General features: G+C 44.9%; 1 protein-coding gene across 2 annotated transcripts; it reads right to left on the minus strand.

Annotated features, from left to right (window-relative positions):
* Window positions 1–89,584: 89,584 nt before the first annotated feature.
* Window positions 89,585–219,336, minus strand: LOC142311447 (rho GTPase-activating protein 39-like). Of its 2 annotated transcripts, XM_075349893.1 has the most exons (10): window positions 219,179–219,335; window positions 177,858–178,286; window positions 137,278–138,523; window positions 124,537–125,089; window positions 116,948–117,040; window positions 106,429–106,502; window positions 100,422–100,621; window positions 100,111–100,202; window positions 96,878–97,047; window positions 89,585–92,372 (listed from the first exon to the last, which is right to left on the minus strand). In XM_075349893.1, the coding sequence occupies exons 1-10, from the start codon at window positions 219,187–219,189 to the stop codon at window positions 92,178–92,180; spliced, it is 3,063 nt and encodes a 1,020-aa protein (XP_075206008.1). In that variant the 5' UTR covers window positions 219,190–219,335; the 3' UTR covers window positions 89,585–92,177. The 2 variants fall into 2 exon arrangements, with proteins under 2 accessions (XP_075206008.1, XP_075206009.1); XM_075349894.1 differs by lacking the exon at window positions 116,948–117,040 and having other exon boundaries at window positions 219,179–219,336.
* Between the last annotated feature and the right edge of the window lie 69,022 nt (window positions 219,337–288,358).

Raw genomic sequence — 288,358 nt, forward strand, 5'->3', positions numbered from 1 at the left:
TCTTTTTCCCTCTCTCTCTTTTTCTCTCTTTTTCCCTCTCTCTCTTTTTCTCTCTCATTCTCTCTCTCTCTCTCTTTCACTCTTTTTCTCTCTCTCTCTTTTTCCCTCTCTCTACTCTTTGTAGCTGAATAATCCACTTCTGTATTCTCTACTGCAATACAGAGGTCAAGATTACCAAATCTTCCTATGCTTTTCATTAGAGACAGTGGCTCAATGGGTAGAGCTACTACCTGAGGAGAATTAGTTCACGAGTTCGAGTCCCGGCCATCCCGGTAAAGAATTTAATTTAATTTATTTTTAATTTTAAATTATAATTATTATTTATTTATAAGTATAATTTAATTTATTTTTTAATAATTAAATTAATACACTGAGGGGAGGAGCCGGACATCAGCTGTGAGCCGCGGGCCACACCTCTAAAATCAGAGCAGTTCACAGAATGAGGCTGCATTGCTCTCTCCTCTCTCTCCTCTCTCTCCTCTCTCTTCTCTCTCCTCTCTCCTCTTCTCTCTCTCTTCTCTCTCTCTCTCTTCTCTCTCTCCCTCTCTCTCTTTTCTCTCTCTCTTTTCTCTCTCTCTTTTCTCTCTCTTTTCTCTCTCTCAGACCTGGCAATGATCAGCTGATGCGGTCACCTGACGGAATCAGCTGACACTATAAGTTGAGCGGTGAGGCCGGCTTTTTACCGCCCGGCTAAACTATCAGCTGCTGCTGTCGAACATGGGTTTGCACAGAAGTGTGTAGTTTTTTTTTTTTTGCAAACCGATCAGATGATATAGGATCTGGATTGGATGGCGCGGGACCCTTGACCCAGGATTACTGCAGAGGGGGTTCTTTATTTCAATAAAGATGGAGTCACTAATTGTGTTGTGTTTTATTTCTAATAAAAATATTTTTTCTGTGTGTTGTGTTTTTTTATCTGTACTAGAAATTCATGGTGGCCATGTCTAATATTGGCATGACACCATCAATTTCGGGCTTAGGGACAGTTTATAATATACAGCTAACCCTATTATTACCCAGCGAGCCATCCGTCACCAGGGCAGCTGGAAGAGTTGGATACAGCTCCAGAAGATGGCGCTTCTATGATAGCGCCATTTTCGGGGGCGGCTGCAGACTGCAATTCGCAGCAGGGGTGCCCAGAAAGCTTGGGCACCCTGCGCTGCGGATTCCAATCCCCTGCTGCCTAGTTGTACCTGGCTGGACACAAAAATTGGGCAAAGCCCACGTCATTTTTTTTTAATTATTTCATGAAATTCATTAAATAATTTTAAAAAAAAAAGGGCTTCCCTATATTTTTGGTTCGCAGCCGGGTACAAATAGGCAGCTGGGGGTTGGGGGCAGCCCGTAGCTGCCTGCTGTACCTGGCTAGCATACAAAAACATGGCAAAGCCCATGTAATTTTTGGGGGGCAAAAAACTCCTGCATACAGTCCTGGATGGAGTATGCTGAGCCTTGTAGTTCTGCAGCTGCTGTCTGTCTGTATGGAGGAGAGCAGACAGCAGCTGCAGAACTACAAGGCTCATCATCCTCCATCCAGGACTGTATGCTGGAGGGAGAGGCAGGGGGAGCAGAACTACAAGGCTCAGCATGCTCCATTCACTAGTGTATGCAGGAGAGCAGACAGCAGCTGCAGAACTACAAGGCTCAGCATGCTCCTTTCACTAGTGTATGCAGGAAAGCAGACAGCATCTGCAGAACTACAAGGCTCAGCATACGCCATCAAGGACTGTATGCAGGAGTTTTTTGCCCACCAAAAAATTAACGTGGGCTTCACCATATTTTTGTATGCTAGCCAGGTACAGCAGGCAGGTACGACTGCGCCCAACACCCAGCTGCCTATTGGGAACTAAAAATGTAGGAAAGCACTTTTTTTAATTATTTCATGAATTTCATGAAATAATTGAAAAAAAAAAAAAAAAACACGACATGGGCTTCGCCCCATTTTTGTGTCCAGCCAGGTACAACTAGGCATCTGGGGATTGGAATCCGCAGAACAGGTTGGCCCGAGTTTTCTGGGCCCCTCTTCTGCGAATTACAATCCGCAGCCGCCCCAGAAAATGGCGCTTTCATACAAGCGCCATCAGCTGGGCAGTATCCAACTTTTCCAGCTGCCCTGGTGATGGGTGGCTCGCTGGGTAATAATGGGTTAATACTAGCTTTGTTTTACTAGCTAGTATTAAGCCAGAGATTCCTAATGTCAGGCAAGTTTGACACGGCCATTAAGAATCTCCAATAAAGGGTTAAAAATAAGACACTACACAGAGAAAAAATACTTTAATAGAAATAAATACACAGACACACTTAGAGACTCCATGTTTATTACTCCCTGTCACCCCTCCTGGTTTTCTGTCTTCTTTCTCCTTCAACCCATGCAGCTCTGCTACATCAGACAGCACTGCATGGGAAGAAGACACTACTCCCGTGCAGTCTAATCACTCAGTGAGTGAGCAGAAGCTGTGGGTTGTAAGCGGTGACATCACCGCTGCCAACGTTGCTATAGTAATCTGACAGGTAGGTTACTATAGCAATGGTGATCTCCGATCACCTGATTCCCGGTGCCGCTATTCACCGGCTGTGGCATCCAGTCCCTGCATGTGGGCTGACTCTGTAAAGAGCGCTGACATGCAGGAACGAGGAGCCAAGCATGTGCCCAAGCATCTCGCCAGTACACGGAGATGCTCAAACGAGCACCGCTTACTGGAGAAATGCACTGACAGGACCTAGCATGACGTCCAGCCATGTGACCAGTCTGTAGCCAATGAGATAATAAACACGTGACTGGTCACATGCTATGATGACGTCACGGAAGGTCCTATCATCAGTACTGGTTACTGGGAGGGCGCAGCGATGATCGGAAGAAAAAGCGGCAAGAGACAGAGTACAGGATGCATCGCGGGACCCTGTAAGTATAATGGCAATGTTTATTAACTGTATGTGTATAAGTATAATGTGTTTGTATGTGTTTGTGTTTGCCTGCCATTGTTTTCAATGGGGTTTGAAGGTGTTCGTCGAAAGTTCGCCGAACTAACCCGCCATTCGACGAACCGAACCGAACTCTAACACTAGGGGGGGTGGCTCAACACTAGTGGTGACCTGGCTGTCAGTCAACATGCTAGGGGAACGATAACAGTTGTATAGTAAGCAGATACTGTTACGGTTGCCTGTGTCATCCAATTGACTGGAAGCAAGAGGCTGAAGGGAGAATATAACTACATTTTCTCTCTACAGTTCCGGCATAAATCTTTTCCTCAGCACCCAGCTATCCTATGCTCTGCTACACATCTTTCCCTCAGCACCCAGCTTTCTCATGCTCTGTTATACAACTTTTGCTCAGCACCAAGCTTCCTCATGCTCTGCTATACATCTTTTCCTCAGCAGACAAATTTCCCATGTTTTGGTATACATTTTTCCCTCAGCACCTGGCTTTCCCATGCTCTGCTATATATCTTTCACTCAGCACTGAGTTTTCCCATGCTCTGCTATACATCTTTCCCTCAGCACCCTGCTTTCCCATTCTCTGCTAAATGTTTTTCCCTCAGCACCCATCTTCCCCATGTTCTGCTAGACATCTTTCCCTCAGCACCCAGCATTCCAATGGACTGCTATACATCTTTCCCTCAGCACTTAGCTTTCCCATGCTCTGCTATACATCTTTACCTGAGCAACCAGCTTTCCCATGCTCTACTATACATCATACCTTCCTTACCCTGCTTTCTCATGCTCTACTATACATCCTTCCCTCAGCACCCAGATCCCCCATGCTCACCTATGCATCTGTCACTCAGCACCCAGCTTTTCCATGCTGTGCTATACATATTTCCCTCAGTTCCCAGCTTTCCCATGCTCCTCTGTACATCTTTCTCTCAGCACCCAGCTTCCCCATGATCTTCTATACATCTTTCAATCAGTACCAAGTTTTCCCATGCTCTGCTATATATTTTTCATCAGCACCAAGCTTTACCATGATATTAGAGTATGAGAAAGCTGGGTGCTTAGAGAAAAGCTGTATAGCAGAGCAAGGGAAATTTGGGTGATGAGGGAAAAAGCTGCTTTCCCTCAGCAACCAGCTTTCCCATCCTATGAATATATCTTTGTCACCCATCCTCATATATATGTCCCCATCCTGATATATGGCCCCATCCTGGTATTAAATGGCCCCCCATCCTGGTATTACATGGCCATCATCCTGCTATTACATGGCCACCATCCTGGTATTACATGGCCACCATCATGGTATTATATGGCCCATCCTCGTATTACTTGGCCCCATCCTGGTACTTCATGGCCCCATCCTGGTATTTCATGACCCATCCTGGTATTTCATGGCCCCATCTTGGTACTACATGGCCCCACTCTGGTATTATATGGCCCCATCCTGGTACATATGATCCCAATCACACCACACACAGTAATGAATGAACGATTTTACTCAACTTCCTTCAGCTCCCCTGGTATTCTCCTCTGAAGCTGACATGCTGGCAACTGACTTCTACAAGTATGCCGTGCAGCGCATGTGTCAGCTGTCAGCATATTCGCTTCCAATGCCTAAGATTATGAGTGTGGAGAGCAGTGAAATCGTTCCCTTTAATAGCAGCATATGATTGCCCAGCAGCTGCAGGATGCTGGCGGCTGGGTGATCACGTATGCTGCTATTGTTCTCCACACAGGGGCGTAACGATCGCGGTCGCAGAGGTCGCCACTGCGACCGGGCCCGCAGGGTTATAGAGGCCCGGCAGCCGCTCTGCAGAGCCGGCTGCCGGGCCCCTATGTGTAGTGCCGCTGTGTAGTGGCCGACTGCGCGACCGTTAGGGGGCCGGCCTGTGAGTCAGGGGGGCCCAGTGTCTGCAGGGGGCAGAGGGGCCCCTGACCTGGAGAGGCCACCAGGCGTTCCTGACCTGCTGCAGAGGAGATGTGCTCCTGCACGGCAGACGGAAACCATCCCTACCAGGACCTGCGATGACGTCACGCCCATGTGACTGTGTGGGAGGAGACACAGGAGGCCGGGGAGAAAGCAGGAGAAGATACTTCGAACACATGAGTGGTAATGAGAAAAGAGGGGACATGAGGGGAGGGGCTGCAGGGTGAGGGGGATATGAGGGCTGCAGACTGTGACAGAAGCATGTGAAGGGTGCAGAGTGTTTGAGATGGGTAAGTTGGGGTACAGGCAGGGTGAGATATGTGGGCAGGGTGTGTGTGTGATATGGGGGTGCAGGCTGTATAGGGAGCAGGGTGTGTGACATATGGGGGCAGGGGCATAACTACCGCAGTCGCAGGGGTCAGAAGGAGCTGAGAGGTACTTGTTTTTTTATTTTGCTGGCTGCATGACACATATAGGCCCGGGGAAGCTGCCTGCATGATACATGGAGGCCCTGGTGGGGCTGGCTGGCAGGCTGCATTACACATAGAAGCCCTGGGGGCTGGCTGCATGACACATGGAGGCCCTGGGGGGGGCTGGCTGCATGACACATGGAGGCCCTGGGGGGGCTGGCTGCATGACACATGGAGGCCCTGGGGGGGCTGGCTGCATGACACCTGGGGGGGGGCTGGCTGCATGACACATGGAGGCCCTGGGGGGGGCTGGCTGCATGACACATGGAGGCCCTGGGGGGGCTGGCTGCATGACACATGGAGGCCCTGGGGGGGCTGGCTGCATGACACATGGAGGCCCTGGGGGGGCTGGCTGCATGACACATGGAGGCCCTGGGGGGGCTGGCTGCATGACACATGGAGGCCCTGGGGGTGCCAGCTGCATGACACATGGAGGTCCTGGGGAAGCTGGCTGCATGACACATGGAGGCCCTGGGGGGGCTGGCTGCATGACACATGGAGACCCTGGAGGGGCTGGCTGCATGACGCATAGAGGCCCTGGGGGGGCTGGCTGCATGACGCATAGAGGCCCTGGGGGGGGCTGGCTGCATGACGCATAGAGGCCCTGGGGGGGGCTGGCTGCATGACGCATAGAGGCCCTGGGGGGGCTGTCTGCATGACGCATAGAGGCCCTGGGGGGGCTGGCTGCATGACACATATAGGCCCGGGGGAAGCTGGCTGCATTACACATGGAGGCCCTGGTGGGGCTGGCTGCATGACACCTGGTGGGGCTGGCTGCATGACACATGGAGGCCCTGGTGGGACTGGCTGCATAATACATGGAGGCCTGGGGGTGTGGCTGCATGATACATGGAGGTCTATGGGACTGCATAATAAACATGAAGGACACCTTATACATAGACTATAGCAGCGCATTATACATGGAGGTCTATGGGGCTGCATTATAATACATATAGGACTATGGGGGCTACATTATAATATATGGAGGACTATGGAGGCTACCTTACACATGGTCTGTGGGGGTGCATTATAAAGCATGGGGGACAGTGGTGCAGTATAAAATATGGAGAACTATGGGAAATGCATTATAATACATGGAGGACTATGGGGGTGCATTCTAATATATAAAGGGTTATGTGGGACCCTTTATACTATATGGAAGGCTATGTGGGGGCCATTATAGTATTTGGAGAACTATATATGAGGGAGGAAAAAGATACAAGTATGGGATGGGAATGTTTTGTGCTGAGGGAAAAGGGCTCTTTCCCATGCTCTGCTATACATCTCTCAGCACCCAGCTTTCCCATGCTCTGCTATACATCTCTCAGCACCCAGCTTTCCCATGCTCTGCTATACATCTCTCAGCACCCAGCTTTCCCATGCTCTGCTATACATCTCTCAGCACCCAGCTTTCCCATGCTCTGCTATACATCTCTCAGCACCCAGCTTTCCCATGATCTGCTATACATCTCTCAGCACCCAGCTTTCCCATGATCTGCTATACATCTCTCAGCACCCAGCTTTCCCATGATCTGATATGGGAAAGCTGGGTGCTGAGGGAAAGATGTATGACAGAGCATGGGAAAGCAGGGTGCTGATAGAGGGATTTTAGATCATGGGAAACCTGGGTGCTGTGGGTAAAAGCCAAGTGTCAGCATCATTATCCCGTACCCTAAGTGTTGTGTACATGGAGGGGGGCCCCGGTCCAAAGTTTGCACCAGGGCCCATCAAACTCTAGTTACGCCACTGTCTCCACACCATAATCCCACCCACCTCTCAGCACCAGCTTCTGTGCAAAGAGGTGGGCGGGATTATGGGCGTGGAGAGCAATGAATATGCACTTCCTTAAGTAGGGGGCACACGTGTTCAGCTCAGAGCAAGCTGCTGCCTCCTGTGACCTCACACAATTTGCAGTGCAGGGACACGACAGTGCAGTGCATTTCAGCTGGATGTGTGCCCTCAGAAGCACATCCAGCTGAAGCAGGCACTGAGGTCGGCGAGCCCCATGTAGCCCCAGACCCGGTGCACTTACGACTCCTGCAACTGCAATCATTCTGCACCTGGTCCTGTCTCTCCAAATGTGTTTGTGTATATATTTTTTCTTTGTTGTAGTACATATTGGGGGGTAGCCCACTCCAGGACTCAATTTCTTTATCCATCATCTTTCCCACACAAGGTTTTAAGTGTGAGTAGTGATGGGCAAACCCAGACTGTAAAAGTCCAGCTCCGTGAGGATACCCTAGTATCTGTACACTGATCCCGGGCCCAGAGTTCTCTGGGAATTCTGGGTAATTATCTGGATTTGGCCACCTAGGTAATTAAAAAAAATAAAAGGAAAAATAAATAAAATAGAGAGAGAGCAGGAGTGTTATACTTCCCAGTCTCTGCGCGGCTGTAATACTACTTCCGCGACCGCTCATTAGTCTCATGCATATGCAATACTTCCTCTGTCCACCGGCAGTCCCGTTGTCTGTGATTGGTTGCAGTCAGACCACGCTCCCACCTTGTGTGACAGCGTGTCTGACTGCAACCAATCACAGACTGTGTGTGTCCCTATCGTGGTACAAAAATAAATAAAAAAATTGGCGTAATTCCCCCCATATTATGATACCCAGCACAGATAAAGCATACGGCTACAGGCTGCATCCTCCTGCCATGTTTTATCTTGGCTGTGTATCTAAATAGGAGGGATCCCATGCAGTTTTTTTTTTTTTTTAAATGATTTAAATAAATAATAAAAAAAAAATGGCATCTGGCCTCCCTCAATTTTGATACCTAGCCATGGTAAACCTGACAGCTGAGGGCTGGAATACTCTGGCTGGGAAGGCCCATGGTTATTGGTAACCTAAAAATAGCAGCCTGCAGCCGCCCAGAATGTTGCATCCATTAGATAATACAATCCCGGAACTTTATCCAACTCATTCCGATTGCCCTGGTGCAGTGGCAGTCAGGTTAATAAGGGGTTAATGACAGCTCACACCTGCCACTAAGGCCTAGATTAGTATTGGAAGGCATCTATAAGACCCCCCCATTTCTAATCTGTAAGAAAGGGAAATAAACATAAAAACCGAAAAGATCCTTTGTTTGACATAAAATACAAAAAAAACCCTTCTTTCACCCCTTTGTTAATCCCAAACACCCAGTTCCAACATAATCCACACAAGCAGAGGCATAATGATTGCGACCGCAGAGATTGCGACCAGGCCCGGCAGGGTTAGGGGCATGGCGCCCGCCCTGAAGGGAAGCTGCCGGCTCCTCTCAGTGAGAGAGGAGCTGCTCTGTTTAGTGGCATACCGCCAATAGCGGCAGACCACGCAGCCACTATGTAGCCCATGAGTCAGGAGGGCCTGGTGCCAGCAGCGGCGCCGGGCCCCCTATTCCATTATCGCATAAAGCATTAATGAGATAGGGAGCGGAGCGCTCTGCTCCATCTTTCATCATTCTTCCCCCGTGGCTGCGCTTGATATCTCAGAGCAGCAGAGCGTGTTGACATTACTGCTGCGTGCCGCTGTGCTGAAACATGCATGACGCTCTGAGTGAAGCAGCAGGGGAGCGAGGAGAGGTGAGTACTTGTTTATTTATTATTTATTTATTATTTATTTTTAAATCAGTGAGTACATGAAGACCAGAAACCCATGGGGGTGCATTAATTGGTATGTGGGCTGCATATTACTATATGAAAGACTATGGGGGGTACCTTATACATGGACTATGGGTGTGCATTGCATGGGGAAAGAGCCAAGTGTCACCGTCGTTATCCCATACCCCGAGTGTCAGCATCATTATACCGTACACAAAGTGTCGGCATTATTATTTGTACCCCGAGTGTTGGTGCACAGTGGTAGGGCCTAGATCCAAACTTTGCACCAGGGCCTATTAAACTCTAGTTACTCCACTGCACACAAGGTTATATACTGTATAACAGTAAAAAATATATATTACCTTTATTTGCGGTGGGGGTCCCAGTTGAAATTTTCACTATGGGGCCCTGTGATTTTTTTTTAACGTAGTCCAATGAGCTTGTTGATGGTTATAGGAAGTCATTGATTGCAGCTAATTATTCCAAAGAGTGTGCAACCAAATATTAAGCTGACGATACCAACAATTTTTTGTCCGGACAACTTATGGAGTTTTGTGTGAATTTATATCCAATTTTTCAGTTTTTGTGTGCTGTTCCAATGCACTCTTAGGAAATAAATATGTGTTTAACAAAATATGTGTACTTGCAATCATATTCTGAGGGAAATAATTAATTTTATAGGACAATTTTAATGGTGCCACTACTTTCAGACATGACTGTATATATACAGTAAATAATTTTGTGTTGCCATATTCTGAGAACCATACAATTATAATTCTGTCTAGCTGTTTGAGTTATTTTTGCGGGATAATTTCACACTTTTATTGGTACCATTTTGAGTTATACATGACTTTATAGATGCTTTTTATTATGTTTTTTTCAGAGGCGGGATGACCAAAAACCTCAATTTTTCCTTTTTTCTGTGACTGGAGGTTTTTACAGTGTTTAACTTAAAGTATATAAAGAAAATGCTAACTTTATTCTTTGATTCAGTAAAATTACAAGGATATCATATCTATATAGATTAGTTGTTTCTTTTACAGTTTTTAAAGAATAAAAATACATTTTTATTAAAAAAAAAATCTAATTCTTTCAATCCATAATTTTTGTTTACTTTATAGCTGGAATAGCAGTTTGAATATTTTCTTTTATTATTATTAGGGAAAAACCATGACAAAAAAACATGTTAAATAACATGATGGTATTATTGCAAGTTTAGGGGTGGAGTAATAATTATGTGTACTATTACTGAGTTCTGAGTTACATTTTACACATTAGGGCATTATTGTTTTCCATACAAGGCTGTGAAGCTAGTCCACTTATGGACAAGCCATGAGGCAGGCTAGTGAAACATTCTAGGGTCAGATACCAAGAGAGGATGTGGAGGACTAAGGGGATAAACAAAGATGTAGTCAGATAAAGGTCTGAGGTCAGAATGCCAGGAGGACAATGGATCAAAGCAAAGGACCAAGGCAAATGGATGGTCAGAGGATGTCCAAGGTCTGGCAGCAATAGATCAAAACACAGAGCACAGAAAAATCGGAAAAATATGAACAAAATTCTATGACTGGCAGTGATTTAGGACTGACTGCTCAGCTACATAGTTGGACAATCAATAAGAACATGGAACATCTCAAAAAGCCCAGCACTTCCCAGTCTCAGATTAGATATCACACATACACACTTCCTAGCTTGTGGCGTGGGGTGACCTGCAAGGGTTCATTTATTTCCTCTCACTCACTCCAGCTCTCAACCTCTGTTATAGGCTATAAAGTGAGCATAAATCACACCCCTCCACAGTCCATACAACCCACCTACACAACATATGCTGGCACCACTCATCAAATACACGGAGTGATGAGTCCCTGAGATATACTACTGTCATATCAACAGGGACACAAACTCTCTTTAAGGCTATTGATTCTTTAGTGTATACAAGGATCAAACCTATTAACGTTTTAAGCTTTAATATAAAAAATACAGTGTTTACAATAAAAAAGTATAAAGGATAAAAATAAAGCAATGTACAAATATGCAAAATAAAAAGGGAGAAATAACAGAAATACCTAAACATTCCAGTCTAAAGTTATCTTCTGTTTCCTTGAGGGAAGGATAAATGAAATATGGATCATAGCTGCATAGTGCAATCCCTACATATGAACATCTTCCTATTGTGTTACCCATCTTTTTTATGCTTGGTCCGGGGATCATGTTTCCAGGACAGCCTAGATTATAATATTTTAAAGGGACTCTGTCAGCAGGTTTTTGGTATATAATCTGAAGACAGCATACTATAAAAGCTAAAACAGAGCATTCAGCCCTGTGTCTCTTATCACAAAGTGTGCTTATGTTTACCTGCAATGTTATCTTAAGCTGCTTAGATGTATCATTAGTCGGACCTAGCTGTCTGTGAGCTCAGGTCCGACTCTGCCCCCCTCTGTGATTAGCAGCTTCTGTCTATGGAAATGTACACTAAAAACCTGGTGTAGCCAGGGGCAGCGGTATGGGCTCTGCTACATGCAAAATATAAAATCTTTGATTGTGTCAGAACAGCTGCACCCAGTAATCTAAGTGATACTTTGTTGGATTCAGAATCTCCTTGCCTACATCATGCTGTTCTCAGATGAGGTAGCAAAAACCTGTTAAGAGATTCCCTTTAATCTCAGGTCTGTGACTGGACCGTGGGCTAAGTTAGTGGTGAGTACATTGCATATTAAATGCCCTGTTTCTTCAAACATCTCCTTTCCTGTAGTGAATAGAAAATGTCAAGCTTGGCTACAAGGAACCAACTGTTCAGACTTTGAAGCTCAAATTCCCCAGACTGAGGTATCTCAAATGACACCCACTGTATTCTAATGGAAACAATCCCTTGGCTCTGAGTTCCTGTAATCAAAATACCTTAAGATTATGCTCTTTGTGTAGAGACAGTCACAGGGATGGCAAACTTAAAGGGAAGGTATTGTCAAAAAAATAAAATAGTAATAACTGAAAAAATGTAAAGTAATAATGTTTAAATGTTTTGTTTAAATATTATTTTTTTTTTTTAATTGTGCAAAATATAAAAAAAAAATTAAAAAACTTTGATATTTTCCACTGTTAAACACTAGGGGGAGCAGCTTCTGAAATCCTACTGAATTTCCACTGTATAAAAAGCTCAGATTACAGCCTGCCCTAAAGTGGGCAGAGTCTGCTCTCCTGTGTGTGATGTCGCCTCCCCCCTCCTAATCTGAGTGTTTACAAAAGATAACAGAAAATGACATGTAAGGACACAGTGCACAGCCATTTTCATGGTGACCAGAAATGCCTAAAGTGTCACCAAGGACAGCAGGAGTATCACACAGGATAGGATTAGATACACGGCTCAGCAGACAGCATCACCCAGGACAGGATTAGATACACGGCTCAGCAGACAGTATCACAGAGGATAGGATTAGATACACAGCTCAGCAGACAGTATCACACAGGAGAGGATTAGATACACGGCTCAGCAGACAGCATCACCCAGGACAGGATTAGATACACGGCTCAGCAGACAGTATCACACAGGATAGGATTAGATACAAGGTTCAGCAGACAGTATCACACAGGAGAGGATTAGATACACAGCTCAGCAGACAGTATCACACAGGAGAGGATTAGATACACGGCTCAGCAGACAGCATCACCCAGGACAGGATTAGATACACGGCTCAGCAGACAGTATCATACAGGATAGGATTAGATACACAGCTCAGCAGACAGTATCACACAGGAGAGGATTAGATACACAGCTCAGCAGACAGTATCACACAGGAGAGGATTAGATACACGGCTCAGCAGACAGCATCACCCAGGACAGGATTAGATACACGGCTCAGCAGACAGTATCACACAGGATAGGAATAGATACACAGCTCAGCAGACAGTATCACACAGGAGAGGATTAGATACACAGCTCAGCAGACAGTATCACACAGGAGAGGATTAGATACACGGCTCAGCAGACAGCATCACCCAGGACAGGATTAGATACACGGCTCAGCAGACAGTATCACACAGGAGAGGATTAGATACATGGCTCAGCAGACAGTATCACACAGGAGAGGATTAGATACACGGCTCAGCAGACAGCATCACCCAGGACAGGATTAGATACACGGCTCAGCAGACAGTATCACACAGGATAGGATTAGATACACAGCTCAGCAGACAGTATCACACAGGAGAGGATTAGATACACAGCTCAGCAGACAGTATCACACAGGAGAGGATTAGATACACAGCTCAGCAGACAGTATCACACAGGATAGGATTAGATACACAGCTCAGCAGACAGAATCACAAAGGATAGGATTAGATACACAGCCCTGCAGATAGTATCACACAGGATAGGATTAGATACACAACCCTGCAGACAGTATCACCGGTACACACACAGGTACTCACATGCAGTGGCGTGAGCGTGCACACACACACACACTCACCCCTGATGGGGACCTTGTGCCACACACATACAGTCACCCCTGATGGGGACCTTGTGCCACACACACACACACACACACACACACACACACACCTTTCACATCATTCCTCCCTGTGACCTCCGGTGGGCGCTCCAAGCAGCTGTGCTGCATGCCATCCTCCCCTGCGTCCGGCCGACATTTCACACATCCGATCGCATACACTCACACATCCGATCGCATACACTCACACATCCAATCGCATACACTCACACACACTCACGATATCGCACATACCTGTACAATCGCGCGCGCACGCACACACACACACACAGCAGCGGCGGCGGGCAGAGCCAGGGGAGCTGCGGCAGCGGGCAGAGCAGGGACTTGGGAGAACGGAGGGAGGGGGGTGTCATTGGAGACGGTAACGGCGGCGGCAGTAGCTGGGGCAGAGCAGGGGCTGGGGAGAACGGAAGGATGGGATGTCATAGGAGACAGTAAGGAGGGGAGGGGAGGCGGCCCGTACTCACACATCCCGGCGGGTGACGGGTAAAGTGGAGCAAACAGCACACGCTGTGAGCTCCACAATAATGGCGCTGAACTCCTCCCTCTTGTGTTCTGGACAGCCCAGGGGGCGCGTCCACGTCACAGCAGACGCCCAGTGTAACGTATGGCAAGGGGTCGGAGCCCGACTATCAGAGTCTATGCACAGGGGCTGCCATAAAGGAAGGAGTTACTGTCGTTACACACAAGGCAAATCCAGCATGGCAGCCCCCAGTGCCTCCAGTAAAATAAGAATTACATAAAAATTAAATAAGCTGCGATTTTCATTTTGTATTAGAAATACTTGATTTCATAATCACTATTTTTAATACAAAAATAAAAAACCGCGATACCTTCCCTTTAAATCAATTTTTCTTTACTGCTGTTGTCACATATTTACCCTACAGTCAGGGCCGTATTTGGCATTCATGCTGCCCTAGCCACTTTAAGTTGTAACGGCCCCTACTTTGTTAGTCGTGTCAGTAAGGGCTCTCGTTATGACAGAAAAATTCCTAATAAACTTCCAGTAATAATTAGCAAGCCCTAAAAAACATTGCAGAGCTTTAAGGTTCTCAGAACTGTTTCATTTCAAAATAGCCTGTAATTTAGAGGTATCCATCCGAAAACCTGCACCAGAAACAATTTATCCCAAAACGGAAGTTCCTGATTGGCGAACACTCATTTTTGCAGTTTAATGTATAATTTATTCTCTCCATATGAGAATATCATCAATAAAAATAACTACACGTTTCCTTAACAGATGAGAAAACACTTAATAAACAAAATTCTGGAAAACCGCAGGCGCATTGGTTAGCCCAAATTCCATCACCCAATTTTCCAAGTGCCGCTCCGGCGTATTGAACGCCGTCTTCCACTCATCCCGTCTGACCCAGATCAGATTATTAGCCCCCCTAAGGTCAAGTTTTGAGAACCATTTAGCACTGGCAATCTGATTAAATAGGTCTGGAATGAGTGGCATGGTAAATCTCTTAAATCTCATGGAAGTCCAGGCACGGTCGTAGTCCATCATCCTTCTTTTTAACAAATAAAAAACCCAGAGCCACAGGAGATGAGGATGGCCTAATGTATCCATTAGCCATACCCTCTGTTATATACTCTTTGAGAGCTAGTCTCTCAGGACCCGACAAGTTATACAGATGGCACTTGGGCAATTTTGCCCCTGGCTTCAATCTTATAGTGCAGTCATAGGGTCTATGTGATGGCAACTCCTGACAAACCTTTTCAGAGATCAGATCACAAAATCTGAGAGAGGATCCAGAAGACTAGTGGTTATTGCCAAAATACAGGTTCCTAGCCAGTATTTCATACTATAAGAGCTCCATTTATTATGTCTTGGGTTTTCCAGTGAACAATGGGGTTATGTCATGAAAACCAAGGAAAGCCAAATATGATTTGTGCAGGGAGGTCTTTAAACACATAACATAATATGAGCTCCGAATGGAGTACCCCTATGCAGAATTCCAATCCCTTTAAACAGTCAATAAAACCCTCTTGAGAAAGAGGTGATGAGTCAATGGCAAAAATCTGTACCAGACTAGATAACTCCTTCACCTCTAACACAGAAAACCAAGCAAACTGTTAATAAATTATGTTTGCCCCTGAACCACAATCCAGAAAAACCATAATAGGGACATCTAGGCCCCCGACCTTAACCGTTGCGGGTTTAATACATTGAAACACCATGGTGGAGGAAATATGTAGACCCAGGTTGGAATTCCCAAACCCACCTGGGTCTAAAACTTTCCCGACTGCAGTTTTCCCTTGGGTACAGAGGGACAGGTATTAATAACGTTTCCCTTTTTTGCCACAGTAGAAACAAACTCCTCCCCTTTTAGCAGTAGTGACATTTTTCTTCTCAAGCAACCTCCCTCCAAGCTGCATAGGTTTGGGTGAGGCCTCCGGAGGTAATGTTGGTACAGATACTTCTTCCCAGAGAGTATTGGTATCATGAGATTTCTGTTGAAAACGGCAATCGATATGAATTACAAGCGACATGGCACACTCAAGAGAAGGGGGAATTTCATACATCATCAATGCCTCCTTTACCCTCTCGGACAGACCCTGAAAAATCTGGTTCTTGAGCGCAGGGTCGTTTTACAGAGTATCTACGGACCAACACCAGAATTCGATGCAGTAATCCTCTGCCAGCCGATTCCCCTGGTGCAGTGAATGGATTTTAGGCTCGGCTAAAGACACTTTTTCTGGATCACCAAAAATGAGTCCCAGTGCTGAAAAAAACCTGACCACTGACAAAAAACACAGTGAATTAGGGGGTTCGGTAAAAGCCCATGCTGATTAATCCATACTCAGGAGTGGTCTTAGTCCATACTCAGGATTGAGACCACAAATCCCACCTGCTGTGCCTCATTAACAGAGGAGTGAGGATGTAGATGGAAGTACAGTCTACATGCTTCTCTTAAGGTTATAAACAGGTTGCGCTTCTCAGAAAATCTTTCTGGGAGGGGTAGTTTGGATTGAGATGATCTGGGAACCATCACGGATTGCGTTGGTGTGGCAGACTGTGCTTGTTATTGTACTGCCCCTTTTAATTCAGCCACCTGGAGAGACTGGGCCTGCAGCAGAGAAAACATTGATTTTATCAAAATGACAGCAAACAGCTCACTATGCTGCTCTCAGATGGGGTAGCAAAAAACCTGATGACAGATTCCCTTTAACTTTTGCTAGCCTGGCTGTGACTGAGCACACAGCAGGTCGACACCTGAGTCTGCCTGTGTTGATCAGAGACACCAGAGAAATCATTGGGCAGAGCATCAGAATCTGCAATGTGAACAGAGCCAGATGCCGCTATGACAGTCAGCGAAGTTTGTGCAAACTCAGTGTGACACCAGCACGTGACATGGGGTGCGTCTGCAAAGGTTAATTTATCTCCTCTCACTCAGTCCAGTGTGACGCCCCTGGACAAGTCAGGTCGTCACAGGGTATTGCACGCTCTTTATCCTTAGTGCAGGACTCAACCCCTCTTGGTTCTGGGTTCCTACCTTACAGTACTGCCTCCATCAGCATCCAAAAATCCCAATCACACCTCACACCACACCCTGTCAGACACACCAGTGGGCTACTGAGCTGGAATAGGGTCGCCAACCTAGAGGTCAGGCAGACTAGTGGGAAGTGACAGTGGAGTTGGCTCCAGGGGAGCAAAGGGAGAGGAGGAAACCAAAGGAGAAGCCCTCGAGCAGTGAGGAGCTAGGGGAGCGTGTGGCTCCCGGGGACTAAAGAGGTTGGGTTGCAGACAGTGGTCTGGGCCAGGAGGAGTTGGAGACCCGGTCGCGGGATATTGGGATTGGGTGCCTGGACCTAGTCTTGTAAGACAGTCAGCAGCTCGAGTACAATAGCCGGTCCGGGACCGAAAGCACAGCAGGGTACTGGACCCTAGGTCGGGGAGTAGCTTCAAGCAACCCGGCAATTAACCTGCAGAGGATAGTGACTTTGTGGACTGTCCCCACGAAGCTCAGAGATCAGGGGCACTAGCGCAACGAGGGGGATAGGGCTTTCAAATTCAAGCAGCCCACAGAAATCCCAAGCATGAGCCCTTGAGAGCAAGCTCCTCTACTAACAATAGGGAGCAGGGCCCGGACAGCTTTATGCTTACGGGCCACTTGGACACTTCTAAAATTGTGCACGGAGGCAGGCTCCGGACCATCAGGCAGTGCTATAGGGGACGGATACCCAGACGGGCTCCCCCAGGAGGGCAGCGGCACCCAGAGACTTGGTTTACCTTGTTGTCAGAGTCTGCTTTCATCACCGACGCTGTCTGAGTGAGTACCTGGTCATCCCCTGTGTCTAGCAAGTCTGCGCTCCCCTGCACTCCACCATTCACAGTCCTGGGGCCTTCCCTACCCATGGAGGGAAACATCATCTGGCTGCCCCCCTTCCATCATACCCCCGGGCATTCCCATCGGCAGCGCCAGTAGTCCCCGTTACTGCACACCACGGGTGGCGTCACGAACTGTATTTATATCTCCCCTGTAAATAGTCTCCCCTCTCACATTTGAGAGTGGCCTCTAGCCCCCTGGGTCTGGAGACCCTAAAGCCACGAGTAGCTACCCCCGGATCCGAGCGGTTCGACCACTGCAGGCGGCACACAACCTGTTATAGGCTATTGAGATGAGCAAACCTGAGGTTCGGTGTTCAGTCTCTGTACCGAACACAAACTTTATAAGAAATAAACAGAGTTCGGGTGCTTAATGTAGGCAAACCATTCGCATGAGCATTGCTGTGCTCGGGTACGCGCACTGCTCAGCCCAATGCAAGCTGCTTGCAGTGTGTGATCGGCTTACACTGGGGGTAACAACAGCATAATCGGATGTAGTGTGCACCCCCTGGAAAAAAAATGGAAAAACCTCACCCATACGCCCCCGGAAGTGATCTATTTATGTCTGTCTGCATGTTGGCGGAAATCCGAACTGCCTAGTTAGTGACTTCCATTGTGGTTGAGATCAAGTTTGGGTTCCAAATCGAACTTTATCTACAATCTGGATGAAACTGCCGAACTGAACTTTCAAGGGTTCACTCATCTCTAATAGGGTAAAAGGGTATGTGCGCACGTTGTGTTTTGGCGTGACAAATAAAACACAGCGTTTTGTCACTGCATGTGCGTTTCAAAACGCATGCAAAATGCTGCGTTTTGGATGCATTTTGAATGCAGAATGGATGCAGAATGGATGTGTTCTGGATGCTTGCTCTCCCACAGACAAAGGGTGAAACACATCCAGATGGACACAAAATAAGTGACATGTTGCTTTCTAGAATGCATCAATTTTGTCAAAAATTTTGCATCCAAAACGCTGCGTTTTAAAACGCAACGTGCGCATGGAATTTGCTTAATTGTCAAAGACTTGGGAGCGCAGAACGCATGAAAAAACGCAACATGCGCAAAAACCCTAAAGTGAGCATAACTCACACCCAGCTATAGTTGCACCCCGACTACACAACATGTGTTGCCACCACTCATTAAACACATATCCTCACGCACCAGTACTAGATTGGACAACTGAGCTGTCACTCCTAAACTGACAGCTGAGCATAGCCTTGATTCCACAGGGCAGCAAAACAGTTAGGGTACCGTCACACTTTAGCGACGCACCAGCGATCCCACCAGCGATCTGACCTGGTCAGGATCGCTGGTGCGTCGCTACATGGTCGCTGGTGAGCTGTCAAACAGGCAGATCTCACCAGTGACCAGTGACCAGCCCCCACCCAGCAGCGACGTGGAAGCGATGCTGCGCTTGCAGGGAGCCGGCGTCTGGAAGCTGCGGACACTGGTAACCACGGTAAACATCGGGTATGGTTATCCAATATTTACCTTGGTTACCAGTGCACACCTCTTAGTGCTGGCTCCCTGCACTCGTAGCCACAGTACACATCGGGTTAATAAGCAAACCTTTGCTTAATTACCCGATGTGTAATCCGGCTACGTGTGCAGGGAGCCGGCACTGGCAGCGTGAGAGCTGCGGACGCTAGTAACTAAAGTAAATATCGGGTAACCACCTTGGTTACCCGATGTTTACCTTGGTTACAGCTTACCGCAGGCTGCCAGACGCCGGCTCCCTGCTCCCTGCACATTCAGATTGTTGCTCTCTCGCTGTCACACACAGCGATGTGTGCTTAACAGCGGGAGAGCAACAATAAAAAAATTAACCAGCAGTGTGTGCATCGAGCAGCGATCTCACAGCAGGGGCCAGATCGCTGCTCAGTGTCACACACAGCGAGATCGCTAATGAGGTCACTGCTGCGTCACAAAAAACGTGATTCAGCAGCGATCTCGCTAGCGATCTCGCTATGTGAGAAGTACCCCTTACTGAGCAGAGGAATCATGATAAGGGCACATCAGATTGCCATTGTTAGGTATCTATATGCCGTGGCAACATTTAGTACCCTGTGGTTGGATGATGGAGATAGCCCCTTCCCTCTATAAACTACATAGATAAATGTAGTGGCTATTAGCCATAGCACCAAAGGAATCAATGCCATGGAGTTGACTAATTTGGTCGATAACATGATATTAGGCTGTTGTAATGAAGAATCCTTGGGACCAAGATGAGTTAAATGGGTTCTAATTTTACAGTGCGTTTAAACGTCGGACTAGTGTCTTTTTCAAATGAAAATTGGCAGTTTATCCTGGAGGAGATCATCCCCCAGACATGAGGCAGCAGCTGATATTTTCAGACATTCTTAGAGGTTGTATGTGCACACAACCCACTCAGATGAGCCCTATCCTTTTACTTTCCATATACCCGGATGGGTGGTCTTGTGCGCTTGTGTCTCCTTACCGTTTTTCTACCAAGGATAAGAGTTATCAACAATCCTGGTTAGTACAGTGGGAGCCTGTCAGTAACAGCCAGACTCCACACAATCACCTTAGTATATGTACAGCACTTTGTGAGAAGTACCTCTTGCTTATGACGTACATATAAATCAAATATTGAGAATGGATATGACCATGCATATTGACCATACCTGACAATGTCAGTAGCAGCCAGTTCCTCAGGGAAACAAAGGATCAAACATACTAAAGTCGAACATGCCTGAACTTTTGTGGGGCTGCTCCTAAAGTCAGAAGATTGGCAGATTAAGCCAGCTTTTATCTAATGTCTATAACTACTTTAAAACATCCAAGGCAGTTGCCCTTTGCAGGACAGTTTCTTTAGTGTTATTATTTTTGATAGATAATCTTGACAATTTTCTTTCCTTTCATTTAACTTAATTCTAGTAGAATAATGTACACAAAATTAAGTAGGGTTTCTGTGGCTCTGCTCTTCGGAGATTATTTTTTTGTGCTTAGTGGATAATTTCTGCAAAATAGGGCCAGAAGCAATACTTCTGTCTATAACTCAGGATACTGATTGAACACATTACCGGTGGGTACTGTGAACTATATGCTTAAAACAATTAGACTAATGTGAACAAGTTCTTCTAGCTTCAAAAAGAATCATGGGTCATTTTCTTTTTTATGGACCTGAAAAAGTGTCCCTATTTTATAGACATTCTAGGAATCTGCAACAGTGTACAGAAATATAAAACTGGTTAGTATTACGTATGGTAGTTAATGAGTTAATTAATGTGTAGCTGCAATACAAATGTGTGTGTGTATGAATAAAAATAGTATGTGTGTGTGTAATTGTCGTGGAATAAAAAAAAACATAATCGAGAGACATAGTAATGAAATGCAAATGATGGAGAAATCGAAATTAAAATGTTTAAAACATCTCAATTTATTCAGTATCGGGTATGAACGGCAATCAAATATACAGTCATATGAAAAATTTTGGGCACCCCTATTAATGTTAACCTTTTTTCTTTATAACAATTTGGGTTTTTGCAACAGCTATTTCAGTTTCATATATCTAATAACTGATGGACTGAGTAATATTTCTGGATTGAAATGAGGTTTATTGTACTAACAGAAAATGTGCAATCCGCATTTAAACAAAATATGACCGGTGCAAAAGTATGGCACCCTATCAATTTCTTGATTTGAACACTCCTAACTACTTTTTACTGACTTACTGAAGCACTTAATTGGTTTTGTAACCTCATTGAGCTTTGAACTTTATATACAGGTGTATCCAATCATGAGAAAAGGTATTTAAGGTGGCCACTTGCAAGTTGTTCTCCTATTTGAATCTCCTATGAAGAGTGGCATCATGGGCTCCTCAAAACAACTCTCAAATGATCTGAAAACAAAGATTATTCAACATAGTTGTTCAGGGGAAGGATACAAAAAGTTGTCTCAGAGATTTAAACTATCAGTTTCCACTGTGAGGAACATAGTAAGGAAATGGAAGAACACAGGTACAGTTCTTGTTAAGCCCAGAAGTGACAGGCCAAGAAAAATATCAGAAAGGCAGAGAAGATGAATGGTGAAAACAGTCAAGGATAATCCACAGACCACCTCCAAAGACCTGCAGCTTCATCTTGCTGCAGATGGTGTCAATGTGCATCGGTCAACAATACAGCGCACGTTGCACAAGGAGAGGCTGTATGGGAGAGTGATGCGCAAGAAGTCGTTTCTGCAAGCACGCCACAAACAGAGTCGTCTGAGGTATGCAAAAGCACATTTGGACAAGCCAGTTACATTTTGGAAGAAGGTCCTGTGGACTGATGAAACAAAGATTGAGTTGTTTGGTCATTCAAAAAGGCGTTATGCATGGAGACAAAAAAACACGGCATTCCAAGAAAAGCACTTGCTACCCACAGTAAAATTTGGTGGAGGTTCCATCATGCTTTGAGGCTGTGTGGCCAATGCCAGTCCCGGGAATCTTGTTAAAGTTGAGGGTCGCATGGATTCAACTCAGTATCAGCAGATTTTTGACAATAATGTGCAAGAATCAGTGACGAAGTTGAAGTTACGCAGGTCATGGATATTTCAGCAAGACAATGATCCAAAACACCGCTCCAAATCTACTCAGGCATTCATGCAGAGGAACAATTACAATGTTCTCGAATGGCCATCCCAGTCCCCAGACCTGAATATCATTGAAAATCTGTGGGATGATTTGAAGCGTGCTGTCCATGCTCGGCGACCATCAAACTTAAGTGAACTGGAATTGTTTTGTAAACAGGAATGGTCAAATATACCTTCATCCAGGATCCAGGAACTAATTAAAAGCTATAGGAAGCAACTAGAGGCTGTTATTTTTGCAAAAGGAGGATCTACAAAATATTAATGTCACTTTTATGTTGAGGTGCCCATACTTTTGCACCGGTCAAATTTTGTTTAAATGCGGATTGCACATTTTCTGTTAGTACAATAAACCTCATTTCAATCCAGAAATATTATTCAGTCCATCATTTATTAGATATATGAAACTGAAATAGCTGTTGCAAAACCCAAATTGTTATACACAAAAAAGGTTAACATTAATAGGGGTGCCCAAACTTATTCATATGACTGTAAGTGGGTTGTAAACCGAAATCCGTTAATATCTCAAAGTACTTGAGTACAGCTGTGGCTCAGTTGTTAAATATAAAAGTCCAGGATGGTAAAAGGGAGGAAGAGTTGGCGCCAACACTTGAGAAGATGTAATAGAAACTTCGGCACTCCAAAATTTTTTTTGAATTTACAAGATTTATTTTTCAAAAAAACAGTCCATTTAACAAAAACAAAAACGTTTCGGCATAAGCCTTCTTCAGTGCCATTGATATACATAAAGAGATAATATAACATACAATTAGTACCATTGTACACAAAAGAAATTATTTTGTTATTCGAGAAACACTAATAAATGGTATATTATATACACGTACATTACATCATGTCTAAAATAAAGTTAATTTGTCGTATGCAAAGTAAAATCTGGAAAAACACATGTCATAAACAATGCATGCAAACATTGAATCATTCTAGACCAAAGGAAAAGGTTCAATTACCTAATAGGACAAAAAAGATGTATCTGGACACACCACTAGAGAGCTTTTGTATATCGACAAGGAAAAACCTGAGGTGAAGAAACAGTACAATATAAATGAAAAGACAATTTGTAAAATGTTATCCATAAGGTTCAGTGTATACCTAATCAGGTACTGGTTTTGAGATGACACAATATATAAGGAAGAGATAATAAAAAGAAAAGCTGAAAAAAGGAGTTTACCAGGATCAAAGAGTGTGCGGACGGAAAGAGATACATAGGTTATATTATAATACCTCTTAAGGTAAATGTGTCTTGTCAGTTGTGTAAGATAGGTATTCCTATTCTATTGCGGTATATGAAATCCTATAGGAGAATAATAATATATACATGTATGGCGCCCTTGAGGCTTCAGGTGCCACAGGGTACTGCACCCCCATTAGGGTGTAGTACTTATCCTGGGTCCAGGGAAGGTCGGTGCCAGTTTTCACTTACACAAACATACAGTAACACTGGGTTATCCTCCCCAATGTGGACCGGGCCAGGGTCAGATCACAGTAGGGGGTCACTAGAGCGGTGGGTTTACAGGACGCTACCGCACCAGGGGCTCCCCAGATCCACTGGACTGGGGACTCAGGGTCAGGGAGAAGCAGCCACAAGGGGGAGTCAGGAGCATACAGTGGGTAGAGCAGGTGGACCTAGAGAGAGTAGTTAACCAGCCGGTGGCAGCGACTGGGGGCAATGTGACGCCCTGGACCCCAGGGGTCACAGGTAATAACATCTACCACATACACACACACCCCCATCCCCAGTGAGGTTAAACACGTCACCCGAAAGGGAGACCTGATGCCTCCCTCAGGGCAAGTAGAGGACAAAAGGTGGGCGGAGTCAGGTGGAAAGGCACGCCCACCGAGGAGACTACTGTCCTGGGGCAGGAAGTTCAAACAGACAAAGTTTGGAGTTGACAGTGAGTGGTAGATGAGCAGCTGTCAGAGACCCGGGTAGGAGCCTGGGCCCCTTAGAGAACGTCAGGCAGGCAGATGGTGGTGGCCGTCTGCAGGAGTACTGGTACAGCAACCGGCGGAACCGTACGGACCGGGCCTGGGTTGGAGCCCGCCGGTCCCGAATCGGGGAGTCAACCGTGTACCGGAGCACCAACAGGAGGGTACTCAGACCCCGACCTAGCTTAGAAGCCACTGAGTATAGGCAAATTGACTGATTGCTGGCCGGACCTCATGGGTTCATCCACATCCAAAGTCCCGAAAGAAGGCAAAAGCCCACCGAGACCGGGTGAGCGCCACCGCCAAGGGCCAAACACCCGACGGGCCAGCGCCTGCGGGCAACTGAGGGCTCCTCCAGCAGCTCAATGCCACCACCACTGAGCGGGCCACCACTGCTTAGGCAGGGGGGACCGAAACACAAACATCTAGAGGTGCATGGGAAAAGGGGCCACCATCAACCCCACAGGGGACATCAGCAGCCGGCCGCGGGGACCGATCACTACCGAACTTTGGTTTACCAGTGACTTTGAGTGTGAATCAATCGTGAGTACACCAGTGCCATCCGGGCACGACGCTACACCGCGGCACGGCGCCCTGCACCCCGACGATGACATCACCCCCTTCCAGTCCTGCACCGGGGGCCCCAGGACACACCGCCCCTACCCACGGAGGGGCTAACATCTCAGCTGCGGCCGCAACAACGATCCCGGACGAGCCCGCCATCACTCCAGCCACAGCGGTGGTGCATCCCCCGTCACCACGACCCGTGGGTGGCGTCACGACCCGTTACACGACCATCCAAACCCCACACAGCCTCCCCTTAACCAGAGCGACGTGGCCCCCAGTCCGGAGGCGCTCGTGCCACCGACAACCCGAGCCCGGACCTCGAGCGGCTCGGCCCGAGCAAGCGGAGGAAGCGGCGGGCCCCTCTCAGGACGGTACAGCAACAGCTCAGAATACACAACACAGCTAAAGGAGGGAGAACAGCTTCAGACACAGAGCGGAGCGAACGTGCCGCGAGCGGCTCTGTGGGCCAACGCATTCAACACAGTCGCTGGGGAGAAGCAGGGAAGCTGCTTCCATAGGACTGGTGCTGTTGGCATACAGAATCCTAGGCAGGCATACTTTACGTTGTCTACCAACTCTGCAACGGTCGAGGGGAACGGCTAGAACAGTCACCGGACAAATCCCATGAGTCTGCAGCAAATATCATATAGGATCCGGGGTTGAGGACCGGCCCCATAATGGAACCGTGCCATCAGCATACAGAACGGGACACTTTACTGATACTGGGACCCTCAAGTGCTTCACACCACGGGGGTCCGATAGCGCATCAAAGGAGGAAAGGGCTCACAGGCTGACACACACACCGGACTTGACCTTTCACGGATCCGGGATCAGCTGGAGCCCATCGCAGCAGAGAATGGTAACCTGGGCAGCGCTTGAAAGATTTGTGAGTAAAAAGACCTTGAACTGCAGCCCGTCTCTGCCTCTCCTTTACCAGCGCCGTCACCCAGCGCTGCGGTTACAACGGGGACTACCACTACCTCCATCATCCTCCCTGGGGTAATCCTGCTCCACCTGTAGGGAGCGACCCCATCCCGGCTGCACCCATCATCTGCCCCGGTGAGAGACCCTGTAGCGGCGGCCCCATTCCTGGCCGCATACCACAGGTGGCATCATGATCCCCTTATAGGACTTTCCCAACCTCCATCCTCCCTGCCACCCTCCAATCCTCCTTCCTGTATGCCTCGGGGTAATTGAACTGGGTCAGGCCACCCCGTGACAATGCAGAGGATCTGCACCCCCGACCCGGCAACGAGTAGGTAAAAACACCTGCCCCTTGGGACGCTACACATGCATCTTATATATGCATGTATAAAAAAATTAAAAACAACTTTGAAGAAATCATATAATGACTAAAAAAAATCTGAATTACATACCAATAATGAATAACAGGATGTCATAATATTATGGTGAAATATAAAGAACAAGATGAATCCAAGTGTGGACAATGCGCAGTATCCAGGCCCCAATTTTATGAATCATTAATCCAATGAAACTCAGTTAAGTGTAGAATACCAATTATGGTTCACGACTACTTTTGGTAAAAAAATATATATAGAAAGGTCACTACATCTTCACAGACTAACACCCATAGATATGGTAAACTACAAGACTGACCTAGGAAAGGACAATTGGTTCTACTGCAGGTAATTTAGGGAGGCTTGTTCTGTAGAGAGAAGTGTACAGGTAAATAAGGGGTTAAAAAACAGAAATGAAAAAGAGATCAATCACTGACATAATTACTATCAGTAATAAGGTATGTTCTTCATACCAAAAAAGCAAAAGTATGCATCAGAAGACGTAAATACCTTAGGTGCTGTCATGGTTCGCCTCCCTATCCACATGGCTAGGGGGCGGAGCCTTCTCTCGAGCCTCACTTCCAGACCCTGGATGCCTTAAAAGCTGGCATTTCCAGTGAACCAGTGTCGGCTATAAGCTTAGTACTGCTTTGCCTGTGATTGCTGGTCCTGTGAGTGATATCCTGATCTGTCTGTTCCTGTGCCCCCGTGCCCTTGTCTGTGTTCCATCCCCTGGTCATCCCTCCTGTCCTCTGTCCCGTCTCCTATTTCCCCACTCGGTTGCTTCCTCTGGTACTGACCTTGGCCTGACTTTGACTCCGCTTTTCCTCGTTCCTCCGGTCCTGCTTCTGCCCGTATGGTGTTTGACCCAGCCTGCCTGACTATCCCTTGCATGCTCTGCAGCTCTGCTTCTCAGCTGTGCTTTGAGGTAATGCATGAGAACGCTGTGAATTCACTTCCTGGTTCTCATTGCTCTGTGTAGTGTATTATTCTACAGAGCTCTGGCTCCCCCTGGTGGCAGCATTCCAGTATAGCCGGCCTCTATAGGCTTTATCTCCCATAGGTAAAAAAAAAAAAAGACATTTATTTCTTGGTAGTGGGATCCAACTTTACAGCATAAAAGACTGTAATGGATCCACTCAGTACCTTGTGCGAGCAAGTAGCCAACCTTACGCAGCTGGTGCAGGATTTGGCTGCAGAGCATCGCACCCTGGTAGCTTCACACAATATGCTGCAGAGTGAGGTCTCCGCTTCTGCGAGGGCCACGTCAGTGGCAGCTACCTCACAAATCGTAGGACAGCATAGTCCCACGGATGTCCAACTGACCTCCCCCGAACCCACGGTGATGCTACCCGATAAATTCTCGGGGGAGAAAAACCTATTTCGGACATTTAGGGAGAGTTGCAGGCTCCTTTTCACTCTCCGGCCTCGGTCCTCGGGGAATGAGACCCAGCGGGTGGGGATCATCATGTCGTTACTTAGAGGGGGTCCCCAGACCTGGGCGTTTTCCCTACCCCCTTCGGCCCCAGAATGGCATTCGGTTGACCTCTTCTTTGACTCCCTCGGGGTGATATACGACGAACCAGACCGTGTACGAGTGGCTGAGGACAGGATCATGTGTCTCACTCAGGGAAATCACACTGCTGAGCTATATTGTTCTGAGTTTCGGCAGTGGTCCACTGAGGTACGGTGGAATGATTCTGCAGTTAGGTGCCAATTCCGGAGAGGTCTTTCGAACTCACTGAAAGACGCTTTGGCTCTGCACCCACCTCCCAGCACCTTGGATGATGCGATGACGGAGGCAGTTCGTATGGACCGCAGATTACGGGAAAGAAGGGGCACCATGCGTGAGATTCTGCCCCCTCTACCCAGGGCACCTTCTTTGCCGGCTACGGAACACATGGAAGTTGGAGCCATCAGTCCGGATGAGAAGGAGAGGAGAAGACGCTGGGATCTCAAGCTGTGCTTCTATTGTGGACACCATGGACACTGGAGGAAAGACTGCCCGGCTTGCCCCTCCGCTAAATAGTCGTCGGGAAACTTCTAAGTCTGGGTAACGGTCGAGGAGGTTGCCCAGACTATCAGGTACCTTTCCTCTCCTCCAATAAGATACTTCTGAATGTTGACCTCCGGGTCAAGGAGTCGGTCTGGTTTGCTACTGCCTTTGTTGACTGTGGGTCCGCTATGAACTTCATTGACTCTGAGTTGGTCCAAAGATTAGAGTTAGGGACAGTGAGGTTAGAAGGACCCATTCAACTCCTGGCAATTGATAAAATACCGCTGCCTCAAAACCTCATTCGGTTTGCTACTGAAAAATTTACTCTTGTGATCGGGTCTCTGCATTCTGAAACTATTTCTTGTTTTGTAATGGCCAATCTCCCTGCTGGATTAGTGTTGGGGTATCCATGGTTGATGTTACATAATCCCATTATTGATTTGGAGTGTTGTTGTTACGGTTGCTGTGGCTCTGGAGACTATGTCCGGATTTCTTGCTACTGCACATGTGCAAGCGCTGGAGACCAAGTCCTATCTTGGAGCCATTGCACATGTGCGGGTGACATCATCGCTGACACGAGGTCACATGTCTCTGACACCTTCTAAGCTGATTGGCCACTGGTCATGTGCTTGTGACACGTGGTCACATGTCTCTGACACCTTCTATGCCGATTGGTCGCTGGTCATGTGCTTGTGACGCTTTGCTCGGTGATAGGCCAGCGTGACGTCATTGCTGTCATTCTGGCAGCGGATTGGCTCTGGTGTCCTCCATCTTGGATGAGGCACAGAGTCTATATAAGACCCTGACGCATGCCGGCCGGCGCTCAGTCCTCTTGGTTCATGCATGAGGGTAGACGCCCTGTGCACGTCCCTCTAGGCATCTCTCTGTCTATGTTAGGTGAGCGCTACCGACAGGGTAGCCTTCTTATACCTTACAGCTTCGGCTGCAGTCCGTATCCTTACCTCTTAGTGGAGTGGACATAGGCAGGTGCCTGAGGCACATGGTCCGGCTGGGCCTTGTGATTCTACTCGTAGGTGGACGTTGCCGCTAGGGTAACGTTCCTTATACTGCGTCTGGCAGTTGTTCGTATCCTCGCATACTAGGGGAGCGAACAGAGGTAGGAGCTTTGTGCGGCTTATGCTGCTGTCCGTCTCTTTTGCACCACTAGAAGAGCGGACCTAGACAGGTGCCATATCTAGTGGTTCGTGTCCTCCCACACTAGTGGAGCGAACGCAGGTAGGAGCTTTGTGCGGCTTACGCTGCTGTCCATCTCTTTTGCACCACTAGAAGAGCGGACCTAGGCAGGTGCCATATCTAGTGGTTCGTGTCCTCGCACACTAGTGGAGCGAACGCAGGTAGGAGCTTTGTGCGGCTTACGCTGCTGTCCGTCTCTTTTGCACCACTAGAAGAGCGGACCTAGGCAGGTGCCATTTCACACTCACTGCTTTTGTCTCTGTGATCTTTAACAGAGACCATTCCACACGCCCTCCAAGTAAGGGAGGAATTGCTTTATTTTCTAATTATATTCCTCTGTGAGTTTAACAGAGGTATTGCACTCTGCACTTGTGCTATTATTTTTTACAGTGGTACACTTATATACCCCTTATCCTCTGCCATAGTCTGCAGCAGAGTCTTTGCACGGTGGACCCTGACTGTCTGACATTCCTTTAGGTTTTATTATCAGACAGCCCCCCTTAACAGTCGTACCATAGTCAAATGGAGTCCTGCTTGTCATAAAAGATGTTTACAATCGGTACCTGTGTTCTCCTTAAGTCCTGAGGGTCTTCCGGAATACCTGAGGGACTACGGAGATGTATTCTCGGAAACAGAGGCCGAGGTTTTGCCGCCTCATCACCCATATGACTGTGCCATCGATTTGCTTCCCAATACCAAATTACCCAAGGCCCGTTTATATCACCTCTCGGGTCCAGAAAGGGCTGCTATGAAATCGTACATATCTGAGAGTATACGTAAAGGGCATATCCGTCCTTCTTCTTCCCCTGTGGCCGCTGGATTCTTTTTTGTAAAGAAGAAGGACGGAGGATTAAGGCCATGTCTCAATTTCCGAGAATTGAACAAAATTACTGTGAAAAACACGTATCCGCTTCCACTCATCCCTGATCTCTACAACCAACTCTCTGAAGCCCGGTGGTTTACTAAACTAGATCTCAGGGGGGCCTATAATCTTATCCGTATTAGAGAAGGGGATGAGTGGAAAATGGCCTTTCTGACGTCAGAGGGGTTATTCGAGAAATTGGTGATGCCTTTTGGTCTAACAAATGCCCCTGCGGTGTTTCAAAATTTCATCAATGATATCTTCTTTGATTTTCTTGGTCGTTTTGTGGTCATCTATCTCGATGACATTTTGACTTATTCTGCCAATAAGGATACGCATATTATGCATGTTCGCTCAGTATTACAGAGATTACGTGATAACCATCTGTTTGCTAAACTTCAAAAATGTGTTTTCTCTGTTCAGGAAATAGCCTTTCTTGGGTTACTCCTTTCTCGTGATGGGTTTAAAATGGACCCAGGAAAGGTGCAGGCTATCGTGGATTGGGTGCAACCGAGGGATAGCAAGGCGCTACAACGCTTTTTGGGTTTCGCAAATTATCGATGGTTCATTAAGGGGTTTTCTCAAATTGCCAAGCCATTGACTGACCTTACACGGAAAGGGGCGGATCTGCAGAACTGGTCGCAAATGGCTGTCCAGGCCTTTCTTGACCTAAAGGACCGGTTCATGTCCGCCCCGGTCCTGGTACAGCCTGACCTCGAGGCGCCGTTTATTATGGAGGTGGACGCCTCAGAGGTGGGGGTGGGAGCTGTTCTCTCTCAGGGCCATGCTACTCTGACTAATCTGCGACCATGTGCGTTCTTCTCCAAGAAAGTCACTCCGGCTGAGAGGAATTATGATGTGGGTAACCGTGAATTATTGGCAGTAAAATTGGCATTTGAAGAATGGAGGCATTTTTTGGAGGGTGCTGTTCACCGTATTACTGTCATCACCGATCATAAAAACCTCGCGTATATCGAGGGTCTAAAAACGTGAGGGCAGATGCACTGTCCCATAGTTTGGACCCGGTGTCACCTCCAGAGCCTCCTTCCTCCATTCTTCCGCGAGGGGTGGTGGTCGCTGCCTTGTCATCCGAGTTGGAGGCTGAGGTCAGGAAGGCCCAGTCCTCAGCGCCATCTTCCGCTCCAGATACTTAACTGTTTGTCCCTTTGCACCTCCGGTTACGGGTACTTCAAGAGTTCCATAAGTCCGTACTCAGCGGCCATCCTGGAATTACAGCCACTCGCAGGGCTGTTGCTCGACTGTTTTGGTGGCCATCTCTTCACTCAGATTTTGCTCGGTTTGTGTCTGCCTGTGCTACATGTGCCCGTGCTAAGGTATGTCGTAACCGGCCGGCCGGGGAACTGGTTCCATTACCTGTTCCTGAAAGACCATGGACCCACTTGTCCATGGATTTCATTACGGACCTCCCTGTCTCAAATGGTATGACTGTGATCTCGGTGGTGGTGGATCGTTTTAGTAAAGAGGCACATTTTGTTCCCCTCTCCGGTCTACTTAATACTGCGGCCCTTGCCAACCACTTTATTGACCAGGTGGTTCGGTTACATGGGTTGCCCCTGAATATTGTATGTGACAGGGGGGTACAATTCATTTCTCGGTTTTGGAGGGCCTTGTGCAGGCGGTTGGGAATTGAGTTGTCCTTCTCGTCCGCCTATCATCCCGAGTCCAATGGGCAGACGGAAAGGACGAATCAGACCCTTGAGCAAATCCTGCGGTGCTTGGTTTCTGCTCAGCAGGAGGATTGGTGTATGTTTTTGCCCCTTGCGGAGTTTGCATTCAATAGCAGAGTCCATCAGTCTACGGGAACTTCTCCCTTCTTCTGTAATTACGGGTTTCACCCTCACTTCGAGACCTTCTCTAGAGTGGATTCGGGGTGTCCAGAGGCCGAGTCCGTCGTTCAGCATCTGGGGAAGGTGTGGAAGGAGGTACAACGGTGCATCGAGACGGCTCAACAGTCCCAGAAACGCCAAGCGGACAAACGCCGTTCTCTGGGACCCCCCTTTCGGGTGGGGGACAAAGTGTGGCTGTCCACTCGGAATATTAGGCTTAGGGTTCCATCTGCTAAGTTGGGTCCTAAGTTTATAGGTCCCTATGAGATCATCGAAGTGATCAACCCGGTGGCCTTTCGGTTGCAACTGCCCCAGACCTTGCGTATTCCTAACGTATTTCATACCTCCTTGCATAAGCCATTTGTTCAATCGGTGGTGAATTCTCAGACCCCTCCGGCTCCGATATTGGTGGATGGTGTACGAGATCCAGCGTATTATCGATTCTCGTTGGGTTCGTCGTTCCCTCCAGTATCTGATCCATTGGAAGGGTTACGGTCCGGAGGACAGGTCATGGGTGCCGGCTAGATCCGTTTGGGCCGATCGGTTAATTGCGGCTTTCCACCGGAAGTATCCTGGGAAGCCTGGGGGTCCGGTGGCCCCCCCTTGAGGAGGGGGTACTGTCATGGTTCGCCTCCCTGTCCACATGGCTAGGGGGCGGAGCCTTCTCTCGAGCCTCACTTCCAGACCCTGGATGCCTTTAAAGCTGGCATTTCCAGTGAACCAGTGCCGGCTATAAGCTTAGCACTGCTTTGCCTGTGATTGCTGGTCCTGTGAGTGATATCCTGATCTGTCTGTTCCTGTGCCCCCGTCTGTGTTCCATCCCCTGGTCGTCCCTCCTGTCCTCTGTCCCCTCTGCTATCTCCCCACTCGGTTGCTTCCTCTGGTACTGACCTTGGCCTGACTTTGACTCCTCTTTTGCTCGTTCCTCCGGTCCTGCTTCTGCCCATACGGTGTTTGACCCAGCCTGCCTGACTATTCCTTGCATGCTCTGCAGCTCTGCTTCTCAGCTGTGCTTTGAGGTAATGCATGAGAACGCTGTGAATTCACTTCCTGATTCTCATTGCTCTGTGTAGTGTATTATGCTACAGAGCTCTGGCTCCCCCTGGTGGTAGCATTACAGGTGCAAGATCAAAAGTGATTCAGCGTTACCTGTGTGCCAGTGGTCAGGAGGAAAATGTGTAAATGTATGTCCACGTCAACATTTAGAGTGTTCAGGCCCCGTTACACGCTACGATTTATCTGACAATATGTTGTCGAGGTCACGGTTTTCCTGACGCACTGCCGTCGTCGTTAGTGACGTCGTTGCGTGTGATACCTACGAGCGCCTCCGAACGATCTTAAAAATAGCGAAAATCCTTGATCGTTGACATATCGTTCAGTTTCAAAATATTGTTCGTCGTTTTGAACGCAGCAGACATATTGCTACGTTTGACACCCTGCCAACAATGAACAATATAGTGCGTCGGTCATCAGCGACGCGGGCGTTTCATTACGAGCAATGATCCACGCCTCCTCTGCTCTTATTGGTGGTACCAACTGCGTTCTGATTTGGCAGGCATGGTTGATAAGGCGTACACAAAGTTTCATTGACGTCCTTTGTTCCTGCCCTGGACCTCTGGGAATCTTCAACCTTATTCATCTCTTTTTTAAATAATGTGCGGAGGGCTTGTATTTTTTTTTTTTAACAACACATTCGTCAGCAGGTTCTGATGGGTAATGCTTTTTAAATACAGCAACAAGCTGCAAAGATGCTTTTTTTTTTTTTTTTCTTTTTTGCTGTATTAGGCTGATTTTATCCTCCACAAACAAGATAGTGTCCAGTACTTTTCGATAAACTCCCTTACGAATGAATCATTTTGGGGCCTAGACATCTGTAAAAGGTTAAATAAAAAAACGAAAAAAAAAACCCATACTTTGGAGAAGACAGAAAGGCGTAAAGTATGCCACACACACACAAAACAGATAACGTGAGCGGCACCGGTGGTTGCGTCACACGGGGCAGCCGCAAATTCGGCCTTTTATTTCACAGACAAACAATCCCGTAACAGAAGACCGGAGGAGATTCTGACAGTATGGAAGTTGAGGCGTGGAGAGGGTGAGGCAATCACACGCCAGGGTGTATGCTATGGACAATTATACGCCTCTGTCGTTGCAGGAATCGTCGGGAGGAATGCTGTGTGACGGTCTCCACACAACCGCCTTGGTCAAACAATATATCGCTGAACGATGTAGCGTCGTTTGTGAGATGGGTACGTGTGACCGCTACAAAACGACCTATGAGCGATCTCGGCAAATCGTAGCAACGATCTGGGCAAGTCACATCGCTAACGAGATCGCTAGCGATATCGTTGTGTTTAAAGTGGCCTTTAGTCTGTGAAAATGTAGTGACCTTTTCTATATATATTTTTTTACTAGGAGTAGTCCTGAACCATAATTGGTATCCTACACTTAATTGAGTTTCATTGGATTAATGATTCATACAATTAGGACCTGGATACTGCGCATTGTCCACACTTGGATTCAGCATTTGTTTATATTTCAAAGCAAGGATTAAAATTTAACCTTTAATACTCATGTCTAAAACCAGACAATACAATACATAAAGTGCAGTGCAAACCATGTGAATAGTAAATAATAAAATTGGTAGATCTCACCCGATCTTTCTCTCTGAGTAGATCACATGCCACCACATATGTAGGCGAAAGAGAGCCGATGATGGGGTCCAATGTCACTTAAACATTAGCCTCTGTTGTGCCCATGTAAAAGCTTCCGCCCTTACAAGGGCAGCACCAAAGTCAGGTAGGTTACCCCAGTAAACAATAGACCTGCCTACATATCCGGTCGTATGTGATCTACTCAGGGAGAAAGATCGGGTGAGATCTACCAATTTTATTATTTACTATTCACATGGTTTTGCACTGCACTTTATGTATTGTATTGTCTGTTTTAGACATTAGTATTAAAGGTTAAATTTTAATCCTTGCTTTATAGTTATATTAATCAGGATTTGGGCTATATATTTGTCTGTGTAGCAAGAATTGCTTTTTGATTCTTTATATTTTACCATAATATTATGACATCCTGTTATTCATTGTTGGTATGCAATCTAGATTTTTTTAGTCATTATATGATTTCCTCAAAGTCATTTCTAATTTTTTTTTATACATGCATATATAAGATGCATGTATATATTTTTACTCTCCTATAGGATTTCATATACCGCAATAGAATAAGGATACACATCTTACACAACTGACAAGACACATTTACCTTAAGAGGTATTATAATATAACCTATGTGTCTCTTTCTGTCCGCACACTCTTTGATCCTGGTAAACTCATTTTTTCAGCTTTTCTTTTTATTATCTCTTCCTTATACAGTATATTGTGTCATCTCAAAACCAGTACCTGATTAGGTATACACTGAACCTTATGGATAACATTTTACAAATTGTCTTTTCATTTATATTGTACTGTTTCTTCACCTCAGGTTTTTCCTTGTCGATATACAAAAGCCCTCTAGTGGTGTGTCCAGGGATACATCTTTTTTGTCCTATTAGGTAATTTAACCTTTTCCTTTGGTCTAGAATGATTCAATGTTTGCATACATTGTTTATGACGTGTTTTTCCAGATTTTACTTTGTATATGACAAATCAACTTTATTTTATGATTAATCCGTTTTTATTCAGTTTTCACAAAACAAAAATAAACAACATTGTAAGAGAGAATAAGAAAGTACGAGTGGGGACTGAGAAGAAAGTAGAGGGAAAAGATCTCAAGTATAGGCCCTCACCAGGTCCAACGATCAGATAATATCAATTATATACATTGGCTTAAATGCAAATCAAAATCTTATCATTTACTCTACAGTAACAACAGCTCCCCATATGACTATTTCCAGAAAACCTTTGATTCCAAGTCATTTTACTTTCGGGTGCGGATCAGATAATAAAAATCTGTTTTCTGTTCTCTGACCCCTTATTTTGTCTTATGGTGAAATTATTTATACTGAGTTGTTGCATATCAAGTTACATATATACGGTGAAGGAATGGTTAGGAAAAGCAGTTGGAAAAAGAAGGGGGAAGAAAGAATCTACAAACTTTGGACCACTCTTGGTCCGGGGTTCAAGTATAATCAATTATAATAATCTTACACAGCGTTACTAATCCATATCTTATCTTTATCTATAAAACTAACAACAGCACCCATTTTAGAAACTAAAACACTCTTCCCAAAGCCCTTTGTTCGTATGACCTTTTACTGTCGGGCGCATATCCATTACTGTTATTCTATCTTCCAATTTTTCGGTCTGGGGAGGATCCTGAGTGCAGTGCCTCCATTGACATAAAGCCCTATACCTGGCTAGGTCAAAGATTAGGGAGAAAAGTAGTAAGTATGTAAGTAAGAAGCAAGTGTTGAGACCGGGGGGTAGAATAAAGAAATCCCAAAGGGAATTGGGATACGCAAGATGATTAAGGTGTGAAAAGGAAATAAGAATATGCACTAGTGAGAGAGAGAGAGAGAGAGAGATAGAGAACAAAAAAATAAATAAAATTTTAGGTTTGGGGAGGGAAGGGCAATGGGAGGAGGGAAGATGGGAGGAGGTGGTGAGGAAGATGGGGGGGGGGAGGAAGGGGATGATAAGGTTGAGGAAAGATGGGACACGACGGATCCCCTGGACCCCCCTTTACTGTACCAATATCCTCGAGAAATCCTGGGTTTCTTTGAACAGAATCCAAGATTGCCAAGTCCGGGTGTGGATGTCACTGGTATCGTTAGCTGTCGCAGAGAGCTCCTCCATGAGGGCTATATGTGAGAATTCCTTAAACCAATCCTCAACAGGTGGCGTCTCCGTCCTTCGCCAGTATCTGGGAATTACTGATCTAGCTGCAATCAGGCAAAACCTGAAAAGATCTATTTTTTTGCACCCTAATGGAGCCCGGCAACATGGATAGGATCGCCACCTGGGGGGTGGGCCGAACCTGGGTTCCTGTAATCTTCGTATATGCCCTGAATACTGTATCCTAGAAGGGTTTGATTTTGTCACATTCTCACCAGATGTGGGACATTGTCCCCTTTTCAATACCGCAACGCCAGCACCTGTCCGGTACCGTGGGGAATAATTTATGAATTTTAGTTGGGCACAGGTACCATCGAGCCAGAATCTTGTAATTTTTCTCCTGAGCGTATCTTGCCACTGACAATTTGTGAGTAAAGAGGAAGGCTTTTTGTTTGTCCCTCTTTGAGAAATTAGTTTCCAACTCCTTTTCCCATGCCTGGACATAGTCCGGGCCCGGGAGGTTAGGTTGTCAATTAAGGTGGTTAAAGATCATTGATGTCAAGTGGGGGGGGCGGTGATCCCCGGAGAAACAAACCCTCAAATGGTGTAGGCGACACCGGAAAAGAGCGCTGACCCCCCCACCTTCCATCTCTCCAAAAAGGACCACAACTGACCATACTGCAACCATGAAAGTCTCATGGGGGGTCCATTGCCTCCAACTGCTAGTGCGTAGGGATATGTGTGCCCTGTAATAAATGTACTACTCGAAGGTCAGAGTTTTGATGCCAACGAAGAAACCTCTCCGTCATGTTCGCCGGAGGAAACTCCGGATTGTTGAATATGGGGGTAAGTGGGCTAAAAGGTGTAGTCAACCAGCTTTTTGCTCTCAATCTATCCTACAGCGTCAATGTTGCCTTCACCCATATCCCTGCAGACTCAATATGTATCTTTTCCCATTTTCCAATCCATGGAAGGTTCCTAAGAGGTATTGGAGTGTAGTTTTGCTCCAGGCCCACCCACTGTTTTGTGTCAGCCTGAAAGTGCCAGTCAAACAATCTGACCATCACTGAAGCTTGGTGGTAGAGTCGTAGGTTAGGCAACCCCGCCCCCCCTCTTGTTTGTGTCTAGTAAGAGTTAAAAATTTAATTCTGGCCTGGCCCCGCCCCCCCCACGGATTGGCCGCTCGCCTCGGCCTGGCCCCGCCCCCCGCATGGATTGGCCGCTTGCCCCGGCCCTCCGCACGCATCGCCCGCTCCAGCGTACACCGGCTCCTGGTACACACGTGCAGGGAGCCGGCATACACTGACGCCTCGCCCGCTCGCCCCCGTCACACGTTGGCACACTCTGCCTCGCCCCCGGCGGACATAACCTTGCGATGCTGGGATCGTGACGGAACCAGTGTACGCTGGTAACTATGATAAACATCGCGTAACTATAGGAAGCGCTTCCCTTAGTTACCCGATGTGTATCATGGTCACGTCCCTGTACAAATCCTACCTGAGCTGAATGTATTATACCTGGAATTAGTGGTGTCAATCTATTGGCTAACAGTTTAGCAAATATTTTGATGTCTACATTAATCAACGATATTGGGCGATAGTTCGAGACCACCGATGGTTCTTTCTTCGGTTTGGGTATCACAACTATGTGGGCCTCCAGTGATTATGGGGAAAACCCATTGGTATATGTGACCGAATTAAACACCTTTGTGATGAAGGGCGTAAGTTTGTCCTTAAAAGTTTTATAAAATAATGGGGAAAACCCATCTGGGACAGGACTTTTTCCACTAGGTGTGTTATTAATGGTCTCCTCTACCTCCGCCTCAGTGAAGTGTTCCTCAAGCTGTGCCGTTATGTCATCATCCAGTACCGGGAGAACTGTGTCCTCGATGTATTTACAGTCATATGAAAAAGTTTGGGCACCCCTATTAATGTTAACCTTTTTTTCTTTATAACAATTTAGGTTTTTGCTACAGCTATTTCAGTTTCATATATCTAATAACTGATGGACTCAGGAACATTTCTGGATTGAAATGAGATTTAGTGTACTAACAGAAAATGTGCAATCCGCATTTAAACAAAATTTGACCGGTGCAAAAGTATGGGCACCTCAACATAAAAGTGACATTAATATTTTGTAGATCCTCCTTTTGCAAAAATAACAGCCTCTAGTCGCTTCCTGTAGCTTTTAATGAGTTCCTGGATCCTGGATGAAGGTATATTTGACCATTCCTGTTTACAAAACAATTCCAGTTCAGTTAAGTTTGATGGTCGCCGAGCATGGACAGCACGCTTCAAATCATCCCACAGATGTTCAATGATATTCAGGTCTGGGGACTGGGATGGCCATTCCAGAACATTGTAATTGTTCCTCTGCATGAATGCCTGAGTAGATTTGGAGCGGTGTTTTGGATCATTGTCTTGCTGAAATATCCATCCCCTGCGTAACTTCAACTTCGTCACTGATTCTTGCACATTATTGTCAAGAATCTGCTAATACTGAGTTGAATCCATGCGTCCCTCAACTTTAACAAGATTCCCGGTGCCGGCATTGGCCACACAGCCCCAAAGCATGATGGAACCTCCACCAAATTTTTTTGTAGGTAGTAAGTGCTTTTCTTGGAATGCCGTGTTTTTTTGCCTCCATGCATAACGCCTTTTTCTATGACCAAACAACTCAATCTTTGTTTCATCAGTCCACAGGACCTTCTTCCAAAATGTAACTGGCTTGTCCAAATGTGCTTTTGCATACCTCAGGAGACTCTGTTTGTGGCGTGCTTGCAGAAACGGCTTCTTTTGCATCACTCTCCCATTCAGCTTCTCTTTGTGCAAAGTGCGCTGTATTGTTGACCGATGCATATTGACACCATCTGCAGCAAGATGATGCTGCAGGTCTTTGGAGGTGGTCTGTGGATTGTCCTTGACTGTTCTCACCATTCTTCTCCTATTTTCTGATATTTTTCTTGGCCTGCCACTTCTGGGCTTAACAAGAACTGCACCTGTGTTCTTCCATTTCCTTACTATGTTCCTCACAGTGGAAACTGACAGTTTAAATCTCTGAGACAACTTTTTGTATCCTTCCCCTGAACAACTATGTTGAATAATCTTTGTTTTCAGATCATTTGAGTGTTGTTTTGAGGAGCCCATGATGCCACTCTTCATAGGAGATTCAAATAGGAGAACAACTTGCAAGTGGCCACCTTAAATACCTTTTCTCATGATTGGATACACCTGCCTATGAAGTTCACAGCTCAATGAGGTTACAAAACCAATTTAGTGCTTTAGTAAGTCAGTAAAAAGTAGTTAGGAGTGTTTAAATCAAGAAATTGATAAGGGTGCCCATACTTTTGCACCGGTCAAATTTTGTTTAAATGTGGATTGCATATTTTCTGTTAGTACAATAAACCTCATTTCAATTGAGAAATGTTACTGAGGCCATCAGTTATTAGATATATGAAACTGAAATAGCTGTAGCAAAAAACCCCAAATTGTTATAAAGAAAAAAGGTTAACATTAATAGGGGTGCCCAAACTTTTTCATATGACTGTATCTACCCAACTTTGAAATTCCTGAGGGTCAAGGTCTGAAAATTTCCCCTTAATGTTGTATAGGTTGGAGTAGAATGTTTTCATGATGTCTAAGATTTCTGTAGGGTTGTGTGCCTCTGTCCCATTTGGTTGCCGTAGTCGGGTGATGAAATGAGTTTGTGTGCGGGGATGAAGGAGGCGTGACAATGGACAACCACATTTATCCGAGTAATTGTACAAGATCCTCTTGAATTGATTTTTGTACCGAAGAAAACTGAGATTTAAAATGGATTTTAGGTCATCTCTGCATTTAGTGAGTTCTATCAGTGTTTATGAGGATGGAATGCTCTTGTGTTGAGTTTCTAGTGATTATGTTGAGTTTCTAGTGATTTTATTTGGGCCAAGAGTTCTGTCACCCTAGCTGCTTTAGCTTTTTTGATGCATGAACCCTGTTTTATAAAAGTGCCCCTCAGAACACACTTCAGGGCCTCCCACTTAATGGGGTAAGGTGTGCTGTCTGAAGCATGTACTGAGAGGAATGAGTCTACGGATTCCCGAATGTCCTCCACACACGAGGGGTCCCGAAGCAAAATATCATTAAGTCTCCATCTCCAGGTCTGCTCAGGCCTGTCCGGAGGGGACAATTTAAGAAAAATTGGTGCGTGGTCTGACCACACAAAGTTGCCAATGGAGTGGCTGGGTTGCCACGTGAGAGCGTAGTGACATATTAGAAAAAAATCAATTCTACTGTAGGAGTTGTGAGGATTTGAAAAAAAGTGTAATCCTTTTCCTGGGGATTCATTATCCTCCAAATATCTACTAGCTGCAATCCATGCAGTTCTCTTTTCAGAGCCCGTAAGGATCCCTCCGGGACAGCGCTCCTCTCCGATGTGGTGTCCAACGTCGGGTTCAATGTCAGATTGCAATCACCTCCCACCACCACCACCCCCTCAGCAAACCCGGATAAGGTCTTCAGGAAGGAACAGCATGCTTTTGCTTGGTTCTGGCTTGGCGAGTACCATCCTGCTATCGTGTAAAGAGTAGAGCTAATTCTAATTTTCAGAATAATAAATCTGCCATTGGTATCTGTTACTGAGTCCATCACCGAGTGTCCCAAGTTTTTATGGATCGCTATGGAAACCCCCCTTGAACGTGATTCCGAATTGGAGCTGCGAAACCATTCAGTAAAGTACCTATCTTTAATATTAGGAATGTGGCTCGTTTTGAAGTGTGTTTCCTCTAGGATCAGTACCTGGATCTTTTGTTTATGCATGCCGTAAAGTACCTGTGTTCGTTTCTGCGGGGTGTTGAAGCCTCGAATGTTAATGGATCCCAAGTTTAGAGAAGTCATATTCTCCCGCCGCTGTCAGATTCTATAGTAATCAGGGCCTGTGTGTCCTCTAGTGTACGTTGGGAACAAGGGAAGGAGAGGAAGGATGAAAAAAAAAAGAGGGGGAGGAGAGGAAGAAATGAAAAGAGAGCAAAGAAAGAGAGCTCAGAGAGTATTTAAGGAAGCAAGGTAGAACTGAGTTTTGAGATAGAGAATGATAGGGCACACTACAAGGGGGAGCCCCCCTAGAGTCAAAGGGTACGGGGAAAGTAGTTTGCCTACTATACCACGTCCAGCGAGGTATTACTCCCCTTGTGGGTAGTGAGCTTTCCACCAAGGAGATCTCCCAGCAGACAGACAGATCCACAACCTGAAACTCAAAACATATCAACCAGTATCTTGTAAGCACTAAATTGAATAATAGTGTAGCATATAAATATTTTAAAATGTAAAAATGAGCACCTGCATGGAGAAATGATAATCACCCATATTCCCCCTCCTCCCCGCCCCTCTCCCGCCTTTTCAAGTTGACATCTATCCGACTTCATAAGGCCGGACTTGACTGTCCCTGTAGAGGTCTTTGTGTCTTCTATCATACGATTGACACCCCATCTTTGACCTTCTCCTCTGGTAGGGGAGTCTCACCAGTTGCTCCGGGGGGGATATGAGGAGTGTCCCTGTACCGATAGCTTGCGGGTATATGGGCAATGTCAATGTCTCTGAGCATATCACTATGATCACTGACCATCCTCCCTCCTTCTGGGACCTCGCCGCCTCTGGGGAAGCAGAGGGGCAGGGTGTGGGGGCCGCTCCCCAATGCCTGAGGGCAGCTGAGGCCAATCCTTGACCTTTACCGGCGGTAAACGAAGAGCAACAGTGAAGGCATTGATTCCTCTAGGATGGCTGAGGGTATAGAATCTTCCTTCTTGACGGACCCTTAAACGGAATGGGAAACCCCATGTGTATGGAATGTTATGCCGCCGAAGAACTTCCAAAAGAGGTCTCAGTGCCTTTCTTTTTTGCAAAGTCCATCTTGACAGGTCTGGGAGTATCTCAAGTTGTTTATCTTGGTGGCGTATGATTCCAGAAGCACGAGCCCATCACATTATGGCATCTTTTAACTGAGAGCGATGGACTCTGCAGATCACATCTCTAGGGTAAGCCGGATCCGTTGGTTTGGAACCTAAGGCCCTATGAACGCGGTCTATCTCAAGGTTGGTATCCAGAGGGACCTTTAAAATTGAATTGAATAAATGGCGTGTTGTTTTATCTAACTCCCCCGGTTCAATAGACTCTGGAAGGCCTCGTATCCTTATGTTATTGCACCGACCTCTATTTTCAGCATCATCCATTTGATCAGCCAGATACTGCAGTTGGTAAGAATGGATTGACAGGTCAGAGGAGTGGGTGTTCATCGTCTGTGACAGAGATGCTTGTAAAAACATTAAAATTAATACATCTAGTTATCAAACATTTTATAGTAGGACATATTAAATATGTTTACAGTTCTGTCTATATTGGAGGGCATAGCTTATTGATAACAGCTCTACATTATTAATATCAAGGTATCTGTATCGAATCTGGGTAAATGCTGACATGGTATGATATATATATATACCATTCTATCTGGAAACTTCTAGTGATTACATCATATGTGACATGTGTCTAGCAGCAGTTCCCTATATGGTTTGGACAGTTGTCATATAACATGACACGATGGAGGGGGCCACTCTCTCCTGCACGTCGCCAACTGACCCAGAATCCTTCCAGCCTGCAAGATGAACACATGCTGAAAAGCCTACAGTATATCACCCCTGCCTTACCATTCAGGATCCAAGGAGAGATGGATGAAGATTTTCTATTGATCAGTATGGACTAGTTGAACTCTTTTACGTAAGCTAATGCAGTATATATTTTTTTTTCCTTTTCTGTAACTGAACTGCAACTTTATAATTAGCCAACCATTTTTATCAGATATAAAATACAGTTTTTTTTATATATATTCTGAAGTCCATTATTCATGCGTCTTATCACGTATTTGAAGAAAAATATATTTAAGAGTATATTTTTAACAATGCTGCAGTTGCCTCCACGGTGGTCACTCTCTCCCCTCAATGCTGTACATCATCTCTCAGAGCCACCAGTTCTGCTTTATATGCATTTTCTAACCGGGAGACATAATGCTCCATATCCTCCCTTGTAGGCACGTTTTTGCTTCTGTTGCTTAAGTCCCGGAGATCTGTCAAGGCTGCCTCTCTCAGAGACCGGAGGCCATCATTCCCCTGCTGCATCACATGACCCAAGACTCTCTGTGAGGAATCAGCATCTCCCTGGGGAGAACCAGTAAGGTGATACTGGGTTCCACTCCCCTGTTCAGGGCTCTCTGACCTCTGAGTCAGGATTTTTTGTTGTATATCAGAGGCTGCATCTTGTAATGGTGGGTAAGCTGCCTGGGAGTCCTCCATCTGCTCTGCCACGGGGGGTGCCGTCTGCTCATGCCTTTCAGAGCCATTTTGTTCCTGTGGGTCCTGCCAGAGCTCACCAGCCTGCTTTTTTGTATTGGTGGCTGTTGTCACATTCCCTAGTGGCCCTATCTGCTGCAGACCCTGGGTGCCGCTCATTCCTCCACTCCGCTCCTGAGATCCTCCCTCCGTCTCCCCCTGTGCTGCATGTTCTGGCGTCTCTTCTTCCCCCACCGCGGCACCATCTTGGCCTCGCAGTGAAGATCCCGATCCACCCCGTCCTCCCCTGATCTGTGTCTGGATCATTGTCTGCTCGCATCCACAGGGTTCTGCTGCTCTTCCGCTGACGCCAGTAAGGTGTATCTGACGGCTGGTCCCTCTCCTCCGTCCTGCTATCTGTCTGCGACGCCATTACAGGTCCGGGTCCACGCTGGTCTGCGGGGCCCGCTCCTGACATAAAGCGGGAGATGTCCTGGGATAGGGGCTCCACGGTGCCCGTTGTGTTTGCAGATGCTCCCTTCTTCTTTCTTGCTCCCATGTAGATGTTTCTGGGTGCTGTGGTTCTCTGAAATACTGTGTTTCTGTCAGCCTGGGCTGGGAGCTAGTTTGACATGCGTCTCTACTCCTCCATAGCCAGGCCATGCCCCCCATCAACTTTATTTTAGACATGATGTAATGTCTGTGTATATAATATACCATTTATTAGTGTTTCTTGAATGACAAAATCATTTCTTTTGTGTACAATGGTACTAATTGTATGTCATATTATCTCTTTATTAGTGATGAGCGAGTATGCTTGTCACTACTCGGTACTCGCACGAGTATCACTGTACTCGGGCTACTCGGCGGGTACCGAGTAATTTCGCGATACTCGTGCTGTACTCGTGGTCTTCATCCCTGCATGTTGGAGCTCTTTTGAGAGCCAGCCCTCATGCAGGGATTGGCTGGCAGACCACTGCAATGCCACAGCCCTGTTAGTTGTGGAATTGCAGTGATTGGCCGGCCCGCACAGCGTGACCGAGCCTTTATACCGGCGGGCGCGCTGTGCTCTGCACACAGCCATCTCATATTCCCTGCTTTCCCCACCCACAGGCGCCTATGATTGGTTGCAGTGAGACACGCCCCCACGCTGAGTGACAGGTGTCTCACTGCACCCAATCACAGCAGCCGGTGGGCGTGTCTATACTGTGCAGCAAAATAAATAAATAAATAATTTTAAAAAACCGGCGTGCAGTCCCCCCAATTTTAATACCAGCCAGATAAAGCCACACGGCTGAAGGCTGGTATTCTCGGGATGGGGAGTTCCACGTTATGGGGAGCCCCCCAGCCTAACAATATCAGTCAGCAGCCGCCCAGAATTGCCGCATACATTATATGCGACAGTTCTGGGACTGTACCCGGCTCTTCCCGATTTACCCTAGTGCGTTGGCAAATCGGGGTAATAAGGAGTTAATGGCAGCCCATAGCTGCCAATAAGTCTTAGATTAATCATGTCAGGCGTCTCCCCGAGAAACCTTCCATGATTAATCTGTAAATTACAGTTAAAAAACACACACACCCGAAAAATCCTTTATTAGAAATAAAAAACAATAACAAAGTCCCTCATCACCAATTTATTAACCCCGACAAAGCCCTCCATGTCCGGCGTAATCCACGGACCTCCAGCGTTGCGTCCAGCTCTGCTGCATGCAGGTGACAGGAGCTGCAGAATACACCACCGCTCCTGTCAGCTTCACGCAGCAACTGAGGTGAGTAGCGCGATCAGCTGCTGTCAGTCAGGTAACTCACGGCCACCGCTGGATCCAGCAGTGGCCGCGATTAACCTCAGTGACAGCTCAGCTGATCGCTATACTCACCTCAGTTGCTGTGTGGAGCTGACCGGTGCGGCGGTGAGTAGCGCGATCAGCTGAGTTGTCACTGAGGTTACCCGCGGCCACCGCTGCATCCACCGCTGGATACAGGTAACCTCAGTGACAGCTCAGCTGATCGCGCGGCTGTCTTCAGTTGCTGTGTGAAGCTGACAGGAGCGGCGGTGTATTCTACAGCTCCTGTCACCTTCATGCAGCACAGCTGGATGCGACGCTGGAGGACTGTGGATTACGCCGGACATGGAGGGTTTGTCGGGGTTAATAAATTGGTGATGAGGGACTTTGTTAGTGTTTTTTATTTCTAATAAAGGATTTTTTGGGTGTGTGTGTTTTTTAACTGTAATTTACAGATTAATCATGGAAGGAATCTCGGGGAGACGCCTCACATGATTAATCTAGGACTTATTGGCCGCTATGGGCTGCCATTAACTCCTTATTACCCCGATTTGCCAACGCACTAGGGTAAATCGGGAAGAGCCGGGTACTGTCCCAGAACTGTCGCATCTAATGTATGCGGCAATTCTGGGCGGCTGCTGACTGATATTGTTAGGCTGGGGGGCTCCCCATAACGTGGAGCTCCCCATCCTGAGAATACCAGCCTTCAGCCGTATGGCTTTATCTGGCTGGTATTAAAATTGGGGGGACCGCACGCCGTTTTTTTTTTATTATTTAATTATATATTTCACTGCACAGTATAGACACGCCCACTGGCTGCTGTGATTGGGTGCAGTGAGACACCTGTCACTCAGCGTGGGGGCGTGTCTCACTGCAACCAATCATAGGCGCTGAAAAGCAGGAAAGCAGGGAATACGAGATTGTTTAATGAGCGGCCGGCTTTTTCAAAAGAGGAAAAGCCACCGGAGTTTAGTGAACAGCTGTGCAGCGCCGCGGCAGTGATCGGGGAACGGTAAGTAAGAGAGAGGGGGAGAATAACCGACAGACTGTGAGAGGGGGACAGACAAGACAGAGAGAGACCGACAGAGCGAGACCGACCGACGGGAGATAGAATGAAAAAAAAAATGACCGACATCGCTAGTAAAAAGCACAAAACGTGCGTTTTGGACATCGGAGTGCCACACAATGTTTTTACGTAAAATCTTTTATGTAATAATCTCAAAAAGTAACATACACCAGCTTTATCTCACTATTGGGTATGTGCCCTTAACATTTCCGCCATGAAAATTCATTTTGGTGTCATTTTGGAAGGTTTTCTGGTGAGTCCGTAAAAATGGCGTAAAACTCGGACAAAATTGTTCACAGCTGTGACTTTTGAGTGATAAATGCTTCAAGGGGTCTTCCCCATGCTGTTTCCATGTAATTTGAGCACTCTTCTGAGACTTTTGTGACATTTTTAGGGTTTCTACATGCTGCCGGGGGTCATTTCAGAAAAATACTCGGGTCTCCCATAGGATAACATTGGGCTCGGTGCTCGGGCCGAGTACACGAGTATCTTGGGATGCTCGGCCCGAGCCTCGAGCACCCGAGCTTTTTGGTACTCGCTCATCACTACTCTTTATGTATATCAACAGTCACTGAAGAAGGCTTATGCCGAAACATTTTTGTTTTTGTTAAATGGACTGTTTTTTTGAAAAATAAATGTTGAAAAATAAATCTTGTAAATTCCAAAAAAAATTTTGAGTGCCGAAATTTCTATTACATCTTCTCAAGTGTTGGCGCCAAATCTTCCTCTCTTTCACCATCCTGGCCTTTTATATTTAACCTGACCTAGTGTCCCCTTCAAACTCTTCCCTTGAGAAAACACGCTCTCTGTTCTTCAGTTCCTGCCTGCACAATCCAAACATCAGATGGCGGTATTTACTTGCAAGTACTGTGAGATATTAACGGATATCAACAGTCACTGAAGAAGGCTTATGCTGAAATGTTTTTGTTTGTTTTTTTAAATAGCCTGGTTTTTTTTGAAAAATAAATTTTGAAAACTAAATCTTGTAAATTGAAAAAAAAATTTTGAGTGCCGAAGTGTCTATTACATTGATTATTTTTTTCTTCTGAGTACCAGTTACAAAAAAACGGTGAGCTGAGTCATACACTTGCAAACACTTGAGAAGAAGCAGATGTATGAGCAGCGGAGCGGGCTTGTGGCCATTAGTATAGTAGAAATACCTGAGAGTGATCTGATCCAAGTGAACACCAGACTTTGCAAGTCAAGCACCAAAGACTACATCGAGAACCAGACTTCTCAGAACTTCACGAGACCCGGCGATGCTCTCGAGTGGTGACTTCAGTAACATTACTGCTCTTCAGATGTTGTGCATGACTCTGCGACACTGTTGAGCGGTAATGTTACTGATGTCACAGCTCTTCAGCGCTGTTCCCTAAAATGCCAAGTACTGTGACATTGCTGTGTTGATGGCTCATTACTGCAGAGCTGAGGCAACTACCGTATTTTTCGGATTATAAGACGCACTGGACCATAAGATGCACCCTTGTTTTAGAGGAGGAAAATTAAATTTTAAGCAAAAAAATGTGGTCATGACACACTGTTATGGTGCGAGGATCTGCTGCTGACACTGTTATAGGAGTAATGTCCCCAAATTCTCTACTAAGGTACCCCATCCTGGTAATGATCCTTCTGCCTTGATTATGATCCCCATCCTTGTGTATATATATGTCCCTCATCCTGTTATATACCCCCATCCTTATTAATACCCCCATCCTGATAAATACCCTCATCCTGGTATAGCCCCCATCCTGATAAATATCCCCATCCTGATAAATACCCTCATCCTGGTATAGCCCCCCATCCTGATAAATACCCCCATCCTGCTATATACCCCCATCACGATAAATACCCCCATCCTGGTATGTGCTCCTATCCTGCTATCCTGGTATATGGCCCGCATCCTGTGGCACACAAAAAACATAAACGTTTATACTCACCTTTCCTCGCTCCACGCAGCATTGCTTGTCTTCCTGTCTGTGCCAGCAGCAGCGCCGCTGACCTGTGTGGAGCCGTGCGCACAGCGATAACGTCATCGCTGTGCGCACCGCTCTCCACACACATCAGCGGGCAGTCAGACAGGTGGACATCGCGATACTGCAGGGATCAGTGGCCGGTGAGTTTACTTATTCATTGCCCTCCGCGCTGATAATGATATGCAGGGGGAAGTGAATATAGCCACACATGATCACTTGAGGCTGCAGTTGCCAGGAATGATCACGCGGGTGGCTGTCAATTATGCGCGCATTCCCCACCCATCATTCTGCCCACCTGTCAGCGCCGGCTTCAGCACTGAGAGACGATGAGCGGGAGGATGCAGTGCATATCAAATGAGCGGGCCCACGTGGTCACGGTAGGCGCTGCTACAACCTGCTCATACCGCCGATGACCCGCTCCACCGCAGCACCCTCACTCTCCGCATACGGACTAAGAGCCCTACATTCCGACTATAAGATGCACCCATGGCCAGCTTTACCTATGTGCGAGTGGTGCGTTCGCATAGGGCGCCGGCAGACAGTAGAGGGGGGCGGCCAGGGAGCAACAACTCACTTTCACGTTGCTGCTCCTTCGGTGCACAGGCTCCAGCAGGGGGTGCCCTCCCCTCCTCTTGGCTCTGCGTACTGTCTGCTCCTGCTCTGCAAAGCCTCCAGCAGTCGGCATCCTACCCTCCTCTGGGGTCTTTGTCTGGTCTCCTCCCGCTCTGCACAGTGTACAGCAGGGGGCGCCCTCCCCTCCTCTGGGCTCAGTGTCCTCTCTTCTCCCGTCTTTACCAGAGGGGGGAGGGCACTGCCAGAGATGCTGCGAAAGCCCCACTGAAATCCTGGAGCCCAGGAAGTAACTGTATGTGAGTATAATGTGCTGTGTCCTATCTGTAATGTACTATGTGCTGTCTGTATGTGTGTTATGTATAACATGTGTGTGTCCTGTATACTGTGCAATATCTAGCTGTCTGTCTATGCATCCATTCTGTCTGTCTGTCTATACATCCATTCTGGCTTTCTATCTGTCTATGTATATCTATCTATTATCTATCTACCTATTATCTCTCTATCCCTCTATCTACCTATTATCTATCTGTCTGTCTAGCTATCTCTCTATTATCTATCTATCTATCTATCTCTACTATATATCTATCTATTATCTATCTGTCTTATCTATCTATTTCTCAATTATATATCTGTCTATCCATCTATTGCTGGGGTCACACTAAACGACAGCGACAACGACGTCGCTGTTACGTCACCATTTTCTGTGACGTAGCAGCGACCTTGTAAGTCGCTGTTATGATCGCTGCTTAGCTGTCAAACACAGCAGCCGAAGCAGCGATCATAACGACACGCGTCGCTGTGCTGCAACATGTGCAGAGCAGGGAGCCGCGCACACTGAGCGCTGGCTCCCTGCTCTCCTAGCTACAGTACACATCGGGTTAATTACACGATGTGTACTGTAGCTACATGTGCACAGAGCAGGAGCCGGCACTAGCAGCAAGAGTGGCGGAGGCTGGTAACTAAGGTAAATATCGGGTAACCACCTTGGTTACCCGATGTTTACCTTGGTTACAGCTTACCGCAGCTGCCAGATGCCAGATGCCGGCTCCTGCTTCCTGCTCGCTTCATTTCGTTGCTCTCTCGCTGTCACACACAGCGATCTGTGCGTCACAGCGGGAGAGCGACGACCAAAAAATGAAGCTGGACATTCAGCAACGAGCGGCGACCTCACAGCAGGGGCCAGCTCGTTGCTGGATGTCACAGACAGCAACAGCGACGGGACATTGCTGCAACGTCACAGAAAATGGTGACGTAGCAGCGACGTCGTTGTTGCTGTGTGTGACACCACCTTAAGTCTCTACTATGGCATATATCTGTCTTTCTATCTGTCTATCTAGCTATTATATATTTTTCTATCTATCTTTCTATTATTTATCTGTCCATCTATTTTTCTGTCTCTCCGTCTGTCTATTATCTATCTATCTATCTATCTATCTATCTATCACTCTATTATCGATCTGTCTGTCTGATATGTATTTGTCTATCTATCATCTATCCATTGTCGGTCTGACACACTGAGACACTGGTGAATGCCCCGATGGGCTCTCCAACTTGACATAGAGGGGACCCACCGGCAGGAGCACCGCTGGCATCAAAGATTTGGGGCTCCAGCCCAGAACTTCTTGCCCAAAGCCTGGAATCTTCTGCAACCATCGTACTAAACTGTGTCGGCGTCACGTTGCCCTGGTACAGTTCAAACCTGTGACAGAGCACGGAGCAAGAGCTCCATGCTCTATAACTGCCAGTTTCCTAAGCCTCAGATTGTTACAGGCCTGTGGCTTAGGGGACCGTTTGCCCAGGAGGGCAGTGCAGTGACATCATTGCATCGCGCTGCCTCTGGAAGCCGCCATAGAAGAGGAGATGGAGGCTGCGATGCTGGGAATCAGGATTAGGTGAGTATAATATTTTTTTTTAATCTCCATATGGGATCTGTGGGGACTCCTGTTATGTGTAAGAGGCTATCTGAGGGCTCCTGCTGTATATAGGAGGCAATGTGGGGGGCCCTGCTGCATATAGAAGGCACTGTGGAGGCCACTGCCTTTTTTATGACTATATGGGATCTGTGGGGGGTCCTGCTGTATATATGTCGTGGGCGGGGGAGAGAACACAACAGGGGGGGCGCTTGAGGCGCTTGGATCCGGGATTGTGGCTGTGGCTCGAGTGGCAGGGATCAGGGGCTCGCGCAGCCGTCCGTCGCCCACGAGTGAAAAGGGGTTATTTACAGGGGATAGAGTTTTTGTCAGTGACGCCACCCGTGGGTTTCGGTGATGCATGGTGACACCGCTGCTAGCTAGATATGGGGGTGCCCGGGGCTGATGGAGCAGGACAGCAAGGTGGGATCCTGTGTGGGATGTTGGCAGAATTTCAAGGAGAAGGTGATTCCTGCACCCTGGAGGGGTACCGTCATCTGTGACACCCTAATTTTGTCAGGGCGTCACACTCCCCCTTGGTAAAACACAGTCCGTCCTCGGGCTGTCCGGCACCGGTGTATATTTTTTTTTTCTGCATTTGAAAAAAAGGTAAAAGATAAATAACATTTCAACAGTAAAACCTTTGAACATTTCATCCCTGTGCAGGGTGGCACTTTTCTTAAACGTTGCGGAGTCCCACACCCTGCAACCCACCACCCAAAAAGATCCTGGACCCACCCAGAAACTTCCAGGAGGCAGATTACCGGTCCCTTTGGTGACCAGGTCTGGGCCATCTGTATCCCAGATCTTTCCTCCAATCTTCCTCTCCTGAGGATGGTGGTAAGTAGTCCAGCAGATGGTGTGATACTCAAAAAGTACCTTTGGTGCAACTATTTACACTGCGAGAGTTCGGGTCATTTCCAGTCCGATGACCAGTGGTCCATAAACAATAAAGTGCAACTTGTAAATCAGGTGAGGTACAACGGTTAATTGGCATTTACAATTTGTATATATACATACTTTACTATATACAAGCATATACAGGTTTTACTTACTCCCTGTATCTGAGTGGTGGCTGATCTAGGTTCGGACGTGTAGACCTTCTCAACCCTAAGTTCTCTCCTAGGCCCTGTGATGTTGCACTATCTACGGGTTCCTCACTCTCCGTGATGGGTGCTGTAGGTGGTAGCCTACGGGTGCGTGGCATGGGTACAGGTGTGACTCTAGGTGTGTGTACTGGTGCAATGTCAGTAGGCCTCTCTGGTTCTGGCTCTTCCACGAGTTGTGGGAATGTTAGAATGGGAACAATCACTGCTCCGTTTTGCATAGGCCAATCTACTGCGAAGTCACCTAGCATGGTGTGGATCACCTTCTTCTCTTTCTCAACACCTGGAGATGGAATGGGAACTTCTTCTCGGATTTTCAGAGGTTCCAGGCACCTTTTCAAGTGGTCTCTGGAGACTATAGCCGTAGTTCTCCCCTGGTCTTTACTAATTAGACAGGTCTTGCGGTTATCAAATTCAGAGGGTTGTATGACATAGGGAATCTTTTCCCATTTGGTTGTCCAATTTGTGCAACTTCCTTTTTCGCTTTAGCACAACTTGTCCTGGTGCAAAGGGGGCGGCTTTTGCTTGTTTGTTGAAGTGTTGCTCCTGCTTCTCTCGGCTTTGGTTCAGGTTTCTTTCCACATACTCCTGAATCTGCCTGTACTGCCTCTGCCGCTTGGAAACCCAATCTGCGGTTGGGGAGATGGCTTCAGGTACCTCAACATCCATGTCCAAGTCCACCGGCAACCTTCCAGGCCTCGCCCTCATGAGGTAAGCAGGCGTACACTTCTTGGAATTGATGGGAATGTTGTTATACATGTCCACAATGTCAGACAATCTCTCAGGCCACTGGTTCCGTTCCTCAAGGGGTAGAGTTTTGAGCAGGTTGATAACCAAATGGTTCATCTTCTCACACAGCCCGTTGGTTTGGGCATGGTAGGGTGTTGTGCGTATCTTCCTGCATCCATACAGACTGCAGAATTCTTTGAAGATTTCTGCTTCAAAGGCAGGGCCTTGATCTGTGAGGACTCTTTCTGGGTAGCCATGAGGTCTGCAGAAGTACGCTTGAAAGACCTTCGCTGCAGTACGGACCGTTAGATCTTTGACGGGTACCACAACCATAAACCTTGAGTAGTGGTCTACCATTGTGAGTGCGTACGTGTATCCGCTCCTGCTTGGTGTGAGTTTCACATGATCTAGAGCAACGAGTTCCAACGGCTGGCTGGTGATTATTGGCTGTAGTGGGGCCTTCTGACTGATGCCATCCTTTCTTCTTAGTTCACAGGAACCCCAATCTCGGCACCATGCTTCAATGGACTCATTCCAGCCCAATAAAGATATAATGGTAAACAGGAGAAAAACGGGTATATGCCGCGCTTAAAAACCACTGAGTTGGAAGTAATATAATATTTCTCTTTTATTTACAGCATTCCTACGCGTTTCAGAGACAACAGACCGTCTCCTTCTTCAGGGAAAAAAGAAATCATACAGACAATCAAAGGATGGTATCTTATAAAGGATCCATACTGCCACGTTAGCAGCTATGACGTCAATCGCCCCTCAGGATTGCAGGGTGATGATTCAACAACACGTGGAGACAATGGACACATTGAAGGGAAAAGGAAAAAAAAGAAAAAAAGGGGAGGGGAAAAGAAAAAAAAGGAGTTTTTATATATATATATATATATATATATATATATATATATATATATATATATATATAAAATTTCCATATCATTACTCATTCATGGTTTGGGAATAAAAATGCAAATAAATTTGGATTTTTTTGTGGTTATTTCTTGTGTAAGAAAAAATTATATAAATTTGTGGTCTTGTAATGAGAAGAAAAATGGTGCGAACCTATGGATCATATACTGGAGAAAAAGGGGGGGGTGAAAGCCCATACCATTGCTCTAGAGCAACAAACAATCAATCAAACAATCCAAATTAACCAAGGGCTGATGTGTGATCAGAAGGGAAGACAAAGCCGTGATTAGTGGAGTGATTCCGATTTATAGTGTAATCAGTTTTATCCTATTTGCATTTAATCATTTAATGATTAACAGGATTAGAGGGTGTGAAATTTTCACAGTAAAAAAGTTCCTGAGAAAATGTGGGTATTCCCCTGACTGAGAGAAAAAGGAAAAGGATTATCTCCGAACTGATGGGACCATTATTAAGAGAAAAGGGAAAAAAGGATTATCTCCACTGATGGGACCAATGTTTAAAGACAGCAGACAAACCAATTTGGCTGCCGGCTGATGTGTGGTTAGAAGGGCAATAAAAACTTAGGTGGTGAAATGATCCAAATTTTACAGTTGAAAAAAACCTATTTGTGTGCTATTTTGGGCTTGATCATTTATTAATTGGAAGGAATAGTGAAGTGTGGAGATTTACGGTGAAGTAATGTTAAAGGTATGTGACCATAGCTAGAGAAAAAAAGGAAGGATGATTACATCCACAGAAATGGAATAGTTTCAATTGTCCGGGTGAATGAAGTTCAACTGAAAGTGGAAGAAGACGCATGCGTGAGGGGATTGAGCGGGTGCTGGACTGTCGGGGTGAGAAGAGTTCAAACCGTGGGAAAAAACCTTAGTGCGCAGTCGCATGAAGCAAAAATGGCTCGGCAAAGGTAACCTTGGGTCAGAACTAGAGATATAACGTCTACTGCGGTATAGAGTGGTGAGGAGAGGACAGACAAGAATTATCCAAAAAAGACAAGGCTACAATTCAGAGAAATGATCGGATGAAACACCACTGATATTGTCAATAGATAAACAAAAAAAAGAAGGGGGGGGGGGTGGCAATCACTATTCAAATGAAAAATAGACGAAGGGAAAAAAAAAAAAGTGAATTAAACATGATTAAAAAGGGGAACTTGCAAATAAATTTTGCAAGCAATCGCTAGGTCAATTGTAATGATATGGAGATTTGAAACAAATGAATCTAAAATATGAAATATATTTTTGGGAATACAAGATGTACATGCAGAATGGAAAAACACATATAAAAACACATATAAAAATGTCCTAATACTTTATAAAAAAGCACAATAACTTCTGGTTAAAATATGGTAAAAACATAAAAACATATTGGTCTTATCAAACATGGAATCATCAGGAAAAAACAAAATGGTCACCAAAGCAAAGGATTAAATCCATAAAACAATATAAAAACAAAATTTATACTTTTGATGATCTTGTCAAATATGGGTTCATCAAAAACATATAATAGTCACTGAGGACTTGCTAAAAGGGACCCGACATTAAAATGAAGTAACAGGATCTGAAGATAAAAATATGCAAAGATGGATACAGATATTAGTGATTTAACAAGGTTGGAGCCTAATAAAAAAGATCTGATACCTCATTTAAGCCAAAAGGTTTTAAGGTGTTTAATTTGTGTATCCAGAATGACTCTTTCCTACTTAAGGCTTCGGTCCTATTGTGCTCAATAGGGTCAATCTGCTCAACGGGGGTGATCTTGAATTCTAGTCTTTTCTCATGTACAAGAGTACAGTGTTTTGAGAGCCCATGCAGGAGAAAACCAGTTTTAATATTATGGCGATGCGAATTCAACCTGTTATGGAGAGCCTGGCTTGTTCTGCCCACATATTGTTTGCCGCATATGCAGTCAACCAAATAGACAACAAAATCAGACTGGCATGTTAGGTGTTTTCTGATCTTGAAAGATTCATTGCCATTTGATGAACAGAATGTGGTTCTACCATGATAGATGCTCTTACAACATAGACAGTTTTTTGATCCACATCTGAAGGCACCCGTTTTAGTCCCAAGTATATTTTTATTTTTAAAAGATCTATTTCTTAGCTTGCTGGGTGCTACAATATTTTTGATGGTGGGAGCCCGCCTGAAAGTAATACCCGGGGTGAGGGGTAAAATAGGAGTGAGGATGGGATCACTTTTCAGGATCAGGATATCCCAATGCTTGGATAAAATGTGTTTAATGGCCATATTGTCACTACTATAGGTAGTGATGAGATTCAAGCCAAAATCTCGACCCCCATTTATATCACCATTGATATTTTTGTTTATATTTTTATTTGTATTTGTATCATTGGCGTTCAGATTCCAGTCCCCTCTTCCTCTGTGTTCTGAAGGGACCGAACCCCTACGTGTTTTGGCAAGGTCAACCTGTCTGAGTTTGGAGGATTCCTTATAAGCTTTCTGTAGTAGGGGCTTAGGGTACCCCTTGTCCTCAAACCTTTGTCTCAAAACCCCTACCTGTTCATTGAAATCAGTGTCCTGGGTGCAATTTTTCCTGATTCTCTTATATTGGTTGAGCGGAATATTCTTTAACCATTTCTTATAATGCTCACTGTTATAGTGAATATAACTGTTGGCATCTACTTTTTTGAAATGGGTTTTTGTGAGGATTTTGTGCTCTTGGTGGAACACAACTAGATCCAGAAATTGTATACTGTCAGCACAAACCGAGGCAGTGAATTTCAAACCCCAGTTGTTGCCGTTCAAATCATCAAGGAAAGACTGGACATCTGAGCAATTGCTGTCCCAAATGATGAACAGATCATCTATGAATCTCTTATAAAATACTACACCCTCTTTGTATTTGCTGTTTTGGACATAAATCATCTCAAAGATTCCCATAAAGAGGTTAGCATATGAACATGCAGCCTTGGACCCCATCGCTGTCCCGAGTCGCTGATGGTATAGTGTATTATCAAAAGTGAAATAATTATTACAGAGTATGAAATTCATACTTTCCAGTATGAAGTCCCTTTGAATGGGTGGAATCTGGCTGTCATTTTCCAGAAATAGGGAAATACAAAAAAGACCTAAATGGTGTTGTATGTTAGAGTACAGTGAAGCTACATCAATAGTTACAAAAAGAAAGGTGTCCTTCCATACAATTCCACTCACATTTTCTATGAGATGGGCAGAATCTCTGATGTGACTGTCCAGTTTGAACACATATGGTTGTAACAGTAAATCGACATAATTTGCTAAATTCGAAGTCAAGGAGTCAATTCCTGCTATGATTGGTCTGCCGGGGGGGTTACATACATCCTTATGGATTTTTGGCAGGTGATAAAAAAACGCCATTACTGGGTTTTTTACCTGTAAAAATCTTTTCTCAGTAGGATTTAAAATGCTTTTTTCTGAAGCTTTCAGGATGAGAGTTTTATATTCAGAAATGGCCCTATTGTATTCCATTTGGTTGGCAGTTTCATAGTAAATAGGATCTGACAGGATCCTGTGCGCCTCTTTGAGATAGTCCGTTCTATTTTGTATTACAACCCCCCCCCCCCTTTGTCGGCTGCTCTGATAACTATATTACAGTTATTCTTTAGGGTTGTCAAAGCCTCTCTTTCGGAGTATGTTAAATTATATTTGGATTTCCTTTTTTGACCAATGGTTTTTTTGAGGTCTTCCAGGACTAAATCACAATAAGTTTTCAAGAAATGCCCTTTACTTTGCGTGGGGTAAAATTTGGACTTGGGCTTCACTGCAGCATGGCAGTAAAGACTTGCTTCAGGAGGAGTGATGGTGGGATTATCCTTTTTTAGAAGAAAGTGTCTTTTTAACGTGAGTCTCCTGATATAATTTTGCACATCCAGGAACACGTCAAAATCCTTAGATCTGTATGAAGGGCAAAATGACAGACCCTTGTTTAGGACTCTTGACTCTCCCTCACTAAGCACATAATCGGAGAGGTTGAAAATATTATTTATGTTTTTAGTATTATTAATGTTTATTTGTCCGGATTTCTGGGGTATTGCCTGAGGTGAGATATCAGTAGTACTATTTCTAGCTGCAGTGCCTAGACAATCCTTTTCTCTCTTTTGTTTGAACTTGAGTCCTGCTCTTGTTCCTCTACGGTGTTTTTTCTCTTTTTTGTGGAGGATTTTGGGACTAAAAAATCCGTAATGAGATTGGGTTTCAAGGGTCTGGCTGATGGCAAAAAAGGAACAAGTGGTGAGGCCCTATTTGTATTATCTAGGATAAACTTTTCTGTGCCCATATTGATATTTGGCATCATGGTGGAATTCTGTGAGGAGGGAGTCGGGTCTTCATGGACAGTTAAATTTAAAAGGTCTATAAAATCCTCATCCTGGCTTCTATTTCTATGTATGGAGGGATCATTTAGATCTAAAAGGGCTCTTTCCTTCCTAATTCTGTCAATCTGCAGCCTTATTTTAGCTAAGTGAGCTCGTGTCTCATTCTCTTCTTTTTTTTCCTTTTCCCTTCAATGTGTCCATTGTCTCCACGTGTTGTTGAGTCATCACCCTGCAATCCTGAGGGGCGATTGACGTCATAGCTGCTAACGTGGCAGTATGGATCCTTTATAAGATACCATCCTTTGATTGTCTGTATGATTTCTTTTTTCCCTGAAGAAGGAGACGGTCTGTTGTCTCTGAAACGCGTAGGAATGCTGTAAATAAAAGAGAAATATTATATTACTTCCAACTCAGTGGTTTTTAAGCGCGGCATATACCCGTTTTTAGATCTAAATGATCCCTCCATACCTAGAAATAGAAGCCAGGATGAGGATTTTATAGACCTTTTAAATTTAACTGTCCATGAAGACCCGACTCCCTCCTCACAGAATTCCACCATGATGCCAAATATCAATATGGGCACAGAAAAGTTTATCCTAGATAATACAAATAGGGCCTCACCACTTGTTCCTTTTTTGCCATCAGCCAGACCCTTGAAACCCAATCTCATTACGGATTTTTTAGTCCCAAAATCCTCCACAAAAAAGAGAAAAAACACCGTAGAGGAACAAGAGCAGGACTCAAGTTCAAACAAAAGAGAGAAAAGGATTGTCTAGGCACTGCAGCTAGAAATAGTACTACTGATATCTCACCTCAGGCAATACCCCAGAAATCCGGACAAATAAACATTAATAATACTAAAAACATAAATAATATTTTCAACCTCTCCGATTATGTGCTTAGTGAGGGAGAGTCAAGAGTTCTAAACAAGGGTCTGTCATTTTGCCCTTCATACAGATCTAAGGATTTTGACGTGTTCCTGGATGTGCAAAATTATATCAGGAGACTCACGTTAAAAAGACACTTTCTTCTAAAAAAGGATAATCCCACCATCACTCCTCCTGAAGCAAGTCTTTACTGCCATGCTGCAGTGAAGCCCAAGTCCAAATTTTACCCCACGCAAAGTAAAGGGCATTTCTTGAAAACTTATTGTGATTTAGTCCTGGAAGACCTCAAAAAAACCATTGGTCAAAAAAGGAAATCCAAATATAATTTAACATACTCCGAAAGAGAGGCTTTGACAACCCTAAAGAATAACTGTAATATAGTTATCAGAGCAGCCGACAAAGGGGGGGGGGGTTGTAATACAAAATAGAACGGACTATCTCAAAGAGGCGCACAGGATCCTGTCAGATCCTATTTACTATGAAACTGCCAACCAAATGGAATACAATAGGGCCATTTCTGAATATAAAACTCTCATCCTGAAAGCTTCAGAAAAAAGCATTTTAAATCCTACTGAGAAAAGATTTTTACAGGTAAAAAACCCAGTAATGGCGTTTTTTTATCACCTGCCAAAAATCCATAAGGATGTATGTAACCCCCCCGGCAGACCAATCATAGCAGGAATTGACTCCTTGACTTCGAATTTAGCAAATTATGTCGATTTACTGTTACAACCATATGTGTTCAAACTGGACAGTCACATCAGAGATTCTGCCCATCTCATAGAAAATGTGAGTGGAATTGTATGGAAGGACACCTTTCTTTTTGTAACTATTGATGTAGCTTCACTGTACTCTAACATACAACACCATTTAGGTCTTTTTTGTATTTCCCTATTTCTGGAAAATGACAGCCAGATTCCACCCATTCAAAGGGACTTCATACTGGAAAGTATGAATTTCATACTCTGTAATAATTATTTCACTTTTGATAATACACTATACCATCAGCGACTCGGGACAGCGATGGGGTCCAAGGCTGCATGTTCATATGCTAACCTCTTTATGGGAATCTTTGAGATGATTTATGTCCAAAACAGCAAATACAAAGAGGGTGTAGTATTTTATAAGAGATTCATAGATGATCTGTTCATCATTTGGGACAGCAATTGCTCAGATGTCCAGTCTTTCCTTGATGATTTGAACGGCAACAACTGGGGTTTGAAATTCACTGCCTCGGTTTGTGCTGACAGTATACAATTTCTGGATCTAGTTGTGTTCCACCAAGAGCACAAAATCCTCACAAAAACCCATTTCAAAAAAGTAGATGCCAACAGTTATATTCACTATAACAGTGAGCATTATAAGAAATGGTTAAAGAATATTCCGCTCAACCAATATAAGAGAATCAGGAAAAATTGCACCCAGGACACTGATTTCAATGAACAGGTAGGGGTTTTGAGACAAAGGTTTGAGGACAAGGGGTACCCTAAGCCCCTACTACAGAAAGCTTATAAGGAATCCTCCAAACTCAGACAGGTTGACCTTGCCAAAACACGTAGGGGTTCGGTCCCTTCAGAACACAGAGGAAGAGGGGACTGGAATCTGAACGCCAATGATACAAATACAAATAAAAATATAAACAAAAATATCAATGGTGATATAAATGGGGGTCGAGATTTTGGCTTGAATCTCATCACTACCTATAGTAGTGACAATATGGCCATTAAACACATTTTATCCAAGCATTGGGATATCCTGATCCTGAAAAGTGATCCCATCCTCACTCCTATTTTACCCCTCACCCCGGGTATTACTTTCAGGCGGGCTCCCACCATCAAAAATATTGTAGCACCCAGCAAGCTAAGAAATAGATCTTTTAAAAATAAAAATATACTTGGGACTAAAACGGGTGCCTTCAGATGTGGATCAAAAAACTGTCTATGTTGTAAGAGCATCTATCATGGTAGAACCACATTCTGTTCATCAAATGGCAATGAATCTTTCAAGATCAGAAAACACCTAACATGCCAGTCTGATTTTGTTGTCTATTTGGTTGACTGCATATGCGGCAAACAATATGTGGGCAGAACAAGCCAGGCTCTCCATAACAGGTTGAATTCGCATCGCCATAATATTAAAACTGGTTTTCTCCTGCATGGGCTCTCAAAACACTGTACTCTTGTACATGAGAAAAGACTAGAATTCAAGATCACCCCCATTGAGCAGATTGACCCTATTGAGCACAATAGGACCGAAGCCTTAAGTAGGAAAGAGTCATTCTGGATACACAAATTAAACACCTTAAAACCTTTTGGCTTAAATGAGGTATCAGATCTTTTTTATTAGGCTCCAACCTTGTTAAATCACTAATATCTGTATCCATCTTTGCATATTTTTATCTTCAGATCCTGTTACTTCATTTTAATGTCGGGTCCCTTTTAGCAAGTCCTCAGTGACTATTATATGTTTTTGATGAACCCATATTTGACAAGATCATCAAAAGTATAAATTTTGTTTTTATATTGTTTTATGGATTTAATCCTTTGCTTTGGTGACCATTTTGTTTTTTCCTGATGATTCCATGTTTGATAAGACCAATATGTTTTTATGTTTTTACCATATTTTAACCAGAAGTTATTGTGCTTTTTTATAAAGTATTAGGACATTTTTATATGTGTTTTTATATGTGTTTTTCCATTCTGCATGTACATCTTGTATTCCCAAAAATATATTTCATATTTTAGATTCATTTGTTTCAAATCTCCATATCATTACAATTGACCTAGCGATTGCTTGCAAAATTTATTTGCAAGTTCCCCTTTTTAATCATGTTTAATTCACTTTTTTTTTTTTTTTCCCTTCGTCTATTTTTCATTTGAATAGTGATTGCCACCCCCCCCCTTCTTTTTTTTGTTTATCTATTGACAATATCAGTGGTGTTTCATCCGATCATTTCTCTGAATTGTAGCCTTGTCTTTTTTGGATAATTCTTGTCTGTCCTCTCCTCACCACTCTATACCGCAGTAGACGTTATATCTCTAGTTCTGACCCAAGGTTACCTTTGCCGAGCCATTTTTGCTTCATGCGACTGCGCACTAAGGTTTTTTCCCACGGTTTGAACTCTTCTCACCCCGACAGTCCAGCACCCGCTCAATCCCCTCACGCATGCGTCTTCTTCCACTTTCAGTTGAACTTCATTCACCCGGACAATTGAAACTATTCCATTTCTGTGGATGTAATCATCCTTCCTTTTTTTCTCTAGCTATGGTCACATACCTTTAACATTACTTCACCGTAAATCTCCACACTTCACTATTCCTTCCAATTAATAAATGATCAAGCCCAAAATAGCACACAAATAGGTTTTTTTCAACTGTAAAATTTGGATCATTTCACCACCTAAGTTTTTATTGCCCTTCTAACCACACATCAGCCGGCAGCCAAATTGGTTTGTCTGCTGTCTTTAAACATTGGCCCATCAGTGGAGATAATCCTTTTTTTCCCTTTTCTCTTAATAATGGTCCCATCAGTTCGGAGATAATCCTTTTCCTTTTTCTCTCAGTCACGGGAATACGCACATTTTCTCGGGAACTTTTTTACTGTGAAAATTTCACACCCTCTAATCCTGTTAATCATTAAATGATTAAATGCAAATAGGATAAAACTGATTACACTATAAATCGGAATCACTCCACTAATCACGGCTTTGTCTTCCCTTCTGATCACACATCAGCCCTTGGTTAATTTGGATTGTTTGATTGATTGTTTGTTGCTCTAGAGCAATGGTATGGGCTTTCACCCCCCCCTTTTTCTCCAGTATATGATCCATAGGTTCGCACCATTTTTCTTCTCATTACAAGACCACAAATTTATATAATTTTTTCTTACACAAGAAATAACCACAAAAAAAATCCAAATTTATTTGCATTTTTATTCCCAAGCCATGAATGAGTAATGATATGGAAATTTTATATATATATATATATATATATAAACTCCTTTTTTTTCTTTTCCCCTCCCCTTTTTTTCTTTTTTTTCCTTTTCCCTTCAATGTGTCCATTGTCTCCACGTGTTGTTGAGTCATCACCCTGCAATCCTGAGGGGCGATTGACGTCATAGCTGCTAACGTGGCAGTATGGATCCTTTATAAGATACCATCCTTTGATTGTCTGTATGATTTCTTTTTTCCCTGAAGAAGGAGACGGTCTGTTGTCTCTGAAACGCGTAGGAATGCTGTAAATAAAAGAGAAATATTATATTACTTCCAACTCAGTGGTTTTTAAGCGCGGCATATACCCGTTTTTCTCCTGTTTACCATTATATATATATCGTGCTTACGGGGCCGCTGCTTGAACCACGCGGACACTCACATGCCTTTGAAGGAGTTGTGACTGGTACAACCCCACCAGGTGAGTGTTACTGTACCTTCTCTAACATCATATGTTATATCGGGTAAGACCCTATTGCGCCCTTTTGTCTCCCCATTTTAGTTTCATCCAGCCCAATAAAAGCGCTCTCTCAGCAGCGTTTCCAGCTTTTTCCAGCCGAAGTGTCCAGCTCCATCATAATAGGCTTCTAGGACCACTGGCACGTACGCTTGGGGTATAACTATTTGGCAGATCCTCTCATGCGTCTTGGGATTGATCAGTCCTCTGCACAACTTGCCTCTCTGCAGATACAACCGACTTCTCTCTTTCCACAGCCTTTGTGGTCAGTGGGCTCTAACCTGGAACCAGCTTGGGAAATCAGCATCTTGATCATTCTGACTGCAAGGTCTCTATCTTGTGCTTCCTGCCATATGTGATGAGGTAATGGATTGAATGCTCCCTCCTGCTGACTGTTGTAATGATTGGTGTTCGCCAAACTGTCAGGTTGATGGAACACGGGTAGTTCAATCTCTTCCAACTCGTCCTCATCTACTCCACCATCAGGCATGTGTGGCATTGTCGACAGCGCATCAGCATTGGTGTTTTTCCGACCGGCTCTGTACTTTATGGTGAAGTTATAATTCACCAGTCGGGCTACCCAGCGTTGTTCTCGGGCTCCAAGCTTCGCTGTGTCTAAGTGGGTTAAAGGATTGTTGTCCGTATATGCAGTGAACTTTGCAGAAGCCAGGTAATGCTTAAATCTCTCTGTCACAGCCCAGACGAGCGCTAGGAACTCCAACTTGAAAGCTTAATAGCCCATCAGGCCCAGGAACTGCCACACCTCCATGATGGTAGTGGGTCTTGGCCAGTTCTGTATTGCTGTTATCTTCTCCGGATCCCGGGCCACACCTTCCGCACTAACTACATGTCCGAGGTATTGGACTTTAGGCTTCAGCAAATGGCATATGGAGGGCTTCAACTTCATCGCGTACTTGGAGAGGGCTTCAAAGACTTCTGCAAGATGTTCCAGATGATCTTCATATGTCTTGGAATAAACGATGACGTCATCTAAGTACAGCAGTACTGTTTCGAAGTTGCGGTGCCCTAAACAGCATTCCATCAACCTCTGGAAGGTTCCTGGCGCGTTGCACAGCCCAAAGGGCATGCTGTTGAACTCGCAGAGACCCATCAGGGTGGTGAAGGCGGTCTTCTCCCGGTGCTCCTCAACAACAGACACCTGCCAGTAGCCACTAGTGAGATCAAGGGTAGAAAAGTAATTTGCAGTTCTTAATACAGCTAACGATTCCTCAATACGGGGGAGTGGATACGCATCCTTGTGGGTAATCTGATTAATCTTCCGGTAATCCTCACACATTCTCTTGGTGCCATCCTTTTTCTTTACCAGGACCAACGGAGCTGCCCAGGGGCTACAACTGTCACGGATAACCCCAGCCTCCTTCATGCTCCTCAACATGTCCTTGGCACGCTGATAATGTGCAGGTGGTATTGGCCTATACCTCTCTTTGATGGGTGGGTGTGCACATGTGGGGATGTAGTGTTGGACCCCTTTTATCCTCCCAAAGTCTAGCGGGTGTTACTGAAGACCTGCTCGTAGTCTTGCACTACCCTGTAGACCCCCTCCTTGTGGTGGGAAGGTGTGGAGTCAGTGCCTACGTGTAATTCCTGACACCACTCCTCTGACTGACCTGGTGAGGTGTCACTGACTGATTGGGATGCAGGGATGGTGGATGCTGCTGCTTGGATGGCATGTATATCTACTGTGAAGAGCTTGGCAATTGTGGCATATCTGGGTAGCTTAACCTCTTCCTATCCGCAGTTCAACACTCTCACGGGCACTCTTCCCTTCCAGACGTCAATCACTCCTCTGGCCGTCAAGACTGTGGGCCAGTGCTCTGAAGGCAAGGGCTCTGCCATTACCTGTTAATCTTGTCCATAGGAACCTACTGCTGCCCTTCCCCAAATCATCATTTCACTTCGCGGAGGCACCACAAGGGGAGCTACATGCATCACTCGCACGCCACCAATCTCTCCACCAGACAGATTCACCTGTTGCCGCTGCAGGAAGGCTCTAATCTCACACTGCAGGACTCTCTGTCGGCCCGCCCATGCAGTTGCAGACAACTGTTGAAGTAAATACAATACTTCCCTCATGCAATTTTCAATAACCTTGGTTCCTAGGACCATTTTCGGGTTACGATCACTAGGGTCATTCTGCACCACTATAAGTCCTTGACGTTTTAACTCCACTCGCCCCACCTTAAGAGTCACCTCTTTAAACCCCACCTGGGTCATCGGGAGTCCATTAGCCGCAATAATGGTAAGGCCAGAGTCTGGCGAGGTTAGGTCGTCATCAGACCAGTAACGCTTATACAGTACATAGGGTATAGTCGTTACCTTTGAGCCGGTGTCCAGCAGTGCCGACGTTGGAATACCATCTATGGCAAGAGAGATGATGGGGCGGCCTCCAACATACCGCTCATGCCAATCAGCTGGGCCTTGTTGGTTTACTCCTGAGGATTTGGCCCTTGGCCCCAGGGGTTGCCTGTTTAAAGGACATCGACGGGCGTGGTGGCCGGTCTTGTTGCACCTGTAACAAACGGATTGTCTATACCGGTATACTGGTTGATGCTCCTTTTCTGCATCCAGGGGACATCCTCAGGGCTGTCGGCGAGCTGGATCTTCTCCGCCGGCTTGGTCTTTGGCTAGAGCTGCATGGCCTCAAGGATCCTGGCGACGTCCTTGCTCAGTTGTTGAACCTGGGATGACAGGTCACCGGGAACTCCAGGGGGTGCTGCTGGCACTGCAGGTGCTGGTAATGCTAATTGGGGAGGCTTCAAGAGAAGGTGAGAGGTGTCAGCTAGCCAAGAGGCTGGTATAGAGTCATTAGCCTCAGAGGTCTGTAGAGCCTTTATGGCCCGGTCCTTTAGGACTGCAAAGTTTAAGTCCGGGTGTCCCAGGGCCCACAGCTGCAGCTGCTTGCGATCCTCTGCTGACCCCAGCCTCTGCAGGAACTGTTCCACCAGCCTTTTATTGCTCTCTTGTTCATTGATAGAGTCTACTAGTTTCAGGGTGCGCATTGCAGTTTGTAATTTCAGGGCATAGTCTCTAATGCTGTCCTAGGGACGCTGCCTGCAGTTGTAAAATTGCATCCTTAGCTCCGCCTCCGTGCGGGTTTCAAAAGCTACTTGCAGTTTTTCAAATAGGGCGGGTACCGAGGCCCGATCCTCATCAGTCCCTGTCTCTACCTCCTGCTCCGCTGCGCCTGTCAGCTGTCCAAGCACCACAGATGCTCGCTGCCGGCCAGTCATTGCATACATATCGAGCAAAGTACATATGTTTTTCTTAAATACCTGCAAGGCATCAAGGTCGGCCATCATACTGGGGCAGCCAGGCGGCACCGGGCACGTAAGGTAGAGTGATCGGCATAACCTGCGTGACCGCCGGGACCCCAGGCACCGCCGTTCCTGCGACTGGAGCAGGGCCTGCTGCTTCTCCATCATCCTGCACCGCCGGGGGAGCCGTGGCTCTGCGTTCACCAACAGGTGCTGACATCCTTCCGGTCTTTTCCCCCCTTGGTTTTTCAATAGCAGTCTCACGGGACCCACAATCCTTTGCGACTTCCGGGTTCTGCCCGCGTTCTTAGGGGCGGGGCTTAGAACTCGCGCTATTTTTGGGGAAGATGATGAGGTTATCCTTTTTGGAGCCAAAATGGCGGGCAAGATGGCGGCAGTCCAAAAATTCCAAAGTTCACGGATCAACAGTTCAGGAACAAGGCGCACTTCATCCAGGTCACGGATGGGGTAAGAATCCTGTTCATGACGCCAATTTTTTCGTGGGCGGGGGACAGACCACAACAGGGATGCCGCTCGAGGCGCTCGGATCCGGGATCGTGGCTGTGGCTCGAGTGGCAGGGATCAGGGGCTCGCGCAGCCGTCCGTCGCCCACGAGTGAAAAGGGGTTATTTACAGGGGATAGAGTTTTTGTCAGTGACGCCACCCGTGGGTTGCGGTGATGCATGGTGACACCGCCGCTGCCTAGATATGGGGGTGCCCGGGGCCGATGGAGCAGGACAGCAAGGTGGGATCCCCTCCACAGGTAGGGGAGGTGTAGTCCCGGGGCCCAGGGTATTGTGAGGGGTTGCAGGGAGCAGTGTTTAGGAGGCAGGAAATAGGGAACTTACAGTTGGTAGTCGTGGTGCTAGATGAGGCTGTGCTGATGTGGAGGGTCAGTAAACACAGAGTCTTTTTGTAAACCAAGGCCAGAAGCCGGTGGCCTCTGGAGGAGTGTGCTGGGTCCCACACACGGGCTGACATGGTAGGTGCCCTTCCTCCTGCACTTTTGGGTTGTTTCTTTGTGTATCGACTAGTCCTGCATAAAATGGGAAAAGTCCACTCCCGGTATCTTTGCTGTGGGAGCTGTGGCCCACGAGAACTAACCCTTGAGATCTCTGTAGGCACATGCAGACGCCATATCTTCCGTGTTGGGCTGCTGTCTCACTCTATCCGGGCTGCTAATGGGACAAGATCTGGAATCTTGTCCCCTGCTGGTGAATTAGGAAGGTGCTTAAAGCTGTCCTTGCTCCGGGGTTCAGGTACCCCGACTGTGCACGACCTCCGGACCAGATTTCTGTTGTCGGCACCGGCGGGCTACAACCCTGCTCTGGTCTACTTAGGGTCTCCCGCGACCAGATCTCCGTCGTCTGTGGCCCTGCTCTGCCGTCTGCTACCTAGTCACCTTAGGTAGTCCGGGAGCTCCAACCCCCGACCACCACTACACTCCTCTCACTTCCTCTCTCCAGACTTGACTGTTCCTCTGTCTGACTCAGACTGACTTGTTCCCTCCCCTGACACCTCAGAAGCCCTAGGTGGGCATCACCATCTGCCTGGACCCGCCCACTGGTGTGTCCCTATTGTCCCGGGGGGTGACTAGGCTTTTGTGGCTGGTCTTTGTACCTGTGTGTGGGATGTTGGTAGAATTCCAAGGAGAAGGTGATTCCTGCACCCTGGAGGGGTACAGTCATCTGTGACACACTGATTTTGTCAGGGCGTCACATATAGGAGGCTATGTGGAGGCCGCTGCTATGTATTGGAGCCTGTGTGAGGGCTGCTGCTGTGTATAAGAGGCTTTGTGGGGGCTTCTGCTGTGCATAGGTGGCTGTGTGGGGTTGCCTGCTGTGCATAGGAGGCTGTGTGGGGTTACCTGCTGTGCATGGGAGGCTATGTGGGGGCTCCTGCTGTGCATAGGTTGTTGTGTGGGTGCTCCTCCTGTGCATAGGTGGCTGTGGGGGGGGTCCTGCTGTGTATAGGATGCTGTGTGTGGGCTCCTGCTGTCCATAGGAGGCTGTGTGTGGGCTCCTACTGTGCATAGGAGGCTGTGTGTGGGCTCCTACTGTGCATAGGAGGCTGTGTGGGGGCTCCTACTGTGCATAGCAGGCTGTGTGGGGGCTCCTGCTGTGCATAGGATGCTGTGTGGGGGCTCCTGCTGTGTATAGGATGCTGTGTCGGGCTCCTGCTGTGCATAGGAGGCTGTGTGGGAGCTCCTGCTGTGCATAGGAGGCTGTGTGGAGGCTCATGCTGTGCATAGGAGGCTGTGTGGGGGCTCCTGCAGGTATTTACATATAGTTGCTGTGTGGCCTCTAGATTTAACTCCTGTAGACCCCAGACACCCCAGTCCGACCCTGCATCCATTTATCTTTTATATAGTATCTATGTGTGTGTCATATGTATGGTGTAATTTATGCAGTGGCAAAACGACTGGGCCTCAGAGTGATGGTGGCCATTGCTATTTTCTTGGATGCATGGTTGAACACCATTGAGGAGTGGATGGCCACTGGCTCCCTGTTTCGCCCTTGCTCTGCAGCTGTGGGTCCCAAATAGTTGTAATGATATCAGGCAGAGCCTGTGACATGATGCCAATGTGTCCTGCAGGTGCGGTCAGAGTGGATGCAGAGCATGTGTAGATACATATATATTTATTATACACCCTACATATGCCCTGTACCTGTCACATATAGTGTGTAATGTAATGTAATTCTGAATATTGACCTGCCATATCCTAAAGGTGTGTAATATGCACTCTGTTAGTATTTCACTTGCCGATTTGGGTTGTTGTCATCTAATCGCTAACATGCGATTTGCAATGTGTGGTCATCTGCTGTATGACGTCTCCTCCTGTTTCTCTCAAATTGAAAATTATAACAATGAGAGAAGCAGGAGGAGACATCATTCTGCAGATAACCCCGAGTCTGCAAATCACTTGTGAGCGATCACACGACCACTCAGATTGGCAAATGAAATCCTGACAGTGTATATTACACACTTTGGAGATCTGGCCTGTCAATGTGCAGAATGTCAAACCCAGGGGAGATACTGGTCAGTCTAGGGCAGCAGAACAGGGAGAAGCAGAATATTCTGCAGAATATCACCTAATTCGGCGTGAATTTATCTTACAAATTTTCCAACAAAATTATTTGGATCATTGCCAGCTGGTGTGAGCCCAGACTGATTATTAAAAGGGATTACAGTATATATGCCATAGTTATTCCATACACAGTATCCCTCACTCATGGTGTGTATGTGGTACTGCAGCTTAGTCTTTTCAGGTCATTGGAGCTGACAAGCAGCGACACATACACAGTGCCCCCCGTCCTTATGGTGTGTATGTGGTACTGCACCTCAGTTTGTTCAGGTCATTGGAGCTGAGAGGCAGCTACACATACACAGCACCCCCCCTTCCTTATGGTGTGTATGTGGTACTGCACCTCAGTGTGTTCAGGTCAGTGGAGCTGAGAGGAAGCAACACATATAACTTGATGACTTTTTATTATGTAAAAAGCAGAGATTTTTTTCTAATTTCTTACATTCCCCTTTAACATCTGTATTTTGAACTTTTTGGTCCGGAGTACATGCAGCATCGGCCGCCGGCTACATGGTGCCCTGTCTGGTATGATCTGGTACAGTAGATGCTGATCCCACCTATGGAGCCACGACATGCGCCTCTCTCAGTCCAGAGATGTGTGTCGCCCACCTGTAGCAGCCACCTCAGGGACGCCACAGGGTCTTCACTTGGTTATTTCTGGCAACAAGTATGTCGGCTTTATATATATAGGAGTCGTGACGCCACTCATGGTTTTCAGTCAGGGTTATGGGTGACCGCCACTGCAGGTTTAACGAGCGTCTGGGGCTGATGTAGTCTGCAGTCGGATGATGTGGCCTCCCGTGAGTGAGGCTGGCCCCAGGGGCTCGGGTGTGTAGAGCAACAGGTCCCAGAATAACTCAGTCTTAGTCCAGAAAGTCTTTCAACTTGTTTTTACTCACTTTTAAATGTTTTGTGAGGTACCCGGGTGATGCGGAGATTAAACCAGGAGAAACCAGGTATCCTTTAGGCCGGTATAAGGGTAACTGTTAACTCGCCTTCCTAGCACTTCTTGTTTCGGATAACCCTTGACTTGAAGTACCGTGGGATTCATCCAGGGAAGTCGCTACTGCCTTTTCTCTCCTTTTTGGCCCGTTTGCCGGCAGCGTGGACCAAGGAAGATGGCTCCAGGCTCAATCCTCCTTATGAGCCCCCTCATTGCTGCTGAGGCTCAGACTCTAGATGGTTGGTGAGGGACTTATAGTTTAGCAGATCAATAAATGGACGTCTACTCTAGGGACCTGTTCCCCGTGCTTGCCTAGTCACTAGGTATCCCCGTACTCGACCGACTGACTCCCTCAGCGTCTTTCTGACTGACTTGCTGGTAACCGTTCTCCCCTGCTAACAGCAACTTCACGTGCAGCGTCTGGCTAGCGTGTGCGTGCGACTGTGTCTCCTAGCAACCACGCTCACTGCTATCAGACTGGCTCTCCTCCTACTTTCCTGACAGCCGCTGCAACTTTAGCTCTCAGCCCCTCCACTACACCCCTTGAGATGTGGAGGCAAGCCCCCTCTTGGGTCTGCCCAAGGGTCCCCTCTCAAGGTGTGGGAGACCTGGTTGCTATGTGTCTGTGCGTACACACCCTATTTCGGCCTTTGGAATTACCTGGAAGCACTGCCCCAGTATGGGTGCAGTACTCAGTTGTGCCTGATCAGGTTAGGGGCGCCACAGATGCAGAACTCCCATCCAAGTGTACAGGGATTTATAACATCTCTCCACAATGAGCGGCAGATACATGTGGCCCCATTGGTGACATCTGCATGTACCATCCATGATGTAATATCCAGGGATATGGCATAAATGGTTGAAATCAGAAGACCCCTATAAGAACGAGGTCAGATGTGGTGACATTAATGTGGATTTTGAGATGCAGATTCTCCAGCATCTGGAGGAGTTTATTGTACATTTGAAGAGATTAATTTTCTTAGGATATAAAAAAATGGCCTCCTGTTCTCATTTGTTTCCTGGGAAACTGGGGAAAAAAATTAGTAGGGTGGGGGCACCAAAGGGAAGTTTTGCACAGGGCACTATTCATGCTAAGGCCGGCCCTGGACGCACCTCCCACTTTCCCCCAACATTTGGGGGGAACAAAAGTGCGTCTTATAGTCTGAAAAATATGGTATACATTTCTTTGTCGCTCCTTATTGGGAGACCCAGACAATTGGGTGTATAGCTTATGCCTCCGGAGGCCACACAAAGTATTACACTAAAAGTGTAAAGCCCCTCCCCTTCAGCCTATACACCCCCCGTACTGCTACGGGCTCATCAGTTTTTATGCTTTGTGCGAAGGAGGTCAGACATGCACGCATAGCTCCACAGCTTAGTCAGCAGCAGCTGCTGACTATGTCGGATGGAAGAAAAGAGGGCCCATAACAGGGCCCCCAGCATGCTCCCTTCTCACCCCACTCTTGTCGGCGGTGTTGTTAAGGTTGAGGTATTCATTGCGGGTACGGAGGCTGGAGCCCACATGCTGCTTTCCTTCCCCATCCCTCAATTAGGGCTCTGGGTGAAGTGGGATCCTTTCGGTCTCCAGGCACAGGAGACCGTGCTCCATCCACAGCTCCTGAGGACCATGCTGGATAGGAGCCGAGTATCGTTCAGGGACATGGCCCTGCTACTTTGAGGTACTCTGTGTCCCCGTGGGGACCGCGCACAGCAACACTCCAGCATTGCTGGGTGTGCTAGTGCACCGGGGACAGCAGCGCTGACTGCGTTTGTGCCATTACACACTTCAGCGTCGCTGAGTGTGTTCGTGTAGGGGGACTGCCGCGCTGACCGCCGCTGCCATGGTTATCACTGCGGCGCGGCTGGGACTGTTAGTGCGCCGGGGACTTCCGCGCCGACCGCGCTTATACGGCGGCCGCGCTTATAACTCGAGTCCCCGGCTTTTGCGGCCTAGTCTCGTTTTCTTCCCGCCCCCAGCCCTGCCAGTCAGGGGAAGGGCGGGACGCTGTACAGGACGGCAGCACTGAGGGCTGGAGCATGCTTTGCATACTCCACCCCCCTCACTCTGCACAGTGGGGCACCAGTTCCCGCACTTTTCTGGGTCACACCCACGGCTCCCTCCTCTCCTCAGGACGCCGGCAGCCATTCCTCTCAGCTCTGCTAACGCTGGAGAGGAGAGACAAGCTCAGGGAGACCCAGGCAGGATTTCTGGTGCCCACACAACCGCTTTGCGAAGGCGGTAAGCAGCACCTGTGGTGCTGGCCCCACTAGTGCAGAAGTGTACTTATAGATTATATGATTATAGACTATACTTTACACTGTATGGTGCACTGTTGATTTTTGTCTATATACCCTCCTGTATTGCTCAGAGGAGACAACAGCATGTCGTCCACAAGTAGCAAGGGTGCCAAAGCACAGACTTACTATGCTGCCTGTGCAGCATGTACGGCTATACTGCCGGCAGGTTCCACTGACCCTCATTGTGTGCAATGCTCGGCCCCTGTGGCACTTTCTCAGCCGGAGCCTCTGCTAAGGGTAGCCCAGGGAGAACCACCTGTTAACACTGTCCAGGTGACAGGGACGGAGTTTGCAGTTTTTACTGAAAGACTTTCTGAGACTATGGCTAAGATATTAGAAGCCTTGCAGTCCAGGCCGGCATCTCAAACCAGGGGCACTGTGGAATCATTGCCCCCTGGTCCCCCTCAGTTGGAACAGCAATGTCCTCCCGGGGTGTCTCATGGATCCCAGGGTGAGGTCTCTGACACGGACCGCAGCCCCAGACCGATTAAGCGAGCTCGCTATGATATCCCCTCGACATCATCACAATGTTCAGGGTCTCAGCGAGAGGACTCTCTGTATGATGAAGCGGAGGTAGCTGATCAGGATTCTGATCCTGAAGCCGCTCTCAACCTTGATACTCCTGATGGTGACGCCATAGTGAATGATCTTATTGCGTCCATCAATGAAATGTTGGATATTTCTCCCTCAGCTCCTCCAGTGGAGGAGTCAGCTTCTCAGCAGGAGAAATTCCGTTTCAGGTTTCCCAAGCGTACAAAGAGTATGTTTCTGGACCACTCTGACTTCAGAGAGGCAGTCCAGAAACACCGAGCTTGTCCAGATAAGCGTTTTTCCAAGCGCCTTAAGGATACACGTTACCCTTTCCCCCCTGACGTGGTCAAGGGCTGGACTCAGTGTCCCAAGGTGGATCCTCCAATCTCCAGACTTGCGGCTAGATCCATAGTTGCAGTGGAAGATGGAGCTTCACTCAAGGATGCCACTGACAGACAGATGGAGCTCTGGTTGAAATCCATCTATGAAGCTATCGGCGCGTCTTTTGCTCCAGCATTCGCAGCCGTATGGGCACTCCAAGCTATCTCAGCTGGTCAGGCGCAAATTGACGCACTCACACGTACGTCTGTGCCGCAGGTGGCGTCTATAACCTCTCAAACGTCGGCATTTGCGTCCTACGCTATTAATGCTGTCCTGGACTCTGCGAGCCGTACGGCGGTTGCAGCCGACAATTCGGTGGCAATACGCAGGGCCTTGTGGCTGCGGGAATGGAAGGCAGATTCGGCTTCCAAAAAGTGCTTAACTGGATTGCCATTTTCTGGCGACCGTTTGTTTGGTGAGAGATTGGATGAAATCATCAAACAATCCAAGGGAAAGGAAACATCCTTACCCCAGGCCAAACCAAAAACACCCCAACAGAGGAGGGGACAGTCGAGGTTTCGGTCCTTTCGGGGTGCGGGCAGGTCCCAATTCTCCTCGTCCAAAAGGCCTCAGAAGGATCAGAGGAACTCCGACGCATGGCGGTCTAAATCACGCCCTAAAAAGACCGCCGGAGGTGCCGCTACTAAGGCGGCTTCCTCATGACTTACGGCCTCCTCACACCGCATCCTCGGTCGGTGGCAGGCTCTCCCGCTTTTGCGACACCTGGCTTCCACAAGTAAAAGACCGTTGGGTGAGAGACATTTTGTCTCACGGTTACAGGATAGAGTTCAGCTCTCGTCCTCCGACTCGATTCTTCAGAACATCTCCGCCTCCCGAGCGAGCCGAGGCTCTTCTGCAGGCGGTGGGCATTCTGAAGGCAGAAGGAGTGGTGGTCCCGGTTCCTCTTCAGCAACAGGGCCACGGTTTCTACTCCAACCTGTTTGTGGTTCCAAAGAAGGACGGGTCCTTCCGTCCTGTTTTGGACCTAAAACTGCTCAACAAACACGTAAGGACCAGGCGGTTCCGGATGGAATCCCTCCGCTCCGTCATCGCCTCAATGTCCCAAGGAGATTTCCTAGCATCGATCGATATCAAGGATGCTTATCTCCACGTACCAATTGCTCCAGAGCATCAGCGCTTCTTGCGCTTCGCCATAGGAGACGAACACCTTCAGTTCGCGGCACTGCCGTTCGGCCTGGTGACAGCCCCAAGGGTTTTCACCAAGGTCATGGCTACAGTAGTTGCGGTCCTCCACTCTCAGGGTCACTCAGTGATACCTTACTTAGACGATCTGCTGGTCAAGGCACCCTCTCAAGAGGCATGCCAACACAGCCTCAACGTTACTCTGGAGATTCTCCAGAGTTTCGGGTGGATCATCAATTTTCCAAAGTCAAATCTGACACCGGTCCAATCGCTGACATATCTTGGCATGGAGTTTCATACTCTTCCAGCGATAGTGAAGCTTCCGCTGGACAAACAGCGTTCACTACAGACAGGGGTGCAATCTCTCCTTCAAGGTCGGTCACACCCCTTGAGGCGCCTCATGCACTTCCTGGGGAAGATGGTGGCAGCAATGGAAGCAGTCCCTTTCGCGCAGTTTCACCTGCGTCCACTTCAATGGGACATCCTATGCAAGTGGGACAGGATGCCGACGTCCCTAGACAGGAACGTTTCCCTCTCTCAGGCAACCAAAGCTTCCCTTCGGTGGTGGCTTCTTCCCACTTCATTATCGAAGGGGAAATCCTTCCTACCCCCATCCTGGGCGGTGGTCACGACGGACGCGAGTCTGTCAGGGTGGGGAGCAGTTTTTCTCCACCACAGGGCTCAGGGTACGTGGACTCAGCAAGAGTCCTCACTTCAGATCAATGTTCTGGAGATCAGGGCAGTGTATCTTGCCCTAAAAGCGTTCCAGCAGTGGCTGGAAGGCAAGCAGATCCGAATTCAGTCGGACAACTCCACAGCGGTGGCTTACATCAACCACCAAGGTGGGACACGCAGTCGGCAAGCCTTCCAGGAAGTCCGGCGGATTCTGCTGTGGGTGGAAGCCACAGCATCCACCATATCCGCAGTTCACATCCCGGGCGTAGAAAACTGGGAAGCAGACTTTCTCAGTCGCCAGGGCATGGACGCAGGGGAATGGTCCCTTCACCCGGACGTGTTTCAGGAGATCTGTTGCCGCTGGGGGATGCCGGACGTCGACCTAATGGCGTCACGGCACAACAACAAGGTCCCAACATTCATGGCTCGATCTCAAGATCACAGAGCTCTGGCGGCAGACGCCTTAGTTCAGGATTGGTTGCAGTTTCGGCTTCCTTATGTGTTTCCTCCTCTGGCACTGTTGCCCAGAGTGTTACGCAAGATCAGGGCCGACTGCCGCCGCGTCATCCTCGTCGCTCCAGACTGGCCGAGGAGGTCGTGGTACCCGGATCTGTGGCATCTCACGGTCGGCCAACCGTGGGCACTGCCAGACCGACCAGATTTGCTGTCTCAAGGGCCGTTTTTCCATCTGAATTCTGCGGCCCTCAACCTGACTGTGTGGCCATTGAGTCCTGGATCCTAGCGTCTTCAGGATTATCTCAAGAGGTCATTGCCACTATGAGACAGGCTAGGAAACCTACGTCCGCCAAGATCTACATTTCTCGAACGGCGCCCCTGCGCCGCTCGGATGCACTCTTTGTCCTTGTCGCTGGTCAGCGTAAAGGGACACAAGCTTCCAAGTCAACCCTGGCTCGGTGGATCAAGGAACCAATTCTCGAAGCTTACCGTTCCTCGGGGCTTCCGGTTCCCTCAGGACTGAAGGCCCATTCTACCAGGGCCGTGGGAGCGTCCTGGGCCTTGCGACACCAGGCTACGGCTCAGCAGGTGTGTCAGGCAGCTACCTGGTCGAGCCTGCACACTTTCACGAAGCACTATCAGGTGCATACCTATGCTTCGGCTGATGCCAGCCTAGGTAGGCGAGTCCTTCAGGCGGCAGTTGCCCACCTGTAGGACGGAGCCGTTACGGCTCTATTATGAGGTATTATTTACCCACCCAAGGACTGCTTTTGGACGTCCCAATTGTCTGGGTCTCCCAATAAGGAGCGACAAAGAAGAAGGGAATTTTGTTTACTTACCGTAAATTCCTTTTCTTCTAGCTCCAATTGGGAGACCCAGCACCCGCCCCTGTTTTTGTATAACACATGTTGTTCATGTTAAATGGTTTCAGTTCTCCGATATTCCTTCGGATTGAATTTACTTTAAACCAGTTTATAATTTTTTCCTCCTTCGGGCTTTTGCACCAAAACTGATGAGCCCGTAGCAGTACGGGGGGTGTATAGGCTGAAGGGGAGGGGCTTTACACTTTTAGTGTAATACTTTGTGTGGCCTCCGGAGGCATAAGCTATACACCCAATTGTCTGGGTCTCCCAATTGGAGCTAGAAGAAAAGGAATTTACGGTAAGTAAACAAAATTCCCTTCTTTTTTTATCCATTTATTTCTCTGTCTCGCTCCATATATGTGATTGTGCAATTTTTATCAGCATATGCTTTTAAATTGTTTGTGTGTGTGTTTGTGTGGGGGGGGGGGGGGTTACCCTTTTTATTTTATTTTCATTTGAAGTAAATAAATTTCACTATATTTGCATTATACTTTGTCTTTCCTATTTTATATATTATATAAAATCAGCTGTGTTCAAGTTTCACCACAGTTCCCAATAAAGTTTTCAGTCAGCCGTCTGTATCCGGAAGGTATTTTACAGATACAGTACAATTCATGACAGCACAAAAAAAAAATGCGTTGCAGGAAACTGAGCAGAATGCAATCCAGTATAGAAAACCGTGCTGATCGTTATTCCTTTATTACAGTCAAATAGGTAATAGGAGATGAAGGCAGAGGAGGCAGAAAGCTCATAGATCTTTGGAAGATGGAGACCAGCTGCAGAGAAAAAATATTTCACGTAATCTAGTTTGCATCAGAAGTAGATACATTTTCCAGTGTTGTATATTGTTAAAACTGATAGTGTGGCGCCCCTGAGGCTTCCGTCGCCACAGAGGTACTGCACCTCAGCCAGAGGTGTGGTATCTCATCCTGGGTAAGAAAGGGGTCATCTGCCGGCTCACAGACAAAACCTGCACACACCAATTGTTAGGTCACACACCGGGTCAGGGTTTAAGGCAGGTACTCCATTAATGCTGAAAAGCAGCGACCAGTATACCTGGTTATGGAGCCTTAAGTCCCATTCACTGTCCTGGAGAGGTGGAGCCTGGCAGAGGGTCTGCTTGTGTTTTGATCTTGGTATTCTGACCCTGGACTGTTATTGGACTTCTCTCTGCCCGCTCCCTATTCATGTTGTGTTCTCCTGTCTTTGACCCCAGACCGATACATGACAATGTCCCTGCTTGTCCCTTTACTACGTGCTCTCCTAGTATTTTGACCTTCGGCTTGTGACCTGACTACGTTCCGGTTTACCCCTTATAATTATACGTGACCTCCTGTTACCAGACCCCGGTACTGACTAACGTTACATCGAGTATAATGGAAGTCAATGGGGAACTCAAGCATTTTTCTAAAAGAGTTCCCTATTGACTTCCATTATACTTGGGTACTCAGGTTTCATCCATACAAGCATCCAACTTCTCGTTACGAGTACCGAGTAGCCGAACATGCTAGTGCTCGCTCATCCCTAACCGTTATGAGTACCAAGTACCCGAGCATGGGAGTACTCACTCATCACTTGCTCAGAACCATTCTGAACTTTTATTGCCAAGGATAAAGGTCATCATTCTAGGTATGCAATGCAAATGCAAGCAGTCCAACTAATTTTACCAAATTCAGATATCAAATGCTTGCCAAATAAAATGTTATCACCTTATATAGTTTGATTAATTAGTAATAACACCAAAACTAAATTACAATGTAAAATATTTTTATTTGCTGATGCAAAATACAAAAGCAGAAAATGTTGCAGATTAATGCATGTACATGTTACAGCCAAAGAACAGTTCCAGTGTAGATTAAATTCTAGAACAGAAACACAACTGCAATTGCATACTCAAATCGAAAGATACAAATATTTTTAGAAACCCAACCATATTAATGCACCATGAAAAGAGACCAAATGGCACAGTAGTAAACAAAAAGAATGACATATCGTGGCAGTCCAGCTATGACAAACCAAATAAAATAAAGCATTTTACCATTTTATACATAGTAATTTATACACCTCCAAGAAGAAATCAAAACTTAGCTAAGTAATTTGTGAGGGCTCCACTTCTGACAAATGTGTTTTTACATTAGAAGTTTCTCCAGATATTACGTGTTTATAATAGAAACCAGTTTAAAGGATGAAACAGTTCTGTGGTTTTATATTCGAATGTGTGCAAAATTTCACAGGAAAGGGTAGATAATGAATTCTTCAATTTGTAACACCATATATTCAAATAGCACAGGTATTGTTGAGGGTAACAGGTAACTTAGGGGTGGGAAAATGTAAAATTAGGATGAAGTAGAGACATGATGGGAGCCTAGGTGGGGTTATATATATTGACAGCTGAAATATGATATGGTGGCATTTCTCCTAAAAAATTTAACTGTTTTTTTCTTTCTTTCTTTTTAAAGGGTTGTCTCAAAACTACAACATATCACCTATCTTGTGGATAGGTTATACATGTCTGATCACTGGGATTCATGGGAGCACACTGCAGAGAATTTATTGTCTATGGAATTGACAGAGGTAACTGTGCTTCATTATCTTTAATAGTCCCATAGACAATGAATGAAGCAGTAGCGCCCCTGCGCCACAGCTGCCCTATTCTCATGATTAGTCAAAGTCTTATCTGTATGACCCACGGGGATCAAATACCAATTATGGTGTGGATGGGTAAAAAGTTGTAATTTGTTGAACTACCCCTTTAATGCTATGGAAATCAGGAAGACTATTGCCAGACATATGAGTGAAGGGGTTGTCTCATTATGTGTTTTCAGGATTGAGCCACTTCTCAGCCTCCCAGCTTCCTGCCGATCGGGGGCTTCTCTTGATTGACAGTGCAGACCAGTAGAATGTTTGCGCCACTGGTCTTAACTCTGCACTCTCCCATATCTTTGCTTATGCAGCATTAGAAGAGTACAAAGGCACTAAAACTGGCCAAATTCATAGATCCGATCAATTTTAGAGCAGCACCTGAAAGCTTTTTTCTATACAGCTTGCAATTGCTGCACTCTGTTTTGGAGACTGTCCACCACTGATAGGCTACTGCTCGTTGCCTCCTAGATTACTGGCCACTGCTGCAAACTGGAGCATTTTAAAATCCCTCTGTTCTTGAGAAGAGGTAACTTACAAAGTTCCTTCTTTTTACAATCACTTAGCAATTTACTCATTTTAGAAGCTAAGATAACCTTTCTAATTTACGGTACTTCAATGTCATTTTTTTCAAAATCAATTTAAAGTTTACATACTGAATGAATTACCAAACAAAGCTGAACATTTTTAATGCATTGTGTTGAAATCAGAGCAGGAATGAGTGTTTCTAAAATTGTCTCAAATTCTGCACAAATTTTTTGCTAATGATCAAAAGCACCCCCACCACCCTCATACATATTAGAGAAAATATGGCTGATTTTGGAGGGATCAAACATGTGTACAAGGGTCGTCTATTATTAGAAAGAAGAAGGATCAGGCAAGTTTATAATCATTTCCAGCAGGGTTGGATGATATCATCATGTATATTTGATTTGGGACAGAGGAATTGGACATGTTTGGTTCCACCATGGCCAATCCTTTATTGGGCATGTTTGGTTCCAGCATGGCCAATACTTTATTGGGCATGTTTGGTTCCAGCATGGCCAATACTTTATTGGGCATGTTTGGTTCCAGCATGGCCAATCCTTTATTGGGCATGTTTGGTTCCAGCATGGCCAATACTTTATTGGGCATGTTTGGTTCCAGCATGGCCAATCCTTTATTGGGTATGTTTGGTTCCAGCATGGTCAATCCTTTATTGGGCATGTTTGGTTCTACCATAGCCAATCCTTTATTGGACATGTTTGGTTCTACCATGGCCAATCCTTTATTGGGCATGTTTGGTTCCAGCATGGCCAATCCTTTATTGGGCATGTTTGGTTTCAGCATGGCCAATTCTTTATTAGGTATGTTTGGTTCTACCATAGCCAATCCTTTATTGGGCATGTTTGGTTACAGCATGGCCAATCCTTTATTGGGCATGTTTGGTTTCAGCATGGCCAATTCTTTATTGGGCATGTTTGGTTCTACCATAGCCAATCCTTTATTGGGCATGTTTGGTTCCAGCATGGCCATACTTTATTTAGCATGTTTGGTTCCACCATGGTCAATATTTTATTGCGCATGTTTGGTTCCAGCATGGCCAATCCTTTATGGGGCATGTTTGGTTGCAGCATGGTCAATCCTTTATTCCTGCGGGAGATAAGCCCCTGCCATATGTGTCTGACAGCTACTTTTTCCACTCGGGCCATTAGCTAAACCAACTACGCATGTTCATAATGGCGATAAGAGAATTAGCTGTCAGTTCTAATTTGTATGGGCGGCTAAAGACAACTTTCTTACTCCTATATGTTTCAAACCTGAGATTTGACAAGCATTAACATCCAAGTATTCTGCATCTTCCTAAGGCTGCGTTTACATGCATTTTTTTTTATCTCTCTTGGCAGTAATAATGCTGCTTACAAAATGCGTGGTTTTTTGGGTGCGAATTACTGTCAGGGCCAGGTGTACGGGCAGGCCCAGGAGGTGGATCCACTGGACCGAACTCCTAGATGGTAGCAAAGAGTCCGGCAGCTGGAGCACTAGAAACAGCAGAGCAGTCCTTGCACACAGGTATAGCGGAGAAGTCCCTGGGACTACGGAGTTACGGGTGGTAGTCCGGGTGACGCAGCTCAGGTTCGGAAGCCGAGATGATGTCAGGCGGGGTCCGGAACCTTGGGAGCAAGAAGACGGGTCACCGCAGGGATCCGAGGTGGTGCGGACTGTCAGGATGGCAGATGGACAGCGTTCGGGTTTCAGGATACGGCAGACTGGGTGGCGAAGCAGGCACGGCTCTACAAAGAGAGATAGGTGAGTACGAGCACAGTAACACCAGGAGACCTGACTCCTAGCTCAGGGAACACGAAGATCAGGCCCCGCCCCCTTGGACAAGAACCCCCTTTATACCCCGTACCTGTCTAACCTCATTTCCTGTTAATGGGCGCTGGCCCTTTAAGAAAGGGTCAGTGACCGCGCGCGCGCCCTAATGCGCGTGCGCGCGGCCCGGGTGCCAGAAGCCAGGGAAGGAGGCTGAGAGGAGGACGCAGGGGAGCCGAGCAGGGCCTGGGAGGCCGTCGGGCGCCGGGATCGGCGGCCAGGAAGCCCAGGAAGGACGGGCACAAGGGACTGGGACGCGGGGAGCGTGGCAGGTGAGCCGGGGAGCGGGGCAGGGGACCCGGGAAGGGGAGCCGAGGACCCGGGGAGCGTGACAGTACCCCCCCCCCCACGCCCCCCTCCCCGCAACCGAGACATGAAGGCACGGATCAGAGGAGTGCCCACATTCTCCCTGGGTTCCCAGGATCTATCCTCAGGACCATACCCCTCCCAGTCCACCAGGAAGAACTGCCGGCCACGAACAGTCTTCATGGCCACGATATCTCTTACCGCGTAGATGTCGTCCTCAGCAATAGGAGGAGGAGCCGGGCTGGCAGCAGCGGAGAAGGGACCAAGGAACACCGGCTTGAGGAGAGAGACGTGGAAGGAGTTGGGTATTCTCATCGTGGCCGGAAGCTTCAGTTTGTAGGAGACCTCATTGATCTTGCTGAGGACCTTAAACGGCCCGATGTAGCGAGGACCCAGCTTGTAGGAAGGAATCTTCAGTCGGATGTACTGGGAAGCAAGCCAGACCAGGTCACCAGGAGAGAAACACGGAGGGTCTAGACGCCTTTTGTCAGCGTGTTTCTTCATCCGCTGGGAAGCGCGCCCAAGGGACGCCTTGACAGAGTCCCAAATGGTAGCGAAGTCACGGGCTACAGTATCAGCAGCAGGGACATCCGAAGAAGGGGATATAGGCAACGGGACGGAAGGCTGTAGTCCGTAAACGACATGGAAGGGAGATTTGGAGGACGACTCACTGACGTGGTGGTTATGGGAGAACTCAGCCCAAGGCAGAAGCGTGGACCAGTCGTCGTGATGGACGTTGACATAGTGACGTAAGAAGGATGTCAAGATTTGATTGACCCTCTCCACTTGGCCATTAGACTGAGGATGGTAAGCGGAAGAAAAGTCCAGAGTCACTCCCAGATGTTTGCAGAGAGCCCTCCAGAAGCGGGAGGTGAACTGAGTTCCTCTGTCGGACACGATGTGGGAAGGAAAGCCATGTAAGCGAAAGATGTGTTGTATATAGGCTTCCGCGAGTTCCTGAGCAGAGGGCAGTCCGGGCATAGGGACGAAGTGAGCCATTTTGGAGAACCGATCCACCACGACCCATATGACTGTGTGTCCGGAGGATACTGGCAAGTCCGTAATAAAGTCCATCGCTATGTGTTGCCATGGAACTGAGGGTATCGGCAGAGGCAGAAGACGGCCATAGGGCAGGTGTTTGGGCGTCTTGTTCCTGGCACAAGAGGGGCAGGCAGAGACAAAGGCGGCAACGTCCGTGCGAAGGGATGGCCACCAGTAATGGCGTACAATCGCACCCCATGTTCTCTTCTGGCCTGCATGGCCGGCTGTTTTCGAGGCATGACCCCAGTGTAACACTTTTTCCCTGTCAGTCTCAGAGACATAGGTCTTCCCGGGTGGTATCTGGGCCAGAGTGACAGGAGCCACCGGAACAATCTTGTTAGGAGAGATGATAGGTTGGATAGTCTCTTCCTCCTGCTCCAGGGGCATGAGAGACCTAGACAAGGCATCAGCGCGTATATTCTTGTCCGCGGGTCGGAAATGAAGCTGGAAGTCAAACCTGGCAAAGAATAAGGACCACCTGGCTTGCCGTGGGTTCAGTCGCTGAGCGGACCGCAGGTATTCCAGGTTCTTGTGGTCCGTGTAGATAATCACGGGGTACACTGCTCCTTCCAGGAGGTAGCGCCACTCCTCCAGAGCCAGTTTGACCGCTAATAGCTCTCGGTCACCGATGGTGTAATTACGTTCAGGTGCTGAGAAGCTTTTAGAGAAGAAACCGCAAGTCACCATCTTCCCGGAGGAGGATTTTTGCATGAGCACTGCTCCGGCTCCTGAGGAGGAAGCATCCACCTCTAAGGTGAACTGGCGGTTTAACTCTGGTCGGTGGAGTACAGGAGAGGAGGCGAATGCTCGCTTCAGGGAGCAAAATGCGGCGTCGGCCGCAGGTGACCAGTCCTTTGGATTAGCCTCCTTTTTGGTCAGAGCGGAGAGAGGAGCAGTCAGGGCGGAGAAGTGAGGAATAAACTGGCGGTAGTAGTTGGCAAATCCCAGGAACCGTTGGATTGCCTTCAGTCCAGAAGGGGGAGGCCAGTTGAGAATGGCGGAGACCTTCTTGGGATCCATCTGCAGCCCAGTCCCCGAGATGATGTATCCCAGGAAAGGAAGAGAAGACTGCTCAAAGACGCACTTCTCATATTTGGCGTAGAGACGATTCTCTCTCAGTCTTTGTAGAACCAGCTTTACGTTCTCTCTGTGGGTCTGGAGGTCCGGAGAGAAAACAAGAATGTCATCCAGATAAACTACTACACATACGTAGAGGAGGTCCCGGAAAATGTCGTTCACCAGTTCTTGGAATACGGCAGGAGCGTTACACAGACCGAAGGGCATCACACAGTATTCATAGTGCCCATCGCGAGTATTAAACGCGGTCTTCCATTCGTCCCCAGAGCGGATACGAACTAGGTTGTAGGCACCCCGAAGATCCAGTTTGGTGAACACACGGGCTCCTCTGAGCCGATCGAACAGTTCGGGGATGAGCGGTAGGGGGTACTTGTTTTTTATAGTAATCTGATTCAAGCCCCGGTAGTCAATGCATGGGCGAAGGTCACCCTCTTTCTTCTTAACGAAGAAGAAGCCTGCTCCCGCAGGAGAGGAGGATCTCCGGATGAATCCCTTTGCCAGGCTTTCCATGATGTAGGTGGACATGGCCCTGGTTTCGGCTGGAGACAACGGATATATCCGTCCTCGAGGTGGTGTTGTTCCTGGGAGCAGGTCGATGGCGCAATCGTAGGGACAGTGTGGCGGAAGTACCTCAGACTCCTTCTTGTCAAAAACGTCCGTGAAGGACCAATAGGCCGAGGGCAGACCCGGTAGGTTCTCAGGAACCGGAGGTCGTCGGACTGGTTGTATAGACTTTAGACATCTCTCATGACAGGCAGAGCCCCAACGGGTGATTTCGCCAGTACCCCAGTTGACTGAGGGTTCGTGTGTTCGCAACCAAGGAAGTCCCAGCAGGACTTGGTGGGACATGTGTGGAAGGACGTAGAGAGCGATGTTCTCGGTGTGCAGAGCACCGATACGCAGTTCCACCGGCTTCGTGATCCAGGAGATGGTATCAGAGAGGGGTCTCCCATCCACCGAGGCAATCAGTAGGGGCTTCTCGAGTAGAGTAACAGGCAGCTGGTATTTGTCCACCGTGGCCTGCTGGATAAAATTGCCTGCTGCTCCGGAGTCGAGGTATGCCTCAGCCGTGAAGCGCGTCTCTCCTGTTGATACTTGTACCGTCCACATAACTGGGTCGGAGAGAGTCCCAGCACCTAGGGTGGCCTCTCCTACCAACCCTAGGCTTTGGAGTTTCCCGGCCTTTCCGGACAGGAGCGTAGGAGATGTGTGTCCCCTCCGCAGTAAAAGCAGAGGCCCTTGGCGAGCCGCTCTGCTCGACGTTGGTCAGACTGTCGTACTCGATCAACCTGCATGGGTTCGTGGACAGGAATCCCAGCTGTAGATGACTGTGGCACAGAGGACTTCTGTGGCGGAGAGGAGTGCCGTACCGCACGTCGCTCACGAACCAGCTCTTTGGAGCGCTCCTGAAAACGAATGTCCACTCGCGTGGCTAGGGCAATCAGGGCATCTAGGGCGGAGGGCATGTCACGACCCGCCAACTCATCTTTGATGCGACTTGACAGTCCTTCCCAGAAGGCGGCTGTCAGGGCCTCATTATTCCACCCGAGTTCAGAAGCCAAAGTGCGGAAACGGATGGCGTATTGGCCCACCGTCAGTGTTCCTTGACGTAGGCGGAGAAGTGATGAAGCAGACGCAGAGGCGCGTCCCGGCTCGTCAAAGGTACTGCGAAAGGCCTGCAGGAACTCTTGAAGATCCTTGGTCATGGGGTCCTCCTTCTCCCACAAGGGGTTCATCCACGCCAGTGCCTCGCCCTCCAGGTGAGACATTATAAAGGCGACCTTGGCTTGGTCGGAGGCGAACAGATGGGGCAGCTGCGTGAAGTGAAGGGAGCATTGGTTTATGAAGCCCCTGCAGGTCTTGGGATCTCCAGCATAACGAGGAGGTGACGCCAAACGGAGTCGGGAAGCATCCGACGCGGCTGCCACTGGTGCGGGAGCCGTGGATTGCCTAGTGGGAGACCTGGGTGCTGCAGGCGTCATTGATGCTTGTAATGTGTACAGGCGAGTGTCCACGGAGGTCATAAATTGCAGCATGCGGGTCTGGACTTCACGCTGGCGTTGGAGTTCCTCTTGCAGGGCCAATAGTGCTGCAGCGGGATCCATGGCCTGATCTTACTGTCAGGGCCAGGTGTACGGGCAGGCCCAGGAGGTGGATCCACTGGACCGAACTCCTAGATGGTAGCAAAGAGTCCGGCAGCTGGAGCACTAGAAACAGCAGAGCAGTCCTTGCACACAGGTATAGCGGAGAAGTCCCTGGGACTACGGAGTTACGGGTGGTAGTCCGGGTGACGCAGCTCAGGTTCGGAAGCCGAGATGATGTCAGGCGGGGTCCGGAACCTTGGGAGCAAGAAGACGGGTCACCGCAGGGATCCGAGGTGGTGCGGACTGTCAGGATGGCAGATGGACAGCGTTCGGGTTTCAGGATACGGCAGACTGGGTGGCGAAGCAGGCACGGCTCTACAAAGAGAGATAGGTGAGTACGAGCACAGTAACACCAGGAGACCTGACTCCTAGCTCAGGGAACACGAAGATCAGGCCCCGCCCCCTTGGACAAGAACCCCCTTTATACCCCGTACCTGTCTAACCTCATTTCCTGTTAATGGGCGCTGGCCCTTTAAGAAAGGGTCAGTGACCGCGCGCGCGCCCTAATGCGCGTGCGCGCGGCCCGGGTGCCAGAAGCCAGGGAAGGAGGCTGAGAGGAGGACGCAGGGGAGCCGAGCAGGGCCTGGGAGGCCGTCGGGCGCCGGGATCGGCGGCCAGGAAGCCCAGGAAGGACGGGCACAAGGGACTGGGACGCGGGGAGCGTGGCAGGTGAGCCGGGGAGCGGGGCAGGGGACCCGGGAAGGGGAGCCGAGGACCCGGGGAGCGTGACAATTACATGTACATTATCTACCGTAGTTGTTTAATAAAGTTAAAGTTATTCAATAAAATCGCTGCAAAAATATTTTTGCAGCATTTTTTTACTTTCTTATATGGGTTCTCAAATTTAATGATTTAAAAAAAAAATCAAAAATAAAAAAGGGTGTGCATGAGATTTTTGAAACTTCAATTTCTGCTGGTACTGTAAAAATAGCTTATGTGAACCTAGTCTAAAGTATACTGTAAGTATTTGTAACAAAGCAGACAAAAACAAGAAAATGAATGTAAAACAGTGATCTGGATTTGTGTCAGTGAAATTCAACAATCACAGTAAGAAAATTCAGTTTTGGATAAAATAGTTTCCATTTACTAGATAACCTAGAATACTATTGTATCCCTTAGAAACTGGTAATGATATTTTATCTTTCATATTTCTAGGGCAGGTCAGAAAACAGACATCTGATGGACAACTCATTAGAAAATGTGCACAAAACCTGTTACATTATCGCAATGTATTGCTCAGTGCGGTATAACAGTTGTGTTATCACATATTTATACATATTTTGGTATTGAATGTTTACTATTCGGATGGGTATTCGCATTATTCTGCATTCCAGTGAATTGTGAAAACTGATGTTTGTTAGCACGGGTAATTACAGATTTCACACTTCAGTAACAAAGATGCAGTCCCAGGTCAAAACATTGAAAAAAATCACAGTACATTGTAAACACGATCTGCTGCCAGAACAAGCTCTGTGCCTTATCTGTAGGACTTAAAAGATATTGGCCCGGGCAGTTTTTGCAACAGTTTTTGGAGCTAGTCTCCTGTTTGTGAAATTATTAGATTGCCAGTTGTATAGGTGGAGCACCCATGTGTTACAGTACAAATAAAGTGATGCAAAGAGATCGGGATTTTTGCTGTCTGTATATTTGGTGACAACATTTAAAATTGAGCCTGACAGCTGATACATGCGGCCCAATCTGTGGGCATCATGTATCAGGCACCAAAAGTATTATCCCAACCAAGTATGTTTGACTCTGAAACGCTGCAATGTTTTAGAAAAAAATATACTTTAATAGCCGGCTGGGGACCGAGACCGTGCTGTAGACTAGTCAGGTAGGTGGGTCCCCAGCAGGTGCCTATACACACACGTAGGCAAAGACCTGTCAATCCAGCGGAGCCTGCGTGGAGAAACCTCTGGGGACCTGCCATTCTGACTAGTCTACAGCATGGTCTTGGTCTTCGGTGGCTACTAAAGTATATTTTTCTCTGAAATGCCACAGTATTTTTGATTGAAACATACCATGCTGCACACGAATTGGGCAGCATGTATCAGCTGTCAGGTTCCTTTTAAAAGGAATCTGTCAGCAGGGTTTTGCTATGTAAGCTGAATCTTGTCAAGGTTTGATCTGTTGTTTATTTGCTGTTTGTTGAAGCATCAGGACTTCTCAATGCTGGGACTACAATGTCACTTGCACAGTAGTCCGGTATGCCCTCTCCTCTGATTGTACATTGACATCGAGGCATCAATCTCTATAGAGAGCCTGATGTAAGTGGGACTACATGACAATCTAAAAATTCTGATTGTGTCAGAACAGCTGCACCCAGTAATCTAAGTGATACATCGTTGGATTCAGGATCTCTTTGCCTACATCATGGTGCTCTCAGATGAAGCAGCAAAAACCTGCTGACAGATTCCCTTTAATGGAAACCAACCAGCAGAATTTTCATATATAAAGTAAAGCCAGTGCTATACTGACACTAGGATGCTGAATCTAAGCATAACTTTTGTTCTGAGATTGGATGTTTTATTTGAGAAGTATGTGCAAGTAAAGTTCCATTAATGCACTGCTATTTGATTGACAGGTGCAACAGGAAGGGAATATGTGGGTCGGGTCTTCCTATCTATTCCAACCCGTCTGTCTGCCTGCACCGGAATTAATGTCTATGACGGCAACAGAGGAAGGAAGGCCAGGATGACAGACAGGGGCAGGAATAGATAACAAGACCCCCCATATTCCCTTCCTGTTGCACCTGTCATCAAATAGCAGTTCATAGCTGGAAATTTACTTGCACATATTTCTGAAATAAAACATCCAATCTCAGAGCAGTAGGTATGCTTCCATTCAGCCTCCAAGAGCCAGTATAGCACTGGCTTTACTTTATATATGAAAATCCTGCTGTTTGGTTGCCTTCGAGGTTTGATCCCAGACACAGCATCACCCAAGCATTGTCTGACATTGAAACTAACCCCATTCACTTGAGGAAAGCTAAGGTGTAATAATGGCCACTCTCTGCGTTACTTTCTTTTCATAAAAGCTATTTAGAAAAACTGTCTGAATGCAGGTCATATTTTCCATGCCCTAGTCACCAAATCTATCTTAGAAATGCAAATCTTGGAGGCTAGCAAGATTTGTAAGTGACTATAATTTTACAATAAATTATACAGTGATGAGTATTTTACAACAGGTGAATGGGTTACAGGAAAAGAAAAAAAGCTCTGTCCTGTCTCACAGGAAAATAGTAATCTGAACAGGTAGCATTAAATTACTACATCCTGACAGCTATGACTGCTTCCAAACAAATGATCATAGACAATACAATAATTCACCATATCTTGTGATATGTGCCAGACCTTGTAAATGAAGCTTTGTCTTCACTTCTTAAGCATCAAATGAAAACCTTTGTTTGAGATACTGAACTATAGGAACTACGGTACTTAGAAAAGCCTTAGAGGTTGTCCACTACTTTTACATTGATGACCTATTCTAAGGGGCACTTTGCACACTACGATATCGCAGCTGCGATGTCGGTGGGGTCAAATCGAAAGTGACGCACATCCAGCGTCGCAGTCGATATCGTAGTGTGTAAATCCTTTTTGATACGATTAACGAGCACAAAAGCGTCGTTATCGTATCATCGGTGTAGGGTTTGGCATTTCCATGAATTTGGAAATACCGATGTTACGATGTCGCTGTGTGTGAAGCTGCAGGAGCGAGGAACATCTACCTGCGTCCTGCGGCTCACGCCGGCTATGCGGAAGGAAGGAGGTGGGCGGGATATTTACGTCCCGCTCATCTCCACCCCTCCGCTTCTATTGGCCGTCTGCCGTGTGACGTCGCTAGGACACTGCACGACCCGCCCCCTTAATAAGGAGGCGGTTTGCCGGCCAGAGCGACGTCGCAGGGCAGGTAAGTGCATGCGAAGCTGGCGTAGCGATAATGTTCGCTACACCAGCTATCACCATGATATCGCAGCTGCGACGGGGGCGGGGACTATCGCGCACTGCATCTCAAGCATCGGCTTGCGATGTCGTAGTGTGCAAAGTGCCCCTAAGAATGGGTAATCAATGTGTGATTGGCTGGGGTCTGACACCTGGCACCCCCGTCTATCAGTTGATCACGGGGTCAGAAGTTTCAACAGGCAGATGGAAATGCTCAGCCCTGTAGTGGCCCCGTCATCTGGTAGCCGCCGCGACCGGGTACTGCACATCTGCCTCCTATTGATTTGAATGGTAGGTGGATGTGGCGGATAAGGAACTGAGCATCTCTGGCTGCTAGCACCGAGTACAGCTGATTGGCGGGGGTGCAGAGTATCGGACCCCAACCGATCAGACATTAATGACCTATATTAAAAACAGGCTACCAATGTAAAAGTAGTGGACAACCCCTTTAATTTCACATCTGCTCCAACACCAATAAACAGTGGTAGCTGCACCCGCGAGGTCAGGACATTTAATAGCACATGAGTTTGCTTCATTGTCACACAAGCATGGTTTAGTTTCATGTTGCATTCAATAGTAAACAGGGAGAAATGTAATTCACACCTTGAAAAAGCTATTCAAGTTTGCAACAGACTCATTAGTGGAATAAAAAGCCTGACATATTATCATGTAGAGTCACAATGGCCACCCTGAGCGCTGACATTACAGCTGAGAGCTTAAAGCAAAATTAAAATACAAAGATTAAAAAAAAGAAAAATGCAAAATATATTAAGAACTCCGGCCCCTCCAGAGAGATAGCACATAGTACAAAGCCTTGATTTCCGATGATCTATCTCACGCTCATTTTCAGCTCACTTTAACGTCCCTGCACGAGGGAAACTTTTATACAATGAAACATTCACTGTAAGAAAAAAAAAGAAGGTATTGTTTTCCCACCACCGAGAGCAGACATGCTTTCACAAGTTCACCGAGCACCTCTGATGAAGTCATATTTAATGCTTTTGGCACTAATGACCTCCAAAAAGCACAGATCTGAAAAGTGCTAGAAATATCCTGACACTCTAGTATACGTATAATCCTCTAGAGGGACCGCACCTTGTTCTCTTAAAAAAAGAGAAAACAGTTCTGATATATAAAAGTAACAGGAACAGAAGAAAATAGCTGACGTTTTCCACTCTCACAGCAACCCCCTAACATAACTCGTGTCTAGATGGACAATTAGCATCCTCAGAAAAGACATCTCCTTCCGCGTGTTCTCAAAAATAATTCTGGGGTCATCTGACTGACAGCGGAGACAATTTGGAGCCATGACCATGGCAAGATTGTTGACGTCCATCTTTGTTGTGCCCACATTGGAAGGTTGAGAGAAAATCTGTTTAGAAATAGAAAGAGAAGTCAGATATTCATTTTTTCTTTTGCTTATTAACGTGCTACTATTATAGGATGCCTTATTTTTTTGTATGGATCTAATTGTAAAAACAAGAAATCAGCACTGTTATGTGAGCCCTGCCTGTAAAATGGGTACAATTGCAAAGTATTTTAAAAAATGAGCAACTTTGCGATTTATCTTTTACTAAAAATCCTCTCCGTCCTCAAGAGTAGAGATAATTTTTTCTTAATTCTTGTGTTTTGCTTCTTGGTTAGGTTACTGACCACTTCTGCAGTCTATAAGTGGTGGACTGGGCAGCACTTTCAAGTTCTTTTCCATAAAGCTTGCAAGCACTGCTCAGAAGCTGGCTTTATTGCTGAATCTGGCCAGATTCTGTGTCCATTTTCTTGTCCATTGCAAGTAAGCCTGAGGCTTTGGAGCAGTGCGCTCCTTTAAACAAAACATAAATAACCCTTTAAAGGAGGACCAACCAGCAGGATTTTGCTATATGAAGTAAAGGCAATGCCATACTGGCTCTAAGATGCTGAATATACGCATACCTGTTATAGAAAGCTGTGATGCTTGGTTTATTGAATATCTTTGATTGATGTGTGCAACATATGTGGTTCTTTGTGGGTCGACTCCTCGCATGTATTCCTCCTTCGGTGTCCTTTGTCTTGCCTCCTTTTTTTATTTGAATATCGCGCTACGCCACCACTACTGTTCTTGACAGCACATGCGCATTTCCACAGTACTCAGGTCTTCATTAAAATGGCGCCAAAGTCCATGCATGCGCATACCACGATTACCGGCACCATTTTATTGAACACACTGCGATGAAGACTATGAGAAGGATTGGTATGTGCACAGATTTATTATGTTTTTTTTACATCTGCGCATGCGTGATGCTTCTCATTGCCTTTACCGCAGTGTGTTCAATAAAATGGCGCCAAGATCACGGCATGCACATGCCTGGACTCTGTTGTCATTTTAATGAAGACCTCAGTACTGTGGCAATGTGCACGTGCAGCCAACAACAGCAATGGTGCAATATTCACATAAGGAAAAGTGGGCCATGCCAGAGGATACCGGAGGATGAGGAATAAACGCAAGGACCCGCCCCACAAAGACCCGCCCCCATTGTACACAACAATCAAAGTGCAGTGCTTACTTTGATTAAAGATATTTAATCGATCTAGCATCACAGCGTTCTATATCACGTATGCCTGGATTCAGCATCTTAGTGCCAGTGTGGCACTGTCTTTACCTCATATAAGAAAATCGTGCTGGTTGGTCCTCTTTAAGCACTTATACAACTCCAATTCAAAAAAGTTGGGACGCTGTGTAAAATGTAAAGAAAACAAGAATGCAATGATTTGGAAACATATTAAAGCCAAATATAATTCTCCACAGAACACAGATCAAAAGGTGAATGTTAGTTAATTTTTTTAAATTAAATGGAAAAATGTCTAATTTAGAAATTGATGTGCAAAAATGGTGGACAGGGCCTTGTCTGCCATTGTGAACCTTCCGCTCTTCTTTTTACAGCTCTGCAAGTGTATGGGAAGTGAGGAGTGCTGGAGGTTTGGGAGAGGAATATTGTCCCATTCTTGTCTAATGTAAGACTCTAGCGGCTCAACAGTCCTTGGTATTTGCTGAATTTTTGGTTTCATAAGCTTTCTATTGGTGAAAGTCTGGACAGCAGGCGGCCTGTTCATCCAGTGAACTCAGTTTACTATACAATTCACCTGAATGTGTCATTGAAAACTATAAGTCACTTAAAAAAGGGAAAAATATCAAGTATGGTGAAATGATAAAAAAATGTTATTCCCATGTGTTTTTTTTCTTGTTTTTACGGTGCTCATAGTTCAGTAAAAATGATTTGCCAATATGATTTTTCTGTGATTACAGCGATAGTAATACAAAAACTGTACAAGTTTGGTTTTGTTCTATTTGTTAAATGGAACCTGTCAGGCCATTTCTGCTGCCCAAACCACAGGCAGCATGAATCAGCGCCGATTACAGCCAAGTACATTTTTCTATGGCATGCTCCAGCATTATTAGAGAAGATATGGTTAGAAGGTCCATCCAGCTTTTCCCAACACTGCTTCAGGTGACTGATAGATCTCTGGCTATGGGTGAGTATACTATACCTGACTGCAATCGTGCAGCCAGGTTCTGATCCATGCTGCCTATGGTTTACACATGGATCGCATGCATGACAGGTTTCCTTTAAGTAGTAAGAAAAAAATGATTTGTGCCGCCATATTCTGAGAACCGTAACTTTTTTACTTTTATGTTCATAGAGTTGTCAAGGCTTGTTTTTTTTGTGTGGAAACTGACGGTTTTATTGATAATATATCAGAATACATAGGACATTTGATTGCTTTTTATTATATTTTCTTATGGAGGGGGTGGGACTGAAAAATACAATTCTTGCATTTTTCTTCTTAAAGAGGTTGTCCAATACTTTAACATTGATGGCCTGCCCTTAGGATAGGTCATCAATGTTTGATCGGCCTGGTTCCAACACTCACACCCGGCACCACCGCCGATAAGCTGTTCTCACTGCCGGCAGTGGCAGCAGGCAGCCAGAAATGATTAGTTCCGCAGTTGCTCGGTCTTCTGATAGCGGTCGCAGCCTGGTACTGTACATCCAACTCTTATTCAAATCAATAAGAGGAGGATGTGCACTACCTGGCTGCAGGCCCTATCAAAAGATGGAGCAGCTCTAAAACTGAGCATTTCCGCCACTGGCTGCCGCCGCCGGGACCGAGAACAGCTGATCAGCAGAGACCTAGGCCAATGAGACATTGATGATCAATCCCAAGAATAAGACATCAATTGTAGAGTAGTTGACAACCTTTTTAAGGCATTTGCTGTGAGGGCTAATTAATTTTATGCTTTGACAACTTTATTTAATGATGGGGGTGAGGGGTATACCAAATATGCTTACTTTTTTTGTAAAAGAAAACAAGGGAGGCATTTGAAATTTTATTTTTTTAATGTTTAATAAAAACAAAAACATTTTAGTCCCCTTAAGTGCCTTGAATTTGTGTTGCTTGTTTCATTGTTCTTATGGTGTTCTCTTATGAATGTGCTCTGTACAGACACTATGTTAACAAGGAAAGCAGGGAGATCATGAATGCGGCTCAGAATTGGTTTAAAGTTCCAGATCAATAATTAAATCAAGTGTATTTGTAAAAGGTTCTTGAAACTTCTCATATAGATAAAGTTGTACATACGTCACACACCATCACACAAACATTTCCCAAGGAGTTTTGCCAGAATTTAAAAGCTAAGAAATACAGAAATAAAATATAATTTAGTCACAAATTCTATTGAACCAGACAATTTACCGTGGTGTCCAACCTGCCATATTATTGTGGTTTCTAGTCCAATATGAATGAATATAAAGAGCTCCGTCCTCACCTCTTGCACTGCCAACCCAGACACTTGGAAGAAAATACTGGTCGGGCGTAATTTGTGTACAGCCACCAGGCTGCTGCATTGTTTTAAATGGGAATACTAAAAGGGAATCTGTCAAAAGGTTTTTGCTCTGTAATCTGAGAGCAGTGTGATATTGGCAAAGAGATCCTGTCTCAAACGATGTATCACTTTGATTGTGTCAGAACCACTGCACATAGTGGTCTGAGTTTTTAGATTGAGCAATGCAGCAGAGCTGAAATAGCTGCCCCCGTCCACAATAAGCTTTCAATGTACAAAGTCTCTAAACAATGATCTGGTAATCACAGAAGGCGGTGTAGTTGGACAACATGGCACCATCCAACTACTCACGGCAATGATAATGTCACACAGTGTGACATGTGACACATCGTTGAATTCTGTGTTTTAACCCCTACCTCATGCTGTCTATAGATTACACAGCAAACACCTGCTGACAGATTCCCTTTCTTTAAGAGGGATGTCCAGGCTTGGGGTTAAAGTCTGTGGTCTGAGACTCGAGAACTCTGAGCACGTGAGCAGTGGATGCTATCAGGATTCTCCAGTGTTCTCAGTGTGAGCAAGCGGTTATGTGACGGTAGGTCTGTGATTGGCATACTTGTGAAAATCCACAAAGGCTCTGTGTAGCAGTGCTCACTGTAAGGAAGCCAGTCCAGAAGAAATCCAAGAGGAAACAGATGAATAGTGAGAGACGCTGTCACATAAAAGTCCTTAATTTATTGTAGGTGCATAAAAGGGTCCAGGACCGGATGCTGGCCCTCAGGAGGACGACGGCCGTTTCACGCAACCGTGCTTCCATGAGTCCTTAAAATGCCAGGACCTGTAGAAGCGCGGTTGCGCGAAACGGCCGTCGTCCTCCTGAGCACCAGCATCCGGTCCTGGACCCTCTCACCTTTTATGCACCTACAATAAAGTAAGGACTTTTATGTGACAGTGTCTGCCACTATTCATCTGTTTCCTTGGAGAATTTCATATCACTCCTGGACAACCTTTTTAGGAGAGTAGTAAAGGAGTGATTACATTGCCCTCCTGTGACACCATACCTGTAGAAAGTGGATGAGGTAACACAGCACCAGTCTGTTCAGTTCAGGAAGCTGCTGCACAACGGACACTGCGGCATCCGGATTCTCATAGTTACTAATGCACTGCTTGTAGAATTGTTGTGGAATTAGTGGCTCCTCCAACTCGCGATACCAAAGTTTCAAGAGCGATGCTAAAGAAAAAATACCAATTAGCAATGTGTTGTGGAGATCCTAAAAATTTTATGCAATCAGAAGAATGTACTGGCCATATATAACATGAATCCACATTATGTTAAAATATTTAACAAAGACGTCTTCATGGAACAAATTTGTTTTCAAATACAGAAGATGCAGGGGAGAATAATGTATTATCACTGTGCACTTATCCACATCTCTACTAATATCAGGAAATTCTCACATAGAGGTCTACATATACATATGGTCACATATATACATGAGGCTGAGGCATCTAAGAGGTTAAACTGAAGCGATCAGAGGTTAAAATTTAAGCCCAATGTATTCATAGCACAGATTCCTCAGAATGCTGTGAACATTCTCCATTTACCACATATCCAACTCATGCATCAGGAATGGCTACTTGTCATCACCATCTTATGTTTCGATATAAGAATGTACTTGATAACAGCTTGCCTCAACACAAGCATCAAAGGAGATCTGCATTTTTCTGACCTCATCGCACCAACTATACATTCCACGATGGACAATAATGTTAAAGATGCTATAAGGTGTAATTCTCAAAAAAAAAAAAAAAAAAAAACTTATGGCATGTTTGGAATTTATATAACTATATGGTTGACTCCTATTATTAAAAAAGGACTTCACTTTTCAATACAGTTTATTAAAATGATACGTCAGCCAAATGTATATTTGGCTATTAGAGTCTATGTTTTAGAGTCCGTGTACATCAACATGGACAGATTCCGTCAAGTAATGACTGGTGACAAAAATCACCATATCGTCTTTTATCAAAAGAATGCTGTAAGTAGCGTGAGTGGAGAAGTGAAGGACAATGGAATAGTTTTACCCCAACGGTGTTTAGTTTTCGACCGTGTTACATGGACGTCTAAATGAAGCTTTAGGGTGAGAACGCACTTTGCGTTTTTACCTGCGTTTCTGCAGCGTTTTGAGAAGCACCTTTTTCATGCCAAATGGCCTGCGTTTTGCGTTTCCATGATATTCTATGGATAAATATGATTTCCAGACCCCACTTTGCGTTTTAAAACGCTGTTTAATTTGCATATTTTGTGGCAAAAACCATGCGTTCAAAGAAGCAGCATGTCAGTTGTTTTTGCCATTTCTGCAGCATTTTGCTAACATTGAAGTCAATGAGAAATGGCAAAAACCAAGATTCCTTCAAAATCCTGCGTTTTGCCTGCTTTTTCAGTGCAGAAAACATGCGTTTTGGTAGTCCATGCTTTTTGGACATCAAAATAATGATTTGCTATGTCCCTTTACACACACAAAATTCGACAATTAAATTTATGAAAAATATGCATTTATTGCTATATTTCCGATAAAATGTATATTAGCGCTATAATATTATGAATTACGTCTATTTTCATTATTTTTCCCAATAATATAGTTTTTTCTTTTTTTTTTTCCTCTTTTTTCATTCTTTTTGACTGTTTAAACTTTATTAGGCAGTGTCTTGATGTTCAAAACGCATCTGTCAAAACGCTGGTGAAAACGCATGTAAAGTGCTGAAAACGCATAAAAAATGCGGTAAATACGCATGCGTTTTCAGCACTAAAGTTCAGAAAAAGGCAACTTTGGTCAAATCAATTAAGCCCAAAAGGTGCGTTTTGAACTGCAAGTAGGTGAACGTAAAGTGCGTTCTCACCCTTAAAAGGATTGACCACTACTTTTTGTTATTGTTGGCCATCAATATCTGATCAGCAAGGGTCAGCTGTTATCGACAAAGGAGGTGGACAGAAGTTCTCAGATGTTCACAGAACACTGCAAATCCATAATCTCCATAGAGGCCATAACCGGGTACTACAGATCCACCCCCTATTTAACTAAATAGGGGCAGATCTGTACCCCTGCCAATGTGTTCTGGCAACATCTGAAAACTTCCATATGCAAATAGTGACAGCTGATTGTCAGGGGTGCCGGGGGATGCAGACTCACTGATCAGATATTGATGGTCTATTTGTAAGATAGGCCATCAATAAAAAAGTAGTGACTAACCTCTCTAAAGTGCATTTTGAATGCAAAATTTCTTTCCACAAACTAGCATCAGTGAACTTCTTGCAAATTGTAATCGCTCGTTTAAAGGACCAGTTATATACCCGATATAAATAGTATGGGTTTAGAATCATTGTTAATACGATTATCGTGTCTTTATACAACATGCATATTGCTAGCAGCACACCCCGTGTACTTGATATGCTGTCAGCAACAATGTTTTTTTTATTTTCAATCAGCATAAATGATTCAGTCCAGCAAATAAGAGAATGCACGGATGATGTTGCACCATCTTTGGATAATCAAAAGCCACACCAGGGACACTGGAGGGTAGCAGATACGCAGGCCTCCCATCTAGCCTCCAGGTACCACAATTCTGGACTCTGGACCGGGGTCCCGCAAATCAATCCGCTCATCCCTTGTGCTGACCCTTTAACTGTTGTCATCTTTACTCCAAATGACTATGTTCTGATATCAATGCAGTTGAAGGCAGGAAAAAAGATGAGGGACAAGCAGGGTTTTGGAAGCCATTTACATCCAATTTTTATAACAATGAAGACAACTACTTTAAGGTTGTGTGCCCACGGGACTCTGTACCCACGGATTTTTCTGCCGAAAACCTGCGGATTTATCTGGATTTTCTAGATAAATCCGCAGGTTTTAGCAAGTACAGACACTCCCCATGTTATCCTATGGGATATGGGGAGTGTCTGTGTCCATGCTGCAGAATATGCGGCTGCGGAATTACCTGCCTATGTCCCGCCTTTCCACTATAGAGATAGAGGCTGGGACGTCCGCAGGTAAGTCGCATGAATGTCCGCAGGTTTACCGCAGATATTTCACTGGAATCCTGCAGCAATGGATAGTTGCGGAATACGGGGATCAGCTACGAGAAACCTGCAGACGTACCTGTGGATATATCCGCGGGTACAGAGTCCCGTGGGCACATAGCCTAATAGTGATTTGCAATGTATTATAAACTATTAAAAATAATAATAGTTTACTCTATAAAACAAAAAAGTGCAATGAAGAATGAATATATTTACCAGGAACGGTTGGGTCAGACATATTGTCTGGAATTCTCCACTGTTCCACCTGTAGCTTTAGTGCGTTGACTTCATCGATATCACCAGGGACTCTGCGCCAAAGTTATAAAAAGGGAAATAAAATAGTATAGAATTAAAAAAAATGTTTCATGTTACAATAAAAAAAGTTGTGCTACAACCACATTATTAGATTAAACTACATAACTAGGTTTACATATTAGTATTGTGATTCAATATCTGTAAGGAAAAACCAGGAGTGGATCCTACAGAGCTGGTTGTGGCTACAAAGACTTCTGCCATGTGGAACACACCTGAATATTCCTTCTGTCCTTTCACCTCCCAGTGATAACACTTGCAGGGAGAGCTGAGTCTGGACCCAAGGCAACCTCCGATCAGGATACACTTCTTTCTGCCTTTCCATAATCTCCTCCAGAGAGCTCCCGAAAAGAGATGGAGTGAGAATGGCTTGCCGAGCTTGCTCAATTTCTTCCAGTGTCGGCTTCCTCAAGCCCTAACACAATAGTAAAATTGGTAACTAAAAAGAATACAGTTTCAACAATATCACCTAGCAAATAATGCAACAAAATTATCAGAAAGAATGAGAAATATCCAACAGAAGCCAGGCATAGATACAAACTGATTGCAAGTGGCTTTCTAGGGGCTGCTTTTCATAATCCATTTTTGCACAACTTGATGTGTAATAAATCTTTCTGAAGTTTCCTTGTTATCACAGTTTGGCTTCCTAAAGTTGTTACAGTTTTCATTTTCTTATACTGTAGCAGTAATGGACAGGAAAACATTTATCCTGTGCTTTATTAGCCAGGAACTTGCTTTGTCAAGGGTGGAGATAAACTTTATAGTTTATCTATATAGTAACTATGGTAAAGTATGTAATCTAATAAAACATTAATTATAAATCTGGATATGAATATTGATTACAATGTTATTGTACTATTGTATATACTATTACTGGTAGTAGAAAGAACAGAATCCCTAAACTAGGCCTAATGGAAGTGGAATCTTTCACATAAGATAAAAACACTTAAAGAGGTTGTCCACTACTTTTACATTGATGACCTGTCCTTAGGATAGATCATCAATGTCTGATTGGCCGAGGTCCGCCACCCGCCACCTCCGCTGATCAGCTGTTTTCAGTGCTGTTGGCGGTACCAGGTGGCCGGAAATTATGTTCCGGTGCTGCCCAGTCAACTGATAGAGACTGCAGCCAGATACTGCCCATTCATCTCCTATTCAGTTGAATACATATACATAGAAGGCAGATGTGCAGTAACAGGTCGTAGTCGCTATCAGTTGATGGGGAAGTTCCGGCTGCCTGCTGCCGCCAGCATCGAGAACGGCTGATCAGCAGGGGTGCCGGGTGTCGGACCCCGATCAATCAGATATTGGTTCCCTTTAAGATAGGTCATCAATCACCAGGATTTTCGTATATAACCTAAAGCCAGTGCTATACTGGCACGATCAGGCTAATTCTCTATATAACAGTAGTGGTCAGCTCGGACGTTTAGGTTTTGAAATTCAAGAAAGTAAAGTTTCTAAAATTTGCTGCTTGTTGAGTGACAGCAGGTCACATAATATCTGGGGGGGGGGGTATTCATACTTATCCCCTCCCACTGTTAGAATTAGCATAAGTATGATACAATCGACCTAGCAGGATCTGTGTGAGGTCACACCCATGTGACCTGGTATCCAGCTTTGTTGGCTGATGCCCCGCCCCTTCTGGTCACATGGGTATGACCTCACACAGGTCCTGCTGGGCTGATTGTATCATACTTATGCTAATTCTAACAGGGGGAGGGGATAACTCTGAATACCCCCCCCCCAGATATTATCTGATCCTCAGCTGCTGTCACTCAACAAGCAGCTAATTTTATAAACTTTACTTTCTTGGATTTCAAAACCTATACATCCTAGCTGACCATTACAGGTATGTAGAGAATCAGCCTGATAGTGCCAGTATAGCACTGGCTTTAGGTTATATGCGCAAATCCTGGTGATTGGTTCCCTTTAAGGATAAGCAGTCAGTTTTAAAGTAGTGGATAACCTCTTTGATTGTCGTAAGAACAGTTCAGTGAGGACATCCAATAATAAACTCATGGCATAGTACATAGTCTCCACAACCCCAGCTTTTCAATCTGTGTACATGTTCATCCTCTGGTTTATTTGCTGGTGACAGCAGCACTTCTACATTTGGCAGGAAAACCTGGGAAATGTACCCCTGCTGTGATTTAATGACATGTCCTTACATGGGGATGTTAAAATCTACAATGAAACCCCAAGCAAAATAAATCAAATTAACAAAACCACAGCACGTGCAGAGTCCAGAGGAGGCGAAGCCAGGAGACAAAGACATATGTCTGTCCCTTAGAACTTCACTGGGGCATCATTTATATTTACTGAGACTTTTGGAGAGCAGAGTGGAAGCCGAACATTGTTTTCTCATCTAAATATACTTCTCATAAACATATGTGTCTTGATCAAAGGTAACCACTAATTTACACCTTTATCTTCTATTACTAACTTACAATTTCCTTACCCCCTTATTGAGCATACCTAGGAGGGCCTTAACCCTTTCATGACCAGGCAATTTTCCGTTTTTCTTTTTTGCTCCCCATCTTCCGAAAGCCGTAACTTTTTAATTTTTCTGTCAATTTTGCTATATAAGGGCTTTTTTTTGAGTTTTACCATATAGTGTACTGGAAAACGGCAAAAAATTTCCAAGTGCGGAAAAATTGGAAAAAAAGTGGGGGCATTTTATTCACGGTGTTCACTATATGGTAAAAATGATGTCTGTGTGATGCCCCAGGTCAGTACAAATTTGTAGATACCAAACATGTATATGTTTACTTTCATCTAAGGGGTGAAAAAAAATTCAGAAGTTTGTGCAAAAAAAGTGGCACACTTTTTGCAACATTTTCCGAAACCCATAGCGTTCTCATTTTTCGGGATATGGGGCTCAGTAGCAGTTTATGTTTTGCGTCTTGAGCTGACGTTTTTAATGGTACCATTTTTGCGCAGATGCGCTATTTTGAGCTCCTATTATTGCATTTTGTACAAAATTTGTGACAACCAAAAAGCATAATTTTGGTGTTTAGATTTTTTTTGCTGCTACGCCGTCTACCAATCTGGTTAATTGAATTTATATTTTGATAGATCGGGCATTTCTGAACCCAGGAATACCAAATGTTTGTATATTATTTTTAATTTTTTTACTGTAAAATTTTTAATGTGGCAAATAGGGGGAGATTTGAACTTTGTTTTTTTATTTTTATTTTCATTTTTTTAAACTTTTTTTTATTATTTGACTAGTCCCCCAGGGGATTATAAAGATCAGCAGTTTGATTGCTTGTTCATTTCTGTTGATCAGATTGCTTGTTCATTTCTGTTGATCAGAGATGCACAGCTCTGATCGGCAGAAATGCAGCGTTCCTGTTGTAGCTGCTGCTGTCGGCTCTAACAAGAAATACGTCATGATAGCGTCAGGAATCATCATATGACCCGTCGCTACCATGGCAACCATCGGCTCCCCGTGATCCAGTCATGGGGCTTTCGATGGCGGAGGAAGGCGTGTTCCCTGCGGCGGTCATTTAAATCGCGCTGTCATATTTGACAGCACGATCTGTTCAACATACTGGAGCGCCCTGAACCATGAGAAGACAGAGAGATGTGAGTAGGCAACTATCTTCATGACACTGACACATGATCCCTAACAAAAGTAAAACGCTCAGGTCATTGGGAACTCTGTGATCTAATCAAAGGGGGAAATCCTCTTTGGTCATACCACAGACATGGAAGAGTCATTAACATGTGTATCAGATCCCGCCTGTTCTCAAAACCAGAGAGGTTAGTTCCAGGGCAGATCTCAACTCTATTGATAGACCTAGGGTCCGCACTGCTTGCCATAAAGACTGAGGGTGGTTATTACGGTTAATGGAGTTCTTAGCACATTGGTAAATATAGATATTTTATTCTATATAGATAGATCTTTGTCTTATACATGATGTTACAACGTAGTAAATGAATGCAGAATTCAGTGCCAGTGTGGGCCATGGTGTTTGTATCTGTCATATACTGTACATGGCCTAAATTATCTAAATTGTTTAAATAAAAAAAAAGCCGGTCTTGTGGCTCATAGAAAAGAGTCATTGGTCAGCGTTCACTTTACCAAAGCATTAATGAAATGAGAGCTGGTATCTGACTGGCATTTATGGGCGATAAATCTTGTTAGACCGTTTTAATTAGCGATTGACTGTCTTGTTTATGTCGCTGAACGTCTTCTATCTGTCTCTAATCTTCACTTTGACTGAACTTTACAAGGTCACACTGCAAATAACTTATCATCTGTAAAACAAACATACCATTCTACTAAAGGAAAACGATATCTTCCAAGCACAACTACATGTTCACTCTCCTACGCAGAGAGATGCTCCTGCTCCCTAGGCGGTACAATTGCCATGCAAACTTTACCACGACAGAAGATTATTGTGCAAGGTCCAAATAATAGAACTGGTCCCATGAACAATTCTCTGCTGGCATTGTGTGGTTGCTACGTAACTGTAGTATGTAAATAGTGATCATAGAATATCCTCTCTAGGGGTTAGAATGGCTTTAATGCGCCAGGAGAGAAGTAGTCACATCCTGGTAGAATAGCTATAAATGCTAACAAATGTGGGACAGGATTACTTTCCGCTGCATTTCCTCTGTGCTCAGTACATTCAACACAATCTTGGTTGCCAACCATCCAGAATTTCCAGGACAATTAGTAAAAATTGGTCACTTTTTTGCCCTGTCTGTAATAAAAAAACCTGTAAGGTGTTTATAATTTTTTTGCAGCTGAAGAAACTTATACAGATTTTGACTGTAATTATCAGGTTACAGTTTGCTTATGTCTTTATATCAGAATTATTGGCGATTGACAACTATCAGTTATTATCATAATTTGTTTTATGATTTTCCAATGTGTCTGTAAAAAATATGGTCTGTCCATGATTATTTCTTAAGCAGTCAGTCACGGCGGTGTCTCGAATACCTTCTCAGTGCCACCCCACTCACCATGGTCCCCGTGCAGCATCTCCTCATGTCAGGTCTCCCTGCTGAGTTACCAGCACTCCCTTCCACTGCTGCTTCTGCATGTGGCTTACATCTGGCCTTAGGGGAGCGTGGCTGGTCTGTGCAGGGATTAAACCCTGCTGTGTCCTGCAGAGATTAGGTTCTCTGACCTATCACGTGTGAGTAGGCTCTATTTTAGGCAACTCCTCTCACCACTCCTTGCCCGATTATGGTTCCTAGCCTGCTAGTTCCTAGGTTAAGCATTCTAACATCTTCTGTTTCTCGCTATCGACCCAACATTGCTTTCCTGTCCTGTCTGACCTCGCCACTTCTGACCCTGGCTTTGTACCATGACCTTGTGCTGCCTGAACCATCCTTGGACTGTCTGATTGTGCCTCTGTCTCATCCTATGACAACTCATACCTGCCCCTCTGACAAACCAATCAGCTGCTGCAGTCCCCAGGACTACCATGGAGTCGTACCTGGTGTCTACTAGCTTTCCCTGATGAAGCAGTGATATACCCACGCGAAACGCTCGTTGGAGGGTCTTTAGTGGCATTGGTGGGCACTTAATCGCGGGGTTATTCCTGTTTAGATGGGTAAGCAAGTTTGAGTCATACTCTATTTGAGTCCATTGTGACTTTTTCTATTTGTTCGTACATGCTAGGCACTTTGCATGATGTCTCAAGCTATACTCACAGATCGTTAATATGCTAACCCCCCCCCCCCCCCCCCTTTTTCTATTTCTGTAGCCATATCACCTGTTTTTTGCTGGGGCACTGTATAACCCCTTTCCTCATTTTCCTTATTTTTTAACATATAAGATATTTGGATATAACTGTGTATTCTATTTAAATATGTTTTGATATTGATGTCTAATAAAGATTTTATTTTTTTAAAAAAAGATTTTTGATCCAAGAACTCCAAATTCCTTTCCTGTTCAGATTCTAGTTAAATTGGAGTGGTACAATATGTTTCTGATATTATGTCTCATATCATGAACCTCTTGGAAATGTTTGTGTTACTATCCTCAACATTAGAAGCTCTAGTGAATAGCTTCGTTACTCCCCTCCAGGTTAAGGCCAGCCCATGACGCAGTGGGTCCCACACCCACCAGCGTCACACTGTCCAGGAAAAAAACCCCAAAAAGTCTAGTTGGCAACTCTGATAACAATCTGTATTGAGAAGTGGTTTTATCTAATCACTTGAATGTTTTTAATGTATAAAATTACAAACTCCAAGGTTTCTTACCTTCTTTCCTCCAGTAACTGCAACTTTTTGCAGTTTACGGTAACAGTATTTAGAGTAGGTGCTGATGGGAAGACCTGGAATGTAAACAGTAATAAGGATTTAAGGAACAGTTGTCATCACAGATATATTTCCAACAATGAAAATGAAAGATTTCCCAACATTTTGAAAAGAGTACTCTGTCAATAGAGTTTTAAGAAATATGTACATTATAAAAAAAAACCTTGAGCAACCTCCGTTTTACTGCAATCTAAAGAAAGGTTCATACAAGGTTGATTTTCATGAAACTGTAAAAATCGAAACAGAAAAGCTGTAAAGATGAGGAAGGGTGTACTGGTGTCATTAAACAATGTGAAATCTGCAGCCAAATAATGCATTTGAATACATGTAAATATGGCCTGGACTGGCTGCGAATTTCTCAGGAATTGTAAGGCTATGTGTCAAGGATAAGTTTTTAGTGAGAATTTCATATGTGTATTTTCGATGTGCCAAAAACGCAGTATTTTACAGTTCCAGCAAAGTGGATGGGATTGATAGAATTCTCATGGCCATTGTGCTTTTTGTTACTCAGCAAAATCTGACCTGTACCTGTGCTGCGTGTTTCAAATCTGTAACATGTCAATGTTTTTTGTGGATACGAAGAGTTTTATGTGCAGATTTTTCCCATAGAATTGAATTAGATGTGAAAAATCTACAGATAAAAAACACACATGCATTTTTAGTATGTTTCCACAGCGGAAACGCATCAAAAAGTATGTAATTTGCACATGAATATCAATAACGTTTTGTCAAAGACAAATACCAGGATGTATCAAAAACAAAGCAGCTTTATTTAAAGCATGACATAACAGAGTCAAACTGTGGCGTCGAAAATGCGATAAAACCGCGTGTAAAAAAATGCACACAAAAATGCAATGGAAGAAATGCAAGTAACCTAATTTACATAACAGGTGCAGAAAATCTGCATTATCAAAAACATACCAAAAGGTCATCGTGGGAACCTAGCCCAACTGTGTAGAGAAACGCAAATTTAAAAAGTAAAGTTCGGAGTTTGTCTCGAACTAGGAGTTTAAAAAAAAAAACAAAAAAAACCCAACAAAACAGTGTTCGCAGTTCGGGTGCGTTACATATCTAAATCACTCTCGGGAGCATCAGTATGCTCGTTGTTCGGCCTAGCGTGAGCTGCTCGCCTTGTCTGAATGGTTCGCAAAAGGGGTAACAACAGCGTTATCAGATGTAGTGTGCCCCCACCCTTCAAAATGGAAAAAGGTCCTCCAACCCTCCCTCAGGAGTGATCTGTTTTTGGCTGATTGCATGTGGGCGGGTTGCCGAACTGCCCAACTAGTGACTTCCATTGGGGTTTACGTCAAGTCTGGGTCCAAACTGAACTTTATCTAAACGGAACTTCAATGGGTCTGCTCATCTCTACAACTGACCATTTATTCCTTTACAAACTAAAAACCCTGCCATCTACACATGGCGAACATTTCAACCTGGCTTGTCTAATGTCATGCATGTTTAAAGATACTATGACAGTGATTAGAATAATTTGAAAATTATTGGTTTGGGCGATTTCCACAGTGACCATTACTAAATGCGGACAGGATGAATGACGGCATGAAAAGTATCCATGGCTAAAAGCGGAGGTCTCCAATTCTGACACTAATCTGGGTCAGGTTTATAATATGAATGTATCAAATGTATTGTATCACATACAAGTGATCTACTACTGATAATTGGGTATATTTATGTAAGCAACCAATTTACTATGTATCATAAAGGTAAATGAGATTAGCTCTTCCGACACCTCAGTCCATTGTACCATCGAACAACCAGCTCTACCCTCACCTATTGTATCCTTACCCATTCCCTGTAGACTGTGAGCCCTCGCAGGCAGGGTCCTCTCTCCTCCTGTACTGGTCTGTGCCTTGTATTGTTCATGATTATTGTACTTTTTTTTATTATGTATTCCCCTTTTCACATGTAAAGCACCATCAAATAAATGGCCCTAGAATAATAATAATTGAACAATTTATTCCTATAAAGCCTGCTTTACACGTTGCAATTTCGCATACAATATCGTATGCGATTTGCAATGCCCCCATCGTATGTGCAGCACGTTAAATTTGTTGAACGTGCCGCACAAACGATTAACCCCCGTCACACATACGACCTCGATGTGGGCGGCGAACGTCCACTTCTTGGAGTGGGAGGAACGGTCGGCGTCACATCGACGTCACGCGGCAGCCGGCCGATAGAGGCGGAGGGGCGGAGTTGAGCGGGACGTAAACATCCCGCCCACCTCCTTCCTTCCGCATTGTGGGCCGGGAGCCGCAGGAGGCAGGTAAGATCTGTTCATCGTTCCCGGGGTGTCACACACTGCAATGTGTGCTACCCCGGGTACGATGAACAATCTGACGTACAATTTGTCAGGAATGAACGACGTGCATGCGATGAACGGTTTTTCGTTCAATCGCAATTGCACGTCGCTGTTACACGCTACAACATACCTTACGATGCCGGATGTGCGTCACTTACGACGTGACCCCGCCGACACATCGTAAGATATCTTGTAGCAGGCTTTAGGGCGGCGTTACACGGTATGATTTATCGTGCGGTCACATGAGCGATCGCACCCACCCCTGTCGTTTGTGCATCACGGGCAATTTGTTGCCCGTGGCGCACAAAGTCGTTTACCCAGCCACACGTATTTACCTCCCGAACGACCTCGCTGTGGGCGGCGAACATACTATTCCTGAAGGGGGAGGGATGTTCAGCGGCACAGCGATGTCACACAGTGGCCGCCCAATAGAAGCGGAGGGGCGGAGATGAGCGGGACGTAACATCCCGCCCACCTCCTTCCTTCAGCATTGCCGGCGGGACGCAGGTAAGCTGTGTTCGTCGTTCCCGGGCTGTCACACGGAGCGATGTGTGCTGCCTCGGGAACGATGAACAACCGGCGCACAGAAGGAGGAAAGACTTTATGAAAATGAACGACGTGTCAACAAGCAACGATAAGGTGAGTATTTTTGCTCGTTCACAGTTGTTCGTAGCTGTCACACACTACGATATCTCTAACGATGCCGGATGTGCGTCACGGAATCCGTGACCCCGACGACATATCGCCCGATATATCGTAGCATGTGACGCCGGCCTTAGAAGGGTCTGTATAAATGATGTTGATCATAGAATTTTCCACTGCAGACATGACCAGTGAAAGAGAGCATTACATGGTATTGGTACATGGAGGAGTTCTTCATAGATGTTCTCTGCTCCAGCTAATGGCTTCTGGTCTCAAATATGAAACTTTCCTCTCTTTAATATGTTTTCTAACCCAGACAATCCCTTGAAAGGTAAAATCCATAACACAACATGAATGCACACATATCAAACCAATGTACAAATAGGAATATTATAGAGTAAACCAACACAACCACCATACCAACAACCATAACAATAGTAAAAGGAAGCATGACAAATGGCTGTGTCACAGACCAGTAATTTCTTCTGATTTGCTGAATAGGTGTGTCAGCGACTGAAATAGATCCTAAAGAAACTGAATGTTGAGATGAGCGGACAAAACGAATTGCTGCATTCCAGTGGTGTGAGCTCACTACTGGTATGCCTTGTAATAATGGGAGAACTGGGACACGGCTCTGTTACCAACCACCTCAACACAATGGTCTGCGGAAGACAGAAACTGCCAAGAATATTTGCCTTTAACGGATAGTGTTTGTGGTAACCATAAATACTGCTTCAAAAGCAACCATGACGACTCTAGTAACACGGAACTACTACGAGAAATCTACATATTTTTCAAGTGTATATTATACTCCGGACAGAAATAATGTAGTATTCTTAATCTGATTTTAAGAGGGAAAACAACGAAATGGCAAAGAGCATGACGGAAGAGGAGGAAATATTGTATATTGCGCAATAGTAGGGTTAACAGATTAAATAAAAAAACAAATAACTATCAGCACCTGGACTCAGATACTGTTTATGTAATAAGTTGAAAATTACAGTAGTTGCAGTAGACTAAAAAGGGGTAAAGCCAATTTTTTCAATTAAAAACAAATGAAGAAAGAAAAACATAAGATATATATATACACTGTAATATATATATATATATATATATACTATATTTAATATATATATTTATAAAATACATATGTGCACTCTGATCGCTGTCTCTCCAGTAATTGCTGTGTAGGTTTGGACATTTTACGTTAACTTGTATCTGGGGAATGGGAAACAATGGCTGCCCCACTTGTGATTTGCACAAAAGACGACCAGAGTGAAGTGTTTCGTTCTTTGTGGTCTGTGTCTGGTGCTCATATTTATCAAAGACTGTGCACATTATGGAGAAATTGTTTTGTTGTAAAGAAGAGTGCATAAATGGGTAGAGAAGTTAAAAGGAAGGTTCCAGAATTATCAGCTATGAAGAAGAAGCCACCGGGCGCTCACCCATGTACACGACTGATGACAAAGTTGTTAAAGCATCCTCCCTATTATTACCCTTCTGATCTTGCCCCATCAGAAAATCACCTGTTTGGTCCCCCTGAAAGAAGCCTTAAGAGGACAAAGATTCACGGCTGATGAAGAAGTGAAGACAGCGGGGCATTTATGGCTCGGAGTTCAGTTCAAATATTTTTTTAATAAGGGAATACAAAAGCTTGCTGACAGATGGATAAAGTGTATTGAAAGAAAGGGAGCTTATGTCCAAAAATAATGCACTTGTCTTTTCTGTAACTTGATTAAAAATAAATTCTACAGCCAGAGTGCAATAATTTTTCCCTGACCCCTGTGTGTGGGTATATAATGTACAGTATATAATGTTTCACCCACCCGTGTGTGTGTGTATAATATATATAGGGGAAAACTTTTCTCGTTGCGGAGACCTGACAAACCAGTCTGACTGCCAGTGAGGAGTCTTATAGCTGCAATGCCCCTCTGGGAAATATTCAAATTGTCTCTCGAGGGAGGAAGGAGATGAACTCTAGTGCGACCTATTGAAAGTAGCAATCCTAGAAGTCAAAAGTGACACTTTAACGAGCCTATTCATATGACTAAGGATTTATGCCAGATCAGAACCCAAATTTGCAGACACAGTGTTTTGGGGTGATTGCCCCTCGTCAGTGCAAAGTATGGGATCTGATCTGGCAGTAGGTGGGGTTTCCAATAGGTGGCGCTAGAGTTCATCTCCTTCCTCCCTTAGACCCCACCAAAGCTTCCCATACTGCCAGATCAGATCCAATACTTTGAACTGACGAAGGGCAATCACCCCGAAACACCGTGTCTGCAAATTGGGGTTCTGACCTGGCATAAATCCTTAGTCATATGAAAAGGCTCGTTAAAGAGTCACTTTTGACTTCTAGGGTTGCTACTTCCAATAGGTGTTATAGAGTTAGTCTCCTTCCTCCATGGAGATACAATTATAATAGATATAATGTTTCACTGACCTGTGTGTGTGTGTGTGTGTGTGTGTGTGTGTATGTGTGTGTGTATGTGTATGTGTGTGTGTATATATATATATGTATATATATATATATATATATGTATATATATATATATAGATATAGATATATATATATATAGATATATATATGTATATATATTATAAATTTGTATAGAATTATTTAAAAAATCACATTACATCATATTATTTTGCATTAGTTTGGTGAAGAACTGCATTCTTTGGACTCTAAGGGTATGACCGCACTTTACGTTTCCACCTGCGTTTTAGGTGCTTTTTAGGTCCGTTTTGAGAAGCACCTTTTTCCTGCCAAAAGGCATGCGTTTTGATTTTCCAGCAAAGTCAATGGAAAATGGGGATTTCTAGACCGCACTTTGCGTTTCTAAACACTGCGTTTAATTTGCATATTTTGTGGCAAAAAACATGCGTTCAAAGAAGCAGCATGTCAGTTGTTTTTGCCATTTTGGGTGAGTTTTGCTAACATTGAAGTCAATGAGAAATGGTAAAAACGAAGATTCCTTCAAATTCCTGCGTTTTACCTGCTTTTTCAGTGCAGAAAACATGCGTTTTGGACATCAACATAATGATTTCATATGTCCCTTTACACACACAATCCGACAATTAAATTAAAGAAAAATAGGCATTTATTGCTATTTTAGCGATAAAATGTATATTACCGCTATATTTTATGAAATATATCTATTTTCATTATTTTTCCCATTAATATAGATTTGATCCTTTTTTTCTCTTTTTTTCATTCTGTTTAACTGTTTAAACTTTATTAAGCTGTGTGTTGATGTTCAAAACGCATCTGTCAAAACGCAGGTGAAAAAGCATGTAAAGGCGCTGAAAACGCATCTAAAACGCGGTAAATACGCATGCATTTTCAGCGCTAAAGTTCTCAAAAAGTCAACTTTGGTCAAATCAATTAAGCCCAAAACGTGCGTTTAGAACTGCAAGTAGGTGAACGCAAAGTGCGGTCTTACCCTTATTCTTGCAGAATCTGTTGTGCAATACAAAAGCTTTTGGGGAATGGACAGACAGGTTTCTGGTTAGTTATGGAATGTATCAAATGTATCAGCAATGGAGACTTCATAAGATAGACATTATAGTTATCTTTTTTTTCCTAAGAAAATTGCAGAAGTTGTGCAGAATGACAGCTAATCCTCTGTTCCCATTTTTTTTATTGCTAAGTTTAGTTTAGTTTCCATTCATGAAATGTGACTATTAACCTATTTACGTATAGGACATTATAGGAGTCACTGGTGTAGGCCTTTGTATAGTGAAGGATAGTACAATTGCTGGACAAAGTTGCAGAAGCGTGGGATATATTGGACTGTAGTCAGCCATTATTACACATGTAATTTATTCAGAGCTGAACAAGTACCATTCCACAGGAATTTTACTACACACCCATCATTTGCCTACAGCATCTATGCATAACTCATAAGACAACAATAAATGAGGGCAACAGAAATGCACAGGCCAGTTCTTCAGGTCCAGAGCTTGTCTAATCCTAAACTAAGGAATCCTTATATCAAGATTACTGAATATTACAAGATCTAACACATACTGCATTTACCTTATTTAGGTCACCTATACACTTATTAAACATGATGCATCCCTGCTGTTTGCTTACATTACCTTGTGAACAAGGACAGCAGCCATCTGAATGTTCCCAATGGGAAATATAAGGAGAAAGAGGGAACATCTTTTTTGGATTTCAATATGCCTATTTATTTGTTTTCTTATGAAATGTATGGTCTGAAAGTAACTTATTTACCCCTCTTCATTGAAATAATAAGGTATATGAGAAAGTAAGGACTGCTAAATGTCAAATCTCTTTATGGTCCATTTGGCCCGAGGAAAACAAGTTGCCTAAGAATTCTGCACACCTTGATAAAGGGTGTTGATATCCTTAGGCTATGGTCTACACCATTACACATCACCTGATCTGCTTCATCCAATAAGCATTCAATTTTATACAGCTTCGAGTTGGAAAATACAGATAAAAAATATAGCATATGGTCAAAATACTCAATTGTCTAACAACTGTGCATAGCCCCGCCCACACCACTGATTGGCAGCTTTGTGCCTATGCACAGTATACACATAAAACAGCCAATCACTGATGGGGTTATACAGAGCTCATGAATATTGGAGGAATACATGGCACTAGGTTTACTAGTCCTCTAGTGATAATCTTCTTCAGATAAAACAGTGATTTTATCAAAACTACAGCAAGAAGCCCAGTAAGTGACATAATTGTTGAAATCAGGGTCTCTGTTTCTACATTATGCTGCTCTCAGATTCCGTAGAATTTTTTTTATGATAGATTCCCTTTCATCTCTTTGGGATATAAAGGGCCTTGAAAAAGTATTCATACCCCCATTAACATTTCCACATTTTTAACATTACCCCCACAAAATGAAATGTATTTTATTGTGATCTAATGTGATATACCAACAGAAAGTCAAAGTAGCAAGTGTTTATGAAGAGTACAGAAAATGATACATGGTTTTCTAAATATTTAAAAAATATAAATCTAAAAATTCTGACATGCATTTGTGTTCAGTTCCTGTAGTCTGATACCCAAAAATAACATCCTGAGTGACCAATTGCTTCCAGAAGTCACCTACTGAGCAAAATGAGTTCACTTCTGTAAAATTTATTCTCAGTATAACTACAACTGTTCTGTGAAGACCTCAGAGGTTTGTTTGAGAACATTAGGGGTCAAACAGCATCAAGAAAAGCAAGGAACACACCAGACAGGTCAGGGATAAAATTGTGGATAGGAGTAAAGCAGGGTTAGGTTATAAAAAAATAGCCCAAGCTTTGAACATCTCAAGGAGCACTGTTAAATCCATCATCCAAAAATCAAAGGTGCATGGCACAACTTCAAACCTAGTAAGACATGGTCGTCCATCTAAACCAGTGTTTCCCAAACTCCAGTCCTCATGGCCCCCAACAAGTCATGTTTTCAGGATTTCCTTACTATCGGGCAGGTGATCGAATTATTATCAAGGCATCACCTGTGCCTATATTAAGGAAATCCTGAAAACATGACCTGTTGGGGGTCGTGAGGACTGGAGTTTGGGAAACACTGATCTAAACTGACATCCCAAGTTAGTAGAGCAATTCAGAGAAGCAGCCAAGAGGCCCATGATCACTCCGAAGGAGCTCCAGAGATCCAAAGCTCAGGTATGAGAATATGTCCACAGGACAATTATTTGTTCTATAGTCCACAAATCTGGCCTTTATGGAAGAGTGACAAGAAGAAAGCCATTTTTGAAAACAAGCCATATAAAGTCCAGTTTGCAAAAAAAGGGACACAACTAGCATGTGGAAGAAGGTGCTCTGGTCAGATGAGACTACAGAGAAATATTTAGGCTAAATGCAAAATGCAATTTGTGGCAGAAAACTAACACTGCACTGAAAACATCATCTCCGCTGTCAATCATAGTGGTGGCCTCATGGTGTGGGGAAGATATTTTCAGCAGGGACAGGTAAGCTGGTCGGACCTGATGGAAAGATGGATGGACCTAAATACAGGGAAATCCTGGAGGAAAACCTGTTAGAGGCTGCCAAAGACTTCAGACTGGGGTGTAGGTTCACCTTCCAGCAGGACATTAACCCTTAACATAGTTACAATGGTTGGTTTAGATTGTAATGTTTGCACAGTACTGTATGTTTACTATAGCATGAAATTTACAAACTGCCTCCCCAGTATACAGCATTTTCCAGGATGTCCCATCCCAAGACTGCCAGATAACCAGGCACCAATTCTACAAATGCTAAGCACTGTACAAGATACATTTTTTTATTTTATTTATTTATTTTTTTAAAGTGCTCTGGAGCTTCAAGATATAACTAATCAAATGTTAGTTTTACATCAATAATACATTGAATACAGTAAAACATTCACTTTAGCGTTCCCAAAATTTGCTCACTCAGCTAGGTCAATGGTATCTGGAACATTAGCACAAACTCCTATATCTTTTTTTACAGCATTGGGTTTGGAGGGTTACCAGACGCACCGGATTATGAGACACATCCCAAATTTAGAGATAAAAAAAAAAGGTAAAAAAAAAAAAAAAAATGGGGTCCGTCTAATACTGTGGTGTTGTCTTACCTGAGGAGGTTGGCAGCTATGGTGGAGTGAAGTCACAGGAGGCAGAGGCGGTGCTGGTGGGGGTCTGTCCTGGCAGCAGTGCGGTCGGTCCTGCCTGCGGTAGGGTCGATCCTGGCAGCGGTGGGGTCGGTTCTCGCAGCGGAACCTGCGGTGGGCGGTGGCTGTGTGAAGCAGGCCTGTGCGGCAGGTATCCCAGATGCTCTGTTGGCTGTCCTGTCTTTAAAGAAATGGCGCCTGGAGCAGCACGTGCGTTGATGGATGGAGCTCTCAGCCAAGAGCTCCATCTGCACATGCGGTGACACCAGACACCATCATTTGAACCCAGAGTATCTGAGATACCCGCCGCACCGGCCTGCTCCATACAGTCACCGCAGCCCGCCTGGCCGCACGGAGAGGCAGCCTACCGCATGCCCGCACGGAGAAGTAACCTGCCGCCTGCACAGACAGCTGCGCCACACAGGCAGCCACACTGCACTGACAGCCACACCGCAGTGACAGCCGCCCACGCCAACACCCGGTGAGCAATATTCGGATTTTAAGACGCTCCCCTCATTTTCTTCCGAAATTTTTGGGCGGAAAAGTGTGTCTTATAATCCAAAAAATATGGTAATTAGCAGTATGATTGAAAACAACTTCATTTCTAATGAAGATGTCGCTTCATAATTGGATTCTTGTGTAGTACAATCAGTAGCAGACTTCATAGGTACATCTGTGACCATTAGCTGAAAACCTGTCTTTATGTGTATATTATGTAGATCAAACGCATGCAGTTACAGGTTAGTACAAAGTCTCAGAAAACTACACAGACAACACAACAGATAGCGCTTGTGGCCCACAAAACCAACACACAGCAGGCACACATTGTCATAAGTCACCCAGGAAAGGGACCTTTTATAACCTCATTTTGCATTTACCTTCCTCCTCATCCACATATTGCTTCCTCTTTTTCCGGGATTTTGAGTTTTTCTTAGATTTCAGTTCCTGAGCTTCCTGAATCCGATGGTGAACTGCAAGCAGAAATCATCAGTTTAGCTGCTGAACATGAGACCTAAACTTGACTATTAATCAAGTGACATCTACCCTTTACAGGATTAGGGCTACACAGGATGACAATGCCTCCTGCATCCGTCGGCCTGGTTGGCTTGTCTACAGATGTTACCGGTGACACAACCCTGACAAATGGACGAGCATCATGGAGCAGGTTTATCCCCCCATAGTCAGGAACAACCTAAAGCAAAACTGTGTCCTCTCGTCATTCCGACAACATTGTACATCTTCCCAAAATTTTACAAACTCTTAAGGGGGCTTAACACGCTACGATATCGTTAATGTTTGGTCGTCGGGGTTAAGTTGTTAGTGACGCACATCCGGCGTCATTAACGATATTGCAGCGTGTGACACTGACCAGCGACCTTAAGCGACCTCAAAAATGGTGAAAATCGTTCACCATGGAGAGGTCGTCCCAAACTCAAAAATCGGTATGGGTTGTTTATGCAGGTGGTTCATCGCTCATGCGGCAGCACACATCGCTATGTGTGACACCGCAGGAGCGAGGAACGTCTCCTTACCTGCCGCCGGCCACAATGAGGAAGGAAGGAGGTGGGCGGGATGTTACGTCCTGCTCATCTCCGCCCCTCCGCTTTGATTGGCCGGCCACTTAGTGACGTTGCGGTGACGTCGCTGTGATGCCGAACGTCCATCCCCCTTGAAGGAGGGATTGTTCGGCAGTCACAGCGACGCCACCGACCAGGTAAGTATGTGTGACGCTGCCGTAGCGATAATGTTCGCTACGGCAGCGATCACAAACAATCGCATGCACGACGGGGGTGGGTACTTACACGCTCGCTATCGCTACAAATTGCTAGCGATATCGCTACCGTGTAAAGCCCCTTTAACTTCATGTTTGGCAAAATCCTTTTTTTAGGCCCTAATCAAATCAGGGGAACATACGACCTTGATTAGACGTTAGATTTCTTTTTTTTTGTGTAATAGTTGAATACACTCTATGGACACAAGACTATTTTGGCTTCCATGATGTCTTCATTTTTTTATACCCGTGCTTTTAAAGAGCCACAATTTATTTTGTATTTTGCCAACAACATGTCTGTATTGGGTTGTAGTTTTTCGGTTCACTTTTTATACCATTCACTGTGCTAATTAAGTGACAAGATCACTTTTTTTGCGGGTAACTACAATTACAGTGAAACTGAAGTGACTTGGTTCTTTAATTTTTTACTACTTTTAGTGTTTTTATATATTATTGCACAATGATTTCGTTTTTAAAGACTTTTTTGCTGTTGATGGTAATTTGGAGGCTTTTTTTGTAGAATGGGTTTTTCATCAGTACTATTTAGTGTTAAATAAGACTTTTTATTCCATTTTTTGGGAGATGGATAACCAAATAACAGTAATTCTGACATTTTTTTTCCTTCTAATTAGTTTACTGTGTGAGGGAATAATATGATCATTTTATAGTTTGGGTCATTACAGATAATAAAAATGCCTATTATGTGTACTTCATTTTGCATTTCTTTGAATAAAGTATTTTTAATTTGGGAAAAAAACAAGTTTTGTGTTTTCTTTTTAATACTATTTAAAGGGAATGTGTCACCAGGTTTTTGCTACCCCATCTGAGAGCAGCATAATGTAGAGACAGAGACCCTGATTCCAGTGATGTGTCACTTACTGAGCTGTCGCTGTCATTTTGATAAAATAAATGTTTTCTCTGCTGCAGATCTATCAGTTAGGCCGCTTTCGCGCATCCGGCTTTTCTCCACTTTGTCGGATCCGGCACGCTCCCGTACAGTGTTTACATTACAATCGCCGCACAACAAGCTCCGGTCACATGCTGACATGTGACCGGAGTATGTGACCAGGAAGTTGCAGCGCGGCGATTGTAATGTAAACACTGTACGGGAGTGCGCCGGATCCGACAAAGTGGAGAAAAGCCGGATGCGTGAAACCAGCCTTATACAGAGCTCATGAATATGCTTTACTACCTGGCAGCAGGCCAAGTAGTCCTGTAATGATAATCTACTGCTGATTAAACAGTGATGTTTTCAAAACTACACTAATCAGCCCAGTAAGTGATGCATTACTGGAATCAGGGTCTCTGCCCCTACATCATGCTGCTCTCAGATTAGGTGACAAAAACCTGCTGACATATTTCCTTTAACCTCTTTTCAGTTTCATAAAGGGACTTGACCATGTACATAAAATTGATTGTTAAAACAATACCCTATAAAGGTCTTCATACACATTAGACTAACGTCAGCTGAGTCTGTCATTATCCATGGGATTGGCATACAGTCTAATGTGTAAGGACACTCCCGACAGATGACAGCACGTTCAATTTCATACTGCTGATCACTTTTCTTTTCTAAGAGATTCGGGGGAGATATCAGTCAGTTGACAGCTATCCTCAGTGTATAGGGAGTTACTTCAGTGAGTAACTACGACAGACTTATGAGGCCCTACCGGTGGCGATTCGGGCCCTAGCTGCCATGACATCCCATTGGCAGTCCATGTCTGTGGGGTGGTATAAGAAGCCGTTTCTCTCTATTGGGATAGTTGCCACTAAGAGATTTTTGTGGTAGGTCTGTAGTTCCATCCATAGTAATTAAAGGGGTTATCCGGCTTAATTTGCTTTTTTTTATTATTACCCTATTGGGCTACATTGGGGCAGGTAAGTAGATAGTGACCACTTACCTGCCCCGCTGTAAGCCCCTCTCCGCAGGCTCAGAGTGGCCATGTGACCACTTCTGATGCGATTTTGCTGATTCCGGTCATTTCATGTCAACATGGGCAGGACCATGTTGACATGTAAATCTGGAAACAGCTTGTTGCCACCTTGCTGGGCAGGTACAGTGTGTGAGTCCCCGCCCCCCTTCCCTGCACCCTCCCACACATTCCCCCACACCCCGTTCTCTGCCCACAACCTCCCTCTGCGCTGCTGTGGAGTCCATGACCTGGGGGAGGGGCCTGCCTGCGGCTGCCATGGTGTCAGCGCCAGCACCAGGCCCCCTGCTCAGGATCGCACATTCAAATGTACCGGCATCATAGATCACAGATGCCGATATATTTGAAAGCGTTGATGAGAGGGAGCGCAGCGCTGCTTCTCATCACTGCCTGTGCAGTCTGTGTCTGACAGTTCAGGACAGCGGTGACGTCACTACTGTGCTGATATGGCCAGAGCACAGAGAGCGTGCGAACGTGCAGGAGCGGCGGGGACCGAGGAGGGGTGAGTATGTATTCCCTACATGTGTTCCCTATGGGGGTAGAGGGGGTCAGTACAGAGCGCCGTGTGTGTGTGTGTGTGTGTGTGTGTGTGTGTGTGGTGTGCAGAGCCCTATGTGTGTGTGGTGTGCAGAGCCCTATGTGTGTGTGCGGTGCAGAGCCCTATGTGTGTGTGCGGTGCAGAGCCCTATGTGTGTGTGCGGTGCAGAGCCCTATGTGTGTGTGCGGTGCAGAGCCCTATGTGTGTGTGCGGTGCAGAGTCCGATGTGTGTCTGCGGTGCAGAGTCCGATGTGTGTGCGGTGCAGAGCCATATCTCACCTGCTGCCAGTAGTGACACCATGAACAGCTGATCGGCGGGGGTGCCAGGTGTCCATGGCCGATCAGACATTGATGACCTAGGCTATCAATGTAAAAGTAGTGGACAACCTCTTTAATAGGAAAACCAAACAGACCCCATCACAGTCATAGGGGTTCATCTGGAGCAGTTTCCATAATAGGACACGTCCTTTTCTTGTTTTTTTGTTCCTTTAACGGAACAGATAAACTAATTGGAAACGTAAGTTTGAACCAAGCCGTCAAGTGTCCACTAACTCCCATTTATGTATTTATTATGAATCAAATATGTCCAGGTAAGAATCTAAGCCAGGGAAGTCAGGGAAAACATTTTTTTCAATTCAATCACCTAAAGGTACATGAGAAAGAGTTCTGTTATTCTTACCTTCTCATCCAAGCTTAGTGCTGGCAAGCAAGGACAAGTTATCATACATATAATACAGACATATGACACAATGACCTCTTAAATCCACAAGACGTCATGCTAAAACTTCACAGCAAAGATTTACAATAGCAGAGTTTAATCACTTGCAGGCACAGGCGGGTAGCGTGTTAGTTTTATTTCCCACAACTTATGTTACACAAAGTGTTAAATTGTTTATGGATCATGCAGAAGTCTATGCACCCTTCAGTTCACATTGCAGAATGATTATTGTAAAATGCTCATACACATTAGTGATAAAATAGAGTGTATTTTGCATTTCCATTATCCACACAGCACTTTATAATGGAAGTTTAAGAATTTTTTTTTCTATTTAAATACATAACTCAGATAATCAACAAAGTGATAAATTGTCTGTTGGATGACTTAAAGGGCACCTGTCACCAGATTTGAGGCCTATAAGCTGCAGCCACCACCAGTGGGCTCTTATATACAGCATTCTAGCACGCTGTATATAAGAGCCCAGGCCACTGTGTAGAACATAAAAACACTTTATAATACTCACCTAGGACGCGTCATGCACGCCGGCTTCAGAAGGAGGACAAAGATGGCCAAAAGAGGAGGCGCCGGTCCTGGAGAACGGAGACACCCATCTGACCAGTTTGTATTGCATCAACCTCCTAGATGAGTATTATAAAGTGTTTTTATGTTCTCACAGCGGCCTGGGCTCTTATATATAGTGTGTTAGACTGCTGTATATAAGAGCCTGGTGGTGGTGGCCGCGGCTTATAGGGCCCAAATCTGGTGACAGGTTCCCTTTAACATCTCAATTCTACATTTAGATGAATGCTAAGGTGACTGCTTTTCTCCAGGAAGAATAAAAGGATTTTTTATATTGAAATTCAAACAGAAGACCCTTCTTTCCTCTCCAATGTAACATCCAATGTGTATGGCCCGCTGCAGTAGATATCAGTATGGGATCCTTATCTGATTCTTATTTTTCAACATGTAAGCAATGTGGCTACATTTTGTTGTAGCTAAAGGACCCAATACACATTAGAAAGCTGTCGGCTGACTGCCATCTCCCTCGACTTCCCCCTCGTACAAACACTTCTGTGTTCTCTATGAGAGTGTCGGTGGTAGAACAAAACAAAAGGCCATTGGAATTCCAAAGAGCCGATGCTGCAATACCACAACATCACCAGTAGGGGCAGTGTTGGGAGGTCCCCATACACATCAGACAGCCATCCCATCCGGGCAATATCAGCAGATTTGCCCAACTTTCGTTTAATGTGTATGTGGACTTAACATATCCAAAAACATGCTAAAATAAAATATAAGAAGTTGTTTTTTTTTTACATAAAGTATGTTACGCACTGACCATTTAATCCACCAATAAATACAGTCAGCAAGATCTACATGAGATATAAAGCACTATCGACAACTGCGCTGAAAATATAATTCCATAACATCATCAATTCCTAATCAAAAACAAAAGTAAAAATAAAAAATATGACAAAGAAACTACCAAATCTAAGAAAAGATGATGTTATGCGGTATATATTTCTGTATTCATTTCTATCGCTGCACATACATTTTGGAAATCAAAGATACTCTTCACTATGATATACCTCTTTAATTGAGGACTTGTGTGATCCTCAAATTTATAATTATACCTACTACAATGGACTAACAAAAGGACTGAAGGAAAGTCCTGTAAAGTCATATAGTGTAACACACGACCCTTATTACATAATCTGAAAAGGATCATGTGACATAAGATCTCTCAATCATCACAAACCGGAGTGTTTTAGTGAGTGTAATTGTACCACTACTCTTTCTCTAAAATGGTACTTTTATAGTAGGCCTGTCATATAGACAATTTCTCTTAAAAGAGTTGTTCCACTACTTTTCCATTGAGGAGTTAAGACCCCGTCACACACAACGAGATCGCTAATGAGATCGCTGCTGAGTCAGAGTTTCTGTGATGCAGCAACGATCTTGCCAGCGTCTCGTTATGTGTGACACCTACCAGCGATCAGGCTCCTGCTGTGAGATCGCTAGTTGTTGCCTAATGGTCCGGACCATTTTCTTCAAAGGCAATGTCCTGCTGGGCAGGACGTATCGCTGCGTTTGACGCCTACCAACGACCTCCTAACACGGTCCCAACGCCCGCCGGGATCGTTATACAGGTCACTAATTGTTACTGCGTCGTTGGTAAGGTCCGACTGTGTGACATCTCACCAGCGGCCTCCCAGCGACTTACCAGTGATCCTTATTAGGTCGTATCGTTGTCGGGATCGCTGGTAAGTCGTTGTGTGTGACTGAGCCTTTACTCTAAGGATAGGTCATCGCCATCAGTTCTGTGGGGGTGTGACACCCGGCACCACCACCAATCAACTGCTCTCACCTCCAGCGGTGAACTGGATGCTCACAGCTGCCAAGATGAACAGCATCACCCTGTCTACTGTATAGTGGTCACTGCCAGGTAATACAGATCTAATCCTATTCATTCAAATAGGGTTCTATCTGTAGTACCCAGAAGCTGCCACTACACAGTTTACAGAGCTGTGCTGTGTAGCGATACAACTAACATAAAGGCAGCAGTGGCACTGAAAACAGATTGGCGGGAGTGCCGGGTGTTAAACAGTCAACGATCTGATATTGCTAACCTAGCCTACGGATAAGTCACCAATGTAAAAGTAGTAGAAAGAAAACTTAAGTTATTTCATTGTAGTGATTTAAAGTTGATTTTACTCAATTGGCTGGTGGCTAAATCCAGCACCTTCCTTCATGGTTTTCTCACTCTCTTGTTATATTTCTCTACATATCTACCCATCTACATCTCAATGAGAGGTGAAGAGAAGCTATTGTTGGAAATAGAGCTCAGACCTCCAGGATTGTTTCCTCCCATGTTTGTTCTAGATATAAAGTTACAGTATAATTACACTGGTTCTAAATATAATATAAAGATTTGGGTATTCTTGTCTCTAGATCTCGCCAGCATTCACATTACAGAGGGAATGTGCCATCCGATTGTAGGCTGGCAGCGGAATAAAAGGTCAACAGTCTCCGAGCAATATTAGTAATATTTACCTGTAGTCCCATAACATCTCATGTAGTCTAGCTATAGTGGGTGCAGAGGCATCAGTCACACCAGGGCGCTGTTGCCCAATCATACAAAGCACATAGCAGGTGGGGGTCCTGGTACAGACTTGGCATTGAGACCCAGGTTATACATGTAATTATAGCTCTGCTTATCGTCGATAGTAGTGGTAGACTAGTCAAATATGTTCTTACATACAATTCCTTTTTTCCAAAAGTAAAAGATCAGGGTGGAAGTTAATCTTTATTACCATTGGTGTAACCTACAATTGATTTATCCCTTCCTTATCAAGCTATACATTCCAGCACTTCTCCCCCAACCTCTACCTATGACACATCTAATTATGACAGATTTTATTTATGGTCACATTCTTCCTCACATTCAGGGCATTTAACATAACCTTCTATATCCAAATCAGTAGAAAAAAATTAAGACAAATACTTACTGTTTTGATCACTGGCTTCCTCCAGATGTCTGTAGATGTAACCTTCCAAGTACGACTGAAACTTTGGAGATGGTGAGAAAAACCCCAAACTAATGGCAATAAGTTCCCATCCTAAAGACAGGCTTCTGTAAGACATATTGTTAGTGGTCTGTCTCACCAGTTGCATGTACAGTTCGTCCCGCAAACCTTGCACCGTCCAACATTTAGTCACCAACACTAAAGCCACTTGGTTTCGGTCTGTCCGTCCCTGACGGTCTCCCATGTAGACCTGGACCAGCTTGAACATTTCACAGGCCTCCTTCTTGATGACTCGATTGCTAGTGATCAACATGGGTTTCTTAATGGACCCGCCATTCCATGATAGCATGTTGGAGATGGAGATTCTCCTGCGGAAAATTCCCTGTGTGTGCATATTGAGGTTCTTTGAAGCCCAGTCCGCCATTTTGGTTTGGGAAAGTGGTTTCTTCAGAGTAGTGTAAGGAAACTGGTACCCAGATCCAAAGGTTGCCTGCCCTCGGCCTTCACATGTAGGATTCCCCTCCAGGGTCCCACTCTGCAATCAGAATAAACTAGTTTAGACAATGAAATTCACATTTTTTTCTACTGTAACTTTCTAGAGATAATAACTAATAATATAAATATAACCAGAGAATCGTCAAGAGGTTTTCACTAAAGGATTGAATAAGATCAGTGGGTAAATACAAATAGAACAAATACATAAACTGTTGATGCTATATATGAATCTAGAAATAGAGGACGTATTTCCAACAAGCTGCTCATATCCGAGTGTCTGAACAGATTGATTTTAATTATTCAGCTTTGTTCGACTTTATCACGCGTTAGTGTTATTGTAGCAAAATATAAAGACGTCAGTATACAATTTGTACAGTAAATGAAGAACTGATAAACAGCTAACATCAGTTTCTTACGGCTTTTGCCTGTTAGGTACCACACCAGAGGACCAAAAAGTATAACAAAGGGAGTATTTGTCATTTTTAGAGTCGTGTCATACCCAAAATACTATTACATATAGAAAACTTAAAACAAGACAAACAATGCTTTTACTTTACCATTTTGGTGTATTTTTTTACTCTCTTCCCCCTCAAAAAAAAAATAAAATAATAATAATAATAATAATATAAAGTCAACATTATGATATTGTTTTTTTGGCCCATTTACCCTGAATGATGTCAGGCCTGCACCGAGCGTCATCGACTATATTCAAGTCATTAGTTGCACATTTATTGGCCTTTTTGCACAGGCCGACTAGCAATGATGGCTAATAATATGTCTCTCTCTCTACATACACAGTTCATGTTATTGGCTTTACATCACACGGGGTGACTTACTGCCAATAACCATGATTTTTATGCATGCGGAAAGATCAAATCAACCCACAAACTAGTGTTTTGCGCAATCATCAGGTGATTGTCGGCATGTTCACACCAGCAGATAATTGGGAGGGAGCTTTCCTGTGAACGCTCCATTGCCAATTATTAGATCGTGTTACAAAACACTGAAAAGATCACAACTTGTTGAAAACGCAAAAAAAAAAAACCCAAAACACTTTCTTGTGTATATAACTATGTGTAATGGAGGCCTTATAATAAATTTCTAGGACTATGATGGCCTATTTTTATGAATCTTCTGGAGAGTGCAAAACAACACTAAAGACGGCCATTACAACATATAGAGAGGTGCCTGGTACTGAAGGATCTCTATCAGCTGGCTGGCAGGGGACTAAACTATTCTAAGGAGAGGCCATCAATTTTTAAATCCCAAAAAAACAACTGCCATATTTCAGTCCCCAAGAAACCATCTTGTCGCCTACTAAAAAACAGATCTTTAGGCATACTCTGCTATCTGTGCTGGGAGGGGGAGGAGGTGAGCTGTGACCATTATGTATTGTGAGGGGCTGATCCTGTGCTACGGTAGTATAATTTTTGCCATTTGTTTTAGCCTTATATATGATAATAGTGAAATGCCTGCAGGAAAGTGATCAGTAGAAGCCTATTATTTGGCTCAGTGATTAGTGTGAAATTTGCAAGATTTTTTCAAGGATAAATAAGTGACATATGTAACATATAGGGATTAGTGATGAGTGAGCACTACTATGTTAGGTTGCTCGGTGCTACCGTGTTTCCCCGACTATAAGACAGGGTCTTCTATTATTTTTTGCTATGAAAGATGGGCTAGGGGTTATTTACAGGGGATGTGTTATTTTTTTCCATGAAGAACAATCCACACTTATTCTTAAACAAACAAAAAAAAAATCAACATTTGTTCAGATATAGTCATATTGCTTTCTAGAACCTCATCATAACTCTCCATACGCTTTGTGTAACACATGTCTGTCTATCTAACTATGCATCCATCCATCCACCCACCCACACTGCACATACATACCTGCCTGTCTCCTGTTCAGCTTTAGACTCCTGCAATTAAGAGCCCTTTCGGTGACAACTTAGTCACATGACGGGATGTCACAAAGGTCCTGAAGCAGTGTTATCAGGATATAAACATTGGGGCCCCTAGGAGAATGAGGGCCCTCTGAAAAGGCCCAGTTAACTCTCCCATACGCCTTATGCCAGTCATGCATACCAGCCTGTCTCCTGTTCAGTGCTTTTAGACTCCTGGAATTAAGAGACCTTTGATCACATGACTATGGTCCCTAAGAGAGTGAGAAATTGTGTAGATTGCCTCCCCCTAACGCTGCCCCTAACTGTTAGTAGGGCTTATTTTTTGTTTAGGGCTTATATTTCAAGCATAGTCCAAAAATCCTGTAAAATTCTGCTGGGCCTTACTTTCGGGGTAGGTCTTATTTTCGTGGAAACATAGTAGTTACGAGTAGTTGGATGCTCGGATGGCTGCCACTTGAGTACCCGAATATAATCAAGGTCAATGGGGAACTTTCCACAAAATTTCTCAGAAGAATGCCCTATTGACTTTCATTATACTCGGGTAATCAAGTTGCGGCCATCCGACCATCCAACTGCTCTTATCTATTACCGAGCATCCGAGCATGGTAGTGCTCGCTCATCACTAATAGTAATATGAGATACTAGGATTGTCAAAACATATTGTAATACAGGATTTCTTTCATCTGTGCAAGTGCCACGAGGGACAAATAGCCTTAAGGTGGATAATGATTTGTTTAGATGACAATACGAATCAATGACTACAATGTCATAACAATACGTGATAAAAAGTAAGTGATGGCCATGACGCAGGACAGGAAGTTGGAGTAATGAAGCACTGCACACCGCAGGCAAAGGAGGAGATGGAGAAGGTCACACTGTACCCTATGTTATCATGACTAGTAGCTCCTACATCGTGCATTAATCATTAGAATAGTTAAAGAGGTGTCAGTTTTAAGATTCCGGTTTGCTGTCTGTGATTGGAAACATTCTTGTTCACATCCAGAACCTTTTTTCATGTAGCATAATGCTTTATAAATGGGAAGAAATGTATTAAACAATACTGTTAACATTTAACCATCTAAAATTGTGTGCAGTTTTGTATGCGACATCAATATTACACAACTAATTCTGATTTCAGCTTCAAGCCAGCCATTGATAACCGGCTTAACTTGCACATCTTGTAAATCCAAATCTGATGGTGCATCTAACAAGTAGTGATATCCAATAATGTTTTACCTTGAAATTTGTGGCATGTCCCTCCAGGTTAGGAAAGTTAATGACCACACCTAAAGACGACTGCCTCATGAAACAAGTTCAGCCACTCAGACTATGAAACTGCATGTTTTACCACCAACCACGCATACTATGCCTGACTGTAAACCATGCTCATCTCCAACCATTAACACATTTCTGGACTGTCCAAGACAATAAGGTACTTTTATCCCGTGTTCATAAAAAAAATTAATATGCATTTGTGATTGTTTTTATGGAGCTGGAAAATTTGGAACAGATTATTGAGATTGTAATTATTTAATTTTGCAGGTCACACAGTAAATGCCAGCAATAGAGTACAGACAACCATGGCACTTGGAATAACTTGAATGTCATATGCTGAGCAACCTTCATTACAATCTATCCATGTATCAAGAAGATGACCAAGGTATACGTTATGGTCCATCTGGACCTTGGTCATGATCTGCTGCCTTGTGAGGAGGACAATTGCTGACAGAGCTATGATTAGGAGCACCACCAAATGTCAAGAGTGGTGACCTGTTCATATCAGTAATTGTAGACATGTATCCCTTATAATGTTCATGATCTAGTATGGTTTTCCAAAGCATATGTAAAAAATGTCTGTGATTTTTAGAGCTTGTAAAAGAAAATGAAAACAAAAACAAATAAGAACCTTGATTTTAAAGGATTGTAGAAGATTATTTATCCTACAGCAAAACAAAACACCTGAGTCTTAAGACCCCCCATACATGGTGAGCCAAACGCACCAAAATACTCTAGGGTTGGCCAACAGTCTAAGGCTATGTGCACACTTTGCGTTGAGGTAGTTGCAGTTCTAAACGCATCCTCTGGCAGAAATTGTCTTTGTCAAATTTGGTTTTCACCACAAAAACGCTAAAAATACGCTTGCGTTTTTACCGCGTTTTGGCCGCGTTTTTTCCATGTTTTACATGCTTTTTCATTGCTTAAAGTCAGATGTGTTTTGAATACAAATACACTAATAAAGTTTAAACATTCAAACACTATGAAAAAAAGGAAAAAAAATGATAACAAATATCATGATTAAAATCATACACAAAATAGCTAATTTTATTAAAATGATAACTGTGTTCTAATATTTATGTTTAACCCCTTCACGACCGCGGGCCGTAAAATTACGTCCTATTTTAACGTGACTTAACGACCAGGGACGTAATTTTACGGCCTAAACTTCATTTGATTGCCGTGGCCATAGCAACGGCTTTCAAATGATGTCCCCTGCTGTTTCTTACAGCAGGGGACCTTTGCTTGACCCCAGGGGGGGCGGCATCGCCACCCCCTATCGACGATCGATGTGATTGGCTGTTCAAATCTGAACCGCCAACCACATCGATCGCACTAATTTCGGCAAAAATAATGCCCGAATTAGTGCGATCCTGTGAGATCCAGCTATGAGATGCCGCAGCTGCTGCAGCATATCATAGGTGGACCTCAAACATGCCGCCCCCAGCCCCTGCAGCACTGATTGGAGCGATCGTGCTATGACGCGCAATCGCTCCAATCAGTGTGCAGTGGGGCGGTCTGATCTGCCGGTGGCCGCCCTCCCCAGGCCTGTGCTGGCCTGTGAGCCCTCCCCCAACATGTCTGCAGCGTGGAGTGGCTGGTACTTTTGGTACCACGCCACCGCTGCTGCCGCCGCCGCCGCCTCTGTTGTCTCCGCCGCTGCAGCTCTAATGGTAAGTATTCCGCTCCCTGCGCGCTCCCGTGAAGGCCCCTGCGCGCTCCCGTGAAGGCCCCTGCCCGTGCCCCCCCCGATCTGCCCCCCTACGCCCCGATCTGCCCCCCTACGCCCCGATCTGCCCCCCCGGCATCCCGATCTGCTACCACCGCTGCTGCTGAGGTCACCGCTGCTGCTGCAAAGTGAGTACTGTGCTCACTTTGCAGCCCGTGCGTGCTCCCGTGGTGCCCCTGCGCGCTGCCGTGATAGCCCCTGCCGTGCCCCCCCCCGCGATCTGCTCCCCCCAACCACCCCCCCCCCCCCGACATCCCGATCCGCTCCCCCCGCGATCTGACTGCCTCCCCCATTATTTCTATTCTGCTTCTGCAGCTCCCTCTCCGGTCTCCCCCTCTGCTCTCCCCCCTCCCCCTCTGCTCTCCCCCCCCTCCCCCTCTGCTCTCACCCCCCCCTCTGCTCTCACCCCCCCCCTCTGCTCTCCCCCGACGTCCTCTTACCTGTCTTCACCGGCCTGATCACATCTGCGTCCATCGCTGGGTCCTTCCTGGGCATTCTGCTGATCTGCCTGCTGCTCCTGTAAAGCTGTCCATCTCTCTGCCATCTGTTCCTCTGCAGCTCTTCTGGTCAGTGATCCTCCTGCTAGTCCTCTGGGTACTGTGAGTATAACTTTTTTTTTTTTCCGTATCCCCTGTCCATTTTTACACCTCATCCGTCCGTGCGCCCCGCCAAGCGCTGATCAGGGATGCAGATAACGGATCGGCATCCCTGCTCAATTTTTGGCGTGACTTTTTTTTCCGTATCCCCGACGCTTTTTGTATCGCATCCGTCCGTGCGTCCCGCCAAGCGCTGATCAGGGATGCAGATAACGGATCGGCATCCATGGTCAATTTTTGGCGTGACTTTTTTTTCCGTATTCACGACGCTTTTTGTATCGCATCCGTCCGTGCGTCCCGCCGAGCGCTGATCAGGGATGCAGATAACGGATCGGCATCCATGGTCAATTTTTGGCGTGACTTTTTTTTCCGTATTCACGACGCTTTTTGTATCGCAACGGTCCGTGCGTCCCGCCGAGCGCTGATCAGGGATGCAGATAACGGATCGGCATCCATGGTCAATTTTTGGCGTGACTTTTTTTTCCGTATCCCCGACGCTTTTTGTATCGCATCCGTCCGTGCGTCCCGCCAAGCGCTGATCAGGGATGCACATAACGGATCGGCATCCATGGTCAATTTTTGGCGTGACTTTTTTCCGTATTCACAACGCTTTTTGTATCGCATCCGTCCGTGCGTCCCGCCAAGCGCTGATCAGGGATGCACATAACGGATCGGCATCCCTGCTCAATTTTTGGCGTGACTTTTTTCCGTATTTGCGACGCTTTTTGTATCGCATCCGTCCGTGCGTCCCGCCAAGCGCTGATCAGGGATGCACATAACGTATCTGCATCCATGGTCAATTTTTGGCGTGACTTTTTTTTTTACGTATCCCCGACGCTTTTTTTTATCGCATCCGACCGTGCGTCCTGCAGCGGCCGATCAGTGCACTGCGTCTGTGCGTTTGAAAAGTCAAATGGCGCTCCTTCTCTTCTGAGCCCCGCCATGCGCCCAAACAATTACTTTCCACCACATATGAGGTATCTGCGTACTCAGGAGAAAATGCACAATACATTTTATGGTGCATTTTTTCCTGATAGCCTTGTGAAAAAAAAAGCTACCTAGTTGAAGCAACCGTTTTGTGGTAAAAAAAAATTTTTTTCTTTTCACGGCTCAACGCTATAAACTTCTGTGAAGCCCCCAGGTGTTCAAAGTGCTCACCAAACATCTAGAAAAATTATTTGAGGGCTCTAGTTTCCAAAATGGTGTCACTTGTGGGGGAGCTCCACTGTTTAGGCACCATAGGGGGTCTCCAAACGTGACATGGCGTCCGCTAATGATTCCAACCAATTTTGCTGTCAAATGGCGCTCCTTCTCTTCTGAGCCCCGCCATGCGCCCAAACAATTACTTTCCACCACATATGAGGTATCTGCGTACTCAGGAGAAAATGCACAATACATTTTATGGTGCATTTTTTCCTGATAGCCTTGTGAAAAAAAAAGCTACCTAGTTGAAGCAACCGTTTTGTGGTAAAAAAAAAATTTTTTCTTTTCACGGCTCAACGCTATAAACTTCTGTGAAGCCCCCAGGTGTTCAAAGTGCTCACCAAACATCTAGAAAAATTATTTGAGGGCTCTAGTTTCCAAAATGGTGTCACTTGTGGGGGAGCTCCACTGTTTAGGCACCATAGGGGGTCTCCAAACGTGACATGGCGTCCGCTAATGATTCCAACCAATTTTGCTGTCAAATGGCGCTCCTTCTCTTCTGAGCCCCGCCATGCGCCCAAACAATTACTTTCCACCACATATGAGGTATCTGCGTACTCAGGAGAAAATGCACAATACATTTTATGGTGCATTTTTTCCTGTTACCCTTGTGAAAAAAAAGCTACCTAGTTGAAGCAACCGTTTTGTGGTAAAAAAAATTTTTTTTCTTTTCACGGCTCAACGCTATAAACTTTTGTGAAGCCCCCAGGGGTTCAAAGTGCTCTCCAAACATCTAGAAAAATTATTTGAGGCCTCTAGTTTCCAAAATGGGGTCACTTGTGGGGGAGCTCCATTGTTTAGGCACCTCAGGGGGTCTTCAAACCCGACATGGCGTCCGCTAATGAGTGCAGCTAATTTTGCGTTCAAAAATTCAAATGGCGCTCCTTCCCTTCCGAGCTCTGCCGTGCGCCCAAACAATTGATTTTTACCACATATGGGGTATCAGCGTACTCAGGAGAACATGCACAATAAATTGTATTGTGTACTTTCTCTTTTCTCCCTTGTAAAAATGAAAATTTTATGGCTAAAGTAAAATTTTCATTTTTTCCTTCCACATTGCTTTGGTTCCTGTGAAGCACCTAAAGGGTTAATAATCTTATTGGATGTGGTTTTGAGCAGTGTGAGGGGTGTAGTTTTTAGAATGGGGTCACTTTTGGGTATTTTCTGTCACCTCGGCCTCTCAAAGTCACTTCAAATGTGATGTGGTCCCTAAAAAAATTATTTTGTAAATTTTGTTGGAAAAATGAGAATTTGCTGATGACCTTTGACCCCTTCTAACTTCCTAACGGAAAAAAAATTTGTTTCGAAAATTGCGCTGATGTAAAGTAGACAAGTGGGAAATGTTATTTAGTAACTATTTTGTGTGACATATCTCTCAGATTTATGGGCATAAATTTTCAAAGTTTGAAATTTGCGAAATTTTCAAAATTTTTGCCAAATTTCCTAAATTTTCACAAATAAATGCAAAAAATATCGGCCTAAATTTACCACTGACATGAAGTACAATATGTCACGAAAAAACAATCTCAGAATCGCCAGGATCCGTTGAAGCGTTCCAGAGTTATAACCTGTCAAAGTGACACTGGTCAGAATTGCAAAAAATGGCCCGGTCATTAGGGTGTTTTAGTGGCCGGGGGTGAAGGGGTTAAAATAACGTTAAATTATTGATTTTCATTAATTTAATTGTTGGACTATGTGTGTGTGTAAAGGGACATTCAGTGCTGACCAAAAGTATTGGCACCCCTTAAATTCTGTCAGATAATACTCAGTTTCTTCCTGAAAATGATTGCAATCACAAATTATTTGGTATTATTATCTTCATTTAATTTGTCTTCAATGGAAAAAAAAAATTGTCATATAGCCAAATTGGATATAATTCCACACCAAACATAAAAAAGGGGGTGGACAAAAGTATTGGCACTGTTTGAAAAATCATGTGATGCTTCTCTAATTTGTGTAATTAACAGCACCTGTAACTTACCTGTGGCACCTAACAGGTGTTGGCAATAACTAAATCACACTTGCAGCCAGTTGACATGGATTAAAGTTGACTCAACCTCTGTCCTGTGTCCTTGTGTGGACAGAGGTTGGAAAAAAGAAAGAAGACCAAAGAACTGTCTAAGGACTTGAGAATCCAAATTGTGAGGAAGCATGAGCAATCTCAAGGCTACAAGTCCATCTCCAAAGACCTGAAAGTTCCTGTGTCTATGGTGCGCAGTGTCATCAAGAAGTTTAAAGCCCATGGCACTGTGGCTAACCTCCCTAGATGTGGAAGGAAAAGAAAAATTGACGAGAGATTTCAACGCAAGATTGTGTGGATGGTGGATAAAGAACCTCGACTAACATCCAAACAAGTTCAAGCTGCCCTGCAGTCCGAGGGTAATAATAATAATAATAATAATTTTATTCATTTATATAGCGCTATTAATTCCATAGCACTTTACATACATTGGCAACACTGTCCCCATTGGGGCTCACAATCTAGAGTCCCTATCTGTATGTCTTTGGAATGTGGGAGGAAACCGGAGTACCCGGAGGAAACCCACGCAAACACGGGGAGAACATACAAACTCCTTGCAGATGGTGTCCTTGGTGGGATTTGAACCCAGGACCCCAGCGCTGCAAGACTGCAGTGCTAGCCACTGAGCCACCGTGCCACAACAGTGTCAACCTGTACTATCCGTCGGCATCTGAATGAAAAGGGACTGTATGGTAGGATACCCAGGAAGACTCCACTTCTTACCCCGAGACATAAAGCCAGGCTGGAGTTTGCCAAAACTTACCTGAGAAAGCCTAAAACGTTTTGGAAGAATGTTCTCTGGTCAGATGAGACAAAAGTAGAGCTTTTTGGGAAAAGCCATCAACATAGAGTTTACAGGAAAAAAAAAAGGCATTCAAAGAAAAGAACACGGTCCCTACAGTCAAACAAGGCGGAGGTTCCCTGATGTTTTGGAGTTGCTTTGCTGCCTCTGACACTGGACTGCTTGACCGTGTGCATGGCATTATGAAGTCTGAAGACTACCAACAAATTTTGCAGCATAATGTAGGGCCCAGTGTGAGAAAGCTGAGTCTCCCTCAGAGGTCATTGGTCTTCCAGCCGGACAATGACCCAAAACACACTTCAAAAAGCACTAGAAAATGGTTTGATAGAAAGCACTGGAGACTACTAAAGTAGGCAGCAATGAGTCCAGACCTGAATCCCATAGAACACCTGTGGAAAGATCTCAAAATGGCAGTTTGGGGAAGGCACCCTTCAAATCTCAGGGACCTGGAGCAGTTTGCCAAAGAAGAATGGTCTAAAATTCCAACAGAGCATTGTAAGAAACTCATTGATGGTTACCAGAAGCGGTTGTTCGCAGTTATTTTGGCTAAAGGTTGTGCAACCAAGTATTAGGCTAAGGGTGCCAATACTTTTGTCTGGCCTATTTTTGGAGTTTTGTGTGAAATGATCAATGATTGAATTTTGTTTCATTCTCTTTTGTGTTTTTTCATTGCAAGCAAAATAAATGAAGATAATACCAAAGAATTTGTGATTGCAATCATTTCAAGAAGAAACTGAGTATTATCTGACAGAATTGCAGGGGTGCCAATACTTTTGGCCAGCACTGTATCATGCCCTTAATATAATGTAAAAAAAAGCATGCGTTTATTAAGGATGCGTTTTGAAACTTCTCATTGACTCTAATGTTAGCAAAACGCTGCCAAAATGGCAAAACAATTGACATGTTGCTTCTTTAAACGCAGAGATTGACAAATTTTCTGCACAAGAAAGCCCTATTTCCCATGGACTTTGCTTAAAAAACAAAACGAATGCATTTTGGCATTAAAACGCTGCAGTTGAAATCGCTGCGGAAACGCTTGGAAAAACGCAAAGTGCGCGAATAGCCAAACATCACTATATTGACTCCAGGGAACAGAAGGATCCAATACACTGAATTTCTAACGGCCAATCTATTGTTTTCTGCAAGACAACATACTGCCAGAGAAATCTGGCAGAGTCTCTCTCATATAGAACATATGAGTGCGCCTGTATATGGAGGAGCCTGGAAAGATTGCTGGCTAATGTGTATGGGGGTGCTTTTGACCTAAGTACGTTTTAGTTAGCACCTGCAAGAATACTGTGGTTGGTGCACAGTGTAAAAAGAGGAAAGGTGCACACTAAGGGGTACTTTACATGCTGCGACATCGTTATCGATATATCGTCGGGGTCGTTAGTGACGCACATCCGGTGCCGGTAGCGACATCGCAGCGTGTAACACTAATGAGCGACGATCAACGATCGCAAAATCGTTCCAAAACGGTGATCGTTGACACGTCATTCATTTCCTTAATATCGCTGCTGCCACCGGTACGATGCTGTTCGTCATTCCTGCGGTATCACACATCGCTATGTATGACACCGCAGGAACGGCGAACATCTCCTTACCTGCGTCCACCGGCAATGCGAAAGGAAGGAGGTGGGCGAGATGTTACGTCCCGCTCATGTCCGCCCCTCTGCTTCTATTGGCCGGCCGCTTAGTGACACGGCAGTGACGTCGCTATGACGCCGAACACCCCTCCCCCTTGAAGGAGGTATTGTTCGGCGGTCATAGCGACGTCGCTGTCAAGGTATGTGCGTGTCACGCTGCCGTAGCGATAATGTTTGCTACGGCAGCGATCACCAAATGTCGCACGAGCGACGGGGGCGGGTGCTATCGCGCTTGACATTGCTAGCAATCACTAGCGATGTCGCAGCGTGTAAAGTATCCCTAAGCGTGGCACTTCACCACACATCTCTTCTGCTTCATAAAGAGATTCTGGAGTAAATGAAGTGTGTATTGTTGAGAATATTGAACGCCTAATACAACCCCTTCTGACTACTGTTCTCATGGAGACTTTGCGGAAATTCAGTAGAGCAAATATAATATTACCAATACCTTATCTGACTTGAATAGTAGCAATTATATGTGTATATGGGACCATCCATGTATTTGATTTTTGGGAACTCTTAGATGATCTCCATGATAACACTAATCAGAAGAGAAAGCATCACCAAAACCTGGCAGTTTACAACAAAGGCTTCAAATCTTGACACTCCGAGTCTCAGTGAAACAGAAAAATGTTCAATAAAGTGTTTTCAATCCAAAAAATAGACGTTGTGGTCCATTTCAGACCTTAATCAGTACAGATTGCCTAGAGAAAGCCATGGCAGACAGGCGCATCTGTGTGGCATCCACCACTGATAGATAGACATGCTGTGTGCCATTTGTACTGAAGAAGGTCCACGGAGGACTGAAATGTCTATTTTTTTGGGATTGCAAGCACTTTATTAAACATTTTTCTGTTTCACTGGGTCTCTGAGTGCCAAGTTTTGATTTAGTTGACTAATCCGACTTGAGCGCCACCACCACAGAAGTGCCACGGTCCGTGCAACATTATACAACAGGGCTGTGTCTCATTTTTTGTTTTTTATATTTTTTTCTTTGCTCAAGTATTTATTTTCAATATGTAAGTAAATATTATGAATAAAATAAAATACCTGTGATACTGTCCTTGTGGATTCAGTTGAGAGTAAACTTATCTGGCTTGTAACTTTTTTCTCCACAAAGTCCATCTTCTCATAGGTCCGCTTCTGTCGTACCACTTCAGGTTGAGTATTTGCTTCTCCTTTACACTCTCGTACTTCAGATGCAAGTCTATACAAAGACCTACTGCTTGATGTGAGGTCGTCCCTTGACTCTCTATCCATGCAGTTTTTTAAGGAGTCCGTCTGAAACCGCACCTTGTTATTGTCTGGGGCAATGTTTTCTATCATGTCCGCGTCCAGGCTAGTCTTACTGCCCCTTACTGGAGTCGGTCTGCAGACTACTGACCTCATTTCTGCAATGAGTTTATCATTTAGTGCATTGAGTTCACTGCTGCTGCCGACTGAACCAGGCCTTATCTGAGCTGTGCCTTGTCTTCTACCTTTCCTTTTTCTCAAACTAGGAGATGGGCCTGTGGAATAACCAGAGTCCTGTTGGCTTACCACAGTTGGGTAATCTTGGGGAAGACTGTTTTGCCTGTTATGGTGGGCCTCCATGTTTTTGAGGACATTAGCTTCCAAGACTCTCCAAGAATTTTTAAAGCTGTCTTTTAAGGCCAATGGACTGGGCTGATGTTTGGGATGGGCATCGAGAGATCCAGTGGGTGAAATAGTCTGTTTAGAGGATTGATCAACATTGACCATGTGCTTTATATACTCCCTGCCGGCTGGGCTGTACTCTGTAGCAGAAGGGTTCCTCTTGTGTTTACTTGGATGACCTGGGTAGGGCAGAAGTTTGGGAGTTTGTAAATAGCTTTGTAAACTATTAGTTGGGGACATTGGTGGTGACATGGACTGTACAGTCATGTTCTCAAAGTCCATCTCTGCAGGAGGCTCATCATAAATTGGAGAATCTATAGATGGCTCATCATATATAGGTGGTGGGGAGCCATATCTGGGGGAGGAGGGTTGCAGTGTGCCTGTAGGAGTCCTCTGTGGAGTTTGACATGAGGCCCCATTAGTCAAGACCAGACAGAATCCACCATTGTCTGTTTTCTTTACTTGCATTGATTGTTTTGTATCAATTCCAGGTTTTGCTTGCAAAGAAGTGGATTGAACATGGGCATATCCAGAAGCACGGCCTAAAGAATTTTTTGGGTTGCTACTTTGAAGAGGTGTACAGGGCGGAGATATTGGCACTTGTCTCAAACTATTCACTTTCACCAGCATGGCTGCCTTAGTTCCAGGAACAGGTTGCCACCTGTAAAAAAAAAGACACAGAATTAAAAGGAAATTAAAGAAAAATATAATTCCATATTTTAAATATCAATGGTTGAAGGGGATAATGCATGATCATACCTCATTATGCTCATATGCTTTATGCAAACATTGGGCATTTAACTAAATCAGAAAATAAATATTATAGCTTTGAATACTATATTCCGCAACCAGATTTGCTATAGGTAAAGGTGTAACCCTTGAAAGGACATTGTGTGTGTGTGTATGTATATATATTATATATATACATACACACACACATATATACAGTCATATGAAAAGGTTTGGGCACCCCTATTAATGGTAACCTTTTTTCTCGATAACAATTTGGGTTTTTGTAACAGCTTTTTCAGTTTCATACATCTAATAACTGATGGACTGAGTAATAGAGTAATATTTCTGGATTGACAGGAAGTTTATTGTACTAACAGAAAATGTGCAATCCGCATTTAAACAAAATTTGACCGGTGCAAAAGTATGGGCACCCTTATCAATTTCTTCATTTGAACACTCCTAACTACTTTTTACTGACTTACTAAAGCACTAAATTGGTTTTGTAACCTCATTGAGCTTTGAACTTCATAGGCAGGTGTATCCAATCATGAGAAAAGGTATTTAAGGTGGCCACTTGCAAGTTGTTCTCCTATTTGAATCTCCTATGAAGAGTGGCATCATGGGCTTCTCAAAACAACTTTCAAATGATCTGTAAACAAAGATTATTCAACATAGTTGTTCGGGGGAAGGATACAAAAAGTTGTCTCAGAGATTTAAACTGTCAGTTTCCACTGTGAGGAACATAGTAAGGAAATGGAAGAACACAGGTACAGTTCTTGTTAAGCCCAGAAGTGGCAGGCCAAGAAAAATATCAGAAAGGCAGAGAAGAAGAATGGTGAGAATAGTCAAGGACAATCCACAGACCACCTCCAAAGACCTGCAGCTTAATCTTGCTGCAGATGGTGTCAATGTGCATTGGTCAACAATACAGCGCAGGTTGCACAAGGAGAAGCTGTATGGGAGAGTGATGCGAAAGAAGCAGTTTCTGCAAGCACGCCACAAACATTCGCCTGAGGTATGCAAAAGCACATTTGGACATGCCAGTTACATTGTGGAAGAAGGTCCTGTGGACTTATGAAACAAAGATTGAGTTGTTTGGTCATACGAAAAGGCGTTATGCATGGAGGCAAAAAAAAACGGCATTCCAAGAAAAGCACTTGCTACCCACAGTAAAATTTGGTGGAGGTTCCATCATGCTTTGGGGCTGTGTGGCCAATGCCGGCACCGGCAATCTTGTTAAAGTTGAGGGTCGCATGGATTCAACTCAGTATCAGCAGATTCTTGACAATAATGTGGAAGAATCAGTGATGAAGTTGAAGTTACGCAGGGGATGGATATTTCAGCAAGACAATGATCCAAAACACTGCTCCACATCTACTCAGGCATTCATGCAGAGGAACAATTACAATATTCTGGAATGGCCAATCCCCAGACCTGAATATCATTGAAAATCTGTGGGATGATTTGAAGTGTGCTGTCCATGCTCGGCGACCATCAAACTGAACTGAACTGGAATTGATTTGTAAACAGGAATGGTCAAATATACCTTCATCCAGGATCCAGGAACTCATTAAAAGCTACAGGAAGCGACTACAGGCTGTGATTTTTGCAAAAGGAGGATCTACAAAATATTAATGTCACTTTTATGTTGAGGTGCCCATACTTTTGCACTGGTCAAATTTTGTTTAAATGTGGATTGCACATTTTCTGTTAGTACAATAAACCTCATTTCAATCCAGAAATATTACTCAGTCCATCAGTTATTAGATATATGAAACTGAAATAGCTGTTGCAAAAACCCAAATTGTTATGAAGAAAAAAGGTTAACATTAATAGGGGTGCCCAAACTTAACTTTTTCATATGACTATACATGCTCATACATACATATGTAGATATATACACTGCATATATATGTATATATATATATATATATATATATATATGTATGTATATGTGTGTGTGTGTGTGTGTGTCCTTTCAAGGGTTACACCCTTACCTATAGCAAATCTGGTTGCTGAATATAGTATTGAAGTGATGTAGTTTGCCTCCACTGACATTGTGGCACAATGATGGTACTCTGTTTCATCTTACAAAAACCTAGCAGATATGAGGGTGATTAACCTGGTGAAATCAGGAAAGCTATGGAGAGATTTCTGATGTCAGAACAGCTATGAACGAGTCCTTCACACTCGGCCTCTGTGTATCCGCTACAGATTATGACAACAATGGGATTCTTGTACTGTTCCCAACTCGATTCTCACACAATTGCCTGGCAGAAGCTGAGAAGGGTGGAACCTCCCTGATGTGGACAACAGGAAATAGTAGCCTGATAAATGGCGCTGGCTTTAAGGCCGACAATCAAGCTTTTGTTATGATAAATTTCTGTTAATACCATTGACAGTAAGAGGAACAGAGGGGTTAAAACATTGGTGAGATGAAAGAAGTTCATAAAATAGGCATCATTATTATGAAATAACCTGTGTGTGCACCAATCATGTTACAATGATAAAATGATAATTTATTAATGAATTATTTGTACACTAGGCATTATATAATCAATATAACTCACAATCTATTTCACTTGTACATCTTTATATCAACGTCTACTTATGGCTGTTCATTATGGATTCAGCTGCTGTAAAGCTCCTGGGTCCCAATGCACAGCCGGTCACTACCTTCCATATGCCGCTTATGCCTACACCACTGCTCCTGCCAGTCTTTCCAGCTGCTTTATAACAGTGATTGGTCAATGCCCTCATCGAGCTCAGGCCTCTATGATCCATTTAGATAGACATGATTTCTGACCAATAACTATTGATGATTGACCATACACAAGTTGATTGGTGCTTGTTCATCATTATTTGTACAATTGTTTGCTCTCTACATCATATGTTATTGGAGCACTTCCAAGGCGTGATGTCCTGCCGATAATGATGATTTTTCTGCTAGTGTAAATGATCCAGTCATCTAACAATCAGTTTGCTCATTCCTTGGGGAGTGTGGGCATGCTTCCATGGGCAGATATTCACGGTGATAATAATCATGTACCTACAAACAATCACCGATTGTCGGCTAATCTAAATGGAACTGTAGATTCAGACAGAGACCCCTTAGATTTCCTAAAAAATGCTCAACACATGTTCAAGGCCCATTTTTATGAAGCAGCCGGCAGTCGTTTGACTGCCTGTTTACACAAGCAGACCAAAGCAAACAAGGTGCATTGAGCGATCTACACTAGATCACTCACATAGACTGTCATGGCTCTCGGTTGTTCAAGTCCTGTTTACACAGGACAATGCCCCGGTGAGAGCAATGCTCATTTATGCTGAGCAAAAGATCATTCCACCCAATGAATGAGCATTTTGCTCGTTCACTGGATGATTATCTTGCCATGTAAACAGGCTGTAAATCGGAAAACGATCATTTTAACAATGCTCACTCACCATTCTCTTGAATTGTAAATGCCACTTTAGCTCAAGAATATAATTTAACAAACAACCACAATCCAAATTTTCTGTAAAAGGTGGGGCAGCAAGATAATGTTATATTTTTAATGATACAAGCAAGTAATCGACAAAGCTAAAAGAGAAACAGCTTAGAAAACATTAATCGGATCACCGGAGGCCCACATAGCCGCAGAACATAACCTAAGCAGGAAAAGGAGTGGGGAAGGAGAGAAATAGTATAAGAAAACAAAAAAAAAAAAGATAGACTAAGAAGGAATTGAGGAACAGAGTGAATGTTTATAATCCATCAGCTCCATCTCCATCCAAATCAGTTTTTCACCCAACGTACTCCATTTATCAAAAAATAGACTGTATTAACCAAGCTTTACTTCATCTGTGAATCATTTGAGAAAGAAAGTGCCCATTGTTGTCCCCTTCAGAAAAGCATTAAAGAGATTAGCAGTCCGGCTGTGGTCGGTAAGTGAAGCCGATGACCTCTAGTTTTCATTCAGTCATCACGTTCTCTTCACATTTTCCGTACAAAAAAGGGGCACCATTTCTATATGCTCCCTGCTTTATGTAACGTATAATAAGCATAGATTCACAAATTAAAGTTTTGTCTGGTTTCAACAAAATTCAAAAAATCTCCAGTGATCTTTATATGTCTGTAGATCTTAATCATCTTTACTTCTTTGAGTGAGGCAATAGTGAACGGGCTCATCAAACACAGCTTGTTGGTCCCACACAATAATATAGTATAAATTCTATAATATGTGCTTGTTGTTCGTCCATTGGTCCAACCTTTTTGGAATTATGATCCGATACTGTGCTCCTAGGTGGACCTTGCTTGAGGCAAAACAGTTTTAGAGGGACATACAATTCCTGGTTATGATCATCCTTGTCAAAAGAAACAAAGGTGAAATAACCTATTCCAAATTAATTTTATTAACTATATCCAAGAATTTTTCAATTACATATACAATGGGACAATGGGATTAGGTGGCAATGAACAACCCAGTCTAGATTTTATACAAGTTCCAAAATAGTATTGCTTACAGACAAGACCAATACATACAAAGAAGCCTCCGGAACCAAACATTTGGAAGAATCTGAAAAATCAGAATATCCAGTATTGTATATAAAAGAGGGAGAGCAATACAATCTTTTGCAACTGGGAAGACAAAAAATGTAGAAAAATTAGGAGTAACAACAAAGCCAACAAAATTGAGGAGTTATGCCATACTTATCCATGGAGGGCTATTGAGACAACCAACAATCTAGAAAACCATCATCGATCATGAAGAAAAAGAGAAGATTGCACACATTTGGCAGTGGGTTTTCTTATGTGATAGTATCATTATACCATTACTGTATGCGGGGTTAAACCTTGGGAAAAAAATGAAGGGACACACTAGTGTAACACTACATTTCCTTCACCCTTCACTGTTCTCCTTCCAACCCAGATGTGCAGGGAATTGCAGCCAGACCCCTTCCCTTATATTACTTTGAATAGATTTTTTGAGCAACAATGTAGATGAAAACTTGGGCGGTAAATACCCAATCCTTAATCTGCCATAATGAGCTCTAATTTGATGCAAACTAAGGCAATATACACTCAACCCCAAATAAAATCAACTTGTAGGTTATCCAATGTACACCTAGGTATATTGTAGATGGATGGACATGCACAAAATGTAGAATTTTTTTTTTGCTACCATATACAGAGGATTTGTGTTTTACGAGCAAGAAATTATCCACAAAATAACATTTTTCTAAATGTGTCTGAACAAGTTTTCAAACGATCTGCAAGTCTGGACATGATCTCAATACAATGTGATGCCCATGCCAAGCTTGCAGTAAATTCAACCAGGCAGTTTAATACTAACCTCGGAAAGTTGCCTGTCTCTGCACTATTGAGTAAGCCTCCAGATTGTCTGTTGCACACCTTGCTTTTTCTTGTAAATTGAAGGTTACTATGAATTTAGCAAACAGGTCTTTGCTCATCTTATAAACCCCTCTATTTTCAACACACCTCTTAGTCTTCACTCTCACTCCCTAGTTTAAAATAGGCTAGCCACAGCTCTCTGGTCTGATTTTCCCTACCGCCTGCTCCCCAGGATAGCTCTTCCTGTCATTGTCAGCCTTTAATTACATGTTTTATTATGTTCTGCTTTCAGGAAATAGAGCCTTAACTTAAAAAAATAAGTGCCACCCTATTTATAGTTAAAAAAACAAACTTGTTAGTGGAATGCAATGCAACCTTACAGCAACTTTACCAATGGATATTGACGGAGATTTATATGTAATACAGGATACATGGACTTTACTAAAACCTGTGAATTATACAGAGATTAGAGATTTGATCCATTTGTCATTAGACAGCTGTGAAACACATAAAGCACTTTATTCAGGGCAAATTATGTAAGAGACATAAGACCTTTACGTAGCCAACGATCTGCAAATACTCTAGTTGGTATAATACGCATGACTGGTACAAACTACACATAGCTATTCTGCTCTTATACATTGATGCAATAGCGTTAATATTATAGTGAGAATGGCAGATTAGTTCAACTTTGGTAACACACACAGAGAAAACAGCCATTGAAATTGCTACCATGTTGAAAAAGCAAGACACCATATATACAAATAACCATTTTGAGTTTGCAGTATAATTTATTTATGGACTCACTAATGGTAAATGTTGCCAGATGATGATGAAACTCCTAATTATACAATGGCCCCAACAAACATTGTTCCAATTGCTTTACTTAAAAGTGTATTCCCATCTCCAAGATCCTATCCCAATTTGTAGTAGGTTTAATAGTAATAATAATATTAGCAAATACCTCCAATTCGAAATGTAGTATAGTTCTCTTGATTAGTTATGTCACTTACCTAATGTGCAGGTCATTATAGTAGCTTAGGTATCCATGGTTATAGGAACAATTAGTTGCTAGTGGTCGTAACCATGGATACTTAAGCTACTGCCATGCTTGTGTGGCACCCCTGAGGCTCTGGTCGCCACAGGGAAGAAGGAGGCGCAACAGACACACAACACTCAGACAAGTCGGGACCATCGTTCTGATAAGACACCTCTGGAACTCTTGAACTTTACTAGGCCCGGGGCTTGGAGCGGGAGCTCAGCCCGGGTAACTAACTGCTGAGGGGGACATCCTAGGAAAAGGACATTCTCTCTCTCTTTCTTTAAACACCGTTGTTGGCCCCCTTACTTGCTTGGGATTGACCGGAGCCCATGACGGCAGAGACCAGCGCCTAGGTGCAGCTTTAAATCAGTGAGTAAAAGAACCTGAAACCACAGTTGCCGACTTAGACTCTGATTAGCGACGCCGTCGTCCCATGCTTCGGCGCTGCCAGGGGACTGCCAAACCCTTTATTATCCACCCGGGCCCGCTCCGCCTGTGGGGAGTGACACCATCGCGGCTGCCATAACACCTATCCCGGAGAGGAATTCTGCAGTAGCGGCTACTCCCTGGCCGCATACCACAGGTGGCGTCACGACAAACTTCCCCAATCACCAATCTTCCCCTCCATTTACTGCATGCCTTGGGGCAACGAAACCGGGCAAGGCCACCCATGACATCTCCTGACCCGACCCACGACTGCCAGGCAAAGATTAAGTTAACCACCTGCCTCGTGGGGCGCTGCATTTGCACATTAGGTAAGTGACATAGCTTATCAGGAAAAATACACTACATTTCTGATAGTTATTTGCGAATATTCTTCTTCTTATTGTTATTGGGATAGGATCTTGGAGATGGGAATACCCCTTATAAATGCTTTTAAGGGTTTATCAAAAATTAGTATTGAAAACTTAAAGGGAACCTATCGCTCGATTCATGCTACCCAGACTGAATTAGAGGCCGGTTGTACCAGTAGCGTCTCAATTTAGCCTTTCAGAAAACGTTACTCCAGTCAGGAATTGGAGTAACATTTCTGGTGCAAGAAATGCTGCCACTTTTGATAAATGAAAACAATCAGTTTTGGCAGTAATGCTGAATACTGACATTAAGGCTACGTGCGCACTAGGCCGTTTTACCCGCGGATTTACCCGCGGATTTGCTGCGGAAATTTCTTGAGAAAGGTTTGATATCTTTTTGCAGAGATTTCCCAGCAAAACCTATGGGAACAAAAAATAGCTGTGCGCACACTGCGGATTTTTCTCAAGAAACTTTCTTGAGAAAATGAGCATGTCCATTATTTTCCGCAGGTACCTGCGGAATACCCCCGGAATTTCACTCCATTCACTGTAATGTAATTGTGAAATTCCGGGGGTATACCGCAGGTAGCAAATGATGTGCGGTATACCCCCGGTATAGCCGCGATTTACCTGCAGTAATGTACATCGCTGCCTGCGGTTTTGCAGGGAGTGATGTCATTATGACAGAAGAGGAAGTGGAGCAGAGTAAACACAGACGTCACGCTCCCTGGACGCCGCACAGAAGCACTTCCGTGTGACGTCCGGTGGGTGCCCGTGCAGTCTGTGTGCCGCTCTGGCCCCGCCGCTGCCAGCCCTGCAGTGTCAGCAGCTTGTCACGCTGCAGCGCTGGCAGACACTGACACCCTGCAGTGCGTGCAGCCGCGGCGATGACGGGAGCTGCTGTCAGGAGGTGAGATGAGATCATTACCTGCTGTGATGATCTCCTGCCTCCTGACGTCAACGCGGTCACTGCTGTCTATGCCCGTCTCGCGAGCGGCCCGAGACTGTCACTAGCGGTGACGTCACGGGCTCTGGCGACACTGCTGACAACGCGGCGGGCATAGAAGGCAGTGACTGCGCTGATGGCAGGACTGCAGGAGATCATCACAGTAGGTAATGATCTCATCTAACCTCCTGACAGCAGCACTTGTCATGCCCTGCAGTGACCTGGGCTGACCCATTGATGTTACCTCAGGTCACTGCATTGCTTTCCCAGCCAATGGGGAACATTCTGTTCTTCATGGACTGGGACATTGACTATGGTATGGATCGCCGTGGGACCCCCCCCCCTTATTGGATTACGCCGGACCAGGATTTGATTCTTCTTGTCAATAAATTGGTTAAAGAGGTAATGTGGGGAGTGTTTTTTTTCAAATAAAACTTTTTTTGTTGTCTATTTTATATTTCTTACTAACTGGGTTGGTGATGTCAGGTATCTGATAGACGCGTGAAATCACGAACCCCAGGGCTTGATGCCAAGTGACATTACACATCTGGCATCAACCCCATATATTACCCCATTTGCCACCGCACCAGGGCAACGGGATGAGTTGGGGCGAAGCGCCAGGATTGGCACGTCTAATGGATGCGCCACTTCTGGGGCGGCTGCAGCCTGCTATTTTTAGGCTGTGGAGTGTCCAATAACAGTGGACCTCCCTAGTCTGAGAATATCAGACCCCAGCGGTCCGCTTTACCTTGGCTAGTTATCCAATTTGGGGGGGACCCCATGTTTTTTGTTTTAAATTATTTATTTAATGTAAAATAACAGCGGGGGGTGCCCTCTGTTTTGGATTACCAGCCAAGGTGAAACTGCCAGCTGTGGTTTGCAGGCTGCAGCCATCTGCTTTACCCTAGCTGGCTACAAAAATAGGGGGAACCCCACGTCATTTCTTTTAATTATTTATTTTTTGGCTAAATACAAGGCTAGGCACCCTTTAGTGCCACATGAAAGTCACTAAAGGGTGCCAGCTTAGAATATGCAGGGGGGTGGGACATAATATAGGTCTTTCTCATCTATCTATCTATCTATCCATCTATCCATCTTTCCCTCTATCCATTATCTGTCTATCGATTATCTATATTATTTATTTCTGTTCAGCATAAAAAAACGCAGGGACCAACCTGTGGAAAAACCGCGGCAAAAACGCATGCGTTTTTCCCGCGGATTTGGTGAGGGGTTTTACCGCAGGTGCGGTAATCTTCAACTCCCAGAAGTTTCTCAAGAAATTTTCTTGAGAAAAATCACTTTTCTAGTGCGTACATAGCCTAAAAGTGGCAAAGTCACAATATTCTTTAACAACTTTGCATTGCGCAAAAAAGTGTGACTTTTTCAAGTGTTTTATGCCAATTTTATAGAAAGACCATAGGGAAAGACCTGATTAGTCCAGCGCCTGCTCTTCCCCGTCCTGTTCCAGGTGATTAACAAGACTTTCCCATTCTATACCAGTGTGAGACCTGTCAATCACTGCCAGGGGTGGCGTTGGTCTAGTTAGTTCTCTACCTAAAAATTGTGATTGAACCCGCATCGGCTCTGCCCCCATGACTGAAACTGGAACACTGCCAGGAGGATTAAAGTAATTTTCCTCCTGGCAGTAGGGTTTCATGTGCAGGCACCAGGCAGGTTCAGGATGCTACTAACCTGCAGAGTATTCAAAAATTTGCAGAATAATAGCATTTTGCCACGTGACATTTAAATCAGGTTTTTGTGTTACATGTAGTTTTTTTTAATTTTTCTGTAACGTCTTTTTTCATATCACAATTTTCATTAAAACACAGAATGAGTAATCTTGCAATTTTCACACTGGCTACTGGAGCTTGTCTTAAATAAAATACAACCACATATAGTGGTTGACCATGACAACTTGGACAACGCCTGCTAAATTGACATATTTCCACCTTGTAAAATAAAAAAAAATTTATACTCATCTCCAAGACCAGTGCCATTATTATGCCACGTAAAAGACTACAGTAAATCAGTGGCCTCTAGTGAGCTGCACTGCTCATGCCTTCCCCGGACGGCCGAGGGTCAGGCGAAGGAAGTGGGAGCACATCCGCTGATTGCCTGCCTTGGAAGACATGGCACCGACATTGCTGGAGAGCCGCCAGTACAGGAGGTGAGAAGATGATATTTTTAAGAAGCCGTTGTCCTAATTTTGTACAAACGCATAAATCTGGTTCATACAATATGGGATTTTCTGACGATAGCTTCCCTTTAAGCTTCCTTAAAAGGGTTTTCTAGGTTTGGGATGAAACTCTGCAGTTATTGAATGTGACTGCAGATATTTGAGTCCTCACAGCATGCGCACTGCACACTGTAAGGATTCTCTGGTGCCAGCGCAGTGAGAGCAGGCAGCCATACAACAATTTGTATATATATGGTCCTGAGCTGACTAGACATGCTCGGTCTTGTGTATTGAGTGAGGTCACATGTTTAGTTGGAATGTGACTGAAAGTATGCAAATTGGTCAAGTGACCTCTCGCACCGGAGAATCCTGACAGCATGTGGTGCACAACCTGTTAGGATTCAAAAGTCTGCAGTTACATAGTGATGCAGACCTTCATCCCAAACATGGACGACCCCTTTAACAATCTTCCAGTATGGGCATTTTTACATGTTGCTGAAGATTTTGCTTCCTGATAACTGGTGGAAAATCCATATCAGATTACAGTACCAGCAAAGTAGATGAGTTTACATAAATCTCATCCTCGTGTGGATATTTTCCATGTGGAAATTGATCTGCGCTCCAGATTATAAAGTCTGCAGCATGTGAGTTCTTTCTGTAGATCTTTGCTATGGATTTCATCCATTGTAACACATGGGATCAAATACGAAGCAAATTGGCAACATAATCAACATATAATACAAGCATATATAAATTTCAGATCAGCCACAGAATCCACAGCACTTTTTAATGTCATTTTTAGACAACCTCATTCATCAGCAAAGACACTTATGTGGAATTGAAGCTGCTTGCACAAATAATGGATCTATTTCTGGACCAAAACTCCCAAATGTGATAAAGCATTCTTAATAATAGATTATTTCACACAGTATTCATTGCTCAGACAACAGTTAACTAGCTTATAAAATATATGGTTTGGAAGATCCTTTTATAATAATTTCTCCTGGCCACATCCACCAGGACATATTTGCTGAAACCTAAGCTGCTGTTTAATTATTTCTATGTTTAGCTCTGGACGCATTGACAAAAAGGACCGGCTTGAGCGGCTGCCGCTCCGAAGGCCTTCCCAGAAGTAGCACCATTCATCAGGAGTGGACAATTTATTTTTAGTACACGGAGTCAATATTTCCACTACCGTGCGCTCTTGTGCCGGCTGTAGCCGCTTGTTCGGTGAGGTGTTAACAATTGTCTTGATTGCCAAGGGGCTGCAGTTCTGATATTGTTTGGCACGAGCATTCCTATCTAAGCGACTTAAAACTGTCATCTCTAGGTTTACGCTAATAACGATATCATAGGAATTTCCATATTTACCGGTAAAAGGATTCCAAGTAAAGAGAGGTAACGGGATAATTAAAATGTAGGTTGCTTCACCAAATCTTGCTCCGGCAGACTGGGGGCATTCATATATTACATTAATGACAATTAATCTGATTGGCCACCATGCACTACACATGGCCACTGTAAGGAATATGTCTGGCAGGGTGAGGCTTCCTTTAGCCATCTGCCAGGGGTCTCAAGAGATAAACTGAGAAGATCTTCAATTTGGCAACCATCATTATTACCAAAGATTATATCATGTACCATTATCGGCAATAACATTAGTTTCTTAAAGTGTAGATTAGAAGCGATTGTTCCTTCTCACACATTTCAAACATAATTAGAAAAAAAATCAAGTTAGACTTTAAGTAGCTAATAACTTGCTTGTAGTGATTAGCAGAGAAACAGGAAATCCAGGTTTTTAAGGTCACCCAGGACCAGGATTAAGCATTCTTAACATTAGCACTAAGTAAATCCAAAAGTATTTTCCAGTAAATACAAAACTAGGAAATCAAAGGTTAACTGCCATAAAAGTATAAAAGTAGTATGTGTTCTGTAATGACATAGAAGATTAAACCTCCAAAAGTGAAGGGATTTGAGTGCAATATGTCCTCATGCAAATCCTAGCATCTGAATGTAAATGCACTGTAGATTTTAAAAGGAACCTGTCAGGTAAAAACAAACAAGGCTATTAATCTGAAGATATCTGCTTAATCTAATCTTAATCTAGAGTTCTGAAGCTGCCCGGAGCGAGGAAATGAACATTATTGTTCCCAGCAACCTCAAACTTTCAGTCATTGGGGTAGCACCGGCGTAGTTTCAGTCTCTGCTGAGCATAGTGAGCTTCGGCTGTGTCCCCTCCCCAGCACTGTCTGACAGCCGGCTGTCTGACTGACAGCATTAGAGCCGGCTGTCAGTCAGCACTGAAGAAACAGTTACAGCCGTCACTCTCTATGCTCAGAGTGGTGACTGAAGCCAGACTGGCTCTACCCTGATGATTGAAAGCTCGAGGTTGCCGGGAAGAAAAAAGTTAAATTTCTCCCCACCACCCCCACCCCTTCACAGCAGGGCTTTCAGTGCCAATGCTGGCCAGTTTCAGAATGCTAGTAACCAGCAGATCAATCCTAAATCTGCAGGTTTATATTGTTTTTTTTTTACTTGACATTCCCTTTAAAAAGGTAAAAAAAGGACTTTTTTTTTTAAACAATGTGCCTATGCACTAAAAGGCAGGTGGTTGCTATCTACCTGCCCTCTGTGCTTGGCGCCGCTGTCACAGATTGGTCACAAACTGATCCTACCAACAATGCAATAGCTTCGTCAACAGAGCAGAGGCTTCTCATCCACTGTGCTCTGTAAATGGTGTGGGACAATCAACATGATACTGATTAACAGCCGGCTCTCCAATGCCTAACTGGGCAGCATAAAGTTGGCAGTCCCACCCCGTCTACTGAGGAGAAGCCACCACTCTGTTGACATGTCAACAGAAGGTGCAAAATCACCGGCTGGAGCAGTCTGTAAAGGACGGTGCCGGACACAACTGGCAGGTAGGTAGCAACTACCTGTCTGTTAGTGCTTAGGCACATTTTGTTTTGTAAAGTTCCGAATATACCCTTTAAATATTACAAATAGAAAAATACTTGCAGCATTGAGCAAAACCAGCAAGACTTAACTCTGGAAACTAAATTTCCATCAATCCATATGGCGTCTGAGGCGAGCTCTACTGCACTTTACAGGCGATGCAGTGGTGCTGAGATACAGTACACTACTAGCCCAATTACATACAGGGCGACAGTGCAAATCCTCCATGGTATTAAGGCTGCTGGGTAGAGTTGTGTTGCTAGATATGGCCAATTTTTTTTTATTCTTTTATTTCTGCATAGAAACAATCACCCCAAGAGTACAGTATCGTGTGGTTGCAAGCCATTGTTTACTACGTACAGGAAGTGGTATGCCTCCAGTAGCCGAGTGAAAACAGTAATATTTCATCATTTTCTTATATATGGAGAAGGAGAACAAAAACTGGTTTGTCTGGTTATTGACTGTGAAGAGGAACATGTTGCTTAAGTAATTACTAAATTGTAAGGCCAGCAAAAATTGGAAGACTTGGGCCAAATTCCCGGTAGGTTTTTTTCTCTCTTAAGTAAAAAAATAAATAAAAGAAATTTTCATTAGTGTACTGAATCCTTTTTTGGTCTGTATGTTGGTTTTCACTATGTGTTGTCTGTTTTGCTCGTATGAAAAGGACAAAGAGGTCCTTTGGCATTAGCCAAAGGAAAATGGAGAAAACATGGATGCAATACAGATGGTCTGTGTGCTGATAGTTTTTCTCTCGGACCCATTCACTTGAATGGATGAGTTTGGTCCCCACTCGGATTTTTTTTTTTTTTTGTGCTAACCATGGTTATGCAGTGTGAAGAGTACCATAGTCTACTCGGTTGAGTACATGACTCTAAAGGGGGCTTTACACGCAACGACATCGCTAACGAGATGTCATTGGGGTCACGGAATTCATGATGCACATCCGGCCTCGTTAGCGACGTCGTTGCATGTGAAACGTACGAACGACTGCTAACGATCAAAATTACTCACCTAATTGTTGATCGTTGACACGTCGTTCAAATCCCAAATATCGTGGCTGTTGCAGGACGCAGGTTGTTCGTCGTTCCTGAGGCAGCACACATCGCTATGTGTGACACCTCAGGAACGAGGAACACCACCATACCTGCGTCCTCAAGCCACGAGGTGGGCGTGTCTTTCTTTCGGCTGCTTCTCCACCCCTCCGCTTCTATTGGACGGCTGCTGTGTGACGTCGGTGTGACGCCGCACTAACCACCCCCTTAGACAGGAGGCGGTTCGCCGGCCACAGTGATGTCGCTAGGCAGGTAAGTACGTGTGACGGGTCAGAGCGATGTTGTGCGCCACGGGCAGTGATTTGCCCGTGACGCACAACCGACGGGGGCGGGTGCTTTCACCAGCGACATCGCTAGCGATGTCGCTGCGTGTAAAGCAGCCTTTATACTCCATTGATAGATTATGGTATTCTGGTGGGAGGTTGAACTGTGCTAGCACAATCTAAAATGGGTACATGTTCAATCTGCAGAAACATTAATAGAATAAGTACGTCAAACTCGGATGTGTGAATGGGGCCTCACTAATAAAGGAAAAGGAATTTAATGCATTTAAATACAAGAGAGGCAATAGCATTTAATCAGCTCAACCAATATACACTATGTAGTATAAAAAGTCACTGGAGACAGGAACAGTAACCAGCAATAATACTTTACTATTAAATTGATAAGCCCCTAATATTGATTGCTTTTACAATAAGACTCTCCCGCCCCAAAAGTCAAAGGCTAACGATGGCAGTCAATAGACCATTGATTATTCACTTAATTAGCTACAAGTCATGTGTAAAAATGTCCTCTAAAGAACAAGCTCAGTTATACATTGTTTTGTGCAAAATTGCGTTTTGTAAACAGGATGGTGAGAACCGCTGAGATGTAAACCCATGTACAGTATGATTTCCTGCAATACATGAATAGTTAGGTGAAAACAAAAAAGTGAACTGGAGTATGAGTTGATATACATGCAGCTTGTAAGCTCATGTTCACACTGGCCATAAGACAAAGAAAAACCAAAGATATAAATAATATGGACATATTTCCTAACTGTAACTAAATAAAAGCATAGTGCATATAAATAAACATAGGGGACTTAGAAAACACTGTTTTTGAGCAAAAAAAGCATAAAGACATCCCACCGTGACAAGGTATACCCAGTCAGGACAGTACATATACTCTCTAATATTAAAACCTTACCATAGGTCAAAGATAGGCCTCAGTGTGAATAAGGGTTGAGAGTGACCGGGTCCCAACTATAGGCACACAGCCATGGGAAGCATAGAATGAAATGCCCGGCTCACTAAGAAGGGGGCCGCACCCTATTTGTACTAAATACAAGAGACTACATAAAAACAAAAAAGTGAGCCGGAGTATGAGATGGTATATATGGAGCTTGTAAGCTCATGTTCACACTGGCCATAAGACAAAGAAAACCGAAAGATATAAATAATATGGACATATACCCTAGGTGTGAGCTGGGCATTTAATTCTGTGCATCCCATGGCTGTGTGCCTATAGTTGGGACCCAGTCTTTCTCAGCCCTTATTTACATTGAGGCCTATTTTATACCCATGGTAAGGTTTTAATATTAGAGAGTGTAGGTACTGACCCTACTGGGTACACCTTGTCGTGGTGGGATGGCTTTATGCTTTTTTTGATCAAAAAACAGTGTTTATGTTTATTTATATGCACTATGCTTTTATTTTGTTACAGTTACGGTATATGTCCATATTATTTATATCTTTGGTGTATATCCTTGGCCATTTTTGTACACACACACACACACACACACACACACACACACACACACACACACACAAACAGTATCATTTATAAATCCAGACTGTGAACCTGCACAATAAGCTGTACAACATGTTCAGTTTATGGAAACACAATGTAAATTCACACAAATGAGTGTTCTGTTTTTTTTTAGGTCAGGTTTTGCTTGTGATGGTTTCCGCTGCAGGGGAAGGTCATCTCTATTTATTAAAGGGGTTGTCTGGTGAGAACAAGTTATCTCCTATAAAGTGAATAAGATACAACTTACTGAGAAAATTGGGTTCTAACAAATGGCATCTATTGATTGATAGAACATGGAATTTTATGCCCAACGGGAAAGCAGGTGGAAATCTCGAATGCAGCAATATTTATGCTTGGCAACCCCATGGGGTATGAATGGAATGGCGGTTGCACATACACACTGAAGCACCGTTCTAAAGGGAATAAATGTGCCTCGTTCTGCCAATCGGAGCTAGTCCCTAACTGTCAACATGTTATAAACTATCCTGTATAGTGATAAAGGGGTTTTCTGGTGAAAAGAAGTTAAAGGGTTATCCTCATCTCTCAGATCCTACCCCAATATGTAGTAGGAGTAATAATAATACATTTTGCAAATACCTTTTATAGTTTTCTTGATATAGCCATACTTCATGTGCAGGGCATTACAGATTAGGTATTCATAGTTACATTCACTCATATAGTGACAGTTGCTCATGGTCATAACCATGGATTCCTAAGCTGCAATGCCCTGCACATATGGCTATAGCAGGAGAACTTTACTACATTTCTAATAGGAGGTATTTGCAACTATTATTATTACACCTGCTACATATTGGAATATGATCTTGGAGATGGGACTACCCTTTGGGGTACTTCGCATCTGCGATGTCGTAGTGTGCAATGTCGGTGGGGTGAAATTGAAAGTGATGCACATCCGGCATCGCAGGTGACATCGTAGTGTGTAAAGCCTAGATGATACGATTAACGAGCGCAAAAGCGTCGTAATCGTATCATCAGTGTAGCGTCGGCGTAATCCGTAATTACGCTGACGCGATGGTCCGATGTTGTTCCTCGCTCCTGCGGCAGCACACATCGCTGTGTGTGTGAAGCCGCAGGAGCGAGGAACATCTCCTACCAGCGTAACCGCGTCTCCCGTAGGATATGCGGAAGGGAGAAGGTGGGTGGGATGTTTACATCCCGCCCATCTCCGCCCCTCCGCTCCTATTGGCCGCCTGCCGTGTGACGTCGCAGTGAAGCCGTACGACCCGCCCCCTTAATAAGGAGGCGGGTCGCCGGCCAGAGCGACGTCCCAGGACAGGTGAGTCCATGTGAAGCTGCCGTAGCGATAATGTTCGCTACGGCAGCTATCACAAGGATATCGCAGCTGCGACGGGGGCGGGGACTATCGCGCTCGGCATCGCAGCATCAGCTTGCGATGTCGCAGCGTGCAAAGTACCCCTTTAAACTTTATAAATAGTATTTCCATATAAAATAAGAAAATCACAGAATTATCACAGAGATATCTTGCTGCTAAGATTTTCATCCAGAGTGTTTATTCTTTGGGTTATTTGCTTTTGGAGAGTGTGTGATAAGAAATATGGCTATCCAGTTTCGCACTCATACTTCACTGACTCTCATATTGTCTCATAGTAAATTACTTGATGAAGACTGTGTTTTAAAGTATACCTGTTGTTTCAGGAGAACTTGCAGCAGAATGTCTTTTTCTGCTTGTAGCTCTTCCCTCCTCCACTTACCTTCTCTCTCCTTAGAATCTTATAGGCACCAACTGTCATATACTAAATCAGGAATGTGAATACCTGTCTTCACCCAATACAGATATTATCGCTGAATACAGCGTTTACAGAGTGAAAGACTGTAATATATGCTAAGTTTCTTATCTTCATGCAGTGGCGAACCATCAATAGAGGCAGGCCACGCCACTGCTATGGGGCCCCATGAGCTGGGGGGCCTGCGGCGGCTGCCCGCTTTCACTTTAATCTCAGGCTGTGTGTCTGTCTCTCAGCGCCGGCGTGTGCAGTGTGTAGGAGGAGCTTCTCCTGCTCTGTTGCTCCGCTCTCTGGCTGAATTTGCATGCACACGACACGCCCCTTGGCTGATACAGCTTTCCAGCCAGAGAATGGAGCTTTGGACTCAGTAGTAGAGAAGCGAGCGGCAGCCATTGGTGGTTGCTACTGCTCTTGGGCGGCTCTGCACACCCAGCATGAACACTCAGCAGGGAGTCAGGCAGGTACAGTCACAAAACCGGAGTACTGCCTCTAGAGACAGTGACCTGGGCACAGCGGTGGTAGTAATCTACTTACAGGAGGGTAGATGCTAGAGTCTATGGGCTCCGTCCAGGTGTGGCTGGAGTGTATGGGCTCCGTCCAGGTGTGGCTGGAGTGTATGGGCTCCGTCCAGGTGTGGCTGGAGTGTATGGGCTCCGTCCAGGTGTGGCTGGAGTGATAATGTGCAATGCATGCTACCCCCCCAGTAATGTGTATGCCCCATACTGTCAATAATGCATGGAGGACTATGTGGGGTGCATTATAATGCATGGAGGACTATACGGGGTGCATTATAATGCATGGAGGACTATGCGGGGTGCTTTATAATGCATGGAGGACTATGCGGGGGCATTATAATGCATGGAGGACTATGCGGGGGCATTATAATGCATGGAGGACTATGCGGGGGCATTATAATGCATGGAGGGCTATGCGGGGTGCATTATAATGCATGGAGGACTATGCGGGGTGCATTATAATGCATGGAGGACTATGCGGGGGCATTATATGATATGAAGGACTATGCGGGGGGGGGCATTATACGATGTGGAGGGCTATGCGGGGGGCATTATACGATGTGGAGGGCATTATATGATATGGAGGACTATGCGGGGGTCATTATACGATATGGAGGACTATGCGGGGGCATTATATGATATGGAGGACTTGCGGGGGGCATTATACGATATGGAGGACTATGCGGGAGGCATTATACGATATGGAGGACTATGTGGGAGGGCATTATACGATGTGGAGGGCTAGTGGGCACCATTATACAATGTGGAGGCCATTATAATTTATGTAGGTACATTATGCTGTATGTAGTGTTCTTTATACAGTGTGGGGGTCACAGTTGAGGATCATAGGCTAGGTTCACACACTGCGTTTTGGTGAAGCTGCGTTTTTTGCGGCAAAAACCGCACAAAAATGCACCCATGTCAAAAAAACGAGGCAAAAACGCACGCGTTTTTGCCGCGATTTGGTGCGGTTTTTGCTGCGTTTTGCTGCACTTTTGCTCACTGCGTCTTTATGCGTTTTTTATCAGTGAACAAAAAAAAAAGGTCTGATGTCATTTCCTTCTTCAATATGTTCTTCATTCTCCACTAGTGTATGCAGGAGAGCAGACAGCTGCAGAACTACAAGGCTCAGCATACTCCATCCAATAGTGTATGCAGGAGAGCAGACAGCAGCTGCAGAACTACAAGGCTCAGCATGCTCCATCCAGGACTGTATGCTGGACGGAGAGTCAGGGGGAGCAGACCTACAAGGCTCAGCATCCTCCATCCAATAGTGTATGCAGGAGAGCAGACAGCAGCTGCAGAACTACAAGGCTCAGCATCCTCCTTCCAGGACTGTATGCAGGATTTCTTTGCCCCCCCAAACAAAAAAAATGTCGTGGGCTTCACCATATTTTTGTATGCTAGCCGGGTACAGCAGGCAGGTACGGGCTACCCCCAACCCCCAGCTGTCTATTTGTAGCCGGCTGGGAACCAAAAATATAGAGAAGCCCTTTTTTTTTTTAATTATTTCATGAATTTCATGAAATAATTAAAAAAAAAAAAAAATGACGTGAGCTTCGCCTAATTTTTGTGTCCAGCCGGGTACAACTAGGCAGCTGGGGATTGGAATCCACAGTGCAGGGTGCCCATGCTTTCTGGGCACCCCCACTGCGAATTGCAGTCCGCAGCCACCCCAGAAAATGGCGCTTTCATAGAAGCGCCATCTTCTGGCGCTATATCCAACTCTTCCAGCTGCCCTGATGCCAGGTGGCTCACTGGGTAATAATGGGGTTAGGGCTAGCTGTATTATCAGCTGGCCCTAAGCCCGAAATTCATGGTGTCACGCCAATATTAGGCATGGCCACCATGAATTTCTAGTAAAGATAAAAAAAACCACAACACACAGAAAAATATTTTTATTAGAAATAAAACAACACAATTAGTGACTCCATCTTTATTGAAATAAAGAACCCCCCTCCGCAGTAATCCTGGGTCAAGAGTCCCACGCCGTCCGATCCAGATCCAATATTATCTGATCGGTTTGCTGGAAGGCAAAGCGATCAGATGATGTGGGAGCGATCAAGAGGAAAAAACATCAGGCACTCACCAGTTGTCGCTTGTGCAGATTTCTTGTTTTATTCGTGCAGGTTACAAGTGCATGGGGTGGAGGGGAGGGAGCGGACGCAACACACGTCCAAAGACGACGGCGGCCGTTTCGCACCTGTCTGGTGCTTCAGCTGGTCTGGATTGTGTGTGGCAGTGCCCTGATTCCTCTCTTTTTTCGTATGATCAGATGATGTGTCAGGTTCAAGTGCCTGAATCACATCACACATCAGCTGATTGCATAAAAGCCGTTTATACAATCAGCTGATGCATCGGTGCAAAAAAAAAAAAATACTCACTTATGTGCTGATTACCGGCAGCTCCTGGAGCGGAGTCTGATCCCGTCCGATTGCTGCAGGAGCTGCCGGTAATCAGGGATGAAGTCTCCTGACGGCATCCGCTGACAGGTTAAGTCGGCCGGCCGCTGGCGTCACCCCGAGACTTACGATCAGCTGATGCGTCAGGTGACTGCATCAGGTGATCCATCGCCAGGTCCTGCATCCTGCATACGTACCCGGGGAGACTGGACACACCCGGCGGTACCGGGAGGAGGAGCTGGGAGCGGGCATGGCACCGGGAGTCTGCAGACATGTGAGTATGACATTTTTTTTTTCTACTGTTCACTTTTGTTTTCGCAGCCGCTTCCACCTCCTGCCCGTACATGACGCCGCACGGCAGCATACATGCACAGGACTGGAGGTGGAAACGGCGGTGACGGTACCGGGAGGATTCACGCTTCTGTGTTTATTGACAGAAGGAATCCTCTTCCTGTACATGTCACTTTACTACCCACCTCCTGCGTTTATAGCTGCGTTTTTGGTCTTAGAAACGCACCAAAACGCACCTATTTGCGTTTCTCATTGCGTCTTTCAACATCCCATTGAACTCAATGGATGAAAAGTGCAGTGAAAAACGCGGGAATAATTGACATGCTGCGTTTTTGTGGCACCACAAAAACGCAGCTGAAAAAAAAAGCTGTGTGCAGACAGCAAAAATGAAAACTCAGACTTTGCTGGGGAAGCAAAGTCATGCAGTTTTCTGAGCATAAACGCACCCGAAAACTGCGCAAAAACGCCGCGAAAAATGCACTGTGTGAACTTACCCATACTGTGTTGGAGTATTTGGAGGGGGGTACAGTAGGGTCATCATACTGTGTGTGTGGAGGGTACTGTGGAGAAATTCCCTGTTGGGGTATTGTGCAGTGTTTGTGGGGCACTTTTGTTGGCATCATACATTCTGGGTGCAATGAAAGGGAAATCCAGGGACTCAATAAGAGGAAAATTGGTTTGTAAGGTCTTCTAAGTTGTGTGATATGCTCTCGATGACTATAGCAGAATATTAAATAGAAATTCTGCTATGGGGCCCCATGATTTCTATGTACGCCCCTGTCTTCATGCATACTATTGTTTTATAGGAAAAAAAAATTAAAACTGATTACTCTTTAACAGGCTGCATTTTATCCCCTGGATGACAGTGGAAACATTAGATAATGCATAAAACTCTATTAAATTGAATTTTTATCCCTACAGGGTTCTGCATATGTTCAGTTCAGTAGCACCACAGGGTTTCAGGATGTTAAAGAGGTGACGTATCAGGGCTGTCTGACATTGCCTATTAGACAGATCTGCTTTACTAGAGGTCATGTTAGCTTTGTAACAGAATCCACAGAAAGGGGAACGTTGTTACTTGCTTTATTTCAATTTGTGGAAATTGCTCTTTAAAGGGAATCTGTCACCAGGCTTTTGCCACCTAATCTGAGAGCAGTATAACGTAGGGGCAGAGACCCCGATTCCAGTGATGTGTCACTTACTGGGCTGCTTAGTGTAGTTTTAAAAAATTCACTGCTTAATCAGCAGTAGATTATCATTAGAGGACTACTTGGCCTGCTGCCAGGTAGTCCAGCATATTAATGAGCTTTGTATAACTGCTAGATCTGCAGCAGAGAAAACACTGGTTTTATAAAAATGACACTGGAATCAGGGTCTCTGTCTCTACATTATGCTGCTCTCAGATGAGGGAGCATAAACCTGTTGACAGATTCCCTTTAAATCCTAATTTTCAATAATTGCCAACATCAGATGCTAATAAAAAAAATGAAGAAATTGAAAAACAAATATCATCCAGATTTACATTTGTCTATATCATCACAGAATAATGCAAACAGTACGATCAATCATGTGACAGTAAGTGGCTCATATGACACAAGCTGGAGGCTTTGTTATAAGCAGAAGCAGGAGAAAGGTCTCGTTCTTGTTTTTGGGCAAATGCAGTCAAAATTAAAGCAAATAGAAGCAAAACTTCCTCTTTCTTTTTAAATAATAATTTTGGGCTTACATTAAAAACTAACTAGATTTATCTCATTTTTGTTTCATATTTCATGGTTTACTCAATAGTCCCTATTGCAAAGCTTTATCTACACTTCTAAATATAGACTGAAAGATCAATGGTCATTCACACTATCTTCTTTTCTTATGATGTCATCTATACATTGGACTATTGTGACTCAGTGGCCCAGAAATCTTCCCTTTGAGACTACAATAACTGGTGTGATAACAGCATGAGTGACATTGAATGTTAAAGGAACATTCACACCAAAAGAAACGGACGGAAAATTGCTTCGGTCAGAAACCAGAGTCATCTCAATAGTAAATGGACACTAAATTGTGTGAATAGGGAAAAAAAGAACCATTGTAATTACCGCCAATGGTCACTTGAACTTCATCCTCCAATGAAGTCTGATCTAATGACTCACACAGTTAGTACGGTATTTGGGTTACTCGTTACATTGCGGGATTTTGTGTACTCGTCTCAGTATATTTCTATGTCCCGCCCAGCAGGCTTGGCGCTTGATTTGCAGCCGCTAAACATGCCTGGCTTTTTAACCAATCACAGTAATGTCGCAGCCATCTTGGTTGTGGCATTACTGATTGCCTGGCCGCGCTTCATATATATAGAGAGAGAGAGAGAGATGTAGGCAGGCATATTCTCCAGGATCTCCCCATTGAGTTTCATCACTTTCCCATCCCTCAGACCTCTCTGTTGGGTCCACCAGAAAATTACTCGCGTTCCCCATTGACTTGCATTGTACTCGCTATTCGGAACAAATACACGAATATCACAAAGTACTCGTTACGAGTATAGCGAATACAAATATTTTGTTAGTCGTTCATTTCTAGTCTCATTTCATCCTATGGAACTGGTGCAGCAGTACATTGGGCACATTAGATGTGATTGCAAGTGGTCAGGATGTACAAAGACCACCTATGCCTTATGTAAATGAAGCTCAGTGCATGTGCAGTGCAAAAGTCTTAGCTGTACATCAATCTACGGACTCATCCAACCTGTAACAGGACATTTAGGCCTCAGTCACACTTCAGTATTTTTGCATCAGTATGCCAAAGCCGGGAGTGGAGCTTAGAGAGAAAAACTATAATCGAAAGATTGACACCTGTTCGTTTCCCAATTATTGGCAAATCACCTGCTTCTCCCCTTCTTCGTAGAGTCAGTCAAATTATTTTCAGCCTTGTTAAAAACCATTGACCTGCCTTGACAGCTCATTGTCCTATGTAAACATGATGGGTGCTGCCAATAGCATGATGTTCTACCTTATTCACCAGATCTTGCCCTCTCCGACTATCATCTGTTTCCAAAGCTGAAGAAAAACCTCAAGGGTATCAAATTTCACACCACTTCTGATGCCATGGCTGCTACAAACCTCAAGGGTATCAAATTTCACACCACTTCTGATGCCATGGCTGCTACGGATGCCTGGTTTTAGGCACAACTGAAATTCTTCTTTTTGCTAGGCTTACAGAACTTGGAATACCGATGTAAGCAGTGTGTTGCTATCAGTGGAGAGTATGTGAAATAAATGTAAGGTTTCATCATCCTATCTCGTTTCTTTCTGGGTAAAGCCAAAGACTTATCAGCAGCCCCTCATATATGCACAGAACGATTGCATTAACCATCTCTGTGTGTGGTCAGCTTGTTTAAACAGGCTTTTATGATCACGTGCACACGTTGAGTGTTTGATGAATTTTATTTACCTCAGTATTTGTTAGCCAAAACCAGTAGTGGGTAAATAATGCAGAAGTGGTGACGTGTATCTATTATACTGTTCCTATGATTGTTCCACTCCTGGTTTTGGCTTAGAAATACAGGTAAAAACTCACCAAATACTCAATGTGTGCACATGGCCTAAACAGCCGCTATGGCTGTTAATGGCCGCCAGTGTAAATGCACCCTTAGGCTATGTGCGCACATTGCGTACTGTCAGTGCAGAAATTTCTGCAGCGATTTAAAGAGCACACGTGCGCTTTAAATCGCTGCAGAAAGAGTCCGTAATGAAAAAAAAAGCCGATTCCATGCGCTCTGACTGCAGCTCCTCCCATAGCCAGAGCAGGGGCTGCAGGCAAAGCGCAGGAAAGAAGTGACATGTCACTTCTTAGAACGCGCGCTTCGGACAGCAGCCGAAGTGCTGCGCTCTAAGACGCCACGTGCGCACGGCTCCTGCATAATCTTCATAGATTATGCAGGGGACGCAGGACGCATGCAGTTACGCTGCGCTGCAGAGCGCAGCGTAACTGCATGTAATTACGCAACGTGCGCACATAGCCTTAGATGAACGAGATACGCCCAGCGGACACTTTTACTTTCACTTTTTCAATGGAACCTGTCAGGTCCCCTATGCCCTCCAACTTAGCAGCATTCTAACCTGAATGGCAAAATTCCCTCCCTAATCAGCCCTGTATAACACTAGTCACTAATATGAATGTTTTAAAAATCGACTTATAACCCTCGCAGTCCGCATGCTAATTTGGCTTATGACCAGTTACAGGGGCGTTAGTTCTCCTGACTAGTCAGCCTTTTTCCATGTTGGTGTGATAACATGATTTACCAGAGCTGGCATCAGCATCAGCTCCTGGAAATCTCGCGCATGCGCACAGCTCATTTCATGCCTTTGAAGCTGAGTGTATGCTGAGTGTATGAACTTCCGGTCATGAGCAGTGCACCTAATGAACTTGGGAAGTGTACACCCAACGCACTGATGCTTTAGAAATGAGCTGTGTGCATGCGCAAGATTTCCATGGGCTGGCACTGACGCCAGCTCTGGTAAGTCATGTTATCATGCTCACAGGGGCGTGATAACACAGAAAGAGGGACGACTTGTCTGGGGAAACAAGGCCCCTATGACTAGTTAAAGGCCTAATTATTTTTTTAAAACTTTCATATTAGTGAATAGTGTTATATATGACTGGTTAGGGAGGGAATTTGGCCATACAGGTATCAATGCTCATAGAATCATAGAATGGTAAAGTTAGAAGGGACCTCAAGGGCCATCGGGTCCAACCCCCTGCGAGTGCAGACTTTCCTAAATCATCCCAGCTATATGTTTTTCCAGTTTCCACTTGCTGCTAGGTTGGAGGGCATAAGGGACCTGGCAGGTTCCCTTTAAGCTATAGTATTAATGACTAAAGGATGTAACTTTAGAAAATGGTGCTAGAAGCAGTTTATAAGGGTAAATCCTACAAATAGGTTTGTTTTAATTTTATACCCCAAAAATTCAGATTTGGCTTAAAAATCTCTCAGTTTCTGGCTAAAATGGTATAGAAGCACCAATGAATCACTTTGCTAGTCAAAAGAGTTAATATGAAATAATAAATGTGAGTCAAAGAAGAAAAAAATTTGGAAATAATTTAAATGCTAGAGGAAAAAAAAGTAAATTGCTATTTGTCACAAGAGTGGTCATTCCATTGCCACCGCATACGTTACTACATACACATATGGTCTATCCCACAAACATATAATGTACATTGCAGACGAGTCCAAGATGGCATCTCCACCAACAAATAACAGCTGTCACTTCTGATTCATATTTCTCCTCATACTAAATTACTCAGCGCACCTGCTGCACGCCTCTGTTAGGACACAGAGCAGGATCTATTTCTGTTCTCGTGGCTCCTGTCCAGCACCTGTCCTTAAAAACTGGATGGCACGCAGGAGTGTACTAACAGGAGTGAAATATAACAAAGGTCGGGTTTATGCACAGCACAGAGGTCAATGAGTACCGATTAAAGGTACAGCTTAAACGGGACCTATTCATAGGAAAACCTGCAAATCTCAATAATCACAACTTGTGACAAATCTGAAAATTCAGGCACAGTTTTCACATTTTTTTTATAGGATAAGCCATAAAATACTCTAAATTCCTACCATACAGTATGTAAAATTGAAACTCAGCGCATTGAACTTAGTGATCATTTGTTTTGTTTTACAGTGGCCATGTTCAAGGGATTGTCTACTATTTGGATAAATCCTTCTCATTCCCCTTGTTCGCACCATAAAAATAAATAAGCCTATGCTCATATTTGGTGTGGCTGCGGTTCCAGCAATGTCTGAAGTCGCAATTCTGGAGCTCACGTGAAATTGTTATGATACGCAAGCCCCGCAACCATCCTTCATCCGCCATCGGAACAATTTAAGCAGGAAGTCAGTGCAGCGCTCACAACCTGCTCAAATGTCCAAAGGTGGGGAAACAGATGCCAGGCGCTGATTAGTTGAGGGGCTCGTGTGTTATAACAATGTCCCGTTTGCCCCGGGAACACGGCTTTAGTCATCGCTGGAACCACGGCCATACTGGAGGTGAGTATAGGCTAATTTATTTTTACAGGGACGAACAAGGGGAATGAGAAGGAGTTGTCCAAGTACTCGACAACCCCTTTAAGAGATGCCTTTAAATCTTTCCCATGTCTAGAGTGTATAGCCGATGATAGCGATGCCGAGCGCGATAGTACCCGCCTCCATCACACATGCGATATGTAGTGCGAGCTGCTGTAGCGAACATTATCGATACGACAGCTTCACACGCACATACCTGGTCGGTGACGTCACTGTGACTGCCGAAGAATCCCCCCTTCAAGGAGGCGGTGCATTCGGCATCACAGCGACGTCACCGCAACGTCACTAAGCAGCCGGCCAATAGAAGCGGAGGGGCGGAGATGAGTGGGATGTAAACATCCCGCCCACCCTCTCCCTTCCGCATTGCCGGTGGACCGCGGGTGCAGGTAAGGAGATGTTTGTCGGTCCTGTGGCTTCACACACAGCGATGTGTGGAGCTGCAGGAACGACAAACAACATCGTACCTGCGGACGCACCGACATTATGAAAATGAACGACGTGACACAGATCAGCGATTTTTGACAGTTTCACGCTCGTTCATCTTCTCTCCCAGGCTTTACACGTTGCAATGTCGTTACCGGCGCCGGATGTGCGTCACTTTCGATTAGACCCGACCATATCGCAGTAGCGATGTCGCAACGTGCAAAGTACCCCTAAGTGAAACCCCTTGGGACAATAATACAAATTACACAGAGCAATGATTTTCTAGAGGGCAAATTTTTTTATAGTAAACATGTTAGGACCTTCATGCTGCGTGCACCACAGGCAACATGAATCAGACACTGGCTGATTATTCCATCCAAAAATTCTACTTTGAAATGATGTGTGTCTCTGAGAAAAAAATAGTAGTCTCCGATGATTAATCCAAGGGCAATCTCTGGCGGCTTACCTGCGTCCCCTGCCCCACCTAAACTAGATGGACATAAGGTCTTCCTTCAGCCTTAGAAACTATGCTACTATGTTACCCCTTTAGACTGCCAGGTTTTTCTCTATAAATAGGAGAAACCAGTCAATCTCATGGCAGGAGGAAAAGCTGCAGGGGGGGGGGGGGGCTGCCACTAACTAGATGCATCATCCATGGTTGACTTACCAAATTATGGTTTGTTTGGGTTTTTTTTTCTTAAATTCCGCAATGCATCGAAGAAGTAAAACATGCTTGGCTGTAATAGCACAGCCAGTGTCTGATTCATGGAACCCATGGTCCCGACAGCATGAATCTCTTTAAAGAAGAGGAACCATACACTTTGAGTACAAAGGAATTGAAAATATGTCACAGAAAAGTCTGAAATTAGTAAAATGTCCAAAAGCTTCTTTATGTATCAGTGTTGCAATTTCTGTTCCTAAATTTCTGGTCTGCAAACTTTCACTAACCAATTCCTATACTTTATTTCCTCAAAACAATTACAGCACGTAAAGAAATTAGAAAGGGCTGCGGAACCACGGAAATCAGAGGTAATAACTGAACGTTTAGGCTGCAATTATAGTAGTGTTTCTGCAGTATTTGTTCTTTTTTTTGTTTGTTTTTTTTGGAGTTGGAGCTGGAACCACTGAGGACAAGTGTTAAGCTGGTGTCACACTAAGCGACAGCGACAACGACGTCGCTGTTACGTCACCATTTTCGGTGACGTAACAGCGACCTTGTAAGTCGCTGTTATGATCGCTGCTTAGCTGTCAAACACAGCAGAAGCAGCGATCATAACGTCGCTGTGCTACATGTGCAGAGAGCAGGGAGCCGCGCTTAGCGCTGGCTCCTTGCTCTCCTAGGTACAGTACACAACGGGTTAATTAACCCGATGTGTGCTGCAGCTACATGTCACAGTGCAGAGAGCAAGGAGCCGCGCGCACTGCTTAGCGCTGGCTCCTTGCTCTCCTTGCTACAGTATACATCGGGTTAATTACCCGATGCATACTGCAGCCACATGTCACAGTGCAGGAGCCGGCGCTGGCAGCAAGAGCGGAGGCTGGTAACCAGCGTAAACATCGGGTAACTAGGGAAAGGTCTTCCCTTGGTTACCCGATGTTTACGCTGGTTACAGCTTACCGCAGCTGCCAGTGCCGGCTCCTGATCGCTTCATTTCGTCGCTCTCTCGCTGTCACACACAGCAATGTGTGTGTCACAGCGGGAGAGTGACGACCAAAAAATGAAGCTGGACATTCAGCAACGACCGGCAACCTCACAGCAGGGGCCAGGTCGTTGCTGGATGTCACACACAGCGATAGCGACGGGACGTCGCTGCAACGTCACAGAAAATGGTGACGTAGCAGCGACGTCGTTGTCGTCGTCGTTATGTGTGACACCAGCTCTACATATAAAAATGCATATAATATACATATATTAGTGAATTAGTGAAGTAGTGAAACATTAGTGAAGTACCCCTGACCTTGGACACCACAATACTCAAAATCAATGTATTCTAGAACACTTAACGGCGTTCCAATGTTATACATTTCTATGGTGTAGTGTGTCCAAATTTGCATTTCAAGAATTAAATACTGCTCTTTGCTTTCTAATTGTATAATAAATTATGGGGTCCATTTTTCCTAATACGCTTAGCAAAAATAGAAAATTTGGTCCTAAAACAATATTTTAGTGGGAAAAAAATGTAAATTTTTGTTTTCAAATCTAAATGTTATCGTTTCGTGAATAATGTGTGTTACAAATGCTCAAAACATCACTAGATAAAATTAATCGAGGGGTCTAGTTTCCAAAATAGGGTCATTTGTAGGGGGTTTCTTATGTTTTGGCCAGTCAGAGGTTCTGCAAATGCGACATGGCGTTCACAATCTATCCCAGACAAATTTATGCTCCAAAAGTCAAATAGCGCTCTTTCCTTTCCGAACCCTGCCTTGTGCAGTTTTTGACCAGCTATGGGGTAACATCACGTTCAGGAGAAAATACAGAACAAACTAGGTGTCCATTTTTTCCAATTTCCCTAGTAAAAATTACAAACTTGGGGCCAAAATGACATTTTACTGGGAAAAAAAATATTTTTTCATTGTCACGCTCAAATGTTATAAAAATTTTGTGAAGCATCTGTGGGTTCAAAATGCACATCGCACCCCTAGATCAATTCATATCTCAGAATTACCGAGCTATATGGATGCATTCCAGAGTTATTACCACATAAAATGACACTGGTCAGGTTTGATAATTGTAGCTTTGACATTAAGCTTAAAAGTGGCCCTGTTACTAAGGGGTTGTATGCTAGCTTTCCGGAACTGCTGAAATCTAGTCTTAAGACCCATACACATTAGACTAACATTGGGCCCACACCCCAAATATTGGAAGGAAATCTAATGTGTATGGGGACCTCTCGACTCTTCCCCAATGTTTAGGGAGAGACAGAAGGATGAAGCATATCTGATTTCCATTGGCCGATCCTTTGTTCCTAGGGAAATAAGCCACTGCCACCGGAGACATTGAGGGATGGGGGGGGGACTTAGGAGAGATAGCCTTGATTTGAACAATTGTTTGTGTATGGGGAGCTTTGGGGATTGTTAATATTAGTTGACATCATTGTGCTTGGGTGCGGGAGACGATAGTAATCCATCAATCTGAGTTGTTTTACCTTTTTATGTCCTGTGCTCTTCTGCCTATTTTCATTATCTTTCCTCATGGTTACCAATATGCTAATTGGCAGGTATTCTAGAGGACAGGAATTGGACCTCCATTGGTTGCACTGTTTTGGCATATCAATTAGTTCTACTATAAAAGTCAATATGGTCCAACACTTTCAATAGGGTTTCCAAGCTTAAAAAAAAAGTAAAAAAAAAATGTAGACTTTTGGTTTGACCCAACAAACTGCAAGAACATTGAGGAAAAATGGTAATAAGGCATGTTCTTTTTGTGTTTGCGTGGGTTTCCTCACACACTTCAAAAACATTCCGATATTGAATTTAGATTGTGAGCCCCAATGGGGTACAGTGATGACAGTGTCCATAAAGCACAGTGAAATATGATGGTAATAATATTATATAAGTGTTATTCCTCAAAATAAAATAATTTGAATAAATATAAAGAGATTTTAGATGACTTCAGGGTAATCTACAGTGTATAGTCTCGTTATAGGCAATGATATCTGAAAAACATCTTGAGAAGTTTCCTCAGCCGCTCCAGAGTAGACAATGCTGCAGCTGTCTGTCTCCCTTTGGATGGACTTTACAAGCTGCTCATGAAAGAAGCCATTGTAAGAAGGGAGTGAGATCTGTACACTTAGATCTGCTGACTGCACGGAATCCGGCAACAGCTGCTCTATTCAGCCAACGTTTTGTGTCCCCGCCAGCCGAGAGCTGTGTATTTTCTGTGTGCATATGAGGGAGACCACGAATATGCATCGACAAGTGTGAAAATAAGGCCATTCAGCTACAAGTCTGCACAGGAGCAAGAGCCAGGAGGTTTCCATGCGGAATTCCTATTCAATTTCTCTATACACCAGAGACCAAACCCTCCACCTTCGGCATACCAATGTTAAGTTAAATATTGCTTCGTGCTCGTCTCTTGCCAAGTGTTGCATTTCATAGTAATAGATGTTCTGCCAAAGTGTGCTGCTAGCTGTCCCTGCAGGAAGCAACTGTGATGACAGGAATACAGCACTATTTTCTAGGAGCTACAAATGATAAGTACAGCTCAATTAATAGAAACAATTAATATCTCCGTGATGAATATCTGCCACCATCATAGAAACTATGAGAGTCTCAGGGAACCAGAAGACTTCAATGGGAAAAAAAAACTGTAATAAATATATATATTTTTCTGACCCGTGAAAATAAAAAGTTAAAAAAGTAAGGTGAAAAGATTCCATTATTTACCTTCTTACTGGAAAAAGTACCTTCCCTTTCATAAAACCTGACATTTCAGTAAGAAGCTTTGATTTCTAGTGATCATGAGACAATTTCTTTATAAACTGATAGCCAACGTTGCGGTCCATCTCGGACCTTTTTCAAGGCCTGTGTCACTCAATGGTATAGTATGCATTTGTCTCCATTCAAACAGATATGCTGTTCGTTCTCCAAATGAATAATTGCCTGCTTAATGCAAAGTCCATTATTGGAATGCTTGTACCATAGCCCTCATAAATGTATACATGCAGTGCCATACCTTGATGACCCTGAATGGAAAAATTGCGTTATGAGACATGCAGGGCAATTGTAGGGTAATGTCTGCTTAAGGACATTTGGCACTCAACTGGTGATTTTGTACAATTTATTTTGAATATCCAGAAATTAAACAGGCACAAACGTTTCGGTCAAGGTAACCTTTATCAGTGTGCAGACATGTTTAAATATTACTGGCATCCGGATGACCGAGCAATGTGTGCAGACCACGGCATTCACTGCACTCGGTCATCCCGATGCCAGTGATATTTAAACATGTCTGCACACTGATGAGGGTCACCTTGAAAAAATTGAACAAAATCACCAGTTGAGTGCTAAGTATTACATATGGTTTTGGAACCTACTTGTGTACCACCCAGCCAGAAGTGCCATGATATCCCTATTTAATGACGGTTGTGAACTGCCCTTGTCAGAGTGGGAGGCTTTGGCATTACCAGGGTCTATGCAGCTTGGTTAAGGCTCAATAGGGTTTCCTCCAAGGTCCACTGATGGACGGACAAGTCTTTACAATAGTGACTGATATACAAGGACTTCTGCCTTTGGATTCAATAGGTGGGTGAGATGGTTCCATTTCTTCCTATACACTCTTTTCCCCTAAGTCACTAATAGTTCATTGGAAGCAGATTTTCACCAACTGGGTGACACCTATATAGAAATACATAGTGCAAAGTAGTCAAAATGACTACCTCAGTAGTTCTAGTGTTAATGTGTGGACCATTGGTGGTTGGCTGACCACTGTTAAGGCCCCTTTAGACACTGAGACTTTCTAGCGATCCCACCAGCGATCCCACCAGCGATCCCTACCTGGCCAAGATCACTGGAAAGTCTCTGGTGAGCTGTCAAACAGGCAAACCTGGCCAACGACGCAGCAGCGATACGGACCTGCAGAACGACCTAGCTGGTCATTGGGGACGTGTCAAAGCAGCTATTTGAAAGGGAAGTCGCTAACAAAGTCATTGTAATGGTGTCAAACACAATGATGCTTGCTGCGCAGCGGGAATCAAAAAAACAAAAAAATGTTCCTGAAAGATTTGTAGTCGCTAGCGATGTTGCAGTGTGTAAAGGGGCCTTTAGTATCTGTGTAGATATTCTTCTATGTGATGACAACTGTCATACCTACATTCATCAGTGTGGATCAGACATTTGTAGGGGGGGGGGGGTTTGCCTGATATGAATATGAATAGGCAATTTTATCTTTTGTGATTAACCATTGTGCATTATTTTATTGATCATTAAAGGTTATGGTTAAAATAATTATTCATATTCAAAAATTGATAATTCTTGCTAAATACATTCACTGTCAAGATTCAAGAGTGCCTTGGTCTACTATATGTTTGTGATATGTGATTGCTGCAGCCGACCAATGAACTCAGCAGTGATATCGCGGTACATGCCGTGTAAACATAGAACAGGCAGGCAGTAATGGAGTGGCAGGAGCTTCACTGGATAGGGCAACATGGTGGCTTGTTGGTTAGCACTGGTGCCTTGCAGTGCTGGAATTCGGTGTTCAAAACCCATGAAGGACATCATCTGCAAGGAGTTTGTATGTTCTTCCCTAGACAGTGTAGGGGCAGTAATAATGCTCCTAGGTGAAAATACATTCACGATACTGTGCTCAGAGTTGCCATGTAAGGAATCAGTGTTCTTTAAAGCTGTAGAAACATATACAGTTATTTTTATTGTAATTATCATCATTTTACAGTTTGCAGTAAATGCAGCTGATGTCTTCATATAAGAACAATTGGATATAAATATGTATCACGTATAAATCATAAAAGAAGGCCACACTGGCCCTTGGCTTTAAAGGAAGGCCATCATGGGCCTGGGTTAGGGTGATAATTTAATGAGAAAAAGAGGATGCAAAGCAGAGAAGGGCTATTAATAGAGAAGACAACAATAGGGTCAAGTCAGAGGGGGAGGGCCAGTGGGGAGTAAAAGGGAGGTTATAAGGTCAGGACTGTTGAGAGGGGCAGCCATTTTAGGCAAAATTGAAAGAAGCCATCTCCCATCCTTTCTTGCTATTTGTTTAAGGGTCTGTAACAAAGTCGTTTCAGTAGAGCAGAGGTCATTGTTTCACGTTAATGTTCGAGGGGGAATTTTTTGTTATCTATGTCATAGCAGCAGGGCGTGGGGGAAGGTCCTCAGAGGTGAAAGAGATGGCTAATGGTGGTTTGGTGGGGTGGGGAGGAGCTCATAAAGGTTCTGAACCCTCCAGGTGGATTTAATTAAGTGTTAATTAAGGTAGAAAAATAATTCCGGTTTAAGGCAGTGAATTGCCCAGAGTAGTGGATTATGTTTTATTGCCAGGTCGGTTAACAGGTGCCTCTGAGCTGATGCAAAGCGGCTAGAGGCAAGATACGACCTGAGCGGGGGTAGACATATTCAAAATGTCTTATATATGGGGCTTTGACACCCATCACTCTATTTTCTAGATGGTTCATGTGTTTTTTTTACTAAAAGGCTGCTGTGGCCAATTTAATCCAATATTGGTGAGCAGTCTGGTTCTTTGGAGAAAATGGGGGGGGGGTGGATTTTAAGGGATGATTCACACATGACTCACGTATACCCTTTGTCATGATTATTTTAGTTTTTCAATATGTCTGTAAAAAACATTTGCCCTGATTTTTTGATAAGTTGTCCAGAAAAAGTAAAAAATCAAGTTGGCAACCCCAGCCATGCAGTGTAGAGGCAGCAGATACCGGCAAATACCAGGCCTACAATAATGCTGGTTAGTAACACAATTATAACACCTAAAGTGTGAAAGGAGAACATCACTTTAAGTACTTTAGGCAGACTCAGCTCCATAAATATAGCCAGGTCTGCCTTCCTATTTCACTCAGGTCAGGAAAATACATTGTCGAAGCAGACATGTGGATTCTCATTTTCAGGGAATGAAGGGAAAATGTGAAGAAACAAAAATAAACTCTTCTGGCTTATCAGTGATCTGATGTAGTCGCTGGCAGTCCAGTCCAGGCTGCAGTACAGTTGGGAAGGCATCAAACATCTGTTAGCCATAAAGGGTGTCATTATCACATCCCATTTGCCAATTTGCTCTGAACAAACTATTTTTGGGGGCCTGTTTGCCAAGTCTTGAAGGACGAGTCCCAGTGTGCGTGCGTGAGATTTCTGGCGAGTGCAGCTACAGTAAGTTGTGTATGGATGTTTTCAAAGCTAAAGAAAGATCCAGTGAAGTAATCACCCATATGTCTAAAAACAGCACCTTTTACTATATAATTAAAATAGCCATATGCAGCGCTGAAGAGCGGAGAGGTCTATTCTGTCAATATCCATGTAGACTACATAAAAGACTACTTCAGCTTTTCAATTACTTGTATAATATCATATGAAGGGGATGTACACAGGCAATAATATACAGTAGAGAAGAGATCTGCAGTGACTACAGGGGCTGTAATATCTTTATACTGAAGCCCTTAGTCATTGTATTCTGTGCTTCATAATTAAAAAGACATTTTGATTTCAATTTCATAAATCAATAGTACACATGAAAATAAGCAACGTTATTATATACCTTATCAGAGAAATCTGCTTCTTTCACCTCCTGGATTGAGCTTTCACACTCAATTCACGGGGAATGGTGGAATGGTCAATTCTCTATTGAGGTCAAATTTCCCCATTAGGCTAGTTTCAAACATCTGGCATTTCGCCGGATTGCCGGATCCGGCACACTCCAGTAGAGTGTTAATACTGTACAATGGCATCATGGCACGCTCCGGTCACATGCTGTCAGGTGACCGAAGCATGTGACCGGAGGTATTACACTGTAAGGGAGTGTGCCGGATTCGACAATCCGGCGAAATGCCACATGTGTGAAACGGCCTTACTGAGATAGGAGATGGCAGTTGGTGCTTTTAAAATTCTATGGAAAGGGGAGGGAGGAGCTAAAGGCAGACATAGACACTCTACTGCCATGTCTCCATAGAAATTTATGAGCACCAAATGTCATCTCCTATCTCAGTAATGGGAAAGTGTGTACTCACTGAAGACAGACTGCACCCATGAATTGAGAATTTTGAGAATGAATAATCAATCCAGGAGAAAGAAGCAGATTTCGCTAATAAGATACATTACAAAGTTTCTGATTTCCATGTGTACTACTGATGTATTTATTTAAAGCTATGGTTACTTTTAATTCTGTAGACCATCTAGGGCAATCTGCATATTGTTTTATATAAATATTCTCTTCTTTTCTCGCCCAGTCAATTATACTTGTAGCAGAAGTGATTATTTTAAATGGATCCTGTCATGTAAAAAAAAAATGCTGTTAGCCTGCAGATGTGAGGTTATTAATGTACCGGTTAATAACATCCTGAAGCTGCTCGGTGACGGCACTGAGAGGCCCGCTGCCAGGAGGAAATTAACTTTATCCTCCTGGCAGCCCCGAGCTTTCAGTCATCGGGGTGGCACCGGCGTGGCTTGAGTCACCTTCTCTGTGTATGAAGAGCAGCATCTGTAACTGTGCCCCCAACACTGGCAGCTACTGTAATTAATGTGGGTTTTTTCTTTTTATTACGCTAAGTGCTATTCTTTTTTCTAGGGAAACTCCATTATCTGTGTCCTTCTGTCATAGCAAAACTGGCACAGTACAGCTCCCTAGCTAAATCATTTTTTCCCACAGTCTCAAATCTATGGAAGTTGTCTCACAGCAATTAAAGGTAACCTGTCATGTGTAAAAATGCTATTAACCTACAGATATGGGGTTAATCTGCAGGTTAATGGTGTGTGAAACCTGGCCGGCGCCTGCATATTGAGCCCCGCTGCCAGGAGGAAATTAACTTTATTCTTCCTGGCAGCGTTCAGGTTTCAGTCACTGCTATTTGTATGGAGAGCATTGGTTGTAACTGCACCCCCCGCACTTAATGACAGCTGCTCAGCATTAGAACCAGCTGTCAGTCATTGCTGGGGGCGCAGTTACAACCGATGCTCTCCATACAAATAACGGTGACTGAACCCACGCTGGCGCCGCCCCCATGACTGAAGCAAGAACGCTCACGAAGGGAATAAAATTAATTTCCTCCAGGCATCTGGGTTTAATGTGCAGGCACCGGGCAAGTTCCAGTCAATATTAACCTGCAGATTTACCACTGTTCCGCAGGTTAAAAGTGTTTTTACACGTGACAGATTCCCTTGAAGTAATTCTACATAGTACCATAGTACTGTACATACACTTCCATGTGATGGATCAGTTTTATATGCATTGATAAGTTCCCATAGAATGAGAATTAGTGTAAAAAAATAAATCATGGCATACATACTACTTAGAAAACAGTAAAATACATTTTAGTAACATGCATTTAATAATTGCTTAATTCCCATATCTGCAGGTTAATAGCATTTTTTACCTGATAGGTTCCCTTTAATAAGTATATAAGGAAGTTTTATATATCCCATTCCCCAAATATATTAGGAGTAAACTGTAGACAAGAACAGAAATAATATGTTTATATTCACTTGTCAGTGTAACTTCAAATGGGGAAAAAATAAAATAAACCCCCTTGCTAAATCGTCCACTCGTCCATCATCAATGCTCCAATGGTCCCAGTATACACCCCCATTCCAGAAGCAATGCCTTACATTTACTGCACATGATTAATTGCAGCAGAGGTGATGCCAGCTTAGTAAACCATGAACAAAGACTAATGTGGATTTTTTTTTACACCAAATGCTATTTATTATGGTAAATCCCTTTGTGTCCTTCTGTTTCACAATACAGGAAAACTAGCACACTATGGCTCTCCAGCTGGTGTTAGACTAAACTCTTTACTTTCTCGGATACTGTATATGAGAGGACTTGTAGCTTCACCATACTTAAAGGGAATGTCCATTACTTTCACATTGTTGGCCCATCCTTAGGGGCACTTTGCACACTACGACATCGCAGGTGCGATGTCGGTGGGGTCAAATTGAAAGTGACGCACATCCAGCGTCGCAGGCGATATCGTAGTGTGTAAAGCCAATTTGATACGATTAACGAGCGCAAAATTGTCGTAATCGTATTATCGGTGTAGCGTCGGTCATTTCCATAATTTGGAAATGACCGATGTTACGATGTTGCTCCTCGTTCCAGCGGCATCACACATCACTGTCTGTGAAGCCGCTAGAGCGAGGAACATCTCCAACCTGCGTCCTGTGGCTCACGCCAGCTATGCGGAAGGAAGGAGGTGGGCGGGATGTTTACGTCCCACTCATCTCCGCCCCTCCGCTTCTATTGGCCGCCTGCCGTGTGACGTCACTATGACGCCGCACGTACCGCCCCCTTAATAAGGAGGCGGGTCGCCGGCCAGAACGACGTTGCAGGGCAGGTGAGTGCATGTGAAGCTGCCGTAGCAATAATGTTCGCTACGGCAGCTATCACCATGATATCGCAGCTGCGACGGGGGCGGGGACTATCGTGCTCGGCATCGCAAGCATCGGCTTGCGATGTCGTAGTGTGCAAAGTGCCCCTTAGGATAGATCATCAATGTCTGATCAGCTGGGGTCCGACACCGTGCACCCTCACCAATCAGCTGTTCTCGGTGCTGGCAGCCGGAAATATCTCAGCTCCGGAGCTGCCCCATTAACTGATAGAGGCCAGGTACTTCACATCCGCCTCCAATTCAAAAAAATAGGAGGCGGATGTACAGTACCTGGCCACTATAAGAAGGGTCACTTGAGGAAGTGAGCATTTCCGGCCGCATGCTGCCACCGCCGGTTGATCGACTGGGGTGCAGAGTGTCGGACCCCGGCCAATCAAACATTGATGATCTATCCTAAGGATAGGCCAACAATGTGAAAGTAGGGCATAACCTCTTTAAGTAATTTAATGTATAATAAGGAATTAATTGAACATAGTACTTTACATATGTAACGGTCCATGTGATGGATCTGTATCCATTATAAAGTGGCCAAGGAGTTAGAATTAGTGAGTAAAAGAATCAGGGCATGGCATAAATACTGCTTAGTAAAGATTAAAGTGACACATATTTGGCACTTGATGAACATTATTAATAATTGCTTACCTCCCAGAATCCTTTCTGCCATCAACGCTTTCTGCTCGTCTTTTGCCTCCATCTTTTCCATACTCCGAATCTTGCATAAAGACCTCAATAGGAGCATTTGCTCCCTCACTACTTGTGCTACCCCGGTGGGAGATTCGCTCTTGACTGGCACGTGAGCTGAGGCTTGGCTGTGAAGCTCGTTTCACTGCTTGTAATTTGGCCAAAGGCACAATGTCACATTGTTGGGGCCTGTGCCACACAGTTTGACGACTTAATGCATTATAATAGTAAAAACGACCACTTTGTTGATCATACAGTTCCCACCATTGGTTCTCATCTGACTGGCGCACATTTACACCTGAAGGTGGCTCCCAACCACATTCTCCAGTCGTCAGATTTACGTACATCCGCTCATGAGAGCGTGGCTCAATAATCTCCACCCAGTCTGAGCTGCAAAACAAAAATGAGACATGAGGTCATGGCACTGGATAATACGTAAAAATGTTAATTGTGATAAACTGCTTTACGTTACCCTCTGACTCACAATACAATATTTATACAGTAAATGCATAATGTAAAAATATCTGCCTCTTTTTTTAATCTTTCTGGCGCCATTCCTCTGACTCTCAATTTCTTCTTCATTTCTGTAACATGGCCAACTACTTACCAAACCACTCCATACACAATATTTTGGCAGTCTGAGACCCCCTCCCAAGTGTTGTCCATCTGGGAGCAGGGTGTTTGTCTGATTCCATGGTGTACATAGTGTAGTCTGAGCCAGTATCTCCAGCTCTTGGATGGACAAGATGCTTTAACAGGTTTTAAATCTTTATTTATCCCCAAATGATACCTGGAGTGTTATCCGTAGTTTCAGGCACTGTTCTTTTTACATAAAATACTCCAATATATACAGTTTAATAATTAACAGATAGGAGAAAAGTGCACAGAGCGCAGTACTTATGACAGCTATCACGTTTCCATGATGGTTGTGCTCACTCATAAAAAGGATTACGGGCAAACCCAAGCTTTTGTGTCTCAGTCAAAACACTGTCAGAATGACCCTCTGCTACAGTTTCCTTGTTTAGTTAAAAGGAATTTGACACTAAATTCAGTCTCCTATTACTAAAAAAAGTCAGCACCCTGGCCTACATGAGTTGTCAAAGAGGCTGATGTTCTTTGTTATCTTTAGGGCTCCTTGCAATCATCTGAGATGCGTCTGAAGGCCAAGCTACATCCATAAAGAACATATACAGGTCCACTTATAATTGTGTCATAATCTATCTTACACAGGGCATGTCTCATAAGAAAGATAAACTAATGGCAACTGATTGCCCAAAAATCAGCTCCAGAAGCAGAAACAACAGATTGGTGGGATTCATTATCATGTCAGAGCTTGAGGGCATTACAAGATTCTCTGCTAGACAAATCAACCCTAAGGGGTGCTTCACACATAGTGAGATCGCTACTGAAATCGCTGCTACGGCACGGTTTTGGTGACGCAACAGTGACCTCATTAGCGATCTCGCTGTGTGTGACACTGAGCAGCGATCTGGCCCCTGCTGCGAGATCGCTGCTCGTTACACACAGCTCTGGTTCGTTTTCTTCAAAGGCGCTCTCCCGCTGTGACACACAGATCGCTGTGTGTGACAGCGAGAGAGCGACGAAATGAAGCGAGCAGGGAGCAGGAGCCGGCATCTGGCAGCTGCGGTAAGCTGTAACCAGGGTAAACATCGGGTTACCAAGGTGGTTACCCGATATTTACCTTAGTTACCAGCCTCCGCAGCTCTCACGCTGCCTGTGCTGCCGGCTCCGGCTCTCTGCACATGTAGCTGCAGTACACATCGGGTTAATTAACCCGATGTGTACTGTAGCTAGGAGAGCAGGGAGCCAGCGCTAAGCAGTGTGCGCGGCTCCCTGCTCTCTGCACATGTAGCTGCAGTACACATCGGGTTAATTAACACGATGTGTACTGTAGCTAGGAGAGCAAGGAGCCAGCGCTAAGCAGTGTGCGCGGCTCCCTGCTCTCGCGGTTATGATCGCTGCTTCGGCTGCTGTGTTTGACAGCTAAGCAGCGATCATAACAGCGACTTACAAGGTCGCTGTTACGTCACAGAAAATGGTGACGTAACAGCGACCTCGCTGTCGCTTAGTGTGAACCAGCCCTAACCTATATCACAGAAAAGAAATTGTATGGAAGTTTTAAGGTTGTCTTTCATAAGCCTGTTTGGGTTAAGATAGGTGAATAACGATAGAGATATCTTATACCTTGAATGCTTATATACTTGAATGCTTTGCCGCTCAAATTTTCTTGGCATTTTCAGTGGTAAATCGGCCTAGCTATGAACAAAATGTCTTCTTGAGTAGACAGATTTGCCATTTAGGAGTCTGTTGGCTACATTTTACAGGCGGTATTTTATCTCATAAAGCTACCTAATTTGCAACACACAGACCACTAAATTCATAATACCAGGAAACTATCAATAGCTAAGCTACAATTATCTGCTAGCCTAGTCCTAAATACCCTTAACTACCGTAGGCTGAAAATCTTGGTGACATCCCCCACAATGGTACCCAGTACCTGTGGCACATGTTTCACCAGCTCCGTATATTTCCCAATTCTGGAATGCACTCTATTGGTCAAGTAATGTGACACATAAACCTAAAATTATTGAATGTTCTCAGTGAGAGGAACAAAATTATAATCTTGTGATACCTTTTAATGGCTAACTAAAATAAAATAAAGTGATAAAGTTTTAGTTAGCCATTAAAAGGTATCACAAGATTATAATTTTGTTCCTCTCACTGAGAATATTCAATAATTTTTCAACTGGCTAACACGGTACCAAAACCTTTTCACTTGTAACATAAACCTAAAAAATACTGTCAGGGCAAATCACTAAATGTACTAAGGTATGTTGTTGTAGATAAATATTGGGGAAACCTTTAAAGAGGAACAACCGACTGGTCAAAAGTGACCAGTTTTTGTTCTTGCTTTATTCTCCATGATTTCCTGAGCATTGCATGGTTTTTCTTTTTAAAATCTGCTGTATGGTTCCAGAGATGTGGGACTTTTTATTTAGTACTTTTTTATGGTCTTTTACAAAGGGGTGTTGCTCAATGAGTAACTATGCAGATCAGCTTAAAGACACACCCACAGAGAATCCTGTAAGCCACTTCCCCATGATAGAGACCATAAAAATTAGCTCAAAGCAAAAAAAGAACAACGGAATATTCAGGGGAACAGCGGGAATAAAATAAGAGGAACAAGTGACCAATATGATCTGATTGACAACTCCTCTTTAAAATGAGACAGGTGGTATGGTTTTACTTTGCTGAACCTTGGACTCTCTTTATACATGTGCTACCTTTTAGGATCTGGGGACAGCGTTCTCGGCAGTGTGCATTAACAGCATGTGATATTGTGTTTACTCGGTGAGTTTATCATTAACCAAGATTTCACTCATGGTCTACCAACAAATACAAGCCATATCTTTATCCTCTATCTCCCACCCCCTCTCCATATACACACACACACAGACATTTTTTATATATATATATATATATATATATATATATATATATATATATATATATATATATATATATATATATATATATATATATAAAAATATAAATAAAACACATGTGAATTAAATTTTTGTATATTGGTCAAGCAATTGTTGCCAAATTAGCACCAGCTCCTTCTATTTCATAACCTCTCTGAAGATCACATACACCTTTCTCATTACTTACGAGATTTGGCTAAAAAAATAAAAATATCTAAAATATGAAATGTAAAAATTGATGCCATTTCCAGAGAACAAGCCATGTTCATCTGTCTGAAGAATCAAAGTATCATTTCGCCATTGTGTGCACGTTATTACCAAGTTAATGCCTATGCCATCTAAAATAGCTCTGTGGTCTGTTATTTCAAGAAATACTTTATGTGGTTTGTATTTTTGGTGAAGATTTATTAAAGCTGCCAAAAAAAATCTAACAATTATACAAAACACAAAGAGCCTCATCTGGATTTAACTTTAGCGTGTGAATTACAAAAACACTGGGACATTCAATTTTGGCTTTATTAAAAATCTTTGGAAAGACTGCCATGTGTAAAAATATTACTATACGTTGGTTTTAGATGTGGGATTAGATGTTCGTTTAGCATTGTTGAGTATTTAACACTCAAGCCATCTGGCAGAACTGTTTAAAGGATTTATTGCTTTTAGGTTTTCTATTTCTGTTTGGATCGGTTTAACTCTTCCATATCTGATTTTGTGATTTTGGGAAATTGATGCACATTCGCAGCCTTCACATGTCATGCAAAAAAAGAGCACATTTTTTAGCAAGTTTTTCCTTCCTTTTTCTGTGAGTATTGGGCACGAAGTTGCTTGGTGCAAAACTGGAAGATTTATTAAAATCCTTAAATCACCAACAAATGAACAGAAAACAGCGTTCTCTTGGGTGTAAAGGTATAACAAACAAAACAGTCCATCAAGCAGGAGGGTCTCACCTGTTTACAATAGGTCTCTACCCAGATCTACGCAGGAACACAAGTCTTCTCATGAACAAGAGGTAGTTTCCTGTCAGGTCCAATATGCATCCAGAACCATGAGCAGTTCTTGGTGCATATTGCTAATCCCTCCCTAACTGTCCCTATATCTTGTAGCATGAAGAGATCTTTAGAAAAAGTATTTCTAAAGATTCTTTATCATATGCTAATGAGGCCAGGGACTAGTTGCAATGGTGTAACTTCCCCTAGCTAGTCGGCTCCCTTAGCATGTTAGTACGTCTCTGTGGGTGTGCTAACATGTGCTAAATGAGCAGCATGAGAGGTATGGTCGCTCTCACCTCTCCTGCCACCGCTGGTTTTCGGCTCAGTGCGGAAGATCAGAATGTCCCCAGACTTCCAGTCATGCGCACTACACCAGTTTGAAGCCGGGACGCATATACCCAGCTTTATAGTATGCATTACTGGAAGTCCGGGACTTCTGATCATGCACACTGAGCCGAAATCCAGCGTCGGGCACGGTGGCAGCAAACACCAGTGAGATTGACCATGCCTCTGACGTTGCGCATTCATTATGCTAAGGGGGCTGACTAGCCAAGGGAAGTAACACCTTTGCGACTAGTCTCAGGCCTTATTAACATATTATAAAGAATCTTTAGAAATACTTTTTCTAAAGATCACTTTATGTATGCTACTAGATATGGAGACAGTTAGGCAGGGATTAGTAATGCGCACCCAGAACTTCTTGTGGTTAGGGGTGCATATTGCACCTGAAAGGTTACCTTTAAGTCTCAGACGCCTTCCGAGGCAGCTGAGATGCCTTTTAAATGAGCTGCAAAGCCTGGATTAGACATAAGTTAATGACCAGACCTACCCAGCCTGTTCCTAAAACCTGGGCCCAAAAAAATGGTCCATTAAATAAACCTTTCAGCATTTTCTCTGGGTTTCACATCACCAAGGCTATGCACCTCAGTGACACATACTCAATCCAGGACTGTGCAGCTGCCATCTTACAGTATGCATGTACAACTATGTCCTGTATAGCACATCTACATGAAATCCTAAGTGTCACTGTAAATTGATGCCACACTGGACTTGTTCTGACACAGGCTTATTAGTCTACTCTTCCTCCTCACTTGGTATTCCACACTGTCCAATGAAACAATGTTTCCATTGGTTTGAAACCTATTAGGCTTCATAGTATTTGCATATTCTCCTTGTGTTTGTGTTGGTCATCTCCAGGTACTCAGGTTCCCAAACTCTAAAAATATGCTTCACTAATGTGAGCAGGGGTATTTTCAGTGAGTGTGAAGTTTATCTATTTTAAGAAAAAAATGTGTTTTGCTGCTTTGATCCCGCTTGTGTCATTAACTACGGTAGATAGATATGCATGGAAATGACTGGGGAAGAGGTGGTGCGTACAGGGTACATGAGCAGTCCCCAACCTGTGCCTTGAGTGCCATGTTTGGCTTGCGTACCCATGTGGCTCACGACTCTCAGCCAGTTTGGTGCATTAGCACCAGGTCTAGCAAGCAGCTATGAAGAGAAGGTCTCCAGATGACTTTTGAAAGTTTCAGAAGAGCAGACATGGATGTGCATGTATTGGCCAAGAAGAGAAGATAAATATGACAAACTGGAGATTAGATGATACTGCCAGTTAGAGAGTGCTTGAAGCTGGATACAATAATGTGGTAGGAATGTCTACAATGAGAATATTGTACGGGGTACAGAGTGTGTACTGTGAGGGAAGCTTTGCTGTTATACCAGTAATGGGGGACTCTAGGTATCACCCCTCTGTATTGTGGAGGGGAGGTTATAGTGCAGGATTTGGCTCATGACAATCTTTCTGAGATTAATGTTGCTATAATGGTAAGATAAATTGGGGACTGGGTATATGATGCTGAGGGCTACACTTTAATGTTCATGAATTCTTATGCAGATATTTGATATTAAAGGAAATGTATTATCAATACTATTTAAAATAATAAATAAAACCAGATCATGAAACATAACCCTTTTTTCTAATGCTTTTATTTTCTAATTGTAAATTTATTTTCTAAACACGATTAAGGAAGTAATGTGTCACGGGGCAGAGTGACAGAGTGAGGACACCTAGACTGACCCTCAGACTGGGGACCCTGCGCTCTCCCTTAGCTCAGAGGTACACTTGATGGTAGCGAGGTCTGAGTAGCCAGCATGTGTCGCGGGCGGGGGGTACGCTGCTCGACCCCGCTCGCGGCTCGGGTCTGGCTGCTGCTGCTGCTCGGTGGCTCGAGCGGTGGGCCGGATCCGGGGACTCGAGCGGCGCTCCTCGCCCGTGAGTGAAAGGGGAATAGTTTTTGGGGTTTGGGAAGTCAGTCCTTGACGCCACCCACGGTTGTGGTGAGGTTGGGAAACCACCGCTGCTCTGGACGGGGAGCCCGGGAGCGATGACAGGGAGCAGCCGAGATGTTTCTCTCCCCTCCGTGGGTAGGGGGGTTTTGGTGGTCCCGGTGCCCGGTGATGGTGACTGAAAGGTGGATGGCGGGGTTTGGTGAGGTGCAGGGTCGCAGGGGCAGCGCTGTGCCTGACGGCACGGTGGTAATCATTCAGCCAATAACGTACACGGAGTCTCTGGTAAAACAAACGGCTGGATGGGTGGGTCCCACAGGCGGCTACGGTGGTCACTCCCAGTAGGTTGGCGGTGACTGTCTCTCCCTGCACCTGTGATGTGTTTTCGGCCCCGATGGCTTCCCACCGGTAGCCCGCTCCCCAGCGGTGTGTTTGCCAGAGGAGCCCCTTTTTGCCCGCAGGCTCTGGCCCTGGGAACTCTAGCTATGGCGGTAGCTGTATTTCCCTTCACGGTTGAGCGGTTGCCTTTAGTCGGGTCTTTGCTGCTGGGAAACCCCGGAGGTTCCAGTCGCTGACGGATTTGACCGGTTTAACGGCGACTCCAAGCCTGGTCGGGGTCCGTAGGCCCTGCCGAATGGTGCTGGCTTCTCTTCGCTCCCCGGTTCGGTATCGGCGGGCCAATGCCCGTCCCCAGTCCTTACGGTTATGCGTCAATCGGCCTCTCCTGCAGACGGTCACCACTGTCTGCCAACCTTGCTCTTGGGTGCCCGGGCCACGTACCCGGACATGGTCAGTCTGCTCCACTACCACTTCACTCCTCTCCTTTCACTTTCCCTAACTCAACTCCGTCCTTTCCCGCCTCCAGGACTGTGAATTCCTCGGTGGGTGGGGCCAACCGCCTGGCTCCACCCCACCTGGTGTGGACATCAGCCCCTGGAGGGAGGCAACAAGGATTTGCGTGTGTGACTGATGTGCCTAACCGGGGTGTGGGGTGTGTTGTTGCAGTTCCTGTGACGTCCTGGCTTGTCCAGGGCGCCACAAATGACCCCAACTGCTGTCCAAACCCTGGTATAACTCCCCTGCACCTCCTCTACCCAAGGTGTGAGCCGGGACCATAATCAAAAATCCCACAAAACACGGACGGGGAGAAACCAAAACTTGTACACATGACAAGCAAACACAAAGGAGCGACAATGCGTGCACAGGGGAAAATAACACAAAAGGGAGAAAAGAAACAGACAACCGGGAAACTTCCACACCGCACAATAAGCACACCACAAATCACCAAAATTGGCTCACCAAAATAAGACTGGAATCGCTGCACAAGCTCAAGCTGTTATCACCACAGTCTGAAAGAAACCGGTACCTTAAATAGGGAGGAGACAGGTGCACGGGGCAATTAGCAACCTGAGCTCCTAGTTCCTGCTCACCAGTCTGCAAGAATTAACTCCTGTGATGCTGAAAACCAGTGAACGTGAATCAGTCAATGTTCTGCTCTGGTTGAACAACTCTGAAGCATCAGGTTGCCTGTCAGACTCTTTAGTGTGAATAGAGTCTTACACCGCCATGCCACCAAGTGCGGGCAGAGCCGAACATCGCAATGCACAATGAATCATTAACGTCTATGAAAGAGTTATTTTAACATGCCTGGTCACCTGTGCAGAGGTCATTGTACAGAGAGGGGGAAGAGGTGAGATGTGAACATCACCTATTGTGTATGAGGTCAGCCTGTAATACCTACTGTTTATAGAGGTAATATCAGTCATTGTAATACTATGTGTGATGATTAGGAGATGACTACCAAAATGTGATCTGTACGTAGTGTAGATTTTTTTATTATTTTTTTTTAATATGGAAAGTGATATATAAACAAAAACTGAAAAAAATAATTTAAGGAACATAAAACTTTTTTTGTACATTTTATTTAAATAGTAGGTCATTTTCTGGTGAGATATACCTAATAATATGTTAAATTGCATCTACTAGCAAACTCAATTCACTAATGTAAATCCCAGCGTTTACCACTCCTGGCATATTCTGTATTTTATTCTCTCTCCTAGACCAGTGACCATTTTATGTAGACTTGGTGGTTAAGGTTCAATATAGTAATAACAAAATGTCCCATAGTGCTGGTCATAAAGTCTTGAACAGTTAAGGTCAAAGAAATTGATTGCTGTTCAAAATATTGTAAGTAATAAGACTTTGTTAATTAGTTGATTTAAAATTTTGGTTCCACATAAGGCGTCATTAAAGGGAATGTGTCGTCAGAAAATGACTTTTTTAAATCAGGTTTAAAAAAAAAATGTATAAATAAAATAAAAAAAGAAAAATTGCAAGGTTTTTTTTCATATCATGAGGATTTTTATTTAAAAAAAACAAATTTGGTAATTTTGCAATTGTCAGACTGGTCACTGGGGCCATTGTGGACTCATACTTCTTGTCTTTTCAAGAATACTTTTTAGAAGGCTCCTTATCAGCACAGGCAGCATTACAAATTTACAAGTAACACCTCAATACCCAGCTGATCTGATAACACAGGATCCACCATTCACAAAGGTGTTGTCACAGCTTTCCCTGCCCCCCTTTTGTTCACAAAAACCTTTGCACAGGTTCATTAGATGCTACAATACAGCAATAAGTCTATTTATTGATGTTAATGTACCTGTGGATTTTCTGAAACAACAAGTTGAGTCTAAAAAGGACAAGTAGCTAATGCAAAAACTACAAGACTTCTAATTTTTAATAAAAATCATAATAGGGGGGAGATAAAAAAGTACCCCAAAAATATAGTATGTTTAATGCAAAAACCTGATTTAAACAACAATTCATGATTAAGGACAAATTCCCTTTAAAAGATGAATATTTTAGTTGTGTACCTGTCTATTTAACTTCGAGAACCACACATACACATACACAGCACCTGCAGTTTTAGAACTGCGGTTTAGTAGAACTATGGTGGGTCTGATTTAATTCTAGAGTAAAGAAAGTTTAACACATGTACAGTTGTGGCCAAAGGTCTTCAGACTTAACGGCGTATTCCCATCTCCAAGATCCTATCCCAATATATATTAGGTATAATAATCATGTTAGCAAATACCTCCAATTAAATATGTAGTATATTTCTGATATAGCCATGTCTCTTACCTCATGTGCAGGGCATTGCAGCTTAGGTATCCATGGTTATGACCATGAGCAACTATCTAACTCACTATGTGTGGTCTTAATTATTACACCTACTACATATTGGAATAGGATCTTGGAAATTGGAATACCCTTCAAACAAATTTTGGTTTTCACAAAGTTTTCTGCCTCAATGTTTTTTAGATCTTTTAGTCAAAGCCCTGGGCTTAACTACAATGGGTGCAAGGGTTAATCGCACCCAAGGCCCTGTGCCCACGCTGCGAATTTTGTCTCCGATTTTCAGAAATCTGCAGCATGTGTCTGCATGTCCATTGTGAAGTCATCAAAGTCTATGAGAATTCAGAAGTGCTGTGCCCACGTTGAGTATTTTTCCTTTGCGTATTTGGTGCAGATTTCTTTTTTTCTTCACCAAATCTTCAGCACATACGCAAGGGAAAAATAAGCACCGTGGTCACAGCACTTCTGAATCTCATAGATTTGGCTGGCTTCACAATGAACATGCAGATTTTGCGGCAGATTTCTGAAAATACGAGTCAAAACTACACAGCGTGGGCATTGGGCCTAATGGTCTCCAAAAGGTTCCTCTAGCTCATATGAAAAGATCCATGACAGTTGAGCGCCCTGTTAAAGATTTTGCACTCTGGCCATGCATTGCAAGTTACACTAGTCAGATCTTTGTATGGTTACTGAAGTACAATTACAAGTATTTCATATGGCTTTTTTTAAACTTTTATTAAAAAATTAAATCATATTTATGCAAAGACTCAATATTTACAGTGTTGACACTTATTTTTTCAAGAAATCTGCAATTCGCCCTTAGGCTATGTGCGCACTGGGAAATGAAATTTTCTTGTGAAAATTCCGCATCCTCTCAAAGATTACCGCACCCGCGGTAAAAAAACGCGTGAAACCGCACCCGAAAACCGCATGCGGTTTGCCGCGGTTTGCTGCGGTTTTACCGCGGTATTGCCGCGGTTTTGCCGCGTGCGGGTTGGGATGTGCTTTATTGCATTCAATGCAATAAAGCACATTGAAAAAAAAAAAAAAAAAAGTCATTTAATTCTGAGATAGTAGATAGACAGAAGAATAGATAGAGGGATAGATAGACAGACAGATAGATAGATGGATAGATAGAGGACAGATCGCTGCATTTCCCACGGTCGGCAGTGAGTTCACATTACCGGCCGTGGGAAATGATCGGTAATTACCTCTGCTGTCTGCTGCTTTCATTCAGCGCTGTGTCTGTGACAGTCGCGGCTGGATGGAAGCAGCGCAGGACGTCGGACCTGTGGATTACGCCGGAGCTTTGTTTGGGAGGGGTTAATAAAATGGTGAACGAGGCTTGTTGGTTTTATTTAAAATAAAGGATTTTTCGGTGTCTGTGTTTTATTCACTTTACTTACGGGTTGATCATGTCAGCTGTCTCATAGACGCTGCCATGATCAAGCCTGGAGTTAATGGCGGTGGTCCCCCACCATCATTAACCCCTTGTATTACCTTGCCACCACTGCTACACGGTGGCAAGAAGAGCCGAGGACACTCCGGTAGTGCCGCATAATGCATGCGACAGTGCCGGGGCAGCTGCGGCTGATATTCTCGGCTGCGGGAGGGGGAGGGAGGCGGGGGACATTATCCCTGCCCCTCTCCCTCCCCAGCCTGAGAATACCGGGCCGCCGCTGTGTGCTTACCTCGGCTGGAAGGTAAATATGCAGCGGAGCCCACGTTCTTTTTTTTCTATATTTCCGTTTTCTTTCTATGTGTGTTCTATGTGTCTGTGTCTATGTGTTCTATGTCTGTGATGTGTTCTGTGTCTGTGATGTGTGTGTGTTTACTCTCTGCACGGCTTCCTCTTCCTGTAATGACATCACTTCCCTGCAAAACCGCAGACAAGCGATGCACATTACCGGAGGTAAACCGCGAAATACCGCAGGGAATAACGCAGGAAAACGCAGTGAACCGCACAGAATTTGCTGCCTGCGTTATTCCCTGCGGGATTTCATGATTAACATTGAGTCAATGGAGTGAAATCCCGCAGCGATGTGCGGAAAAGAAATGACATGCACTTGTTTTTGCTGCGGGATTCCCGCAACAAAACATGCAGCTGTCAAATTCCGCCCAGTGCGCACAGGATTTTTTTTCTCCATAGGATTTGCTGGTGATTCACTGCAGAGATGTTATGAACATTTTCTGCAGCGAAACATGCATCAAATCCGCGGAAAATCCGCGGCAAAATCCGGTAAGTGCGCACATAGCCTTACACGGTGAATATCAAATTCTGGGCCAAATCTTGAAAAATGGCAACCTATTCTTACCTACGTTTTGAGTTCATCACATGTTCTGTGATTTTGTTTGTCAACTGACCTTTTGAGGATTGACTACAGGTTCTCAATGGAATTGAGATCTGATGAGATTTGATAGACCCATAATGTCAATGCTTTGTTCACCGAGACCCTTAGCTATCACTTTTGCCTTATGAAATGGTGTGCCACCATTCTAGAAAATGCATTGCTCATCACCAAATCACTACTGGATCATTGGAAGAAGTTTCTTTTGGAGGATGATTAGATTAGATATGATTCTTTATTAATGGTAAAAGTATGAGTGGGCTCACTTCTTTGGATGAAAGACAACCCCATACATGAAAGGTCTCGGGATGATTTACTGTTGACATGACACAGGACTCATGTTAGTGCTGAAATTTTCTTCTCTGGACAATTATTCTTTCAGATGTCCACAACTGTCTGAATCAAATAAAACACTCCAGCAATTTTGTCAGTTTCAAAACTTTTGGCCACAACTGTTCAATACATCTTTTTGAAGAACCTCTTTCAAATTTGCCAAAACTACAACCCACCCTGAACCCCATCAACCATATCCTCTGTTAATGAAGATTTATGCTAAAAATTGTAACGTTACATATTTTAATTTACTATGTCTGAAAATGAAAGAATACAAAACATATACTAAGATATCAGTAATTTAACAGCAATGTGACCAAGGTTCAAAGAGTTTGAGCATATGTTCTTGAGGTTCAACAAAGGGAAACTCATTACATTACAGTTTGCATTAGCTCATCACGTAACATAGGCAAATGGTGAGCCATGTTTTCAAAGCAAATAGAAGAATCAAATTGCATTAGTTGTCTGCCAGCCTTAGTATAGCATTCATATGCCATCTCAGATTGTCTACAGAGAACATGCTTACAAGCACTACATAATTAAAGCTAGATGCCACTGGTTACCTAAAAACACAAAGCAATGACAAAATTAGGAGCAGACATATCGAATGGATAGCACTGGCAACTCTTTGCTTCAGAAAAGCTTTCTAACCAAAGGCATTCGCTAGTAAGACCTAAGTATGTGAGTTCTATTCCTATCCTGGCACAGTGGACAATCCAACCATGCACAAATACTCTCCAACATAATGGAAGTCACAGCCAAAAATCTATCTAGAAACAAGAACTCGGCTGGAGTCCTAGTGTGCAGGCAGCCGCCGGTTGTTGTCTAAGGCGGAACAGATGCCTAAGAAATCAAAATTTCCATCATATTCAATGTACAAAGAAAATCTACTGGCAAGGCAAAATCCCACATGAAATGGGATGTATTTAAAAGGTTAACGGTTTAACCCCATGTGGCTGAGCACTAGACTACTACAACTAAAAAGGCTTACAATTTATTTTTCCTTGCCATTTTCTTTGCCATATTAGCCGGAATCTACACATTGTATAGATTTTCCTCTTTTCATTTTTGCTAACCTTTCCCTCACCATTAGTAACAATACAGAGGCTCAGCAGTCATCTGATAGAAATTAAAATAATGTAAGAAATCTTAACAAAAGGAACAGTTCATAGCCAATCCTAACAAGCATAGATAGAATGAAGGACTAAATATGGGGTATCAAGATGGAACGCTCAAACACGGGACTGCTACTCAATACAAAGAAGGTAATGATATTGACTGATGTCAGGCATGACCGGGACACCTTTGAGATAGACAATGACAAACTTGAAGTTGCAAAGGACTTCAACCTACTCAGATCAATGATCACTCAAGATGCAGCAACGACATCAGAAGTCAATAGAAGAAAAGCTATGGGCAAATCAACAATGAAGCCATTGGACAAGGTCCTCAAATTGAGTAACTTTTCACTGGTGACGAAGACACGCCTCAAACATAGTCTGTTTTTTTCTGGGGTAACATTGGATGGGAAACAGAATGATAAAAAAAAACACGTGAGAAGAAGAATCCATGGCTTAGAAAGGTGGTGCTGGAGAAGGATGTTGTTATCAATACCATGGTTGGCAAGAAAAACAAACAAATCAATTTTGGAACAAATCAAGCCAAACACGTAACTAGAAGCAAGGATCACTAAGCTATGACTTACCTATTTTGGACACATACTACGAAGAGAGTTATCACTGGAGAAGAACATCATGGTCAGAAGCATAGATGTAAAAAGGCGAAAAGGAAGACCAGCAATTTGATGGCTTGATACAATCAAAAAAATGGCAGAGAAGACCCCGGTGGACCTATCTAGGCTGGTACAAGATCGATCTTCCTACAGAGTATTCATGCATCAAGTCGCCATGGCTCGAAATCAAGCTGAAGGCCGTTAAATGAAATCTAAAGCTGGGCATAGACTGCCTAATTCTTCTGCCTGATGCAAGTACTACGCCAATAATGTGGTCTGCAAAAACAGCTACTGGTCGCACAAGGATTCAAGGATGAGCCCAATGTGTGAGCAACAGCGCTCAAAATCAGTGAGACATCTGGCTTTTTGTGGGGAGTTTCATTGAGTTCTGCTGGATAGTTTCCTTCAATCTTTTGTTTTCTGTAAACTTTTTGAAGAAGCAAAGCACAATTCTGATACTACTAATAGAAAATACAGAAACCTATCAGCCTCTAACATCGCTGGTTACCTATCTTACTGTATTTCCAGGTCTGAAACCCTCCAGAAATAATTCTGAAAACCTTAGGCTCTCCAAAAACTAGGTTTCTGCATAAGCTGCACAATTAACATTTAGTTGGCTTCAAGGGCCACATTCATAGTGTGTGTAATTGACTATGCAGAAAAAGAAGGGAATACTCAGACACATACTATTCTGTTAACCAAAACCTTACAAACCATCCATTACACACTCTGAAACAAGGATATCTCTGTTGCCCTTGCTCCGCTGAAAAGCACATACCACAGTTGCTGCAGGCAACATTTTACACATACGCCAAACTATATATAGAATGAATGGAAAATGGTGGAACTAATATTCTCCCTAGCTATTCTTGATAGGCTATATTCATAATAGTCAACCAAGGAACATCAGCTACACAATGGCAGGCAAAAGCTTTACAAATCTACATTTCCATAGCCGTAACAGTAAATTATGTAAAAAAGTCTGTTTCTTTGATGGTGTGAATGCACACAGATGTCCCAGCAAGAATTTGGACTATGATTTCCTATAGGTGTCCATAGGTAATAGATAAGTGAAGATTAGATTAGCAGCCAATTAGTGTTGCTAATCATTGACAAATAAATGTGCATAAAAAATTGAGAAAACACTACAAACAACTTTAACCTGACCACCACGCATTTCAGATATTTGTCAGATGAGGAATCTTTGTCCCTTGGCTGCCCAATAACGCTCAGATATGTTCTTTGCCATACAGTGGGGGATAAAGACCTCCATACATATGCAACTAACATTGGCTAAAACCTCCAATATAAATGGATTCAGCGGACAGTGTAATGTGCACGGGTGCCCCTAACAGATGATTGTCATGGAAATAAGGATCCGGCATGTTCGATTTCGCACTGATCAATTTGTTCTCTAAGTCAGAGGTTCCCAACTCCAGTCCTCAAGACACACCAACAGTGCATGTTTTCAGGATTTCTTTAGCATTGCATGGGTGTTGGATTCAGCACCTTTGCAGGTGATTAAATTATCACCTGTGCAATACTAAGGAAATCCTGAAAACATGCACTGTTGGGCTATGTGCACACGCTGCGTTTTTTTGACGCTGCGTTTTTGTGCGTTTTTGGCCGCGAAAAACGCACAAAAACGCACCTGCGTCCAAAAAACGCGGCAAAAAACGCACGCGTTTTGCCGCGATTTGGTGCGTTTTTTTGCTGCGTTTTGCTGCGTTTTTGCTCACTGCGTCTTTATGCGTTTTTTATCAGTGAACAAAAAAAAAAAGGTCTGATGTCATTTCCTTCTTCAATGTGTTCTTCATTCTCCACTAGTGTATGCAGAAGAGCAGACAGCTGCAGAACTACAAGTCTCAGCATCCTCGATCCAATAGTGTATGCAGGAGAGCAGACAGCAGCTGTCGAACTACAAGGCTCAGCGTATGCAGAAGAGCAGACAGCTGCAGAACTACAAGTCTCAGCATCCTCGATCCAATAGTGTATGCAGGAGAGCGGACAGCAGCTGTCGAACTACAAGGCTCAGCATCCTCCTTCCAGGACTGTATGCAGGATTTCTTTGCCCCCCCCCAAAAAAAAAATGACATGGGCTTCGCCATATTTTTGTATGCTAGCCGGGTACAGCAGGCAGGTACGGGCTGCCCCCAACCCCCAGCTCCCTATTTGTACCCAGCTGGGAACCAAAAATATAGGGAAGCCCTTTTTTTTTTAAATTATTTCATGAATTTCATGAAATAATTTAAAAAAAAAATAACGTGGGCTTCGCCCAATTTTTGAGTCCAGCCGGGTACAACTAGGCAGCTGGGGATTGGAATCCACAGTGCAGGGTGCCCATGCTTTCTGGGCACCCCCGCTGTGAATTGCAGTCCCGCAGCCACCCCAGAAAATGGCGCTTTCATAGAAGCGCCATCTTCTGGCGCTGTATCCAACTCTTCCGGCTGCCCTGGTGACGGGTGGCTAGCCGGGTAATAATGGAGTTAGGGTTAGCTGTATATTATCAGCTAGCCCTAAGCTCGAAATTCATGGTGTCACGCCAATATTAGACATGGCCACCATGAATTTCTAGTAAAGATAAAAAAAAAACACAACACACAGAAAAATATTTTTATTAGAAATAAAACACAACACAATTAGTGACTCCATCTTTATTGAAATAAAGAAGCCCCCCTCCGCAGTAATCCTGGGTCAGGGTCCCGCGCCGTCCAATCTGGATCCAATATCATCTGATCGGTTTGCTGGAAGGCAAAGCGATCAGATGATGTGTCAGGATCAAGTGCCTGAATCACATGACACAGCAGCTGATTGTATAAACGACTTTTATACAATCAGCTGATGCATCAGCGCAAAAAAAAAAAAAAAATAATAATACTCACTTATGTGCTGAATACCGGCAGCTCCTGCAGCGATGGGGCGGGAGTCTGATCCTGTCCGATCGCTGCAGCAGCTGCCGGTTATCAGGGATGAAGTCTCCTGACGCATCCGCTGATACCGGCCGGGCGCCCGCGTCATCGCGATACTTACGATCACCTGATGCGTCAGGTGACTGCATCAGGTGATCCATCGCCAGGTCCTGCATCCATCGGAGCCGGAGGTTTCCCGGCCGTCTGCACACAGCCGGAGCGGGGGTGGCGATACCGTGAGAGGAGCTGGGAGCGGGCATGGCACCGGGAGTCTGCAGACAGGTGAGTATAACTTTTTTTTTTTTTTTCTACTGTTAACTTTTGTTTTCGCAGCCGCTTCCATCTCCTGCCTGTACATGGCGCCGCACGGCAGCATACATGCACAGGACGGGAGGTGGAAGCGACGGTGACGGTACCGGGAGGATTCACGCTTCTGTCTATACTGACAGAAGGAATCCTCTTCCTGTACACGTCACTTTACTACCCACCTCCTGCGTTTATAGCTGCGTTTTTGGTCTTAGAAACGCACCAAAACGCACCAAAACGCAGCTATTTGCGTTTCTCATTGCGTCTTTCAACATCCCATTGAACTCAATGGATGAAAAGCGCAGTGAAAAACGCGGGAATAATTGACATGCTGCGTTTTTGTGGTCACCACAAAAACGCAGCTGAAAAAAAAACGCTGTGTGGGGACAGCAAAAATGAAAACTCATAGACTTTGCTGGGGAAGCAAAGTCATGCAGTTTTGAGGCCAAAAACGCACCCGAAAAACGCGCAAAAACGCCGCGAAAAACGCACCGTGTGCACATAGCCTTGGTGTGCCTTGAGGACTGGTGATAAGCCACCGCAAGGGATGGTACTCTCATAGGGAACACTGAGGCACTCAGCAGAGCGAGTGTTCAGATGTATGGGAGGGTTGGGTGTTGTAAGAATGTCAGAATTTTCTTTCAGCCGACAAATATCTAAAGTGTATGGATACTAAAAGCACAACTCCACTGGTTTGGGGGGGGGTTTCGCCTCTGGAGTGGTGCTTTAAATCTAAGTCCTCTTGTGACCATAACTTCTGACAGGCCGTAAATCAGGTATTACATCACAAACACTACAAGTCTATAAGAGCCAGAATGATGCTCTCATAGACTTGCATTGAGATGTGACCTCTGTCTCGCTCCATGAAACACTGGAGCAGCAAACAGTTCACAAACTGCAAAAGACCGATGAGGGCGGTGTCGATAACAAATGAAGACGGAGGCAGGTGACTATAAGGGCAGGGGACTTACATTTGAAGCATCAAACCAATGGTGAAATAAGAAACAAACAAACGCTGGAGTGGTGCTAAAAAGAGTCTGGCAGATGACTCAGGTGCTGTTTTTTGAAGGGGAACATTAGATTGTCTGTTAAAATCCAGCACAGTCGTAATTACCCACCAAAGAGCAGAAATGGAGCCAAACAATGTCCCAAGTAATTTCTGCTAGCAAAATCATTGGCGTCTGCCGCCCATATCTTAGGTTTAACTCCATAGAATATCTATTTCCTGATCTAGGATCTAGATGACCCGGATAATATTGGGCAGCAATCTTAAGGTGGCTTTACACACTGCAACATCGCAAACGACATAGCTGTAACGTCACCGGTTTTGTGACATAATAGCGACCTCCCCAGCGACATTGCAGTGTGTGAAACACATCAGCGACCTGGCCCCTGCTGTGAGGTTGCTGATCGCTACAAATCGTTTAGGACCATTCTTTAGTCCTTTGTTTCCCGCTGTGCAGCATGATCGCTAGAAAGTCTCAGTGTGTAAAAGGGACTTAAATGTGCAGGCAGCAGGAGCCGGCTTCTGCGGACACTGGTAACCACAGTAAACATCGGGTAACCAAGAAGCCCTGTCCATGGTTACCCGATATTTACCTTCGTTACCAGCCTCCGCCGCTCTCACTGTCAGTGCCGGCTCCTGCTCCTTGCACGTGTAGCAGAGTACACATCGGGTAATTAACCCCATGTGTGCTGTAACTAGGAGAGCAGGGAGCCAGCGCTAAGCAGTATGCGCTGCTCCCTGCTCTCTGCACGTGTAGCTACAGCACACATCGGGTAATTAACCCGATGTGTGCTGTAACTAGGAGAGCAGGGAGCCAGCGCTAAGCAGTATGCGCTGCTCCCTGCTCTCTGCACGTGTAGCTACAGCACACATCGGGTAATTAACCCGATGTGTACTGTAGCTAGGAGAGCAGGGAGCCAGCGCTAAGCAGTGTGCACGGCTCCTGCTCTGTGCACATGTAGCTGCAGCACACATCGGGTAATTAACCCGATGTGTACTGTAGCTAGGAGAGCAGGGAGCCAGCGCTAAGCAGGCGGGGCTGCTCCCTGCACGTGTAGCTGCGTGCGCTGGTAACCAAGGTAAATATCGGGTTGGTTACCCAATATTTACCTTAGTTACCAAGCGCAGCATCGCTTCAGTGCGTCGCTGCTGGCTGGGGGCTGGTCACTGGTTGCTGGTGACAGCTCACCAGCAACCCGTGTAGCAATCCTCCAGCGATCCCTGCCAGGTCAGGTTGCTGGTGGGATCGCTGGAGCGTCTGACTGTGTGACCTCTCACCAGCAACCTCCTAGCAACTTACCAGCGATCCCTATCAGGTTGTATCGTTGTTGGGATCGCTGGTAAGTTGTTTAGTGTAAAGGGGCCTTAATGTCCATAGTCTACCACAAAATGCTAGACAGATTGGATTTTGACCAGTTGAAAGTAATTTTGTTTTCCCAGGAGATTAGCAGCACCAGATGAGTCAGGTAAATGCTTATCCCAACCCACTACTGAAAACATACCATTCTATTAACAAGGATGTAATTGTAGAGTCAGGAAAGATGAATGTCAGCCAAGCAGTCATTTTATAGTGATCCCTCATACTAAAAAATAGTTACATTAAATACCATGAGGCCGATTAACCAAGACTGGCACTTTGCAAGCCATTCTTAATTCACAGTCCTCAGGAGTAATGCGGGCGATCTATCGTGCAATATGTTGTCGGGGTCACGGTTTTCATGACGCACATCCGCTATCGTTTACGACGTCATCCCATGTGACACCTACGAGCGACGCAGAGCGTTCACAAATTGTGTATCGTTGACACGTCGCTCATTTTTAAAAAGTCGTTTATTTTTCTTTGCGCCGGTTGTTCATCGTACCCGGGGCAGCACACATCGCTCCGTGTGACACCCCGGGAATGATGAACACAGCTTACCTGCGTCCCGCAGCTCCCGCCGGCTATGCGGAAGGAAGGAGGTGGGCGGGATGTTTACGTCCTGCTTATCTCCGCCCCTCTGCTTCTATTGGCCGGCCGCTGTGTGACATCGCTGTGACGCCAAACGTCCCACCCCCTTCAGGAAGTGGATGTTCGCCGCCCACAGCGACGTTGCTCAGCAGGTAAGTACGTGTGACAGCGGTTTAACGACTTTGTGCGCCACGGGCAACTAATTGCCCGTGACGCACAAACGACAGGGGCGGGTACGATCGCTTGTGCGATCGCACGATAGATCGTATCATGTGACACCCGCATAAGATGCATCAAATACATTGAAGGGAACATATCAGGTGCAATATGCACCCAGAACCAGGAGCAGTTCTGGGTGTATATTGCTAATCCCTGCCTAACTGTCCCTGTATATAGTAGCATGGATGAAGAGATCTTTAGAAAAAGTATTTCTACAGATCCATATGATATGCTGAGGCCAGAAACTAATTTCAAGAGTATTAGATCCCTTGGCTAGTCGGCCCCCTTAGTCTATAAGCACGCCCTGTGGGCGTACTAACATGCTAATGAATGCTCAGCGTCAGAGGATGGTCGCGCTCATCTCTTTGCTGCCATCGCGTCCAACACTGGATTTCGACTCAGTGTGCATGATCCAGGACTTTCGGTCATGCACACTACACGAGTTTGAAGCCAGGACGTGTATACTCGGCTTCATAGTGAACATGACCGAAAGTCCAGGATCATGCACACTGAGCCGAAGTCCAGCATTGGACGTGATGGCAGCATGGTGAGTGAGATTATCTTCTGATGCTGCACATGCATTAGCATGTTAGTACGCCCACAGGGGCATGCTTATATGCTATGGGGGCTTACTAGCCAAAGGAATTAATGCCCTTTCAACTAGTCGCTGGCCACATTAGCATATCATATGGGATCTTTAGAAATACTTCTTCAAATTCTTCAAAAGAACCCTTTATCTATTCTACTATTGGTTTGGACTGCTAGGCAGGGATTAGCAATATGCGCCCAGAACTGCTCGTGGTGCATACAGGACCTGACAGATTCCCTTTAACCCCTTCACGACCATGGACGGATCTTTCCGTCATGGATCGTGTCCCGGTAAGCCCCGCCCCCTGCCGCGGGCAGGCGGCGTGGATCGGCACACATATCAGCTGTTTTCAACAGCTAACATGTGTGCCTACATGTTCCGAGTGGAATCGCATTCCACCCGGAACATTAACCCCTTAGATCTCGCTGCCAAAGTCTGGCAGCGAGATCTATATGCGCGCGGCCATGTTTTTTACTTACTGCCGCCCCCTCCGGACGTCACGTGAGTGATCATGTGACGTTCGGTGGTTGCCATCGTAGCACAGGGTCATGTGATGACGCCTGATGCTATGAAGTTTCACTTTCATTCTTCCTCGGCACGGAGCAGAGGAAAAAAGAAAGTGACTATTTCTGCTGTTTACAGCGGTATAGCTGTTATCAGCAGATAGCGATCAGCAATCGGATTGCTGATCGCTATAGCCCCCTAGGGGGACTAGTAAAATAAAATAAAAAAAGTAAAAAAAAGTTTTAAAAAATGTAAAAAAACCCCAAAAACCTAAAAGTTCAAATCACCCCCCTTTCCCCCATTGAAAATTAAAGGGTTAAAAAATAAATAAATATACACATATTTGGTATCGCCGCGTTCAGAAATGCCCGATCTATCAAAATATAAAATCAATTAATCTGATTGGTAAACGGCGTAGTGGCAAAAAAATTCCAAACGCCAAAATTACGTTTTTTGGTCGCCGCAAGTTTTACGCAAAATGCAATAACAGGCAATCAAAACGTAGCATCTGCGCAAAAATGCTACCATTAGAAACATCAGCTCGAGACGCAAAAAATAAGCCATCACTGAGCCATAGATCCCAAAAAATAAGAACGCTACGTGTTTCGGAAAATGGCGCAAAACGTGCACCATTTTTATTGGACAAACTTGTGAATTTTTTTTAACCCCTTAGATACAAGTAAATCTATACATGTTTGGTGTCTACAAACTTGCACCGACCTCAGGCATCATACCCACACATCAGTTTTACCATATAGTGAACACCGTGAATTAGGCTATGTGCGCACTAGAGATGTGAAGTTTCTCGAGAAAATCTTCTCGAGAAACTTCTGGGAGTGAAAGATTTGCTGACCTCCGGAAAAAATCCGCGGCAAAACCGCATGCGGATTTGCCGCGGATTAGCCGCGGATTTACCGCGATTTTCCCGCGGATGGTTCCCAGCGGATTTTTGCAGTCTGTACTGCAGAAATCCGCGGGATACCTGCGGATTTAATGGACATGTTCATTTTCTCAAGAAACTTTCTCGAGAAACTTTTCTCAAGAAACTTTCTTGAGAAAAATCCGCACCAGTGCGCACAGCTTTTTTTTTTTCTCATAGAATTTCATGGGAAATGTCTGCACAAAGATTGCAGACATTTCTCAAGAAATTTCCGCGGCAAATCCGCGGGTAAATCCGCGGGTATTTTGCTCTAGTGCGCACATAGCCTAAAACATCCCAAAAACTATTGTGCCATCACACTTTTTTTGCAATTTTTCCACACTTGGAATTTTTTTGCTGCTTTCCAGTACACCATATGGTAAAACTTATGATTTCATTTAAAAGTACAACTTGTCCCGCAAAAAACAAGCCCTCATATGGCAAGATTGACGGAAAAATAAAAAAGTTACGGCTCTCGGAAGAAGGGGAGCAAAAAACAAAAGCGCAAAAACGGAAAGTGCCCTGGGGCTGAAGGGGTTAAGTGACATTGCTGTGCCCCAGAGACAGAAATATACTCCATTCCCAGTCTGGAATACTTTTCTGCTATTTATGCTTCCTTATATGGCACCAACATATTCCGCAAAGCTTATAATAAATAATAATAAAATAAGGATTTGATGTATTGTGCTAGGCTACACCTCCTTTGTCAATCCTTGCCGACTTTTTAAAGAGCTGGCGTAAAAATGTATTTTGCAACAGTCTTCCAGTCCTTCTGGAGCAAACTGAACATTTGGGCCTTATGAGGAGAAGTATCCATCATACTGGGGAGGTTTGGGAAAATTTTTACTTTGTGAACAATGGAGGGGCTCCCCAACATTATTCTGTGAATAATATAACATGGTCTGTGAAAGGGACCACTGTTAATTACCTGGACATGTTCCTTACGGGGATTTTGATGTTTATTGCAACCTCTCTAACCTAATCATCCATTAAAGCACATTACTCACACATAATAAGAAATACAAACAGAATGATATTATAGAAATAATCCCTCTTAAATATTCCCCTACTAAAAAATGTGGCGTGCATCTGTACATGATTGCGCCTAGTGCACCTCATTAAAAACGTCAAGTAGGGATTAAAAATAAAATAAATTAAAAAGCCACAAATAGCCCAATTTCCTTTTCTTTTCTTCTAAACTTCAGGCTACTCTCCAGCCAGAAGACAAATCAGTGAGACCCTGGGAAAGTTTCCAAGATATTAGAAGGTTGCATCCTGTGCCAGGAATGTGCATTTTACAAACATCTCATCAGAGTCTGCACTTTCCCGCTACACTTTATAGATTTATAAGCTTTATTGAAAAAGCAGAGAGACAACGAAAAAAAAAAGAGAAGGAAAATAGCACGATTATACATAATATAACAAGTAGGACTTAATAAAACTTAAAGAACAGCGACAGCAACCATGTGCACACGTTGAGTATTTGAGTCTTTTACCTCAGTATTTGATGAGGTTTTTTTATCTCAGTATTTCATGCGTTTTTTACCTCAGTACTCCATGATTTTTTTTTACCTCTGTATTTGATGTCATTTACCTTAGTATTTAATGAGATTTTTACCTCAGTATTTGATGAGGTTTTTTTACCTCAGTATTTGATGAGGGGTTTTTTTTTACCCAGTAGTTAATGAATTTTTTACCTCAGTATCTGATGAGATTTTTACCTCAGTATTTGCCAAAACCAGGAGTGGGTGATAAATACAGAAGTGGTGCCCGTGTTTCTATTATACTTTTCCTCTGATTGTCCCACTCCTGGTTTTGACTTACAAATACTGAGGTAAAAACTCCTCAAATACTCAACGTGTGCACGGGGCCTAACTAATGCAAGGTCAATTTGTAACTTCCACAGAAAACGTATGCAAGCCTCATAATGAATTTGCCTAGAATAGGACAAAAAATAAACAATACATTTGTCTGACATAAACTAAAGGTGGCTTTACACACTGCAACATCGCAAACGACATCGCTGTAACGTCACCGGTTTTGTGACGTAATAGCGACCTCCCCAGCGACATTGCAGTGTGTGAAACACATCAGCGACCTGGTCTCTGCTCTGAAGTTGCTGATCGCTACAAATCGTTCAGGACCATTCTTTGGTCCTTTGTTTCCCGCTGTGCAACATGATCGCTAGAAAGTGTCAGTGTGTAAAGGGGACTTAAATGTGCAGGCAGCAGGAGCCGGCTTCTGCGGACACTGGTAACCACGGTAAACATCGGGTAACCAAGAAGCCCTGTCCTTGGTTACCCGATATTTACCTTCGTTACCAGCCTCCGCCGCTCTCACTGTCAGTGCCGGCTCCGGCTCTCTGCACATGTAGCTGCTGTACACATCGGGTAATTAACCCCATATGTGCTGTAACTAGGAGAGCAGGGAGCCAGCGCTAAGCAGTGTGCACTGCTCCCTGCTCTCTGCACGTGTAGCTACAGCACACATCGGGTAATTAACCCGATGTGTACTGTAGCTAGGAGAGCAAGGAGCCAGCGCTAAGCAGTGTGCGCTGCTCCCTGCTCTCTGCACGTGTAGCTACAGCACACATCGGGTAATTAACCCGATGTGTACTGTAGCTAGGAGAGCAGGGAGCCAGCGCTAAGCAGTGTGCGCTGCTCCCTGCTCTCTGCACGTGTAGCTGCGTGCGCTGGTAACCAAGGTAAATATCGGGTTGGTTACCCGATATTTACCTTAGTTACCAAGCGTAGCATCGCTTCAGTGCGTCGCTGCTGGCTGGGGGCTGGTCACTGGTTGCTGGTGACAGCTCACCAGCAACCCGTGTAGCGATGCTCCAGCGATCCCTGCCAGGTCAGGTTGCTGGTGGGATCGCTGGAGCGTCTGACTGTGTGACCTCTCACCAGCAACCTCCTAGCAACTTACCAGCGATCCCTATCAGGTTGGGATCGCTGGTGGGATCGCTGAAAGTCTCAGTGTGTAAAGGGGCCTTTAGGCTGGTCATACACTTCAGTTTGACAGCTATTCCTGCACTAAGGGACAATTTAGTTAGGCCGATAATTGGGGAATGAGCATGAATAGGAACGCTTGTAGCTGGCAATCGGTATCTCTAAACATCCGACCAATAAGTAAAATGCTTGTTCATTGGGTGCAAAGATTTTTAAGCATTCTACTCCTGTAATGCGCTGCCAATTACACAATATTCTATGCGCAGAGAACGATCGTATTAACAACCGTTTTGTGCACATTGAGCAAGCCAACAAGAATTCTAACAGGCCAAAAACTGCCCACTGTTCGGGATTGGCGGTAGCTTAACAGCTGTAATAATGCTGTCGAATCTGAGAATAAGACTTTGTGCACACTGAGTATAAGCTGAAACCAGGAGTGGGTGCAAGACGCACAAGTGGTGTCCATATTTCTATTATACTTTTCTTCTGAATCTTCCACTCCTGGCTTTGGTTTAGAAATACTGAGGTAAAAAACTACCCAAATAATCAACGTGTGTACATGGCCTAAGTGTATGCTCAATGGTCTATGGTGTGGTGTTTTTTTTGTGGAAAGTTCTGCAATTGTCTCATTCATCTGAAACAATCCCATTAAGAGCTCATTTACGGGCCAATAATCAGGAAACGAGCCTTCCTAAGAACATTTGTTCATGATTATCAGCTTTTCTAAACAGGCCAGTAAACACATAGAAAAGCAGGCAAACACCCAATGAATAAGCAAAATGTTCAAAACCATTGTTATCAGTAGCACATTGTCCTATGTAAGAAGGGCGATAACGAAATATTCTATGGACATAAAGCAGCCATAATGACAATAAGGGGTGCTTCACACACAGCGAGCTCGCTGCCGAGATCGCTGCTGAGTCACGCTTTTTGTGACGCAGCAGTGACCTCATTAGCGATCTCGCTGTGTGTGACACTGAGCAGCGATCTGGCCCCTGCTGCGAGATCGCTGCTCGTTACACACAGCCCTGGTTCGTTTTCTTCAAAGCCGCTCTCCCGCTGTGACACACAGATCGCTGTGTGTGACAGCGAGAGAGCAACAAATGAAGCGAGCAGGGAGCAGGAGCCAGCATCTGACAGCTGAGGTAAGCTGTAACCAAGATAAACATCGGGTAACCAAGGTGGTTACCCGATATTTACCTTAGTTACCAGCCTCCGCAGCTCTCACGCTGCCTGTGCTGCCGGCTCCGGCTCTCTGCACATGTAGCTGCTGTACACATCGGGTTAATTAACCCGATGTGTACAGCAGCTAGGAGAGCAAGGAGCCAGCGCTAAGCAGTGTGCGCTGCTCCCTGCTCTCTGCACATGTAGCTGCATTACACATCGGGTTAATTAACCCGATGTGTACAGCAGCTAGGAGAGCAAGGAGCCAGCGCTCAGTGTGCGCGGCTCCCTGCTCTCTGCACACAGCGCTGGTAACTAATGTAAACATCGGGTAACCATACCCGATGTTTACCTTAGTTACCAGTCTCCGCAGCTTCCAGTCGGCGGCTCCGTGCAAGCGCAGCGTCGCTTGCACGTCGCTGCTGGCTGGGGGCTGTTCAGTGGTCGCTGGTGAGATCTGCCTGTTTGACAGCTCACCAGCGACCATGTAGCGATGCAGCAGCGATCCTGACCAGGTCAGATCGCTGGTCGGATCGCTGCTGCATCGCTAAGTGTGAAGGTACCCTAAGTGTATTAGGCTGGTCTGAAAAGGCCATTAAAAGAGCAACGACTTGTTGGCTAATAATAATAATAATAATATTTATTCATTTATATACTGCCATTAATGTCACAGCGCTTTACATAGATTGTGAGCCCCAATGAGGACAATGTTGCCAATCTAAATGCCCTATCAGTATGTCTTTGTAGTGTGGGAGAAAATCGGCATGCCCGGAGGAAACCCACACAAACACAGGGAGAACATACAAACGCCTTGCTGCTGTTGTCCTTGGTGGGATTTGAACCCAGGACCCCAATGCTGCAACACTGCAGTGCTAATCACTGAGCCACTGTGCTGCCCCAAAGAGCATATAGCAGATTATTTAATAACCATGATCATGGTGTCCAACAGACCTCCCTAACCAGTACAAAAGATAAGAATCAGTCAATAAAGTATCAACATCTGCCTTCTGGGAACAGTTGGACAGCCCTTACACACTGTGGTGGACTGTCCAGCCGAAATCAGTGTGTCAGGCAGATATCTAATGTGTATGGTCTGCTTTCTTCATTATTTATGATTATTAGTATTATTGCACAATTAAAACAAATCATCTACGAATCTCCCACTATTGGGACCATTCTCCCATCCAGAATATCAAATAGCATTATATAACTGGCTCCTATGTGTTATTTATAAGTGAATGTGTAGCACCCGGGGGCAGGAGTTTGTCAGGCACGGGAAATCTCATACCTTCGTTACTCGTCACCGGGCTGGTGTGATGATCTGTGATGTCACAGTGGCCTTCCTGGCTTCGTGCCCCAAGGTGTACACCAATAAGGAGGGAAGATGATGGAGGTAGTAGTAGGATGAATGTCGTGACGCCACCTGTGGTATGCGGCCAGTGATTAGCTGCTGTCGCTGTCCTCCAAGGCGGATAGTAGTAGCAGCCAGAGATGGTATCGCTCCCCACGGGTGTAGCGGGCCCCAGGGAGGATGATGAGGGGAGTAGTGATGTCCGAGTCTGTTCTGCAGTTTCAGGTGTCTTTGCTCACAGTTTGTGCTGGCAGCCCAGGTAGTACTGGTCACCCACTGTGATGGGCCCAGTCGACCCCGGATAAGTTAGGAGAAACCACCGGTGTTTAAAAGAAGAAAGTCCTTTCTCAAAGTTGCCTTTCTTGCTGGGAGGAACCTGGGTCGAGCGCTCTGCTCCAAGCCGCAGGCCCTGTGAAGAGAAGAAAGTGGTGCTGGTGTCGTCTCCCAGAACTGATGTACGGGTAGACTGACTAGTTATTGTGTGAGTTTGCTCCTATTTCTACCCCAAGTGGAACCCGCCTCCCAGGTGGTTGTCCTAGTGACCGGGACAGTTCCAAGCTTTGTGTTGGCCAACCCCCTGCCTACGCTAGTCCAGCTACCCTGTGAGAAGGCTCCTAAGCTGTATGTAAGGTGTGAATGTGGAACACCGGTGATTAACCGCCTCCTTACCCGAGGCAATTACCGCAGCTTAAATGAGGTGCAATACTCTGTGGCGACTGGAGCCTCAGGGGCGCCACAGATGCTTTTGCGATACCCAATACTTCTCTTTCTATAATGTCATGCCTGACTCATGTACTAATCACCCATTTAGACAAGCCAATAATTGGGGAAAGCGCGTTTATAAGATATTGATATATCTGAGTTTGTTAGGTGCGATGGCTTACAAATCATTATCAGCAGCACAATACAGTCTAAGCAACAGATGTGATGCCAATAACATATTATTCTTTACACACAGAACAATCTTTTTAATGATCCTTCTGTGCACATTGAATTTTCATTGACCTGTCTAAACATGACAGTAAAACAGGCTTTTATATTCTATAATTTAATGACCTGGACTGCTGCATGTAAGGGGGCTATAAAAGGTAGACATAAACATGTTCCTTCTACAGCGTTATCTCCCAACTACCCTTAAGGCCCCGTCACACTAAGCAACATCGCTAGCAACATCGCTGTTAACGAACAACTTTTGTGACGTTGCTAGCGATGTTGCTGTGTGTGACATCCAGCAACAACCTGGCCCCTGCTGTGAGGTCGTTGGTTGTTGCTGAATGTCCTGGGCCATTTTTTAGTTGTTGCTGTCCCGCTGTGAAGCACAGATCGCTGTGTTTGACAGCGAGACAGCAACAACTAAATGTGTAGGCAGCAGGAGCCGGCTTCTGCGGAGGCTGGTAACCACAGTAAACATCGGGTAACCAAGAAGACCTGTCCTTGGTTACCCGATATTTACCTTTGTTACCAGCCTCCGCCGCTCTCACTGTCAGTGCCGGCTCCTGCTCTGTGCACATGTAGCTGCAGGACACATCGGGTTAATTAACCCGATGTGTGCTGTAGCTAGGAGAGCAGGGAGCCAGCGCTAAGCATTGTGCGCTGCTCCCTGCTCTGTGCACATGTAGCTGCAGCACACATCGGGTAATTAACCCGATGTGTGCTGTAACTAGGAGAGCAAGGAGCCAGCGCTAAGCAGTGTGCGCTGCTCCCTGCACGTGTAGCTCCGTGCGCTGGTAACCAAGGTAAATATCGGGTTGGTTACCCGATATTTACCTTAGTTACCAAGCGCAGCATCTTCCACGCGGCGCTGGGGGCTGGTCACTGGTTGCTGGTGAGCTCACCAGCAACTCGTGTAGCGACGCTCCAGCGATCCCTGCCAGGTCAGGTTGCTGGTGGGATCACTGGAGCGTCGCAGTGTGACATCTCACCAGCAACCTCCTAGCAACTTACCAGCGATCCCTATCGTTGTTGGGATCGCTGGTAAGTTGCTTTGTGTGACTGGACCTTTATACATGAGTGCTCAGCTAGGAAGAGCGTTCAAATGTTTTTAATGTGAAGGAAGGAGAAAGCTGCTGCAGATACAAAAGGATCAGTCGTTGAAATTCCAATTACTTAAAGGGAACCTGTCATCAGAAATTTAGCTATAAAGCTAAAAGTTTCCCCCTCTGCAGCTCCTGGGCTGCATTCTAGGAAGCTTCCTATAGTTTTTGTGGCCCCTTTTATTCCAAAATAAATACTTTACAAACTTGTACCTTTTCGTATGCAAATTTCTTAAATCTTCCATGGGGGCGGGCTGCCTGATGTACGTTGCTGTCCTCCTGCCGATCTACGCCGCCCCCGAACGCTGAATTTCAAACTCAGGATGCCGCCCCTGGGCGCCCGTGGTCCCGCGCATGCGCTGTGCTACTGTAGCGGTGCTGTGCACTGTGTGCACTTGTGACCGCTAGTGACACTTTGCGCGGGCACGAGGTTATGGGCGGCGCTGTGAGTGTCATCAGCAAGTGCCGCCCATAACCTCGTGACCGCACTTTCCCCTCTTCCTCCAGCGTTCTGCGCAAGCGCTCGCTGGCCAGATGACCGGACGTCACCTCCTTTCCATCCTGCTCAGCAGCAGGAAATAGATGGGAGGAGTGGACGGAGCAGTCGGTGCCCGCGCAAAAGCGTCACCAGCGGTCACACGTGCACGCAGTGCACGGCACCGCTACAGTAGCACAGCGCATGCGCGGGACCACGGGCGCCCAGGGGCGGCGTCCTGAGGTTTGAAATTCAGCGTTCGGGGGTGGCGTAGATCGGCAGGAGGACAGCAACGTACATCAGGCAGCCCGCCCCCATGGAAGATTTACGAAAAGGTACAAGTTTGTAAAGTATTTATTTTGGAATAAAAGGGGCCACAAAAACTATAGGAAGCTTCCTAGAATGCAGCCCAGGAGCTGCAGAGGGGGGAACTTTTAGATTTATAGCTAAATTTCTGATGACAGGTTTACTTTAACCGTTCTCCTTGGAATCTCCAATGGTTTTGACCACATGTGAGCATGAAATAACCTTGTTGACAACAGAAATCTTCTTAAAAGTTAATTGAATGGACTATACCCTAGTAATACATCAAATAAAACAAGAAGGGTTATATACACTTCCTATATATACATGGAATGATCCTAAACATAATGATAGAATGAATATTTTGTCAGGTCAGTCTCATGAGATGTGGCTATTATAAATGCAGGCCTTTCAGTAATAAGAGCATATGAATCCTTATATATTGTATGTCCATACTAGGCAAAAGCAAAAAAATGACACAAACCATAAGTTCTCACTTCTATTAGTGGTAAGGCTGGGGGTCACACGAGTTGTATTGTATCCTTAAAAATCGAATGCTATAATGTTTCATCCGATTTTATTCTCGCACCCATAGACAAATGGGTGAGTCTCATCCGAGTTCTGGAGGAAAATCAAGCATGCTGTGATTTTTTTCACACATTGATTCTGTCAGTGAAAATATCAGTCACCTGCACTGCCTCATTAAAAAACATTGGTCTGAGTACTGTCCGTTTTTTTCACAGATAGCGTATGAACCTGGACTTCGTATGATCCGATTGTTATTTAGGGGTAATCAATCCATTATGTCCACTGATCCAACTTTTTGAACCACTCAGACCATTCGCTATAATGATATATGAGTTTTTACTTAAACAGAATGACAATACCCACAAATATATTGTATACCTAAGTAAAGGCCCCTTTACACACTGAGACTTTCTAGCGATCCCAACAGCGATCTTGACCTGGCCAGAATCACACTTGCTAGTGCCTCGCGTGTCACTCGCGCGAGTCTCGCATGGCAGAACCCGGCTTGGCCGCACACTCCCCTGACAGGAGCGGGTCGGTTGCATGTATCTCTATGCAGCCCAGACGCTCCAGTATGCATAGTGTGCGGCCAAGCCAGGTTCTACTATGAGAGACTCGCGCGAGTTACACGCGAGGCACTATCAAGTGTGATTCTGGCCTAACAGTCACTGGTGAGCTGTCAAACAGGCAGATCTGGCCAATGATGCATCAGCGATACGGACCTGCAGAACGACCTTACTGGAAAGGGAACGCTAGCATGCCTATGGGCTGGGTTGCTAATGATGTCTTGTAACGGTGTCAAACACACCGATATGTGATGCCCTGGTAAAAGCAGGTAGTCACAGATAGGCCCCCGCATAACACCATCCCCCACTTAGGAAACACACAGCCAACCTAAAACCCTAGTCACCCCCCCTTAGGGAAAGATAGACACCAGTGGGCGTGACCAGGTGGTTGGACATGCCCACCCAGGGGTCCAGACAGCCCAGGGTGGGAAAACAAGCAGTTCAGTTGGTAGTTCAGTTTGGAGAGTAGTGTGGGCTGGATCTAAGTGTAGCTCCAGAAGGAAAAGTTCAAGTTGAACGGTACCAGGGTAGGAGCCCTGGTGCCTTTGGCTAGGAGGCAGACGGTTGTCTCCGTCAGCAGGAGACGGGAAGACGGCTCGGCAGAACCGAGGTGGACCGGGACAGGGTTGTAGCCCGTCTATACCGACAGGGGGAACCGACCCGGAAACCGGAGCACAAAGGGGAGTACTCGGACCCTGAAACCAGGACCGGAAGCAAGCGGCCTGGTTAATTAACCGATTGAGGCCAGGACTAGAGGTTCTGTCCCACCCAAAGTCCCTCATAGAAGACAACAGTCCACCGATAGGGATAAGAGGTCACCCCCAGGGCCCATAGATCCAACGGGCCAGCGTCTGCGGGCACTGCTCCTTAGGCCACATCCAGCCGGGAGAGGACTCCTTAGTTCCAGATTAGGAAGTCCACCTTACACAAAACACTGCAGAGGAAAAGGATAGAGACCACCAGCCCGGGTGAGGGACCTGAATGCAACCGGCCGCAGCAGGGGCCACCAGCACCTTGGTTTACCAAAGACTTGTGTGATTTATTGACTGTGAGCAATCAAACCTCCCCCTTGCCGTCGGTATACCCTGAACCAGACACTGGGCCCCGGGGCAACCATCCCTACCCACAGAGGGGTTAACATCCAGTTGCCGTTACATCTCCCCCGGGTGCCCCATCATAGCAGCGGCGGTGTCCCAACTCACCACACACCGTGGGTGGCGTCACGAACTTAATACGGCCTAGCCCGTACATCTACATCCTCCCATTTATTCGGCGTGTCTGCGAGACCACCGGGTCCGGGGACCCTCGAGCCACCATCCGAGCAGCGCCGCCTGCTGGCACGGGGGGCGGCACAGATAGATGCTGCGCAGCAGGAAACAAAGGACCAAAGAATGGTCCTGAACGACTTGTAGCGATCAGCGACCTCACAGCGGGGGCCAGGTCGCTGATGTGTGTCACACACTGCAATGTCACTGGGGAGGTCGCTATTACGTCACAAAACCGGTGACGTTACAGCGATATCGCTAGCCATGTTGCAGTGTATAAAGGGACCTTAAGAGGGTTAAGGAAGTTATCTTAGAAGCTAGGTAATTTCCATGTCTTTTCCGTAGTTCTTTCAACACAGAATTAAAAAGGTGAATACCCACACAGGTGGAGCGACAAAGACCCAAGATCTTCTATTCATGAATACATTTATGGTTACACTGGCTTTCATAGTTCATAAACAACGTTGCAGACAAAAAGTATACAGGACAGGAGAGGTGTACTTTGCAGACAAGACTCGGCATGCTGGTATATGAATAATACCGCCCCAGGAATTCTACAGCAGAGACAGACAGCACCTAGTACGGTTTATCGGAATCAAATCAGTCATCTCCCATTCACCAACACAACGATTTTGTCCTAATCAAACCAATGTCAAGATAATCATCTTTGTGTTATTCACATCAATTTATAGACAGAATTGCTTGCTAATAGCTAAATAGGAAAGGCTTCTTTACAGTTAGAGCAGTCAAACTGGAATGCCCTACTGCAAGATGGCAGACACCATATCTGCTTTTAGAAAGGGGCTGGATGAGTTCCTCAGTACACAACATTGTCAGTTATAAATTAATTAGTGATGAAATGTATAATTGGTGGAGGAAGGTTGAACTAAAGTAGATGGATCTAGGTCCTTTTCAACCCATGTAACGATGATATATCTACCAAAAAATAAGATTCCCATCACAGCCTCCTATTCCTTATGAGGTAGTCTCCTCGGTAATAGTTATTAAGAACCCAATCTAATAATTATTTGCACAGCTGGTCAAATAAACAATATATAACGTTTCGACGTAAAAAGCATCTGCTGCTGGAGTTGGACTGCAGATGTAAGTTTATACTATATTCTACCATAGGAAGAGGAAGGATCCGGCAATAGGCTCCATAAAATCCATATTTATTGAAAAATATATAAAAAGAGGGCTTCCATTCCACAAAACCAGAAAAACGCAATAATAAGAGGAAAATCCTTTAGCAACAAACGCATTTACTTTTCTGCCTATATTCTACCATATTCTGATTTCTCTAAAAGGGTAGTCCACCTCCTACATCTGTATCGCTCCTTCTTACTGTGCACTATGGAAAATATATACAGCAACACCTCTGTGAGGCAAGCTAGTAAATCTGTATTAAAAGATGGTCTTCTAGGACAGTGGTCTTCTCAAGGATGGTTGTTGCATCATTTATGGTGATGGAGATCGGTCAAAGGAAATTTGGTCTGGCTCACGATATGGTCTTTGGGAGAGGTTTTATTATATATTGCATGAGAGTACATCGAAGAACCACACATAAGGGTGCTTTCACACATCCGGATTTTTGCTCTGCGGCACAATACGGCGTTCTGCAGAAAAACCGCCACCGGCTTTTGTAACGCCGGTGGCAGTTTTTTTTGCATAGACTTACATTAGTGCCGTATTGTGCCGCAGGGGCTTGCGTTCGGTCCGGTTTTGGCCGCATGCGGCAGATTTAGCCGATGCGGCGGCCGGATCGAACGTCCCCTGCAACGTTTTTTGCTCCGGCAAAAAACACCGCATCGCGCCGCATCCGGCCGCTGCGGCGCATTTTTCAATGCATACCTATGGAGGCCGGATGCGGCGCGATGCGGAAAAAACCGCATCCGGTCGCCGCATGCGGTTTTTTCCACTGCGCATGCTCAGTAGCATGCCGCAACCGGAAGAAACCGGACGGGCCGCATGTAAAAACTTATGCAAAGGATGCAGTGTTTTCGCCGCATCCGTTGCATAGTTTTCACAGCCGGATTGAGCCGCAGGGCTCAAACCGGAGGTGTGAAAGTAGCCTTACAGAGCAGTACACCAACTGCTTTAAAGATGGGTTGACCCCCCAAAAAGCTAGTACTATATTTTGCAATGAAGACTGGTATACTTGGATAGATGAGGTCAAATCTCATGAAACCTAGAATGTCGCACTCGCTACATAACTGCATGATTAGACAAAACAAAGTCCACTGGCAGGTGTCAGAATAGTTGACAATGTTGCCCATGTATCTCTAGGCTGGGGGCACACCCATGCCGATACCAATGATTTCTTGTCACAAGAACCCTGATACATACAGAAACATCCCTAAGGAACAATTCATAAAGCAAACATCTGGTCACCACAAGTTGCAAATTTATAATAAGTATGCTAGGGCATTTACTAATCTAATACGTTATGTAATTGGTAATCAAGATGGTCACCGCTCCCCCACTTATATGATCTTAACTTTTTACTAATGCAATCCTAGAGCAGGTCAAGATGAACGTAGTAACGCTTGTGTCCTCCTACCAGGGTTAACTTTTAAAGGGGTTGCCACTACTCGGACAACCCTTTCTGAATCAAACAAAAAAGTCCAGCTCACCCCAATATAAAGATGTGATCCTGAGACGGTGCACGGATGGAAGGCAAATCCACAGCATGTAGGTAGGTAATGAAAATCCAGCAACTGCGTCCAGTAAAATAAAAAACTTTGACTTTTATTTCAACAAGGTTAAAAGCGATAAAACCAATTCACATGAATGGAAAGGAAGACGCGTTTCGGACAGTGTATGTCCTTAGTCATCTGGACTAGCTGTCCTAGCTGTCCTGGGGACCATGTGACATTATGTCATGCAATCCCTGCGGCCAATTAGCAACCCCTTCACTGCCCTCTCCATCAAACATAATTAATATCCAGAAGAAGGGAGAGCTGTGGCTGCTTGCTCTCTTGCTTATTCCGGATGTCAATTACGTCCAATGGAGAGGTAGTGAAGGGGCCACTGATTGGCAGGGATTGCGTGACGTAACGTCACAAGATCCCCAGGACAGCTAGTTCTGACACCGCTGGAACGGTGCTGGCACCAGAAGTGAGTATCTGTGTTTATTTTACAAGGAAACATACTTTCTCACAACAAAACGAGTGCAAGGAACTGTGTTCGATAATAATTCCTTATACTGGATTTTAGAGAGTAAACATGTATTTACCTTGAAAACATGAAACATTTTTGTAAAATATTGGTTGGAAGATATGCAGCATGTATTGTCAAAAAACAATTCGGTAATATCAGAGAAACATCAAGAACCACCAGGTAGCTGGTCTATGGAGCTGGCTCTATGGATAGAAAACATGGTACTCCACATGATCTGCCAATGGAAAGGAGGTGGATATAAACACACATCTATAAAAAATGTTAGGACTAGGTCTACATTAGTGTCCTGATTCCAATTAGTGGGATCATTTGAAACAATCTGCTAAAGATATCCAACTGTTGGCGTATATGTCTATAAATGACTCGGACAGACTCTGTATACTGTTATATCAAAAAGCAGTCACATAATTGTAATTACAATACCAGGATCCTAACGGAGGAGTATATAAACCAAGTGCTTGCCAAAAAGACAATCCTTTAGTATATATTTGAAGACTGACGAGGTTAAATTGAGAATAAAAGGTGCTGATTGGCCTTAGTGGGACAAATTCTCAACAGCTTTTTCTCCTGCCTGCCCATATACACATATGCTTGGCTCGGCTGAGAGTGGAGTCAGCCATTTACAGACGCCTCTGGCAGCGGCTTATCTCCTGCGGAAACAAGAAGATCCTGCATTTGAGCTCAAACTGACGATCCTTTATTCCCCAGACATCATCTGTTGGGGTCATTCAGTCCTGCTGATATAAATGGGTAATGTTGTCTTTAATGTGTATGGGGGCTCTTAGAGATATATGCAAAAATAATAAAACATTTACAAAGACTGTGGGACCTGATATTAGAATGTAGGGTCTAAATTTTGATCCAACGCAGTGTTAACATACTAGTGCTGATTTTCATAGTATTAATTTTGTTATTTCTAAAACATAAAACACCCCATTGAATTAAAGGGGTTTTCCGAGCTTAAGAGAAATCTCTACAGTCATTTGATGTGACGGCAGATTGTGACAGTGCACACTATTAGGATTCCGCTCTGCTTCAGTATGAGTTGGCAGCCATGTGACCATAAATATGTGATAGCAATCACGTGCCTACTAGATTCTCTTCTCTAAATATAATATTGCGTTACGTGACCGCCCATTCTCGTTGGAAATAGAGGGGAATCTTTACACTGTGCACATTGTACGCTGTCATGATTTGACAATCTGCAGTCACATAGAGTGATTGCACAAATCTCTCCTGAGCCCAGAAAACCTCATTTAAAACAGGGAATGTGATAAATTGAGAAAATCAAATAACTTACTACAGGATAAAACAACTGCTGTGGTCCCACTGGACTTTATCAACCCTCAATAATGACGGTACTGACCTATCCAGACCATACACATCAGATTACCGCAGCTTATTACTGTCCTAAAGTCTTCTGCTGGGCCTCCAGGTATCACCACTGTGGACAGTTATTGGCTGCAGTGGTCAGGTGCACATGGACACCATCTCATTACTGTAGGATAGGAGAAGGAAAAGCAAAACCACCAGAATGGTTGGGGATTTACCATGCTTTAGCAAACATTCCGTATCAAAATCCTCATCAAATCTGATGGCAATCCGCTTACTTTGCACATGCCTGTGGTTTCTGCAACTTTATTCACGTGCAACAGAAAATTACTGAACACTAGGTATTTTGAGGGAAAACACTGAGGTTTAAGGTGATCATACACATTAGATGTACATTAGCAGAACCCAGTGATTTTGAAAAGCTAAGCTCCTCATGAAATGCTTATGGAGGCCTCCCAACCCTCCACTGATGGCAGTTATCAGAAGCAACAAGGACCAAGAAATTGAATTTTAACAGCCCAATCCTTCTGTCTGTCACTACAGGAGTTTTCTAGAGTGCATGTGTATATTGTAAGGGAGAGGAGGAGGGGGATAGCTGTTGATAGCTCTTTAGCTTAATTTGGTCCATTAAATGACAATTGGGCTTATCCATGTGCTAAGTTGCATGCACAGCACCACATCTGCATCAATCTAAAGGCCCCTTTACACACAGACTTTCTAGTGACCCCACCAGCGATCCCGACCTGGCCGAGATCGCTGGAAAGTCTCTGATGAGCTGTCAAACAGGCAGATGTGGCCAACGACGCAACAGCGATCCGGACCTGCAGAACGACCTAGCTGGTCGTTGGGGACGTGTCAAAGCAGCTTTTTGAAAGGGAAGTCGCTAACGAAGTCGTTGTAACAGTATCAAACACAACGATGCTTGCTGCACAGTGGGAAACAAAGGACCAAAAAATGGTCCTGAGAGATGTGAAGCGATCAGCAACTTCACAGTGGGGGCCAGGTCGCTGCTGCATGTCACACACTGCAATGTCGCTGGGGAGGTCGCTATTACATCACAAAACTGGTGACGTTACAGCGATATCGCTAGCGATGTTGCAGTGTGTAAAGGGGCCTTAAGTCAGAAATCCAAAGGTCCAAGGCTAAGAAATTAATGTTTAAACATGAATTAAAGGGATTGTCTAATTTTCATTGCCTAAAATTGCACAGTACTTGTCAAAACAAGCGACTTAGCAATTTACCTCTTATTAAAAATCATCTTGGTTTTCAAAAATTGAGATATTTTGAATTCCATTATGTACAGCTCAATGGCTAGGGCAACGGCTACCCTACAGTCATAGGGGCCCCTTAAGAAAAAAAAAAGATAGTGGTTGACTAAGAGATGATTCGGCCAATTGTTTGGCCAGCTGCTAACTTTCCCAACTTCTCCATACACAGAAGCTCTTGTTCTGCTGAATGCTCCCATGTTCTCTATGAGTTAGCTGCCGGCAGACTCTTATAGTGATGGTTTATCTCTCCAAAATGGATCCGCAGTCTTAAATTAGACAGGCCACATCTTTATATCCTTCAGCTTCATGTGTCAGGGGAGCTAGTAGACCCCAATACACATTAGACTGTGGTATTGTACTGGTGGTCCATCTCTCTAAATAGGATCCGCATCTGAAATTAGACAGGTCAGATCTTTATATCCCTCAACATCATGTGTCAGGAGACCCCAATACACAATAGACTGTTGTCCAAGGTCAACAATATCAGCCCATTCAGGTCACATTAGTCTATTGTGTATGGTGGCATTAGAGGTGGCTGGATCATTGGAACTGACAAACTTCGGTCCCCCTCTGCTTCCCCTATGCCAGTGTTTTCCAACTACAGTCTTCAAGAGCCACCAACATTGCATGTTTTCAGGGTTTCCTTAGCATTGCACAAGTGATGGAATTATCACCTGTGGAGTTAATTAAATTATCACCTGTGAATTCCTAAGGAAATCCTGAAAGCATGAACTGTTGGTGACTCTTGAGGACTGGAGTTGAGGAACAGTACCCTATGCTGAAGAGACAAAGCTGTCCCAATGATAGTAGTGCAGCGACCATGCCACTGATCCAAACTGCCAATCTTCAGGAAGGCGCCAACCCACCCTGGCAAAGATGAAGTTGGGTGGCAGAGAACCAGTGCTCTCCTGATGACACAAACCCCATAAATCCTAGACTGATGGCATCAGGATCATATCTGAATTACTGTTTGATTCTAGACGTAGTCTGACATAAGCAAACAAGGCTGATTTTATCATATAGGGTAAGGTGAAGAGACATCATGGAAACACATGGATTCCATCTGTGACAATGCTTAAAAGGAACAAAAAAAACCAAAACAACGATCAAATATATCAAAAGAAGAAGTAATTAAAAATCACGGAGATGTATGTACACATTCTGTAAGGTTAAAAAGGATGAAAATTAATGGAAAAGCGTGACAATTACGTTTTGAAGTAAAAGAGATTAGCCCGACCGAGCCTGTTTAACAAGATACTGTAGAGTCCTGAAATCCTGCCTGTTGCTCAGTTAACGCTCCTCTCATTTAAAGAGTTTTGCAGCTGCTGTTTTTATACAGATCAAATTCAAATCCCACATGTAGGATTCAGTCCCAAAATCTGCCAAGCTAAAATCCCCCCCCCTCCCTGAGTCTGTCACGGCCCATCAAGCACAGAGGACACGTCTAAAAACATGGACACATCTGACGTTTGTGAGTGAAAAGTCACTTGCAACTCCATTTATATGTTGGACTCTCCTCAATACAACTGATAGTTTCCTCAGGTCATTGTGATAAAGCCGGGGGTCCCCAATATATTTCATATAAAATGGATTTAACCGTGATCAGGTGAATGTACCGAACACCAGAACATCAGAACAATGGAACAAACTTTATAATTCCACTTTGACATGTGGCATTGTCCTCAGTATGGAATTCTTCAATATAAATCATGGTGGCTACATTTTGCAGTCAATGAAACAGATCTTTGCTTGTCATTACAGACACACATTATTACTCTGGACACTTGATTGGTGTAATAAGACAATTGATCTGAATCGATGGCACCTTTGAGAAAACTATGTTCCTAATAATCGTACACGTACATAACTCTATAATCAGTGACAACAATGATTAACTGACTTTACGAAGACTCCTGACAACATAGTTGAGTGGTTCCTAAAAATCCTTTGAGATTTGGGTTTACGTAAAGTGTTGATACAAGTAAAATATATCTTTGTACCGTGATAGCCAGTAGAGATAGTAAAGTGTTGGGCACCCAAGAGTCGGTAGAGAGGCCTCAATGACGACCAGCCATGGTAACACAACCCCATGTTGAGCTTCGCGACACACACACACATACTAGTCTGCTGTGCTTACCTGTCAGCCATCTTTTTAAGTCGCCCCTCACATTGTCCAGTAGGAAAGTCTACCTGAAGTGACGGCAAACTCTGGCCGACTTGTTGATTGCCCCAATCCTGTTGGATGTGCTTCTGTGATCACTAAGCAATGATATGACAAAGTAGCCAGATAGTAAACTCCCCCCTCCCCTGTGTGACTCAGGCTCTCCCTTCCCAGGCAGGATGTGTAATCTGATTCCACTCCCAGTACATCCTCCCCCATAATGGTTTGTAGAGAGCTGGGACATGCATTACCCTGCACACAGCTCAGAGAGGAGGGGGTGTTAACCCATGTGGTGCCAGTGACCTGTTTAGCTCTAGATGAGAACTTAGAAACCCAAGAGTTAAAGAAGGAAATTCCCGCTTCAAAGGTCCCGTGCAAATGTACTTATTCCTCTTTCCAAATTTCAATTACATAGTGAATTTTTTTTTTCAGCTTTTGCATACATGAAAATATGGTGTCTGATTGCTATTATGGGAAATAATAGAAACTGATGAGTTGATAAATGCCCCATGATGGTGACCTCATGTGAGAATGGAGGATATTCTATTGTTTTTATGCAATTATGACCATGTGCGAGTTTTGTGATCACGATTTTGTAAATACATGGAATTAGACACAAAGGAATATATTACATTCAGTTTTTACAGTATGTTTTTCCAGGAATCTGCTTCTGTGCATCTAGTCGCATTGGATCCATAGTCTAAAAATACTGAATCATGAATTATCACTTTAACCCCTACACGACCTGGCAATTTTCCACTTTTTGTTTTGTTTTTTTTACTCCCCTTCTTCCAAGAGACATAACTTTTTTATTTTTATGTCAATATAGCCATATGAGGGTTTGTTTTATGCGGGACGAGTTGCACTTTTCAAGGAAACCATTAATTTTGTTCTATATCGTACTGGAAAAAAAGAGGAAAAAATGTCAAGTGTGGTTAAATTGCAAAAAAAAAAGTGCAATTCCACCATTGTTTTTTATTTTTTTATTTACCATGTTCATTATGTGGTAAAACTGACTAGGCATTATGATTCCTCAGGTCAGTACACGTTCGTAGATACCAAACTTGTATAGATTTTTTCTACTTATTTAGTGAAGAAAAAAAATCATGAATTAAATAAAAAAATATGCCACTAATATCGCCTTTTTCTAAGACCCGTAATGTTACCATTTTCGGGATCTGGAGCTGTGTGATGGCTTATTTTTTTTGCATCCTGAGCTGACATATTTAGAAATCCCATTTTTGGGTAGATGTGATGTTTTGATTGCCTGTTATTGCATTTTTTTGCAATATTGCGGAGGACAAAAGAACATAATTCTCGCGTTTTTAGGGTTTTTTAGTTATGCTGTTTACCGATCAAATTAATTTATTTTATATTTTGATAGACTGGACATTTCTGAACCCGGCGATACCAAATATGTGGGGGGTTTTATGTTTTTATTTTCAATGGGGCAAAAGCGTGGTGATTTGAACCTTTGTGTTTTTTTATTTTTTTTATACTTTATAAAACTTTTTTCCCCAACTTTTTATTGTATTTACTAGTCCTTTCGGGACTTGAACTTGCGATCTTCTGATTAGACCAGTCGACATGTGCAAAGAAAGATGTGCATCAATGGGAAGTACACAACTTATAACATACTAGTACGTAATATGTTTTGAAGGGGTTAAAGGGACGCAGTCTTCATGAAAATGTAATCTCGTATAGAGAAAATTGAATGCTCATATAGAGTTAAGATGCCAATCAGTAAATAGGACCGCCCTCTGGACTACCATGCCACGTCCGTCAAAAATGGTACCTGTGTCATCAGTGTTTGGATCAGTGTGATATCCATGTGTTCTTTTTTACCATCACTGTGTCATCAGTGTTTTGGATCAGTATGACATCCTTGTGTCCATTTTTACCATCAGTTTGTTTGTCATCAGTGTTTGGATCAGTGTGACATCCTTGTGTCCATTTTTACCATCAGTTTGTCATCAGTGTTTGGATCAGTGTGACATCCGTGTGTTTGTTTTTACCATCAGTGTGTGGATCAGTGTGACATCCGTCTGTCCGTTTTTATCATTAGTTTCTCATCTGTGTTTTGGATCAGTGTGATATCCGTGTGTCTGTTTTTACAATCAGTGTGTCATCTGTGTTTTGGATCAGTGTGACATCCGTCTGACCGTTTTTACCATCAGTTTCTCATCGGTGTTTTGGATCAGTGTGACATCCTTGTGTCCATTTTTACCATCAGTTTGTCATCAGTGTTTTGGATCAGTGTGACATCCGTGTGTCTTTTTTTACCATCAGTTTGTCATCAGTGTTTTGGATCAGTGTGACATCCGTATGTCTTTTTTTTACCATCAATGTTTTGGATCAGAGTGACATCCGTGTGTCTTTTTTTACCATCAGTGTGTCATCAGTGTTTTGGATCAGGGTGACATTCGTGTGTCCGTTTTTACCGTTTTTACCGTTTTTACCATCAGCTTCTCATCAGTCTTTTGGATCAGTGTGCGCATTTTTACCATCAGTTTGTCATCAGTGTTTGAATCAGTGTGACATCCATGTGTCCTTTTTTACCATCAGTGTATCATCAGTGTTTTGGATCAGTGTGATATCCGTCTGTCTGTTTTTACCATCAGTTTCTCATCAGTGTTTTGGATCAGTGTCACATCTGTGTGTCCGTTTTTACCATCATTTGTCATCAGTGTTTCTTACAGATGGATCATTAACTTAATAAATTACAAAGCTTTTCCTATACTTTGCAATGTTAAACACATAGTCTACATGGATGGCAGACAGATACCATGTGTGTGCTGTGCGTGGTTTTCACAGACCCGTAGAAGTTTACTGACCCTTATCACCCAGAAAAAGACAGACATATATCTGTGTGTTTTGCACGGACATGTGAATAGCGCCATAGGTTTTAATGGATATGTATGGGAAAAAAAAAACGTATACAACACGTATGTGCAACATGAATGAAGAAATGAATACATTGGTCAAAAAAACGACGTTTCAAACGCATCACTTTATTTCCTCCTACACCACATCTTATTTTTTTACATGTTTTACAGGATTTGTCAATAAAGGAAAACAATTTTAATTCCACCCAAGAGCTGGAATATTTTTTTCACATTCATTGTTTTAGAAACTAGCCATTTTTTATGCCTTAAGGAATGGTATATTTATTCTCAAGCTGTAAATTAACTGGTAATAAATGTAATAAATACTGTATTTTTTACTTAAAATAGGATTATTGTATTTTTTTGTTACTACGGTATATATAGTGCAATATAGGTTTGGTATAATACATAACATTTTTGATTATTTTTCTTTGCGGAAACTGCTCAAACCTTTTCTATTATATTTTTTTACTTTTAAATTGCAAAGTGAAAATTCGCCATTATCACAATGCATTGACTGCTCCCCCACTTTAAGAAAAACATTGCAGCTCCACCTAGCGTGTGATTCACATTGCACAGTGATAAATGCATTCAGAAACAAATGAGCAGTCTAGCAGGATCATTTGGTGTCCTACACCTAACATCTGGCTTTTCCGAATACCACTCTAGTAAATTCAAGCTGTATGTACATGGATTTCCAATTAACATAGTGATTAAATTAACTTGTACCTTTACCCTAGGGCTATAAATGTAACTGCACTTTCTTTTCATGCAAAATATGTTCAGTAAAGCCCCGATGACACTGGTGACCTCTCTGAGCATTTGTAACTATATTACAAAATCAACATAGCCCCTAGATTTATTATTTATTATTATATTTTATTGCACTTTAGGAGTGGTGGCTTTATATGCAAGTTCCATGATCCCTGTCTGATGTTCACTTTCCGGCGGCTTCACTCGCTGTCTCCGTTATGCTTTTGTGATCTGTAATCTGCCAGCACCTCCAGTGTTGCATGGAGCACGCCAAAGGTCACAACTCAATACAACTCTATGGGAACCTTGTTCAGGTGCAGTGCCCATGAGGCTTCAGTCGCCACAGGGTACTGCATCTCACTTAAGGTGCAGTATTCATCTCGGGTAAGGAAGGGGTTAATCACCGGTGTTTCCACATTTCACTTCACATACAGCTTAGGTGCCTTCTCACTGGGGAACTGGACTAGGGTAGGCTGAGGGGTGGCCATCACGAGGCATGGGACTTTCCCGGTCACTAGGACAACCACCTGGGGGGGGCGGGCACCACTTGGTTTAGAAGTAGGAGCAACCTGGACACTAAGCCGGTCAAGTCGGGACTTCAGTTCTGGCGACAACACGACCTTCTTCTTCTTTCTTCTTTCACGGGGCCTGCAGCTTGGAGCAGAAAGCTCAGCCCAGGTTCCTCACTCTTGAAGGGGCATCTCTTGGAAAGGACACTTTCAAATTCCAGTGGCTACCTCTAACTTAACCGGGATTGGCTGGAGCTCACCATGGCGGTGACCGGTACCTCCCAGGCAATCTAAAGACAGTGAGTAAAAGAATTGGAACCACAGCAGCTGACTCAGCCTTTTAATTGCTGGCGCTGCCACCCCGCGCTTCGACACCAACAACCACTACTCCCCTCATCATCATCCCCAGGGTCCGCTCCACCTGTGGGGAGCAGAACCATCCCTGCTGCTATGACCATCCGCCCCAGAGGACAACGACAGCAGCAGCGACTAATCCCTGGCCGTGCACCGCAGGTGGTGTCACGAGGCACTCATCCTCATCCCCCTTAACCACTACTACCGTCATCCTCTCCATCCTCATCATCAGTCTCCCTTTTATTGTACACCTCGGGGCCACGAAGCCGGGCAGGGCCACCCGTGACTTCTCTGGACCCGACATCACCGGCCCTGCGGCAAGTAACGTTTAACCCCAACTGGGAGTCCCAAACAGGATTGCATGCCCGTAACAAACGAGTACTGTGCGCCTTACAGGACTGTGTTGAAAACGTATTGCTTAAAAAGGACAGTCACCATTGACCTTTCCGTGCGGGAGAAGAAGGGGCGCGTCACCATGGGCGGGACCCAGAAAGAGCGCGAAAGAGAACCCCCCTGCCGGAAACCAGCAGGAAACCCTGTGCGTGCACGGATATGTTCACTGAGGAGGAAGCTTCAGCAACTGGAGTTGGAGCCAGCTACACCGGTAATGGTGGAAGCCAAGGAACAAACCTTGGAAAAGGACTCTGACAATGAACTGCGGCTTCAGATCCTGGAATTGATTAAGGGTATGGCTACTTTGACCAAAGCGATGGAAACCAAGCAGGGGACCCAGCAACCTGTGACCATTGAACTGGCCTCCTGTGCTGATGACTTCCCCTGGCGGCGGCAAGGAAGGAACCCGCTGCCTCCGGTCCCCGACCGGTACGATGCTGATGGGCAGCCAATCTGCCAGCACTGACAAGGCTGGACACTTTGCCTGGGATGTCCCTTGAGTGCCCAGAGCCAGGGGGCTGGGACCAGCCCTCTGGCACTATCAGCAGCCAAGCAAGAATAACTGTTTTCATATGCAAATGTTGATGTTTGTTGCATTGATCATACTGATAACCGATAACTGTTTAGATGTTGAAACGTTTAATGTAATGGTGCCTCCCATAAAGGGAAGATTGTTAATTTGTTTACTTGCATATAAAATGCAGTATACCATTGTTATTTTATTGCAGCAGGGAGTGCTGCAATTTGCTGTGAGGGAATGTGGCACGCCTGAGGCTTCAGTCACCACAGGGTACTGCACCTCACTTAAGGTGCAGTATTCATCTCTGGTAAGGAAGAGGTGTTTCCACATTTTACTTCACCGGTGTTTCCACATTTTACTTCACATACAGCTTAGGTGCCTTCTCACTGGGGAACTGGACTAGGGTAGTCTGGGGGGTGGCCATCACAAGGCATGGGACTTTCCTGGTCACTTGGACATCCACCTGGGGGGGGGCGAGCACCACTTGGGGTAGAAGTAGGAGCAACCTGGACACAAGTTGGGACTTCAGTTCTGGCGACACGACGCCACCTTCTTTTTCTTTCACGGGGCCTGCAGCTTGGAGCGGAAAGCTCAGCCTGGGTTCCTCCCTCTTGGAGGGGCATCTCTTGGAAAGGACACTTTCAAATACCGGTGGCTACCTCTAACTTAACTGGGATTGACTGGAGCCCACCATGGCTGTGACCGGTACCTCCCAGGCAATCTAAAGACAGTGAGTTAAAGACCTGGAACCGCAGAAGCTGACTCAACCTTTTGATTGCTGGTGCCGCCGCCCCGCGCTTTGGCGCCAACGGCCACTACTCCTCTCATCATCCTCCCCGGGGCCCGCTCCACATGTGAGGAGCAGAACCATCTTGCTGCTATGATCATCCGCCACTGAGGACAGCAACAGCAACGGTGGCTAATCCCTAACCGCGTACCACAGGTGGCATCACAAGACATTCACCCTCATCCACTACTAACCTCATCCTCTCCTTCCCCATCATCCATCCCCCTTTTATTGTACACCTTGGGGCCACGAAGCCGGGCAGGGCCACACGTGACATCCCCACACCCGACATCACCGGCCCAGCGACGAGTCACGTTTAACCCCTTACCCCGTGGGTAATACACATGCTCCTATAGAGTTGCATTAGGCACCTGGATGTAACTTCTAACTTTCTGGCAGTCAAGAGGTTATTGTCATAAGATGACACCGTGGGACTGGAGCGGTGTCGGTAAACAGTGAAGATGCCGGAAGGTGAGTATATGATAGGGGATTTACATTTAAAGCACCAATCCAGCCCTTAAACCCTCCCTCTCCCCCCTCCCCCCGGAGTGGTGTGTTAATCTTACTCACTAGTACGCTGTAAAAATCACTGATGCAATTGGTAAAGTATGCTTGCTGCACAGATCAATATAATAAAAATGGCAATCAGATCCCGTTAAATTGGTTGTCCAAAGTGGTTGTTAAAGGAGCATCTAATATAACATACATGATTAGGTAATTCTGAATTACTATAGAGGTCCTCTAATTAGGACCTTCTTTTCTCAGCTTGAGGGGAGAACAGTTACAATGTCTCTGGGGACCTGCCCAGACACCCCAATGATTTGAATGGGCGCTGTCCAATGGTTCTTTTCCCTTACGCTTCTGGGTAAATAGAAACCAACTTTGGGTTTCCTATAAATAACAACTGACTCAGGAAATCAGCTATCACCTGAACTCCACCTTATACAGTAATGCTCAGATGAGCGCTCTTCTGTTCAGTATGAAAAAAAAAAAGATTGACTGCTGTAATTCCAACTTTCTAATCCTTCTCCTCTCTAACATCATCTGTTCGATAGAAGAGTTGAGAGTAGTGATGAGCAATCTGATATTCGGTGTTCATACCGAATACAGACTTTAAAAAAAAAGAAACAGAGTTTGGGTTCGTAGTTCGGGTAATTTACGTGAGCAAACAAGTCAAGCGAGCAGCGCTGTGCTCAGGTATGCTCGGTGCTCAGGTATACTCGGTGCTCAGGTATACTCGGTGCTCAGGTATACTCGGTGCTCAGCACAGTGTGAACCTCTTGCTGTGTTTGAACAGCTCAAACTGGGGGTAACAGCATGATTGCATGTAGTTTGCACACACACACAAAAAAAAAAAATGAAAAAACCCTGCCTTGCTTCCTCGGAAGTGTTATGTTTATGGCTGGCTGTATGTGGGCGGAGACCCGAACTGCTCAATTAGTGACTTCCATTGAGGTTCGGTCAAGTCCGGTTTCCAAACCAAACATTATGAAAGGTTTGGCTGGACCCAACTATCCAAACTTCCACAGGACAGCTCAACTCTAGTTGGGAGGCTTCATACACATTACTTTGTCGGCTAAACCTGTCGATATCAGCGGGTTTAGTCTACTTTAGTCTCATGTATGAGGGCCTTCAGAAATAACTAAGGTATTAAATTTAGCAAACTAAATTGTTCACAATGTAACAAGTTTGCTGATCAAGTAATACACATTAAAATTTAAGGCTATGTGCGCACGTTGCATCTTCGTGGTGACCACAAAGATGCACGTTCTTGGTCCCAAAAAACGCTCCCTCGACATCCATTTTTTGTCGCGTTGTTTTCCAGCATTTTTGCCAGTGCGTTTTTTAGTCAAATCTATTGATTGGAAAGGCTCAAAAATGCTTGTAAAAACGCAGAAAGAATTGACATGCTGCATCTTTGTGGTCACCACAAAGATGCAGACAAAAGAAAGCTGCACTGTGCGGACAGCAAAAATGAAATCTCATAGACTTTGCTGGGGAAGGAAATGCATGCAGTTTTGGGACCAAAACTGTACCCAAAAAACGTACGAAAATGTGGCAAAAAACACAGCGTGCGCACAATGCCTAACCCCTTCCAATGCTGTATCTGTCCCCTTAATGCTAACTCACACAGACAGCCTGCATTTTTCCCCGTACATGTGACCGGATCTAATCACGGGGTACTGATGGGTTGTCATGACAGCTGGGGGTCATCTGATGACCACCGTTGTGTCAGGACTCCCTTCCTGTGAACACTGGCTGAGCGCTGGCATTCACAGGAGATGAGCATTTCTGCTATACAGAGCGATGCTGAAGCAGCGCTCTGAACAGCAGAAGCAATTGCAGTGTATTAGCTTCAAGTAGACTAGTAAAGTCAATAAAAACTATAAAAAAAGAAAAAAAAAACAACAAAGCTTCAAATCACCCCCCTTTTGCCCCATTAAAAACAAAACAATTTAAAAAAAATAAAAATTAGACATATATGGTATCACCGAGTTAAAAAATGCCTCATCTATCAAAATATAAAATAAATTAATATGATTGATACATGGCGTAGAGACAAAAAAATAGAAACACCAGATTTATGGGTTGTTTTGTCACCACAACATTAAAATTAATTCATTTTAGTCATTGAGGAACACTGCTGGATTTGCCCTTGCCTTTTTCTACTAAAATTAAATGTAACAGGCAATCAAAGCATCGCATCTACACAAAAATGGTATAATTAAAAACGCTGTCTCAAGATGCAAAAAATAAGTCATCAATGAGCCCCAGATCCCAAAAAAATTAGAACGCTACAGGTCTCGGAAAATGGCAAAAGTGCTATTCTATTTTTGACAAATTTCTGATTTTTTTTTTTCATGACTTCAGTCAAAGTAAAATTATACATGTTTGGTATGTACGAGCCCGTACTGACCTGAGGAATCATAATACACAGTCACTTTTACCATTTAGTGAACATGGTAGATTAAAAGAAACCCTTTTTTTTTGCAATATCACCGCACTTGGATTTTTTCCCCCCTTTTTCCAGTACAATATTTGGCAGAATGAATGGTTCAAAAGTACAACTCGTCCCACAAAAATAAACCTTTATATTGCTATGTTGAAGGAAACGTAAAAATGCTATGGCTCTTGGAAGAAAGGGAGGAAAGAACCGAAAAATGGAAAACTGGTGGTAACGGGGTTACGAATCCTTTATATACCGTGACACCACTGTAAATTTTACGCATGGAGTGGGGAAGATTTATATCACTTCTTGGTTGGTTTGGTCCATTTTGGCACGTCGTATTTTACACCGTACTCACCTTTCCAGTCCAGCCACACGCCTCCTATAAAGAAACATCACATTCGAGTAAAGCCAACCAGTGGTTTAAACATATAATAACTAGGTCTAAAGCAAGACAAGATTATGTATACCAAAAAGCATCCACATTTTCTGCCAAACCAATGCAACACAATATTAAATCTGCCCCAGTATTCCAGGCATGCTGACATTGTTGATACATAATTGTTTTATTATATTGTAGCTAATAGTATGCATAATTTGTATGCATAAGAGTGCGCTCTAAGTAATAAGTAGCTTTACATTTCCTAATATATGTTATATCAAGCAAATAGTTGATTTTCTGCTATTTTTCTGAGATGCAAACTGCACTTTCAGAAAAATAAATTAGAAAATGTGTGTTAAATATTTCCTGTTATTCACTATACAAGTATCCAATGCAGCGCCACTTCTCCTATTGTGTCTGATGTAAGAGGAAGGTGACTGCGGAGTTTGTTGCTAGGCAGGCAATGTGGAATGGATCTCCGGAGGCACCAAAGAAAGCAGCTGTTATATTCTAGAGTTCAAGCAAAGCAAGAGCACAAGAGATGGGTCAAAGCAACAGATTCCTATGTCTGTCCTGCATGGAAATCTCTGCAAATTGGCTGTGGCAGGTTTAGAAGCAGAAAGAATTGAAAAGTGACCTATACGAAGGTTTCCAGTGTTTTCTGTCCTGAAGAAGTCTGTATTAATGCAAATGAACCGCACGCATGTGTTCATCATGAAAGGAAGAATAATTTACTCTGAATGCCTTATTTCTAAAGAAACGAATACCATTATTTCTAAGATATTTTTGTCCAGTTTTGTCTCAACAAAAATATGTCGATCATATATTTGCATCTTATTATAGTAACAATTAGTTAGCGTCTGGTATCACCCTACAGTGAGATATATCACATGCTAAGGGCGGCTGTCCATACACATTACACAGTTGTCTGTCAGTGTTCAGGGTGATGCGCAGTGTTAGTTTTCCACCACAAATAGTGTTTTGCATTTAGCCCAAAAAGTTCTACTTTGGTCTCTTCTGCACGGCACCCTGAAAACATCATCCCCACCATCAAATGGTGGTAGCAGCATCATGCTGTGGGGATGATTTTCCTCAGACGTGACAAGAAGCTCATCAGAGTTGATGGGAAGACAGATGGAGCTAAATACAGTGCAATACTGGAGGAAAACCTGATAGAGACTGCAAAAGGCTTGAGACTGGGATATAGATTCACTTTCCAGAAGGACAACGACCTTAAACATCTTGCCAGTTCTACAATGGATGGCTTAGAACAGGTGTGGGGAAACGTGGCCCGCGAGTTGTATGCAGCCCGCGAGGAAGTTTTCTGTGTCCCCCCCAGGCGGATTCCTAGGGCCGCATTGCTTAGGCTGGACATCGTGTCTTGCCAGCCAACTGGCACTTTACGATACGATACGATACAATACACTTTATTGATCCCGTGGGAAATTATGGTATCACAGCAGCACAACTTAGATCATAACATTACATAATTGACAAGACAGTAGAGTTGACAGAAGAACATTATACATTAGATTAGGACATACACAGCGGGTGAACTGAAAGTAGAAGAAATAAAGTAGACATTCACCTTGATGATTTAACACTAATGTTATTGTAGTACCTTCCCATAGCAGTTGGCTCAAATGATTTCCTATATTTTTCCTTCTTACACCTAGCCGGTTACTGAAGGTGCTCTTCTGTCTCATGAATAGCTCATATAATGGATGTGCATTATTATTCATAATCGCTATACACTTTTTCAGAGTTCTTCTCTCCACTACCTCCTCAAAAGAGTCCAGATTGCAGCAAACAGCGGAGCTTGCCTTCTTGATAAGCTTATTCAGCTTATTATAGCATCAGAGACCCGTACACTACTACCCCAGCATATGAGTGCAAAAAAGATAGCACTTGCCACTACAGACTGGTAGAACATTTCTAACATTTTGCTGCAGACATTAAAAGACCTCAGTTTCCTTAGGAAATACAATCTGCTCATCAAAAAAATGTATGTGGGTCTGACGACCAGACAGTTTAAGGTTCGCATCAGAGAACATGTGAATGGGATAGCAGTGGCCGCTGAATGTTCTGATGTCTCATCTCTTAAGACGATTCCCTGTCATTTCAGACAACACCACCAATCTAATCCATCATTATTAAGGGTCACAGGAATTGACCATCTGGACTCTAATGTCCGTGGCGGTAAAATCAGTCAAAAACTAGCCAGAATGGAAACTAAATGGATCTGGACCCTTAAAACCCTCCACCCCTTGGGTCTTAACAAAAATATATTGTATGCCTCATTTTTGTGATAGTTGTGGCTCCAGGGTGTGTTTTTATCATATATGGTTTTAATATTTTGTATATATCTTTTATCTAGACAGCCAATCCGGTCCATGGACTTTTTCGACACATCTATACTTACCTTTGGTTAAAATTCCCGGATCATCCATGAATATCATCCACCTATGGACCAATGGATTATTCCACGCATCCCAGCATTATTTTTCCATTAGCTGCTATGGACATTCAACAATAACAGTTTTAAGGATTTGGTCTATAGGATGATCATAACACTGTTTTCTGATTTGATTGATGGTATAGGTTTGCCAATGCTTTATTTGCTGGGATGTTATATGATCATGTATGTGGGTATCCTCTTGGTGTGCTCAGGTCCCGTAGACCATATGGTTGTGGTTTCCATCCGACCATATTGGTCTTATATTGGTATGATATGTTTGGTGGACGTAATGGACTTTTTTATATATAGTCAGTCAATTTTTTGTACATTGTTTGTCAATGCACTTAAAGTTATCTTATGATAGTACCTTACGATGATCTATTCATTTTTGCGACATGTTATGTCGCATATGTGACACATGTTGGAATTGAATAGATCTTGTTATCAATCTACTATATCAAAATTGACTCCACTACCATACACATTCTATATATATTTTGGGATATATCTTACTGACATTTTAATGTTAATATGGTCCTTTTGATCTATTCGGTATTATAGCTTTGTATCCTTATCCATGGTCCTATATACATTATGTTGTCATCTAGACATGTATATGGGTATACATGGCATGCGATTATAATCCCTGCATTGGCATTGCCTAAGTATTACTAACATGCTTACATGAAGCCATGCTCACTGATTGATTGGCTGGAGGCAACTACATCTTTGCTTCCTCCTTTCCTATGGTTCTGATGTGCGAGTACGCATGCGTGCCGCTGGCTCCGGGACGCCGCCGCGTCACTGCTTCGATCCACCCTGTATATGACGTCCGCTCACATGACCGGCATTGACTGTCATGTGACCGGAAGTGTCATGTGCAGGGCGACGCGGTGGGCGGATGGCGTTCATGGTTGCCGGGGCATCGCATGCGTCACCATCCCGCACATCAGATCTGATTGGCTGTCGCCCTCTTTTTATACCTTCACTCCCCTACACTTGCCACTCCCCCTGACGAAGGCTTGGACAGCCGAAACGGCCGTCGGGTGACGCAGGTCACGGTACACTCAGAGGTTCTGCTCTCCAGGTATGTTTTCAAACCACATATGTGGTTCCACAGAATTATATTCTATCTGTTCACTCTACATGCAATTGTATGTGTAACCGACAGGATCTACTATGATCTGGTTACTATGTTGTTGGATCCTATCCTGGTGAGCTGTATCTATCACCCTATTAATCATAGGATGGTGATAATATAGTATTATGCACGGTTGCCTCATTGTATGCAAGACCTTGGTTTGTCTGTGTCCTGCGATTTTCACTTGTACTTGTGCCGCTATTTTTCACCTTCCCTGACTCTAATAAAAGACATCACTTTTTGCACTAACTGGCATTTGGTCGCGTCTTCCTCTTTTCCTTAATCATCCCCTTCTTGTAGACCCTCTCTGAGTGGCATCTCCAGTCCAGTTTGCTATCCAGGTGGACCCCCAAATATTTGTAACTCTCCACCTGCTCTACCTCCTGACCAGCAATAGTGATCAGTAAACATTCCATCTTTCTCCTGCTATAGTTGGCCACCAACTCCTTAGTTTTCTTGACATTTAGTTGTAGATAGTTACCATGGCACCAATCCACAAAATTCGACACCACCCTTCTATAGTCCTCAAGTCTGATGTATAGTGTGAATAGAAATTAAATCCCCATGTGTGCTGCGAGGACACACATTCTGGAGTCACATTTGCGAGTGACTCGTGCGAGTCTCGCATCGCATCATCCGGCACAGCCGCACACTTTCCTGACAGGAGTGGGTCATCTGCATGTATTTCTATGCAGCTGAGACCTTCCTGTCAGGAGAGTGTGCAGCCATGCCGGGTGATGCCAGCCAAAGCATTCACTACTGAAAGTTGTGTGAGAGTATAACTGGATTCTCACACTGGCGAGGTTAGTGCTCTGCACTCCCGTCCCACAAAAAATGGGCAGCAGCAGTTTCATGGCTTCCATCGCTGTGTGCCGAAACTATTGAAAGTGCAATCCTCAGCGGTGGTGCAGCGCTGGTACCAGGCCTCTCTGACCCATGGGCTCCAAAGTGGCTACGTGGCCTGCCGCCATTGGCGGTACGCCACCCTGCCGTCTGCAAGTGGGCCCCCTCGGCAGTCCAGGTCCCCGGCACTTGACTAGGTGCGCCGTGTGCTAATGCCGGCCCTGGGCAGGGGATTTAGATTTAGCACCACTACAGCACTTAAAAAAAAAATGCTAGAGTGGTGCTTTAAGACAAGTTATTATTTGTAGTAGCATAGGGTTGATGATTTTTTGTGTTTCTCGGTAAAGCTTCTTCTTTGCATATATATTGGTTTGAACCATAAAATAAAACAATAATGATTACGCCTAAAAGGAACATTGGATAAAACTTCCATACGTATGAAACTAAATGTGTAATTGATGAAGGTATTGGGAGTGATAACTGAGGGTTGTACACATTTTATACGCCAGTTCTTAAAACTTATTGTCAGGAACGGTAACAATAAATATTTGTGCTTCTGATTTAGAATGAAATATGTCTTATTCATTTACTTCCTGGGTTATTCCAGGTCAGTCTTTTGTACTCTAATGATTCATGCTACAAGTAAATAAACCGTGTATTGGAGACAGCTTTTCTTTAACTAAAACTGGAACAATTAGGAGGGTAAACATTCAGAAAACAAATACAAGAATATGTGTAGTTTTATGTAACAGAATTCTACATCCCCCTTCAGACTGGGATAACTGTCAGAATGATTGTATGATTGTCCAGAGAAGAAAAGGTGAGAGCTAGCAGGGCCGGCCTTAACCTGAATGGTGCCCTGTGCAAAACTGCCCTTTGGTGCCCCCCCTACTGATTTTTTTACCCAGTTTCCCAGAAAACAAACGAGGACAGGATACCATCTTTTTTATATCCTAAGAAAATTGATCTCTTCAAATGTACAATAAATTACAAATTTGTGCTGGAGAATCTGCACCTCAAATCCACATTAATGTCACCACGTCTGTCACTCGTTTTTTTAGAGGTCTTCCGATTTCAACCATTTATGCCATATCCATGCATAGTACACCCCACCCCAGCTCCGACTCCACCCCTCAAACCCTCCACACTTACCACCATTCTTGGAAAAACGTATGTGTGTGGGTGTGCGTGTGTGTGTGTATATTATTTTATATATACACACACATATATATATATATATATATATATATATATTTATATATACACACACACACACACATACAGTTATGGCCAAAAGTGTTAGCACCTTTGAAGTTGTTCCAGAAAATAAAGCATTTCCCTTAGAGAATTAATAATACACCCCCTACACCTCCCCTTTCCATAATATACTCTCTACACCACCCCTTTCCATAATCTCTCTCCCACACTGCCCCTATTTGTAATATTCCCACACACACTGCCCCTCAGTGTACCCCCACACGATATCTCTGGGTATAATATCCCCACACACTGCCTCTCTGTAACATATCTCACACACACACACTGCTCCTCTGTATAATATCTCTCCCACACACACTGCTCCTCTGTATAATATCTCTCACACACACTGCTCCTCTGTATAATATCCCCCACACACTGTGCCTCTGTATAATATCCCTCACACTGCTCCTCTGTATAATATCCCCCACACACTGCACCTCAGTACAATATCCCCACACACACTGCACCTCAGTACACTATCTCCCACACACACACTGCACCTCAGTATACTATCCCCCCACACACTGCTCCTCAGTATAATATCCCCCCACACACTGCTCCTCAGTATAATATCCCCCCACACACTGCTTCTCTGTATAATATCCCCCACACACAATGCCCCTCTGCATAATACCCCCCACACACTGGTCTTCTGTATAATATCCCCACATACACACTGCTCCTCTGTATAATATCCCCCCACACACTGCTCCTCTGTTTACTATCCCCCACACACACTGTTTATTAATATAATATCCCACACACACACTGTTCCTCTGTATAATATCCTCCCACCCACACTGCTCCCCTGTATAATATCCTCCCCCACACACTGCTCCTCTGTATAATATCCTCCCACACACTGCTCCTCTGTATAATATCCTCCCACACACTGCTCCTCTGTATAATATCCTCCCACACACTGCTCCTCTGTATAATATCTCCCCACAAACACTGCTCCTCAATATATCCCCTCCACACACTGCTCCTCTGTAAATACCAACACACACTGCCCATTTGTATAATATCCCACACACTTCTCCTCTATGTAGCATCCTACACACACACACACACACACACACACACACTGCCCCTTTGTATATCCCCCACACACTGCATCTCTGTATAATATACACACACAATGACCCTCTGTGTAATATCCCTCATGTACGCTGCCCCTTTGAACACTATCCCCCACACAAGCTGCCCCTCTTTATATATATCCTCACAGACACACACACACACAATGCTCCTTTGTATATCACCAAACACACACTTCCCCTCTGTATACTATCCCCCCACACACATTGTCTCTCTGTATAATATCCTCCTGGTATATATGTCCAAGTCCTGGTATATATGTCTGCATCCTGGGCCCTTCCTGGTATGCATGTCCCCATCCTGGTTTATTTGTCCCTATCCTGGTATATATGTCCAATCCTGGGCACCTCCTGGTATGTATATCCCACTCCTGGGCACATTCTGGTGTATATGTCCCCATCCTTGTTTCTGTCCCCTTCTTGGTATATATGTCCTCCTCCTGGTATATATGTTTCCATCCTGGTTTATTTGTCCCTTCCCAGCAAATATATATATATCCACATCCTAGGCTCCTCCTGATGTATATATATTCCCCTCCGGGGCACATTCTGGTATATATGTCCCCATCCTTATTTTTGTCCCCTTTCTGGTATATATCTCCACCTTCTTGTGCATATGTGCCTTTCCTGGGTCTCTCCTCGTATATTTGTCTACCGCAAAAAGAAAAAAACAAACATTGTACTCACCCTCCCCGACTCCCACATCCTGCAGCGTCCTCTCTGAGCAGCGATGCATTTCAGCTGGATGTGTGCCATCAACACATCATGCTAAAGCAAGGCAGGGGCTGCAGTCAGCGGGCGCCCCCACAACCCGGGGCTGGAACATGCGGCCCCCCCACCACCCGCAGCTGGAGTCAGCGCCCTTCACCCCGCCCCCCGCGGCTGTAGTCAGCAGCCCCACTACCACCCGTGTCTGTAGTCAGCGACCCCCCCACCACCCGCGGCTGTAGTCAGTGGCCCCTCCCCGCCCCTTTTGGCTGTAGTCAGCGCCCCCACCACCACCCGCGGCTGTAGTCAGCGGCCCACCCCTCCACCCGCGGCTGTAGGCAGCAGCCCCCCCACCACTCGCGGCTGTAGTCAGCGCCCCCCCGCCCCCCTTGGCTGTAGTCAGCGGCCCCTCCCCGCCCCCCTTAGCTGTAGTCAGCAGCCCCCACCACCCGCGGCTGTTGTCAGCGGCCCCCTACCACCCGTGGCTGTAGTCAGCCGCCCTTCCCCGCCCCCTGCGGCTGTAGTCAGCGGCCCCCCAACACCCTCTCGCAGCTGTAGTCAGCGGCTCCCCTGTCCCCCGCAGCTGTAGTCAGCGCCTCCCTGCCCGTTGCGGCTGTAGTCAGTGGCCCCCCCACTACCCATGGCTAAAGTCAGCGGCCCCCCTGCCCCCCGCGGCTGTAGTCAGCGGAACCTCCCCCGCCCCCCTGCGGCTGGAGTCAGCGGCCCCCCCACCACCTGTGGCTGTAGGCAGCGACCCCTCCTCCGCCCCCCGCAGCTGTAGTCAGCGGCCCCTCCCCTGCGGCTGTAGTCAGCACCCCCCCACCACCACCCGCAGCTGTAGTCAGCGGCCCCTCCCCCGCCCCCCGCGGCTATAGTGAGTGGCCCCTCCCCGCCCCACGTGGCTTTAGTCAGCGGCCCCTCACCCGCCCCCCGCGGCTGTAGTCAGCGCCTCCCACCGCAGTAGTCAGTGCCCCCCCCGCGGCTGTAGTCAGCGCCACCCGCCCCATGTGGCTGTAGTCAGCGTCCTCCCCGCCCCCCGCGGCTGTAGTCAGCGGCCCCCCCGTGGCTGTAGTCAGTGCCCCCCGCGGCTGTAGTCAGCGGGCCCCCCCGTCCCCTGCGGCTGAAGTCAGCAGCCCCCCCGCAGCTGGAGTCAGCGGCTCCCCCACCACCCCTGGCAATTTTCAGCTCATAGAGCGCCTACCTCTCCCTGCCGGATGCTGCGCTCACCAGCTCCGCGTTGCCCGCAGCACTGTGATGAGGTGCAGAGTGATGACCTCATCACATTGGGCTGCGGGATGACGCGCCACCTTTCTGCTCTGCTCCATTCACAGTGCCTCACATGGCTAATTTGCATGCGATGCCCTAGAAGGACTTCGCATGCACCTTAGTCATGTGCAGACTGCAGTAGTGGCTGAAGCGCCCCTCTGCTGCAGATGTGACTAGGGCTCGGTGAAGGTGGTGGGCCCGGCTGGCCAGGGGCTACATAAAGTTAAGTAAGTAACCGGCGGCGGTTACAGTAAAAACGCTGTGCTGGACCGGAGGAGCCAGGAAATGTACAACTGCTTGCCTCTCTGCTGCGCCCCCCCTGAAGCATGGCCGTCGGCACCCTGTTTGACCGCACAAGTCGCACATGCCTAAAGCCGGCCATGAGCGCTAGCATGAGTCCCACAAAAACAAGCCCTAAATCAACTCGTTAGGTGAAAAATAAAAATATCATATGTATCTATATTTGGTGATGCAAAAACAAAATATAATTTGAAAAATAAAAAATACATTTTCTGTTCTTTTTATTTTTCTATCAAGCTAGCTGTGTTGGCCTTGTTTTTAACGGGACGAGTTGTACTTTTGAATGAAACCATCACTTTTTCCATGTGATGTACTGAAAAATTGGAAAAATTCAAAGTGCAATGAAGTTGTAAAAAAAGACAAAATTCTGCAGTTGTTTTTGCTTTCATGAGACTCATTGTACAGTAAAAATGACTTGTCAATATGACTCTCCAGGTTAGTTCGATTACGTAGATACCAAACACACATATATTTGTTTTTAAGTGGTCAAACAAAATTCAGAAACTTGTAAAAAAAAATTTATTTTCTTGTGTTTCTATGTTCAAAGCAGCACAGTTTTCATATGTCGATCGATGGAGCTTGTTTTATTTACATAGCCATCTAACATTTCTATTGATACTATTTTGGATTTGATATGATGGTTTATTTGCTTCTTATTGTATCTTTTTGCAGTGTTGTGGCGGCCCCCAAGAAAGGGATTCTGGTGTTTCCATTTTTTTTCTTTACAATGTTTACGCTGCATTCCAAATTATTATGCAAATACTATTTCTCTCTGATTTTCCTAAATGGTCAATGCAAATGAGACAGTGTAATATTCAAATCATCAACTGTTATAGTATGAATTAAATTTTATTGGACAAACTTCCCAATAATAAAAGTAATTTTTCAAAACTAAAAAAAAGCCTCAAAATGTACTGTTACAAATTATTATGCACAAAACAGTTTCCAAACATTTTAAGGCCTCTTTCACACATCCATGTTTTCGGTATGTGTGACGTTTATTTTCACACATACCAGAAACACGGACACACGTAGACCTATTAAAATCAATGGGTCTGTGTACACCTCCATGTTTTCTCTTCGGACGTGTGTCCATGTGGAGCACACAGCGACTTGTTCGTTTTTCTCCGGTAGCGCTGATGTCACACGGCCCGCACACTGATGTGATCCATGTGACATCAGTGTGACTAGTACCAGAGAAAACACGTGTCTTTGAAATAAAAGATTTTCTATAATCACTTGTCTCCCTCATTGCAGTTTTCAGTGCTGCTGTCACTTGCTTCTGGGCATGCTCATTATGCTCATGAATATTCACTGCACCGTGGACCCGGCAGCAGAGCTAGAGACAGCACAGTTTCATGGGAGTATTCAATGAACTCGGATGACCTCTTGAGATCACTGCCGAGTGACCCAATCTATCTACCACGGGTGTTGCAGCAGTGACTTCACGGGTTCATCAGAGGTCATTGGGAACTCCGATTAAACTATGACATCACTACCGCGGCTGTACACACACTGCTGAGGGCACTCCTGCGGTGACCTGGGCTTACCTTATGAGGTCATCTCAGGTCGCTTCAGGGAAGCACACACAGCAGAGTGTGTGCAGGGGCTACTCTCACAAACAATGGGGAACATTTGGTTTTCCATTGAATGTGCCAGCAAGTATAGGATCAACGTGGGCCCCCTAATTGATTACAGCGGATCAGGATTAGGGCTCTGACAGAGAAATAAATTGGAAAAGTGGGTGTCTCTTGTCCTTATTTAATTTTCTCTTTTTATGACTTTTCAGGTTCGCTTTTGGGGATTGTCATAGGACCTCGCAATGGATTACGGTGGACCCTTTGTATTTAAAAAAAAATAAATTGGTGAATGAGGGCTGGAGTTGGGGATTTTTTGTTCAAATAACATTTTTTATTCTACTTTGAACTACTGGATTAGTAATGGGGGTGTCTGCTAGACACCCACCCATTACTAATACCAGGGCTTGATGCCAGATGGCAATTCACAGCTTACATCAACCCCCCAAATATTACCCCGTTTACCACCGCACCAGTATTTACTGAAAGTATTTACGGGAGGAGCCGGGTCCAGTGCTAGAATTGACACATCTAATTGATACGCCACTTCTGGGGTGGCTGCGGGCTGCTATTGTTAAGCTGGAAATGGCTTTACCTGCACTGCTTGGCAAAAAAAGAGGGGCCTACTTCATTTTTTTATTTATTAGAAACACAATTCTCATACACAGAGCCATTAAATTAGACACAGGCTCAACCAGAATATGGCAGAATCAGTGTCAGCACTACTCATATTAATTACCAACACAGGAGGACAAGAGTATTTGTGCAAAAAGTGAAAATACTTATTCAAAACACACACAAGACAATATTGCAGAGATAAAATTCTACCAAGTAGATTGGGGACAAAATATTGTATGGGTCATGAAAATTCAACACATGATAAGCCCTCATACAGCAGAAAAATTGATGTATAAATTTAATTTGTCAGAGAATAGATAATGTCTGAGGGAAAAAGGTATGCTATGTTGGACCCATAGAGATTATAAATTGAAAATGCTGGGGGCTGGAACAGGGCCCTGTATCACCATGGCCTCTCCGACCATAGGTAAGGAGGGGTCATGATGATTACTGAATCATGGCCTCAGCACCTATAGATAATCAACCAGATACAGGATAATTCCAAGATCAGTTATTCACCTAATAGATTAAACAGGGCAATCAGAAAAGGACAAGGCCAAATTTTTTACCTAAAGTGCAAGTGCAATAAGGGTAGCCAAGTTACCAAGGTGCAAGACCAATGAGGGTAGCCCAGCTCCAGTCCCACATCAGTATGAAGTCCCCATATTAAGCAAGAGGATCACCACCAACGTGCGTTTCGCTTAGGTATTATTTCTTTTTCAAGGAGGAGAGCCTAAGTGATAAAGGCACTCCAGTAGCTCTTAAATACCCCCTCCATTAAAATGAGATAAAGAACAGGTGTAGTGTGACGACCGCTAAAATGGATGTCACGTTGGATGTGCAGGGAGCTCGTCCTGCACCCTAGTAGCGTTAGCCATATAGATATAGGAGACGCGTTTCCTTAGTAACCGCCGAAGCGGAAGTTGTCATGTGTCTTACAAGTACCGCCTCCTAGTTTTAGAATCCATAATCGGTGTAGGGACGTATCTCCCTAGTGACCGCCAAAGTGGAAATCGTCATTGGTCCCAAAGGTTGCACCCTGCTACTTAGCAGGAGGGCCCCACGTGGTCTCAGGGACGGCCTATACACATGTATTTCTCCTACTGACGGGTTGGAGGATGTCCGCCTTTTCCTTGCTATGGGCAGTCGTGATGGCGAACTTAACAGATTTATCCTTGAGCTGCTCCACTTTGTCCTCACTCATAATTTTTTTATTTTTAAAGACCAATTTTATCTGTAGTAACGCGGCACTGCCACTGCCATAGGAGCGGCCTGCGCCCCCTCATATGCCAACCTCTTCCTCAGGATGGGGGGCGTTGGGATCAGTTCCCATCTGCAGTGCTGGCTCAGATATATTGATGACGTTCTTTTCTTTTGGCAGGGCACAGTGGAGCAGCTCGACGAATTTATGGGTCAACTAAACACCGAATAATCTGAATATTAAATTAACTTATAAGTATAGCAGCAGGGTGCATTGACTTTTTAGACATTAACATCAAGGTGGATTCATTATCAACTATACAGACTAATGTTTATCGTAAAACCACCTCAGTCAATGCCCTGCTGCATGCTTCATCAGTCCATACTCCAGCTAATCTACGCACCATCCTGACCGGCCAATTTTTAAGGACTAGGCGGATTTGTTCCTCTGACCTTTCATTTGAACAACAATCTGCCGACCTCAGATGCCGCTTCAGAGACCGGGTGGGGGAACCAGAACGCAGCCGGCTGCAGGCACCGACCACCATCACCTTGGTTTACCAGAGACTCGTGTGTTTTCTTAATAGTGAGTACACCAGCACCCTGCGGTTGCCCACCTCTCTGCACCACCAAACCCCAACGGGTCCCCGGGGCCACCATCCCTGCCCACGGAGGGGGTTAACAACTTGCTGCACAACATCTCCCCTGGGTGCCCCGTAATTGCAGTGGTGGTTTCCAATATCACCACATACCGTGGGTGGCGTCGTCACGAACCTAGTACAGCCCAGGCCGAACATATACGTCCATCAAATCCCCCTTTTCGGAGTGTCCGCAGGATTCCCCGGGTCCGGAGACCCTCGAGCCACCCACCGGAAGGTCCGGACCCAAGCAGCGGCAGGCTGCTTGCACAGGGTGGCACATATACACATGTATTTCTCCTACTGACGGGTTGGAGGTTGTCCGCCTTTTCCTTGATATGGGCAGTCGTGATGGCGAACTTAACAGATTTATCCTTGAGCTGCTCCACTTTGTCCTCACTCATAATTTGTTTTATTTTTAAAGACCAATTTTATCAGCAGTAACGCGGCACTGCCATAGGAGCGGCCTGCGTCCCCTCATATGCCAACCTCTTCCTCAGGATGTGGGAGAGGTTGGTTTTTGACGATGGGGGCGTTGGGATCAGCTCTCATCTGCAGTGCTGGCTCAGATACATTGATGACGTTCTTTTCTTTTGGCAGGGCACAGTGGAGCAGCTCGATGAATTTATGGGCCAACTAAACACCAATAATCTGAATAATAACACTAGAACTACTGAGGTAGTCATTTTGACTACTTTGCACTATGTATTTCTATATAGGTGTCACGAGTCCAGTAGTTCTAGTGTTAAATTAACTTATAAGCATAGCAGCAGGTGCATTGACTTTTTAGACATTAACATCGCGGTGGATTCATTATCATCTATACAGACTAATGTCCATCGTAAATCCACCCTCAGTCAATGCCCTGCTCCATCCCGACCGGCCAATTTTTAAGGACTAGGCGGATTTGTTCCTCTGACCTTTCATTTGAACAACAATCTGCCGACCTCAGATGCCGCTACAGAGACTGTGGTTATAGCAACTGATGTATTAAGACAGGATACCTACGTGCTAAGCGAAACCCACGTGAGCTATTGCTAAATTACACCCCAAAACAATAGCAATCTGATCTTCCTATTCGCTTTATAGGTACCTATAACCATCATTGGCAGACTATATTAGACATCTGGGGGAAACATTGGCCTGTTCTTTGGTCGTATCCTACCTTGGCCAGTATGCTCCCCTCAGGTCCTCTCATGACAGCCATCAGTCATCAGGTGCTGGGGCCATGATTCAGTAATCATCATGACCCCTCCTTACCTATGGTCGGCAAGGCCATGGTGATACAGGGCCCTGTTCCAACCCCCAGCATTTACAATCTATAATCTCTATGGGTCCAACATAGCATACCTTTTTCCCTCAGACATTATCTATTCTCTGACACAAATTAAAATTATACATCAATTTTTCTGCTGTATGAGGGCTTATCATGTGTTGAATTTTCATAATCCATACAATATTTTGTCCCGAATCTACTTGGTAGAATTTTATCTCTGCTATATTGTCTTCTGTGTGTTTTGAATAAAGATTTTCACTTTTTGCACAAATACACTTGTCCTCCTGTGTTGATAATTTTTTTATTTATATTGTTCCCAGCAGCGTCCAAACATCTTCCCCATGTAAAAAAGCCTATTGGTTGGCTTTTCTGCAGCATTTCAACAAGCTTAATTTAGCATCCAAACAGTACCCAAGCTGTGAACTTGGACACAGACTTCCGTGAGAAGTCCGTGTTCGAGTTCGAGCCCTGCACACTAGGTGTCCTGTATGAACCCCGAGCTTTACAGTTTGGGTTCACTCATCCCTATTTATTTCCCAATATTTGTTTGCAAACTGCTGTTTGGGCAGACAATAGGGATTAGAAGAGAAAGAGCACTATTTGTGTTTCAATGCAGATTTTGCTGAATAGTTTTCAGACACCTTGTATCATTTGCTGAGCCCTTGGAGGGCTTTACAGTGGAAACAATCCAAAGGTAACCCTATTTTGGAAATTGCACTCCTTATGGAATTCATATACAGGTATTTCCAGGAATTAAACTGCAGTAAATGTTGCAGACTGTAATTTTCATTTTTACACACTTGTATAATTTAGTGCTCTATATATTGCACCTAGCTTGCATCTGTGTGAAAACACAGCTTCCTTATAATTATCATGTGTGTCCTTGTTTTAAAAACACCCTACAAGTGACTCAAATATTTTGTCATTGACATAGAGCTTATAAGTGAAAGGGCACCAAAGACATGTGAGGCCTAGTTTGTTCATTTACATAGCATAGGCCAACAATTAATGAGATTCTGATGAAGAAAGGTGCTAGCGGGCGCCGCACTCCTTCGTTAAGGAGACTCTGGGTGCTCATGGGACTTTGGGTGGGCTGTACAACACTTACTGATTTCTTTAGGCCGGTGTCCATCACCCTGCTGGCGGTTCTTGTCGTAAACAGTCAGTAACATATGTGACACCAGAGCTCACTTAGCCAACCAGGGAGTTCTTCAGTCTTCACACCGATATGATAGATATGACCTTCTTTTGCTTCCTTCCTCCTAATGTGGGGTGCTACCTCTTGACCTGTCCCTCTCCACTATCTTGGTACTCGTCCTCAAGTTCCGGGGTCTGTGTCTTCTTCCCCCTGACTCCAGTCACCTTCGTTCGATTTTGGGCCCTGGCGGCTCTTTAACCGGACAACTCGCTAAGCCCACTGAGATAAGCCATAGTCTCCAGACCTCTTGAGGATACCTCAAGGTTGCCTGATTGACCCTAGTACCGAGACCATGTCTACTCACACTTGAGCCCTATTCTAAACTGGCTCCTCTCGACATCTCCCAACCAACCTCTTTCCCACATATATCACTACCCCATTAACCCTATCTCTTCCATCCTGCCACTATCTCAGCCCAAGCAGTAGGTGGGGCCTTTGGTAACAGTCCCGTTTACTGTATCTGGAACCTGCACCCAGCTAGCAGCATCACATATCGACATACACATTTAGAAATAAGCATAAGACATTGCAATTTATATAACCTTAAACTTTACATTGCAATGCTTGACCACTTCCTACACAATTTCCCGCTTATATATAGTCGTCCCCCACCACAAATTTTAATACACACTTGCATATACCATATATATATACATATATATATATATATATATATATATATATATATATATACAGTGCCTTGCGAAAATATTCGGCCCCATTGAGTTTTTCAACCTTTTCCCACATTTCAGGCTTCAAATGTAAAGATGAAAATTTAATGATATGGTGAAGAATCAACAACAATTGGGACACAATTGTGAAGTTGAACGAAATTTATTGCTTATTTTAAACTTTTAAAAAAAATAAATAACTGAAAAGTGGGCTGTGCAATATTACTCGTCCCCTTTAATTTAATACGTTGTAGTGTCACCGTTGCTGCGATTACAGCTGCAAGTTGCTTGGGGTATGTGTCTATCAGTTTTGAACATCGAGAGACTGAAATTCTTGCCCATTCTTCCTTTGCAAATAGCTCGAGCTGAGTGAGGTTGGATGGAGAGCTTTTGTGAACAGCAGTTTTAAACTCTTTCCACAGATTCTCGATTGGATTCAGGTCTGGACTTTGAATTGGCCATTCTAACACCTGGATATGTTTATTTGTGAACCATTCCATTGTAGCTTTTGCTTTATGTTTGCGATCGTTGTCTTGTTGGAAGACAAATCTCCATCCCAGTCTCCGATCTTTTGCAGACTCCAACAGGTATTCTTCAAGAATGGTCCTGTATTTGGCTCCATCCATCCTTACAACAATTTTAACTATCTTCCCTGTCCCTGCTGAAGAAAAGCAGGTCCAAACCATGATGCTTCCACCACCATGTTTGACAGGGGGGGATGGTGTGTTCAGGGTGATCAGCTGTGTTTCTTTTATACCAAATATATCGTTTGGCATTGTGTCTAAATAGTTCGATTTTGGTTTCATCTGACCAGAACACCCTCTTCCACATGTTTGGTGTAAATCCCAGGTGGCTTGTGCCAAACTTTAAACAACACTTTTTATGGATATCTTTGAGAAATGGCTTTCTCCTTGCCACTCTGCCATAAAGGCCAGATTTGTGCAGTGTACGACTGATTGTTGTCCTATGGACAGACTCTCCCACCTCAGCTGTAGATCTCTGGAGTTAATCAAGCGTGATCATGGGCCTCTTGGCTGCATCTCTGATCAGTCTTCTCCTTGTTTGAGATAAAAGTTTGGATGGACGGCTGGGTCTTGGTAGTTTTGCAGTGGTATGATACTGCTATGTTACCTTACCACGTGTTATATGGTATGATACTGCTTCAATTTCAATATGATCGCTTGCACAGTGCTCATTGGGATGTTTAAAGTTTTGGAAATCTTTTTGCAACCAAATCAAGCTTAAACCTCTCCACAACAGTATCAAGGACCTGCCTGTTGTGTTCCTTGGTCTTCATGATGCTTTCTGTGCTTTAAAGAGAACACTGAGACTATCACAGAGCAGGGCATTTATACGGAGACTTGATTACACATAGGTGGCTTATACTTATCATCATCAGTCATTTAGGACAACATTGGATCATTCAGAGATCCTCAATGAACTTCTGGAGTGAGTTTGCTGCACTGAAAGTAAAGGGGACGAATAATATTGCACGCCCCACTTTTCAGTTATTTATTTTTTTAAAAAGTTTAAAATAAGCAATAAATTTCGTTCCACTTCACAATTGTGTCCCATTTGTTGTTGATTCTTCACCATAACAATAACATTTTTATCTTTATGTTTGAAGCCTGAAATGTGGGAAAAGGTTGGAAAATTCAAAGGGGCCTAATACTTTCGCAATATATATATATATATATATATATATATATATATATATATATATACATATAAAAACTATTTTAAAACAAATAATAAAAACTGTTATGATTTTCCTCAGAGTCCACATAAGTTATGGCCAGAGGCCAGAGTTCATTTCACTTGTCCATGTACTGGACGAGGGCTGAACCTTAAATCCAGTAGTCGCCTCACTGCCTCACGCTGCTTCTCTGCCTCATCCTCCTGCAGGGACATACTGTCACTCACCACCACGGCTGGCTCTTTCTACACTCCCCGGCGTCTGTGCTCACTCCTCCACATGGCTTCCTCCTCCCACCTCCTGGAGTCTGTGCGTGCATCACAGGACCTCCTAGGGAATGCGTGTGCACCGCTACTTCTCTCTTAAAGAGCCAGCATGCCACTCCCAGGAAGGGCCTTTCAGCTTATCGCTGAGAGGCACTAGGTATTTAAGGCCAGCTCCCCCTAGGGGAGTTCCTGTTCAACACCATAGTTCCTGTTAATCAGTTTGCTCTGTCTGGTCAGTTGTCAGGTCACCTGTCCTGTCTGGTCCCATTCTGTCTTGTTCTTGCCTGTCCCGTCCTGTCCTGGTCCTGTCCTAGCCTGTCCTGTACCTGGTCCCAGCCCATCCTGCCTGTTGGCACCTGGGTCCAGCCTATCCTGCCCGTACCTAGCTATCAGCCTGTCCTGCCTGTTAGCACCTGGTTCCAGTCCTGTCTTGCCTGTAGCTGGACTCTGCCTGCCCTGTTGATACTAGAGACTTTGCCTGCTCATCCTGCCCTTGTCGTACCATCTACCTTGTTAGTGACTTTTCCTGTCCTTCCTGCCCTGTTGGTGCTAGAGACTCTGCCTGTTCGTCCTGCTTGTGCTCAGCCAGGAAGATCAAAGTGCGCATGCCCAGGAGCGCAATGGAGGCCTCTGTGTGGATGACGTAGGACACGCCATCCACAAGGGGCTGGGAAGGAAGACTGCGATTACACAAGAAGGAGCAGCGATGCTCATAGGACTGGACCACCCCCTAGGTGATTATAATAAAGGTGACAGGTTCTCTTTAAAAAAAATCATGTTTTTAACGTTCAATTATTTTATTAAACAGCATCAAAAAAGATACGTGCTTGAGATACAAACTACATAAATAGACAAGTCAAGCAGGATGACTAACAATGTACTAATTTTTTTTTATAAAACAAGTATTAATAAAGAAGAAGAAAGAACGAAATTGAGAAAGAAGGAAAAACAATTAAAGAAGAAAAGGTGGAGAGGAGACGAGGTGATTGTCTATATCAGGGGTGGGGAACCTTTTTTCTGTCGGGGGCCATTTGGAAATTTCTACCAACCTTCGGGGGCCGCACAAAATTATCAATGTTTAAATGACCCTGCTATATTGGGTGAAGCAATTAATTAACTGGGGGCATGGGGCTGGGGGCACAGACACCACACGCAGGGCTGGGGGCACAGACACCACTGGAGGGGCTGGGGGCACAGACACCACTGGAGGGGCTGGGGGCACAGACACCACTGGAGGGGCTGGGGGCACAGACACCACTGGAGGGGCTGGGGGCACAGACACCACTGGAGGGAGGCACAGACACCACTGGGGGGAGGCACAGACACCACTAGGGGGAGGCACAGACATCACTGGGGGGGAGGCACAGACATCACTGGGGGGGAGGCACAGACATCACTGGGGGGGAGGCACAGACATCACTGGGGGGGAGGCACAGACATCACATCACTGGGGGGGAGGCACAGACATCACTGGGGGGAGGCACAGACATCACTGGGGGGGAGGCACAGACATCACTGGGGGGGGCTGCACACAGGACGGGGGGGCTGCACACAGGACGGGGGGCTGCACACAGAACTGGGGGGGGGCTGCACACAGAACTGGGGGGGGCTGCACACAGAACTGGGGGGCTGCACACGACTGGGGGGCTGCACACGACTGGGGGGGTGCACACAGGACTGGGGGGGTGAACACAGGACTGGGGGGTGCACACAGGACTGGGGGGGTGCACACAAGACTGGCGGGGTGCACACAAGACTGGCGGGGTGCACACATGACTGGCGGGGTGCACACAAGACTGGCGGGGTGCACACAAGACTGGGGGGGCTGCACACAAGACTGGGGGGGCTGCACACAAGACTGGGGGGGCTGCACACAGGACTGGGGGGGGCTGCACACAGGACTGGGGGGGGCTGCACACAGGACTTGGGGGGGCTGCACACAGGACTGGGGGGGCTGCACACAGGACTGGGGGGGTGCACAGGACTGGGGGGTGCACAGGACTGGGGGGGTGCACAGGACTGGGGGGGTGCACACAGGACTGGGGGGTGCACACAGGACTGGGGGGTGCACACAGGACTGGGGGGGTGCACAGGACTGGGGGGTGCACACAGGACTGGGGGGTGCACAGGGCTGGGGGGTACACACAGGACTGGGGGGGTGCACACAGGACTGGGGGTTGCACAGGGCTGGGGGGTACACACAGGACTGGGGGGGTGCACACAGGACTGGGGGGGTGCACACAGGACTGGGGGGGTGCACACAGGACTGGGGGGTGCACACAGGACTGGGGGGGTGCACACAGGACTGGGGGGGTGCACACAGGACTGGGGGGGGTGCACACAGGACTTGGTGATGGGCTGCACATAAGATTGTGTGGGGGTGCACACAGGACATTGGGGGGCTGCACACAGGACTGGGGGAGGGGTGCACACAGGTTTGGGGGGATGCAAACAGGACTACTGGGTGATGGGCTGCACACAGGACTGGGGGAGGGGTGCACACAGGACATTGGGGGGCACACTGCGCTGAGAGTTTCATGCAACTCTGGGGGAGAAGGTTTACAGAACTGGTGTGGGGAGGCACAAAGCATTGGGCAGGACTCATAGCAGCAGAGGGTCGGCGCTGGACTCACAGCAGCATTGCATTCACATCACCGGAGTGCAGGAGCCGGACACACTGCATCAGAAGGAGAAGGCGGGCACTGATCTCCGGAGGGCAGGGGGCGGACACACAAGGCTGGAAGCTGAGGCTGCTGTAGACCCGCCCACAATTGGCACTGGCCGACGGGAGAACACATTGCAGCACAAACAGCAATGTGTGGATTTAAAGGGCCGGCGGCAGCAAGACCGCAGTGACAGCACGAGCACTGCCTCCCCCGGGAATCTGCCCGGGGGCCACATAAAAGGTCATGGCGGGCCGCATGCGGCCCGCGGGCCGGAGGTTCCCCACCCCTGGTCTATATTAACAGTCTTGAATAGGTTTGATTATCTTTCCCAGTGGTTACCAAATTCCAGTCGTCACAGTCCCCCAACAGGTCAGGTTTTCAGGAATGGTGGCACATCCATCTGACCCGGCCTCAGACCAAACCAGAGACAAAAACCCGGCTACCGACTTCCAGGCAGCCGAAGGGCCGGCTATACACTTCCAGGCAGCCGAAGACCCTGCTACCGACTCCCAGCCAGCCAAAGACTTGGCTACCGACTCCCAGACAGCCGAAGACCCGGCTACCGACTCCCAGGCAGCCGAAGACCCGGCTATCGACCCTCAGGCAGCTGATGGACCAGCCAACAGTGAACTGAAGGTGGAGGTTCCAGAGGCCCTGTACCTGGCCGCCTCTAACCTGAAGCCAGGAACTGAGATGCAGACTGGTGAGCTGGAAGGCGCCCTGCCTGGGATAACCTAGGGGAGTACCAAGACAACCCTGAGTCACCCTCCGCCGGGCCAAGCGGTGGGGGAGCCCGTCCATGGACCGTGTGCCAAGCCACCATTGCCCAGCTGGCTGAAGAGGAACAGCAGTGCTAGACCCGGATGGCGGAAATGGAGGTCCACAACCTGGCAGCAAAACAGTGGCTCCAGAAGGCCAACGCAGTGGACCGGGGACCGCTACACGTGGGCACTGTCACCCGCTTTGATTTGGAGCGGGGGTGGGGCTCTATCTCGGATGATGGACTGGCCAAGGAGGTCTTCGTGTCCCACCGAGATGTGGAGTCCCGCCTCCGTAAGGGTGACCCTGGACGGGATCTATACCCTGGAGACATGGTAATACACCCTGCACAAGGAAGAGAGGGGGGCTGGTATGCCCTGGATATGGGACTGTGTTGCCTGGAGGCGGATGTTGCAGTACCGGGACCCACTTCAGAGGTACGTCCTGGGCCAGTCCCCGCTTCCCACCAAGCATCCTGTGTACCTGGAAAACGGGATAAGTGCACCCAGACTGTGGGAGAAAGTTTCCAGACACTGGCTGGTTGGGGATACCCATTCCCCCAGTAAGTTGTTTCTTTTTCTTTTGTCTGTTGACTTTTGTGTTAATGAACAACCGGGCCACGGGTCTGTGACTGGTCGGAACTGATTTTTAACCCCTTCAGCCCCCGAGCATTTTGTGTTTTTCCGGGGGGGTTCCCTCTCTTTCTTCCGAGAGCCGTAACTTTTTTATTTTTCCTCAGTCTTGCCATATAAGGGCTTGTTTTTTGCGGGACAAGTTGTAGTTTTAAATGGAACCATACGGTTTACCATTTAGTGTACTGGAAAACGGCAACAAAATTCCAAGTGCGGAAAAATTGCAAAAAAGTGTGATCGCACAATAGTTTTTGGGATATTTTATTCACCGTGTTCACTACATGGCAAAACTGATGTATGCGTGTGATGCCTCAGGTCGGAGCGAGTTTGTAGACACCATACATGTATAGGTGTACTTTTATCTAAGGGGATAAAAAAAATTCTGAAGTTTGTCCAATAAAAGTGGCGCACGTTTTGCGCCATTTTCTGAAACCCGTATTGATCTAATTTTTTTCGGGATCTATGGCTCAGTGATGACTTATTTTTTTGCGTCTCGAGCTGACGTTTCTAATGGTACTATTTTTGCACAGATGCTACATTTTGATCGCCTGTTATTGCGTTTTGCGCAAAACTTGCGGCGCCCAAAAAATGTAATTTTGGCGTTTGGACTTTTTTTGCCGCTACGCCGTTTACTGATCAGATTAATTTATTTTATATTTTGATAGATCGGGCATTTCTAAACGCGGCGATACCAAATATGTGTATATTTTTTATTTTTTTTAACCCTTTAATTTTCAATGGGGTGAATGGGGGGTGATTTGAACTTTTATTTGTTTTTATTTTTTTAAAAAAAATTTAAAACTTATATTTTAACTTTTTTTTTTATTTTACTAGTCCCCCTAGGGAGCTATAGCGATCAGCAATCTGATCGCTCTGCCATATCTCCAGATTACAGCTACAGAGCTAAGATCTGGAGATACGCTGCTTTACTTTCAATGCCGGCTGTATTCCGGCATTGAGAGTGAATGACTCACGTTAGCTACAGGCGTCATCACATGACCCTGTGCTACCATGGCACCGACCGAAAGTCACATGATCATGTCAATAACCGCACACGATCCATGACGTACCCACTACCCAGTACGTCATGGGTCGTTAAGGGCTTAAATAGTTGCACCTATTGTGCACCCGACCAGAATTAGGGTGACTCGTGATTTTACAGAAGAAGTCTGCTAACCGTCGGGTGGCACAAAAAGGACTCCGTCATTAACATCCTTGTATCGTGTAATTGTAAGAAAGTATTACCAGTTTGAACAAATTTTATAATGCTGACAAGAATGTTTTCTGCTTTTGATACTCGAACAAGTTTTATAATGTTGGTGATCTTTTGCTGCCCAGTTTTGATGACCAGTACCAGTACAGAAAATGCTTTGATTACCATGTTGAACCAGTGAACTGTGCAGAGGTAACCTGTTTGCAACGTTAATGTATGGTGCCTCCCAAAAAGGGAAAAATGTTTACCTGTTTATTGCATACTAAAAAATTGCGGTGTACTAACTTTGCTGCCATTTGCTGTGGGGGAATGTGGCACCCGTGAGGCTTCAGTCGCCACAGGGTTCCATACCTCACTTAAGTTACAGTACTCATCCTGGACCCAGAGGAGGTTGGTACCAGTTCCACAACACACCAAATCATATACACAACCAGGTTGGCCTCCCCACTGGGGACCGGCTAAGGTTGGGTCTTAAGGCAGTCATCAAACATGGGGGGCTTACACCCACTAGCAATAGGGAATCGGGGGAGGGACAGCCACAAGTGGGGAGTGAGGAGCAACACTACAGTTAGAGAGTTCACCAGCAGGAGAGGAAGAGAGCAGTGAGGTTGACCAGTAGCTCTGGTGGGACGCAGGAGTCAATATGGTTGCCGAGGGGAAAGCTTTATTGCTCCCTTGGGACCGGCGCAGTGCAGGGTGCAGAATCCTAGGGTGGATAGGGTACTTCAGGTTGTCCACTAAAATCTGCATTCTAGGGGGATAGCACGTCCCTCTGGCCCCCACAGTTCCCAGAGCACAGTGCTATATAGGATCCGGGGTCGTGTTCCAAGGCAGGCCCAACAACGGACTCGAGGCACCTGCATACGGGACAGGAGTAAAACACTTTTCAAGAACCAGGGTCCCCAAGAGCTTCAGGCCACGGAGATCCAACACCAAGCGCAAGGAGGAAGGGCCCACCATCCACTGTACCGGTTCTGACCTCCAACAGATCCGGGATCGGCTGCGACCCATTATGGCGTTGACCGTCATCTTCCGGGTAAAACCAGGACTGTAAGTAAAGAAAACCTTGAACCCGCAGAGACTGTGTCAGCCTGTCCTTGCCATATTGATTGTCCATATTGATTGTCCTGGTAATGTGCTGTCATTTTGATTGTTAAGGATCAGCACCCTGGGGTATGCTACCCCAGTGGTCTGCAGGATCCTAAGGCTTTCTGGAACGCCCTCTGTCGACAACCCACACCTTACACACAGGTAGGGGCACATTCCCTGAGAACTGGGCGCAGCATGTAGAGGGTTAACAGTGGGCAGATGACCAGAAGACCCAACCCCTTATCTGTTAGCCTGGGGAAGGGGCGTGGCTTGTGGAAAGTGTCGCGGGCGGGGAGGATGCCGTCGCTGCTGCGCTCTTGCCAACCCTGCTGCTGCTCGGTGGCTCGAGCGATGGGCCGGATCCGGAGACTCGAGCGGCGCTCCTCGCCCGTGAGTGAAAGGGGTGGTTGGTTTGGGGGATTAAGTCCGTGACGCCACCCACGGGTTGTGGTGAAGATGGGCACCACCGCTGCTGGTGACGGGGATCCCGGTAGCGATGGTAGGGAGCAGCTGGGATGTTGTTTTCCTCCTCCGTGGGTAGGGGTCAGTGGTCCCGGGGCCCGATGATGTGACTGGGAGGCAGGGTTGGTGAGGTGCAGGGTTGCAGGGACAGCGCGGCGCGGTGCCGGATGGCACAGGTGTACTCACTCAGCAAGAAAGGTACAAAGTCCTTGGTAAACCAAACGGCTGGATGGATGGGTCCCGCAGCCGGCTGCAGTGTTTCTCCCCGGACAGGTAATGGCGGCTGTCTTTCCCTGCACCTTGATGTTCTCCTTCTGACTACTATGGATTCTCAACAGTAGTCCGCTCCCCGGGGTATGGGTACCGGAGGAGCCCGTTTGCCCGCAGGCGCTGGCCCTTGGGTCTCTAGCCTTAGGCGGTAGCTGTATACCCTCATGGTGTGGGCTGTTGCCTTCAATCGGGACTTTTGCTGTTGTGAAACCCCTGGGGTTCCAGTCACATTCAGATCTGACTATTGACGGCGGCTCCAAGCCTGGTCGGGGTCCGATGGCCCTGCCTGTGTGTGCTGGCTTCCCTTCGCTCCCCGGTTGGTACCGGCGGGCCGTCGCCTGTCCCCAGTCCTACGGTTCCGCATTGCTCCACCACTCCTGCAGACGGCCACCACCGTCTGCCAACTTTGCTGTCAGTGCCTGGGCCACAATCCCAGACACCCAAGTGTTTTCTCCTCTCACTTCAACCTCCTAAACTGTTCTGTCACTTTTCCCGCCTCCAGGCCTGTGAACTCCTCGGTGGGTGGAGCCAACCGCTTAGCTCCGCCCCACCTGGTGTGGACATCAGACACTGGAGGGAGGCAACAAGGGTTTTTGTTTGGCTGGTGTCCCTGTCTAGTGGGGGTGGGGGTGTTTGTATGTTATCTGTGACGACCTGGCTAGGCCAGGGCGCCACATTCCCCCTTGGTGAAATGCAGACCGTCCACGGGCTGCCCGTCCATCACCGGTTTTATTTTGTAACTGTAAAAAAATATAAATAACATGTAAAACATTTTAAACATAAGCATTTTTGTTAGGACACTTAAACGTTTCACATATAAACAAAACATTTTTAATAATGACGGATGTCTTCCGCTCTCCCACCCAAGCAACCTAGCCCTGATGCTGCCCCTAAGAAGTGGGCAGCACCCCTTGACCCCAGTCCAGGTTCAGGCTGCCCGAGCGGGAACGGGTACGGTTACTCGCACCCGGCTGTCACTTCAGGGGACCCCACGTCCTTGGGGGACCCCTGACCCCCGGAGGATAGCCACCGGTCCAGGTGGTGGCCGGGCTCCAGCCTGCTCTGCTGCGGGCCCTTCCTCCAATCTGCCTCTCCGGAGGCGGCTCCAACGGAAAATCAACCCTCAACTTATTTACAAGCCCACCAGTTTGTGGGTGGCCTGCCAGTTCTCGGCCATGTCCATGAGTAGTCTCTCATGCAGGGGGGGGATAAAAACACACAGGGTCCCTCCGGGGACAACTTGCCGGCAATGGCAGGAATAATCACATGGACAATCAGGTAAAGCTTCGGTTTGATTTACTGTCATTCATTCACACTGCTGAGGGTCCCAACGGGGGACAACTTCTTGCAACGGCGAACCGCTGCCACTACTGGGGGTCACCATCACCATTCGCTTCCTCCGGATCCGCCCTAGGACTGGATGGCGGAGGAGGTGACCGGGGCTGCTTGTAGTTGTCAGGGCTCACCCTTCTCTGGACGTCCAGGGCGAACCAGCCTCTCTCTCTCAGGTGACAGGTATATGTGACCAACTCTCCCGCACAAAGGTCACGCTCCGGATGGCCCAGGGGCAGTCGGCTGTGCACATCCCGCCGGGAGAAGAATGCCTCAACTCCCAGGTGGGGCTCATAAATAAATCCCCATCTTCGCCGGGGGTGGAACTGCTGGACTTGACCTTCAAAGACCGGGCCCCGAGCTTCAGGGGAGGCCCTCCGGAGGGCGTCCTTTGCTTCCACAGTACGGGCCAGGACTGCAGCCTTCTCCCGGGCCTCTGCCTGTCGTCCCATCCGGTCTAGCCACCGCTCCCAACATGGCGGCTCCTCCAGCGCGGGGGTTGGGCCCAGCCGGTACCCCCCGATGCGGGCTACAACCGGTACCTTCTGATTAGGGGGGCACCGCTGTGTCGTGGCCTGTTTTCCTGCCTTGCAGCGGCAACCCTCCGCAGCCTCAGCCAAGGCCTGGATTTTGGGAGCAGTCAGCGTCACCTTCCGGGCTTGAGGCGGGCTACTCTCCCTCTCTGTACTAGGCGGGCAGACTGCCGGGACCTCTTCAGGCGCGGCCGCCTCCGGGCAGGGTGACTCCCTTTTGGAAGCGGGTGTTTCCCAGGGGAGCGGGGTCGGGACTGGCCGGGCAAGTTGTCGTTCGCGGGCAGCACCTGCAGGTGGGTCTTCACAGGCGGGGGTGATGTCATGTGTTGTCGGGTTCAGGAGCAACTGGCTGGCTGATGGGGTGGCACCGACCAATACGGGCCGCGGGGAACGCAGCTGGCTGAGCGACGGCAGACTGGGCCCCTCGGCCGCAGCGACCGGTCCCTCTGGGACACAAGGGCGTGGGTCACTCACCCGCTGCTCCGATTCTGTTTTCGCCTCATGGGCCTGCACGGTCATCACCACCTCCACCATTCCAGCCTCCCATTCTTGCACCAGGAGCTGGAGCCGGGTTTGCAGCCTGCGGCCTAATTGGGCCACCCGAGCCTCCACCCATGCTGCTGTTCCGGGCAAGGGCCTGCTGGACGGGACAGACATCTTACTTGCTCGGCCTCCAGGAACGGGATATCTTGCAGGGTCCTGGCGTCCCCGCTTTCTATAGCCTCGGCTACATCAGGCAGACACACTCTCGCGCCCCCTTGGTACTCTTCAGCACTTCCGTTTGTTGGGGGCGGGGCTTCGCTTTCGCGTCTTCCCTGCTCGGAGAAGATGCTTGAGCGGGAGATTTTCTCGCCAAGATGGCAGCGCTTTAAAATTTTCAGCCGGACACCGCCAGCGGAGATCACAAGGCGCACTTCTACTGGTAAGTAGATGGGTTCAATCCTGTTCGTGACGCAAAGTTGTTGCGGGCGGGGAGGACGCTGCTGCTGCTGCTCGGTGGCTCGAGCGATGGGCCGGATCCGGAGACTGGAGCGGCGCTCCTCGCCCGTGAGTGAAAGGAGTGGTTGGTTTGGGGGATTTAGTCCGTGATGTCACCCACGGGTTGTGGTGAAGATGGGCACCACCGCTGCTGGTGACGGGGATCCCGGGAGCGATGGTAGGGAGCAGCTGGGATGTTGTTTTCCCCCTCCGTGGGTAGGGGTCGGTGGTCCCGGGGTCCGATGATGTGACGGGGGGCAGGGTTGGTGAGGTGCAGGGTTGCAGGGACAGCGCGGCGCGGTGCCGGATGGCACTGGTGTACTCACTCAGCAAGAAAGGTACAAAGTCCTCGGTAAACCAAAAGGCTGGATGGACGGGTCCCGCAGCCGGCTGCAATGTTTCTCCCCAGACAGGTAATGGCGGCTGTCTTTCCCTGCACCTTGATGTTCTCCTTATGACTGCTATGGATTCCCAACGGTAGTCCGCTCCCCGGTGTATGGGTACCGGAGGAGCCCGTTTGCCCACAGGCGCTGGCCCTTGGATCTCTAGCCTTAGGCGGTAGCTGTATACCCTCACGGTGTGGGCTGTTGCCTTCAATCGGGACTTTTGCTGTTGTGAAACCCCTGGGGTTCCAGTCACATTCAGATCTGACTATTGACGGCGGCTCCAAGCCTGGTCGGGGTCCGATGGCCCTGCCTGTGTGTGCTGGCTTCACTTCGCTCCCTGGTCGGTACCGGCGGGCCGTCGCCCGTCCCCGGTCCTACGGTTTCGCGTTGCTCCACCACTCCTGCAGATGGCCACCACCGTCTGCCAACCTTGCTGTTAGTGCCTGGGCCACAAACCCAGACACCCAAGTGTTTTCTCCTCTCACTTCAACCTCCTAAACTGTTCTGTCACTTTTCCCGCCTCCAGGCCTGTGAACTCCTCGGTGGGTGGAGCCAACCGCTTAGCTCCGCCCCACCTGGTGTGGACATCAGACACTGGAGGGAGGCAACAAGGGTTTTTGTTTGGCTGGTGTCCCTGTCTAGTGGGGGTGGGGGTGTTTGTATGTTATCTGTGACGACCTGGCTAGGCCAGGGCGCCACAAAAGCAACAGGTGTTGCTAGGCAGAGTAGGCAGAGAGGAAAAACGACGGTTGAAGGAGTGACAGTTGAAAGGAGTCAGTGAGTGAGAAAGGTGTAAGGATTGTGAGGAGACCCCAAAGGGCGACTAGGAGGTAGTAGCCTGAGGGTAGACAGAAGATCCCAGGTACTACACACGACGGGGTACTGGACCCCAGAGTAGACGACAGCTCCAGGCGGTCTGCTGATCCAGTCATGTGTGGGGACTTCCAAGGTACCACACCACCCATAGGCTCAGGGACACAGCCTCATATATAGGACCCGGGAGAGGGCACCGAGAAGTAGCCTACCCGACAATGGACCGCGAGGCCTGTCATACTGGGCCCGGAAAGACAAAGGAAAGGAGTACTGCAGGTCACCAACAAGCTTGGAAAAGGGGACTATGAGCTCTGCATGTGCATGGAGGGCTCAACTGGGTCTCAAGTCAGCACCGGGACAAAGGAAAGTCGGTTGACCAGCTGTACCAAACTGCACTTGCAACATCCAGTAAATACCAGTTAATCTGCAAGAACTGTGTCGTGTCTATTACTGGCGCACCACAAGGCGCAGCAAACCTACATGGGACTTAAGCCCCTACTGGCGGAGGGCGCGAACATACTTGCTGCTATACCATCTGTCCCTACAACCACAGCAGCGGAGGGACATCTTATTACCGCAGCCCGCCAGTGGCGTCACGAGTGACATACAAAATTACCCTGTTACCAAGCACCCCCCAGGTCACGGAACTGGGCACGGCCACCTTTGACGGTGATCCCCATTATCCACCACCCGGAACTGAGTATGCCAAGGACCTGGGGCATGGCAGAGCTCTACAAAGTCATATATATATATATATCATGATCATGTTATATATCTTTTTCCATACTTGCTGCTATTGGTTAGCTTTTTGCTAAGATTATGTCAGTACCACGTTTGGTGATATAGATTTAAAAACATCATGACATTATTTATAATGCCAACCAGGGTGTGCTACTTAATTTGTATTATAGTCATATGCAGACATTATAGTTTTCTTTTTGCGTGTGTAAACATGTTCATTCAGTACCATGTGCACTTTCATGTCTAGCTCTTTGCATTGTTATCTTTAAGCGCTCTCTCAAAGATACAACCACCTTTATTTTCCAGGATTTGGTCACTTGGGGCCTTGGGGGATACAGATTAGGCCTTGTTTACATTGTGGCCTTTGTGTCTGCCTTTTTAATTGTTTTTAACTAGAGTTTTTCTGTATGTCTTTGTTATTCTAATAAAAGTATTTTTATGCTGATACTTTTGTTGGATACATGCCTTCTCTTCTTTATATTATATTGGTTCTTTTTTGATCCTTAACTCTGGGTAGTGCCCTCCAGTTTGATTTAATTAAGGTTGGGTCTAGTGAGTGCACAGATTTTTAGACCTTGATGTTCACCATTTCTGGATGTGACAGTCAGAAAAACAACTACAGACAACCTCAAAATTCTAACCTGTAGGGAATTTATATCTACTAACACCCAAGTAATATGGGACTATAGTCACTCAATAGCCCTAGAAAAGGGAATACCAAACAACCAATATATGAGGGTGTACAGAAACTGCTCAGATGAAAGAATGTTTAACAAGCAAGCAAGTCAGTTGAAAAAAATATTTTAGGAGAGGGTTTACCCCCAAAGAATTCTTTAAAAAAAGCATACATTGAATCCAAAGAAAGGAAAAGGATAGAATTACTGTGGTACCTTGGTTTTCGTCGATAGTCTGTCCAAAAGCAATCGATGAAATCCAAAACCGACGAAAATCGAAGCAATTATTTCCATAGGAATCAATATAAATCCAATTAATTTGTTTTAGGCAAACCAAAATACATAACAAAAACACATTTTATTGAGAATAGAGATAGTGTTTAATATTAAAAATAATAACAAGTGGAATAGCCTGATGATAAAAGACTAATGCTAATCTTTAAATACTAACATTTAACATTCAAATTGTCTCTCCAGGACTGGAGACAAACTCTAGCGCAGCGCCACCTATTGGAAGTAGCGATCCTAAAAGTTAAATGTGGATTTTTAACAACCCTTTACATATAACTTAGGATATTTGTCTCCAGTCCTGGAGAGACAATTTGAATATTTTGCAGAGGGGCGTGGCAGCTATAAGTCCACTTACTTGAAAGCAGCCAGACTGGCTTGCAAAGTCTCCATAAGGAGAATAGTGTTCCCCCGTAACATTTAACATGGCATTTACAGATACTATGTATTATTATTTGGAAAGGGAATCCCATTCCAAAAGGACCATAGGCAAGGTACTATCTGAGGTCACTTCCCTTCCTGGTCTTTGGCGCTTGGACCAGGTTCAGAGTCAGTGGACCCATGACACACAAGAAAGCTGTCCACAGAAGTCTGTCTCTGCCGCCTCTTTAAGATTTGCCTAAAATAGGGCAAAACATTATCATTAAACAAGTTGCAGCCTGCAACAGCTTTGTCTGGGTGATTTTTCTCCACAAAGCCCTGTACCTTTCTCCACATGGAGAAGATGTCCTTAATCTCTGAAGAAGGCACATTCTGCCCTGTCTCTCCCTCTTCATCTGAAGCAACATCTTCATCTGCTATCTGTTGCACTTCTAGTTGAAGGTCTTGCATCTCTTCAGTGGTAAGTTCTTCACTGTGGTCATCCACTAAAGGTCCAGTCACACTAAGCAACTTACCAGCGATCCCAACAACGATAGGGATCGCTGGTAAGTTGCTAGGAGGTTGCTGGTGAGCTGTCACACTGCGACGCTCCAGCGATCCCACCAGCAACCTGACCTGGCAGGGATCGCTGGAGCGTGGCTACACGAGTTGCTGGTGAGCTCACCAGCAACCAGTGACCAGCCCCCAGTCTCCTAGTTACAGCACACATCAGGTTAATTAACCCGATGTGTGCTGCAGCTAAATGTGCACAGAGCAGGGAGCAGCGCACAATGCTTAGCGCTGGCTCCTTGCTCTCCTAGTTACAGCACACATCGGGTTAATTGCCTGATGTGTGCTGCAGCTAAATGTGCACAGAGCAGGGAGCAGCGCACAATGCTTAGTGCTGGCTCCTTGCTCTCCTAGTTACAGCACACATCGGGTTAATTGCCTGATGTGTGCTGCAGCTAAATGTGCACAGAGCAGGGAGCAGCGCACACTGCTTAGTGCTGGCCCCTTGCTCTCCTAGTTACAGCACACATCGGGTTAATTACCTGATGTGTGCTACAGCTACATGTGCACAGAGCTGGAGCCGGCAGCACAGGCAGTGAGAGTGGAGGGAGGAGGCTGGTATCAAAGGTAAATATCGGGTAACCAAGGACAGGGCTTCTTGGTTACCCGATGTTTACATTAGTTACCAGCCTCAGCAGAAGCTGGCTCCCTGCTCACTGCACATTAGTTGTTGCTGTCTCGCTGTCACACACAGCGATCTGTGCTTCACAGCAGGACAGCAACAACTAAAAAATGGCCCAGGACATTCAGCAACAACCAACGACCTCACAGCAGGGGCCAGGTTGTTGCTGGATGTCACACACAGCAACATCGCTAGCAACGTCACAAAAGTTGTTCGTTACCAGCGATGTTGCTAGCGATGTTGCTTAGTGTGACGGGGCCTTTACTCTACCACATCCTCACCATTCACCTCCAAACCCATAGATTTCCCCAAATCAACAAATGACTGTACCACATGTGTAGGGTCATCAGAGGAAGGCTCAAACCCTTCAAAATTTCTCTCAAGGACACATCCTGGCCATAATTTCTTCCAGGCAGATATCAAAGTCCTGGATGTAACTCCCTGCCAAGCCTTATCTATGAGACTAATGCAGTTGAGAATGTTGAAATGTTTTTTTCCAAGAACTCTCTTAAAAGTAGGGTGTCATGTTTTTTTTTATTTTTGTATTAAAAATAGTGATTATGAAATCAAGTATTTTTAATACAAAATTAAAATCACTGCTTATTTAGTTTTTATTTAATTGTAATTTTACTGAAGGCACTGGGGGCTGCCATTCTGGATTTGCTGTGTGTAACAACAGTTACTCACTCCTTTATGGCAGCCCCTGTGCATAGAGAACAGTGGTCGGGATCTGACCCCATTCAGTAACATTAGAGTAGGCGTCAGCTGTGACCTGGACGTGCCCCCTGGGCTGTCCAGATCCCAGTAGAGGGAGGAGATCGGCGCCATCATTGTGGAACTCACAGCGTATGCTGTTTGCTCTACTTTACCCCAGTCAACCGCCGGGATGTGTGAGTACGGGCCGCCTACCCTCCCCTCCCCCCGCCGTTACTGTCTCCAATGACACCCCCTCCCTCCTCTCTACCCAGCCCCTGCTCTGCCCCCCCACCGCCGCTGCTGTGTGTGTGCTTGTGTGCCTCTGCATGTGAGTACCGGCACCCCTCCCTCCACCACCGCCGCTGCTACCGTCTCCAAAAACACCCCCCGCTCAACAGCCCCCCCTTCCGCCTGTCACCTGTCGGCCTGTGTGTGTACCGGTGACACTCTCTGCACAGCTCTGTATCTAATCCTGTCCTGTGTGATACTGTCTAGTGAGCTGTGTATCTAATCCTATCCTGTGTGATACTTTCTGCTGAGCCATGTATCTAATCCTATCCTGTATGATACTGTCTGCAGAGCTGTGTATCTAATCCTATCCTGTGTGATACTGTCTGCTGAGCCGTGTATCTAATCCTATCCTGTGTGATACTGTCTGCAGAGCCGTGTATCTAATCCTATCCTGTGCGATACTGTCTGCTGATACGTGTATCTAATTTTATCCTGTGTGATACTGTCTGCAGAGCTGTGTATCTAATCCTATCCTGTGATACTGTCTGCTTAGCTGTGTGTTTAATCCTATCCTGTGTGATACCGTCTGCTGAGCTGTGTATCTAATCCTATCCTGTGTGATACTGTCTGTTGAGCCATGTATCTAATCCTATCCTGTGTAATACTGTCTGCTGAGCTGTATATCTAATCCTAGCCTGTGTGATACTGCCTGCTGAGCCGTGTATCTTATCCTATCCTGTGTGATACTGTCTACTGAGCTGTGTATCTAATCCTATTCTGTGTAATACTGTCTGCTGAGCTGTATATCTAATCCTATCCTGTGTGATACTGTCTGCTGAGCCGTGTATCTAATCATATCCTGTGATACTGTCTGCTGAACTGTATATCTAATTCTATCCTGTGTGATACTGTCTGCTGAGCTGTGTATCTAATCCTAGCCTGTGTGATACTGTCTGCTGAGCTGTGTATCTATATCCTATCCTGTGTGATACTGTCTGCTGAGCCTTGTATCTAATCCTATTCTGTGTGATACTGTCTGCAGAGCTGTGTATCTAATACTATCCTGTGTGATACTGTCTGCTGAGCGATGTATCTAATCCTATCCTGTGTGATACTGTCTACTGGGCTGTGTATCTAATCCTATCTTGTGTAATACTGTCTGCAGAGCTGTGTATCTAACCCTATCCTGTGTGATACTGTCTGCTGAGCCGTGTATCTAATCCTATCCTGTGTGATACTCCAGCTGTCCTTGGTGACACTTTAGACATTTGTGGTCACCAACAAAATGGCTCTGCACTGTGTCCCTACATTTCATTCTCTGTTATACTTTGGAAACACCCAGATTGGGAGGGGGAGGTGATATCACACACAGGAGAACAGATTCTGCCCCCTTTACTGCAGCTGTAATCCAGGCTATTTCTACAGTAGGATTTCTGTAGGATTTCAGCAGCTGCTCCCCCTAGTGTTTAACAGTGGAAAATATCAAACTTTTAAAAAAATTTTTATATTTTGCTCTATTGAAAACGAATAATAATATTTAAACAAAACAATAAAACATTAATACTTTACATTTTTCAGTTATTAAATTTTTTTTTTTGGATGACACCTTCCCTTTAAGGACAATTCTATATCTGATGTCTCCTCAAAGCTCTTTTAAAACATTGCTTTTGTGTACAGTTTCTTGAAATTTGAAATGACAATCTGGTCCATGGGTTTGATGAGAGGTGTGGTATTAGGGGGCAAGAACTTCACTGTGATGAAACTGAACTCATCCAACAATGTGTCTTCTAAAACAGGAGGATGTGCAGGAGCATTGTCCACTAGCAGGAGGCACTTAAGGGGCAATTGATTATCCTGGAAGTATTTTTTCACACATGAGCCAAACACTTCATTCATCCACTCAATGAAAATTGCCTTTGGGACCCATGCCTTCTTGTTTGCCCTCCACATCACACATAATTTACTTTTAATCACATTGTTTCTGCTAAACACTCTAGGAGTTTCTGAATAGTATACCAGCTTCACTTTGCAATCACCACTAGTAGTAGCACAAAACAAGAGTTAGCTTATCTTTCATAGACTTATGTTCTGGCAGTGCTTTTCGCTTTTCCTCCTGTGTAATGAACGTCTTTGTCATTTTTTTCCAAAAGAGGCCATTTTCATCACAGTTGAAGACTTGTTGAGGGATCAATCCTTCATCCTCTATGTAATCTTTGAATTCGGACACAAATTTTTCTGCCCCAGACTTGTCCGAACTCGCAGCTTTGCTATGCCTAGTAACACTGTGTATGCCAGTGTGCCTCTTGAGTTTATTGAACCAGCCTCTGGTGGCCTTAAAAATCACTATGTGCACTAGCACTTGTCCCAGGCTTTTTCTTAATGAGATCACCATACAGCTGTCTGGCATTTTAATATATAATGGCCTCCGAAACAGAATCGCCTTGTTTTTGATTGATCCAAATTAATAATAACTGTTCAACATCTTCAATTGTTTGCGATCTCTGTTTTGTTAGCATATTCACGCTACATTAGCCTCCTTTATTGCTTCCTTTTTCGCCATAATGGAACTTTTTGTGGATGGCGACTTCGCGTACATGAGGCCTAGTTCAGCAATCTTAATGCTGCTCTAGAATTTTTCATTAATTTCCTTCTTCAACTCTATTGTGTTCCTGGCCTTCTTATTCAAAGAGCTGCTGGCCCTGGAAACTTTCTGTGGTCCCATGATGGAGCTAAAAGGAATGGGTTAACTAATTAGAAAACTGATTAGCCAGAGAAACACCAACAGGGACATTACTTACATTTTAAAACGAGGGGTGATGCTTACACAACGCAACACTGAGCAGGAGAACGAGCGATTCGACTTTTGCAGTCGCAAATTTAACAGCATGCTCACATGGGTATGCAGAGGAAGTCAAAATCAAAATCTGAGGCAACCGACGATAACCGAGATAAGTTTTCCATTGAAGAAAATCGACGAAATCCGAAACCGGCGATAACCGATGTCAACGAAAACCAAGGTACCACTGTAATTATTCTGGACATGAAACCTTGTGAAGAGAAAATAACATTGTATGCACAACTATAAGGAAAGTGAGTATTTTGAGCATATCATCATTTTAGGAATTTTTTTCAACTTTTCAACTCCAAACTGTATAAACTTCATTGTTTATTGATTTGAAGCATATTAGGCAATATGCAGTGTAATGAGGGAGGGTGCAACCTAAGGATATCAAGCCTCTTTTATATAGAGGTGCAGAATTATTAGGCAGCTTGTTTTCCTTAGACAACATTTGCAAAAAAAGAGATTTAATGGACTCTGAAAAATCAAAAAATTATTACATGTCTTACAGAGAAATGCAGTACTCTTGAAGTTTCTTAAATATTGAGGCATGATCACAGAACCAGCAAAAGGTTTGTTTCAAATAGTCAACACGATCACAAAACATGGTTTGAAAAAACAGACACAAAGTTGTAAGGGGATGGTAGACAGAAGATGCACACATCCAATGCCCTATTGTATCTACGAGTGCATTCAGAAACTGAAGGAAAAAAGTGTGTGTCCCAAGAGGGAAGAATTTGAAGGAGACATCAGGTCAGGTGACCGTTGTGGCACAGGTGTCTAATATAAAAGCCCAGGATGCTCAAGAAGGGAAGGAGTTGGCGCTAAGACTTGAAAAAGGCAGACGTGTGGCCAGCGAGCGGCTTTGAGGTCATTACTAAAGTAGAAACATCTAAGAGTGATCCAAGCCCAGAGACAACCAGACTTTGCTAGTCAAGCACTGATGACCCAACACCAAGAGCCAGACTTTGCCAGTCAAGCACTTAAGACCAAACATAGAGAAACAGACTTTGCCAGTCAATTACTGAAGACAAAGAGCCAACTTCTCCAGTCAAGCACCAAAGACCAAACACCGAAGACCAGGCTTCGCAGGTCAAGCACCAAAGACCAGATGCCAATACCTGACTATAGAAGATAGATGTTCTGAGTGAGCCGGGTTGTTGCTTAAGGTTCTGACGTTTGCTACTAATTGAGCAAAGTTACAAACTAGAATCAGACTTACACTTTAGCGAATTGTACTGTAGCTAGACCTTGTGCACCGATTCATTGTGTTATTTCTTGTTATATTGACTCATCCGGTTAATGGGAAGCAGTGACCACTTGGGGTGAGAGTGACGTTTCCCTGACCAGAGTTGGGTTAATGATAGATAATATCTGTTAATTAGAGTCTTTAAGAGCTGCATGTAAAGTAGCACATTTACGTTTTGTATATCACTGATTTTGTATTGATCTGTCTCATTAAAGTTGTTTATACTGTTTCTGTTTCTCATCACTGCTAACTCTTTATTTTTGTGAAATAAATACTCGTTGTGAGACATCATTGAATCGCCTTTACTGTACCGTTGCATTCTTGGAACCTGTTCCACACATTCATTGCAAAAGATTTGAGAAGAATTAAACATGAAGCAACCAGGAACCAATTGTCCTCCAAGGCTGTCAAATTTCAGAAATGCAACTTCCCTGGAGACATGGCCAAAGTAAGGAAGGCTGAAAGCCGACCACCACTGAATAAGACACAGAAGTTGAAATGCCAAGACTGGGACAAGAAATATCTGAAGACAGATTTTTTTAAAATGTTTTCTAAAATTATGAGATGAAAGTGACTCCTGATGGACCAGAGGGATGGGCCCGTGACTGGATCAGTCACGGGCACAGACCTCAGCTTCATCTTAAAGGCCAGCAAGGTGTAGGTGGGATACTGCTATGGCTAGTTGGACCTTTTAAGGTTGAAGATTCACTGAAAATTAACTCTGAATCCTACTTCCAGCTTTTAGACACTTTCTTCATGTGTGACACAAGAAAGAGTCTGTATCTTTCAAGATATTCATAAATTTTAAGCAGTACAATCCTCCATTGCATGCACTGGAGTGCTCCACTGTTTGGCTAGCCAGTAAATTCCTTAAAGATGGAATAATAATAACATGTCCCCTTCCTCACCTGACCTAAACCCTACTGGCAACTTAAATGGGAGATAATAAGGATAATAATAATGAGCAAATACCATAAGGTAAGTAAATAAATAGTAACAGTACATGTAAATAACATAGTGTACTTATTTGACACTATTTTGATCAAAAATGTGTAAAAGCTATCCCCCTCGACAAGGTATACACATTCAGGATAGTCCTTAACCTTCGTATTTCACTTTACTACGGTATGTGCTAGAAGGCCTCAAAATAGATGGGGGCAAAACAGGACCTAGACCTAACTGTTTCACATATGCCCGTAGAAAGCTACTGGATATAGCGAAGATGCATAGCCCAAAAAAGGCAGCCAAGCGCCTATATGTACAAAGCACAAGGAACTAAAGCAAAACTGAATAAATGGGCCGGCACACTTGGTCTAAACACAATTTGTAGGTGCACATTCACACTGTGTCCATTAACAAACAATACCAAAGATAAAAACAATGAGCAAAAACTTTGCATAAAGTAAATAAATAGTAATTGTAAATAACATATGGTTCTTATTTGACTTATTTTGATCCATTCCACCAAGACAGGGTGTGCACATTCAGAATGGTCCTTAAGCCTAGTAATTCACCTCATGGCCCCCCTTTTTAGTCTGTGCATATTGTCTACATAGCTTTCCAGAGGCAAATGTGAAACAGTCAGGCCTAGATCCTGCTCTGCCTATTTTGAGGGCTGATGGCATATAGCAAGGTGAAATATTAGAGTTAGGGACCATCCTGATTGGGAACACCTTGTCGCGGTGAGATGGCATTTATGATTTGTTGATCAAAATAGTTTGAAATAAGTACCCTATGTTATTTACATGTACCATTACTATTTATTCACTGTTGGGTATTTGCTCATTGTTTTTACATTTAGTTTTGTCTGTTAACGGCCACAGTGTGAATGTGCATCTACACTAAATGTGCACTGCCTGTCAGAATCACTTTTTCTAGACTTTCACCATATCTAAAAATAATTTCTTAAGAAAGGGGAACTCAAAATGTTCTTACTGGTCATTTGTGGTTGTTAAAATAAAAAGAGACAAATAGACACATATTTCCTATTTCTCTTTACGTTTTCCCATATATCAGCAAAAAGAAAAAAGGAACATAAAAATTACATCAAATTTTATTCACATATAACTGGAAAAAGAGTGTCGAAATGTATTTTAATATCAAAATGACAAAACAATTTAGAGGCATTAAAAGCTCTGGGGAAAATGATCTGGTCATGAATTGGTAAAAGCTTACAGTGGTCAGACTGAATAATGACAACAATTATCAGCCACGGAAGCTTACAGAGGACCTTTCACAAATTTTCACTTTATTAACCTGTACATTTTTGGACATATAGCAAGAATGTAGACAATTTTTTTTTTATCTCCATTCCACTTGTGGAGATACAGGGCATCAAAGTTACCGGTGCCCAATATGTTATATTTCTTACAATGCAATAGCACATTTCATTACATTCAAAGCTGTGGGGGTGTACTTTTATGGATGAAAAAGTAGGCGTCCACAGTTCTGAACAAAGGGAAATGCCAATTGAGAAGGTCAAAACTGTGCCCGTGTGATACTTACCTATCCTCGGGTTCTCAGCTGCTCCGATGACACTCCACACTCTTCCGTGTGCTATGACACTCTGCTGTCTGCCGTCTCTACCGGTGATTTACTAATAAGAAGTGTCCGGAGTAAGGCATTGTCAGGAGGGTTATGCGAGACAGAAAGTCTGTCACAATCCGGCTGGCGCAGTTCTGGAGGTGTCAGAAGGGAGGAGCATCTGAATTTCGGAGCAGCAGGAAGAGTGAAGAGAGGAGCCGCCAATGTCAGACTGGGGCAGCAGGGGTCCACCAGTAATATTGACTCTGGGCCCACCGATCAACTACATACAATTATTGCATTCACAAATGTACCTACACCACTATGTAATAATAATACACTGTTTGTAAAATGAATGATGAGGTACTTCATTTCTCACTACATAGTGAAACAAGTGTATTATGCAAACTACTGATTATGTTGGGGCAGTAAGTCACATGCTACTGCAAAGGGGCCCACCAGAGGATTCTCCTGTTCTCCTGTGGGCCAGTCCAAGGCTGGGAGCAGCTTGAGGACCAAGGGTGGGCAAGTATCACCCTGGCACTGTTCTGACAATCAATGGGCATTTAATTTCAGTCAGACTATTTGACGTCTACATTTTTGTTCCTATGACACTGTCTATGAATGGACATTGTCATATTGGGATGAAATTACTCGCCCACAGAAGTTGAACAAAATGAAACACCCTGTTGCATGATGAGAAAATATACATATTGGACGCCTGTAGTTTCAGTGCCCTTTATATCCACAATGGAGTGGAGAAACCAATAAAAGGAGAATAATATTTTTGTATACCTTCCTGCTACTACGTATGTGCAGAAATGTACAGTTTAAAGTCAGAAATGTTACTAGTGGGATGGTATTACTACATTTAAACCACAGATTAATAGTCAGGAATAGGACAAGAAAAACAGACAGAAAGGTAAGATCCATTATAAGCTTATTAGCGGAGGATGAACTGATCCACATTCAGACATGAGAACAATGCTAAAAGCATGCAAAAGTAGTGTGACACCCTGGCACCGAAAGGTGGTCACAGAAGAACACTACATCCCACACAACACCATCGCACACCAGGTTCCATTAGCCACAAAACCCTAGCCACCCCCCTCAAGGTAGGAAGGACACACCAGTGGGCAGGACCAGGCGGATTGGGAGTGCCCACCTAGGGCTCTTGAGGATCCGAGGGAGGGAACCAGTGAGTTGAGTTTGGAGTCAAGTTCAGAGTGGAGAGCAGTTCAAGTGACTGCGCAAGGTCAAGGCTGAGCCTAGTGAAGGGTAGCCAGGGTAGTGGCCCTGGTCTACTATCTAGGTGGCAAGCAGTGGACCATGTCCAAAGGCGACGGGAGTCCGGTCGCGGGAAATCCAGAGTGGACTGGGACAGGGTTGGAGCCCGCCGGTACCGACAGTGGAGATCCGGTCCAGAAACCGTGTACAGGCGGGGTACCTGGACTCTAGTTAGAAGACGGTTGCAAGCCCCTTAACCAGACTGGGAGCAAGGTTCCAGACGTTGTTCCAGAAGTGTTAGCCCAGATAGAGTGAAACGGCAGCCCACCGTGGGGGATAGGGTATCCACAAACACCCACTGAGATCCCAAAGTCCAGTTTTCGCAGGCACGTCTCCCAACCAAAACTATACCGGGAGTGGACTTCCCCGTTCCATACGAGGTCGTCTAAAATAGAAGGAAAATACAGAGTGACGGAGGAAGGGACATTGGTACACTAGCCGGGTGTGGGAACCGTATACACCCTGAAGCGGCAGCCGGCCACTGACACCTTGGTTTACCAGCAGACTTGTGTGCATTTATTCAATCGTGACTACACCAACACCCTCCGGTCCGACCCGGTGCATCACCACCAACAGCCATCACCTCCTGTGTTCTGGACACTGAGCCCCGGGGTATTCACCCCTACCCACGGAGGGGTTAACATCCAGCTGCCATCCCATCGCCCCCGGGTGCTCCCCCAACAGCAGCGGTGGTACTCCATCTTACCACACACCGTGGGTGGCATCACAAAGTATCTACAATAATCCCCTGTACATATTACGCCCCTTTTTATTTGAGTGTCCGCATGACCCCCGGGTCCGGAGACCCCTTGAGCCACTACGGAACCGGATCCGAGCAGCCCAGCTGCTGATGTGGGGTGGCACAGTAGCATGAGAGAACCAGTCTAAACCGCAAGTTACTTCTGCTAAGGAAACTGTACAAAATGAGAATCCACAAACAAAAGGAAATGCACAGTAGATAGACGAAATGCTGGAAGTTATCACAGAACACATCAATCCATTCATCAGAAACATGGCTCATACCTCCCAATTTTTGAAGAACAAAAAGAAGAATAAATTATGTGGCGCGGTGGCAATCTGGATTACACCATTGGATTACACCATTGGATTACGTCGAAACTTCTATGATTAATTTTTAGTTAAAAACACCTGAAATAACTGGGTGGCGTGCGCAGACAAAGGACATGACTCCATATTACAAACTACAAAAATTGCCGACCTTTCCTAATCTCATAGTCTGAACTGGTGCATACTAAAAAATGACATACAATATCTAAAATAACAGTTGCACTCAAGTAAAGGGAAGGAGAAAAAACAAGTATAGTCATATGAAAAAGTTTGGGCACCCCTATTAATGGTAACCTTTTTTCTTTATAACAATTTGGGTTTTTGCAACAGCTATTTCAGTTTCATATATCTAATAACTGATGGACTGAGTAATATTTCTGGTTTGAAATGAGGTTTATTGTACTAACAGAAAATGTGCAATCCGCATTTAAACAAAATTTGACCGGTGCAAAAGTATGGGCACCTCAACATAAAAGTGACATTAATATTTTGTAGATCCTCCTTTTGCAAAAATAACAGCCTCTAGTCGCTTCCTGTACCTTTTAATGAGTTCCTGGATCCTGGATGAAGGTATATTGGACCATTCCTGCTTACAAAACAATTCCAGCTCAGTTAAGTTTGATGTCGCTGAGTATGGACAGCACGCTTCAAATCATCCCACAGATTTTCAATGATATTCAGGTCTGGGGACTGGGATGGCCATTCCAGAACAATGTAATTGTTCTTCTGCATGAATGCCTGAGTAGATTTGTAGCGGTGTTTTGCATCATTGTGTTGCTGAAATATCCATCCCCTGCGGAACTTCAACTTCATCACGGATGCTTGCACATTATTGTCAAGAATCTGCTGATACTGAGTTGAATCCATGCGACCCTCAACTTTAACAAGATTCCCGGTGCCAGCATTGGCCACACAGCCCCAAAGCATGATGGAACCTCTACCAAATTTTACTGTGGGTAGCAAGTGCTTTTCTTGGAATGCCGTGTTTTTTTTGCCTCCATGCATAACACCTTTTTGTATGACCAAACAACTCAATCTTTGTTTCATCAGTCCACAGGACCTTCTTCCAAAATGTAACTGGCTTGTCCAAATGTGCTTTTGCATACCTCAGGCGACTCTGTTTGTGGCGTGCTTGCAGAAACGGCTTCTTTCGCATCACTCTCCCATACAGCTTCTCCTTGTGCAAAGTGCGTTGTATTGTTGACCGATGCACATTGACATTATCTGCAGCAAGATGATGCTGCAGGTCTTTGGAGGTGGTCTGTGGATTGTCCTTGACTGTTCTCACCATTCTTCTTCTCTGCCTTTCTGATATTTTTCTTGGCCTGCCACTTCTGGGCTTAACAAGAACTGTACCTGTGTTCTTCCATGTCCTTACTATGTTTCTCACAGTGGAAACTGACAGTTTAAATCTCTGAGACAACTTTTTGTATCCTTCCCCTGAACAACTATGTTGAATAATCTTTGTTTTCAGATCATTTAAGAGTTGTTTTGAGGAGCCCATGATGCCACTCTTCATAGGAGCTTCAAATAGGAGAACAACTTGCAAGTGGCCATCTTAAATACCTTAGTACAATAAACCCCATTTCAATCAAGAAATATTACTCAGTCTATCAGTTATTAGATATATGAAACAGAAATAGCTGTTGCAAAAACCCAAATTGTTATAAAGAAAAAAGGTTAACATTAATAGGGGTGCCCAAACTTTTTCATATCACTGTATGTAGATAGTCAACATTGGGATATGTAAATGCATTCATGCCAAGAAAACATGAAAACATTTTGTTAAAAATATGAATTACTTAGAAAATAAAGGTGGCCAAATTTACTTGTGCCCAGATACCACATCATGGTGTAACTTTCATGAGTCATGAGTTTAACTGGTATTTTAGATATTGTATGTCATTATAATCTATATTTAAGCTAGAAAATGAAGCAGCCATAGATTTGTATCACTTTTGCACCATTTTCTGGCATGAAACATAGGCCTGATACAGATGTCCATGTTGCACGTATGTGTTGCATCTGGTTTTTTTTAATGGATAAGATACGTACCCATTACTGTATACTCGTAGTCTATGTTGTTATTCACATGTCTGTGTTTTTTCATGGGCTGTGTGTCCGTGCAAAACACACGAAAACATGTCTTTTTTTCGGTAGCACAGATGAAAAGGGCCAATACAAGTTTATAGGTCAGTGAAAAACAAGTACAGCATACGGATCTGTGTGCCATCTGTGTTTTGTACTTATTTAACATTCCAAAGTATAGGAGAATGTTTGAAATTTATTTGTTATTTATCCTTATGTGATAAACACTAATAACACACTGATGGTAAAAACTAACACACGGACCGTACAGTGATGACACACTGATTAAAAACACTGATGACAACGGTACTATTTTTTTCACATATGTGTTTAACCCCTTCAGGAGAAAGGATGTACCTGTACGTCCTTGGCCGTTCCTGTTCCTTTAACGCGGGCTCGCCTTGTGAGCCTGCATTATTCCCCACACATGTCTGCTGATCTGATCAGCAGACATGTGCAGCTAACAGGTGCGGGTGGATCGGAAATCCATCCACACCTGTTAACCCTCTAGATTGTGCTGTAAAACTCTGACAGCTCAATAGCGCTCTGGTAGGGATTGCGCTGTTCCCAGCCACCATTGGTGGCCCCGTGATGCGATCACGTGGTGCCAATGGGTTGGCATGTCAGCATGGGGTCAGAGGATGTACTCTGTCGCTGCCATGACATGTTTCCTGTGAATACTTGCAGAGCACCCGCATTCATAGTATCTCAGCATTTCTCCTGACCAGAGGGTTGCTGAAGTACCACTCTGATCAGGAGAAGTGATCAGACAGTACCATAAAGTCCCGTAGGGGGACTAGAAAAATAAATAAAAAATGTAAAAAAAATAGACTTTTAAAAAATTAAAAGAAACCTAAATGTTCAAATCACCCCCTTTTGCCCCATTGAAAATAAAACCATAATAATAATGATGATAATAAAAAATACACATATTGGATATCTCTGGGTTCACAAATGCCCGATCTATCAAAATATAAAATCAGTTAATCTGATCGGCACAAAATTAAGGGTTTTTTTGGTCAGCATAGCATTAAAATGCAATAACAGGTGATCAAAACTTCGGATCTACGCAAAAATTGTAAAATTAAAAAACACCAGCTCAAGACGCAAGAAATAAGCTGTCACTGAGCCCCAGATCCCGAAAAATGAGAACACTACGGGTCTCGGAAAATTGCGCCAAAAGCATAATTCTTTTTTTGGGACAAACCTCTGAATTTTTTTTCATCTCTTAGATAAAAATAAAAATATACATGTTCGGTATCAGTTTTTGAAAACAGTGAACACAGTAAATAAAGCAAACAAACAAGTGTGCAATTGCACTTTTTTTGCAATTTTGAGGCACTTGGAATTTTTTTCCCATTTTCCAGTACAATATGGGGAAGAATGAAGGGTTCAAAAGTGCAGCTCGTCCCGCAAAAAACAAGCCCTCATTTAGCAATATTCATGGAAAAATAAAAAAGTTATGGCTCTTGGAAGAAGGGAAGGAAAAAAACAAAAAAGAAAAATGGAAAATGGCCCGGGGGTGAAGCAGTTAAACACACTTGTACCTGGTTGACATCTACTATTTTAACCCCTTAACGACCTTTGACGTACTGGGTACGTCATGGTGACATGGTGCTAAACGACCCATGACGTACCCAGTACGTCATGGCGAAATCGGGGTCCCGGAGCCCCGGGGAGTGAAATTTGTTTAATTAAACTGTAGATTCGGGAAGGAGGGGACCTCTGCCTGACCTCAGGAGGGGTGGTGCCTCCTCCCCGAACCTACAGAGGCTGTGATTGGCTGACGAACGCTGCTCAGCCAATTACAGTCACTGTAATGTTCCAGCCATTGAAAATGGCTGGAACATTGAAATCCAGCCCTGATCAGTGCTGCTGTAGCACTGGCCATTGGCTGGAGCTGGGTGATCGGTGCTTCACCCGCCCCCAGCTCTGATTGGAGAGACCGGTCTTGTGACCGATCTCTCCAATTACCGTGGATCTGGTGCCGGTGACCTGTGTCCATCCCTGAAAGCCGAGGAGCACGGTCTCTGCGGGTGCCCATCGGTAAGTTGCTGCCCCCGCTGCCCGCCCCTGTCCCCGATCGCCCTGCCAGCCCCGCTGCTGTCTCCTATCGCCCCACCCGCCACCGCCCGCCCCGCCGCTGTCTCCGATCGCCCCGCCGCTGTCACCGATCGCCCCACCGCTGTCTCCGATCACCCCGCCCGCCAGCGCCAGCCTCGCCGCTGTCTCCGATCGCCCTGCCCGCCACTGCCAGCCCCGCTGCTGTCTCCGATCGCCCCATCCGCCAGCCCTTCCGCTGTCTCCGATCACCCCGCCCACCAGCCCCAGCCCCGCCGCTGTCGCCGATTGCCCCGCCTGCCACCGCCAGCCCCGCCGCTGTCTCCGATTGCCACCGCCAGCCCCGCCGCTGTCGCCGATTGCCCCGCCCGCCACCGCCAGCCCCACCGCTGTCTCCGATCGCCACCACCAGCCCCACCGCTGTCCATCCGCTGCGCCCTTTCCCATCCTCTGACGCTCCTTCATCCGCTGCGCCCTTTCCCATCTCCCATCCGCTGCGCCCTTTCCCATCCTCTGCCGCTCCTTCATCCGCTGCGCCCTTTCCCATCTCCCATCAGCTGCGCCCTTTCCCATCCTCTGCCACTCCTCCATCCGCTGCGCACTTTCCCATCTTCCATCCGCTGCGCCCTTTCTCATCTGCCGCCCCGCCCTCTCGCATCGCATTATCCAGCGCAGTTGCTCGCTTCCAGACTGGAGTGGATGATGCGATGCGAGACTCGTGCATTGCTCTCACGTTTGGCACTGGTCTTAGTGGCAGGCGCTCATATTTTTTTTTTTATTCATTTTTTTTTTTACTGATGTCTGTATTTTTTATTTCGCCAAACTATTTTTTTGTATTGGGGGTCTAGTTTCCAAAATGGGATCACATGTGGGGGAGCTCCATTGCTTAGGCACCTCAGGGGGTCTTCAAATGCAACATGGCGTCTGCTAATAATTCCAATTTTACTGTGAAATGGCGCTCCTTCTCTTCTGAGCCCCGCCGTACGCCCAAACAACTGATTTCCACCACATATGAGGTACCTGTGTACTCAGGAGAAATTGCACAATACATTTTATGGTGCATTTTTTCCTGATACCCTTGTGAAAAAAAGCTACCTGTTTGAAAAAAAACAATTTTGTGGTAAAAAAAAGAATAAAATATTTTCACGGCTGAACATTACAAACGTTTGTGAAGCCTCCAGGGGTTCAAAGTGCTCACTAAACAGCTAGATAAATTCCATGAGGGGTCTAGTTTCCAAAATGGGGTCAATTGTGGGGGAGCTCCATTGTTTAGACACTTCAGGGGGGTCTCCAAACGCTACATGGCGTCCGCTAATAATTCCAACCAATTTTGCTGTGAAATGGCGCTCCTTGTCTTCCGAGTCCTGCTGTGTGCCCAAACATTTGATTTCCACAACATATGAGGTATCTGCGTACTCAGGAGAAAATGCACAATACATTTTATGGTGCATTTTTTCCCGATACCCTTGTGATAAAAAAAAAGCTACCTGGTTGAAGCAACAGTTTTGTGGTAAAAAAAATTGTTTCTTTTCACGGCTCAACGTTATAAACTTCTGTGAAGCCCCCAGGGGTTCAAAGTGCACATCAAACATCTAGAAAAATATTTGAGGGCTCTAGTTTCCAAAATGGGGTCATTTATGGGGGAGCTCCATTGTTTAGGCACCTCAGGGAGTCTTCAAACCCGACATGGCGTCTGCTAATGAGTGCAGCTAATTTTGCACTCAAAAATTCAAATGGCGCTCCTTGCCTTCCGAGTCCTGCCGTGTGCCCAAACATTTGATTTCCACCATATATGAGGTATCTGCGTATTCAGGAGAAAATGCACGATACATTTTATGATGCATTTTTCCTGATACCCTTGTGAAAATACTAATTTTTATGGCTAAAGTAACATTTTTGTGTTAAAAAAGTAAAATTTTCAATTTTTCTTCTACATTGCTTTGGTTGCTGTGAAGCTCCTAAAGGGTTAATAAACTTCTTGGATGTGGTTTTGAGCAGAGTGAGGGGTGCAGATTTTAGAATGGGGTCACTTTTGGGTATTTTCTGTCGCCTAGGTTTCTCAAATCACTCCAAATGTGATGTGGTACCTAAAAAATCTTTTTTTGTAAATTTTGTTGGAAAAATGAGAAATTGCTGATGAACTTTGAACCCTTCTAACTTCCTAACGGAATTTTTTTTTTTTTTCAAAACTTGCGCTGGTGTAAAGCAGACAAGTGGGAAATGTTATTTAGTAACTATTTTGTGTGACATATCTCTCAGATTTATGGGCATAAAATTTCAAATTTTGAAAATTGCGAAATTTTAAACATTTTCGCCAAATTTCCGAAATTTTCACAAATAAACGCAAAACATATCGGCCTAAATTTACCATTGACATGAAGTACAATATGTCACGAAAAAACAATGTCAGAATCGCCAGGATCCGTTGAAGTGTCCCAGAGTTATAACCTGTCAAAGTGACACTGGTCAAAATTGCAAAAAATGGCCGGGTCTTTAAAGTGAAAACAGGCTGGAGGCTGAAGGGGTTAAAAAAAAAAAAGCTTAAAAAAAGTGACAAAAAGAAATGTAGTGTGAAACACTTTCCCCCAAAATATTTTACAGTACTGCGATACTTGAAGATATTATCAAACACACTTGCTTTGCCAAACATTTTTTCCCTTTTTTATATGATGAGCTACACATTTTGAGTATTTTCTTTATTACAAAAATTGTTTCCAATAATTTTTAGCCTGAGAAGACTGGATTCAAGAAACTTGTTCTGTAATAATTTAGTACAGTGTCTGCAAGACATCCCAAAACAGTATAGGAAAAAAATATATATATAATGGCTCCAGTTACTGAATAGTGAGACAATGAGGTCATACCTTGAAATCAATCTGCTCTGAGTGGTATGCAAACATTAAACTGCTTCTTAGTTTAATATATAGTCCATGAAACTGAAGCTTCTCTAGTATCTCACACTTATTCTTTGTTTCCAGGTGGTATGATATGATTGTCTTGTCTGCCAATACTTTAGTAATCATTATTTATTAGCCAAATTATATATTTTTTTTTTATTTATTGCCACTTGTTAATAGAGTGCATTTTGTATATGAGATTATTATAATACAAAAGATTTGCTTGTCTGTAAAGTTGGGGGTAATTGGTAAGGACTGCCAGAAGTGAGCTCAATGTCTGACTGAGCTGAATATGATGCATGCTGCAAAAGAAATACAGTCATATGAAAAAGTTTGGGCACCCCTATTAATGTTTTTTCTTTATAACAATTTTGGTTTTTGCAACACCTATTTCTGTTTCATATATCTAATATCTGATGGACATCTGTATCAGGCCTATGTTTCATGCCAGAAAATGGTGCAAAAGTGATACAAATCTATGGCTGCTTCATTTTCTAGCTTAAATATAGATTATAATGACATACAATATCTAAAATACCAGTTAAACTCGTGACTCATGAAAGTTATACCATGATGTGGTATCTGGGCACAAGTAAATTTGGCCACCTTTATTTTCTAAGTAATTTATATTTTTAACAAAATGTTTTCATGTTTTCTTGGCATGAATGCATTTACATATCCCAATGTTGACTATCTACATACAGTGATATGAAAAAGTTTGGGCACCCCTACTAATGTTAACCTTTTTTCTTTATAACAATTTGGGTTTTTGCAACAGCTATTTCAGTTTCATATATCTAATAACTGATGGACTGAGTAATATTTCTGGATTGAAATGAGGTTTATTGTACTAACAGAAAATGTGCAATCCACATTTAAACAAAACTTGACCGGTGCAAAAGTATGGGCACCCTTACCAATTTCTTGATTTGAACACTCCTAACTACTTTTTACTGACTTACTGAAGCACTAAATTGGTTTTGTAACCTCATTGAGCTTTGAACTTGATAGGCAGGTGTATCCAATCATGAGAAAAGGTATTTAAGGTGGCCACTTGCAAGTTGTTCTCCTATTTGAATCTCCTATGAAGAGTGGCATCATGGGCTCCTCAAAACAACTCTCAAATGATCTGAAAACAAAGATTATTCAACATAGTTGTTCAGGGGAAGGATACAAAAAGTTGTCTCAGAGATTTAATCTGTCAGTTTCCACTGTGAGGAACATAGTAAGGAAATGGAAGAACACAGGTGCAGTTCTTGTTAAGCCCAGAAGTGGCAGGCCAAGAAAAATATCAGAAAGGCAGAGAAGAAGAATGGTGAGAACAGTCAAGGACAATCCACAGACTACCTCCAAAGACCTGCAGCATCATCTTGCTGCAGATGGTGTCAATATGCATTGGTCAGCAATACAGCGCATGTTGCACAAGGAGAAGCTGTATGGGAGAGTGATGCGAAAGAAGCCGTTTCTGCAAGCACACCACAAATAAAGTCGCCTGAGGTATGCAAAAGCACATTTCGACAAGCCAGTTAAATTTGGAAGAAGGTCCTGTGGACTAACAAAACAAAGATTGAGTTGTTTGGTCATACAAAAAGGGCTTATGCATGGAGGCAAAAAACCATGGCATTCCAAGAAAAGCACTTGCAACCCACAGTAAAATTTGGTGGAGGTTCCATCATGCTTAGGGGCTGTGTGGCCAATGCTGGCACCGGGAATCTTGTTGAAGTTGAGGGTCGCATGGATTCAACTCAGTATCAGCAGATTCTTGACAATAATGTGCAAGAATCAGTGACGAAGTTGAAGTTACGCAGGGGATGGATATTTCAGCAAGACAATGATCCAAAACACCGCTCCAAATCTACTCAGGCATTCATGCAGAGGAACAATTACAATGTTCTGGAATGGCCATCCCAGTTCCCAGACCTGAATATCATTGAACATCTGTGGGATGATTTGAAGCGTGATGTTCATGCTCGGCAACCATCAAACTTAACTGAACTGGAATTGTTTTGTAAACAGGAATGGTCAAATATACCTTCATCCAGGATCCAGGAACTCATTAAAAGCTACAGGAAGTGACTAGAAGCTGTGATTTTTGCAAAAGGAGGATCTGCAAAATATTAATGTCACTTTTATGTTGAGGTGCCCATACTTTTGCACCGGTCAAATTTTGTTTAAATGCGGATTGCACATTTTCGGTTAGTACAATAAACCTCATTCCAATACAGAAATATTACTGAGTCCATCAGTTATTAGATATATGAAACTGAAATAGCTGTTGCAAAAACCCAAATTGTTATAAAGAAAAAAGGTTCACATTAATAGGGGTGCCCAAACTTTTTCATATCACTGTAAGTATCTTATTTTTATGGCTTTTAACAGGGAGCAATGTTCAGCTAGCCTGCTTAAAAATTATATATATATATATATATATATATATATATATATATATATTGTAACGTTGCGCCCTGCAACGTGGGGGTTTCACTCGCTTGCAGCGGTGTGAGGTAGCTTCAGCAACACACGTACACAGTCTCTTCATAGAAATTCTGGCAGTTTATTAAAAACACTCAGCATAAACTGCCCTCAAACATAAACAATAAGTCCATAATGGAAGTTTAGCAACTTCCCCACTCTCTGGCTCCTGCCAGCGTACAACTCTAGCCAAGGTTCCTTCCAGCACCCAGGGCCCTCTGCAGACCCCTGTCTGTCTCTCCTCCTGGAGAGATTCGGCCCTACAGCCCTGGCCTGGCTGCACTCACCTCAGACTCAATATCAGAGCCTTGTGATCAGCCTCCATGCAGGCTGATACACCCAAAGCTCCCGGCTCTGCTCTCACTTGTTTCCAGCACACACACTGGACATCTAGAGCCAGTCTCTCTCTAGACTGCCCTAGACACACTTTTTCCAGGTTCAGAGACAGGATTGCTTTAACCCCTGGAGCCACACCCACAGGTGGTAAGGAGTGTGTAATCAGCATCACACACCCTTCCATGGCTCTGCATGTAATGCAATCCTGTGGAACCACAGGTCCCAGCCAACTTCACATTGCAGAGCACCCACGCTTCTGCAAAACATACCGGCCCTTTGTAATACAGCCGGTTGATACCTCACATACCCCTCCCCCTCTGTTCAAACCCGTAGGGGAGAACACTTGCCAATGACCTGGGGCCGCGAGACAGGGCATCCCCGCTGCCATGCCCCACCAGTTGAGAGGGCCGTCCAAGAGCAGTAGTCCCTGAGGTATCACCCGACACTGTCACCAAACCCTGTCTGGTCAACCTAGGGTTAAAGGACGTCCCATTTCCAGACCGTTCTCTCCCTGATCCCCTCCCAGGGTCACCGTAGTAGAGAGACATGTCCCCAGTCAAACCTACAGTCTTGTCCGAACCTAGGTTTTCTCGAGTACCCCCAAGGCTACTGTCGGGAACTCTAAGCTCATAGCGGCCACTATCTACAGTACATCGTAGGTTACCACTCTGTCGGCGATTCCTTTTATCGCGCGTCTGAACTACTGGATCGACATGCCATCTTCCACTTCTTTCCCCTGAACAATGGGTGGAAGACGGCTGCTGTCCCCCACACAGTTGGCGAAGCTGCTCCTTAATTTTCAGGTTTTCTTGCCACAACCACTCCATGTCACGTACATGGTGTACCCGATATTCAATAAGGCTTCGAATGTTTCCAAGACTCTCTACAGTCCCGACACAGACGAACGGAACCATACCAGCTTCCCTGGGTATCTTGCTCTCATTAGCAGCAGGGATTCTTAATCTCACCAATCCTGATTTATTCACCATGTCTTGCATGACTCGTCCGGTTTTTCCAATGACTCTCCCCACCAGAGCCCGGGGTACTTGGACAATATCTTCCGCCAGACTCTGCGCTTTCCTTTTATACTCTAGCTGTCTAGTGGCTTCTTCCTTTTGCAGTTGGACCTGCCACTTCATACGAACACATCTGAAGTGCATGTCCTTTAGAATAGCCACCCGCTGCCCAGTAATTTCACTGGTGGACAATATAACTAACTGTTCAGCCCCTGGGGTACAGTAGACCTCACACGCTTCCACAGCTCTCTTAAATTCATCATGCATGCACTCGGTGGCACACGCTTCTCTTAAGTCCTTAGGTATATCCACCATGCACTTGACTACAGAAGTCTCATTCATCCCTGCCACATGCTTGTCAAGTTTAGCTTCCAAAGTCAGCTCTCTTTGGGCCTCCCCTGCTTCAACATGTTTGGTCAGGATTGACACTCGCTGCTCCATCTGCTCCAAGGCTCCCTGGGACTTGGACTGGTACTCTGCCAAGCGACTTCGGAGCTCAGCCACTTCTTTCTCCAGCTCCCTTACTCGACTCTCAGTAGCCTGCCTAAGAAGTATCTCTTGTTGCAGATGGTCTTTGCTCATCCTCTTGAATGAGTCTTCACTTGCGGACCTCTCTGGTCTACGACACACTATTTCTGAGGCTTCTTCCATCTCAGCTTCAGAACGTTTGGGTTTCTTACACTCCTTACCCACGACCTTCTCTATATCCTCCATCGTAGTTTTACCAAGCAGGTCAGGCAGACTCCCAGTCCTGGATGAGACCTCTGGTCCAGACTTCACCTCCTCAGAGGCTCTCTTCACTTCAGCGCCAGCTGTTTCTTGTTTCTTCACTGCATTATCTTCCACTTCCTCTGGGGTCTCTGCCGTGTCACCCTCAGCCTGGGTGTCACACCCTTCAACATGGCAATCTGTTCCTTTTAGAGATTTGGGGCTAAATTCGCTGTCATCCACCCCAGCACTTGGTAGTTCACCAGTCTGCTCACCACGACTGTTGGGGATTATTCCTTCCCCCACACTCTCTAGGATTCCATTTCCTATACCACTCTCGCCTGACAGACTATCAACTTCACACTTTGAAATCATAGGGACCACCACCATTACGTCCTTGGTTGGCTCCTTCTCTGCACTTGCAGCCCGCTGATTTCTGTCGTCACAATGTGTCAGTTCAATCTCTGATTCCTCAGTCTTTTGTAGGATATCACCGTCTGACTCCACCGTAGCAGGTGTTATTAGCACCATGTCTTCATTAACCAGGCATGTCACTTTCTCTGCACCCTCAGACGGCCTACACTGTGCCCCCTCTCGGCGCTTATTACGTCTTCGGCGTCGGGAGGACGTTTTGCCCTTCTCGCCCATCTGTACCACACTGTACTCGTTTGTCACCTTACTAGAGTCAGTGTCTTTACTGGAGTCATCATCACTCCCCCTGGCATCCTGGACTATCATGTCCCCACTTAACCAGATATCTGCCTCCCTTTCTGGAGCTACCCCGTTTTTAACGGTCACACTATCGGTTATTCCCTTAGTCCTTATGTCACTAAGTTGGGTCCGTCCATCATTTTCCTTGGTCACCCCTAACTTAGGACAGTCAATTTTAGGAGGTGCTATCTCCTCCTTACCACACATAACTGCACAACAAGGACCCCTTTTCACCTCCCAATGTGGTGGGGTTTCCTTTGGGCTGTTCCGGCTCTTACACAAGCAACCGTATACGTCCCCCTGCTTCCACAAGTGCACAAATAATTTAGAGTCCCAACCTATAATAATTGGGTGCAGTAAATCTGAGACTGCTCCAACATCATGAGAACCACTGTCCCAGGCTGTCTTAATGACCACGCTGGATACCGGGTATTCTGTCTCATTATTGTGGGTGCAGCCGACGTGGATCTTCCTTCCAGGAATCAAGTTGACATCAGAAGTGGCCCTCACCAGGGTCACCAAGCTCCTTGAGTCTATGACCCCTGTTACAGATTCCCCATCCACTTCCACGGAACACAGACGTGGCTTCTCGTCGGATGGGTGGTCTATATTGCAAACAGGACACTTGTGGCATGAACACTGTTGTCCCTGGCTATAGTCCATCTGTGCCACTTCACCCTTGGATTTGGGATGCTCCGCACCCTTTTGGGGGACCACCGCTTTCTGGGACTCCATCCCCTTATGGGCAACCACCCTTTTATGGGACTCCACCCCCTTATGGGCAACCACCCCTTTATGGGACTCCACCCCCTTATGGGCAACCACCCCTTTATGGGACTCCACCCCCTTATGGGCAACCATTCCCTTCTGGGACTCCGCTCCCTTTTGCGGTTTCCATGCAATGTCCTTAGCCCCCAGTTCACACCGTTTGCCCTTGTCTCCCTGGGCACCCAGTGTCCATTCTGGCCCCTGAAGGGAACGCTCAAACTGGTCCATGGCTGTGACATCGCTACACACCGACAGCTCCTGCTGTCCCCGGACCAGGAACTGGTACAGCTCCTCCACAATGTCCGCAGGGACCATTCCCTCTTTTTGGCTTTCAGCCCCCACTGCTGTCACTGGACCTCCTGGCACATGCCGTTGGCGCTGCTGGCTCTGCAGCAGCTGGTTCAGGAGCTCCTCCATGCTGTAACGAAAAAGAGGCACAGGAGGGGCGCTCCAATGGGTAATACCCGGTGGTCAAAGACAGGGGGGGGTTAGAGAACCACTAACCTTTCCGGGTTGTACCGCCCGTACAACCAGGATCTCCAGCCTGTGGTGTATCACTGCTCACCAAGCAGGGCCTTGCAATTCCGGCTGGCCTGGAACCTCCAGTCGCTGGACTCTCGCCACTGCAGCACGGGTCCCCAACGACCGGCTGATTCACCACCAGGTGCTTGAGAGCGCTGTCCATGTTCCTGGACCCGCCGATCCACCGCCAGCTGCTTGAGTGCGCAGACAATTTTCGTGGACCCGCCGATCCACCGCAAACCGCTTCAAAAATATTTTCGTTGACCCGCCGACCCACCGCAAGCAGTCCGTATCCACAGGAATATGTCCTAGGCCGTTGCCCCTAGCAACCAGGCTGCGTTGCCCCTAGCAACCAGACCGCATGCCCGCATTCTCCACCATATGTAACGTTGCGCCCTGCAACGTGGGGGTTTCACTCGCTTGCAGCGGTGTGAGGTAGCTTCAGCAACACACGTACACAGTCTCTTCATAGAAATTCTGGCAGTTTATTAAAAACACTCAGCATAAACTGCCCTCAAACATAAACAATAAGTCCATAATGGAAGTTTAGCAACTTCCCCACTCTCTGGCTCCTGCCAGCGTACAACTCTAGCCAAGGTTCCTTCCAGCACCCAGGGCCCTCTGCAGACCCCTGTCTGTCTCTCCTCCTGGAGAGATTCGGCCCTACAGCCCTGGCCTGGCTGCACTCACCTCAGACTCAATATCAGAGCCTTGTGATCAGCCTCCATGCAGGCTAATACACCCAAAGCTCCCGGCTCTGCTCTCACTTGTTTCCAGCACACACACTGGACATCTAGAGCCAGTCTCTCTCTAGACTGCCCTAGACACACTTTTTCCAGGTTCAGAGACAGGATTGCTTTAACCCATGGAGCAACACCCACAGGTGGTAAGGAGTGTGTAATCAGCATCACACACCCTTCCATGGCTCTGCATGTAATGCAATCCTGTGGAACCACAGGTCCCAGCCAACTTCACATTGCAGAGCACCCACGCTTCTGCAAAACATACCGGCCCTTTGTAATACAGCCGGTTGATACCTCACAATATACATATATATATATATATATATATGTACACACACACACACACACACACACGTAGTATATGTGAAGAAAAAGGATCACGGCTACTCAGTGAAGCCCCTCTATATGAAGTCACATTCTTGCCGATATCATACTGGGCTAACTGGCTGGCAGAATTATATAACATGGAAATGAGAAAATTGTGCGAAAAGGTAAAAAGATAAGATCAGATGGGTCAGAATACAGAGGGATAGTATATAGTATAGACAGTGGTCTTTCTAGGTACTATATTTTCAACACACAATGATCAATCTTTGGCTGTTGTAATTTAAAACCACATTGAACACACAAGATTGCAAAGAAGATTTGTTATTTTACACACACAAAAAAAGTTAATTCAAGACCACGGTTCAAAAATGAGTACACCTCATTAACAAATAATTACACTTACTTTACACAGGCCTGGATGAAGCATTGAGGAATGCGAAACATGCGTTGAGTGTGTGGGGGACACCATCTTACCTTGCTTGCCGTTTGTTTATAGGTAAAATTATGCCACTTATGTAATCACTATGTGACTGTGATGTTTTGTGATGCATTTTCATGCCATTGTTTGGTTTCATGCAAATAATATATTGTGATTATTCTTCAATGCATCACTGACACACTGATGTCTTTATTTGATGTTACTGTGATGTATTGTGATGCATTATGATGCCATTTCTTTTTGTACATATTTAAGTGATATACTGTGATTATTTTTTTCTAAATGCATCACAGACACACTGGTGTCTTAATTAGTGTCATTTAGTCAAGTGTGGTTTGGCTATATTATTTTGTTGTATTTACCATTGTTCGGCTTGGTGTCAACAATATATTCATTTTTCATTCCCCTATCTGTTGGGGTTCTGTTTGTAGAACAGCGACGTCACACAGCGCCAATAGAAGCGGAGGGGCGGAGATGAGCGGGACGTAACATCCCGCCCACCTCCTTCGTTCCGCATTGCCGGCAGCTGCAGTTCATCGTGCCCGGGGTGTCACACGGAGCGATGTGTGCTGCCTCGGGAACAATGAACAACCGGCGCGCAGAAGGACGCTTGATTTTTTTAAAATATGTACAAAAAGAAATGGCATCATAAAGCATCACAATACATCACAGTAACATCAAATAAAGACATCAGTGTGTCAGTGATGTATTGAAGAATAATCACAATATATCATTTGCATGAAACCAAACAATGGCATGAAAATGCATCACAAAACATCACAGTCACATAGTGATTACATAAGTGGCATAATTTTACCTACAAACAAACGGCAAGCAAGGTAAAATGGCGTCCCCCACACACTCAACGCTCGTTTCGCATTCCTCAATGATTCATCAAGGCTCATTTTAAAAAAATCGAGCGTCCTTCTGCGCGCCGGTTGTTTATTGTTCCCGATGCAGCACACATCGCTCCGTGTGACACCCCGGGCACGATGAACTGCAGCTGCCGGCAATGCGGAACGAAGGAGGTGGGCGGGATGTTACGTCCCGCTCATCTCCGCCCCTCCGCTTCTATTGGCGCTGTGTGACGTCGCTGTGACGCCGAACATCCCATCCCCTTCAGGAAGAGGATGTTCGCCGCCCACAGCGACGTCGTTCGGGAGGTAAGTACGTGTGACGGGGGTTACAGCATTGTGCGACACGAGCAACAAATTGCCTGTAACGCACAAACGATGGGGGCAGGTGCGATTGCACATGCGAACGCACGATAAATCGACACATGTAAAGCGGCCTTTATACCTATTGATTGATCAATCGATAACTTTTTTAATACAATTGTTTTTGTCTTTTTCCATTAATGAAGTCATTATTTTTTGTGAAATTGATACTCCATGTGTGTTGTTTAGACACAGATTTTATGACTTAGTTGGAGTTTTTTCAGATAGATTGTCTGATAAAAGGAAAATATAACTCATGTTGACCCATTTTTGTACAGTTATTTCAACTAGTTTCCTGTTTTCCTGTGATCGGTTATACAATATAAAAAGTTGTAATGTCTCAAGTATAACAACCTTCATCAGACTGTAAAAACATAAAAGTATACAATCATGAATAAATAAAGCAGTGATAGCACATAATACAATTTCAAAGGTGTGATACTATGAGTCTATACTTTGGAGTGATGAGACCAAGCTAAATGATTTTGAAACTGATGGCTTAAAGCTTAATGGCACCACAAAGGTGAGGAGTACAAAAAAAGTATGGTGCCTACAGTGAAACATGTTGGTGACAATATGCTTCTGTGGGGCTACATGAGTGCTGTTAATGTCGAGGAGCTTCATTTCATAGATGGTATCATGAATTCCCATATGTACTGTTCTACTTGTATAACGAAAGAAAAGATGCTACCATCACTTTGTTTTCTATTTAGACATGCACTTTTCCAACATGATAATGTTCCAAATCACAAATCTAAAGCCAATGTTGCATTTCTGAAGAAGAGGAATTTGAAATTGACTCAGTGGCCAATTATGTCTCCTGA

Source organism: Anomaloglossus baeobatrachus, chromosome 5, assembly GCF_048569485.1.
Source record: "Anomaloglossus baeobatrachus isolate aAnoBae1 chromosome 5, aAnoBae1.hap1, whole genome shotgun sequence".
Classification (NCBI taxonomy): Eukaryota; Metazoa; Chordata; class Amphibia; order Anura; family Aromobatidae; genus Anomaloglossus; species Anomaloglossus baeobatrachus.

What these genes read in the sequence shown, in the direction of transcription:
- LOC142311447 (XM_075349893.1), bottom strand. An exon ending in CAGTTACTGGAGGAAAGAAG is followed by an intron (nt 100,622 to 106,428) that starts GTAAGAAACCTT and finishes CTATTGTGTTAG; the next exon opens with GGCTTGAGGAAGCCGACACT. An exon ending in AGGACAGAAGGAATATTCAG is followed by an intron (nt 100,203 to 100,421) that starts GTGTGTTCCACA and finishes ACTTTGGCGCAG; the next exon opens with AGTCCCTGGTGATATCGATG.